Source organism: Drosophila nasuta, chromosome 2L (genome assembly GCF_023558535.2).
Source record: "Drosophila nasuta strain 15112-1781.00 chromosome 2L, ASM2355853v1, whole genome shotgun sequence".
Classification (NCBI taxonomy): domain Eukaryota; kingdom Metazoa; phylum Arthropoda; class Insecta; order Diptera; family Drosophilidae; genus Drosophila; species Drosophila nasuta.
In genome coordinates, this window is record NC_083455.1 from 5710863 (window position 1) to 5954655 (window position 243793).

At 37.2% G+C, this 243793-nt stretch overlaps 16 protein-coding genes and 1 long non-coding RNA gene across 27 annotated transcripts; 8 read left to right on the forward strand and 9 right to left on the reverse strand.

Moving 5' to 3' along the window:
• Window positions 1-11727: 11727 nt before the first annotated feature.
• Window positions 11728-37142, forward strand: LOC132784466 (voltage-dependent calcium channel type D subunit alpha-1). Its single transcript, XM_060790103.1, is given in 37 exon segments — window positions 11728-11829; window positions 12825-13241; window positions 13688-14480; window positions 15474-15642; window positions 15644-16853; window positions 16974-17187; window positions 17971-18076; window positions 18294-18433; window positions 18582-18680; window positions 19068-19075; window positions 19170-19322; window positions 19899-20080; window positions 20130-20649; window positions 20919-21144; window positions 21273-21480; window positions 21545-21754; window positions 21820-21935; window positions 21999-22057; window positions 23295-23412; window positions 23905-24034; window positions 24216-24236; window positions 24238-24383; window positions 24452-24539; window positions 25167-25274; window positions 27071-27178; window positions 28254-28306; window positions 28371-28517; window positions 28590-29061; window positions 29137-29220; window positions 29282-29356; window positions 29413-29601; window positions 29659-29907; window positions 29966-30625; window positions 31388-31812; window positions 32358-32398; window positions 35750-35880; window positions 35948-37142. Coding segments are annotated over 36 exon segments (8229 nt in total). The 5' UTR covers window positions 11728-11829; window positions 12825-13231; the 3' UTR covers window positions 36509-37142.
• Window positions 37143-89901: 52759 nt separating this feature from the next.
• Window positions 89902-102612, forward strand: LOC132798998 (voltage-dependent calcium channel subunit alpha-2/delta-3). The gene is made up of 10 exons (XM_060811094.1): window positions 89902-91164; window positions 95899-97405; window positions 97465-97542; window positions 97613-97989; window positions 98045-98196; window positions 98650-99155; window positions 99229-99471; window positions 100006-100099; window positions 100160-100584; window positions 100989-102612. Exons 1-10 carry the CDS (start codon window positions 90995-90997, stop codon window positions 101100-101102), a joined length of 3666 nt encoding a protein of 1221 aa, XP_060667077.1. The 5' UTR covers window positions 89902-90994; the 3' UTR covers window positions 101103-102612.
• Window positions 102613-103102: 490 nt separating this feature from the next.
• On the reverse strand, window positions 103103-107562 carry LOC132798999 (DNA mismatch repair protein spellchecker 1). Its single transcript, XM_060811096.1, has 6 exons — window positions 107338-107562; window positions 107222-107271; window positions 106367-107160; window positions 104273-105357; window positions 103976-104208; window positions 103103-103914 (listed from the first exon to the last, which is right to left on the reverse strand). The coding sequence occupies exons 1-6, from the start codon at window positions 107384-107386 to the stop codon at window positions 103366-103368; spliced, it is 2760 nt and encodes a 919-aa protein (XP_060667079.1). The 5' UTR covers window positions 107387-107562; the 3' UTR covers window positions 103103-103365.
• Window positions 107563-107817: 255 nt separating this feature from the next.
• LOC132799001 (polypeptide N-acetylgalactosaminyltransferase 35A) lies at window positions 107818-110149 on the reverse strand. The gene has a single exon (XM_060811098.1). The coding sequence runs from the start codon at window positions 109983-109985 to the stop codon at window positions 108099-108101; it is 1887 nt and encodes a 628-aa protein (XP_060667081.1). The 5' UTR covers window positions 109986-110149; the 3' UTR covers window positions 107818-108098.
• A 515-nt stretch (window positions 110150-110664) lies between these two features.
• LOC132799002 (ras-related protein Rab-14) lies at window positions 110665-114864 on the reverse strand. Of its 2 annotated transcripts, XM_060811099.1 has the most exons (6): window positions 112229-112246; window positions 112049-112162; window positions 111804-111984; window positions 111560-111742; window positions 111322-111502; window positions 110665-111260 (listed from the first exon to the last, which is right to left on the reverse strand). In XM_060811099.1, the coding sequence occupies exons 2-6, from the start codon at window positions 112152-112154 to the stop codon at window positions 111249-111251; spliced, it is 663 nt and encodes a 220-aa protein (XP_060667082.1). In that variant the 5' UTR covers window positions 112155-112162; window positions 112229-112246; the 3' UTR covers window positions 110665-111248. The 2 variants fall into 2 exon arrangements, with proteins under 2 accessions (XP_060667082.1, XP_060667083.1); XM_060811100.1 differs by lacking the exon at window positions 112229-112246 and adding an exon at window positions 114510-114864 and having other exon boundaries at window positions 110665-111502.
• Window positions 114865-114941: 77 nt separating this feature from the next.
• On the forward strand, window positions 114942-117482 carry LOC132799000 (nucleolar protein 10). Its single transcript, XM_060811097.1, has 4 exons — window positions 114942-115105; window positions 115162-115563; window positions 115623-116344; window positions 116400-117482. The coding sequence occupies exons 1-4, from the start codon at window positions 115040-115042 to the stop codon at window positions 117382-117384; spliced, it is 2175 nt and encodes a 724-aa protein (XP_060667080.1). The 5' UTR covers window positions 114942-115039; the 3' UTR covers window positions 117385-117482.
• LOC132799003 (uncharacterized) lies at window positions 117366-117992 on the reverse strand. The gene is made up of 2 exons (XM_060811101.1): window positions 117809-117992; window positions 117366-117757 (listed from the first exon to the last, which is right to left on the reverse strand). The coding sequence occupies exons 1-2, from the start codon at window positions 117990-117992 to the stop codon at window positions 117444-117446; spliced, it is 498 nt and encodes a 165-aa protein (XP_060667084.1). The 3' UTR covers window positions 117366-117443.
• Window positions 117993-118660: 668 nt separating this feature from the next.
• LOC132798534 (defense protein l(2)34Fc) lies at window positions 118661-121387 on the forward strand. 2 transcript variants are annotated; one of them, XM_060810423.1, is made up of 3 exons: window positions 118661-118725; window positions 120653-120966; window positions 121031-121387. In XM_060810423.1, exons 2-3 carry the CDS (start codon window positions 120658-120660, stop codon window positions 121202-121204), a joined length of 483 nt encoding a protein of 160 aa, XP_060666406.1. In that variant the 5' UTR covers window positions 118661-118725; window positions 120653-120657; the 3' UTR covers window positions 121205-121387. The 2 variants fall into 2 exon arrangements, with proteins under 2 accessions (XP_060666406.1, XP_060666405.1); XM_060810422.1 differs by having other exon boundaries at window positions 118668-118729.
• Window positions 121388-121399: 12 nt separating this feature from the next.
• On the reverse strand, window positions 121400-123055 carry LOC132798533 (uncharacterized). The gene is made up of 2 exons (XM_060810421.1): window positions 122034-123055; window positions 121400-121968 (listed from the first exon to the last, which is right to left on the reverse strand). The coding sequence occupies exons 1-2, from the start codon at window positions 122988-122990 to the stop codon at window positions 121528-121530; spliced, it is 1398 nt and encodes a 465-aa protein (XP_060666404.1). The 5' UTR covers window positions 122991-123055; the 3' UTR covers window positions 121400-121527.
• Window positions 123056-125429: 2374 nt separating this feature from the next.
• Window positions 125430-127122, forward strand: LOC132786187 (transcription termination factor, mitochondrial). The gene is made up of 4 exons (XM_060792649.1): window positions 125430-125977; window positions 126164-126593; window positions 126652-126802; window positions 126862-127122. Exons 1-4 carry the CDS (start codon window positions 125524-125526, stop codon window positions 127093-127095), a joined length of 1269 nt encoding a protein of 422 aa, XP_060648632.1. The 5' UTR covers window positions 125430-125523; the 3' UTR covers window positions 127096-127122.
• An 89-nt stretch (window positions 127123-127211) lies between these two features.
• On the reverse strand, window positions 127212-143305 carry LOC132786174 (non-lysosomal glucosylceramidase). 2 transcript variants are annotated; one of them, XM_060792640.1, is made up of 7 exons: window positions 142842-143305; window positions 131438-131707; window positions 129715-130232; window positions 129401-129656; window positions 128968-129341; window positions 128669-128902; window positions 127212-128611 (listed from the first exon to the last, which is right to left on the reverse strand). In XM_060792640.1, exons 1-7 carry the CDS (start codon window positions 143111-143113, stop codon window positions 127752-127754), a joined length of 2784 nt encoding a protein of 927 aa, XP_060648623.1. In that variant the 5' UTR covers window positions 143114-143305; the 3' UTR covers window positions 127212-127751. The 2 variants fall into 2 exon arrangements, with proteins under 2 accessions (XP_060648623.1, XP_060648615.1); XM_060792632.1 differs by having other exon boundaries at window positions 129715-130325.
• On the reverse strand, window positions 134302-137252 carry LOC132798390 (uncharacterized). Its single transcript, XM_060810236.1, has one exon. The coding sequence runs from the start codon at window positions 137022-137024 to the stop codon at window positions 135474-135476; it is 1551 nt and encodes a 516-aa protein (XP_060666219.1). The 5' UTR covers window positions 137025-137252; the 3' UTR covers window positions 134302-135473.
• A 326-nt stretch (window positions 143306-143631) lies between the features above and the next one.
• LOC132798666 (uncharacterized) lies at window positions 143632-150088 on the reverse strand. Of its 2 annotated transcripts, XM_060810611.1 has the most exons (8): window positions 149706-150085; window positions 149328-149650; window positions 149189-149274; window positions 145647-148784; window positions 145130-145284; window positions 144283-144493; window positions 144123-144230; window positions 143632-144057 (listed from the first exon to the last, which is right to left on the reverse strand). In XM_060810611.1, exons 1-8 carry the CDS (start codon window positions 149965-149967, stop codon window positions 143673-143675), a joined length of 4668 nt encoding a protein of 1555 aa, XP_060666594.1. In that variant the 5' UTR covers window positions 149968-150085; the 3' UTR covers window positions 143632-143672. The 2 variants fall into 2 exon arrangements, with proteins under 2 accessions (XP_060666594.1, XP_060666595.1); XM_060810612.1 differs by lacking the exons at window positions 143632-144057; window positions 144123-144230; window positions 145130-145284 and having other exon boundaries at window positions 144337-144493; window positions 149706-150088.
• A 28-nt stretch (window positions 150089-150116) lies between these two features.
• On the forward strand, window positions 150117-151032 carry LOC132798669 (uncharacterized). Of its 2 annotated transcripts, none has more exons than XR_009633960.1 (3): window positions 150117-150221; window positions 150542-150878; window positions 150939-151032. It is a non-coding gene; the product is annotated as an uncharacterized LOC132798669 (long non-coding RNA). The 2 variants fall into 2 exon arrangements; XR_009633961.1 differs by lacking the exon at window positions 150117-150221 and adding an exon at window positions 150399-150490.
• LOC132798665 (laminin subunit alpha-1) lies at window positions 150704-234470 on the reverse strand. 6 transcript variants are annotated; one of them, XM_060810606.1, is made up of 18 exons: window positions 233196-234470; window positions 213542-213891; window positions 205400-206248; window positions 200751-201790; window positions 199810-200606; window positions 159585-160944; window positions 158867-159122; window positions 158120-158516; window positions 157037-158066; window positions 156321-156978; window positions 155178-155918; window positions 154815-155097; window positions 154211-154361; window positions 153493-154150; window positions 151408-152026; window positions 151211-151344; window positions 150919-151147; window positions 150704-150858 (listed from the first exon to the last, which is right to left on the reverse strand). In XM_060810606.1, exons 1-18 carry the CDS (start codon window positions 233647-233649, stop codon window positions 150704-150706), a joined length of 10161 nt encoding a protein of 3386 aa, XP_060666589.1. In that variant the 5' UTR covers window positions 233650-234470. The 6 variants fall into 6 exon arrangements, with proteins under 6 accessions (XP_060666589.1, XP_060666587.1, XP_060666593.1 ...); XM_060810604.1 differs by having other exon boundaries at window positions 150919-151344; XM_060810610.1 differs by lacking the exons at window positions 199810-200606; window positions 200751-201790; window positions 205400-206248; window positions 213542-213891; window positions 233196-234470 and adding exons at window positions 174249-175540; window positions 182585-183506.
• Window positions 202096-203057, forward strand: LOC132797030 (synaptosomal-associated protein 25-like). Its single transcript, XM_060808451.1, has one exon. The coding sequence runs from the start codon at window positions 202479-202481 to the stop codon at window positions 202872-202874; it is 396 nt and encodes a 131-aa protein (XP_060664434.1). The 5' UTR covers window positions 202096-202478; the 3' UTR covers window positions 202875-203057.
• LOC132796951 (synaptosomal-associated protein 25-like) lies at window positions 203992-205139 on the forward strand. The gene has a single exon (XM_060808323.1). It carries the CDS (start codon window positions 204171-204173, stop codon window positions 204774-204776), a length of 606 nt encoding a protein of 201 aa, XP_060664306.1. The 5' UTR covers window positions 203992-204170; the 3' UTR covers window positions 204777-205139.
• Window positions 234471-243793: the final 9323 nt, after the last annotated feature.

Here is a 243793-nt window from a genome sequence, read left to right on the forward strand (position 1 = left end):
AAAATTAATTCAATCTACTTCCATGCAATATATTTCTACACACATTTAGCATTATTTTTTATTTTAAATATTGCCTAAAATTCTAAACATTTCAAGTTAAAACTCGCATAATTAGTTCGTAAGTACACATACTAAAGGTTCATACATGAAAATTCATTCTACACATATTAGTAACCTTGTTTACTCAAAATATTTGCTAAAGTTATATATATAAGAACATGATTACTTATTCTAAGTTAGATATAACCCAGAATAGCAAGTAAAATAAAATTACATACTCAAAAGTAAACAGTTTCCTTATCTACAGGTTTGATATTCATGCATCTCCATCATTAGTCTGAATGGACTACAAACATTTTAGACGCCGTTTAACCTGCCAAAACTCCCACCGACAGAATGCACACAATACGAGTACATGTGAGATTTGCATGCCAAAAATTCATTAGCACTTTAACAATGACAATTTATGTAATACATATATAAAGGCACGTCGGACAATGTGGTGGCCATTGGGGAGGAATGAGAGAGCTACGCCTGGATTAATGTATGTGTATGTGTATGTGTGTGTTTGGGGTCTGAACCCATTAGATGGATATTAGATTACATGCAAGTCGTAATTATTACTTCCTGAGGTAACAATGCGCATTGCATTATGTATTTTACATGGAGTTCAAGTATTTGAGTATCGAAAGCTATTGATTTCAATTCAAATTCATCCATTCATAGCATTTCAATGACTGGAATGGTTATCGAAATTCATTTGGAGTTGTGTGCCTTTAATTTCGATTTAAATGACTGTCGCAGTGTCGAAATGTCACATAAATCACACGCGAGCACTGAAGTTAAGTGTGTATACGCCACGTGGTACGTTCTACGTTTTACGTTGCACGCTCCACTTTTGGGGCCAGTTTTGTTGACACTTTTTCTATTTCAATGTCCCCCAAGACGCCACTAAACAAATTAGCGTTAATTTAATGACAAACGCGTTCGCCCATTCTGCAAACAACATGAAATTTATTGGATTCAACGCTCAGATTCTACAGCAGCTGGCAGAATTGTTCAGTGCAAAGAGGCCCAAAAAATGTGAACTGCGTTGAGGGCTCGAGATGCGGTGCGGTGCGAGATGTCCATAAATTTTATTGGGCTTCCAGATGCGCGACAAGCAGCAATGTCAGCAACAACTGTTGCATGGGCGTGGCTAGCCGAATGAATGAGTGTTCTGCAAAAACCGATGTTAATAGAGTTGTAAAGCGAATCTACAGTTGGCTTAAATGAACAACTTTAAAAAAGTGCTTGATTGAATATGCATCTAAACATGCTCAAAATAAGTAATGAGCATTTATAAAATACAAAAAAAATATATGTCTGCAGTTAAAAAAAGTAACATTGAAATGTTATATGATTTTTATACCCGCTATCCAAAGTGTACAATTTGAGCTGAATGTACTCTATCAATATACCTAAAATAAAATGTGGTATATTTTTAGTACTTTTGAGTTGTATTAGTTTTCCATACTTTAAAATTAATACCGCACTATATTGCTTTTATTCCCATTTTGTTTTTGTTGCTAATGTATTTTTCTTGATTTTTCATTACTTACTAAATGATGTGACATAAACAGAATTTATTTTCCAAACAAAGTACAATTCTAGAGTATTAAGTTAAGGAATGCAAACAATCCACAAAATCGATCGGAAGTCACAGTCAATTGGGCAAAATAATTCAACTGCTCCCAGTCAAATTGCTTCCCATAAGTAGCATCATGTGGCAATTGAAGTGACCAAGTGTCAGTTGCCTTTTGTGACTGAATAATAAATCTCCTTTGTTTTCTTTGTTTTTCCTATCTGTCTGCATTTTTTTGTTGATAGGCAGACAGGCTGCATCCAAAATGCAGCTCTCCTTAAGAATCGTGACTGAGCTACAATACCTTTTACAATTTACATGAATATTTAAAACTTTTCTTAGCTGCCACAAATTTAATATAAAAAAATTTGAACCGACAAATATGAAAATTGAAATGCATGCAACCGGCAGCAAGCAAAACTGGCAACCGGTAACCGGTAAGCAGCAAGCGGCAACCGAAGACGCCACTTTGCCAAACTACCAAAAAAAAAACCCCCAACAACTTTCAATGTTCAAAATTATTAACAACAAGAGCAACAACAACGAGAAGATCTAGAGGAAGGGCAAAAAAAAAATTGTAAGAAAATGCATCGAAGTTTTTGAAAGCATTTTTCGCACAGGTGTGCACAAATTTTTCGCACCTCTTTGCGGGCTCTCGCTGCCCTCACTGCGCACTGTTCACTGCTCTCGCTGTACTGTTATGGGGCCAGCTGACAGCCAAGCGTACTCCACAAATTTCTATTTGTTGGGCTGCTGTACATAAGTTCAGATCCACACATACACACACACACACAACACACCTTTCCTCTTTTTTGCTGTTTTATCCCTTATAGTGTTGGTTCGTTTTGCTGCCAGTTTTTCATTCCTTTGGCAAAGTGCAAACTTTTGCATACAACTAATGTGCACTTCCGCTTTTGCACGCCATTTTGTTTTCTTCCGAAAGTTGCGCTTAAAATGCGATGTGTACGATATTATTTTGTGCTTCGAACTTTCGAATGGGTCACAGAGTGCCACTGGAAAAATGTGGCTGAGCTATGCGAATTGTGTATTGTAAAACTTTTGCTCGCAAACATAAATTCCCAACAGGATGTGACCCTTAAAGCTCCGGCAGTGTGTCTACTCCTCCCGCACTGCCCAAATAGATAAATATTTATTTATTTTTTCAAATGCCTGAAATTAATGCGTAACGCAGCGTAGACTCAATGTACAAGCAATTAATAAGCAGAAAACTTGCAGTTGAACAATAAAACTATACAAATTTTCTATCACTAATCACCAGTTTTGTTTTTCATGAACGAACGGAAAAAAAAAACTATTCATTAAAGTGTCGAACTAAATAAGATCATCGTTCTTTTTTCAGTTGTTCAGTTCAGTTCAGTTTTCCACCTTTGATATTCAGTTAATACTTGATCTAATGTTTCATTTTTGTTTATTTGTTCTTTTTGGCTTCGTTAGTCTGTTATTAAATTGAATTAAAAAGAATTATGTAAATTCATTTTTGAATCTTTCAAATTTTAAGTAAAAATACAAACACATTTATGAAACAATATTTGAACAATATTATCTAGAAAAATAATAATAGAACGAAGAATATCATAAACTAACGCTAATCGAAATGAATGATGTTGGGAACAAAATCCTACGAATGAACCAAATGACCTAGTTCACTGATCAGAAATGAATTAACAGAGCGTTGATTGAGCGATGTTTACTCATTACACTTAACATCATCTGCTGAAAGTGTCAAAATGTTCGATCCAAACATTTATAACTCTCTCTCCCTGCATTAAATTTATCCCATCACATTTATACTCGTAATATTAGAGAATTGATATGGCAATTAAAGTTAAGGCAGTCTTGTTAAAGTGTAAAGAGCGTGCACAGTTATGAAAGCATATCTGCATACTATCATTGTAATTTAAGTGTAAGTTATCTGTTCATTATGGCTGCCGTCGAGTGTTATTCAATGCATGAATTTTCAATTCAAAAGTCTTCAATATGTATGGAGATTGACAACAGACAAATTAGATACTGACACAATTAAGTTGCTCTCGTAATCAAGCCAATGCATCTTAAGATGTTCGATGGCCTTCTCTCTGCCAGTGCGTGTCCGTCCATTGCTGCCAACGATATATGTTATGTATGATACAAGCACATAAATCATAGGCATAATTGCAACACTTGAAATACCGAAGTTGCTGCCCCGACAACCGAACGGTTGAAATCCTGTGGCAGCAACTGAAGCGTTGGCCATTGCTTAATTAAGCGTTGCCATGCGGCGCAAATGGCAGCGACTATGATTGCACACACTCACACAAACAAGCACATACACACCAATACATTCATTCTCACAAACCTACATACATGCACACTTAACAACGCCACATTACCGTTACGCCGCCTTTTGTCTTTGCAATTATTAGCTAGACTACAATAAAGGTTTTTATTTCATTGCCACAAAAACAGGAAGCGTGAAATTAACACAAGGCTTCAAGGACTCCATATAAGGGGCGTGCCTAATGTTATATGTTCCCCGTGACTGCGACTACGACAATTACCGTGACTTTCTTGAACGCCTATTTGAGGGTCGCATTATTTTGACAGGCACTTTGTAAAAGCATGAAAATCTTTTTCAAATTATTTTTCATATCTTTGAAAATAAATTAAACAAAACTTGAAATCAAAATAAAATATTTGTTTGTATATATTATTTTATATTTTTAGTGAATGTAACAACAACTACACTATTTGTGATTTCTGAAAGTTTGGTTCCGATAAGATACAAATTGTTGAAGTCATTTAAGAAATGCTTTTTTATCAAAAAAACGCTAACAATATGGTATATTCTATACTCTATTATATGTATTTTTTAATGTAATACTATATTAATAGACCAAATATAGCCCTTGGTATATTTTAAAATTTTTGGAAAATTTTAAGAATAATAACGCACTGTTTTGTTAAACTTATATTGAGTTTTAGATTTGAACATAATTTAAACATTTAAACATGCAATTATATTTTAAGTATATACCTTTTCTCCACATACACATTTATTTTTTAATTTTTATTCAAAAGATTTAATTCTTGTTTTTAGTCTAAGTAACTTTTTATATTCAACTTTCGTAAAAGAGTATTTAGTATTTAGTTTATTGTATACTACATTTTTGGCATTTTTCTCCCTTGCTTAGCTAAGCTGCCTTCATTCTCTTGCTTTTGTTATTCGCATGTGGCTTTATTCCCCTGCCTATTCCACTTGGGGTTCATTCATAAATGTTTTTCTTAAATATTTTTTTCTCGCTTAACGCTTAATTAGGCACATGCCTTTTAGAGCAGCCGTCACGGCCTTCCCTCACATCTCACTTAAAGGTATAGTTAGACAGGACATTCATGTGGCCAGCCGATGTCAGTGAATTGCCATTTTGCCAGCATTCTTCTTGTCTGTGTTTTGTATGTGTTTTTTTCTCCTGCTTTTCGAATCTGTCTCGGGTCGATTTTTTTGTTGCTGAGAGTTGAAAGTCCCCTTGGACTTTTATTGACACTGATAAGTGTACCCAGAGCGCAGCAAAAGGTAAGCAAAGCTGGCAATTTAAATTGAAATTGTTTGCCGCATCGCAACAGTAGCATACTGCAAAAAAAAAAAAACTTGGAAAATCGAGGAAAAAATGAAACGTTGAGCAAAAAAATTCGAGTTTTCCAGAGAAAATTAAGTGAGACAAAGTGTTTTGTGACAATGCAGCAGCATTGGCAACAGCAGCAGCAACAAACGCAATCCTGGACGTCGTATCGTTCACCCTTTCTATCAGATGCGTGTGAGACGGGCACGAAGAGAGAATCGTGGCGGGGGCAGCAAGAGTGCGTGTTAATTCCCTTTGGGCAACAGTTTTATTGACTGACCACATACATATAGTATAGTACATGCAACGAGATCCATTCAGATGCGAATCGATGCCTTCGATATGCGTTTCCTGATTGTTTTGTTTAACATGCAGCTGCAACAACAGAAACAGAGACAGAAACAGAAACAGACACAGCAACGGCAGAGTTAAGATATGTATGAAGCGAATACGAGGATATTCTCTTAAAATGGGTTTACCCACTTTGGGCTATTTGCCAGCACTCGTTGTACAATCTTATGTTCGAACAGTTGGTCAAAAATAAACAAAACTATTTTCAATTCTCCTTACACTGTCACTAAACGATTTATGAAAAAAATGCATTATTAATTTATATATGCGCAGTCACTATCACAAATTGTGTCCTTTGGTTGTGGTTTCATTATTAATTCCTTAGACATGTGATCAGTCTTTCGGTAAGTAATCATACGTAAAGTAAAAATACTTTTTTGTGAAATAACGCGAAATCAAAAGAACAAAATATTTAACTTTAATTTGACAAATTCATAAAATATAAAATATTTTAAATTTGCTCTCTGTTGATTTAACATAAACTTACCTAAAAAAGAATGAATTTGTGTTGTGGAACAGTCAAAAAAATGTAATTTTTAAAAATAAAATTAAAGATACTTGTTAATGAAAGCTAAAGTGTTGAGGTGAACTCTACTAAATACATACTAAATAAGCCAGATTGTTAGCCAAGCTAAGACCCAATTGCGTTAGGCGTCGAACTTGCCATTGAAATCTTTTCAAATTTAAAATTAATCCAAGAAGTCGATAATTTTCTTTCATTCTGATCATTGTCGTTATGCGCTTCAAGAGTATAACACCATCGAAAAAGCAGCTTAGTTTTTATGAAATCATATAAAAAAATAAATCACCAAACAAAATTTCATTGGCAATCGAACAAAGATTCACAGACTAGTTTATTGCCACATATATATGTATGTATATATAGTATTTAATTAAAAGTCATAACAATAAGTGGAATAACATCTTTATTTATATTTGACCAATCAGGCAAAATGCGGGTCATAAAAAAGCGGATTGTATAATCCCCACGCAGACGGCAGACCGACATTTTGCAATTGTCTGGCTGGATACATAGAAGCTTGTTGATTGCATATGTCCCATTGCCAAGCTTTTGTTTGTGCGTTTTAATAAAAACAAAATTGAAAAGACGAAGCTATGGGTGGTAATAGATACTCTAGCAATATTCAAATGAAATGCGAAATGTCAACTAAAGTGACACATCATTTGGGAGATGTGGTGAGGCAATATCAGCTTAAGAAGCAAAAGTAAAATAAACCGGGCTAAATATCAACTAAGTATGTGTGCAATATGTAAAGAGAGCATATGAAAGAGAACAGTTACTCAAAGTAAAGCCCGCAATATACACAGTAAAAATCTCATTTTCAGCACAATTTTCACATTGCAACACAAATTAATTTCCTTTGAGAATTGCCTTTTGCGCAACTTTATCGAGTGTCCTAGCCAAACAGTTTGCTGCTTCTGCTGCTGGTTCTACTTCTGCTGCTGCAGTAACGTTTATGTATATTGTTGCAGCTGCTGGGCCAGGCCACGCCTCAGTCCAACTGTTAGTCGCAACCCGAAGGTCCAGCTATAAAATGTCAGTTTACTGTTTAAATATCCAGAAAATTATCAAGTTTAATATTGTGTTGCAGTTACAGTTGCCGTTGCAGTTGCAGTTGCTTCTCTCTGCCAACTTATAATGATGTCCCTAGTGTGAGTGTGTAAATGTATCTCTGTCTGTGTGTGTGTGCTTATTGTCAGTTATTTTAATGCAATTAGCTTTACAATTGCTTGAAAATAAACATGATCATCATTAGTATGAAACAGCAATTGAATAAGCTTTACGAAACGCTGTTGCTGCTGCCATGGAAAACTTTTAATTAACCAACTGTTAACAACACGCATACGCAATGTTGAACCAATGAGTTAATGTGCGCTGATGGTTTCCACTCAATGTTATATTCATTTCATGTATTTTTATTTGCCATACATTTTTAATACTCTCCGTGAAAAGTCGCACCGACTTTCGATTTATTATTGTAAAGTTATTTGTATTGTTTGTATGCTTTATTCCTATGCAAGTCGAACTTTATATAAAAAACAAATTACATTAGACTTTTATATAATTTATTTACTTTTTCAGTCTCAAAACCAAAAAGTTTATTTAATATATATTATAGAGTGTGTAAGCTTCATAATTGTTAACTGATAGCAGCTCACGCTGTTGTTTCTGTTATATCATTAACATGTTCGTAATTATATGCAAGCAGATGCCAAGTGGCTTGTCGGCAGTACAAAGACAATCTGCGAGGCACTCTTCCTGTTGCCCTCATTTGTTGTTATTCTTGTCTTTATGGTTGTTGCTGTTGCTGTTGCTCTGGTGCTGCTTACAAGTTCAACTCCTGTAAATATGCTATGTATATGAGCACAAACACTCTTATGAGGGGGGCTTCGGGCCGGGAAAACGAGGCAATGCCAGCCAAAAGTTGGTCTGGCACAGAGTCGGCATTCTACCGGTAAAATCATACATAAATATTGTTTTTATATGTAATTCTCTCTCTCTCTCTGTGTGTGTGTGTCTTGGCTTTGTGTTTGTGTGTGTATTGCCATTTGAATTTTGCTGCGCTGTTTTGTTTTAGTTGGTAATTATGAAAGTTTTTTGTGCTTGTTACACAGATTTAAACAGGTTGTCCCTAGGCAATCTTTTTTGGCTCATGTAAGGTGTGAGCTCTATAATTATGACCTAAATTACACAAATCAAATAAAGAATATAAATGTATTATATAACAATGGAAAAATTATAAAATTCAAATTTATGCTAAGATCTAATTTTTTTTGTAATTCAGTTTATTTAATAATATTAAATTAAGAAATTTAGATAGTAATTTCGAAAGCTTTTTTCAAATGTTAACAGAGTATAAACTCTGTTAATTTGTATTCAAAGCTATGTTATGGTTAAGTGCTTTGAAAAGCTTTCTTGTAAAGCTCTATACTCTTCTTTTCAAAACATATAGCCTATGTCAATTAAACAGCTGCAAAATTCATAGTAATTATTTATATCATAGAATTGTATATTAAATTAAATCGTTTTTATTGTAATATCCATTAATCAAAGAATATTAAGACTAGGTCTTAGTTTTTATAATGAGGTTATTTTAGTCTCTTTTACATTCCAAACTGTTATCTAAATCTAAAAAAATGTTCAAAAAGTTTTCTGTTTTAAATATATTTAGATTATAAAAGTCTTATAATATCAAAAATGCAATCTATTTAAAAATATTACTTTTTTGTCTTATATTAAATAAGTCTTCTTTAAAACTATAACTTTGAAAATCCACTAAATAATACATAAGAAAAATACTGAAGAGAAAAAGTTTTCAAAGATCTCAAGACGAATCTGACAGTTCTCGGCTGATCGTTGGCGTTATTTGGTCCGTTGGTTCGGCGTATTCGCGTTCTCACAACCGCCGCGCAACGCGTCCGTGTGTGTTCAGATTTATTTTTAAGCTACACACAAATTATATTCTCTGTGCGGGTGAAGTGAAAAAACTAATTTCAAGATCCATCACTTGGGGTTTTCAATGGAATTTCTATTATTTTGAGAATATCTTTGAATGTTATAGTGATTGAAAATTGATTTAATCAACCATAACTACAAATTTGCAATTGTTAAAAAAAAAAAAAGAAGTGAAAAGTGTTTCATAAAAATTATGCATATAGATTTGCTTATATGTGTTTGCAAGAAATATATACTAAGTATTTTGTGTGCTGTCATAATCGCATAAAATAAAATACATATTAAACATCATAATCAATATAAATTTTGCAAAATTTAAAGCAAATAGTGAAATTAAACATATTTTGTTAACTAAACCAAAAAAGTGAAGAATTTGCAAAGTTAAAAATATCAACGACACATATGCTGACTCTGCCGCAGCCTTTGGCTCGGATTTTTGTATGAACAACGAAGACATAAAAATTCGCTGCCTGTTTTTATTGTGGCCACGAGGGAGAGCATTGTGATATCATGTAAGTAAAATGTAGAACAAGCGAAATACCATATATTATAGATTTTTCAATACTCGTGCATGCTTGTGCGTATGTGTGTAAGTGCATGCAATACATGTGTAAATGTATGTGTATGTGTATGGGGCGTAGCTAACATAATATTTAGTTCCAAGCATTTGCATTGCATTCATGAATTTCTATAACGCTTCTTAATAGTTTTCGTATTTAGGCTAAAGGCAATTCAATTAAGCTAAATTTAATTTCATTGTCTGCTTGCTTGCTTGCTACTAAAAATTGGGGCTAACAACAACACTATGAACGACTATACGATCGCATCGACAGATCCAACTACGTGTGCTTGTTCTAAATATAGAAGTGCGGGCAAGGAAAGAAGCATCATGCCCAAGCAACCAAATGACCGACGAACTGCCTTCTGCCTTCTACCCCATTCCCCATTCCGCACCCCCAACCCCACTTTCACCTCGCACTTCATTGTATTTCCCCACCGGCAGCAAAAACAACAGCGCCGGTAACAGCTTGTCGTTGCTGTGCCTCCGATTTGGCAGCACTGTCGTCGTCTTTTTGTTTAATTTTCTTGTTTTCAATAATATTTAGCAACACATTTTTCATTGACACAACCGTCGCACACAATAGAACAATTTCTGCCATGCTTTCTTTCCCAAGATGACGCTTACCCATTCAACGAAAATTTTATTGTATAGTAGTTTGGCTTAACTCTTGCTCTTCTGGCCTTCACAGTGATCAAAGTATTTGCCGATATAACCAAAAGCAACATTTATTAGAAAACATAATTTCACATAGAAATGTTTTTATTGAAACATTTAATGCTATTTTAATGAGTTGTTAGTGAAACATAGCAGAAGAACAAACAAATCATCGATCAAATTATATTTGATGGAACAAAGCAGCGATGCTAATTATTATTATAATGTATACAACTTTAAGGATATTCGGATCCCCAGAGATTTGAAATCAAACAAATTGCGCGAATCTAAATTATCGACTGTTTTTTGATTATTATTGTTGCTATTTTTTGTATAGATGAGGAAATGTTTCTTTTTGCCGATTTTTATACTTTGTAAAATAAATAAAAAGTGAGGCAAATATTTTAAACAATTATTGGTTAAGTAAAATACTTATTACAACAAACAACAAACAAAATTAAAACGTTTATGAGAATTTGCGAACATTTGTTTTCATTCTACACAACAATGAAAAAGATGGTCCAAAAACTAATTTCTAGCCGGACGTAGCTCATTAGCAAATTGTACAACTCATAAAATGAAAACACACACACAATTTGCTATAGTTTTCTTTCTCATACATATGTAGATACTCAGCAAAATGAAAAGTTTTGATTTATTGGGCAGCGCAGAAAAATGCTGCGATGAGTCAGCTGTAAAATTCAAGCAAAAAGAAAGAAAAGAAGAAATAGCAGAAAATAAAAATGTTTTCTAATCCGTAAAAGTGTCAAACAGAATTTGACAATCAATTCTTGCTTTCACTGCCTCTCTCTCTCTGTGAGAGAATGAGAGAAAAAGAATTTCACACTCTGCAACTGTCAAAATGTTGTAGAAAAGAGCAAACGGAGCATGCGCGTTCAGCTAATCAGCTGCTTTTGAGCATTTGACAACAAACGTGAGTCGGAAAGAGAGGCAAAGAATCTCGATACATGGATCTGTCTATCTGTCTTGATATATGTATATTTTTAGATATAAATTGTATAGAACTTGTTGAAAACGTAACGGAACAATCGCAGAGCTGTGTGAGTAGTTTATGTTGTTAATTCATTGGCACATGTTTTCTTTGAGTTTGTTTGTAAACAAAGTACATGTCTATTGTGCTTGGGATTTTTGATAATTTATGTGCGATATCATTTATTTATTTGACTTCTGAGGAATTCATTTACGAGCTGCCAATGAGTATAGGACACGTTGCATCGTAGTCAATATTCAAACCCATTTTGCAAGCTCTCCAGCGACGCCATAATAATCGATAAGACGAGCTTTCTCCTGCCAAGCTTATCCGACAAAAAAAGCTGCCTTTGCAGCTTTGGTGTATGTCAACATTTTCACGGTTGCCACGCGAAAAGCTAAAAATTCCTGCACAGTGTGCTTTTGTGTCTGATTCCTTAAACTCGTTCGCGTTGCTGTTGGTCGTTGCCTTGCGTGAAACCACAAAAGAAAAATAATAATAATACAATAATCCTTAAACGACTAAAAGCAAATGTAACTCCGCGCAAAACTGGTGCATAAAAGATTTGAAGAAGCCTGTGATTAGGGCAATTGGCTAGAGATTGATTGCGTTAGGAAGAACGCTTTCGCTTTTCTACGTACTGCGACTGAAATTTTTCACACGTGTATATGTGTGTGTTGTGCATATGCATGTGCTTGTGTGTGCGTGTGTGTAAGTGAATGTGTGCGCTTATTACATATGCCTGGGTAGGTCAATCGGTCAGCATTTACAGTTGTTTCAGCAGCCATTACGCTGAAAAATATGCTATGCATTTTTCCCAAGCGACTCATAAAATAAACGCGCATATTAGTTTTTTACAACACAGCCCAACGCGCACTTGACCCCAATGCGAATAAATGCTAGTCAGCGTCCCCTTCCCTCGTTGAACCGACTTGTGGTTAGCATTCTACCAACTTTAATCAGTGACGAATGCTACTCGGACCACAAAGGGGACCAAGGGGGCTTCCTCTATAAGGTTGGAGTGCGGGGAGGCAGGGGACAGGATGACAGCGGGAACTGCCATTCAGTGAAAGCAAAAAATGCTTTTTTGACACTTGGTTCAAACTTTTTCGGTCGCTGCAAAGTTAACTGTGCTTTCCTGCACAGAGAGAGAGCGAGAGAGAGCGCGCGTAATAGGTCGAAGAGAGAAGCTTGGTTACCAAGAGAGAGAGCGCCAAAGTTGATTGCCCATTTGACAGTTGGTCAACGCAAAATAATGTTGCGACAACAAAAGAAAATGTAAACATTGCGTATGTTTTTGTTTTGGTGCGCACGCACACGCACACACACACGTACACGTACATATACACGTGCACACTCATCGCGCAAGTATGTGTGTGCTAGGAGCTTAGATTTATATATAGAGCGCCAATCAGTGATAAGTTATCAGGCTCAACTAATGGATATTCTGTGTCAAGCAACCAGATGGAAATAAACGAAATTCAATAAATATAATAAACGTTGATAATAACGAAGTCCAAAAATTCGTTCATTCTCATTTAATACAGAACACATTCAGCTGAATAACCGCAGACTTCAACAAATGCCAAATTTTAAATAATTTACAAATAATAAAATAAATAAGAAAGAAAAATCAATTTACAACAACGTCCAAATAGCAACAACTGCACCACCGTCAAACATAACAAATTCTAATTTATTTGTGGCCAACAACAAAAAGCTTTTAGCAGGCTTCGTTAGTTGCAAAAGTGTGCATGCGAGCGTGAGTGTATGTGCGTGTGTGTGTGTATGTGTGGGAGTGTGTGTGAATGTAAAAGTGCCAGTGGTACTGGGACTCAACACACCTGTTGATGGCTCGTGTTGTCCGCACTTAATGGGACAGCGTTAGCACAAAGGCGCACTTAATGAACTTAACAGGAACAATCAATTTGCTCGCTGGAAGGAAACTTTAAATATGAATAAAGGTATTACGTGTTCCACAAAATATTAGAAACTAAAACCAGCTTTATCTTTATTGCCATAGAGCACGAAGCAGAAAAGGGAAAACAAACATTATAGAGCTCATTTTAAATGAGATAAACCAAATTGATTAGCTTTTGAGCATATAAATCAATAATCTTTATTTCTTATTAAGACAATCAATAATGATTTATAAACCATTTTTAACTTGATTTTATTAGGAAAATGTAAAAAACGTATTTTCCAAATTCTAATCAAATAATTTCTTAGACTTTTTCATTAATTGTATGCTTTAAATGAGTCAGAATTGAACACAGAAATCAATGAATCAATTTAGCTTATTATAATACTGCAATAAATAAATAATTTAATGGTTCACTTATCGTAAAAGCACATTAGATGTATCAATTAACTTCAAGCACTAACACAAATCATTAACCATTAAAACCAGGAGAACATAAGGAGCATGCATCATCAACGCAGCAAAAACAGCAATCGCCGACAGCCAATGACCAACACCAACACCAACAACAACAGCAACAGCAGCAACAACAACAGCAACAAAATAAGAAATACGATGCCTTGGATAGTTCTAGTACCAATAATAAATTAAATCATAAAAACAATATCAATAATAAGGACAAAGATAAGGAACGAGCTAGGGATAGGGATAGGGATAAAGAGACGAGCAAGGATTTGTCACCAAGTCCGACGAGCATTGTCATTGATGAATCATCATCATCCACATCATGCCTGCCCCAAAACAACACACAGCAAGAGCCAAGCAGCTCCCACAGCGGCAACGGAGCGAGAACAACAACTTCCTCAAGTCAGAGGCGTCGTCAGTTGCAATTTCAACGGCAGAAGGAGGCAAAACTTTATGACCACAGCGATGAGCCGACGTCATCGACAACCAGCGTAATGGGCGGCGGCGAGCTAGTCAATTGCATAGCCTACGACGATAATACGCTGATTATTGAACGCAAGCCATCGCCGACATCGCCATCGACATCGCGACGCTACTTAAAAGCGGAGACGCCAACGCGGGGCAGTCGCAAATATAATCGCAAGTCGGCCCCACCCAAAAGTGACCTAGAGGTGGTTATATTGAAGCCGGAACATCATCATCAGCATCGATCGCCGACGATAACGCTGCCGGTGCCGGCGACATCAATGATATCAGGAAGTGGCAGCTCGTCGGTATCACCAACGGTTGCCACAGGGCCAACGGTGCTACAACAAAGGTATATGCAGCTCCAACAGGAGCACGATAAGAAATTCATTTACAATGCAATGCAAGAGTTTGATTATTTGGAACATACGAATTCTAGAAATTCTAGAAACTCTAGGGCATAGTAAGTTAGCCAATGACCCCATTTAACCATTATAAATATCGTAAATCGTATATCGTAAATCGTAAATCGTATATCGTAATATGTGTTGTGCTAAATGTTTGTCTGTGATTGTCCCTCGCTCTTTGTCTCTCTTGTGCGAGTGCGAGTGTGTGTGTGTGTATGTGTGTGTGTGGGAGAGTAAGCATACGCATGGATGTTCGAGTAATACCTTAATTGTAAGAATGCCTGCTGCAGTTCCAAAGCATGTTAACACTAACCTCATGTCGATTTTCGAAAAGAAATTAATCTATACTTTGAAAGCTCAAGATCAATATATTTAAAATTAATATGGTGGCAAATTATGTTACTTAAAACGGAACATATTAAAAAAAAAAAACATTTAAACTATAAGTAATGGAAAAAAATGTAGGCAATTAAAGAACCCAAGTATTTGAAATATATTTGCTTAAATAAATATCAAACAATAAAATTTAAAAGTTAAATATTTTAGTAGTACAAATAAAACTGTTGTAGAGTATTAATGGGAGAGAAAATTAGGTTTTCTTGATTGATTTTTATTTAACCGATTACCTCAGCAATAATAGTCAATTATAGTACATAGTTCGACATAGTTATCTTTACATTACGAATTATTTGCAGTCCTAATTAAATGTAGGTATCCTGACAAAAAAAAAGAATAGACACTAACAACCTACCTAAAGATTATAAAGGAAATATCGAGTAATCAGAAATTCCAAGTAGCTTCATAGGTAAATGTATTAGAAATGAAAGGAACTCACAGAACCGTTGTAAAATGCATCCAAAAGCGTATAATAGTATAAGTAAAAGTTGAGTATTGAAAATTGAAAACTAAGGTTATGTTTGTCCTTTTAACACACACAGTTGCAGTCCGCTTGAAGGGATTGCCGCAAGCAGCGAGGATACCACAGCAGGCGCCTCCAGCTGCAGCAGGAAGAGAGCGAACAACACAGAACTTGCGTTGAGCACCGTCACCAGTCAAATTGTTAACAATACGACATACAAGCTCGACTTTAAGCAGCGCAGGCACAAAAAACAACAACAACAACAACAATAACAACGGCAGCCACACAGGCAACGGTGGCAGCAACAGCAACGGTGGCAACAACAGAGGCAGCAAACGTCAACGACGCAAATCCAGTTGCCACTCTTGTGGAGGATCTATTGGTGGCGGCAACGTCAGTCAGCGTCTGACACCAGAGGAGGCAGCATCACAATCAACAGCAGCAGCAGCAGCGACAGCAAATGCCACAGCAGCAGCAGCAGCGGCTGTGACGTGGCAGCAACAACCACAGAATAGTGTGACTAGTGCTGGCAGCACCAACAGCAGCTATAGCAGCGGGGCCAGAGACGAGGACAGCAGCTACAGTGCCATTGGCGGCGACAGCAGCAGCAGCAACAGTTGCAACTGCGACATCACCGGTGACAACAGTACGTTGCATGGTTTTGGCGTTGGCGACATCAGCAGCTTCATAGGGGACGACGATTGCGAGCCAGGCGACGACGACGACGACGATCCCGATAATCCGGCCGATCTCAGTTCGCAGACATTGCGCACAGCGGCAATTGTTGCAGCCGTTGCAGCAGCAGCCAAGGAACAGGCCGCATCATCGGCCGCTGGCAACACCGATTGCGAGAGCTTCAGTGAGCGACGCCAGGATGCGGATGATGAGATTAGAATTATTGCTGGGACAGCACTTAGTGGCAACGATTCGCTCGAAGATGTCGGTGATGTGGATGACAATGCGGATGTCATTGTAAGAAGAAATACGCGCAACAATCGTCCCTCCATTCGAAGGACATGTAGAATAACCGAAGAGGACGACGACGACGAAGACGAGGAATACGACGAAGAAGACGAGCCTGAGGGTACAACTATTGATATTGATGAGCAAGAGCAGCTGGCACAACAGCACGAGCACTATAGCGAACAGGACGATCACCATCACGACGAAGACGACGAGGAAGAGCACGAGGAAGACGACGACGAGGAAGCTGACGAGTATTACGAAGAGGAGGAGGACGACACTCAAGCATTTTCACCCTTCTACTCTAGCTCCGCGGAGCTAATTGATAATTTTGGCGGCGGCGCCGGCAAGTTCTTCAACATTATGGACTTTGAAAGAGGCGCCGCTGGAGGCGGCACCTACACTCCCAATGGCAACGGAGGTGCTGCCCTTGGCGGCGATATGTCCCACTCTCATAATCCGCAAACAGACCTCGGCGGAGGCACCAACATTATGGGTATGTTTTCAGTTTCCCAACTCAAACTCACTAACATTTGCCAGATAAACTAACTGACTCCCTCTACTCGCATGTCTCCCCTTGATCTGACTACTTGGCCATTGGCATTTACATCGACAGGCATTGATACCATGGGCATAGCAAACATTCCGGAAACCATGAACGGCACCACAATTGGACCCAGCGGCGCCGGTGGACAAAAACCAGGAGCTGCCGGTTCGAAGCGACCTCAACGACGAGGCAAACCGCAGCCAGATCGACCACAGCGAGCGTTGTTCTGTTTGGGGCTTAAGAACCCTCTACGAGCTCTTTGCATTCGCATTGTGGAATGGAAGTATCCTTTTTAAAATAACTCATGCTTCTTTCGGTGGTGAAAAAAATAATTTCAATTTGAATATTATTTTTTCTTTCACATTCCTACTATTAAGCAAACAAAATAGAAACACTTGGATATACATAGTTTACTACATAGTTTACTAAATAATTGAGAGTAGAAAGTAAAAGTAAAAGTAGCAGATCATATAGCGTACATATGTATATAATAATTGGTTTCGCTAGTTATACCGGGTAGAAGGAAATGTATGTAACAGGCAGAAATAGGCATAATTTGTTCGACAGCACTTGTTACACACAGATCAAGGCACACCCACCTTCGCCACGTACAGTATTAATGATTTATGAAAATTTCGATTGAAGTTATTAAAGAAATATTTTTGTATGTCAAAAATGTCTATTGCAACAGGTTCTTAGCTGCTTTGGCTGACAATCTGTTATCTGTTGTACTCTGTGGTGTATTTTGAAATTAGAACTATATCAATATACCAAATATATCATTCGGTAATTAATTTGATATATTTTTTAGAAAAGTACCTCACTATTTTCCTCATATCTAAAATGGGTAGTGGGTTTCTAACAGTAGAGCACTCTTACTTGTTTCCTTAAGTTTCTAATCCTATACATTGCAAACAAATATTAGTAAATTTTACGACACTTATTATATTAATGTTTCACAGTCCTTTAGCCAATTCCGTTCCATAAACTTTCTACAGAAATTCAGACATATATTATCTCAAAGTCATTTTGGTTATCCTTAATCGAATACAAAATCTTTCTCTAGACCATTTGAGTTCCTTATATTGTTAACAATCTTCGCCAATTGTATTGCCTTGGCCGTGTACACGCCTTATCCAGGCGCCGATTCGAATGCCACGAATCAAACCTTGGTAAGTTTAATGCGGTCTGTTTGAAGAGGCGTTGTCTTTATACTACAATCTAATTATATATTTATCTACAGCCTGATATTGAGATTTATTAATTGATATGCATTTTTTATTCCATCTGTCTTTTATGCATTCCACCCACCTCATCACATCACCTTTCACTCATCTGCACCCATCGAACGATTCATACATGCATTCAAAAACCAAATATCCCAATTAGGAATCAATTGAAATTATATTCCTAGTTATATTCACAGCGGAATGTGTTATGAAAATAATAGCATATGGTTTTGTGTTACATAATGGTGCATATCTAAGAAATGGATGGAATTTATTAGATTTTACAATTGTAGTTATAGGGTAAGCATATAAAATATGCCAGTTAAAAGCGCAAAGCGCCGAGGCCCCTCCAGGCCTAATTTTAACCATTTTCTATGTTACCTTATATCCAATTCAATCGATAACTGAGACACGTATGAAATTGTCTGCCAAACAAATCATTTTACAGAGCGATAAGTACCGGACTATCCCAATTCGTGAGTGAGGGCTTCGATGTGAAGGCACTCCGTGCCTTTCGAGTACTGCGTCCACTGCGACTTGTATCGGGGTGTACCAAGTAAGTGCTTTCTGCACCTAAATCCAAAACGAAAAACTCCCACTAAACACAAAATTCACTTTGTCCTGTAGAGCAAGAAATCGAATAACTACGGAGTAAATTCGTAGATAAAATGCTGCACAGAAAACTGCACTTAGAACCAATAATGTTGTCCGTTTTTTTTTTTTTTAAATATTCCTAAAACGCTTTAAATTTCATTTAATTTTACAGATATATTTCCGAGACTTAAACAATTAAAGAGTGATTACATTTTCGCCAAAGTAATTAACATTTGAATTAATACGTGTGTTGTCCATAAGATATATAAGTCATTTATTAATGAAAATTTAATATGAAATACTTGCAATATTCGTGAAAATGTTCTAGAGGTCTGTGCAGCGTGACCAGCTTTCGTTGTGTGTTTTGTAGTGTAAACCGCACTTGATGTATTTGTACATGTAAACCCCCACTATATATTGGCTATTCATACGCTTTCCGCAGGTCTACAGGTTGTGCTTAATTCAATTTTAAAGGCCATGGTGCCACTGTTTCACATTGCACTTCTGGTCATATTCGTAATCATAATCTATGCCATAATTGGCCTAGAGTTATTCTCTGGTAAATTGCACAAGGCGTGTCGAGATGAGGTAACAGGTAAGCGTTTAATAACAATACAGTACAATATTTATACGTTGTACGAATGTCATTCAAAGTCTTGAATGCTACCAGATATGTCGCATTAAAATTCAACGTCCTGAAGCTCTATTAATAGTAGATTGGTGCACGTCATTATGGGCAGAACACACTCCAATCAGACAAACAGTCAATTAGTGTTTAATCAAAACTCCAAAAGAAAACGCTCTACACAGATTCTACACATCCATTCACCACAAAGATATGCCAAATGCACCCAAAAACTGAAAATGAAAATTAAACTAAACTTCACACAAATACAAAAAAAATACTGTCCAATCTCGACGGAGCATTATAACTTATCTGCTAGTTAATAGAGCTGTTGAAATTTAAACTCCTGGGACAAACGGGCGGCATATTCCGCAAATAAATTCAACAAAACCAAATCGCCTCACAAACCACACCATAAACATCACCAGATCATCCACATTATCATCTCATCCCATTACTAATGCATGAAAAAAAGATATCAACAAAAACAAAAAACAAAGACAAAACAAAAAAGAAACAATCCCAAACGAATAACTCGGAATCTAGGTGAATACGAAGATACTAAAAGGCCCTGTGGAGTGGGCTATGAGTGCCCAGCTGGTATGAAGTGCTACGGCAATTGGATTGGACCCAACTTTGGCATTACCAACTTTGACAATTTTGGACTTGCCATGTTGACGGTGTTTCAGTGCATCACACTAGAGGGTTGGACAGATGTCTTGTATTATGTAAGTGATTTGAGTTCTTTTTTGATACATACTTAAACGATACTCGCAGATACAAGATGCCATGGGCAGTACATGGCAATGGATGTACTTCATTTCAATGGTCATCTTGGGCGCATTTTTCGTCATGAACCTGATTCTTGGTGTGTTGTCTGGAGAGTTCTCCAAAGAGCGTAACAAGGCCAAAAACCGTGGCGATTTTCAAAAGCTGCGCGAGAAGCAACAGATAGAGGAGGATTTACGTGGCTACCTCGATTGGATAACACAGGCCGAAGACATTGAGCCCGATGCTCCCGGTGGACTTATGCCCGACGGCAAGGGCAAACAGCCAAATGAAATGGATTCTACCGAAAATATGGGCGAAGAGATGCCCGATATGCAAGTTACCGAATCGCGTTGGCGCAAAATGAAGAAGGACTTTGATCGTGTCAATCGTCGAATGCGTCGAGCCTGTCGCAGAGCTGTCAAGTCACAGGCATTCTATTGGCTCATCATTGTGCTGGTGTTTCTCAACACTGGCGTTCTGGCAACAGAACACTATGGGCAAGTCGATTGGCTAGATGATTTTCAGGGTAAGTGATCACATTGTAATGTCGATGAGTGCACCTATGCAAATCAAAATGTCAAACATTTCATATTATTGGACAATTGCAGTTCGACCAAAGCCTTTCAAATGATTATAAGATTTTTGAGGTATCTGATGATTAAATTTATTGCCTCAATAAATCGAATATTTATAGTTTTGTGTGCTAAAGATGCGTTCCCATCTACCGATATTGTTGAAATTCAATTACTTACCAACTTTTAAAAGCATACTAATTTGATTTTTCCGTACTTACAGAATATACAAATATGGTGTTCATTGGACTCTTCACATGCGAAATGTTGCTGAAAATGTACAGTTTAGGTTTCCAGGGATACTTTGTGTCACTATTCAATCGCTTCGATTGCTTTGTTGTCATCGGCAGCATTTCCGAGACTCTATTGACCAGAACCGGAGTAATGCCCCCATTGGGTGTCTCCGTGTTACGTTGTGTGCGTCTTCTGCGAGTCTTCAAGGTGACCAAGTAAGTTGAGTGTTATCGAAAAACTTTCGATAAGCAGCAGTTAGCGATAGTTATATCGATTAACGGCATTTAGCTATATTTAGCTATTCTCGGATAGTGTATCGATTAACAGCGCTTTTTTCTTTCAGGTATTGGCGCTCGCTGTCGAATCTAGTTGCTTCCTTATTGAATTCAATACAATCAATTGCTTCACTTCTTTTACTGCTCTTCCTGTTTATTGTGATATTTGCATTGCTGGGTATGCAAGTTTTTGGTGGTAAATTTAATTATAATGATGAGGAGAAAGTTCGCATGAACTTCGATTGCTTCTGGCAGAGCATGCTCACAGTATTCCAGGTAAGTAGAATAACTCAAAGCTGGACACCTTATTGTTAATACTACTTTGTCCGCTTGCTCTTAGATAATGACGGGCGAGGATTGGAATGCAGTCATGTATGTTGGCATTAATGCCTATGGCGGTGTCTCCTCCTACGGTGCCTTGGCCTGCGTATATTTTATCATATTGTTCATATGCGGTAATTATATTCTGCTGAATGTGTTCTTGGCCATTGCTGTCGACAATTTGGCCGATGCTGACTCACTCTCGGAGGTCGAGAAGGATGAGGAACCGGCAAGTTACAATGTTACGTTTTTGTATCTCAATTGATCATTAATTACTGGGCTTGATTTCAATAGCATGACGAGGGCGCCTTAAGAAAATCACACAGTCCCACGCCAACCATAGACGGTATGGACGATGAGCATTTGAGCATTGATATGGATATGGAACATCATGACATGGACGATGATAAGTTGTGTGATTGTTGTATGAGACTTGAGTAGAATTTACAGCTGAGATCTTTTAATTTTTGTAGGGATCATGAAACCTTATCCGATGAAGAGGGTCGAGAAATGTGCGAGGAGGAAGAAGAAGGTTTGTTACATATGTATACTAACACTTATCTATAACTAAGCTATATATAAATCTTAGTTAAAATATTTCAAAAACTATATAGAATTTAAGAATAATATCTAAGTTAAGCACACAAAAAACAGCTTCAAATCTTACTAAATCATAGTTGACAAAAAATGATGAATGATTTTCATGCTACTGACGCTTTCATTTGCTGCCTTGGAAAACAAAAAACAAAAATCGCGCACAACTCTCAATTTTGTATTAATCGAAAGACTCCCATTCTGAAGTATCAGCACGTGTTACTGCACGACCCCGACGTTTATCCGAAGTCAGCATGAAGAAGACTAAAAAACCCATACCACGCGGCAGTGCATTTTTCATTTTCAGTTACACAAACAGGTAAATCAAGAAACCACATTCAGACCAATATACTTCAACAAAATACAAAAATATACAACACAATACACATTTGTAATTTATTTTCAAATTTGTTTAAACAGATTTTGTTGAACGTTTCTTTGCACTCTCGTTTTACGGTTATTTTGCATGCTTGCATTTTACAAATAAACTATTAAAAGCCTTAAAGTAAAACCATACGATTTACTTGATTTTTTTCTCACAGTGAGCTGTATTTATTGCACTTTTTAATGTACATAAATAATATACATTTTTTAAAGAACTGATTTGGATTCTCAGTTAATGAACAACAATTTTACTTAATCCAACTGATAATCATTTGTAATTTAAATTAATGATCACCATATTTTTAGTATGCATTTAGCATTCAGTTATGATACTTCGGTTAATGTAGACAACACTAGAACTTTATTTTACATAGTCCCTGGTTCAATAGATTTAGTTCGCACACAAACATCAATTGGTTTTTCATTTTAATTTCAAGAAGAAATTTATTAGTTAGTAGCTAAGAATGGATCTTCTTTTTAAGTCGTTTTAGTTTTATAATAGTGTAAGAAAGATTTTTAAACATGTTCTTATTTAAGTACTATCGGAGAAATTATTACATACTTAAATTTCCCTAAAAAATGAAAAGCTCCTTGAAATTTCTTCGATAGTACGGTAGAATTACAACCTTAGTATAAGCTCTTTATTTTGTAATATATTAGCCTTACATATATTTACATTTCTTTGTGTATAAGTTAAGAAGCTGCCTTATATATCTTGGAATATATATGTATGTGTTTATTATTTTTTCCTCATTGGCCAATTATAAATATGAAAAATTTATTGCATATAGTGGATGAAGAAGGCATGATAACAGCACGCCCACGTCGTATGTCTGAGGTTAATACGGCTACGAAAATTCTACCAATACCACCGGGCACATCATTCTTTCTTTTCTCCCAAACGAACAGGTTTTTATGTTTTAGTTTTAATTCTAGAAAATAAATCAAAGAGTTTTCATTTGATAACCAGTTATCCTTTTCCTTGTCTATGTGTGCGTGTTTTTGTGTGCGTACTATGACTACATATGTGATGTGTCCTAATTATTTGTATTTGTATTCGTATTATTATGATAAAAATGTATTTGTCTTTTGCATATAACCCTTTACTCGTACCTGTGTCTAGATGATTAGACTTACACTTGATTTTCTTGCCTAGCCATACCTGAAATCTCTTGTATCACCAGATCCATAGAGTTTGTTTCTGTCCCTAGTTGTAGAAGAAATCTCGTATACAAATGATAAGCCAACTCTAGCACTTAGTATTTGCTTTCGTTTAACACACTCTTATCAGATTAACAATTGTGTTTTGCATGTTTTGTTTTGATTCTGTTTCTCCAAAAATTTCTTTGATATTTCCAATTCAATTATATTTAATTAACAACATCCAATATTCATTCACAGATTTCGCGTGTTTTGCCATTGGCTCTGTAATCACAGTAACTTTGGCAACATAATCCTGTGCTGTATTATGTTTTCATCCGCCATGTTGGCTGCGGAAAATCCACTAAAGGCTAACGACGATTTGAATAAAGTAAGTAGCTCCTGTACCATTTAAAGCCAAAAAACCATCTGATAATCTTGTAAGTTGCTAAACAGGCCTGGCTATAATACGAGTATTAGATGTGTGTTTTTATTTTGGTTTCTATCGATTGTTTCTAATTAATTTCTTTTCATATACTTTTCATGTTATCGTCATTGGATTCAATTTGCAGGTTCTCAATAAATTTGATTACTTTTTTCACGGCAGTTTTCACAATAGAACTGATTCTGAAATTGATTTCATATGGTTTCGTATTACACGACGGAGCCTTTTGCAGATCCGCATTTAATCTATTAGATTTACTTGTGGTTTGCGTCTCATTGATATCTCTAGTATCCAGGTAAACACTAACAAAGCTACTCTAACCCAGTAGTTGAACAATAATTTTAACGTCGATTTCAACTGCAGTTCGAATGCGATTTCAGTCGTGAAAATTCTTCGTGTTCTTCGAGTTTTAAGGCCTCTAAGAGCCATTAATAGAGCCAAGGGTTTAAAGGTAAGCTACACGCACAAATTTCATAACTTTTGTTCAATTATTTTTGTTTCTTGGTTCTTTTAAATTGATTTTATTCACCTGCTTTTATTAAACGAAAATTGTTTTGAATTTCTTTGACATTTGTTTTTTAAGTTTAGACTATGCTCATATTAATTAAACAAAATACACCAAATAATATGATTTTTGTTATCTGCGAGCTAATAATGAAATATTGACTTTTTGCAATAACCCGAAATGAAGTGATGGTTTGGGTTCATAACCAAGAGAACCCATAATGAATTCTTAAAATAAAACCTTGAAATGCTGGGTGTAGGGTGCTTCAAGAACTTTAAACTGCAATGAAATAAAACTATACGAATATTTCTTTCAACAATATAAATACATTTATATATACTTTATATATACTGTTTGATTTTGAGTTACACATTTAACACCTAACGAAAATGGGCGTGGAATAAATGCAATGGGCGTGGCTTAGGCATAGTCAAACTATGTGCCGTTCATGTTGATACTAAACCAAAACGCAAATAATTCCTAGAGCTATTTACATATATACATATAGAGTATATCTTATATATCTACCGTACTATAACTAAATATAAATATATCGTCATATCACACATACAGCATGTTGTTCAATGTGTCATAGTCGCTGTAAAGACTATCGGAAATATTGTGCTCGTCACATGCCTCCTGCAATTCATGTTTGCAGTTATAGGAGTCCAATTGTTTAAGGTATGATTTTCTTCTTAAGTGCTTAATCTACTCTTTCCATAAGTAACACTCCAACTACCGAATATAAGATTGTATAAAATTCGAGCCTACTCTTACCATATGTATTTTATCTAAGACTTAGACTACATAATTGTTGAACATTTATCATGATCAAGCGAAAAATATATATATAATTATTTAGGGTACAAGTTAGTACATATTGAAAACTAACCAATTTACCGAAAATACTTCTAAGTATCAGTTTATTGTTTAAAAGTAACAAATGTATATTTAAAGCTTCTTTAAGATATTTAGTTGTAAATTATTTAAGTCGTTTCTATTTTATTTTAATTGCAACCATTAATTATATTAACCTTCTGTTGTCGTTCCAAATTGTTAAATGTTTGAATTGCTATCCTTGAAATTTAATCTAATCTTCTATTGTAATTATTTTTGAAATTTAATCGAAACACTCGTTTATTTTACTAATAACTGAAAATATGATGAAATGTACAAACGAATTTATTGTAAATAATACTACCTTATGTAATGCCTAGTATTGCTTATTAATGCTCAGCATAACTAAGACTGCATTCTCTATACCATTCCTTAAAGCGGGAATCCATTCTACAAGGGCAGTTTAGTTTTTAAAACATCTTCTACATTTAAGCAGTGATCAATTGATGGGCATTATATGGGACTCGAATCAATTCTACCAAAATCAGTAGAGCATACTTTTTGATTCAACTTTTTAATAAAATATTTTAAGAGTGTGCTCTGCACATTTCAGTGGAACTGATTCGAAAAGGGAAGAGCATAATTAATTTTTTTTTTTTGTCTGTGCACTTTACCAGGGAATTGATATGCTGCTAATCAAATAGAGACCTAACCATACTCACAAAAATCTTGTTCCATGTAAACTTGTCGAATCAATTCTTATATTCCACACCCATTTTCTGCGTTGTATACGTCAATCCCAAAGCATCAAAAAGTGAAATAATGAATGATTCAAGTGAATCTCAGCACACTTCACAAGCACACACACACACACACTCCCACACACACACACACACACACTCCCACACACACACACACACGCCCATAGAGCAACAACTTGTTATTTTAATAGTTTCAGCGTCCTACCTTGCACCCTAGCATCAAGGCAATCCAATCAACAAACCGAAGAGTAACGAATATATAATCCACGAATTGTTTACAATTCTAGCAAAATGATCGTCGGTAGAAAAACTTCTTGTATGTAGTAGTAACAAAACCTTGTCATAGAACATTCATACTAATTCATTTATTATTAACAAGTTTTCTCCTTTTTTTTTAGTAACTCATTATTTATTTTTGATTTTTTATTACTTTCAAATCAAAATACCGATTTTTTAGCCCACTGTCCGTCAATTTCAATGTCATTAACCTTTTACTTAATGTATATTGAAATGAAGAACACATTCATCCATACATATTTATTTTTAGCATATGAAGAACAAATGAAATTCGTAATGAATCCCTTACAAATGAATTTTCCTCTTTTTTCTCTCTTTTATCGTTTCGGTTTTCCAATTATGCCAAACACAACAAAACTTGCAATATATACCATTTGCTTTGGCAATATGTATAAACTTTTGATTTCTATAAAACAATTCCAAAAATGTGGCCAAAATAACAAAAATTCCTCTGATTGATGCTGCATAAACACAAACATACACACATCCATTAATATTTAAAAAAAAAAAAACGAAAATGAAAACCAAAAAAATTTCACACGCCTGTCAATTATTTTCGTACACTGAACAAAATAACTACAGTACGTGGTGAAGTGCGTTGTAGTCGCAATTAAAACCATTGGTAATATCATGTTGGTTACATATTTATTGCAATTCATGTTTGCCGTTATTGGAGTGCAACTCTTTAAGGTAATTTCATTTCAATTATTTACAACAAATAAAATTTCAAAAAAAAAAATTAAAATAATTAATTGAAACAAATACTTGGTGGAGGGTAACCAGAATCGGCTTTATGTGTGCGCTTTCTACTTTTAAAAGAATTCAATAACTTGCTGCTTAATATTATATGTGCTTTGGAATATTGATGTACACTTGGCCCAAAAGTTTATGTGATTGAAAACAAATATTGATTGGTTATTGGTGGGGAGGGGAGTGTTTAAAATTTGTATGTGTACTCTTGGGACTTGGGCAGACTCGAACACTTAAGATTAGGGCATTCACTTGAATGGACAATCAATGTACTGATTTATACTCGATTCTTTTGATTTTTCTCAGCTTAACAGAAAGACTATGATATTGGTAAACTTGATATAAATACAACAACTTCATCAACTACTTATATAATAAATCATTATATCGTTGCAACACACACTTTCCAATCAGCCAGCTATTAGCTTCTACGCCTTGCTAGCTATTATTAGCTTTCCAACAAACCTAACCCGATATTGTTCAAGTTTTTCCAACTTACATATACTTACTCTGTATACTAATCTGCCATTTAAAGTATATGGATATAATTCCAAATAAAAAGCTGCTCTCTAACCTCTTGTAATATACTCGTATATTTGTAAGTAATCGTATCTAACCAATCCTGAAATGTTTGTTTCGTATTGTTTTGGTACCGTCTGTAAATATATTGTGATGTCCCACACATATCCAATAAAAACCTGTGTCCGTTTCAGAGCAAGAAATGTGTGTAAATTTGATTGCATTTGAGACACCCTGTATATGTATGTATATATACTTATATATGGACTAGCTTAGTCTATTGTAACGCTGCATAATACATCTAGTTAGGCTTTAGTTGATAGTACAACAGTTGTATTAGCAAAGTGCCCTCAACTCAGCTGGTTTGAGTTTGCCAAGTTAAGCGCACTTTTCGTAAGCAAACTTTATCAATTTGCATTACAAGAGTTAATAACATTTTTCTAAATCCCTTCTGTTGCTGTTACAACGCAATGGTCATACATTGCACATTATGTAGGGTAAATTTTTCTCCTGCACCGATGGTTCTAAAATGTCTAAAAGCGAATGCTAGTAAGTATTTACTTTCAATCCTTTTTATAAGCGCATCTTAATCTAATTGATGTCACCTTTTCAGTGGTACCTATCTTGTCTATGAGGATGGTGATATAAACAAGCCGCGCCTGAAGGAACGTGAATGGGATAATAACGGTTTCCATTTCGATGATGTGGCCAAAGGCATGTTAACCCTCTTCACCGTTTCCACCTTTGAGGGCTGGCCGAAGTGAGTATAAGGAATTCTTTCAATGCATTTTTTCAGAGTGAATAATAACACGATTGTTTTTTTAATTGGCAGCCTGCTATACGTCTCTATTGATTCGAATAAGGAAAATGGGGGTCCAATACACAATTTCCGTCCTATAGTTGCTGCCTACTATATAATCTATATTATTATTATTGCCTTCTTTATGGTCAACATCTTTGTCGGTTTCGTTATTGTCACTTTCCAAAACGAGGGTGAACAGGAGTACAAGAATTGTGATCTCGATAAGAATCAGCGCAATTGCATTGAATTCGCATTAAAGGCGAAGCCAGTGCGACGTTATATACCCAAACATGGTATACAGTATAAAGTCTGGTGGTTTGTCACATCCTCATCGTTTGAATATACCATATTCATATTGATCATGATAAATACGGTCACACTGGCGATGAAATTCTACCAACAACCGTTATGGTATACAGAGCTTCTAGATGCACTCAATATGCTATTCACAGCTGTATTTGCACTCGAGTTTGTCTTCAAACTGGCAGCCTTTCGATTCAAGGTGAGCCGAAGAGGACTTAATGTTCTTTATAAAAATGTACTAATATTTTTTTTTTTTTTTTTGCTTATGTTCAAGAACTATTTCGGCGATGCGTGGAACGTTTTTGATTTCATTATCGTGCTGGGCAGCTTTATTGATATCGTTTATTCGGAAATTAAGGTTTGTGCCAATCTTTTTTTTTGCAATGTCTATTAAATAAATGACTCCAATTGCCCCACAGAGCAAGGACACATCTGGTCAGTCCGCTTGTGATATAGTCGAAGGCTGTAAGCAAAAAAGTCAAAGCGGTAAGTGTGTTAACTTAATCTTAAATTGAAGCATTTGTTACTGGGAATTATTGTATTGTTGCAGGCCGGTTCAAACTTGATTTCCATCAACTTCTTTCGACTGTTTCGTGTCATGCGTCTCGTCAAGCTGCTCAGCAAGGGCGAAGGTATACGAACCCTTCTTTGGACTTTCATTAAATCGTTTCAGGCTTTGCCTTATGTCGCATTGCTCATCGTCTTGCTCTTCTTCATTTATGCCGTGGTCGGCATGCAAGTGCGTATCTCAAAGATATACCATTTGTTTCTTTAATATAACAATATACTTCTCTAGGTTTTTGGCAAGATAGCGCTGGACAGCGAGACTGCTATAACGCGGAACAACAACTTCCAGACGTTCCAGCAGGCCGTCCTGGTGCTCTTCCGTTCAGCCACAGGCGAGGCCTGGCAGGAAATTATGATGTCGTGCTCAGCACAGCCTGATGTGCGCTGTGACATGGAATCCGATACGCCCGGCGAGCAATGCGGCTCATCGATTGCCTATCCCTACTTCATATCGTTTTATGTGCTGTGCTCCTTCCTGGTATATTGCCTCTATACACTTTTTTATCGCTTTCATTAATTATTAATATTGCTATCAGATTATCAATCTGTTTGTGGCCGTCATTATGGATAACTTTGATTACCTCACACGTGATTGGTCCATTCTGGGCCCACATCATTTGGATGAGTTTATCCGCCTTTGGAGCGAGTACGATCCGGATGCCAAGGGACGCATCAAACACTTGGACGTCGTCACTCTGTTACGTAAGATATCACCGCCTCTTGGCTTTGGCAAACTATGTCCACATCGCATGGCCTGCAAGCGTCTGGTCAGCATGAATATGCCCCTCAACTCCGATGGAACTGTGCTCTTTAATGCCACGCTCTTTGCCGTGGTTCGGACATCGTTGAGCATCAAGACCGAGGGCAACATCGATGATGCCAATGCCGAACTACGTGCCACAATTAAGCAAATCTGGAAACGAACCAATCCTAAGCTATTGGATCAAGTGGTTCCGCCACCTGGCAACGATGATGAGGTTACAGTGGGCAAGTTCTATGCCACGTATCTAATTCAGGACTATTTCCGACGTTTCAAGAAGCGCAAGGAGCAGGAGGGCAAAGAGGGTCACCCCGATAGCAATACGGTCACCCTGCAAGCCGGTCTGCGCACCCTACACGAGGTGTCGCCAGCTTTAAAGCGTGCCATCTCCGGCAATCTGGATGAATTGGCTGAGGAGCCCGAACCCATGCATCGCGTAAGTTAAAAAATCTCATTTTTATTTATTTTGTGTAATATGATATTATCAATTTCGGTAGTATTAACTTGGGATTTGGGATATTATTACCATTAATTTTGCAAATGTGCAGAAGAACAACCCGATATCATGTTTCATTTATTTATGGCAACTTAATTTTGCAACAAGGCAGAAGAACAACACGAGATCGTGGTGCACTTATTTATGTAGATCTAAATTTTAAACACCTGTTATCCATCGGGTAGAAGTGTATTACAACTTTGTGAAAACAGGAATTGTATGTAATAGGTAAAAGTTCACATTTCCGACTGCATAAAATGTATATATTTTTAACCAGCCGAGACGATAATGCCTATTCGGTCTAGTCCGTCTGTCCATAGGAACATTTATTGAGACCTAATAGGCTTTAAGTGAAATAGCAATACCAATACCAAAATAAATATACCGCAAAAATAATTAAAATATACCAAAGACTATATTTGGCATATCTCTATCAATATACCAAATTAGTCTTCAGTATATTTTGTGTATTTTGCGGTATATTTTAATAATAATAATAATACTAACTACACTTAAAAAATACCATGATGTACTAAACATACTATTTAGTCAGCCTAAGCAGCTAAGAATATTGCAGTGGAATCTTAATTTATTTGGATTTTATTTTTATTTTATAATTTTGGAACTACTTCAATAGTATGTTATCTTCTACAAGTATATTTGCTCTTATTGAAAATATATTTATTAACTTCCATTTCACAGCGCCATCACACACTCTTCGGCAGCGTGTGGTCCTCCATTCGCCGACATGGCAATGGCACCTTCCGACGCAGTGCCAAGGCTTCCCATAGCAATGGAGCACTGACCATTGGCGGCTCCTCGCTGGCAGCTGCTGGAGTTGGAGGTAGCAGCTTGGTGCTGGGCAGCGTAGATCCCGCGGGCACTGATTATCTGTATGACAGCCTCAATCGCAGTGTGGCCGATGGTGTCAATCACATAGCACGCAACCTAATGCAAGCACGGATGGCGGCCAGCGGCAAGCTGCAGGATGAGCTGCATGCTAGCAGCGGGGGCGAGCTGCGAACCTTTGGCGAGAGCATCTCGATGCGGCCCCTGGCGAAGAATGGCAGCGGTGCATCAACAGTTGCGGGCACGTTACCACCGGAAGCCAATGCGATATCTTATGAGTGAGTATTGGGAGACAAGTTAGTGGTGAGTGGGAACTCGGCTGCGTGGGGGGAGATGGAAGACCAAAGAATGAAAGAAGAAGTTGTGGTCATACTCTTAGCCGCATACACGATGCTATCAATTCTTAAGTTTTATTTTACATTCATATGTACTTCCTGTTACTATGGCTTGCTGTTTAGTGAGTTTTCTTTATACTTTATTCACATTTATGGCCACGTTTGAATGGCATTTTTTGATTTTCACTTAGTGCGCCTTTAACGTTTGTAATGGACAAAAGGAGCCCCGGGCCACAATAAACAATTTAGTTGTCTAGCAATTTAGTTGAATATATATCAAATATCCGAATAAGAACATACATACAAATACTATATAAAATATATATTAAATCAACCAATCAAATTAATTATATGCCCATAACATAAATATCTATATTGACTAGATATATAGATTATTTGTGATAAATTAGCGCGTTTTAAATACCAACATTCACCGAGAACTGAAAACCGAAAAACGATTTTACTCAATCCCCGAACATTAATTTCAGCAACCGCAATCGTGGTATTTTATTGCATCCATATAACAATGGTAAGCGCAAAATGCTGCAATTGCAACAACTACAGCAACAACAGCAATAAGCAATTGCACTAAACAAGTTCTTTAAACGTTAATCATTTTCAAATTTATTATTTACCCAATTTAACACCAAAGAGATACGGAAACAAATTCAAACAAAAACAAAACCAAAACATTTGTTTGTTCGTTCGTTGTGGCATTTTTTTTAATACGTTTGAATTAATTTTCTCACACAAAACTATTGATTTCATACCAAACCTCTAATTGCTATTATTTTGTGCATAACATTTATAATTAACATTATTATCCATGTACATTTTTAGTAAACGCCACTTAACAGATTCTGAGTTGTGAGTTCTGAATTTTGCCTGCGGCATGCCCAAAAAACGTTAAAGAATATAATATGAACAAGTATAAAAACCACAAAATAAAAAAAATAATACTAAAAAAGTTCTAATAAGTGCAATTGTGCAGCAATAAATATAACAACTAATAAGATTGCTACATTTGTATTGTATTTAATTTTTTGGCTGTTTGTTTTATGCGGCGCCACAGAAAGACAACACTCAAGACACTCATCCGAACGGCGTTCCATTCGGACTTATAGCACACATACACACATGTACATTAGTTAAATGCGCAGTTCATAATATTAATTTAAATTATCGTATTTTACTAGTTTTAGCATACAAGTAACCGTAGTGTTTAGTAGTTTAGTTGGGCTATTATTGAAACGCTTTTGCTGCCTATAGAGCATAGATATATTTAGTCTTATAAATTTCCATTTCTACACACAAATATATTTGGTCAACAACCGTTACACAAAACAACATTTGAATACAACATTGACAAAGTATTATGCTGTGACTTTGAATTCTCTTAAATAATATAATATATGTATGTATATTTGATGTTTTAACAATTCTGTGATGGGTCTAAAAAAGAAGAAAGTTAAGAGTTATATGATAATATCATACAATAATAAGTTTATTATTTGTATTAAGTTTTCATGATTTATGAAATATTTTTCTAAGCTTAGAATATAAATACTAATAACGATAAATAGGCTAAGAGTGAAATCGATTTTTTGTCGAAGATAGTAAGTATTTAAGAAGAATATATGTAAGTTGTGATGTAAGCGACAATAAGATGCGATAAGACATTAATTATTTTCCTAGTATTAAGTATTACCCATCAGCGATTAACTCTGTGTAGATAAACGTTCCTCTAATAATGGCAGCGCATCAATTAAGTATTACATTGGGTTATTTGAGCAGCTTATTATAACTAATTAGCAACCTGCTTATGGCTCCTTTTGTTGATTACAAACTAACAAACTGAGATTGATGCAATGTTGACAAGTTGTTATATCATAACTGCTAATTAATTGACTGTAAAGATAATTATTATTTAGGGTAAAAATCTATTTAAAACAAAATTCCATGCAAAAATTATGTTGTTAAAGTAATTTGTTTTTGTATAACTCTTTTTTATAAAAATCTTTATTATAGCTTAAGTGATTCGAGTTTAAAAACAACCGAGTGCTGAGTTTCGAACCCTGAAATACTTGCTGGATGAGTCTCAGAGAGTTCGAACCATTTTTATAAACACTTAGCTCTTTTTCTGACCTCGTGTGCAGAAAGTATTTTTTTACATTTTTTGTTTTGAAATTCCTGAGTTGATTAATTCCTTTGACTGCATTTTCCCTACCATCACCCTGAGTACGTTATTTAATAATTAGCAATGCGAAAGAGTTCAATGTAACCTCGTGGAGTAAAAACATAACACCTACAAGAACAACAACAACAACAACCAACAACAACAACTGAACAACAACAAGAACTACCGTTGTAACACGCATCAATGAACGAATCAAATCAAATCGAATCGAATTGAAACGAAACGAATGAAAAAAGGTTACCATAATCAAAGTATTATTTACAAAATATTTATTGAAAACGATATCGGTGTCTATATAAATACCTACATTCATATACTTATAACAGTACAGTGTTGTTGTGCCCACATACATACATACTATATACTCATAAAGCTGGCCTCGCCGATTGAGCCCGTCCCCCATCAAAGTGTGCCTTGCGTCCATCTTATACCTAATATACTAATCTAATATATAATAATTGTGATACCCATGTCCAAGATAATCGTATAAATGTACATACATTTTATATAATATTTTGATATGCCGAATTCTGAAAAGAAAATGTTCGTTAACTGTTGTTTCAATGTTGTCTTGTCGTCGCTTCCTATTTTATGTGTCGGGATGGACTCGAAATGTGATCCAAAGTATCAAATATAAAAGATGAATACACAGACACAAACTTACTACTTATGCAAACTGTGAATACCCAACACGCACATCCACACACACCCATACACACAACCAAACATATTGCTTGGCTATTGATTAGAACTAAGAAACGCTTTAGATGCGCCGCCTGTTTCGTTCATGTAACGCCTTCGCCTTTGCCCTAGAAATTGCCTAAATAATACCATAGTAGTAGAGATCCTTGTTAAGAATACATATAAATATATATATATAGCGTATGTTGCTTGGTTCAGTTTTTACGTAACTATCAATTTTCGTTTTGTACAGAACATGCTTACTATATCATTTAATTTAGATAAAGCTGTACAATTTAACATATTAATAGCCTGAATTATTGAATGCCAAACTAACAGTCAAATGTAATTCATATTACAGAACATTTATTTTAATGCTTGATGATCATTTGAAGCAGCAAAATATAGTAAAATAAATTCCATCAGCTAAAATATTTGATAGTTTTTGAATTTCATATAAATTTTGACTATAAATATTGTAGAAAATAGTAACCCGATTGTGCACAATTAGCGAATGGAATTACCATATTCAATTCAGTATTTAAGAAAGATTAAACAATCAGTCGAATGTGCTTAACATTTTGGTACCTGTTACCCATTTTCAATAAAACCATATAAACCACATATACCAAATTAATAGATCAAAAAATACTAAAATATATTATATATATTACTCTGGTACCACAAAATTTCTTTTTTAAATAAATGAGGTCAATAAATAAGGTGTTCATAATATTAAAAAATACTGTTAAGAGTAACTTTTCAGTTATACTTATTAAAATTTGTCCGCTTGTTTAAAAATATTTCCAAAATAGATTTTTAAGTAACAAATACTAACATTAGTAAGAAATGCTGCATAGATATTATCTGGATAGTTTGCATATGATCATCAAGCTGTGTACAAAATGTATTCATATTTAATCTCACTCAGACTTTCTAGTTACCAGTGATAATTAACATGTTCAATGTATATTTAATTCTACATTTTATGCAATTATCTAGTCTACGCACCCAATGGTGCTATTCCTAGCCACGAGCGCATGATCCAATCGACACCAGCTAGTCCTTACGATCAGCGTCGTTTACCAACTTCATTTGAAATGAATGGCCTAGCCGAATCATTGATTGGAGGGGTATGTTCAATATTATTAAATCTATCATACATATTATATTCATAAATAAGATGTTGTCTTCATTTAGGTACTCGCCGCTGAGGGCTTGGGAAAATATTGTGATTCCGAATTCGTGGGCACGGCTGCTCGAGAGATGCAGGAGGCGTTAGACATGACGCCTGAGGAGATGAATTTGGCTGCACATCAGATACTCTCGAACGAGCATTCGATGAGTCTGATTGGCAGCAGCAATGGCAGCATCTTCGGTGGTCCTGGTGGTGCGATTGGTGGTGGCATGAGCGGTGGCAGCAGCAGCATTGCTGGTGCATTCGGTGGCAGCGCCAGTGGACCATCATCGTTCTCTCCGTTGCATCAAGGTTCGGGCACTCTACAATCACCACCGATACCAGATAATCGTCTTAGACGAGTTGCCACTATAACGACCACTAATAATAATAAGTCTCAATTTAGCCAAATCAATACTAATAATAATTTAAATAGTAGAACTAATGCAGCATCGCCTACAACTAGCCAAACAACAAATTCACCCACTCTGCTGCAACAGCAACAACAACTACAACTACAACAACAACAACAATCGCCTCAGCGTAACTTAGGCAGTGGTCAGGGTTATCCGGCCGCCTCATAGCATACATACTGTAGTCCATACATGCGAAATGTCTTCTTGATGGAATTTTAAATGTACGTTTATGACAATTTTTGTATAATTTTTAGCAAAGAAAAAAGAACATTAGGAATATTTACTCAAGGTCAAATATTGCGTAACTTGAAAAAAAAACAAAACAAAAACAAACAAATTGTAAAACTTGTAAAAAGCATTGTATGTACTTATAAAATTAATGGTTTGCCTTTTTGATAACGTCTATGATGGTTTATCGTCCTTTATGAACCAAGAAAAAAAAAAAAACAAAAATACACACAAGAAAACAAAAGCACACGCAAATTATTATATATGAAGAAATATATATTTTTTAAATGAATGACATAATTGAAAAAGGAAATTAACCTAATTGATTAGTTATAATATTATTAATAACAATGACAAATTTCATCTGATGTGTACGTACCGTACTACTATTTCAATTTAGACGCATTTTATTTTTTAAGTATTTAACAACTGCGTAAATAAAGCATACAAATATGGAATTGGTTAATATGTAATAAAAAATAAACTTATTAACTTCATAGTGAATGAATGAAATTGAACCCTGAAATTGCGAAATGAATTGTTATGATTGATTTTATAAAATAAATGAGCAAATTTAAAATATCAGATACTTGGTTTCATTATTTGTTGGTTGATAATGGGGGAGTTTCAACTCTGAAATTCAGGTATGTAAGGCTTACAACTGTTGCTATACACAGTTTAATCCTTCAAATAAATGAGTGGCATGGATTACTTTTTCAATGTAGCTTTTTTGTATGAATAAACATTTGAATAACCTTTTCCAGTGAATATATCGACGGGCAACTGACATTTTAAAGGTACCAGTAAAAGAGCATTGCCATTATTTATCAAAATATTTAACTATAATATAAACGCCATAAAACATGAAAAAGTTCTCTTGCACTTTAAACATCTGTCGCTATTTAAACAAGTAAGAAAGCTTCAGTCCATTGTGCTCCACTGTGAAATACCTGCTACCCATTGTGAATAAAAAAACAATGCTATATTAATTTTAAAATATTCCAAAACAATATACCGCAAAAATACTAAAAATAGGCTATGTATTCTATATTGATATAATACTACATTAAAAATATACCATAGAGTACAAAATATATCAGATTGTTAGCCAACACAACTAAGACCCGTAATAAGTATGCGTTTTTCCCATTGAATAGAATTTCTTAAATAACTTCTACAATTTGTATCTGGTTGCAACCAAATTTCTGTCTGTCCGTATGAAAGAAATAGAGGTATAATTTATTTCGACAGCTCTTGTTGTTGTTTGTACACAGATCAAGTTTTATTTCAATTTTTGCCATTCCCCTTTCGGACCCGCTACCCATAGGGTAGAAGGGTATTATAACTTTGTGCCGGCAGGAAATGTATGTAACAGGTAGAAGGAGGCATCTCCGACCCTATAAAGTATATATATTCTTGATCAGCGTCAACAGCCGAGACGATATAGCCATGTCCGTCTGTCCGTCTGTCCGTCTGCGTGTCTGTCCGTCTGTCCGTATGAAACACTGGATCTCAGAGACTATAAGAGATAGAGCTATAATTTTTTTTCGACAGCATTTGTTATGTTTGCACGCAGATCAAGTTTGTTTCAAATTTTTGCCACGCCCACTTCCGCCCCCGCAAATCAAAAAAATCGAATGACAAGCGTAATTTTAAAGCTAGAGTTCCGAATTTTGGTATATACAATAATAACTATAGTAGTTATGATTCCTGAAAATTTGGTTGCAATCAGATAAAAATTGTCGAAGTTATTAAAGAAATACTTTTGTATGGGCAAAAGCGCCTACTTACTAGGGGTCTTAGTTGCTTTGGCTGACAATCTGGTATATTGAGCCGTCTAAGGTTTATTTTGAATGCGGTACTATGTCCATATACCAAATATACCATTTGGTATATTTTTAGTATTTTTGCAGTATATTCGGTATATTTTGAGAAAATACCGCAAAATATATATCTTTTATTCAAAATGAGTAGCGGGTATCTCACAGTCGAGTACACTCGACTGTAGCTTTCTTACTTGTTTGTACATACAATCGAAGCTATAGTTTTTATGATTCCTGCAAATTCGGAAGAGATTAGATAAATAAATTGGGGAAATTATTTAAGGATAAATTTAAATGACATATTTTGTAATCTATGGTATATTTTAAATGTTATAGTTTATTGATATACCTAACATAGCCTCAGTTTTTTGTTCGTTTATTGGCTTGATATATTTTACGAATAATACCGCACTGTTTAGGTTTTATTCAAAAAGGAGAAGGGGTATCTCACAGTCGAGCACACTCGGCTATAATTTTCTAACTTGTTTAAAATATAATTTTATATGGCAACGGTAATTTGACATTTTGTTTACTCTGGAGTTGTATATTTTGAGTATAATAGTATATTAATATACTAAATATTTCCTTCGGTATATTTCAGTAGAATATGGTATATTTTATTCAAAATTCACAGTCCAGCAGACTTATTTGTATCTCCATTTAATAAGGGGGAATCAAATTTGTTGTTTTATATAAATTTTAATTTGCATAACATGCAAACACAACTACATACATACGTTCTTTAAAAATCGCATCGTTGTTGCATACACAAAGGCACCAAAGCAAACCAGCAGTAGCTGAAACTATAAAACATTAAAGGGCCGTGTAGTAGAGTTAGGGGTCAAAGTGAAGCAAACAAGTTTAATTAAAAAAGTGCAAATTGATTTCACTTGAATTTTTAATCGATTCTGACATCGAAAGCTCTTTGACTGCAATATTTTGTGTGAGCGGAACATGAATATAAAACTATTGAAAATCAAAATAGTTTTATTAAGACTAAGAATATAGTACAAATAAATAGAAACATTTTCAATGAGTTCATGATAATTCCATTTCAAAAAGATATACATATCTACAGAATATCTGTTAGTCGATCATAGCACCAAATTACATCTTAGTATTACATCTAGCTCTTTTATTTGTTTGCAACTGGAATTTGACCTTCTGTTGTTGGCAGCACTTCGTTTATAGCTTGACCAGCACGTGTTAATCTGCCACACTGAGGATTTAGTGGCATCTACGCCCCCATCCTACATCCGAAAAAAAAACTTTATACAGCAAACCGCAAATGCAAACACAAAACACATCGATTTTCTGTCTTCTGCATTTTCTTAACAACACTTTTCCTTTTACGTTTGCGTTTGCGTTTTCTTTTTCGTTTCCCTCTTCTTTTCCATTCTACACGTTGCAATTTGGCGTTGTTTCTTGGGTCTTGCCATTGCCATTGTTTGACTTTAGCTAATACGAGCTGAGCTGAGAGCTGACACTGCTCCTGATGCTGCTGCAGTTGGAATACAACTGAGATTTCCAAGACGTTCAGCACGTCCGATGGCCAGGGCAGCGCAGGTCAGTGCAAAAATGTTTTAAGATTAAATATTTGCTCGGTTGAAAATCATCGACAGCTGTGGGAGCTGCCTTCTGCTTGCTCCCGGCTGCCTGTACACAGGATATGCAACTAATCATCTGACGTCTACAATCCTCCTCCATAAATATTTCACATGCTCTCATGTAGAGACTAATGCATTCTCTGCAAATATTCAGCTGTCTCACTCTGTGTGAGTGTCTACGTGCCTCTTCTGTATATCTCGAGTATCTGTGCAGGCGTGTGTGGTAGCCTTGAGTTTTAAGTATGTGCACACATTTTCAAATTTAATTTTACAAGACATCAGGAAAAAAACATTCAATTAACATCAAAACAAACAAATGAAATATGCTTATAAAAATTAAAGTCAATTCAATTTATTTTTTCATTGCATCTCGCGCATTGTCTATATATCTTAGCTGATGCAATTGACTCAATTCCACTTTACAATCCATTACCAAGACACTAATTTAAGTTTTTCCCAATTTAATAGAATCACTCTGAAGCTATCCAATCGAATTATGCCATAAAAAAAAGAACATCTTCCGCAGTTAACCACAACTAGTGCAATGCTCCATTTTTATGTTCAGCAAAGGCGTCGCAAAGACCACTGCAAGTCGCTTAACTGCTTCTGTCGTATGAATGATTTAAAGCTTATTCGCAATCAGCGAACGCGAATAAAATCCAGCTAGCGCAGAGAAATAGCCTCAAGTTGTCCTCAAGTTGTCAAATGAATAAACAGCAATTGCGGTTGCTTATCAAGCCAAGAGTGATGAACGAAACTAGCTCGAACCGAGGAATATTCATAGTTAAGCGACCCATTACATTTAGTTGTTGCCGCTGGCCTAATTGGCCTCATTATGTCTAAAGGAATTGCCTTTTTCATTTGCGATTATCCGCACGTATTGTACTACATTTGCAAAGAGGCAAAAGTAAACCGAAAACAATGCGATTAATGTGTCGAATACTTAATACTTTTACCTTAGATAAAGGTTTCTTGCGCTAAGAGTTTCCAAATAATAAATATAGAGGTTTTAATTCTTATAAATTTTATAATAAAAATTACAAAGTTATAATTTTTTTTTACCATTTATTAATTCAGCCATTCAATGATTATTATTAGTTTAACGACTCAGCTAACAATTTTTATCTTGACAACAAAAATATTTTTGGTTATTTTTAAACATTTATTAGTAAATAAATTACATTTAAAATGAGAGTTACATACGAATTCGAGATTTTATTTTATGTATTTCTCTTTATTGATACATTATCCTATTTAGTTCATTAGCTTTCAATTTTAGTTTATATTTTCTGATAACAAATCTATTCTGGTCAGTATTTAAATCTGCATCAAATCCTATATACAATTATTCTAATTTATTTGAAAAATAAAGACTTCTGCTCAACTCGAAATCGAAAGAAACTTAAGGATGTTCCAAAATACATTACAAATGTAAAATGCTCTCTATGAGGGCATTAAAAGGGGAAATTATGCTCAAAATCAAGGCAAAGTTATGCATGGTATCTATGTACATGAAGCGCGCACACAGTCTACTCCAAAAAATTTCACACACTTGCCGGCGGCATTATCGTTTGCGCTTTTATCAGCCAGACATTTAGATGGATTCAACACACGAGCTAACATCGCATTTGTATTCCGTTAGGAAACGGACTAATTCATCGCGCACACGGTACGAAATATAGCCTCAGGTTCGACAATACAACCCAAAAGCACACACACCAAAAAAAAAAAGGAAATTGTAATAGGTAAATAAAAAAGAGCAAGTGCTAGCACAGTAGTATTAATTACATTCGCCAAAGGGCAGAGAAAAAATGTTGATAAATGAACGGAATGAATGCAGTTGGCAAGCGTAAAATTTGCCAAATTTCTTGATAAATTCAAGTTACATTTAAATTTATACGATTTTCATATTGCAAACTTATGATGAACTAAAATGTGTTTACTCTTTGTCCGAATTTCTTTCATCTTGACATAATAAATATCCAATAAATTTTAATGACATTCCCTTTCAACCAAGGAAATTTCGTTATGACTGGACTCAAAAAGAGGCCAAAGAGATTATTAAAAATGTATCATTTAATATCATTAAGCAAACTCATTTTGCATAACTCGACGGCCAAGAAGGCATTTTTCTTTTTACTTCTTTCAATGCTTTTACAACATTCTTTGCGTTTGGCGAGCTGAATAGGTGAGCTTATTCCAGCATTATATGCTCTACAATCTAATACAAAGAGCGTTCCTCATCGCTTTTGTAATAACAAGTAAGAGTGTGCTCGACTGTGAGATACCCGGTCTGGGTACCGGGTAAAAATTCTTAAAATTTACTAAATTAATCTACCGCAAAAAAAAATAAATGAAAGGCTATATATATAAAGTAGTAAACAATTAAACATATTTTATTGTTATCCAAAGCAGCTAAGAACCTGTTGCAGAAAGCGTTATTAGCCATGCAAAAATCATTTCTTAAATCTTCTTCTTCTTTTATTTTTATCGCATCCAATAATAAATACTTTTGTTATAATTGTAAGCACTAAAAATCACCACTCTAGCTTCAAGACAGACGAACACGACTATATAGTCTCGGCTATTGACACTTATTAAGAATATTTATACTTTATAGGGTCGGAGATGCCTTTTATTCATTAATTTCCTGCGGGCACAAAGTTATAATACCCTTCTACACTATAAGTAGCGGACTTTAAACAGTAAAAAGCATGTACTTAGTATTAAATCAGTAATGTGTTGAACTACTATTTTCTTGTAAATTGCGGATATCTAATCAAATTCAAATTTAAGATTCCAATGTTTCACGTAAAGGATTTTTAGTTACTTTATGCAAATTATCTTGATTTTTTCGCATAAACAGTTGACAGCTTAACTGTCCACATTTATTAAAAAATTCTCAACTAGCATAAATAATGCTTTCAATTTATGTATTAAGAGAGAAAGAGAGAAAAATTAAAGGCAAATGTGATTTAACATATTAAAGCAATAAAGGGCTTTGGGCTGTGTGTGTATGTGTGTGTGTGCAACATTTAGAGGCAGCTACAGCAGAGCGTAGCAGAACAGAGCCAAGCAGAGCTCATGCTGACATTGTTTATAAGATTAAAAACAGCGAAACCTCCGCAAAAATGTCTGGTTGACTGGCTGACTGCCTCGCAGCAGACTTTTCACTCAAGTTTTAACAAGAACTTGGATAGCTGCGGAGTGAATGAGGGGGGAGGCTGCTATAGAAATATGTCACAGCATGTGAAAGTGAGAGACAGTGACAAAAAACGAGGTGTAATATCCTGCCCGACAAACCAAAAAAAAAACAAAAAATACAACCAACAACAGCAATGCTGATGTGAAGGACGCATTCTGTGCGCAGGATAATACACAAACAAAAAGATGGAGCAGCAAACAAAAATAATAATAATAATAATAATAATACGAAGAAGAATGGAAAATGCAAACGCACTGCTGGTGGTCGCTGCGCAGTCAACTAAAGCTTTTTTCGAGTGTCCTTTATTAAAAACAGGACATCACTTGTCCTCTTTCTTCCGTTCCCTTAAGTGCTGTGCCTTCTGCAAACAAATGACTAATGAGCACTTGGCCCACAGATGAAGTGACAATTAGAAAACTTTTAAATTTCATAAGAAACTTTTGCCTATCTCACTGTATCTCTTCATCGATTTAATATAGATCAACAATCAAATCGCTTTGCCGAAGGCCTTTTAATATATTGTGTTTGCGAAACATGTGTCCGTGCGTTAGAACAAACGAAAGTTGTTTTAAGCAAACTGCTCACGGCATAGATGTTAAACTGTTGACTTGTCAGCTTAAGGTATTTGATTATTTATCATATAAATTAATATCAGTCTCTTACACGTATGCATGTTACATTTTAAACTGTTTCATGTATCTATACAAATATAATTGGTATTAATGTATTTTTTGTATCTTTTGCAAATGAAACAGAAGAACAGAGCTAAAGGCTACTATATAGACACTATCGGTATCGGTTCTCATTAGCAAGTCGATAGGAACTAAGCTATCGGTACATACTATATAGCGTAACAGAGAGGGATGTAATGATATCCGTATTAATCAATAAACGCTCTGAAATTACTCAATAGATTAATAGCTTAAGGTCTCATTTACTCTATTTATGAAAATTGCAAATATTTCAATTTTTATGTAACTTTCTCGATGAATAAAATTTGTAATTTTTTTCATTTCATTTTTACACCATAAATATTTGCGTATGCTTAGTAAACAAACAAAAGCTGAAACTACGGTAACCGCAAATGAAAACTAAATATAGTAAATAATCTCAATCGATGACGACAAAATGGCGACCAACTGCATCAAGAGCCCCACGCAAATCCGCTTTAACTGACGAGCCGTCGACAAAGAGAGGCTCCACACAGACGGCCAGACAGTCAGATGGATGGAGGAGATTCCCGGAGAGAAGCAAGCCGTGTGGTAGGGTGGTAGTCGGATGGAAAGCCGCGAAGTCAGGAAGCCAGCTAGTCAACGAACAATTCAAGCATCCATCCATCCATTCAGACATTCATTCAGTCACTCGTTCGCTCATCCTTGTGCTCAGACAAAATGAAAACGAATGATGCAAGTTGCAAGTGACGGTGGGTAAAATTGGAAAAATATGAACGACGGCAAATGCATTTAACAGTGCAACCAACATTCATCGTTCAGTGTCCTTGCGGAGCTGAGTTTCTGAGTTGCCTCAGCATCAGCTCTTGACTCTTTAGGTCCTCTGGCACCAGCATCAAACTGTTTGCCTGTCATATTAATGCCACGTTGGAGCAAGCAATGTTCCGACTGTTTGTCACTTTTGAAGTGCGCTTTGATTGAATTCATTTTTGAGTCGCTGATAAGTAAATTTGCCGCTTAGCAAGAAATTGATTTTGCAAAACAAGTAAGTAAGAAGTAAATAGTTCTCGACCAGCAGATACCGTGGCAACAATTTTTTGTATCTAGATACAGAATTTGTTTTGAACAATATGCGTTTCGATTAATCACTCGAAACTTACTAGAAACTTACAATTTAGTTATTATATATGTTCTCATTTTTGTATAATTCATGAAATTAAATTGAATAGATTTAAATGTAATATTTACAGTTTTAATAAAGCACATCATACTTTTCATACTACTACTACTTTTTATTCCTACTTTTTGTTGCTGAGCATACCAATAGATAATCAACTTTATTGCTGACAGTTGACGGAAATTTCTAATAGATTTAATGTACTTATAGTTCGAACACTCAAATTGCATTCGCATTGAATTAATAATGCAGTCAAACCTCCACTCATTTCCGTTTGGCACTTGTTGACTGCGCACTACAAATTTGGTGTAGGGATGCAAAGGAATTTCCCTTTTACAATTTCTTTTTTGCTCAATAGTTTGCACTTTTAATTTACTTTACTTTGACTTCCGTTGCTTCGATTCACTTCTACATTCGAGTTGACATTTGAGGCACAAGGAACGCCAAGTAAAATGGCGAAGCACAGCGACTAAATTCTTAGTTAATATTGCAGAAAATCAAAGGTAATGGCAAAATGAAATTCCTCATTTCTTTTTTTTGCGCAACTTTCAACATTCATTCCAATGCAATGTGGGCTGACTTATGTACTACATGGGAAGGGTAATCCGATTTAAAAAAAGGATCTCTCAAAGGAATGAAATGAAACAAATTGACATAAAAATGTCGCATGATATCAGACTACACATTTTTGCACTAAATTCATATTCAGACGAAATGAAGAGTGAAGCGGCTACATCGGCATCGAGTCTACACTGCGTATACTTACTGTTGCAATTTGCATTTCAATCATAAAATTTGACTTTTGGCCTTGCGCTGTTTAGTTTCTGTACGGTTTTTTTTGTTCTTTGGTTTATCCCTCAAAATTATAAACTAATTTGCGTGTTGATTTCGTCACGCGTTCCCATCCATCAGCTGAGAGCTGTCACAATTTCGACACGAATACCGAACAGCTTGTGGTGCGAAGTGTTGGAAAAAAAAAGCAAGCGAAAATTGTACTGAGATGAGAAAAATATTTAGCTTCAGCATTAGAGTCAAATGCCAAAGCCAAAGCCAAAGCCAATGTCGCATTGGCCACAACGCTGATCTGCTAATTACAAACATGTCAGTGGCCAGGACATGGGAGTAATAACCATCAACGCCAGGACCAAAGCTATGCTCTGCTCTTCTCTTCTCTTCGCATTCCTCTCCACACCGTTCGTTGCACAATCAGCGTGTGCTTCTGCGGAACTTGGGGAACTTGGCTTTATTTTGGTATGTCAACTGAACATTACCTGGTTTCGCTGCTCAGTTGAAATTTGGCCACACGGAATTTGATTTTCTCACTGACAACCTTCCACTGCACACATACTCACACACATGGACACACACACTAGGACACATTTAGTTGTATAATTATGACAAACGTGTAGTTGTCACAAGTTCATTGACTGGGGCCAGACAATGGCTTTGTTGCAATGCTGGCAAAAGGACACAAACAATTGCAGTTTAGAATTTATTAAGTGCTTCCTGCTGAGACAGTCAAGATGCGCATTGCCAGGATGCACTTACATCTGCTGCCAGGCTTTTAGCTCAAGCATGCCAAGTCAGTCCATCTCATGACACTCTCCAACTGCTGCTCATATTTTAAGTAAAGTTCGTCCTTCCTGTCACTTTGCCACTCACGAGCTTATACGACTCTGCAATGTGCACTTTATACACATGCCTGATCTTTTAATTAGCTCACTATGATGCGTTTTGAAATGCGCAATTGAAAATGTTTTGCTGCTAACTCTTTATAGTTGTATTTATTATATTATATTTGATTCCCATAACTAGTTTAGAAAACTTAATAATAATTCAAATTCAAACATTAGTTTCTTTAATTATTTATTAAATTTATTATTTATTTGTAATAGAGACAGTCCTTAAAAGTATTTCTGGCTAACTCTTTATAGTTGTATTTATTATATTATATTTGATTCCCATAACTAGTTTAGAAAATTTAATAATAATTCAAATTCAAACATTAGTTTCTTTAATTATTTATTAAATTTATTATTTATTTGTAATAGAGACAGTCCTTAAAAGTATTTCTGGCTAATATAAAATATGTATTATTTATGAAAGTTTGTCAACGATGAGATACAAAGTTATTTAAGAAATTCTTTTCTTAGTTCATTTGGCTAATATATGGAATATTTTGTACTCTATGGTATATTTTGAATGTTGTACAATATCTATATACCAAATATAGCCGTTAGTACTTTGCAGTATATTTGTAGAATATGGTTTTATTGAAATGGGTATAGGATATCTCATAGTCTAGCACACTCGACTGTAGCTTTCTTACTTGACTTATAATAATTTCAAAAATATTGATTTAGTTCATTTATAAACTAAGACCATTCCTCTTAATAACATAAATCGCTGTACTGAATGCAATGCGACAGACAAATAAAAGCATCGCTCAACTTCTTATGATTAAAGTAAAACACAATTAAGAAGAAAACTTTGAGAATCAGCAAAATCATCGCATAAATGAACATTAATTAAATATTGTGATGCACAGTTCACAATTGAACTTGCAAGCGACTCTTATGGTCAAAAGTCGCAACTAATTAGCTGTCATATTTGCTAGCAAATGTGCAAAATGTGTGAAGTTAGAGTTCAAGGAACATATCGGGCAAAAAGGGAGAGAAATTCCGTATATAGAAATTTGCATGACGTTTGTGCTTATATATTTATGGCCAACAATTCATGACAAAAGTTGCAGCCCTTGTGTTTCCGTCTGGTTTGTTTTCGTTTTCGGGTTTTGTTTGCCTATTTTACATATATTTGTGTGGCGGACGGTGTGGGGGGGTAGCATGTTAAATTAGTTTAGAAATTGTTGTCGCAATAAATATATTTGCATATTCGTCGGTCCGGCAATCTGTGTGAATCTATAGAATATGCATACAGTATGCTATCTGTCCTCAACTTAACTGGACCCACTAAATACTGACCAATTGAGAATAAATAAAAATGAAATAGTTGTTGAATGTGATTAAAAGAAAACAGCAATTAACATATGGTGTGTGCTGACTTTTGAACAATTTGGCTTGCACAAAACACCTCACGAAAAATAGCTGAAATTGTGTGTTACGAGTTTTTTGGCTACGCAACAAGTTCATTTTTCATTGCGCTTTGTGCTCCTTATGCAATTATATGCAGCAGCTTTCGCCCTTAAGTTTACACGCAACTTTGACTTGTGCCTTCGTGGCAGGTGGAAAGAGTTTCTTCTTCTTCTGCTTCGTCTTTCACTTATTCCTGGCTTCTTCTTGTGTGAGTTTCCATTTCACGTGGTTTACCCAAGGATTTGTCACGTGCCATTCGCAAGATTATTTCCACGTTGCCACCCAATCCACTCGCAGTGGTAACAAAAAGAGTTAAGCTTATGGCATAATAAAGCATTTGCGGTAAGTGGCAGAAACTCAGATGCATTTATATCAGAACATTCTCTATTTGCAGATGTTTTTCAGTATCGAATCGGGGTATTAGAGTTCCTTACATTCATTATAGTAATTTATTTATTTTAAATAGTTAACTAATTAATTTTATAAATATTGTTTATAACTTGCTCTTAAAACAGCCCCTTAACTGTTTGTTAGACAACTGAATACAAAATTTTCACCTCTCTGAGTTAAATTCAACACCTCAGCAACTGGAGAATCTTGCGTCGGTAAAGCAGTGCTCCGAATTTCACCAGCGCAACTTACGTTTCCCCTTCGTCAGCTTAGTTCACGTAACTCACCTCGATGGAACCCCTGCGAATGCATTACCGGCAAACACTTGTTGCTTTGCCATGGTGAAATTGAGTGAGGGGTGAGTTTGCGACCCCTTCTGGCAGCCACTGAAGAAACATGCGCAAAGAGTGTATGTGCTTAAAACCCGATTCGAATCATATTTTTGGCCAAGAAATTTACGTGCTCAACGCGTTTGCTGCTTCGTTTACCATTGCATAGCCCAAAATGTTTGGCCCAAATGCAAAACGGGCCTCAAATCAGAGCAATACAAATAATTGCCAAAATCCAAATTTATAATAGTTTTTCAATTAACATAACACTTTATGTATGTTGTTTATGATTTTATTCAATTTAAAATTCTATTTTTATATTAAATTCTATTTCACATGCTTTACTTTCACCCAGTTTAAAGACAGCAATTTATTTCCTTTATTTTTCCAGTTTTTACTTCCTTCTTGACTTTTGCCTTTCCTTATTGTTTTCACATGCATGGCTTTTGTTTTTGTTTTGTCTGCACCAAAAATTTCGTGTCGTGTTTACTGCATTGAAATTCATGTGTTTATTTTTGTTTTACGAGCTTTTGTTTATGTGTAAAACAATTATTATTCCAGTGTTATTGTTGCGTTGTGAAATTTTAAGCACACATTAAATCAAAATGTGCAATAAAATTATTTGGCAAATTGTGTTAAATGTTGAAATAGGCATTTCGTTCGCTACGAGTATTTAGTTGCAATTTACAGTCCATTATAAATTGTATATTATAAATTATAATGATTTGCATAATTACATAGTTTCACAGAGCAAGCAGGTCAAATGACCATAGTATCATATTTCTGGATAAAAAGACAGGATTTACTAATCTTCTTAGTATTATTTGCAATACTTACCTCCTTTGGTTGGCAATATAGTATATTTTGAATGTAGTACTGCATGATAATGCCAAATATAGCCAATGGTGTATTTTAGTGTGGTATATTAATTTGGTGTATTTTAAAAATAATACCGCACTCTTATTCAAAATAGGTAGAGCATACTCGACTGTAGCTTTCTTACGGTTTTTCAATTTGAGGATTACATAAATATTTTACTTTAATTTTTTATATTTTACAAAATTTTAAAATATTGCAAGAAATAAAATCAAGCGTCCCAGGATATTTTTAAACCTACCTATTTTTAACGCTACCCATAGGTAGAAGGGTATTATAACTTTGCGCCGGCAGGAAATGTATGTAACAGGTAGAAGGAGGCATCTCCGACCCTATAAAGTATATATATTCTATATCAGCGTCAACAGCCGAGACGAACTAGCCATGTCCGTCTGTCCGTCTGACCGTATGAACACCTAGATATCAGAGACTATAAGAGATAGAGCTTTAATTTTTTTTTCGACAGCATTTGTTATGTTTGCACGCAGATCAAGTTTGTTTCAGATTTTTGCCACGCCCCCTTCCGCCCCCGAAAATCAAAAAATTGAATAGCAAGCGTTATTTTAAAGCTAACGCTGAGAATTTTGGTATATACAATAACAACTATAGTAGTTGTGATTCCTGAAAATTTGATTGCGATCAGATAAAAATTGTGAAAGGTATTAAATAAATACTTTACTTACTGGGGTCTGAGTTGCTTTATCCGCCAATCTGGTATATTGTGCCGTCAATGGTATATTTTGAATGTGGTACCATATCGATATACCAAATATACCGCTCGGTATAGTTTTAGTATTTTTTGTAGTATTTTCGGTATATTTCGAAAATAGCTTTTCGTTTAAGCGCTCTCCAACTGAAGCATGCGACAAATTCAAGATAATAACTTCGTATGTCTAATCAGCTTATTCAAAATTCTTTGCATGCTAAGGCAGTCGAATCTATTTCGAACTTAAAGCGTTTCAACACTCACACATACGCATTCACATTCAAGCTGAAATCGAATGATAATGCAATTGCTATAGCAGAGCGTCATTCTGTGAAAAGTTTTCTCTTGCCAACGATTTCCTTTCATTTTCCTCCTGCTTTACTCTTTTTGTTTTTGTTTTTGTTGGTTTTGTTTTTTGTTTGCGACAAACTAATGCAATAACATTCAATGGGCAAATACAGTTATTATTGCACAAGTTTCGTATTTAGTTTTTTTATTATTATTTGTTATAGTTGTTATTGAGCTGGTTTTTTGTGCGTTTCTGTATGTAATTTCATTGTTTACTTTTGTGGCTTGTTTTGCAAATTTTTATAGAGTACATAAAAGCTTTTGGCTGGGGCTTTGGTCAATGGCTATACGACTATTGGCATTTTTTTGTTTTTTTGTATTCGTCCTTGTATAATTCGCATTTAAATGCGGAGGCAATGTGGCTGGAATGTGCCGAGCATTGTTTTCATTTGGCAATTAATGGACATATTGTTTGGATTCTACCTTTAAACAAAACTATTGAGCATTATCAAATTTAATTTTTGTCAATTACAGTTTTTTTTACCGCTTTCATAGTGTACACAATATTCTCGGTTAGTGGCATTTTCAATTAATGTCCGTGAATGTTTTCAATTTGTTTAAATGCAATTTGAGATGTTAAATAAATGTGCATATATTTTTATTTAGTAATTTCAGCTTAATTGTCAGTTGTAGCACTCAAATTGGATGGCTTTGGATTGCAATAATATTAATAAAAATTCAAACAGCTTTTACGACAAATTCAATTCATACGCAAAGTACAAATAGTTGAAAAATATGTTATGAAAATAAACAATTAAAAAGAAATTCCAATAATTTAATAACTTTAAATAAAACAATTGTTACACTACTAATATAAAGATATCAAATTTTTATAGAACCTTGGGATAGTCTTGGCTTTAGCTAGAATATTTATTCATTTGGTGACATTGCTCAGCTCTTTCCCTAATCATTTTAATTAATTAACGTAGACAACCCTTTTAGTATTTTGCCAACTTATACGTTAATTAAAAACGCAATAAATCAACGAAGGTAAAGCAAATTGTGCCATAAATAAATACTCGACTCGACTCGATTCGGCATAACAAAAAGAAAACTATTGAACACAGCCCAAAGAGCACAATAAATGATATCAAGTTCCTCGCAGTTGTTGTTGTTGTTGTTGTTGTTGTTGGGAAGGCGCGCCGTTGTAATCGTGAACATAATAATCCTAATAATAATAATGGCCATTAGGCAAACGTTGAACCGGCAAACCATTTTGCCCATTGAATTTCATTCGTGCGGAAATTATTCATTATAAATGTGGAGTACCAAAGGGGCCAAAGGGGTGACTACTGTATAGGGAGTGGGGAGGGGTAAGGAGAGAGGAGCCTAAACCGAAAATGCTAGCAAATCAATTCACAAAAACGTGCACCACGTTTTTCTTCTTGGCTCAGTTGCATAAGCAACAAAAAATATATATGTATGTATTTCTATGCGAAAGCGAAAGGCAGGACCAGAATTCAAGCAGAACCGTGGCAAGGACTTTGCTATTGGCATGCAAAAGTATTTGCGGAATTTTAACGGCTGACATTTTGCGCCCCAATAGGAATATCGAATGCGTGTCTGTATCGCATTACATACAAATATATTTACAATACTCCTACTCGACTATTCAATGAATTGTTCTGTTGCTGACAACACAGCGAAAGAGGCGAATATACGAATTAAGCGAGGCCAAAGTTTTTGCTCCAAATAAAAAGAAGCTAAAGAAAACATGGGAAACTTTAAGTTTAAGGTTGAAGAGCAAAGTGGAGGCGGAGGCGGAGGCGGCAACAGTTTAGCGAATTCTTCGCAGCAAAAGTCAGGATTATCACTTAAAGGCCGTTGAAATGTTTGGAAGTTGAAGCATGTAGTCAAGCGTAAATCTCGCGTTAAGCGAATAAGAATTGAAAGAATGGAAAGAAAAAATTATCAACTAAATCGCTGTAAGCGTGTTAAGACCAAAATGACCAGGTCCAAAACGAACGCGAACCGCCCGCTGTTGAGAAACATGACAACTTATAGTCAAGGACATGCCCAGTCTGTTCTCAACATCCCAAGCAATGTTATCATCCTCATCGTCGTCGTCGTCGTAGTCGTCATCAAAAAGCGCTGCCTCGGACTAACTTCACTTCATTTAAAGGCCACTTGTCAATTGGGGGTGGCCCAAAGGGCTGTCTCCTTTCAAGCCATTATGTTGAGCTGTTGCCGGCACTTCTTCTTCTCTCGGTTCCTTTTCAATTTTTATGCGCTTTTGGGATTCAATTTCTCTCTTTTACTATTTGCCTGTCTGCCTCTGTCTGCTTGCCTGCTATTATGTGTTTAACGTATAAAATGCTTATTTAACTTGAGGTATTTGTTATACGCCAACAAGGAGTAATTTAAAGTAGTTGTTAAGACTTTTGTATATAAATTACTTTGCTGCTAAAAGACCATATTTTAATGTATTTTTTACTCACCATATATGAATAAACTCTTTAAGATACATGGCATGCCAAGATTATTTTGAATGTTTAAAAATCAATCAAAATATTATATTAGTACCTTTAAATATTGGAAGTCAACGATAATAAACGAAGTAATTAATCTAAATCTTATGGTATCGATATACCAAATATAGCCTTCGGTATATTTTATTATAGTAATTTTTGTATATATATTTTTAGAATAATAGCGCAATATTTTGATCTTATTCAAAATCTATAGTAGGTATCACACAGTCGAACACACTCGACTGTAGGTTTCTTACTTTTTTAAATTTAGGGATTAGATAAATATTGTAATGATTTAAATTGTAATTATTTAAAACAATTTGCATGAAATAAAATCTAGCGCTGAACAAACTTCAAATTTGATTAAATCAAGAAAATTGTATTTTGATATAGTTTTACGCTTAATTTTATGCTCATTTGACCAATTTATAATTATAAATAAATAATAAATAATAATACCAATAAAGCTGAAATTTAGTTTGCAGGTGTTTCTAAGATTAAAACTATATTTTTAGTAATTCCGGTAATTCTCAAAGTCAATAATTATATTCTAGTTATTAGAAAGCAATTAAAAATTCAGTATTAGATTCACATTCTTTACTTCGTTTAACATTCTTAATTTCTAATATTGATATCTTCATCGTTTTAGAAAGCTTACTAAAAATGCGTAACACCAATTAGCAATTAGCGATCGAAATTAGACTCGCTTTAAAATTTGTGAATCGTTCTCTAATGGTAACTTAAGGTGGGCTCAATATCTCTCAGCTTACCAATATGTATTTGAAAAAACCATCAATGAGTTTAGTTGTAGTTGTAAAGAAAATAATTTAAAAACAATTCAATCACAGAGTAGTTTGTTGCAAATATTTTTGCCTGGACCTTTCTTTCGTGCTTCACAACGCACTTATTTAAATCACACATTTCGGATTCATTGTTTGATCGTGAAAAAAAAGCAACTGGACCCCACTCGGACCGATAAATGAGGCAAAGTGTTGCAACTGTAACGTTAACTGGTTGAAACTTTGTAGCTGGTTTTATGCCCACAATAACCGCAACAAAAACTTTTTAGTCCACTTGACTCAAAATGCGCTTTGCCACACGACTTTCACAGTGGCTCACCTAGCTGTCGAGATTGCTGGAGTAGATGGGAGGGTGGAATGGTAAGATGAGGGGAAGGGATTGGCACATGCACACAATTCAATTGAATTGAAGTGTTTTTGCACTTAAAAGTTTAAACTTTAATCCTTCAATAATATTATTGCCAGAGTGCAAAGTTTGAGTTTGAGCCAGCTTGCAGCACCCACCTGACTCCTCGCCATCGCCCCCCTCTTCATGTTCTCTATTTCTTTCACTCCCCCACTCTGATCCCCCCTTTGAGCCACAATGCATGCTTTCAATTATACGTTGCGCGATTCGCAATCTGCCTGTGGCTAGCCAAAAGGCGCGCACAAATTGCCGCTTGGCCAATGAGCCAGGCCAAGTTAAGAGAAGCTTTTAGGAAAATTTGCATTATTCAATTGTTGCGGGGCACTGCTGGGCGTTCTCGGTCTCGGTCTCGGCCACGCATTTGCCTTCTATTAACGTTTTCAAATATGTGCTGTTCTGCATTGCCGGCCCTTGTTGTTATGAACCGCAGCTAATCAATTAACCGAACCGTACTTCAATTGGCTTTAAACATGCATTCGTTCATTAAAGATTTATCCTCCATTTTTGGCCATGCTCGTTTTATAATTTAAACATTTGGCATTTCCTGCACCCGTTTTGCGGCCGCAATCTGTGCCATAATTAGCTAATTGATTTCAATTGCAGCCTCGTGGCTTTTTTGGCAGCCTTGGTGGTTTCTCTACATATCAAAATGTGGTTTATTGGTTGGCTTTAAGCTTTTCGACTCAATGCCCCCTCTTGTGGCTTTAACACTTGAGGTCATTTAATGCTGCTAACTCCAAATGTTGCGCTTTAATGTAATTGCTTTATGGTGCAATTTTCAAATGATTTATTTATGAGTTGCACGCTTTAAAACTATGTTTGCATGTTTTCTATGAGATTTCAAGACAGAACTTTGGTCAAATGAATTTTACGACCGGCATTTAGAATCATGATCTTAGCATTTATTCTCGTTATATATTTAAATATATTTATATATGTATTTAAAATATTTCTTTATTTATTTGTACTCATATTTCGCAATGAAGTCTTTGACGACGATCACACGCTTTGTTATCGATTCTCTAATTTCTTTCTTTGTTATCGATCGTTTCTTTTTAGCGTTGTGTATTGTGTAACAATACATTTTTGCAGTGTTGGACAACTCGTAATGACTATTTAATTCAAGTGCTGTTTATTGTTTAAAAATACTTTCTTTTAAGTTCTGATTAATGTAGTAGAAAATGATAACTAAGCTCAAGTGTTGTATAGTGCATAACGCTTAACTGATAATACACGAAGCAACTCTACACTCCACTTAAATCATTGACAGGACTGGCTAATCACCCAGTCTCTAGAGTAACCACAATAATCTCCCAATGCTGTTAACACTCTAAACAACAACATGAACTGAAGACTCGGCCAAATTGTTAGCAAATTGACAGCTTTGTTTCAGACAGCATCTCATGTCTTGGGAGTCCATGTTGGGGCTAATCAAACGCCTTGCTTTGTGCCACTGTTTACGGTTACGGTTACCTCAACTAAACCAGTGTAAGCTGATATTTCACTCGCTACAGCCTAAAAGCAGGCAACAACAACCTTTTGGTTAGCTTAGGCTACTGCTCCGGTTTCTTCAGCTTCTGATTCTGCTTTTTGCCTCTGCTGCAGCTGTTTCTGCTGCTGCTGCTTTTCCTACTGCTGCTACTGTCTGGGCTAATCAAAAAGCAAAAATGCTAAAATCGTCTTTGTCATCATATGTCTAACACCCCACACACACACATACACACAAACGTGCCCAGAGTTTTGCACACAACCAAGCAGACGCCTACCTAAACCAAAAACCCTGTGAATTTACATAGGCGTTGATTTTGGCTGCTGGTCGATGCGATGGTAAGGCAAAAGGACGCAGGACATAGTTCGCAGAGCGAGGTTTACAATCACACCCTCCTCCCAACACACACACATAGGTGTTGTGTGCATGCGTGTGTGTGTATGCTTTGACGCTAGGCGCATCAATCAAAGGATTACATATCGAAAGTTGAAAGGCGCTTTTAAAAAAATAGAGTGTGACGTCGAGAAGCGTATGGATAAGAAGAGAAAGCGGGCGAGAGACACAGAGAGAGAGAGAGAGAGAGAGAGAGAGAGAAAGAGAAAGGGAGAGAATGGCACGCCATTTGAATGTAAAAAGATTCTCATGTACATGGAACTTAAAGCTGCCTCTTTGCATATGACCTCCATGTGCCACAAACACACATTGCTCCCCCCACCTTTATTCGCTGCATTTAAATTACAGAAGACGTCACATCAATCACCCAAAAAAGCCAGCTAATGAGTATTGGCGGGATGAATCGGGTGTTGTTAGCATACCACAACAACAATGCCGCAACTCCCACCCCATCAAAATGAGCATTGGAGCATTAATTAAATTGTTGACATAATACAAATAAATATAAAAAGGAAATAAGAGAAGGCTGAACACGAAAATAAAACAGATTGTATAGCAATATCGACATGCATTTATGGTAGAAAATAAATAATATGCGTCAACGCATATGAATAAATTACATTTAATATATTTCGATTTAAAATGGAATTTATTAAAACACAAAAATAATGCAGTTTTTAGAATGCCTATTAAAATCTTAAAATTTAACAAATAAAAAGATAATACTTTTTTGATAAATTATGGGCGTCATAATAATTCGAAATAATAATAGTGCATTGTAATATTTTGTATACCCACTACCTAAAGGGTAAGAGGGAAAAGCATTAGGAGGGTAAAGCATTAGGAGGCATTTGCGACCCTATATATTAATAAATTCTTGTTTAGCGTCAACAACCGTCACTATATAACCTGTCTGTCTGTCTGTCTGTCCGTCGAGAGTTATACTATATACATTTGCTGACAGTCTAGAATATTTTATACTCTATATAATAGAGTCTATAGTATATTTTACATAGAATATTTTATCAACATACCAAATAACATAAACCCTTTTGTATTTTAGAATATCTTATACAAATATATATACATATATAATATATTAAGCGCTGATTTGCTTTTATTCAAAATGGGTAGCGGGTATCTCACAATCGAACACACTCGTGTGGAGCTTTTTTTCTGTTTAACAAAAATTAATAAACAAAATACAAATATGTGTCAATACTTGCACTTATTTCAATCATAAGGTAATCAATTTACAAATAACTATTTTTGGTAATTGTATTTTGGAGCATTTAAGCACTAAAGCAGTGACAAATTTGTGGGGTGTCGGTCTAATTACTTTCATGTAGCACTGTAGACTGTGGCACACACCCTCAGCACAAACGTGCAACGTGGGAGGCAGCTATTACCAGGCCAGACGCACATACAACAGTCGCATTAATCTTGTAATTAATTAAACCAAAGTCCAGCCATAAGCACAAAAAGTGACTACTTAAGCCATTTTGCCTGGAAAGCTAACACATGGCCTAAACGCACACATACACACACACACACACATATTTATATGTTACAGCAGTCTCTCATGAAGTTGGCTAGTCAACTAACTAACTGACATATGGACAAGCATATAGGACATTAACTTTGGCCACACACACGGAGCATTTGCTGAGTGACATGGTTCCCCCCCTCCGAAAAGAAGAACAAAATGAAACATTTACCGAGCGGAAACGGAAATAGCAGCTAGAGTGCGTACATGTTCGCTGTGTATGTGTGTGTTTGAGTGTGCGAGTGTGTTCTTGTTTGTGTCAAGATCATAAAACGTAATGGCGGAGGCCGTCGTCCGGTAAGAGCACATGGAACTTATGAAGTGGGAGAAGGACTTAACAATTTATTTTCTGTTCCACTGACGAAATTTGAGGCACTGCCACCTGTTGTTGTTATTGTTCTTCTTCTTCTTCTTATTGTAGTTCTGTTATTGTTATACATAATTAGAGGACATAAGTGAGCCACTAAACGTGAACAAAGAACTAATTAGCAAAGTAAACAAAAAAATTCAAGTTTAGAAATGAAAATAATTCCTTGCACAAACTTTAAATGTGTAATATTTAAACTTATCTTTAAAATTACGTAAAGTCAGCACTAAATGAATATTCATCCGTCTTTATATCCTGCGGTCCTATCGATAGCCGATTTATAGTAGCCAGCAGCAACCAGCAACCAGCTATCGACAACAGCATCGCTTTCGTCTTGTAATGACAACGACAAAGGCCGCAACAGAAGTTACAACAACACCTCACATATCCGTGTCCACCTCTGCACTTCATTTGCATATTTCTCTTGATTTTTGCTCTTTTTCTCTGACCATTTCCATATTCAGGTTTTTACTTACACGCCCTTATGGCCAGCAGGATCCACCCCTGATGCTGTACGCCCATTGCATTTCCTTTTTGATTTCTTTTACTCAACATGCAACATGTAAAGTGCATTCAGAACGAAACAGGGAAACGCCTACTTGCAAACTGTATTTAAAAATAAACTGAAATTGGTGCACACTTTGGTAAAATAAAGTATTAATGTGTTGATTCTTGGCAGTCATGAGAGAATTTAAATACGGAAAACAATGAGAGCTGTACAATTAAAAATGAATGAAATAACCAAATTATTAATACACTGCTTTCATCATTATTTGAGAAATATATTACAGATTATTTATTAAGAATTATTGAAACTGATACGTTAAAACACATTTAAGTATTACACCAGACAAGCAAAATAAATAATTACACACGTAAGCGTAGACGATAGATCATTAATCGATATTTATATATTGAATTGTGGCGTTTGCTATGCAATTTTCATCACTTAATACCGACTTCAATTCCCAACAAGAATTGTAGTTAATCAAATTTAATATTAATATTATTTTATAATATTAATTTACTACTTGAAGTGCGTAATCATTTATTTATTAAAAAATGAACATTAGGAACTTTAAATTTTGAAGCAGAAATTATTAGTATCAGAAACGAAACTTTAATATTAATTCTGTAATATTTCCCTAAGAAAATTCATCTGTTTGGGATTAAAAATGTTTCAATTAATTATTATACAGCATTTTCGCACTTTTAATATATATTTCATTTATTTGCGAGCTTTTTGAATATTGCTGAAATCAGTTAAACTCTTTTTCGATGAAGCAGCAGCTCATGTGGCGCCTTTCATTGATTTTGGTCATCCATTGAAATCAATTGCAGTTCACGTCCATCAACGGCGCAAACATTTTGCTGTCGGAAATTAACACACTTTCCGTTTCCGCAGTAGCACACACATCCCCACACTCACACACACACACATACATGCACCCACACTCTCGCACACTCACTGTGATATAATTTATTCATATTGCTTGGCTGTCCTTGCGCCATTTTTCTTACCTCTGAGCGGTTTTTCCCATTCTCTTTGAATTGTTTTCTTTTTCCTTCTTTTTTTTTGTTTGTTTTTGTTCCCGTTGTGGTTGTTGTTGTTCCTGCGAAAATGTGCTAAATAAAAATTAATGACTGCCGGAAGCGAATTGTAATCAACGGTCGAAGCGGCCATTCGTCCATGGACGCGACAGGCAATAAAAATACAAAAACAATGGCAATGCCATCAGCAACAATATAACAAAAATAATAACAACAACAAAGACAAAGACAACAGCAACAATATAAATGCCACATGCATGGCCAAAATGTCTGTGAAAGTTTTGTTGTTTTCCTTTTTTGAGCTCATTTCCGGCAGCAATTTTCAGTGCGTATGTCCATGAATATTTGTGTTTATGTATAGTATGTGTGTGAGTGTGTGTGCACTTCCGTTTAAGCAGCATGCCAATCAATTTGCGTCTTTATATTTGCCGCGACTTATAAACTTTTCACTCTCTATTTGAATTCTATATTTAACATTTGCTTGCAATAATCAATCAAAATTATTTGCATTAATTGCCTGCGATCGATTCGCAAACAACGACAGCAGTAGCAACACCTGCCAGTGACAGCTATTTTATAGCCTGGCAACCCTGGCTAAGTGACCTCGCTTCCATTTCCATTTCTCCATTCAAGCTCCAAGCTGATGTCGTCCTGTAAGGCTCGGCACTTGCTGCAATTGACGCAGCACTCTTCATTGTTCACGAGGATATTACAAATTCTTAATCGACCTGTTGTTGTGGCATGCGATGGACAAATTGGATGTGTCCAGGGTGCGCTTATCTCGGAATATGCGCAAATCCATAAAGATTGTGCTTTAAACAAGATGTCACCTAGATCAAGTGATAGTAAAAGTATTTAAGAGAGAGAAAAGTCTGTTGGGATAAGCTTTTAAATTAACTGTTTAACATTACATTCATGTTACTATTTATCGATTATCGCATTACAAATTTAATAAAGAGTACATTTTAAGAGACTACAATTTTATAATAAAATTCAATATAATAAGTGTTGAAACCAATCATTCATACTATTTAAAGATCTTTTTTTAAGAATCCCTCCGTTTCAATATTAATAATTACTAAAAATAAATTAACCGCATTAGTTTTTTAGGGGCTTATATTCAATTAGTCTGAAACAATTTCACTACTAATTCCACTTCTGATAATTACCCTCATACGACGACACCTAGATCGAGGGTTATTAAAAGTATTTAAACGAGAGAAAACCGTTGCTCTAAGTTTTTAGCTGAACTGCTTAATATTACATGTGTACTACTATTTATAATTGTTATCTGTCTCAATTATAGCAATTCACTTTTAATAAAAAGTATATTTTTCAAGAGTCTACACTGTGTTAGTTGATACAAAATTCACTAATTATGTAATTGTTGTAAGTACAAAATTAAGATTATTTATCTAAATTTATTTTATTTACTATTCACAATATTTATCGATCTCTTTTTTATTAATAACTAGCGATTCGTGACCGCTTCGCTGTTCAAAAAATAAATATAAACCATATATTCATTTGATATTATTTTTATTTAATGCAAAGTATTATAATACACTAGAGGTAGAAAGCAATCGATGGCACTACCGAAGTTGAGCGCTATCAAGCCTCAATCAATAGCAGCAGACACTCAGAGATGGTGCCATCGACAAAAAAAAAAAAGAAATACAATATATATGGATCGCTTTTTAAAAATAGGTATGTTAAATGTACTTATACATAAGTATTTTGATTGATGATGTGTCGAATTTAATATAAACTTCGCATAACCGCCACTCCCAGTGCGTCAAGTACGAAGAAGCTGGACTGCATTGCACCAGCACAGACTTTGAAAAGGATTCTGTAGCAGATAGACGAAATACTACAAAAAAAAAGAAACTTTCACATGTCTGGAATTATTTTAAAAGGTCAGACGACAAAACTATCTTGACTACTGCAAAGAATACAAGACAACCGGCATTACGTCAAAATTTGTATGTCGGGCATTGTTATTGGCGACAATCGATGACACTATAATACCATGGGCTCAAAACTGACTATCGTCAAGTATCGATGGCGCCCACTATCGATAGTTCTCTTTTTGTTTTACCATCAGAATAATGAATAAATAAATACTTCAAAAATAAATTATACTAATATGTAAACTTTCTCTGCATTGTCTATTAAGTAACAAAATGATAACTAAATCTAAATGACATGCTTAGGGCACACAAGTTATTTTAATATTGATTAATAATTAATGACAATAAATTGTAACATTAATTTCTACAATGTCACTTCATTACTCTTTTATGGTCCTATATTATATAATATTATTTTGAAATATTTCGAACACTATTTCCACTTCTGCCAATTACTCACAAACTATGTATCCATAGAAATTTCCTCGTAATGTGCTCAATTTATGCTTAATGCATTAGAAATATTTGCAAGGATCGAACAAGCATTTCAACAACCGCTTAAGACCCGCCCTTTGTATCCATTAGAGAAACTTGTCTGCTCAAATCCCACAACGGTGAGCGAACAACAAGTGGCTGCATCTTTGTTAAGCCCAAACACGCAGCACATTTATATTATGCATATCCTGGAAAAAAGCATTGGGGGGATTTTCGCTAAAATGCTCGCATCAATTGAAATCGCTCAAGGTAGACGTAGCTGGTTTGTCTATTTCAGTTTATAGTGAATAAATTGTGGGCAAACAAACGTGTTCTTTCCACAAAATAAACATGGCAGCAAAATAAAGTATACGCAGCGTGGGCCAAGTGTTTTGATTGTATAAAAGTTTTGCTAATGTGGATTGTCAAAGGATTTGCCAATAATGGGAGAACAGCATTGCTCATAGTTTTTTACCATTTGAAAAGTTTACGTAATGATGAAATAAATATAAAGACGGATGTTTTAATATGTAAATAACATAACAATAACTAGCAGAAATTTGTACTTTAATATTTTTTGATTATTTTGAAAACGTGAGAGGTGTTAATAACGTGTATGATTTATCAAATATTTTTTCATTTGAATTATAAATCACTCTGACAACTCTGTTGGGACGACACTTGTAACGAAAACAATAAATGGCGAAAGTAATGCAAACGGAATTTAAATACACTTTGAGCAATGACTTCATCCATGGCTGCCACGCCCCAATGCGCCCACAATCAGTGCCGAAAAGCAATCAACAAATATCAACAACTTTACTCATTCGTGTCGTAAACAAAAAGCGCAAGCCAGCCGAGAAAAATGAAACCATCCTACGGCTACTCAGACTCACCCGCAGCTTCAGCTTCAACTTCAACGACCCCCCTTCGACCCCTCTCTCTCTCTCTGCGCCACTATCAAACAACAGTCTGGCGACCCAACTGTGACACTCGACGCACCAAACCATGAATATTTTAGTAAATGCCGCGCTTTGAGTTTGACTTTGCCCCACTTGAACACCTAACCGCCAACTCTATTTGTATATAGCGAAAAGGGAAGCGGGCGCTCTAAAGGGTTTGAAAGCGTCCTCGGCAATTTACGCCATTTTTTAAATAAAAAAAAAAGTTTGTTCACTGCCCAAACCGGTTTTCAGTTTTCAGTTTCGAGTTTTTCGAAAAATGTGCAAAGTTTGCTGGTGTCGACAACGTCTACGGCATGGCGTTTGAATTACGTTATTGCCTAAAAGTATGCTTTAGTATTTTGCGGTTGAAAAAGTTTCAATTACGTGGGTCGCTGTCGCCGACGTCGACGAGTGCTTGGTCCTTCGTCCTTCGTCCTTCGTCCTACGTCCTTAGCTGCGTTTTGCCATTTTATTAAATAGATTGCAGCGGGACATCCTCGTTGTCCTCACTTTGTTATGCAAAAAGGTCCCAAAAGCGACTCCCTTTTTGCAATCCCAAGTGCTAAAGTGTTAAGAAACAACAACGAGAAGAACAACAAAAGCGGTTGGAAATGAGTAAACAAGTCAATGGGATATTTTTCATGCATGCCCGATGTTGACTTGTTGATAATTTGAATATGAATGCAGCAAATATTATTAACAAACAAGACGAAAACTAGAATCAAACTATTTTGGATTTCTAGTCAATTATTTTGATCGTCATTAATTACTATTTACTTAATTTGTAATTTTCCTAATGCATTCTCCGTCGAAATCTAAGCATAATCTCTGTAGTAATGCCAATTAGAGCAGCAAATAAATTGTAACAAATACCCAATGCCAAGTAGTTAGTGCTGTCAGTCTTCATTTTATTATCGAGTGCAAAGTCCAGTTCAAATATAACTGAATCTATCCATTTGATGTTATTGTTGTGTAAGGCACAATAGAAGAACAAATAGGCCACAGTAAACTAGACGTCGACGACGACGACGACCTTATGCCAGGAAATCTGCTAAACAATTCAATTACTGCAATAACAACAGCAACAACAACAGCAACAGCAACAACAGCAGCAACAACTACAACAAACAGTACAAGTATAAATTGGCAAACAAAATGAGAATGAAAATGAAAACAAAACACGCAGACTGAGAGAACTGAAAATTATCTGAGCATTTCGTGCAAATGAAAGCAGAAAATTCATTTTTGCCGCAGTCAGCTGTTGTTATCTAGGCCTCCCATCCTCCCTCCCTCCCTTACTCACCATCGCAGTTACAGTCTGGCCGCATATAATGCTTCTGTTGTTGCTGTTGCCTGCATTTAACTAATTACAATAATTAATTAAGACTAACAACCAAAGTCGGCAGAACGGGAAGTGAAGTGCAACCATAGCAACACTGCCGCAAAACGAAGCGAGCGAAAGAAGAACTTCTAAAGGTTGTGAATGGAAAAGGGGGCAAAAAGTGTGGAGAGAGAACGAGACGCCACATATGTCTGTATGTTTGTTTGGCGATAATCCAAAGGATATGCATAAGTTTGCATTTGGGATTATGCAAAGGAGTGTTAATGGTTATTCGGCTTTTATAGTCTTAGTTAATGTCGTGTTTCTTGTCTTAAAACTTGCTTAAGAAATTTGTGTGCCCCAGTTGGTTGCATGCAACAAACACTGTGTGCACGAAAAATCACAAAATTAAAAAGAAAACTTGCATAATTTTAACAATTTCATATCGCATACAATTTTGGTATTTACCTGGGCATTCTATTTATCCTGCAGCTGTAATATTCATTAATATATGTTACAGCAAAAAGGAACAAAATCAAAGCAATTGCATACAAAATGGAGAGCGCAGTGAAACAGTTGAAAATAACATAAAATATACGTAAACAATCTGCATTTCGAGACAGAGACATAGACAATGAATAAAGCATTGCCAAAGGATATGCTGTGATACGCTTCTGTGAAATCTTATACTAAACACATGACTGAAGTAGAAGCAGAAGCAGAAGCAGAGATAGACACAAAGTCAGGGTCGTAGTTGGAATCGCAGTTGGAGTCGAAGATGTAGCGAAATCTGCACTGATAAATAATAAATCTTGAGCATCAGAGTGAGCAGACTCTGGATTGCAATGGAGCGTGCAGAGAAGCAAACTTTGATATATTTGCATGTCTGCATAAGACTGACACTGCTAAGGATTTTGGCACCCGCCAGCACTGGGATATGTTTGGTAATGAACTTTAATGTTGCAGATTTCCAGCCAACATCAGTCATCTGCATCTGTATGGCCAAAAAGTCTGAAGGCATTAATAGCATTTTTGTGTTTGCTTTGCGGCCCGAGCTCTGCTGACTCAATGTCGATAAGATGGCGACGAAGTTGCTGCCCCCCACTGCCTTGTTCCTTGCCTCGAGGGAAACTTTGCATGAGGTCATGTCGAAGACATGACCAAAAGTCTAGCAAACTCCTGTTATCCTTATTTTTGTTGCAATGCAAGTTGTTATTGTTGCATTGTTATGTCCAACATTTTGACACAAAGCAGCAGAGCTTGCAAAAACTTTTCGCTGCGCTCAACTTTTAGTCCAATGCATTGCAGACTTTGTCTTTGTGTGTCTCTGTATGTGTTTGTGTGTTTCTGTGTTGGTCCTTTGCAGGACATGTGTATAATATGCGCTGGGAGAGTTCAGGGACCACTGCCCTGTGTTTGTTGGATCGCAGGATTGAGCATCCTTTGTGCGTTTTGCTTATAATTAAGCCTCGTCCTGGCTGAAACAGCAGCCTCCTCGTGGTTGGCATTAAGTGTTGGCATGCGGCTTTGGCTGTTGTTGCTGTTGCTGTTTGCTGTGGCTCTGCTTCTATTTTGCCTCCTTGCGACATTGTTGTTGCTGCTGTGCATTTTGTGTTTCGGCTTTTTTCCAGCTTAATTTGCACAATTAACGTTGCAATAAACTTTATGCGCAAACATTTAAGGGATTCTGCCATAGCAAAGAGACTACAGGGCAAGGCAAAGTTATGCATACTGCGAGGAAGCCTATATGTATGTATGTTGAGTAATTAGACAGTAAGGTCAGGAAACCTTTGAACGAGGCTCGAGCCTAATTAAAAATTTAATAAACAAATTTGATGTGTGTTGTGTTTGACAATTTTTTTAACAATGTTTTTTTTTTGGGTAAGTCAACATTACAAAAAGTAGTTATGAAATACGTAAAAAACGAAGCGGCAAGCAGTATTAAACTATCGATAAGCATACTAGCTATCGATTAACCAATAATGCATAGAATGCAACCCTGCATATCGAAAGCAAAAGAAAGCGTTGAGTTGAAGCTTTCGACAAGCTGAGTTGTCATAATTACACAGTGCTGTACTGCAAACTAAATTATCAAATATGATTTTATATTAATTGAATTAAACAATAATCTTAACCAAAACGAGCATCATACATTTATATGTATACATTTTATTTGCTTAAGAAAGTAATAAGAATAGTTCTTAGCAGCAAGAATAGCACAAAACCAACTCATAAATTTAATCATTAATGTGCTTATAATACCACAGCTTAATAAACCATAAAAAGGCTATTATACGATAACCATATGAAGTTTGCCATGCTATAATTTAACGAAAGAGCAAGAGGACATAGAAGAGCCAAAAGCTTATTTCGCTTCATTTGACGGGATCTGTTGCAGAAAAGCCAACAAGTAATCAGAGAAGCCAAAGCAACGAGGCATGCAACTTACACCCACACAAACACACATACACTCACTAATACACACACACGCACATACTTATACAATAAATCCCGACATCCTTTTGTTTTTGTGTTTTTGGCTTGCGGTGAAGTCGAAGAAGTCGTTTGCTGCGACACCGAAAAGTATGCTATATAAATTGTGTAGCAATGACATGAATTGATTTTTGATTAATTAAATTATTTATTTGGCTGGCAATTAATTGGTCAGCGAAATTTATGAAGCCTTAGCCACAGGAGATGCGTTAAATGTGCATTCAAGTTGTGCGGAAATTGCTATTTGTGTGTGTGTGTGAGTCTGTGTGTGAGAGAGTGAGTGTGGGTTGCTCGCATTAATAAATTTCCAAGTGTTTGAATTCCGGTATATGGTTTATTTTATGGCTGCCTCAGCTTACCACGCACATGTGTGCTTCGTGTGCAAGGATAACTGGCGGTAAGATATTGTCCTGCCGTGCGTGAGGCCATAAAACACTCGAGAGTTATGTCCTGGTCTCAGGCAGTCGCCGCTGCTCAATGCTAAATGCATTGGTATGCGTTGCGTAACGAAAAACAATTAGCTGCGGCCAAATAAAAATGGACCAAGCTCTCTCTCTCTCTCTCTCTCTCTCTCTCTCTCTCTCTCTCTCTCTCTCTCTCTCTCTCTCTCTCTCTCTCTCACTTTCCCGCCATTTCCCCATTGGCCGGAACAGACCCGCTGCTTTGTTGACTCATTTGTCGTATATATACGATACGACATACATCCACACATGTAATCAAAAATGTGCGTGTGTATGTGTGAGGGGGCGTAAGTAAAAGTTTTATATGGCTTGTTTTCGTGTTCCTGTCTCTCTGGGTCTTATCACTTTGTACTTTGTTGTCCAACTGGCCCATTGAGTGATTGAGGCTTGAGAAGTGACTCCATATCCTGAATGATGACGACAACGATCCAGATTCGAGGACACACACGTTTCTCGTATGAATTGTGTACGCTTTACTTTGCCATATTCAATTAATTGAAGTTTTATTGGCTGATCGAATTCAGCTTCTCGGCTAACGTTCAGCACAAATGGTCGAGAATAAAACTGGATTTCTTTCGCATCAAATTGATTGATTGTTAATGTGCTTGAGAACACGCAAAAGTTCTCAAAATGTTTTTTGAGTAAGTGAACGAGAAAATATAATGAAATTTTCAGAAAAAACTAAAACGAATATTTACGTGAATCTAAACTGCATTAACTTTTGATTAAAAACACGTCATAACACTGCAGTCAGATGCGCTCGACAACCCATTTTCATAAAAGCAAAACATTCAAAATATACCAATTAAATATACTGAACTATATTAAAACAAGAAAGCTACAGTCGAGTGTGGTCGACTGTGAGATACCCGCTACTCATTTTGAATAAAAGCAATATTGCGGTATTATTCTCAAAACATACCACTTATACTACAAAAATACTAAAAATATATTTTGGGGTATTATTATTAAAATATACCAAATATCCTAAAACACTAAAAAATATACCAAATGGTATATTTGGTATATTGATATAGTACCGCATTCAAAATATACCATAGACGGCACAATATACCAGATTGTCGGCCAAAACAAATTAGACCCCCAATAAGTAGGCGTTTTGGCCCCTACAAAAGTATTTCTTTAATAACTTCGACAATTTGTATCTGATCGCAAAATTTTCTGGAATAATAAATACTAAAATTCGCAATTCTAGCTTTACAATTACGCTTGTTATTCGATTTTTTTGATTTACGGGGGCGGAAGTGGGCGTGGCAAAAAATTGAAACAAACTTGATCTGCGTGCAAACATAACAAATGCTGCAAACAAAAATTTTAGCTCTATCTCTTATAGTCTCTGAGATCTAGGTGTTCATATGGACGGACGGACAGACACACAGACGGACAGACGGACAGACAGACAGACGGACATGGCTAGATCGTCTCGGCTGTTGACGCTGATCAAGAATATATATACTTTATAGGGTCGGAGATGCCTCCTTCTACCTGTTACATACATTTCCTGCCGGCACAAAGTTATAATATCCTTCTACCCTATGGGTAGTGGGTATAAATAGAGATAACAATATACCAGATTGTCAAACAATACGATAGTATTCTAAAAATATACCGAATAAATATTTAAACAAATCCTGAGCAATATTCAAAAGATACCCTGAAGTTAAAAAGTTTTGAATTGTCAAGCAATGCGCATTTTCTAAATATTTTCTGAAATTCGAATCTGATAACAACCAAATTAAGAATGATATAACAAGTTTCATACGGACATATGCTCAGATAGAAAGGTGGACCCGGCTATATCTTCTCAGATGTTAACGCTGATCGAGTATTAATAAGCTTTATTTTATAATATCCTATGCTATGGCTAAATTTATTAAGAATTGATGTACTTAAATTAATATTTATAAAATGTTAATTAATAAACACATAAATTAATACAAAATTATCATTATTTGCTCTGACATTTATCAGTATTTTACGATAAACAAATTTAAATAAATTTTAATATATATCTTTGAAATAAGATGCATGTATAATAAATAAATATTGCAATCTTAAAAATATATTATATATTAAATTTCAGTCTAAGTACTTCACATCCTTTAATACATATTTGTCTTTTATAAATAGTAATATTTTAATTATATATTTTGTATTTATTGTTGTTGTTATTATTGATATATTGAAATTTTTATTGAATATTGTTGCACTGTGTTCAACGTACTATATTTAAAAATATCTTATGCTTGTTATCCACTTACACATTTTACTCCAATTATATTTAATAATGCTTTCAGTTCTGGTAACATAATAAGAGATAATCTGCCAAACTGTTGCATGACAGAGATACTCGAGTTAGCATCATATTTTTCGAACTGAGTTTTGTTCTGTCATCGTCTGCTATTTAATTTCCTTTGCAGTTATCTTATAAATTCCACACAACAGCATGACAAAAAAGAAAAAAAGTAGCCAGTGATAGCCCATAATATAGTAAATTCCAAACTAAGTAATCCTTTAATGCCTTTTAGCTGTTGGTGCACTTATGTACGTTGCACAGCACTAGACTGTGCTCTGTGCACAGCATCTCGAATTCCTTATTTACTTTATAGGAAACTGTTAGGGGCAGAGTAAACCAATACCAAAGCTATTTTAGACGCTTACCTTGCCTCGCCTTGCCCGCAATTCTTTTGGCTGACTTTAATCAGTGGCATTCTTCGATGCGAGTCCTGTAACGTCCTGCACTCAATTCGTTTTCTTTATTTTCCGTCAAGCGGAAGTCATGTGTGCCGGTTGCACATCCTTTTCTATCCCCTCTTCTCTCCTCTCTACTCTCTGCTCTCAAAAGAAGCAACAGCGATGGGAGCAAAGCCTGAAACAGCTACGATGCTTACACATATTTAAACCATACTTACACATACACATGCAGAGATATTCCTTATACGTATTGGGATAATCGCTTTACAATCAGACAGGAAGCTATTGCAAGCATGATTGTTTCCGCGAAACGTGTTTGCTTCTCAAAAAATATATATATATTCTGGGTAAAAGCTTATGAAATAAGGATGCAAGTCAAAGAATTTCAAGATTTGCAGCCAAGACAAACTTTAAACGACTTTGTGTAATATTGTAGCTGTGTTTCTGCTTATTTAAGGGGCGGGAACAGAAACGTTATACTATATTTGTTGTTGTTATTTAATGGAAATAAGTATGTCAAGGCACCAAAATGTTATTTTCTGTAGTTTAATTATTGTTCATGCACTTAAGAACTACAATGACCATCCTGATAGTTAGTTTTTAATACAATTATGCTCAATTACAACTAAAAACGTTGTACTCACACTTCAAGGTGGCTCTGACCTAACACACACAATTTTAGATTAATGACTAAGACCACCTCCAGATCCGAATGGTAAGTCAATTTCATCTACCAAGTAAATGGCCAGTCAACGAAACAAAACACAAGCAGAGGGCAAACCGCAAATAAATTACCATGGCACGTTGAAGATTTGTTAATAAAGATAAATTTACTTATCGTTTATCTTGATTATGCAAAATGCCTAAGTGAAAATTCAAAGAACAGCCTCCGGCTCTATGTATACGGCAAAGGCAAAGGCCGTCCGGCGGCATTGAAGCAGCTGCGCCGAAAACTTTTCCATTTCCTCGCCCATGCCACGAGCCGTTTGTTTCATTTGTGTGCTTGTTTCTCTGTGTCCTTAGAGAGGGGGGGCACAGGATGGCGATGCGGGGTATGAATAAACATAATACATATATATATATATAATACATATTTCAATGTTTTATAATAAATTAAATAACTTGTCGGTCGATCTTGAGCAGCGGCCAACAAAAAATGAACACATTCCACTTGGCTGCTGTGTGTGAATGCCCCCAATGTTTGACAAGTGTAGCACTTGGAGAGGTCAAAAGAATCCTCCAATCAGACTCTAGCTGGCGCCTGACTCTTGGCTACAATACAAGAGTGCTGGGAAAAGCTTCTACTTTAATTCTTAGCCATGACTACACGTGGTTGAATGGCAAGGCTGTTGCTCAAGCTCTATTTACAATGGGCTGGCAATACATTTTAAAGAGTAGCCTAAATAACATTATTGAAATAATAATACTGACACCTGAATAACTATTCCAAATTACAAATACAGTATTTTACTTATTTATTAATTTTGAAATTAACTATTATTTTATTTGAATGTTTTGTTAACTATGAAGTATGAACGATAATCTGAATAACATAACATATTTATTATTAGTTCCGAAATTAATTATTAATTTTCGCGCGGACGAATCGTTTTATAACTATTTAAAGCGCCATTTGAAAACTCACACATTTACAAAATTTATTAATTTATCTATTATTATCTATTATATTCCTTTAAAATCTATTACATTTTGATAAATACTATAGAATAAGCATTTGACATAAAGGTGACCAATATTTTTCTTGGAATAACAGAAATTATATTATATGATTAAAAGCATAAGGTTAAAAAAAACATTAAGATTCATCTATGCATTAATATAATTATCTAGGTTTTTTTGTGTTTTTTATTAATTTACTTACAATTTATAAAAATAACTAAAATTCAAAAATTATATAAAAATAATTCAATATTTATCAAAGTTAGGTGTCCACTTAAAAGAGGAAAACATTTCTTTGAAAACTCTACCAAATATACTCAGAAATGGTAAAGTATTGTTTAAGTTCATAGATATAATTTTCCTCCAATATACTGCAAAACTTTAATAAGCTCTGGGCAACAAACAACTTTGACTCCACTGTGCGAAAATTTCGCACTGAAATTTCCCTATCGAAACGGCAACAATTTCAAAATAATTTACACTTCTCTGACCACTGAAAAGTCAAAATGAACAAAAAAAAATGTTTATACATTTATTATGCAATTTTATAGCCAAAACCAAGTGCAAATAGTTTGCGGACTTGGGTCTAAGGAGAACTAGCAAAAGGGAAGTCGACCAGGCAGACCCTAAAAACCAACATCTCAATCAACAGAACTGGATGAAACAAAGTTCAGCTAACGATTAGAGAGTGTGTGTGCGTGAATGTGTGTGTGTGTGTGTTGGTCATTTAGGAACTGAAGATTTACAGGGGCAGCTTGTAAGGAGTTGGGTATGGGCATGTGTTTCTGGGGTTTGTGTTTCAGATACTGTTGGTTACAGTGAGCGAGCACACTTTAAAATGTTGTTGTCGACTACTGTTGGTAAAGGTTTTTATTTATTGGCATATAAACCACAAATAGCAAAGATGCCGGGATGGCAACGCACCCACAAAAAGTCCCACACAGAAAACACACATAAATATTTCATGTCTTGACTTTCAATTTCTACTTGGCCAGCTATGGTTTGTATATCCTCTCGCCCTCTCTCTCTCTCTCTCTGTCTTCCTGTTATTGCAGAGTTCCTTTCGATTTGTTTGTTTGTTTCGAATGAGAAACCACTTGATTTAAAATGTTTTATTTATGCGCACGATTATTATTTTGGATTGTCCGTATACAGTGGCTCCCAGCTCTCACTCAGTTTGCATGTTTAGTTGTGGTCACCTTAAGGCATTTTATCATAATCGAATAGCATAGCAGCATAGGGATGTCCAACTCCAAATGCTGTCTGTGGTCGTGCCTGGCTCATTGGCTCATTGGTTTCCTTTTGATGCGGGTTCATTGTATATATGTCTATCTCTGTTATGTATATATAGTATGAATGTCTGTTCCTTATCCTTGGGGACCATTTTGTGCACGAATTGTATTTTTCAAAACCATTTTATTATCGTATTTATTGGCCACCATACTATTTACTTATATTTTATGGCATGTCAAATCGCTTTAACTTCTACTCGATTTGCTTTTGCTGTTCGCTTATTGATTTGACCCACATGTGCATTCATTTTGCCCGACATAGAAATCAACAAACAAATCCCTAATACAAATGACTTATTTCAATTAAATTCTGCATTGCAATCGTATTGGTTAATTAAAAGCTTTAAACTAAGATGTCGATGCTTAGATCTCTCTAATTCTATTTTAAATTGCAATGGACACAATTTCAGACTTTTCCGTTTGAATTTTAATAAGCTGCAATTACCTGTCAATTGCTAGGAATTAGACAGATTATAAGTAAAGGGCGTTTTAACTCGCTGGTTAATAATAAATAAGAAAGCTTCAAATGAGTGTGCTCGACTGTGAGATATCCGATGCTGATTTTGAATAAGTGAAAAACAGTGCGGTATTATATTTAAATCATATATCATATCATATTGATATACCGCAAAATTATTAAAAGTATACCGAAGGCTATATTTGGTATTTTTATAGTACTGCATTTAACATATACCATAACGTCCAAAATATACCAGATTTCTCAGTCAAAGCAGCTAGGACCCGATTGTAGAAGGCATACAAAAGTATTCTTCTTCTATCTGTTATATACATACATAAATATTTCCTGCAGGCTATTTCTATTTTCTATTTTTTTATATATGTAAATAAGGTAAAATTAACAAGCAAAGCATCTTAATATATGTAAATTTAAAAGAAAATAAGTGCATTTCTGTTTGCACTAAAATTAGATCACACTTTTCAAGACATAGTCACATTAAAATTAAATTGAATTTCGGTTTATTATAAACAATAATGTTGGCACTCATAAGCTAAGATTAAAACAGAAAATGTAATTCATTTAGATTGTATCACAAAACAAACTAAGTTTCTTTTTTAAAAATACATCAAATAGAAATTTCATTTGAAATTATACCTTTACACCTGTTTTTTCGCAATAAAAATGTAGCATGAAAAACATGCAATAATCATGAAAATAGCTCAAAAGGTCATGACAGTTGATAGACAAGAATTTAAGGATGAAATGCCTGCTGGAATTGAACAGCTGCTGCATAAAATATTCCACATACGAACTGTTATCCGCATCATATAATTTCAATGCAATCATCTAACACAATTTCGTGCTCTAGGCCATTTTGTTAGTTATCAGAAATCAAATTTAATTTTATTAGATTTTGGTTACAAGCAACTGCATAATTTTTGCATAACGAGCAAACTGACTTGTTTGTTTATGTATTCATTTTGTTTTCATTTTTTTTTCTTTTAATACTCTATGCATATATACGAGTACGTCTGTGTGTGTGTGTGAGTGTGTCTGAGTGCATATTTATATATTTACTGAGCAACAAATGCATTTCACTTTAATTATGCAAATTGAATTCCATTCAGGCATAAATATACCGACTCACTATCTGACTGAAGTCACTTCTCGTGCCATTCCTCCACTTGCTGCCTTTCACTTGATTTCCATTTACTCTTGAATTTTTATTAGTAAATTAGCACTTATGCAAATTTTTTAGAAAATATTTCACTGAACATTTTATTTGATGTTTGCAGAAAACTTTTATTGCAGCAGTAAGCAAGTTTTTTGTTTCTTTTTCTTTTTTGCTCATCACTTATTTTGCGTAATCAAATGCGTTAAAGCATTTGAATATGCACACAAATTACGAGTACGAAGCGCTTTACGCCAACTGCAATGAAATGTTGTAGCTTTAAGATTTAAAGTTTACACTTTTTAGTAAATACTTATAGTCTGAACATTGACTATTTTTTTTCGTTTTTTATCGACTAATTTGATACTTGTCAATGTCAAGCATGAACACAAAGATTTTTGTACATTTTACAATACTCGTATGCAGCCATCTGCAGAAAAGCATCCAACTAATCAGTGTATGTGTATGTGTGTGTATTGTGTGCTATACATGTGAACACTATCTCCATTGACATTTTTGTCTGCTGTGCTAAAAACTCCAGTTGTCTAGGCCTTGTCCTTAGTCGTCCAGCAGAGCATTAGATAGCAGTATATCAAATGGCAGGCATTCTCAAACCTTGACGAGACTGCAATTTGTCTTTTGTTCTAGAGAGCAAAGCACAAAAAAATACTTGATTTTGTGTGTTTGGCTCTAAATAAGCAAAGATACAAGTACATTTGCCTACTCAACCATGAGACAAGTTAGCTCTTTAATCCCCTTAAAGCTGTTGACAATTGAAGCACTGTCATACTCGAGTTCATCTTCGCCTCACTTGCTGGAGCTTCTAAATGGACAAAAGTTACAATTAAATGCTTTTCGCATCAGCTTTGGCAGTTGTCATATCACAATTTTAAAGCACAGCTTATAATTATTAGAGCAAACGAACGAATTGAAGGAAACTATAGAGAAATCTATCAGACTAAATTTATTAACCATTGACGGCGGCAAAGCAAAGCATTTTGAATTACTTTTACAAACTTTAGATTTCAATATGAAAATAAATTAAATTTGAGTGTGAGAATTTAATTTAATTATATTATTATTATTATGTATTATGTAGACAATCATAATAAATTAAAATATCGTGAACTAAACTTTTACAAAGTTACATTTTTTGAACTGACAATTATCCACTGTGGGAGCTTATCACATTTCATTTCAGCAAAGAAGCGTAAAAGTAAAGTTTAGAATTTTATTAAAAATTGAAAAAATCAAATATTTAAAAAAATTATCGAACGTAGAACAGTTTTTAATTTAATTTTACAAACGAATGAATTCAATATACACATATTATTATATATAATATAAGTATTAGCCTTTCTAAATAAAATAATATAATAATATTATAATTTGTAGGCATTTAATTCTTCTTGAACAATAACTTTCAAATTGCGGTAAACGTAGTTTATAAATAATTGTTAATGTATATTATTGATTTATAATCTGTTTGTGTAAAAACCTAGAAATAAGAAACTAAAAAAACTGTAAGAGATAAAGATATCAATTTTATTTTTTAAGAATAATACCGCACTGTTTTTTATTTATTGAAAATGGGTGGCGGGTATTTCACACTTCACTTATTTAAATAACATTTTTAAGCTATGCCGACTTTTGTGTAAGACTTACATTGCATCATCATAGGCAGTTAAATTAAGATTTCTACTTTACAAAATTATTAAATTCCAATTAATATTATACAGATATTAACATTTACTTTTATTAGAGCAACCTGAACTAAATTCTTTGTAATTAACTTCTTTTAACAATGCCGAATTTCGTGTAAGACTTTTGTGTCAGTACTTGCTATGACTGTGCAATGTTTTTGTATTTATGATTTCGTATAATTATCATAATTGTTTTTAATTTGCAAAAAGTTCATTCACAGGCAATGGCGTGCACAAAATTTGTTAATTAGAGTTGAGTAATTTTAGTGCTGCAACTGGCAGCAGCAGCAGCAGCTTTTGTTTATTTAGTCGCATTACAGGTATTTAATTTATTTAGGCCGCTTACGCACACACGAGAAGGTTTATCGATTTTATCTATGTCCATAGACGAAATTAACTTTTGCCTGGGTACGGTTTGGAATTTGAATTCATTTAATGCTATTATATTGCATAATTAAAATACTTGCCCTTTGATTAATGATGCAGATTAAATACAACGCTTATCCAACGAAATATTTATGTTTGAATTTCAGTCATTTAGTATTTTATTTACGATTAGTCAACCAATTCTAATGCTGACTAAGAATTGGTTGACTAAATTGGATTGGCATAAATTACTAATAAGCGCACAGCATGAAGTTATGAATGAAGTATGTTAAATACATTCAATGAATTTACAAATAATATTAAAGCAACGTTAACGTTTAAATTGTTTTGCATGTTATTAACACATAATTCCATATGTCTCACATTTATTTTTGGCTGTCGACATCTTTAAGGTAGAAAAAAATAACCATAATCAAGCAGTCATAAAAGAAAAGTATTTCCCAGTCCCATTTAGGTCGATGTTATTGCTCTGTAAATGGCTCGCACTTGCCTCTGACTGTCTGGAGAATATTTGGCAGTCATCCAAAAATATTTAAAAATTACAGCTGGGGACCAAGCTGAGGACTTTAATTCAATTCACTTGAAAACAGAATCGGGCAATGGGTGGGGGGACAATCTGGAATTTGTCATTAGTTAATTTAGATAAATGCCTCTTTAATAATTATACAAAATTCAACAGTTATCTATTGGAGTCAGAGGATTTCTCAAGTCAGATAGAAGCAAATGCAATTAGCTCTGTCTCTCAGTCTGGCAGCATGCATAAATCATGAAACCAAAAGCTCAAATATACAAACACACTAAAGCGAAATACACAACACGCATACACACATGCATACACACACTTACACACATGTGTTTGGAGCATTCATAATGGCATAGAAATTGCTTGACATAACGGACAAAATGTTATTGTGTGCGTGTGGCTCGGACTACACGCATAAATCTCGGCAAATTTGAAATCTCATTGACAATTGGAAATGTGACCAAAATCATGCATTTCCGCAAAGGCATCGCTCCATCTCTCTCTCGCTCTCTCTCTGTCTCCCCGTCCGTATCTCTGTTTCTCTCTGTCTGTCTTTGTGCTTTCTGGGCGATGCGCTGCAATGGGCCAAATTGAAAATACATTTTACACAATTACAAATTGCAATGAAATTGATTTATCACGCACAAACGCACGAAGGTCACGCGAGCCACATAAATTTTGACACAGCCTGGAGGAAGCCATGGTCCTTAAATGTCCTGTGTCGTTGGTTGGTCCTCTGCGCCTGCAACTGCAATTTGCAACAGTTTTCGGGGTGCCACACACACACATAAACACCATTTACATACTGCTATCGGACTTATTAGGGCGTTCCTCCAGGACGACCCCCGCACGAAATTCTGTTAAACACTTTTAAGCCTATGAATAATGTCCATTGCAGCGAACGTAAAAAAAATAACCTAACATAGATATATATATATATATATTATATCTGGCAAACTGTGCACATTTTATTATCAGCAGCATTAAATTGCATAAAATATATGGGGAAGAACTTTTGGAAATGAGCCTCAGTCGCATTGCATGCATCTTTCTCGTCTTCGTCTTCGTCTGCCAGCAATAAACTAGTCGAAAGGACTACGTGACTTTGGTATTCCCGTATACTGTATATCGTATACTGCTGACCAGCCTGGAGGGTTTTCTAGAATCTTGTTGCATTTAATTAACATTCTAAATAATTCCAAAGTTGCCCAACATTTATTTCACAGCCATTTAGGGAACTGATATTCTATTTTATATCGAATGTGCAAAAAATTGAATGCCACAAAATATGAACTAAATTAATATTTTTTTATTTGGATTACAAAAACAAAATTTAAATTTATTTAATCGATTAAAATATATAATAAAGTAAGAACCATTTTTTATAATTAATACAAACGCTGTTAAAATTGTTTAAATTTTAAAATGCCAGTTGATTTTTTAGTTCAACTCTAAAGCGAGGGTAGCTAAGAAAGTATTCGGTTTAAGAAAACAACTTGGACTCCGCAACTTGAAAGATTTTGTAGAATGCGAAATATTCTGTGTTGGATACTAAACATAATAATTTAGTATCTTTATTGTCAAGTGTACAAATGTTTTTATATTTACTTTTCTTGCAATATATGTATGTATAAAGGTTGATCAGTCTCTTAAGCCGAAAGTTAATTAGTGTTAATTTTAATTATATCTTACCTTTAAATATATAAAAAAGATCAGTCAGTTAACTTTTATTATTTCCTTTCTGGGAACACCCTAATAAAAGTGGAAACAGAACTAAGCAAGCTCTGTAATTGGAGTTTGCTAAGTTCTGCATCCACTTTTATTATTTTATTGTGAATGAAATATGAATTCATTTCTAGGTTTCTAATTTCCTTTGTGGCTCCATCAAATGTATGTAACATGTAGAAATCACCCCCGACACTATAAAATATTTTGTATTTGTTCTTGATCAGTGTCCAAGGCAGAGCCAATGTAGCCATGTCCGTCTGTCTGTCCGCCTGTCTGTCTGTCTGTCTGAATGAAACACTGCATCTCAGAGACTAGAAGAGATAGAGTTATAATTCTTTTTCAATATCGCTTGTAATTTGTAAACGAATGCGAATAAAGCTTCATTTAGATTTTGCCCACGTCCGTAATAATAAAAAGTTGTAGAAGTTATGTACGTCTTATTTGCTTTGGTTAACAATCTGATATATTCTGTACTCTATCAGAGGTGCCACATCACTAGTGATTTGTGAAATCACAACTGAAGTGTTTTGGCGACTCAATTGATTTTACTAGTGATTTACAAAAATGTTAATTTTAATAATTTTTTCCGCAGAATATATTATTATTTAAACACAGTTTAATCACAAATTAAATTGAAGTGAAGTTTCATTACTCTTTTTAGCACTGTTTCATTACTCAAAGGCACTGTTAAAGGGGGTCTGTGACATCTACAAATGAAATTGAAGTAAAGGTCTGTATGATATATTTTAAATATAAATAGTATATCGATGTACCAAATATAGCTTTTGGTGTACCTTAAGATTTATTCAGTATATTAATTTGGTGTATTTTAAGAATAATACTGTTTAGCTTTAATTGAAAATGGGTTGCAGGAATCCCACATTTATCTTGTTTTCAATTAGTTTTCATTCAGTTCTGTAACAAGAGGTCAGAAATCTATGGAGATGATAGCTTTAGTAACTGCCCTCGTATGTGGCAATGCTGTCTGTAAATAAATGATAATCGCTCGGGTCGGTCGCTGCATGACTCAACTGCATTCTGTGACGAGCTTCGGTCCGTCCGTCCATCCAGTGACTACTTTGTCTGATTGTTGAACGCCGGGCAAGGAAGTCGTCGAGTACATTGCCATGACATTTTATTTAGTACGTGTTGCATGCCCTGAATTCCTTTTGTAAAAAAAAAGTATGCTGTATTTTATTGTAAAATATTTTGCTTCGCTTTTCCTTACAATAGTTGTTGGAATTTATGATAAATAGCTTTCGCCGGGTTTTACTGCAAATTAAGTTAATGCCAAATGGGAAACAAGCATGTGCATAACATACTTTAATGTGGATCAACCAAAAATTAAAGCGACTCAAAGGACTTAAAAAAAAAGCCTTACAAAATGTATATCCTTTAGAGATGCACGATAATATCGGCAAACAGTCGTTAATTCGAATATCTTATTATAATGGTTTTAACTGACTATAAATTACATTTTACAGCAGAAGCTTGTAAAAAGCAATTTAATTACGCATAACCAAATTGCATTTATATCAATAATGATGCTTTAATGATGAATAATCGAATATTTGCATTGAATATCATCTACGCCTACACACATCCACCCACATCATCGTATACGCATTGTTGCACTCACCGAAAACAATTAAATTGAGGTCATTTTTGTGAATTACATGTTGTTCTTGTTGCTGCTGTATCTGCAGTTCCTTTGAAATTTGCTCATGTGCTTTTATTATGCCCTCTAGTTACGATTATGGTGGGTATATATTTTCGATGACAAGCACTTTGTTATTCCTAAAGCATACCAGATGTTCAAGGCAAATTGATCGAAATTATCTTAACTTTAAATAAGAAATCACATTTTTCTAATCTTATGACACAATATGTATGGATATTTAAATAATACTTAAATACTTAAACAACAAAAAAATTAAATGACTACCTCATTGTGTAAAGATAAACGAAAGGGTATTTTTAGGACTTCATAATTTGTTAATATTAACCTTTTAAGGGGAAAAATTTCCATTTATTACACATCACGAATTTATTTCGTTTATTAATTAAATAAATAGCCGAGCTTCTTGCATGCATTATTTGAATTGTCCTATATTTTTGTATCTGATAGCGCCAGCTGTTGTAAATAATGTGTACCATATGTCCAGCTTAAGCTTTAAGCTCATGTGAGCTTTACACGTAAGCTCGGAAAAGCATATGTATTTGAAGCTTTCACGTGTGCTTAGATTCCTTTTTATAAACCAATTTACACTGAAGGCAAGAATATTGTGCTAATATTCGATTTCTTCGGTTATAAAATAAAAATTCAAGTTTCGCAACGCAAATAATTTATACAAGTTAGCTATAATGGTAATCTTTGATAAACTTAATGCTAATATTTCTAAAAAGAACTAAGAAATATATTTATTATTTTTATAATTTGAGAAAACATTTAATTTTGTATTTTATTTCATATGAAATAAATCAGAAATAACGTCAGATTACAATGAAATCAATAGTTTTTCTTATTGGCATTAAACAGCTGAAATTTATTCTTGCCAGCTTTCTGTGATGCTTGATATTGGCATTGTTGTTGTCGTTTTAGCTGCTCCACCTATTGCATAATGCATGAGCATCAGCCACTAATACGAGCTCAAAGCTCATCTGCCGTCAGCTAGAGATGTGAGATTGTCAGGGATTTGATGACTCGAAATATTGAGTGGTAGAAACAGTTAGATAGCGCCAATTAAGATTCAAAAGTCCTCAAAACTCTCAAAAGATGTTCATTCTAATTTCTATTCACTATTCAACAATATCAAATGTCTCACGCACACATCTTTGGTCGCATGAATATTCAGTCAGCAAAGCACAAACGCATACAAACATACAATCACACGAATTGGAAATCAGCACACCTAGAAACTAAAAGGCAAGTGTTGACAATACTGCCTGCCAATTGTCACAATGCACGATGGTGTAAATGCAAATTTTCCCAGAATTCATTATTAACATTTACGGTAAACTGAATTTTCGTATTTTAACCAGGGAAATAGATTATAAAGTTTAGAATACAATTTCATGAGGCAAAAATGGCATGATTATGTCATGATATCACTACATCTGGTACACAAAACTAGTTCAACAAGTATTGTAGATTAAACTCTTTCAGTATCTATCTCTCTCTAGACATGGATGTATAATTTTAATAGAACTTTTTTTAAATACATACATATGCTTAAGGTTCAAATTTATAATACCCTCTTACAATATGGGTAGCTAATATAAAAATAAAGTGAACTATTTTGTTGTTCAGAGTTCATGTTCTGCATAGAAAAAAGTATCGTAAAGTATTACAGAAAGTTTGTTTTCAAACCAATTTAGAAAAATTAGTAAGTGGAATATGACACTATTAAAAACTATTCCTCTATCTCAAGCATCTTTCGAAACTTCTGTTGGTCGGGTAATCTCTTATTTCAAGATGTTGAGAAACGTCATCGATAAACCTTATAAGCTAACAAAAGAGTAGAACAGCGGAGAACTCTGTGAACCTCACACAACCTTTCTCATTTTTACTATTTTAAAAAGCAAGAGTATTAATATAATGAGGAAGTTTATGGAAAATAATAATTTAGTGCATTGATGTCTTTACCATAGTGTCCCTTATGAGGGAGAAAGGTTGTGTTAAAAGGTTGAAGACAGCGTCCAACATTGAAGTGCATTCAAGTCCGTTTAGTATATTATAGATTTGTCCTTATACTTTGCAGCAGTTGACATAACACTATATACATGTGTTGAGTACATAAGTATGTACATATATATGTATGTATATCGAGGCATGCACTTAAGTGTGTAGTTGAGTGTGGGCTGCTATTTGCTTTGGCTTGTCTTGCCTTTTCCATTGTTGACATTTTAATTAGTTGCATAATGACAGATACTTAGTATCTCAACACGTTCAGCTTTTCCTTTGCCCATTGTCATTTCAGTTGCTTTGTTGTCAGGTGAATTTACCCTTCGGGCCTTACTTTGTTAAAGTGGATAAGAGACAACTGCGCTAATGCGGGCAGTAAGCATGTCTGTCCTTAAAGATACAGCTAAGACTTAAATGTTATGTAAGCTGTGTGTTTAATAAGAGCATGAATGTAAAACTACTTTCGACCAGAATAGTTTACATAGCTTAATCTTCATGTCATGTATTATCTATTTCCGCATTCATTGTGAATCTATCATTCTATTTAATAGAATAATATTGCAGCAAATTTACGTAATGCCATTCCATTCATTTTGCACAGTTTTTCCTATGCCTGCCAAATCAGTTTGGGCCTGTGCCAAACGACTATCATTTAACACTCCGTTGTATCGTCTAAATGGTGAATTTTTTCCATGAATATCTTTAGCCTTTGCACAACAGTTTTTTGTCAACTTGCTTAGCCGAGTCAACCAAAAATTCCCTCGTGACTTTGCTGCTTCTGCAGATGCCAGCACAACAACAGCAGCAAAAAATACAAGAAAGGAAAAAAAATTGGTTGTATGTCTGGTCCATGTTCATAAATCATACAACGCCCATCATCAGTCAAGGACACAATAGGAGCTATGAACCACCCAGCCTGACCAAAGCCATTAGATGCGAACTGACGCCTACAGTCCTCTGTAAATGTCAACGTGCCTCACTGTCAATGGAAATTAATTGAAGGTGTGCTGAAAGTACTTTCACATGAAGAGTCAACCTAATGTCAGGGGTCAGCCTACTGAATTATCAATATATTCATTAAAATGCACATACACTTAAACCGATTTTCCGCCGATAAATTTTTTAATATTTGTTGTCACAACTCATTGCAAAATTTTTAAATATGTGTAGCACACATCATTTAACATTAATATGATTTAAACAAGTAAGAAAGCTACATTCGAGTGTGCTCGACTGTGAGATACCTGCCACCCATTTTTAACAAAAACAAACCAGTACGATATTATTCTTATAATATACTAAATTAAAATACTGTAAAAATACTAAAATATACCAAAGCCCATATTTGGTATATCTATGAAGTCATACATTTAAAATACCGCATACATTAAACATACCAGATTGTCAAGCAAACCAAAATATACCGAATCATATACTTTAATAAATATATGTATTGTAATACCATACTTCCGTATAAGTAACGGATATAAAAAGTGTATAACAAATGAGTTACTGAATAAATTATTCTATCACCATTTCCATTGTTTATTCGTATAAATTTCACATAATTCCTGAAATGAACATAATTATAATAATCCTTCTCCTAAATGAAGTTCAAACGCGCTCAGCAAGTGAATTTCTTCAAGCAACATTTTTTGTGGTTCATTAAATTCTATTTAATCTGTACAGATTTTCTGGCCAACAAAGCAATTATCGATTGCAGATGAATTTCTATTTATAGCGAAGTGTGCCCGAACCTGAGTATTTCATAAAGTTGGCTTTTGTAACCGAAAACCGAAAGCAATTTATTAAAGTTGAAGCACCCAAAGTGGCAGCCAGCCAACTGGGGACCAGTGTCTTGTATCAAGTGGGCATCTTTTCAGTTGGAAACCGTTTTGTTTAGTTGCCTCTCAAAGGGACGCGCAAATTAATTGAACATGCCATAGCCTTGCAGAGTTTCCATTGAATAGATAAATTAAGCAGAGTGCCACTGTGAATTAAGGAAAGGCCATGAAAGAAAATCTTTAGCAAAAGCGAAAGCTCTCATGGCTAATTAAAAAGCGTAAAAATCCGTTGGAATGTAACCAGCGGCATTAAGAAGCAAATTCGCATTGGCTTTGGCATTGAGCAAAGTGGTCACGGGGTCACACGATGATATCACAAGTCTGTTCTAAATGCCAAAGTTGATGCTAGAAACAATTATGGATTAGTGTTTGCAGCAATTTGAGTGGATTAAACGTGGACAATTTCAGCTTGAACTGGCTTAAAGTTTCCACAATTTGCACGAATTAAGTCTACAATTCTCACAGTTTTGGATGAGATAAGAACTGAGTTTTCAACGTCAATTTAATCTCTCTTAATGATATGAAGCGCCCATCATACCTTAAAAATATATAAAAAAAAAACACTTAATATAGACAATAATCTCTTTAATCTGAGAACTATGAATAACACAGTTCGTGGTCAAAAATTTAAGCGTTGTTCAGAACCAAAAGAAAACAAGTAAGAAAACTACAGACGAATACGCTCGACTATGAGGTAACCACTAGCCACTATTTGCAGTAAAAGCATGCTACCCCTTGGGTAGCAAGTATACAAATTAAAAATCAAATTATCGATCAGTAATTTCCCGAATTCTTAAACTTTTATGTTGCTTAACGCTCACCCCTGCTATTAAATCGTTGCAAACATTTAAACGCTACTCACATTTGAGTATTGTCACAAACACTACTCAATTAATGGCAGACTAATTAGCGGTTTTTGATATGAAAAGCCACAAACAGCACAAAATTGCAAAGGTCAAAGCACAGCACGTGCGAATGATTTAACTGTTTTTTCAATAATGCTAATTACAAATTAGCTAAAGTATAAATTAATTAAACTGCGGGCTACGTAATGAGGACATTTCGGCCTCGAATTATTTAATCACATTTCATTCGGGTTGGCCCACAATGCGTATACGTGATTTTTTTGGTGTGGGTGAGGATGTGTAAAGAGAAATGGAGATAACAATAAAGTCACACAACAACACTGTTGTGTATGTGTGGGTGGGGTGGGGGAGAGAAAAAGGATACAAGGACGCGTGCTGAAGTGGCCATAATTTACGGCACATCCACTGCAAATGGGCACAAGTCCATAAATTATCCTGCGCACCGGCAAGAGGATACGTTTTGGTGCTAAAGTTCAGCTCGATGGACTCATTTCATGCGTCATGCAACTCATATGCAATTAAATGCGATGCGAACTAAATTATGTTTAATTAATGTGCCTGCCGAGTTTTAACTACGCGCTAGTTGTCAAAGTTAACGTTCAGAGTCGCTAAAGGACATCCAAATAACCAGCAAACTGAATTGAACTCTCTCGCTCTCTCATCGCCATCGTTTGGCAACTGATTGTTTCCAGTGACTGCACAAAAATGCTTCTACTGTATGGCATGGCAACAACATTTTGGTTAAGGACATGTGGTCAAAACGAAATGTTGGCCATTGGCACATAAAACAGCGTCAACCAACTGTGAGTAACAAGCAACAAAGCCAACGAGGGTGTGTTCACCAAAACTGACTTTTTACAATTTAAGCCAAGCGCAAAAAAAAAAAATAAAACCAAAACAAAAATTGCAACTATCGAAAGTTTACTTCAGCCAACAATGCTGATGGCATGCTCTTCAAAGGACTCGCCCACATTTGTCGAGCGAATGTCGATTCCCATTACATTTCAATGCCAACAGCACACTCGAAATATCAGGAAAAAAAGCGTATAAAATTGCATTTCAATAAATACATAAAATATTCATGTCGACAAAGAGAGAAAGGATATTCTGGCAGTACAAAAAATTGTCGTGCAATTGGCACCGGTCCAATGGAAAAATGGCAATGGCAAATGACAACACAAACTGGTGTCAACCTCTTAACAATTTTTTTAGATGACTCTGCTGTTATAGTTGATGTTGTTCTCGTTCTTGGTGTTGTTATTGTTGTTGTTGTTGTTGTTGTTGCAATGGTGACCGTAGCTAGAAGCAGCAAAGCGGAATAAAAAATAGATGACTGCTCAAGCAATTGATGGGCGTTCGCCTATGGCGAAACAGGGTGATGCAAATGTTGTCAAGTATCAAAATGTTCTCATCTAATACGAGGACTATAAAACATCAAAATGCACTTCCCATAATAAAAATGGTTAATTGCATACAAAATATTATTTGTATTATATTATTATTATTATTATATTATTATCCTTTGTGATTGAAAATGAAATACGAATTAATAAACCATTAATTTATTTTACACACATAGATACAATCTATAATTAAAAGAGGATTGCGAATTTTGGTTTAAGATTTTTCGATCTCAAAAAAAGAAGAAAATCTTGCAAAAAGATTCTTAGGTGGAAAAAATCTTAAGACAAGAGATATTTCTTCAGCCTCGCTTTGAGATTAAAAAGTCTTTTTTACGTTCTAAAAGATTTCAAATTCAAATTTTGCTCTTGTTTTTTAAAATGTTGGAATTCCTTTCTCTTAAAATTAGATTCGGGTGCTCTTGCTGTTAGCTTAGTAGTGAATATGCTCAAAATCATTGTGTGGTGTAGTCGCTGATCTATATAAAAAAGGAGTAAGTGTTATAATTGTTACAAATATAACAAAAATTTGACAACATACCGAAATGTGTAAAAAATATAGATAAAAAAAATAACATGTAAATCCATTTTTATTTTTGTTTTATTTTAAGCAATCTAAATTTTAGAACGCTTGATCTTGATTTAAAATTTCGGTTGAATTTTGAGATTTTTCAATTCAATTTAGAATTTCTATCAAATTTTATGTTGAATTTAAGAACTTCTTGGTTCCATATTGGCATATTGTAATCTTCAATATTTAATTCTTGATCTTAACACCTTATTTATTTTTTACTGGGGACACCCTTTACCATTTGAGGTTGCTTACTTCTGTTTCCACTTTTATTTTTTTGTATCATTTTCTTGATTATCAATTCCTTCTTTTTTATTCATGGCAGATATAAAAAAGTACAAGTTCATGTTGCGAAATATTGTCGAAGCGATTGCCCTCGAGGGAGCGTCGAAAAAAGCAGGCAAACTTTCCAATTGCTAAAAGTTTATGATGTGCTTCAAGGCATACTATTCGATTGGTTTTCCTTTTTCTTCTGGCACTGTCAATTATCGAAGTTGTTTTGCTTTCCTTTGCATCTTTGCCCTTTCGTATGATTTATTGAAAGATGTTTAGGATATTCCAAACTGCTGTTCTGAGGTGTTTATAGCTTTGCGGTTGCTACAAACTAATTAAGAGTTCACACACATCAGTTGTGTGTGTTTGTGTGTGTGTGTGTGTGGCCTAAAGCGTAATCAGCATCAAAAGGATGTCAGTTCCAGTCGCCTATAAGTAGGCTACACTTATGCAGAGTCTTATGGCTCATAAATTTCATGCAAATGAAATGCGCACAAGCCACTTTATATGCTACCAAAACCAAGCAGTGTGCTTCACCTTCCTGCGATAAGCCCCGAAAAGGTTTGTTTCCCCATACAAACTCATATGTTTGCCCATCTCTCGCTCTCACTTTGAGTGTCTCTGTGTATGTGAGTACTTGCCAACTGCCACAAATTATCTTCATAATGCTGCAGAGAGGGCGCCCTAAAAAGTATGCTATGCTAAAAAATGCCAGCTCGTAATTAAGCCTACCTCTCTGCAGATGTAAAAAAACATACAACAACAAATTTGCAGTGACAAGCTTATGACAGTCTGGCCTCTTTGCACTCAGGAGTCAACTGCAGCCAACTGCACTGTCCTTCGTCCGGCGATCCTTCTGCTGTTACCTCTGCCTTTGCTTTTGCTTTTGATGCTTGCGGTTGCTGTTTGCTGTTCTTGTGGTTTTTTTTAAAAGTAAAACGTTGTTGAGTTCATTAAAAATTTGACTAAGTGCGTCGACATCATCGTCATCGTCATTATCATGTCTATGGTTGGTTCTCCTCAACCACATTGTTTGGTTGCCCGCAGTTGCCCGCCTCCTGTTGAAGTGGATGCTTGCTCCTCCGCATGTCCTTATTGTGATGTGCGAGCTGTGACTGCGGCAGGCACACTTGAACTTTCTCGTCTACATATGTATGCATGTATTTGTATCTGTTTACGGATGAGAGAGTATGTGTGCGAGTGTGTGTAAATTGTTTTGCGCCGAGCCGCCAAAATTGGTTTTTCATGCTGAGCTTAGCTCCCCGAAATAAAAACCGATTTGGCGCGAAAATGCGTCGAAATTCCCCACAGTCTAATTTGGATTTATGAAACATTAACGGCAGCGAACGCAGAATAAATCAATTATTCATAGAATTAAAAGAGCTTAACGCTAATTCGTTTCAATCAAATCTGCTTCAGCATTAAAATTTCATTGGTTAAATATGTATGTTCATGAGGTTCGCAGCATTGCCGCAGTCTTTTAAGTATTTCAAACCCGCATAATTATGTGTGTGTTACATAATAAGATGATATGATATTTGTATTTATTTTGTTTATCATCTTTGGAATTTCATTTAAAGGGAAGCTAATTATGTAATTTAACAAATTTACATACTCGTAAAATGAGGATACGTGATATTTGGGCTTATTGTACTTGGTATATGCGTAATTAGATTTGATAACTGAAAACTATTGATATAATTCAAAAAGTTCATTTTACAGAATTTAGTATTTAAAACTAGCATAATTATGATGATATGATATTTGTGTTTATTTAGTCTTCTGATGTAAGATATTTACTTTTGTTATGAATACTATGTCCATAACGATGATTAATTTTGTAATTCTTTAAACTCTACTTTACTTCACTGACCAGTAACATAAGCACAACTAGATATCACAAGATCTTTAGAAAAGTCTGATATGTAAATACCTGAAATATAACATTGTCGGAACTAAATTTAAATATATACTCCTATGCGCAGTTTCGAATATGTAGGGAACATTTTTGCTTCTCGCTAAATATATAAAAAAAATTGAATAAAATGGCCCATGGCAAATAAATAAAACTTGAATATAAATACACTAACGAAAACAACTCAGACTAGAAAGATAAGTAGGAATAGTAGTCATTCAAATGGAGAGTGTCAGAAAAATGCCGAATATTATAATAATAATAATATAGTAATATATGTAGGCTCTAGAAGAACTCATTCTCTGAGAAAGAAAATGCTCTCAAATTTCCACTCTTGCGGCACAGAGCAATATGATGGCTCTCTGTTGTGAATATGCGGCACAAAGGAGAACAGCCAATAAGAAAAGCAAACACATGGAGTGCCAATGGATGGGAGACTCCGAATGGATTCCCTCATCACAAAATCAATAGATAAACGCGATAAGAAAAATCCCCAAACAGCTGTTTGGCTATTCCAACTAAACGTAAACAACTGAGCGAAAGGAAAACCGAAGAGACAGCGCGAGCGTAGGAGAGGAAAATTAAAAATAGGACAACCACAGAGAAAGTCTAAATAAACGCTCTCTCGTCGTGTCGTTCTCTCGCTCTCTCGCTCTTAGCCAAAGGTTGGGCCAGGCCGCATTCGAATTTTCCGATTTAGTCAGACGCAGCTCTTCGTCGTTGTCGGTAGCCGAAATTCAGCGGAAAAGCGGAAAGTGAACAGCGCACACAGGCACTATCGTACACTCATACACTCATGAAGAGACCCACACACACACACGCGTACAGTGACAGTGTGCCATATGTGTAATCAAAACGACGGGCCGCGCTAAGAGCAAAAGTTTATATATAGAAAATTGTACGCACAGCTGAGGAAAACTAAATTCGGTGTGCAGCTGAAAATAAATTAAAGAAAATTAACGAAAATTACGTCGAATACGAAGACTATTGAATTTTGCGTGTGTGTTCCAACTTTCTTTCTGCTCCTCTCGTATGCAATAACTTAAATATTACGCATACGCCGCGTCGCCGCGATTGTGTGTGTGTGGTGAAAAATTATTGGCAAAAATTTTGCGCCTGGCGCCAGCGTCAACGCCATCGCCATCGCCAAACGCTAGCGTCAGCATCGCTGCTTGCTGCTCGCTGCTGACGTCGCGACTCCACCCAAAATTGTATACCAAATTTGGTAGCAAAAACATTTGGCAAATGCTTCAATAGTCGCAAGTGCATTGCTAAAACGTTTAGTGTGTGGTGTGCTAAAAGATTGTGTGTGTGTGTCTGTGCACAAGCAGCAAACAACAAAAGACCGGAAAATGCTAGAAAAATGTTTGGTACATGTGAAAAGTTGATGACACATTTCGCTGTCATTTTGACCGCATTTCTTGTCTCCCAGCCGCTCTTGTTGTTGCTGATCTGCGGTCCGCCAACGACACCTCATGGCGGCACCACCCATTTATCCCCTATGCTGGTGCACGCCTCCGCCGCGGACGAAGCGTAAGTTTCCCCAAATATCGCTTATATTCATTTATGATTTAAAAAACTTAAACTTTGTTGTTGTATTCGAGGCATTTTGGCGCTTTGAAAACAACTAAATTAAAGGGCGTGTTCTCACCACAATCTACATTATCATCATCATCATCATCATCATCATCATCGTCATCATAATCATGTTTTTCGACTACTTCGTCCTTGTTGGGTTGTCGTTGTCGCTTGTTAATTTTTCGTACACTTTATGCTAATTTTTTTGGCAGCAGCCACCTCCACACGTTTCTTATCGCTTGCCCTACGTTTCGTGACTTGGGCATGTGCGCCGTAGGAATTTGTAGGGTATCGAATTAATCATTACCGAATACCTTCATTTGATTATTAAATTTAATTTGTATATTTGAAAAGAAAAATTACCCACATTATTACTAGATCATCAGAAAAGAGTTAGCTAACTACTTCGTCAAATATACTTTTTGGAAAACAATGAAACGAATGCGATAATTAAATCATGGCAAAATAAAATTAGTATTTAAAGAAATATAAAAAAATATTTTACCAATAATGTAATCAGTTTTAGAGTGCGTCTTCTTTGTAATAACCTAAATAGTATTGCAAAATCTGTATTAATCAAAATATAATGTTTAAAATAATTTGGAATTTTTCATTTCTTTGATTATAATAATCTTTACAATATTTCAAATATTCGTAACATTCATAATAATAAGTCACAGCGATAAATGTTGCCACACTGAAAACAAAGTTTTGGTACTGCGAATTTTTTTTCTAAAAAGTGCGCCAAGAACACTTAGACTAGACTGCAAGCAATGTTTTATCCGAGGACTCTCAAAGTAAGAATTTAAATGGATTATAGAATTTCGTAATTCTAGAATTTTTTGACTTATTTTGAGAATTTGGCGTTTTGGAGACTATTGTTCTTAGTTTTAAGAATTTCTGCTTAAATTGGTATTATTTTAAGAACCCAATTTTTAAGGTCTTGATTTTAACATTTTTTTCAGTATACAATAATTTTCAAAATAAAACACATTTCCAGCCTTAAGTTTAGTCTTAAGTTCAACTCTTGTATCAACCGCAAAAATCATAATATGTGTTTTCTGCTTTTGGTGGATCGCTTATAATACTTCGAAGTAACTTGGAACATTGTTTAGTATACGTGTAGAGTGTAAACCATTCGTATAGTGCCAATTGTAACGGTCCGTCTGTGTTTTTCTGCCTTTGCTTTTTGCGTGTTTACGCATTTTGTCTTTTGTCTTGAATTTTTATTTGTCGCGTATATACAAGTGTGTGTGCATTATATATATGTATATATATATATATATATATATGTGTGTGTGAGTGTGTATGAGAGAGTAAATGCCTGTGTGCGCGTCAGCGTATTTTCCCACAATTCAGCTACTCTCGCTGACGATTTTACAGTTGTTGTCGGCTTCGTTGTTGTTGTTGTTGTTGTTGTTGTTATTGTTGCTAATGTTGTTGTTCCTTGTGTACAGCTGACTGCTTTTGGGCCCAGTTTTCATAAGTCACATAAAAGAATTATTTGTCAGACATGTTGACTTGGGGCCACAGCAGGTACAACAGCCGCCTATTTGCGCGTAATGCATATTTTATTGGGCATTTTGTGGGGCTGCTGAAAGTCGTGCGATTAATTTGACGCCTGAATATATAGGGCGCTTTGGGGGGCGTGTCAATTTAATCAAGCCAAACCTTAGCAACTTGTCACAAGCAAAGTATGCAAATACAATTAGGAAATGTAATTAAATCATATATGTATGTAGAAAATCTAATTAATAGCTGGCGTGTAGTTCAATTTGACTTTGACATGCACCGTTCACAAACCAAAGGCAAAAAGGAATATTGTTGTCTAAAGAAGCCATTTGGCGAATCCTTTATACCAAGGCCCATCGTCGAAGATTATAAAAACAATCCTCTTATTACTTAGCCATATATCCATTTAGTCAGATTAATTATGAAATTTGTTTGGGGCGTGCCACAGAGCTCTCAACTGTTCCATGATATCACCATTTATAATACACTGTGGAATAGTGCTAAGAATAAGAAAGGCGACCTACATACTAACATATATGAATAACTGCACACACTGAAAGCTTCACGAACAGGCAGGCAGCGCTAATGGATAGCTTTACGTGTTCAGAGCATTTAGTTTGGGATTTCAAAATAAGCTCCAATTATTAGACTAAACACAATGCTTCGAAGAGTCACCCACCCTCAATGGAAGCAAAACTCCCGGGGCAGCGTTTTTAGTGCTCACTTTAAAGAGCTTTCACTGCATGAACAATAGCTAACCACAGATTGTTCTATTTGAAAAATATACAAATAAAAAATATATAGTTTCATCAGCTAAAGTCTCTGCCTATAATTTATGACCTGACAGCACATTTGATATTTGAGAATTTCAATAAAATTTGTTTAAAAATACGCAAAGACGTATGACCGATTATTTTTAAATGTTTATCTTGCAGCCGGTTTTTCTTATCATAGAACTACTTAAAATTTAATTGGATTCAAATATATATCCTCAGAGAGCCATAAAATTTAACTCTGCGTGAAATTTTTTTATTTCTGGAATAGTTTTCAATATATGCCATAGACAAGATAAAAGTAGTTTGAATGGTTGCATATTAAAATCGGCTCATCCATATATACATATATCATAGTAAATCTATAATAGTATATACTAAATATACTAACAAGTGAAGAATAATGACATACATTTTTGTAAGGTATCTGTGTTCTAGAATGAATTTTGTATGAATAAGAATTATATACAACTTCAACTTTATTTAGTGATTAACTCTTTTTGTTAACTATTCGATTCTTTCAAAATATGGTATTTATATTTAGTCATTAAAGAAAAATTCTTATAGAGCATCCGATTGCTATAAAATGTTCAGTATTATTTCGAGCAATAATTTTTATACTTATGTAAATACTGAAAGTGATAGATTAATACCACTAGTATAAATAAATGCTGAAATTTACAGACTCAAATAAATATATTGAAATTGCTAAAAATTGCTTATTGTAGTTTTATTAATATACAACTAATTATACAAATTTAATTTTTTTTTTTATTTTTATAAATAACAAAAAGAGGAATGAAAATTAACCAACATCAAAGAAATTATGAATATATAGAAATATGGTATATAAATATACCCAGCTGGCTAATCTTTGATAGGTAGATAGTGCAATAGTAAAAAGTAAATAAAACCGGAATGTACAAAGCAAAAACTTGGCAGCCTGTTCATGCTAGCAATGCTCTGTTGGCCACGTCTACGCCCTCGCACAGCTAGCCAGACGGATTTGAGCAGATAACAACAACGGAGCCCATTGAGAACAATATGAGGCAGGCAGACAAGAGCTGCCCATTGGTCCGTGCCACAAAGGAATGTTGCAAATTTAATTGAACAACTCCAAAATGAAATAAAAAGCTCGTTACAACTACAACAACATGATATTTCACTTGACTAAAGGCAGCGTCGTCAGCGACAACAGCGAAAACAGGCAGCACTTGAACACACGCTAAATAAGTGTGTCAAAGGCAAAGCGACAACGGACCAAAGCATTGAATTGAAAATGGCCACAGCAGCGCCGCCGGCAGCGGCACCACCAACAAAGAAAGAGAGCAAACAGAAAGAGAACGAAAAGTGAACACAAAATGAAATAGAGCATGAGCGAGAAAGCTGTGCGCAGGTATGCTCTGCAGCCAAACTACAGAGTGGAAAAGCTAGACAGCAGACACTTTGAATATCCTACAAATGCAAAATATTATTTAATTACCAGTTTCTATTTAAATGAAAAATATTATTTAATTCGTAGTTGTAAGGATTAATCTAAAGGGGCAAATATTACAAAAATATGGATATTTATTAACAATTTAAACTTGATATTACAAACAACAATCAAACACGTCAAAGAACTAATATAAACACAGTTGTAGGGCATTCTGCAATTTAAGAGTATATTATATTAAGAGCATTTGAACTTGCAGTTTCTTGTCAGGCATGCGCGCGCATTAACTGGGCACTTGTTGATTTCGCACTCACACATACATACATACACGCTCACACTCACACCCAAGTTATGGGACATCACAGCTGTTTCTGCTCGCTGCCAGCGTCGCTGCTGCGAAGGCCTTTGGCTTAGATGCTTTCTTTGACACACACACAAACACACAATAACATTTCGTATGGCCCCCCTACCATCATCTTGTCAAGCGTCGCACTTGTTACCAACACTCTCGTGACAGACATGTGCGCTAATTTAATTAGCGGCCTTGTTGTAGTTGCACGTCGACAGGTGGTTGACATTTCATTTGTGGTTGCCAGATTGTTTTTGCATCCGCCTTTTTTAGATTTGTTCTCTTACAAAGCGCCTGGCAAATTACTGCTGTAATAAAAAAACAAGCATCATGTGGTTACAAACAATACATTTTTAGGATCTCTCGAGATTTTGTCAATTTTTTCATATGTAGGCAATAAGCAGGGGCATCTACTGAGTTAGTGTTCTATCAACATTATCTATTATTGTCAATAAATAATATTGATAATTAACTACTAAAAAATATACTATTATTTGTTTTCTTTTAAATTCGTATTAAAGAAAAAATTTGTTTAATACATATAATTATTTCTTGGATTTTTTATTTTAATACACAATTCCATAATTACATTAGCTCTTTGTTTCCTCTTACATTTGCAGTGTTGGAAAATGGGCGACACAATTTGGAGATGAACTGTATTTACTGGCCCAAAAGATAACCAAGTCCCAGCAGGTAAAGGAGAAATACAAGGAATATAATGCCCGCGTCGAACTCAAGAATGGCACCGAACTGATCCAATCTATAACCGCAAATGTGGGGAAAATGTTGGCACGCAAAATGGAAGCAGTGCGATGCATTCAGGAGAAGGCCGAGATAGTCAATGAGAACTTTGAATTTAATCAGACATATGCGGAATCGAATTTCACCTACTATTCCAGCAAATATTCCACTTTCAATGGCAACAGTTCCGAACAACTGGAACCAAATGAGGCGGAATATTCGTATATGTATCGCGATATGCAACTGAATCCGGATACACATTTCTACAATATATCCGTGGACACAGAGCATTCTTCGGTGCATGTACCGTCGAATGTCTGGGATCGTAAGAGCACTGTACTTAGGACCATTCAATGGTCAGAGCAACTGGACGAGGTATTCCGTCAGAATTATCAATCAGATCCTGCTCTCTCCTGGCAATACTTTGGCTCCGACACGGGAATTCTACGGCATTATCCGGCCGCACAATGGACGGATTCGCGGACCAATAAACTGGATGCGGATACGTACGATTGCCGCAAGAGATCGTGGTACATTGAGACGGCCACGTGCTCGAAGGACATAGTCATATTGCTGGATTATTCGGGTTCGATGACGGGTCATCGCCTTCATGTGGCCAAGTTCACCATACGCAGCATATTGGACTCTTTCTCGAACAATGATTTCTTTACGATCTTCAGGTATTCGAACAATGTTACGGGCATTGTGCCCTGCTTCAAAGATGCCCTCGTCCAGGCCACGCCCGAGAATATTGAGACCTTCAATTCAGCCATTGCTAAACTTAAAGATCCCAAAGATTATGCGAATCTTACAGAAGCTTATGATTATGCCTTTCAAATCCTACGCAACTATTATATAAATCGTAGATGCAATGAAACCACCAACTGCAATCAGGCCATAATGCTGGTTACTGACGGCGTTGCTGGTAATACGACGGAAGTATTCGAGCAATACAACTGGGGCAATGGGGACAATGGAACCTCGAAAATGAATGTCCGCATCTTTACGTATCTGCTGGGCAAGGAGGTGACCAAGGTGCGAGAGATTCAGCTAATGGCATGCATGAATCGTGGCTACTATTCACATGTTCAAACTCTCGACGAAGTGCACGAGGAAGTGCTGAAGTATGTCGACGTGATTGCGACGCCGTTGGTGCTGCAGGACGTTCAACATCCGCCCACTTGGACGCATGCCTTCACCGACAAAACATACGATCCGTTGAACTCAACAGAACGAAGGCCGCGTCTTATGATTGCCGTCGGAGTGCCAGCCTTTGATCGTTCCTATTGCCATGAGAACAGTACCAATCGTCGAGCTCGTCTCCTAGGCGTGGCCGGAACAGATGTGCCTGTCGAGGACATTGACAAGCTGACGCTGCCCTACAAGGTGCGTGTTCTTTATCCTGTTAGAATGTTTGCTTTTCTAATTCTAATCATCTTCAACAGCTTGGCGTCAATGGCTACTCATTTGTGGTGTCCAACAATGGCTATGTGCTGCTCCATCCAGATCTGCGTCCCATAGGCGTAAGCATTGAACGAATTAGTTCTCAAATTTTGTAATCATCATTTAATATATAATATCATATTGTTGCAGTCGAACGGAAAAATGAATCCCAATTATAATAGCATCGATTTTACCGAAGTCGAACATCTTTTCGAAGATCAAAGCCCCCGTGAACCGGGTGAATCTATTCTAAATATACGCCGTGCTATGGTGAATCACGAGGCCAAGGAGTTTAAGGACATCTCCGTCAAATTCCACTACGATAAAATGCGACGCGTCTCTGAGGAGAAGCAGGACTACTTCTTCGCCCCCCTACCAAATACCCCTTTCACATTGGGGATTGTTATGCCGAGCGATTATGGCAAGACATGGATCAAAGTGGGCGATGAGGTGGACAAGAACAAGCACATGAAGGTGAACATCTCAGAGTTCTTCATTGGTGAAAACTGGAAAGTGCATCCGGATTGGTAAGATGAAGTTTGAAAAACTTAGTTAAAAACCTACTGAACATGCTTTGCTTAGGGTCTATTGCAAGTACCACTATCTGGAGGGTCATGAGTTTAAGACGCCTGAGGCAGAGTTACGGGAATTTCTAGAGAAGATGATGAGGCTCGACTGGAAATTTCCAGAACAATATGCGGAAGAAGAGTCCGATTTTGATGACAAAGACGATCGTAAGTCGAAACCGAAAGAAATTTAAAAGTATTCGTTAGTTTTAATTACATATCCCTCATGCAGACCTATTAGAATTATTACTTTTCTCTAAAAATAGCAAAATATATTTTATTAACTATACCTGTGATTTTACCCCTCTTACATTTTTCTTTCCACCAATTTTTACTATGTTTGATTTTTCTTTGCAAAGCAAGAATTCTGATTTTTTCGCCTCCGAATTATCAAAATTTGATAAAATTCGAATAGCAAATGTAATAATGATCCTAGAGTATTTATGATTCCTAAAAATATCGATAATATATAAATGTTAGAAATTATTGAAGATTTAATGATTGTATGATTTATTTTAAATATGGTACAATATCAATTCAGAACTCCAATTTTATATCAAACGTTTAACTATTATTAAATTCGTGAATTTGTTCTAATGAATCCTTATTATTGCTCCTTAGTAAACTGTGGACGAAAGACACTCGGAGATGATGCCTACTACTGCAACAAGGAGCTGGTGCACTTGCTCATCTTTGACGCCAAGGTGACCAACTTTAGCTACGGCGAATGGAAGTTTGAAAATGAAAAGGAACGACAACTGATCGAAAAATTTGGGGCTACTTTACGTTTTGTGGCCACAATGAGTGGATTGACACGCTGGCAATTCATCTTCGGCGAAGTGGAGGTGGATACGGATCAGGAGTTTGGCGATTATCATACGACGGCAATTGATGAGACATGGTACAAGAGCGCCATATTGCAACACCATCAGGACAACACCGAGAGTTTTGTCTATTCGGTGAAGCATTACAACGATCCGCTCGAGGACAGTGATCTGAAGGTGACAGCCTCGCATGCAATCTTCCCCAGAGATGGCGGCAAGGAGGCGCCCGCCTGTGTCGTTGGATTCCAGTTCTCCCAAACTCGGATGTATGAACGATTCTTCAACATTACAGCCGTTGACAATGTACGTAGTTTCATTTTTTAATTTTGTAAAACTTTAAAGCTTACAACCCATTTCCGATTCCCGATATGCACAGTGCAATAATTGCCTTCCTATCTGCACTGATGATGATGTCGATTGTGTGGTTATCGATAACAATGCCTACATCGTGGTCGGCCAGAATTTGAATACTACAGGCAAGTTCTTTGGAGAATTCCATGGCGATGTCATGGCTGCCATGGTAGAAAAGGGCATCTTCCAAAGCATCGAAGTCTACGACTTTCAGGCTCTCTGCAAAGAAGAACCAACATCTCCCAGCGATGGTCACAGTCTGTTGCATGTAAGTGGATTAGTTTGGTTAAGGGCCAAAATAATTTAAATTAGAATTAATATTCAGTATTAATATGGGCATATCGAAAGAATTAACTACCGCGGCCAAAACAATTAACTCCATTTATATAAAAACACAAATATAAAAATGAAATTTGCCATTTTTTTAACCGTTTTAATACATATACAATGTAGATTCTACATACATATATTGTCTTACATTCTTTTTGTTATGGGATAAATAGCTCTATACCCTCTTTTAATTAAAAATTTAATTTAATTAAAAATAACAAGCGTAATTTTGAAGCGATTTTATGTACATACAATAATAACTATAATCTTTTCGGTTGCGATCAAATAAAATTTGTAAGTTATTAAAGATTAAAGATATAATATATACTTTGGCTGACAATCTCGTATATTTTATACTCTGAATTTTGAATGGGGTACTGTCTCAAATTGAAAATTATACGACGAATTTTGTATTTTCCAATTATATTTAGTTTTGTATATTTAATTGTTTTACTGTTCATTTCATCTACAGCCATTAAAATTGTTGAGTCTCACTTGGAAATGGCTAATAGCGCAGCTATTCTGGCACTACCAAAGGGTACAATGGTGGGCGGATGGAGCGCCCTGTAAGTACTTTAGTAATTGATTAGAATATACGATTTTCTTACACATTTTTTTGTTGGCAGTCATGGAATACTTGGACAATATCGAGGACGAATATGTGGCAGTCGGCGACAGCAACTCACAATCGGCAGCGAAGCCCAAAGAGGATGGCGATGATGGTGATGCAATATTTCAAGCGCCTGAGCCGGAGCCCAAATATACGCCTTGCGATATGCAATCCACACTTTATTCGCTTCAACCCGAGTCACTCGTGGGCATCAATGACTATGTGACGGTGCCATCGACACGTCCATTTCTGGTTAAAAAGATACCCTACTCGAATCTGTTGCTGGTGGTGGTCAATGTGCTGATGCCATCGCGCAACGTTCGCCTTACCACCGAGCCAACACGCATCACGAGTTACGAATCCGCATATCCATGCTACAAGCTCAACATGAGCTTCTACGAACGTCGGCGCATTGAAGAATGCTTCACGGTGCATGATAATGTGAGTTACATTAAAGCCAAAAATAATTTATTCTTAAATGTCATTATATCAATATGGTCCCATATCACATTTCACTTAAGAGCCACTCTATATACTCCCATATCACATTTGCACTTAAGAGCCACTCTATATACTCCCATATCACATTTGCACTTAAGAGCCACTCTATATACTCCCATATCACATTTGCATTTAATTTTACTATATTTAGTACCAAAATTCACGTAGCAGCATTATTTTCTCACTTTAAATAAATAAAAATAATAAAATTATTAGTTCGATAAGTGAAGTGCCAATATGTACTTAACACCAATCTTCTCATTTAAATAATAACGAAGAATATCTATACTAAATTTCTACCTATATGACAATACATTAATAATGAATATATACACTTTTTTTAGGAGCAAAATTTCACGTATTGCGGAAATGCCTCGCGGCTTCGACTGACGGCACAGCTGCTGCCGTTGACCATAATTTTGATGTTTTACTTGACGCGTTGCTTTATGCGCATCTAGTTGATAGAACCTATACAAGCATATATATGTATACTATATACCTATGTACTATTGCGATCTGTTTGTTTTTTAGATTGTAAACTATTGTGTAGTACAATTTTAGTCGAATGTTTAACAACAACTAAACCAGTTACCAGATACCAACTAAAATGGCACAATCTCTAACTAACTAATACATGTTTAGCAGCAATAACAAAACAACAATTTCAACTTTTAGACTTACAAAATACGCCAAATGTTAAGAAAAGGAATCGTTTTACTTTATTAAGTCCTAATCGAAATATGTGGAACAGTCGAATCCAATGGTTTTTATCGACTTTACCTCAAAAGTATATAATATACCTTTTGCAATATTTGATACACAGAAGAGTCCGCTTTTAAATTTTCTATTTTCGTTTTATATTTTCACACATTCGACAGACACTTTGCGAATCTCGCACAAAAAAAAAAGAAGTTAAGTTTTATTTTTATATACTATGTATTTGTTAAATACATGATACTAGCAAAAGAGCCCACGTTTCATTAACTATTTTTATAGTTTCACATGGTACAACCTATGCCAAATATTAACGAGAAGCGAACGCAAACAAAAATAATAAAAAAAAAAAACAATTATTTTTGTAATTTTATAAAATAAGTTGAATTTTATAAACGGAACGTAAATTTAAATAAATTGTTAAACACATACACACACACTGACACCACAAAGAGATACAGAAGAATACTATAAATATTTCGTCCCTAAGCCCAACCGAACAATATAAAAAGTCTTTCAAAATTCATTAGCTTTTTCATATACAATCAAAAAAAACTTTTAATTATACAACTTAATACGATTATATAATGTAAAAAATAAAACCAACACTAAATTTAATATATTCAATGTTTACATAAATATTCGTAAACTGCTATCCGAAGTTTTTATATGGTTTTGTATACACATTTATTGTATATGTACCGAGTATTTATAAAGATTGTTTTTTCTACTTGCGGTAACTTTATTTTACACTCGCACAAAACCACAAATGCACTCGGATATATATTATGAAAACTACGAAAAACAGTTCTCAAAAACCCTTGCAGAAGGGTCACTACATTTTAAAGTGATGATAAACTTCTATGTCAAAATTGTTTGAGTTTAACTTACAGAATCTTCTTGTTGTGCCTCCCGTTAAATACATCGTTTGAAATAGTAAACTATACTACTATACAGCTATTAACAAAACGTGTCACTATTCTAGTATCCTCTGCAAGGGATAGCAAATTGGACCACCTTAAATGATGCAATACTATTTTCAACAACCGCAATTTCGTTGCAAACTTTGTCTATAATCTTTTATCTAAACAAAATTAGTCATCATATACACGAACGTTATAAAAAAAAAAAAACAAGACATTGAAAAACACAAAAAACCAAAAACAACCTAATTGCCTTTGTATCGTATTTCGAAACATTTTATGAATTTACGCATAGAAAAATAAATGTAATTTATAAATATTAAATTTTTAATTCAGTTTATTTTCGAATTAAAACATAATGGAAATCAAAATGAAGATGGAAATTTTAAACGCAAACAGTTAACTATTAAATGTAATTTACGAAAAAAAAACAAAAACAAAAAAACTGAAAATAAACAAATGAACTAAAACTAATTAAATGTTTATATTACGAGTACTAATACAATATTTATTTTTTGGAGTGTTTAAACGTTGTAAGATGTATTAAATGAAAATAAATCGCTAATTATAATTCGTAATAAATCAAATGATATACATGGATTACAAAATAAACAACAAATCAATTCTATTTCGAATTCCATTCAAGATTTAATCCCATACCCATAAACATTTTTTAAAGAAGACAACTCCTTAGTTGTTCGATTTTAATTTTAATTTTGAGAAATATGGAATTCGAAAAGGATTTGTGTAAAACAAGCCATGTGTGCACCTTAAATAAACAAATGTCCACTAAACTAAACACATTAATATTACAAATAATATAATAGAACAATATTTTATAATTTCATTAGCAAATTTAAAACACTTCGTATGCAAATTCGATGTTTAACACAGAAACGGTTTAAAACTGATACAATATGTACACAAAAATATTAATAATAAAAAAGAAACTTTTACAGCTAATAAGAAAAAAGACCAATAAATGTTAAAATAATAAACTGAGCGACTTTCAATGGATGGAATATGCATTTCTATACATTTAAGATTAACCCTCAAATTGATTCAATTTTATTTAGCTTTCAAACTAAGCCTCGGTGGTGCTGAGCACAGATTTGAAGTAATCGCTATCCAGCTGTTTAATATCCTTTGCAAATTGTGCGACCAACGTTGTAAGATCCTCCACATTGATCTCGGTATTATTGCCAGCAGTCGATAGCTGCTCTATGGCCACTTGTATCTTATCGAGCAGATCCTTATCCGTTTGATTTTGCTTGTCTGCATGCTCATCCTCAAATTCATTGTAAACCTCTTGGGCATTCTGCACCACATGCTCTGGAAAATTAGCCAAACGCGCCACCTGTATGCCAAAACTTTTCTCCATGACACCAGGTCGCACTTGATAAAGTAGCGTAAAGTTGTCCGCATCGGCTACAGCAGCCATGTGGCAATTTTTCACTGTGGACAATGTTTCAGCCAATTTGGTAATTTCATGGAAATGCGTGGCAAAAAGTGTGAAGCACTTAGTTTGCTTTGCTAGGTGCTCAGCTATAGACCAGGCAATACCACAGCCCTCATAAGTGGACGTTCCACGTCCGAGTTCATCAATAATTACCAGAGATTTATCCGTAGCAGTCTGTGTTGGTATATAGAAGAATATAAATATGGTTTTTAGAATACTAAAAGTTCAAGCTCACCCTTATAATGCCAGAGGTTTCAATCATTTCCACCATAAATGTGCTCAGGCCTTTGATAATGTTATCGCTGGCTCCAACGCGGCCTAATATCGAGTCCACCATGCTAATGGTGGCCAAGCTGCAGGGCACAAAGGCACCGACATGTGCCATTAACACAGCTGTGCCCACGGAACGTATGTAAGTGCTTTTGCCGCCCATATTGGGACCCGTTATGATGAACATGTTACATTTATCTGCAAAAGAAAGCAATTATAATAATATGGACTGCAATTGGAGCAGGGTTAATAAAAAGCTCACCCTTTTCAAACTCGACACTGTTGGCTATAAAGCTGACATGCTCCTGTAGCTCCAGGCATGGATGTCGCACATCATCAAGCTGCAGCTGACCGGCGCCTTCGGGCAGCATCTTGGGACGCACATATGGCGTCGGAGCACTTCGAGCAGCGTTGGCAAAACTAACCAGGCAATCCAGCTGGGCGAGTTCATTGTTTAGTGAAGTTAATGGCGCCGCATAACCCACTGCCACCTGGATAATCTCCTCAACAATGGACTGCTGCTGCTCCTCGTAGCGAGTACGGCAGCTAGCAAACTCATCGGCATAGCCTTCTAGCTTGTCGGAGGTGAAACGCACGCCGCCCTTGATCACATCCACAATGCGATAGTTTTTATTCTTACGCAGCACCGAATCATCTTTGAGTGTGATGCGAAAATGATAGCCCAATTTTGCCACATTTTCCAGCTTGAGCAGCTTGCCGTCCAGCTCGAGTTCTTCATTGCATTTGCTCTGCAGACGTTCCATTTTCTTGTATAACTCAGCCATGGTTTGCTGCAGCTCCATAAGACGACTGTCAAAAGAACCCTTGACCAAATACTCGCCCTTCTCGATGGCCTCAAAATCTACCACCTGCTCAACCATTTGCTTGAGCCCTGTTAAATCCTCGAGGAAACTTTTAAAGGGTGCACACAACACGCTTTGCACTGTGCTGTTATCCAGCTCAATCAGCAGCTGCAATATTTTTGGAGTGCGCAATATGACCTGATAAATGCGAAATAGATCCTGTAATGTGGCCTTGCGACGCATTAGCTTCTTGGTGAGCATCAGAATATCTGGTATGCGCTTCAAATAATCCAGACTAAGCATGTCCAGCGTATGTGGAGACTCCAGCAAGCATTGCACAATGTTGTGGCGATCATTGAGAATCTCACAACTGCGCAGAGGCTGCTTCACCCACTGTGCCATGAGACGATGTCCTTGCGGCGTGCGACAATGATCAAGGACACCCAGAATGCTTTGCCAACGATACGAGGGCATCGATGGATGCGTGCCTGGTTTGGGCATAATGTTCAGAGCAGCCACTGCAGTTGCGTCCAGGTGTACAAAGCTGCATAAATCAAATCAATTAATTTACAGTTTGGCCAAGAGATTATTACTATTATATAAAAGAAAAAATAGTATTGCAAACGAAAATATCTATTATTCTCAATTTGGATCGAGTTTTAGACTACTACCCAGCTGAAGTAAACGTCTCCTATCTCGTCTGTCATAATAATGCTAAATACCAGACCTATTTACGTTAAAATGAAGTTAATTTAACCGAAGGATAAGGCAGGATATGAGTATTAAATATTTTTATGTTAAAACAAGTAAGAAAGTTACAGTCGAGTGTGCTCTACTGTGAGATACCCGCTACCCATTTTGAATAAAAGCAAAATATTGCGGTATTATTTTCAAAATATACCGAAAGTATTAAAAATACTAAAAATATACCAACTTGTATGTTTGGTATATCGATATAGTACCACACTCAAAATATACCATAGACGGCACAATGCACCAGATTGTCGGCCAAAGCAACGAAGACCACTAGTAATATATCCCATATACAATAATAACTATAGTAGTTATGATTCCTGAAAATTTGGTTGCGATCAGATAAAAATTGTCGAAGTTATTAAAGAAATATTTTTGTATGGTCAAAATCGCCTACTTACTAGGGGTCTTAGTTGCTTTGGCTGACAATCTGGTATATTTTGCCGCCTATGGTATATTTTGAATGCGGTACTATATCGATATACTAAATATATCACTTATTATATTTTTAGTATTTTTGTAGTATTTTGGTATATTTTGAAAATAATAACGCAATATTTTGCTTTCATTCAAAATGGGTAGCACACATACTTGAAAGATGTATAAAACAAAGAAATTTTACCACCCACTCTGATAAATGCAGCATGGGCAATTTATAAGATCATGAGGATACGCGTAAAGACAGAGTAAACTTTCCTAATCATTCCCGTATAAGATAACTATAAATATTGAAGCGTTCGCCTCAATATAAAGATTGTTATTTGAAAGCTTTTTTAAATTATAAAAAACATATTTCCTACCGCTTAAGATCCAACTGCTTTAGTTCATAGTGTCCCAAGTTGCCCGCATCATTGACCAAGTCCAAGTATTTAATTGCCACTCGTAAGGCCTCTGAAGCTAGCTGCAACTGTAGCTCCTTAAGTCCGTTGGCATCCTCCTGCTGTCCCTTGGCAAAACGCAACAAACGATTCAAGTCTTGTAACAGATCATTGCGATTTGCAACGCTTTCCTTTTTGGGCACAGTGATCATGACGCCATTGCGTTCCAAGAGTGCTTTGACAGCCGCATATTCGCCCTCAGCCGAGGGCAACAGACATTCCTTGGGTCCCAATAGCACCACAGTGGCCTCCAGTTCCGTAAAGAAATCATCATCCACGAATTCGAGCAGCTGAAAGGTGCAATCATTTTGCTCCACGGCAGCCACGCCCACACGCCTCTGTGTGCCAGCTTCCACTTTAAGCTGCAGCGCAATGATGCTATTTCCCACCAGCACCTCTTTGTTGGAAAACAAAATATCCTCGAACTGAAGCAGATTGCCGGGTGAACCACTATACTCCAGATGCCAATCGGAAGAACGTTTCACATACACTTCAACACGTAGATTGCGCACCAAAAGCAGCTCACGCACGGCGAGGTCAAAGTTGGACTTGGACATGGCCACATACTGCAGCGTTTCCTTCTTGTCATCGGGCAGCAACAAGTGCACATAGGCGGTAGATTTATAAACAATTTTAGCCACTTGTTCGCAGTCACCGTTGCCATGAACAGTGTAGCAATCGGTTTGATCAAAAAAACGCACCGTCGAGTTAGGTTTCTGGGTGGTGGTGAGAATTTAAATTTAGTCGCAGAAGTTAAAGCTGCATAGCAGAACTCACCTCGCCCAGCTTGTTGTGGAATTTTATGAAATTGCGACGTGCATTTGTATCTGGTGCAGAGTAAATGCGCATTTAAGTGTAATTATATTGTAATTGGGCTGCTTTATTACGCTTACCTAGATGCAGCACCGGCTCTTGTCTGCTCACAATTGATTTTCCTTCCATTCTTACTTTTTTATGTGTTTAATAAAGCCTCTTTAAACAAATTGCCAATTTACGCGCCACTCAATGAAAACGACGCGAATAATTCAGTGTTAGTGAACGCCAAGAATCGCACAAAACAGCTGTCTTTGGACATGATAGAATGATACTTTCAAATAATGTACGTTAACAGCAAATAGTTATCGATTGCCGGCTAAAATAATCGAGTTCAATATGTGAGGTGTAATTAGTGTATTATCATTTAAATATCAAAATTAGTTATTTCTATTGAATTTGAATTTTATGATTGGAAATTTAGAATCAAAGTGTAAGATAATAATTTTGTATTCTCATACAAATTAATGTCAACTTTTCCATCTTTCTTAAACACACATTAGAGTCAAATCAATAATTTGTGGATGGTAATCCCCATCGGTCAAGCTAGTTGCCTAAACTTGTTTTACGGAATCAGTTTATTTATAAAGGGATTATTTATTTACAGCCAAGACTTAATATTATAAAACTGAAATGCTTTGATTTTAACTAAAGAATACTTGTAAAATTCGGTTTTAAATCAATAAAAACTTGTTTACACTTGGCTTTATCAACTACGCGGTGTGGAAAAATACAGACTAATTTAAACTTAATACAGCAATCAATCAATCAATCAACATCAATCAACTATTTACTTAGAGACTAACATCAGTCTAATATCTTGAGTACGAGAGACCGCCGCTCACAGCAGCTGCCTGTCCGGCTTTGGTTGTTGATCTCCTCCGCCTCCTACAGCTTTTTGATCCTGTTTCATTAATACTATATCCCAGGCACCGCCCACATTGCCCGCCTTGGAGCACAAGTCCAGACTGATCTTGGCACCCACTTCGGCTGCTGCAGCTCTTAGACATGTGCCCTTGGCCATGTTGTAGACGGGACTGTCCTTGTTCCTGGTGTGTCGCCACTGCTGATCGCCAAGCATCTCATGGCACTTGTTAATGATGACCAGCGCATCGTCTGCAGCCTCCAAGCACAACAGCTTATCCAAGATGATTTCCGATTTCTCTGTCTCGTACCACAGTTGATTGGGTGCTCGGCCGCGACAGGGTTGCAATGTCAAACTACTGCCTTTCTTCCAGAATCCCTTCACCTTGGGCGCCACAACCGACGCACAAAGCTGTGTGCCCGCAAGACGCAGCTGGAAGGAGTCCAGATAGTTGCGCTTACGTGAATGCCAAGGCTGGAAAATGGGCGCTGCTGCTGCCGCTGACTTCTTTGGCTCCTCTCCAGGCACTCGCAACTCGGGATAAACATTCTGCAGATACCAGGCAAAGTCATGGCACTTCAGGCGCTCACGCAGCGCCAACCGCGCGCTTATGTCTCCAAAGTCATAGTCCTTCGGTACTTTCTCATGCTTCAGATAGTAATCCTTGTAGTTGTCCATCCAAACGTGCGCCAAACGTAAAGAGTTCTTCAACATCGTGTTGGCGCCATCTGGTGCCGTGTAGGGACGTCGCTTCCGAAAAATGTGTCCGACACGGGAGCAGGGCACAATCTTGATGGCACCGCCACATTGCCAAACACGGAAGGAGATCTCTATGTTCTCGCCACCCCAAATATCCATGGCCATATCGTATTCGCCAATGTGCTGGAAGTACAAACGATTCACCGCAAATAAACCGCCTGCCATCGTTGGCGAACGGAACGGTCCCTTGAAATCCTCCGGAACCTTGAGGGTGCCATCCGGTAAATGCTCCCAGCGAAAATGAAGTCCCCAATTGAAGCCACCGCGCACCAACGGACTCGACGTATACTCAAAGGTATCTGCATTTATAAGATCAATTACGGGCACCGCCAACGTGGCATTCTCCTGCTGCACCAGATGCATCAACGGCTCCAACCACTGACGATTCACTTCGATGTGCGAGTCGAGAAAAACCAATACATCACCACTCGCATCACGTGCTCCAATGACCCGCGAACGTATTAAACCCTCCCGCTGCTCGTTGCGTATGTAGCGCAGATTATCGTACTTAAGCCGGGCATGAAGATCGGCCAGCAGATGAAACTCAAGCTCCGGCAAATCGCTGTTGTCGTCCACCAGTATGATCTCCTTGAGCAGTTGGTCGGGGGTGCGTTCCAGTACTGTTTTTATAGAGCGCATCAACGTCATCTTGTGCTCATTATAGAAGCACATGATGATCGAGGCCTGAGGCAGCTCCATATCAGGCAGCTCCGCCTGACACACCTTGTGTCTGGTGTCGGGTATGTCGCGATAGAGTCCGATGTTGTTAGACACAAGCGCATTGAATGCATGATGCTTGTAACCAATGTCTCGAATATATTTATCCTGCTTATTCCGCACCACGCCTAGTAACTCGAGCTGCTTGGGCTGTTCCTCCGTGACCAGATCTTCTTTGCCAGAGTAGTTGAAGAACTCCGGTCGACAGCCAACGGTTACTTGAGCTTTGTAATTCATTTCAGCTCGTGGTGCAGTATTCCAGCCAGCCGCTGGAATAGAGCTACGCAGCATATGCATGTAGAGCAAAAGTCCCACTGTCCAAACAGCCGCAATTAGGAGCGAGCCGAGAGTGCAGGATTTGCATAGCAGGCGCTTGATTTGCATCATACGTGGTTAAGTGCGTCGTGTTAGTAAATCGTTCAACACCGTTTAAGCGAAACTTCATCACTGCATATCTTGCAAAGTGTAGTAAAACCGGATTTTATGCGGTGTCAATATTTTTTGTTGGCTAAGCTTAATTAAATTCAATTAATTTGCATACCAGCAGCTGTTATCGATATCGTGCCCCTATCGATTAGGTGAAGGCGTTGCCATTTCTTATTAGACGCTTTTGCAAAACTAGTTGCAAGCATTGGCGCATTCTTTGAAATTTTTAAGCTACCAGTTTTGTAGATGAGATATATTTATATAAATTCTGTATTTCCTATGTAGCTATCAGCTTCCTCAACAGCTGAGGGGCATGATTAGCATAAAAGATTTTGTTTTGCATCATACGCAAAAAGCCAAGTCTAGTCAAAAAATTGCTTAATGCCGCTGATTGACACTTCATCTATGCATGCCCAGAAATCTGTAGTAAAACCGGATTATATACGGAGTCAACATTTTTTGTTGCCTAGAGCTTCATTCAATTCAAATTATTTGCATGCCCACAGCTGTTATCGATAGTCAGTCCATCGCTTTAGTTCCAGAGTTGCCATTTTACAAGCTAGATGCGAATTGTGAAAAGCGCGCTTTCGATACCTTTTAAACATTATTGGGTTGCTTATTTGTGTGTAATTGTGGGGGATTTATAAATAAATCGTTCTTTATTTCCTATATAGCATTATGCGTTAAATACGTCTTTAATATTCATATAACAGTGGTTGCCTTCAAATATTTGTTACATTACACACAACGTTCAACAAAATGAGCTTTAAAGAAGGATACATATTATAATATATACAGATTATTTCTAACAAATTTGTGTGATGTAAAAAAACAACAAAAGAAAATAGAAATATAAAATGTTTTGTGTATTGCAGTATTGAAATGAGAAACATATTCGCTAACATCCAACATATTTCTATATGCATTTGGTTTTGCGTTTTTACGTTTAGGTTTTCTAAATATCCAAACAGTTTCAATACAATGCCAACGATCAATGAGAGATAGAAATAATGCAACAATACAATGTAGATATTCAAATTCTATGTTTAACTTACTAGTTACCTAAATGTTTGTTTGTCATATGGGGACGTTTATATATTTTGGTTTTTGTTCACACTTTTGTTTTTCGACTTAATCCAATCATTTAACTACATACATGGTTTTGTTTTTGTTTCATTGCATATTAGTTGCATGTTGGTTTTGATAGATAAGAAATCAATATGATTACGAGTTGCGCTAAAAATAAAAGTTAGATTTTTGTTATTATAATCTATGCGTATGTATATAAAGTTAATACATTTAGCACGAGCACTGATCCTTCACATGTGCTGCCTCGCTGCTGAGATTTGGCCGCGATGGTTGCGACGGTCGATGTTGCACCCCCCGATTCAGATGCATTTAGATCAAGACGACCCTCCTGTATGTTTTGATAGATTTTGCGTGCCGTTTCCAAAAATGCTTCCTCCACATTTTGGCCACTATTTAAATAAGATATTTTTAATTGTATCCCTCAGCATTTGAAGTCTCACACTTACGTCATGGCGCTGGCCTCCAAGAACATGAGTCCGTTCTCGTCGGCAAACTCTTTGGCCTCCTCATAGGTCACCTCTCGTGTGCTCTCCAAATCGGATTTATTACCAATGAGAAAAATCACAGTGCTGGGATTTGTGAGATTGCGAGTATCGGTGAGCCAGCTGCTCAAATGATTATACGTTGAACTGCCGAGAAAATTATTATTAGGTTAAATTTGAAATATTGTTTTTTGTTTTGTGGACTAACCGTCTAGTTATATCGTAAACCATTAGAGCACCTGCAGCACCGCGATAATACGATCGAGTAACGGCCCTAAAACGTTCCTGGCCAGCAGTATCCCAAATTTGTAGTTTAATCTTCTTGTCATCAACCTCGATAATGCGTGTGCCAAACTCAACGCCAATTGTGTGCGGACAGTTGGCCATGACTAGCAGAAAGAATTTAATATATTTGAAATATCGATCTAATATTGTACTTCATATTGTGCTTACATTTCTTCTCGGTAAACTGATGCAGTAGGCAGGATTTGCCCACGCCCATGTCACCAATAATGATGTATTTAAAGATATAGTTGTAGTTATATGGTGCTGCAGTCATCGTGGGACCTGTCAACGAAAAAAAAAAAACAAAACTGTAATGTTTTGATACATCTTTAGTTGCATCACTCGCACATTTTTCTAAAAAGTAGTCAAAGCGATCATATAGCTTGTTAACAACACGACATATTTTAGGCCGTTTGGCATCCATTTTTCTGCCCATTTGGCAACCTACTCAACACAATAACTGTTAGGTGCATTTATATATATACACAATTTGAGTTTTTTTTTTTCGTTTATCAAGAATTGTAATGGTGCATTAATTCGCTTCAGCGTCGCTTGGTTCTTGGTTCTGGTTGTCTGTCTTTTGTGGCATGTCGCCAGCGGAGTTTGCTGTTCTGCCCCCATTTCGGAGGGCTTGAAGCATGTGTTTGAACAGCAGGCCAGTTTATTTGTTTACTGTATTCCAACAAACCACTTGTTTAAAGTATGTGTCAGTTTTTTATTTTATTTTAAGGGGTTTAACCCTACTTGCAGCTCGACAGATAGTTGTGTTTTCAAGCTCATAGTGTTCATATCAATTTACCCCAATTGATCTTTACTGATCATTACAAACTTAAATAAATTTTTGATTAAGTGATAAGTAAAATAAATTGCGAGTCTTAAGAAAAGGAGCAAAAATATGACTTATTTGACCATTTATAAATATACAAATAAATATTCAAAATATGAGTGCATCACATTAAAGAATATGACGCAGTTAATGCAAGTTTGCGCACATCAGTCTTTTAGGTGAATCAATCCTGTTTATTATGGAATTTGTTCAGTTTAAATAACAACAACATAACAATATATTAAAATATTTATACATCTCATGTGTCATTTCAGTTAATTATTTTACAGAAACATAACAAAACTTATTTGTAATTTGTTAAACACATGTTGCAACCATAGATAACAATTAAGTAATGTTAACGATTATTTAATACTACACAATACATGCATACATTTTATCTTGTTTTCCAACCTCGAAATTATTACTAATGTACCCATATACCCCTACTATGTTTTTTTCGACGAATTCTTTTTTTTAAATCGCGATAAAAGCAATTCTATACTTATTAAAACACATTTGATATTATTCACACAGAAATAAATTGTAAATTGTAGAATATATTTAATTTTGATTGCAAAAATAAAGGCACAATTATTTTAGCGTCTAATGTTGAATTTCCCGTACCAATATATTTTCTCCTTAGTTGAATATAAAGGCTATTATAAATGATTAAATTTATGATACGTTAGGAACAATCGGAGCAACAATTTTTTTTTTTTATTCTAATTAAACAAATAATTTATATATTTATCACCAGACGTTTACATCTTTAATAATATAACTGGACAATCATTGTTTAAAATCTTTATTGCTTTATTGTAACACATTTTTAATGTCAAAAATATCATTATTCGGGTTCTCTTGGTTTTGTATGCTAGTTAAACAACAATCAGTACATCCATATAGAACATTGTTATATGAAGTGCGACGCATTCAATATATGTAGATTGAGTTCTTCGTCTTATCAGTCAGATCAGAGAACAATGAATGAAAGCTGGTGCTACTCTAAGGAAATCGCTACTCTGAAGGTTGACTCAGAGTATTGCCTTAGTAATAACGAGTAAGCAACAGTTGAGAGTGATCGAATTTGAGACACCTTTTATCCACTTCAAGATGATATATAACATTTGAGTGTTTGAACATATTCAAGATTTCGAAAACTTTTTTTTATAAAGCGACCGTAACAAAATATTTAATATTGTAAAGTTGTTATTAATGTTTTTACTGAAATGGGGTTTTATTTTGAATTGATTAAGATAATATTTTCCGCTGTCACTAAACTAGAATGCCCTTCTAAAATATTAATACCTAGTATAAAAAACTTAAGCTGTGCCTGTGTCAGCTATGCATGGAACTTGGTGATAACTTTAAAATGTAGAAGGAAAAATAATTAAAAATATTTGCATACATTGAACGATGTGTATGTGTGTATGTGTGCGTTTATGTGAGTATTCCCTAAAGCCCCGCCATTTGATAAACTAAACACAAGGCGCGCCCAGCCAGAAGACTAGACAAAAACAACAACAACAATTGGGGGGTGTTGACTAAGACCCTAATATCAATTACAGACACGAGAGAGGAAAAGTGGGTTGCCCTACAACCATAACAACAACAACAACAACATATGACGAGTAATTTTTATGGTACAAGGGAAAGTTGTCATTATATTAGAAATCAGCGACCGCCCCCTCCACTCTGATGGCAACACATGAGAAGAACTTGTATTTTATATTAATTGCAATCAAAATCTACAAAGTCTTATAATTGGCTTAAAAGCAACCCAACAAGCATATTACTCACCGTTTTTGGTTTTTTGTGTGTATTTTAAGTTGAGCTAGGGAGCAGACGGAATGTAGGGTGGCAGCAACGAGCACGGGGTTGTGTGGGGTGTACAAAGCGTATGTGTGTTTGTGTGTATATGTAAATCGCGTCTGTATTTGTTTGTATATTTCAATTCACCCACTGTCGTCGTAAAAACACAAGCACAGTTATGTGCTTATTCCGTTTCGACCACTTGCATAAATATACGGGCAAATATGCAAATCACTTAGATTGTATATTAATAATCTGCAAAGATTGAACCAGCAGCAAATTTCTTTTGCGTTTTTCTTGTTAGCAATTGTAGCGACGAATTTTCTAGCGTTGCCAGATTGCTGCACAAAGTGTTATAAACTGCTGCATTGTTGAACAGCTGTGTAGCACTCAAAGCTAGGGTTGGAAGGTGGCGTTTGTATACATTTTATTTTATTCTTTTGCAACACTGTGTTGATACCGCACGTGTTGTATTTTGTAGTTTAATACACATAGATTTGTGTGCTTAAAATGCAGTAATGTTTGTCAACGAAGTGAATGATGTGAAAATCTACAACTTGAGCGCCGGCAAATCGGTGCCAGATGTAAGTCATTGCATCTTCAATACAATGTAAACAATAATTAATACGTTTCTTTAAAGTGGCTTACCGACCGTCGCAAGCGCTCACAGCTTATGAAAAAGGGGGATTCTCGTCGACAAATAGAGCTCATACAGGACTTCGATATGCCCGGCGTTTGCACCAGCATACGCATGAGTCCGGATCAGCAATATATTCTAGCCACCGGAACCTATAAGCCACGTGTTAAATGCTTTGAGGTTTCCAATCTTTCCATCAAATTCGAACGGTGTTTCGACTCGGAGGTGACCACATTTGAGGTGATTAGCGATGATTATAGTAAAATGGTGTTCCTCCAATGTGATCGATATGTTGAAATCCATGCCGCACATGGGCGTCACTACAGATTACGCATTCCGCGTTTCGGTCGCGATATGAAGTATCATAAACCCAGCTGTGATATGTTTATAGTGGGTGTGGGCAGGGTAAGTAATTAATAATAATAATAATCCAGCAGGCTATTAAAGTATACAATTTTTAACAGGATATTTATCGTCTGAACCTGGAGCGTGGTCAATTCCTACAGCCTTACGAGACAGATGCCAGCTGCCTGAATGCCTGCGAAGTGAATCCCGAGCATCATCTGCTTGTGGTGGGTACAAAAGAGGGCACAGTCGAGGCCTGGGATCCGCGCAGCAAGCAGCGTTGCGCCACCTTGGATGTGGCTATGAAACTGCCGGGCGTCAAAGAGTTTCCTTCTGTCACAGCACTTAAATTCCGCAATGGACTTCATATGGGCGTTGGCACTGCTTCTGGACATGTGCTGCTCTATGATATACGCTCTCGACAACCATTACTCACCAAAAATCATCTCAACAATTTGCCCATCAAGCGCTTGGCCTTTAATCCAGCTCAAAATGCTGTTTACAGCTTAGATGAGGCAACATTAAAGTTGTGGGATGAGCAAACGGGCAAACAAATAGCATACGTGGAGTCGACGACATCGTTCAATGATTTTTGCACTATTCCCGATTCGGGAATGTTCTTCCTGGCACAAGAGGATGTCAAAATGCTAACATACTATGTACCAGCCATGGGACCAGCGCCACGCTGGTGCGCATTCCTAGACAATCTCACTGAGGAGATTGAATCTGAGGTGGTGGAAAATGTCTACGATGACTATCAGTTTGTGACACAAAAGGAGCTCGCCGAACTGGGCATGGAACATTTGATTGGAAGTAATCTACTCAAGGGTTACATGCATGGGTAAGTCATAAAAACATTTTTCTTTAACCCTCATTCAACTTAATTATGTTTTCAGATACTTTATGAATGTTCGTCTTTACAACAAGGCCAAGTCTGTGGTAGAGCCGTTTGCCTTCGATCGCTTCCGCAAGGAGAAAGTGCGACAAGAGATTGAAAGTGAGCGCAAGTCACGCTTGCAAATCGAATCGAAGTTGCCAAAGGTCAACAAAGAGCTGGCCCTTAAGATTATGGATGAACAGGCGAATCCTTCAAACAGCGCCAAGCAACGCAATGTGCCCAATCTTTTGCAAGATTCTCGTTTCAAGGCCATGTTCGAAAACACCGATTTCGCTGTCAACAAAGAAGCTGAGGAATATCGCTTACTGGCTCCTGTGCTGAATCGCCTGGACAAATCAAAGGCCAAGGAGCTGAAGCAGCGCATTGAAGTTGCTCATGTCGCTGAACTACACGCGGATGAGGTGCAAACACGCGAAGAAAGTGATAACGATGAAGATTTGTTTGGCTTCGAGAAGAGCAATTCCGAGGAGAGCAGTGGTGATGAGGCATCCTCGGATGATGATGACCGACGAGAATATGTGAAGGAAATGAAACAGGCCTATAAACAAGTGAAACAACAGTGCGATGAAGAGGAACAGGCAGAGAACGGGGAAGAAGAACCTGATGGACCAGATGATTATGTGTCTCCACTGGCCAATGTCAATGGTGACAGCAATAGCAACACTAGCGCACCACCATTGAATAAGCTGAACTTTAAACTAACAGCTATCGACAAAGAGCAGGGCAACACTGAGCTACAGCGTCGCATCAAGCAGGTCAGTCTGCAGGATCGTGTACGTGTCATGACTAGCTTGGAAGGCCAAGTGACAAATGTGGGCCGCTCAATTGGCAATCGACAAATGACATTTGAAATAAACAGGGAAAAGAAATCCCAGCACATTGCAAAGAAACGTGAGGCGGAACTGAAAAAGCATCGCGAAGAACGGCGCGGCATCGTGAGACCAATTAAATCGTTAAAACTGAAAAAAGTTAATTTTAAGTAGGACTTTGTAATCAAACATTTGCTACATAAAATATTTTAATTTATGTAAATTTTTCGTTCTCAACTATCTTCATTGGCTAAGTCACCAACTCGTATAACAAATTCATTTTGAAACTGCATTTTAGGATCGTCAATATCGAGTAAATCAATTGGATTTAAATCCAAGGGAATTAGCTTAAAATTACAATTGCCATGACTGGAAATGGGCTCTATACTAACATCACTGTCGGAAGAATCATCAAGTGAATTGGATTCGTCAGACATAACATTTGTTTCTTGCTCCGATTTGCCATCACTTGCTTCCTCTAAATTATCATTTTGGTACCCAAAACCCAGCTCTAAAGGTTTGGCATACATATTTTCGTTCTCTTCAGCTGAGTAATTAAAATTTGATAAGTTGATTTATTATTATTCCGTTAACTTACATAAAGACTGTTGTGGCACGTTCGCTATTAAATGTAGCAGGGCTTCTGTGACAGGTCCTGTTCTAGGTTCAGCCATTTTATCAAAATACATTTGGAAATATTGCTCAGCATTGGGAAGTTTGAGAGGATTTTCCGGTTTTCCAGTTTGTGTGCAGACTAACAATGCTGATTGCTCTGCACCCATAATAGAAATGAAAGAAACAAAAACAAATTTATGAATAGTAATTTTCAAACATGGATTGCTTAGGTTATTATTTGATTGCCATTCGCTTCTAGAACAAAGGTTCGATTCGAGAACTAATTATGAGAATAAAAAATGGTCGGAAAATGGTTCAAATCTTTTATCCAAAACTGTATATATAAAAGGTAATGAAAATAATCTACTAATTTTTTACATGCAACAGACAAATTTTTTAACTTTCACTAGATCGTTTTCTTTGTTCTCATTCAAGCTCCTTAAACTATACACATTAGCAATATCGTATCTAACACTTGTCGTACTCTTAAATGTTGCACAAAAGTTTCAATTTAAAAGTCGTGATTTATTAGCGGAAATTTAGTTGATATCTGTGCTAATTGTCTGGTATTAACTATTTATTATTCAGAGTAAACACTTAGTCAGCGTTTAGCGATGGTCGCAGATATCATTGCACTTTCTATAGAACGGATTCCTGAATCTATTTCTGTTTATTTCCCAATTTAAAGTCGAAGTATCGATGAGCTTTAATGCTCTTTGTTATTCGTTAGCTTTTTGACTAAAGCTCGGCTCTGACCGGTCTTAAAAGCTTTTTTATTATAGTTTCAGTAGACCGGCTTATGGATGGGCTTTATATTTTTAGTATAAATAGAGAGTCGTAGTAGAATTTTCAGCTTATTTCAAGTTTTTCCTTTGTGCCGCGTGGTTGTATCGTTCAGTGGTAGGTACTATTAAAAGTCAATTCAAGAAACGTGTGGTGCCCTTAAATTTTAAAGATAATTTATAAAAGGAATACGTACTGGATTATCACTAAGGGGGATTATTGACATAATTAGTATGTCCAAGGAGTGAAACTAACATTAAAACTAATTATTCGAATAGTGCTGGGAATACTTAAAAATCAAAACAATGGTTTTCTTAATTGACCATGAATGTTACTAAATTTATGATAATTATACATTTGTATATTGTTTTCAAAGTTCTCATTTAAATGTTGCGTGTCATTAAACAATAGCTACTGTATACTATATAGATATAGTTATTTGAATATACTGAATGCGTGTTTTAAGCTTCACTGAACCGAACTCGAAAGAAATAACAACAGCACAGTTTTTCCAACCATTACAAAACTCGATAATTGAGGTTTTGTGGCGAAAGAAATACGCCAAGCCGATGATGTTTTATTTAAACAAATAAAGTAACCGGTTTTATTTTATAAAAAAAAAGAAAATAAAAAATTGACACTATAACAAGAAATAGACAAGTGAGAACGCATTAGTCGAGTGTGTTTGACTTCACAATATCCTGTAGATATTATATAATTAATGGACAGACTTAAGAGCAGACGGATAGTAATAACTACTTTTGCTGTTAAATAATTTATATTATTTATAGTTCCACTTACACGAAGTGCTATACCCTCAGAGAATATAAATATTAATGTTGCTTCGCCAACTTGTCCAGTGCTGAACTTTAACATATAACAAAGATACTTTGACGTGAACATATACCATTTGTATTTGAGGCTTGGCTTGACTTGTCTTGACTTGAGTTGTAGTCGCCTAACAAACTGGCTTGACATTTTCGTTATCTGCTTCTCTTTGGGTCTTTGGACATCATCGACAAGGTCTTAACCAATTGTATGGTCGACTGCGTCGGCGTGTGAATTGATTGCTTTGTGAGATCTAATGGAGGTTATACAACTTGTTGCCTTGAACTTGAAGTGAATAAACTTGAGTTAGCTCCGCTCACGATTTCTATAATTCAGGAAATAATGTGCGTAATTCTAACATTGGCCGCTCTTACTTTATCTTTACTTCTCTTTTTTATAGTGTACTGGAATTGTACTCTAAACGTGATTTTCATTACATTTCTAATAGCCCAAAAACCAGTTTTCTGATTGTTTTTTTATCTAAAACTTTTTTAATCAGCATACAAATGCAACTTGGTTAGGTTTATAATTATTACGCTATACATCTCATACGTTTGATTTGTATATAGCAAATATAATATGTCATTGTACTCTTCGAAACGATTTATGACCAAAGCGTGCTTGAATTCGCAAATTTGACGAGAAGATTTTACATAGTATATTATTTATTTATTACCAGTTTTGTCGCTGCAACAAGAAATCTTGGAACAAGCAGTTGTTGACAATCTTAAGCTGGCCAAGGGCAAAACTAAGTGTAAAATTTATTATTAGACCCACTTCAGCGCCAATGCTAATTGATTAATTAGTCGAAACAAGCATATGCAATTATAGTAAATGCAAATAAATACTGATCTTTAATGAATACGGCTTTCTGATTATTTTAATTCGCCAACTGCTGAAAGCCATACTTTGTTGCACTACTACAACTGCAACAAAATTTACAGAGATAGGTTTTGACTTTAAAAACAAGTTTACAAAAACTGAAAATATAATAAAAAAGATTTTTCAGATATTCAATTTTGTTTAAAATTTTTACCCTTATTATTAAACAACGCAGGTTTAAACGAATACAAACAATTATATTTTATATTTATTTTACATTTTTTTATTTATAAAAATTAGTAAAGTGTGTAAATTAATAAGGGTTTTTAAGCCACATCATCTTCTAAAAGTTCATTACACATTTAAATATTTTTCATGAATTCCCTAATTTTAGCCACAATGTTCCGCTTGCTCTTGATTGCCGTCTGCCTGGCTGCCAGTGCTCATGCCTACTCCGAAGGTGCTCCAAAAGTTGCCTGTGGTGACCTTACACCCCAACATGGTGCACAACTGCAGACTAAGAAGCCACCATATAGCATCTCTGGTTCATCTCATGTCCGCAACAGTCAAAAGCTGACCCTTACTTTGGGTGGCGATGAGTTCATGGGCTTTATTATTCAGGCACGCGACGGACAGAATCGTGTGGTGGGACAATTCAAGGTTGTGGACACAGAGCACTCTCAGACTTTGGACTGCTCGGGACCTCAGGTAAGTTGCCAATTACAATCGAGTTTTTAGCATCTAACTTAAGGCAATATTGAAACCATTCTAGGACACTTTGACCCATTTGAATGCTAAGAAGGGCAGTCCACTGAGCGGTCTGACCTTTGAGTGGATTCCACCAGCGGGTTACACAGGCAACGTCAAATTCATGGCATCTGTGGTTCAATCTTCATTCGTTTATTGGGTGGGACGTGTCACCAAGGACGTTACTGTGGAAGCATAATTTGGTTGCAATAATTTTTCAAAATTACTTATTACATTTCTTTGATTTCCCATTTGTTTTTGTTTACTGGACTATTTGAAGGCTAATGGAATCCTTGTGATAAATATTCATGATTTTTGTGCATGTTTCAACACATTCGTGTAGGAAAACAGTATTTTCGCAATAAAGTCATTTACAAAACATAAAAACTAAGAGGATTTTTTATTTCGAAATTTCAGTACATTTTGATTTATAAGTGGATCACGTACAAATGTTCTTTTATATATGAAATAAATGATAAAAACATGTTGCATTTAATTTAAATGATAAAAATATAATTAAATTTATACGCTGGTATAAATAACTTTCAAATAGTTGTTCGCGTATATGATTGTTTCACTATCATCAGGATTAAGATTGGGATAAGGTAAGATCTCACGGTACGGATTCTCCTCGCAATCATAGGCGTTATTTATTTCGATCTCAAACGCAGAGGCGATCTCATTAAGAAACGCAATATTCGAGTGGAACTGCATCTTTGTTAGAGAAGTAATACATATGGGAACGTTATAGATATAAAGTGTCTCTAGAACGCATGAATTCCAAGAATATGAATCTTTAAGATTGGGAAGATGTGGACAGTTTGGTACAAGTTTTTCAAGTTTTTTTAGTGCAGAAAAGTCTGGATTATAAATCATAATCAGCACAGGGTCCACCTTATGGCACTTGGCAAACTGGACAAAAGTCATCGAAAATGTGCGTTTGAAAACTTTACGCTTGCTACCCTGTTAAGCAATTGGAGTCGGTTAGTTTAAAGTTCAAATTTATCTTTAAATTCCTTTTGAATTACCTTCAAGTTAAATATGACCAGTTCTTCCTCCTGGGGTTTCAGTTCATGGCCAATGAAGGAAACAACCAGCTGGCAAATAGATTGATATTGAAGAAAGAAGAACTTCAGATGCATCTCCTGAAAGTAGTGTCGGTGTTCTTCAGTTGCACCCACCACATAAATGTGGAGCGTCTCATGCGGTGCAGCCACAAATGTAATAGTAGTGAGAGCCAAGCAAATGCTGCTGATGCCGCTGAAGGATGAGCATGCCGCGTATTTCTCATAGTCCTCTAAGCAGCTCCATGGCTGGCTGTTTATCTCCATTCTGGTGGCACGATAAAATGCTTCGACCAAACAACTCTGCTCTAAATCGCATGGCAGCTTAAAGTTGGCAATTATTAACTGGCTTTCGAGAAAGCGATATGGGGAATAATAAAGCGCCAAAGTGTCGCATGCTTCACGTGTGTGATAATCACGATCCTGGCGCCGATGCTCTGAGCAGCAGTATGCCACAGCCTCACAGCGACTGCAGGCAGTTAATGTGTCCAGACTATAGCATACCATGCAATAGCTGGGATAACCAATAAGTTGTCGCTCACGTGGTGTCAACTTGCGACCGAGTTTGAGACGCGTCGCCAGCATCAATTGTGCAACAGTCCGCTGCAGTTCCATGCGTCTATGGGGATGATCATTCAACAGCAATGGATGCGCAATGTTCAGTGATTTTTGCAATTTTGTTAAAACTCCACAAACTTCGTGATGCTCGCGATCCTCAATAAGATGCTTTAAGCTACAATAACGTTGCAATTTGCATCCCCTGCATTCCACGTTAGCTGGTATCGTTTCATCTTTGGCAAGTTGCTTTGTTTTCAATTTACATGCCTGATTGTATATGCAAACGTAGCATTGCATTGATGATGCATATGAAATATTGCGAGTGGAGATGACTGACATATTTAATGCGCAATTTATTTGCATTAAAATTCGGTTACTTCCTAGTGATGGGAGAGCATTTATGATACTATAAAAGTATCACTTCTTTTGTAGTGCGGAGCATGGAATTATACCGCATACTGTATATCGATATATTTTGCAAAGATTTATTTACTTTTGAATAATTTATAGTTCCTTCTAAATTCAAACATTTATTTAAAGAAAGTTAATTTAAAGTTTCTTAAGTTAATTTGTTGCTTTATTTTTGATTACACCAATAGCATTTCATTGATAGATTCTGTTCTAGGATGCAAGTGCCTACACCAATGTCGAATCATTCAATTAGCTGTGTAGGCGTGCCAAAATTAACAATTTCACTGAAGAATAGGAACAGAAAAAAATTAGTTTTCCGATATATGAATTTAATTTATTAATTAACTCCACATATTTACAATTCACAGTGTTCGATAAACATTGAGAAATTTAATCGTCTTGTCGTGTTTCTTTCAATAAAGCTATTTCGAAACAGATATTTTCAAAGTTTTTGAGCTCAATTCAGTGTTGGTTTCGGCAAGCTGGAGCACTTACAGGAAATTAATTTTAATATACATATGTAACTCGAAAATACTTCACAAATATTAAAAGCATACCTCAGTTAAACTTCGAAGCTTAAGCTTACCACTAATCTATTTACAATATGGATAGCGGTTACTGGCAAAATATAGCAGAGTTCGGAATTTCGATTTTAACCTTAGCGCACTTATGCGATGTGTATAAATATTAATTAGTGTAAATACAAAAAAAATGTATAGTAACTGCAGTTTTATCACTTTTAAATATACATTTGAACGTCAAAAGAATTTTCATTAATTTTATGACTAAGTAAAAATTATTTTAAAGAAAGTTGTTTTATTTTATAACAAATACATGACACTATCGATAATTTGCATACTGCCGTGTTATCGATCGAAACGACATTGCGTCGAAAGCGGCACAACGGTGCTTCATTTACCAATAAGTGGTGCTTGAGGCAACAATAAGCATGGAAGATAAGGTTGTGAAACTGGGATTTGTAGCTCCGGAAGGAAACCCTCCACTGACTGAGGAACAGTCAGAGTTGATAAAGGAATCGATTCGGAAGACTATTATTATCTCCAACAACGGACCGCATGCACACTTCAAAGGAATAAACTGGTTGGATTTTTGGTTGATGGTTCAATGCGCCAATCACAATGCAGCCGAATGGATTCGACTTCACTTTAAATCTATCAAGATGAATTGTGATTTTGATATCAAGCTAGTAGAAGAAGATCATTTTCCACCGACACAAAAAATGCGTATTAACATCGATCGTTTCCAACATTTGACTAATGAGTCGATTCAGCGTTTGATAAAAGCCCAGAACAATTTGTGCACCGAGAAATGGAATTTTGGAAATAGATCAAAAATCCATTGTAGTCAATATAGTTTTATACATTATCTTAATGCTTTAGTCGATGAAAAGTCTTATGAGACTTTAAAGGAACGCGATTTTAAAGTAATTCTCGAGTTTTCAAGTACCAAAATGGAATATATGGGAAATCAAATATAAAATTCAAACATTTGGCAAATGTGGGGAATCTCCTGAAATGATTCTTATTGTTATTGTTGTAATGTTAATATAAGGCAAAAAAAAAAACCAAGAAACATGAAAATTTAATATTGTCAAAATAAAATGAAAAACTAAAAATACTAATAAAAAGTTTCGTATTTCACAATTTTCGGCTTCTTTCAAATTGATAATCAATTTATTTTGTTTTAATATTTGGTTCTGAAGTGGTTTCCTGATGTGGTCAAATCCAAACTTGTCCTGAGCAGCAGAAGAGCAATAGAGTCGCTGAATGCATCTGCGGTCGTGCGTATCTATTGGATCCCAAACCACCAGGCCATCGATGGCAACGAGATCGTAGACACTCTCGCCGAAGAGGGGGTAGGGCTCGACGTCAGTAACATAGGCAACGTTCCTATATCCCTGCGAACTCTAGGCCGAGAAATTGAAGTGCGCTCTAGACTTCAGTGGGATGCGAGTTGGCGCAATACCAATTCGTGCAAAACTGCAAGGCTGATGTGCGCTTCAATTAACCAATTTCGTCATGCAGCTTTCAACGAAAGACTGCAGGTTAATGCTAGGCATTTGAACTGGTCACTGTCTGTCGGCTGTCCATGCTGCAAAGTTGGGTATCACGAACAGTGACCAGTGCAGGAAATGCAACGAGCCGGGAGTTAAGGAAACACTTGAGCATCTGCTCCGGCTTTAATACCTCAATTCGCCGTGCCACAACGATCTTCGTGACGTTTCACGGCTACCACCTAGGATGCTGCTGGCTTTTGCCAAAAATGCATCCATACTGTGCGACTTCTGAGACAAAGATACGCTTCATCGATATTTTTCCAGGCGGCCAGGTTGCTCCGAAAAATATATCGATAGCAACGCAACTGTGAAACAGCTGTTATATTAATATTTTGCAAGCGCCCACAATGTTTATACAATTTCAGTGAATTATATTAAATGCTTAAATATACAGAAGCTACATAAAATATGTTGCGAAATTTGATACGCAGTTTTGAGAGCGCTCTCAAACTGCATCTCTACTCAAAAGCGCCTACAACATCATCCGTACTAGCAACGAGACCACGTCGCGCGCTGTTTACACAATTCGAAGAACATGCGAATAATTCGGTTTCGAATAAGCTGTCACTGTCATCTGCACGGATTAGCAGTCACGCCACATCCCTGGGACACGAGACGGACAACGACTATGTGCCATATCGAGCGAACCTGGAAACCGGCAGTCGTATAAGCGTTTTAATTGATGCGTTACGCGAACGCTTCCGTCTCACAGAAGACGAAGTACAGCGTATTGTGAGTGATGAACAAGTGCAACGCTTCTATCGCAATCGATGCCTTGTTCAAACACTGGATACCCTGATACTGGAGGGCATTACCAAACATAGCTTTGTGGAGTATCCCTGGCTCTTAGCATTAGACCAGAGTAAGTTGAAACGAGGAATTTGAGAGCGAGATGCTCTATTATAGATAGCCATTTTTAGAGAATACAGCATTCAAGAAATTTGCTATTTGTCGTCGCTATCTTCAGACCTCTTCAGAATGTTATATAAATATATATATGTATGCGTTGACATTTAACTAAAGTACCTATAAATTTAATTTGTTATAGAACGCTTGGGGTTCAAACTGGATGTAATTAAAACAATGAAAATGGACGACATTAATCACTTTGTGCCATTTCTGCGGCTAACGGTCCCACGCCTTCGTAAACTGGTAACCGCCTTAAATGCCGAAACTGGCGACTATTCCCAGAAGAATCGCGTCTACTACATAAGCGATAAGTTAGGCGTACGTCCAGAGATTGTCACCAAGTATTTGTGCAAACGTTTGTTCATATTGGAAATGCCATATGACATGTTTGAGAAGAACCTGCAGCATATGATTCACTACAATGTGTCGCCCATTAATATACTGAAGGATCTGTGGGCCTTTCGCTATACACCCAAATCTGTTGAGCTGCGTCTGGAACGCGCCAAGCGTGCAAAAAAGGACAAAATTATGCCCTGGATGGTTCGTTGCCCAGAGCCCATTTTGCAACGGTATGATCCAATTTTATATCCAGTAGCAATTATACTATATTGTAGGTACTTTGTACAGGTCTTTGAAACTTTCGCTGGATGAGCTGCAGGTGTTGGGTAAATTCTCCTCAGTTGTAGAATATCTGGCGCATCGACTGGAGTTCAATGTAAACGAAGCCAAAGCCATTATGGACAGACATCCGCAAGTGCACACAGTTCGTGTTACAAAGGTAAAATGGGCTAATCAATTTCTCCATATTATAATTAAGCCTTATTGTATATTAATTAGATCAAGGAGGTGCTGGATTATTTGCTAAATGAGGCGAAATTCACCCGCTTTGAAATTGCTCAAGTGCCGCGTATTTTATGTCACAGTCTAAAGACAACAAAGGAGCGCCTCAACGAATTGGCATCGTTCGGCTGTCGACCTTCCTCCTTGGTTATAGTGTGTCGTAGTAGGCGTGAATATAATAAATTCCTAGAACAATGGACCAGCCACTCAAAGCATACAAATGCAGAGTAAACTAATATTTATCAATGACTGATTCCTTTCCTTGTGTAAAGCGTTGTTAAGATCATGTTGAGCAAGTTTTTGCTAGTAGGAATAATAAATGAAAGTTTGTTAATAAAAAATCTAAATTTCCACGAATAAATTTAATATTGACTGCAACATTTAAATACTTTGCTTATTTTGTAGGCATAAATACATTCATATATATAGAGTATAATCAGTAAACAAAAATCGTGATTTCAATGTAAATATCTTTGCTTAGCTAACATTTAAATACGTTTTGTGCTTCTTGAATACCATTCAATAATTGTACTTGGAACAGAGCTGAGCGTTTTAGCAAAGTGCTCTTCAATTTGTGACTGCCAAACGATTACATAGACAGGCTTATAAGCTAAAGAAGACATTGAGAACAAGCAACCAGCTGAACTTAGATTACAAAATACATAAATATAAAGCTTTTTCTTGAAACATTTCAATACAGTTTGATTGATTTGAGGCGACTCTTTGAACCGCCATTTAAGCTCGTAACGTTACGATCGATTTCTCAAAAACGAAAAAGCTAAGAACCTCAATGATAGCTTACAAATATCTTTGGTATCGCGGTACATACTCGTAAGTGTAGATATAAAGGTAAATCAACTAGGTATACATAGGATTGTACTGTGAATTTAGTCACGTAACGCCTTGCGACGCTCCCAAGCTACCTGCATGGACCAAATGCTTAGGGGTCGCATATAACCAATCGAGCGATAGCGTTTTTCACCATACAACGCTTCGGGGGTTTCAAAGTTCATGCCAATACGCTCCGATATGGTCTTGTACATGCCGCCAGCGGTCTGAAAGGCTTCCTCGAACATACCCTCCTGTAGCATGGTTGCAGCTAAAGCATACACAACACCTGGCCAGACTTCCTCTGCTTGAATGTTGCTATTGTCTACGTGACCCGGCTTTGAAGGCTCGCTAGCATTCGCAATGAAACCATTCGCAGCACCTATATTGCCCTCATGGAAGCCCATCACATTGTTATCGTAAATGCGCTTCAAAGCAGTTCGTACATTCTCCTTGGGGTAGATCTCATAATCAAAGCCACAAGACTTTAAATACCAGTGGCCGCACAACTGATCAGCCATAATTGTATCTCGATGATTGTGGGACAAATCAAATCGATAGTAACTGCCATTCCAAAGTTTCTCCTCCAACGCATGCTTGCCCTTCTCCAAAATATCCTGGTAGCGCAGACAATCGTTGGGCTGATCCAAAAGTGTGGCCATAACCGACATTGTTTGCAAGGCAGCTAGCCAAAGTCCAGAGCAATACGCGCTTGGGCCATCCATAACCCAAGAGTCGTAGGTTTGATCAGGCATTTTAGTATTTTCAATAAGTCCATCATTATCCTTGTCATACTCAATTGTGCGTTCCATAATGGCTTTACAGGCGCCGTACATGGCCTTTAAGTAGCCCATTGCATCCATAAGATATACCTTGCCATTGGTCTCATTGATGTACATGGAAGCAGATTTGCGATTTTCTGAAATTTAACATCTTATTGTATTTTACGTTAGTTTAACATTCGTTAGCAACTTACGTTGCTTTTCATCTGCCGAGTTCTTGCGCTTGTTATCCTGGGAATAGAGTTCGTAGAGACTTTCCTTATCGATAAATTCAATGGAGCTGAACTTGCTGGCATTGTCCGCCTGCGCCTGGGCCAATTCATTTAGAACATAGTAGTCCCTGTAGACCTGAAGCACGAACTTGGTATTGAGATCCTTCCAGTCGTTGACATCATGTATATTATAGCAGTTGATAAGCGTAAAGGGTTCTGCAATCCCAATCAGAATGCCATTAAATTGGTGTTTTGTGAATAACTTCTTTGGATTAAATTACCTTCATCAGGATCACCTAGATCGTGTGGAACACAGTTCCTAACTTTGCGCGGCATCACTTTGCCATCGTAGAGCATTTTTCGTGTGTCGTTGAGCTCCGCGGCAATGGCATCTTTGAAATCATACTGCAAACTCACTTGCAAATTGGGCCAGAGATGAGCCAATGCAGGCGAGGCATAGAAATGCACATCGTACGTATTATACATGCGATACTCATGGCCCTCTAGATAACCAAAGCGACCATACGCCAAGCGCGGATCATCGTAAGCCAGCTGAGTGCCCAGTGAAGAGTCACATTTGAGCCACAAGGTGCCGCCATCCGAGATGAAATACAATTGATTGAATATGGCACATTTATACCAATCAGGAAGGCCGCTGAAAGTGGATCGACATTATAAACAATCAGTTGAAAGAGGTAAAAAGGAAGAACATACTCATCGTTAAGTATGGGTCGCTGCCAGGCATCGATGAGTCGCTCCCAGCTGGGATAATGCTTCAATGCGTACTCGCATATCCTCGGACCAGACTCGCCGCTGTCATCAAAGTATTTCGTGTAGTAGCGAGTGTGCGTCTGCAGCTTGCGTGGAAATTGTATCTTGGGCATATCCCAGGCTAGTACAAATTCCAATTCATGCGAATGTTTTGGCTTCAGCGCCAGCTGAGCACAGACAGCCACACCAATGTCCTTGGCTATACAAAGATAAATGTAAATCAGGACCATGCAACGAAATGCTTGAATTCTACTCACTCTTGAGTACCTCCGTGGTGGGCTGCTCATTGAGTTGGCCATGTTCCTTCAGCTGTGCCCACAACTGCTCACCGTTGCCAGCCGGATCGAATTGCGGACAACGCGTTATGCTAATCTCGGGCAAGACGCGACAGGCCAGATTGTAGCTACATGGCATCTCGTTGATTTTCTGCCTGATGGCCACACCTTTGGCATTGCCTTCGCTGATTAGTTGCGACTCGGCATTGCCCTCAGCATCCTGTTTCTTGTTGCCAGTGCCATTCTTAAATGTAAACGTTATCGATACCTTCCGCTCCTGATCGCTTACATTCTCGGCCGACCATACAAACACGGCACAGGGCAGGCTCGACTCCTTGTAGTCGTGTGGAATCACTGGCGAGATCTGGCGGCACACCAAACGCACTCCATAGTGCGATAGATCGTATTCGGTCCAGGCGCGGGGATAGAGACCCGTATAGCTGCATCGGGAGTCCTCAATGTTTGAGTGCCAGGCACTCAATGGCTGTCGGGGGCGGCTGCTGCAATTGGGCAGTTGACATTTAGTTTTGCGAGCTTCGGCCTCATCGGCGTCGGCATCGTTGTTGTTGGTCTTTGCCTTGTTTGACTTGGTGCTACAGATTCACATAATATTTGTTGTTGTTGTATGGAATGGAATGGTTGATCAGCGCACAAAAGCAAAGCAAACCAAAGTGTAGCGAGAATTGAATCAAATTGCATATTCCCAAAAGCAATAAAACACAAATTGCAATAGAACCGAATCCGTTTACCAGTTCAAAACGTGAGTATATATATATATTTGTTTAATCATAGTTGTTGTTATCGGTGTTTGTTGTTGTTGTTGTTGACATGGTGTATTTTATAAAATTGTAGGTGCAGCAAAAATGAGAGAAAAATATCACATTTGGAAATTATAAAAGTATGTTTTCATTGTCAATGGGGCAGACCGTTAATTATTGGGTTATCAGATCCATTAATAGGTAGATGGAAGAGTGAAGAGAGGATTAGGTACGAGTTATATATACAAATATATAATGAATTGATTCCAAATATATTACAGAGAATTAGAGAGTTAGTCAGTGTTGTCAGCATTTCTTAAACTTGAATTTTAAGCTTAACTAAGTTGACTTAATGATAAACATCTGTGTTACTAATAGGTATTTAACTCAACAGACTGTTTTAAAAATTAAGGAAAATCCAAAAAAGTAATTCCAAACTATATTAAGTAGTATTTTTTTAGAACAAACATTAGAAAGCTGTGCTTAATTCCTAAATTGCTGAACGTAAATACTAAGGCAATGTAGTTTTCATTTACTAGAATGCGTGTTTAGGTTCAACAATGAACAAATGCCATTAGAGGTAATTATTGTAATTATATCTATAATTAGCTCAGGCTTACTCAAAACAAACAAAGTGAAAAATTGTGCAGAAAATTATTCTCGACTTCAAGTCACTTGTTCTGCACTAGTTAAAAAAGTCTTTAGAACAGCTTTTACCGATTAAAATTATAAGTTAAGTTGTGCGATACGTAAAACAAAGAATTATTATTAGCTTATTCCTTCAATTATTGAAGGGTTGAAGAAAGCATCAAAAATAGAATACATAAGTGAAGCACAGAAGGTAAAGCTGATGAAGGATGAAAATTTAATGGAAATCTGAAAGTCTACTTTACAGCTACTGAAAGTTAGTGCGTAGTATATATTTTTCTTGTGTTTGTCAAACTCACCTGCACTTGGAAAGCAAACTCTGAAAGATGGTACAACCTTTGTGATCCTTGATGGTGACTATAAACTGATTGGCATGCACCACATTGTACTCATAGATGCCGGGACGCATCTGAAAGCGACAGAATTCGCCAGCATAGCCACGTCCAATGCTGCCTCCACCAATGCCCCCAATGGGCACTCCATAGATCTGCTTACCATGTTCCATATAATAATAATCCATGTACACGCGACGACCTTCACGAGAGACCTTCCAATAGTAGGCCGCATATCTGGGAAACGGGAGAAACAGAATGAAGAGAATGTATCAGATTTGTTTTGCTAATGTGCGGCACTTCATAATGACGATGACGATGATGTCACAATTCTGCAAATGTTAGCCTAGCCCCCAAATTGGGGTGGTCTTTGGGGGGTTACTTTGCTCTACTCTATCTCTCTTTCTCTATCGCTCTCTCTCTCTCTTTCTCTGTTCAACTTGGGCTTGTTTTGTGGTTCTCTACACGCATATTGAATTTAGGGCTGGTCACAGCTTAACACTGTGTGCCACTGTCTTATTTTGAAGGCCAATGTCTCAGTCGAGTCCCATGCCAAAGTCAAGTGCATGTGCGGCATGAAGCCAATGACGCTGGTTACCAAGCGGAATCCAGCGAAATGTTAAGTGCTGTCATCAACAATGACCCAGACACAGAACACTGAAATTTCCCTTAAATGTGGCGCATGATTTAATTGATAGTAAAATCAATGAATTGGCTTGCAGAAACATTCAAAACATAAAGAAAACTACCTAAACTCTTTTAAATGTGTTGCAAGTATTTATATAAACGATGAAACTTATGTTGGTATAATAATAAATTGCTTCTATTAATTTTGAACACCTTTCGTTAGCCCTTTGAAAACAGTATTTAAATTCTAAGTTAATATTTATACAATTTTCCATAATAAGAATTGCAAATTCTATAACTTTAACTTTAACTTTCCGTAGCAGAAATATATTTATTTTGATTGTATATTGATTTGTTTTCTTAAGGTTTTGATCAATGTACATCGAATTATTTTCTTCCACAATAAATGCTGTATGTAGTACAACCCTTTACATGCTATTTGCGGTAAAGGATATACTATATACAATTGACTCTGTCAATCAGTATTTTGACACAAATATTTTAGGCTGAGTGTGAACATCACCAGCGAAAAAATGCATTTGAAAATGATAGTGGAAAATTGGACTGTCAATCCCTATTACTCTATTGGGCCAATCACTCAGCACGAAATGTACTACATAAGTATCTGCTTCTGATTGAATCTTTTAGGGCTCTCCATAAAAACCAGCTTGGGCGAGACACCTATCCAGCTGAGTAATGGGGAACTGTCTTGAATGCTAATAGGATGAGTGACTCGGAATCGCGAATGCAAATAAGTAAATAACTATGAAATTGCGGACTGAATGTTAAACTTGTTGTCCAACACATAATAACAATATACTTATAGTACGGTTAATAGTGCTGCAGTAAGCAAATTGAACGCATTCAATTCAAGCACTATATTTATTGAAAATCTGCCTATAAAAATGCTTGTAATAAACATATTGTGCACATTTTCAATTTAAGCACAATAATTACGAGCCTTAATGGCAAAGAGAACACATTAGGTTCCTCCATTTGGAGAATAAATCGAATCAAGTGAATAGCACAGTGTTAAGCGGGTAATTGACTCAAAGGGATTTCTATTTCATGTGGCACGAACGTCGAGATAAGCTCGCGCAGCACAGTTGGGCCACAATTTCATTTATCCAATTATATTCAATTATATGTTGTGATAAAAATGATGAAATTGAAGATGGCAGATTAAATATTTTTATAACCAACTCCCACACAACCAAGGGCTGCAATTTAAATAATTAAGCCACAAATTCAGCTGAGCTTTTGCGACGATTCTAGGGGGTACTTTTGGGTGTATCCGACCTCATCACCTCCGCACCGACTCACACAAGGGTCAACCGCAAATGATGACACAGATTCCGTGTCGAGCGACGTCAGTTTGTTGTTGACTTTTTAATTAGCTCTTAGAGTCAGCTATTTATGGGCTATGCTCAAGGCAGTAGAATCTAACGAGGACTTCGAGTGGATGTCTAGGCAGTGGGAATAGTAAAGTAAAAAGTAGCATAGTAGGAATAAAGCTGGTAACACGAATCTCATTTCAAAGGATAATAATGTTTTCGCTTTCCTAATTTATCATAGTCGTTGAATTTAATGAAGTTAAAGAAGCTCTAATTGCACTACAATCAAATAGCGATAGCGCACTTCAATTATAAAACGATTAATCATTTATTTATAGAAAATACTGTGTACTCGCAGTTGCTAGTTAATTAACATGCTAATATACTGCAATAACCGCGAAGTCGATTCTTTGTTAAGAATTTGAATGGCATATATGTTGCTAACGAATAAAAAATGCTAATGCTTTAAATACATTTGTACGTATATATTTTATAGATCAAAGGAACTTAACTTACTTTTTATAAAATTTTCGGCACTTTTTGTAAAAGAAAATCAAAAACTGCTATTTCAATGAAGAGTCAAAAAGGTTGTGCCTGTGCACTGCGGTTTTTTGTTTGTTTTCCTATCTATTTTATAAAAACAATGTTGCAAAAAGGAATACCATATGCCCTTATACAGTTATTCTTTTCTGACACTGCTTTTTAATGAACATATTGGGTTGCCCAAGAAGTAATTGCGGATTTTTTCCAAAAAAGTAAATGAATTTTTAATCAAACTTAGAATGAACTTTAATCAAATATATAATTTTAATTTTGTTCGATAACCTTTTGCCATCTTCCCGGCAAATTTTGTGTTCCACGCTCATAGAACTTCTGGCTTAAATCTGCAAAAAACTGAACCAAGTGCGATTTTATAGCCTCATCATTGCCCAAAGTTTTACCATTTAAGGAGTTCTGCAAAGATCGAAATAAATGGTAGTCTGATAGTGCAAGGTCAGGGCTACATGGTGGATGCATCAAAGCTTCCCAGCCAAGCTGTCCCAGTTTTTGCCGGGTCATCAAAGATGTGTGTGGTCTGGCGTTGTCATGATGGAAAATTAAATCTTTACGATTGATCAATTCTGGCCGCTTCTCGTTGATGGCTGCATTCAATTTGTACAGTTGTTGACAGTAAACATCCGAATTAATCGTTTGGTTCCTTGGAAGCAGCTCAAAATATACCACACCCTTCCAATCCCATGGCTCATCTTTAAGTGAAAAATCTCCAGAACGGAATTTGCGAAACTAATTTTGACACTGTCTTTCTTTTAAGGCTTTATCACCATACACATCACGTAACTTTTTAGCAACTCTCTCTGCGCTTTTTCCTTTACAGAAATAATAAAGTAAAATATGACGAAAATGCTCTTTTGTGGACTCCATATTAAAAAGGGCGCCACTCAAACAAATGTAAACAAAATTACGCGCACTTTTTTTTCTAAAGCAAGCTAATAGTGACAGCTAATAACTGACAAAAGAAAGAATGCAATTACAGAGTCACAAGCAGTTAAAAAAATTATAAACGCCGACTATATGAAAAATCCGCAATTACTTCTTGGGCAACCCAATATTTGTGAATTGTATAAATGCATATAAACATTGTATAGAACAAAAAACCTATTGAAATTTCGAGCAAACTTCTTTCATAAAGAAAGCTTAGTCTTAAATTATGCATCTTCCACAAACAACTGACTTCAAACTACAGCTGGTTACAGCTTCGTCTTTATTTGATATGATTTGAATAATGCATTGGTGTTACTTGGCTCAGTATAATCCATATCAAACACGCAACTACCTAGGACAATTGCAATTTATTTGGCTGGCCCCTAAAAGGCTTTAACCATTGGATCCGAAAACATTCAACAGGGCCGAAGACTCCAAAATTTGTGCCTAGTAATAAATGGAACGAAAGGAGATTGGTTGTTGCTGTGCTGCATAATCACGTATCAAATTGTCGAGAACTGTGGCGAGTACAAATAGTTGTATTTACTCTTTACTGTGTGTTAGCATGACGTAGTGTGCTTTAGGTCCAGTTCAGAGTCGCCAGCCCCAACAAATTCACTGGCCAAACGATTGCGTAACTTGTGTGTCGTGATCGTAGTTGTTTCTGTCATCGCCTTGATGGGTGTGGCAATGCCTGTGGATAGTTCCTCCTCGCAGAGAACCGATGCCAGCAGCTGGGCAACAAACTCGGCGCGCTTAGCCAGAAATGTGACGCGTTCTTCGGGTGGGCACAGAGTCATGGATGTGTCCGACAGAAAGGGAAAGCAAAGGAAACGTTCGCGTTCCTGATCCACTTTTTTGACCTCAACTATTGGCTGCTGTACCTGTTGTTGTTCCTCCTCCTCGATGGTGCGCAATAACATAGGACCCGAGGCCATCATCAGTTCAGCGGTGTTGTGAGCCAGTTCACTGAACTCGACCAGGCGTTGATTTGCAGTTGGCGCTCCGGGTCCGCCTCTTAGACGCTGCACATGAACCTGACGCAGACCGCTGCCGCTGGTGGCGAATCCATCCATCTGCATGCGCTGATTGCGATGGCGCTGGCTGCGTGGACGCGTCAAATCGACTGGCGAAAAGATGCTGCGTCTCATGGTTTCGCCCGCTGTGTGGGCACCAAAGAGATTGATACTGCGTCCGCTGGGCGTTTGATTGGGCGACTGCATTGGCACATTGCGATTCGGTCGACTGGTGGGCAAAGGCTCATTGAATCGCATCATTTCCGAGAGCGTTGGATGCGCGGATCTCAACTGGTGTTGTTGCTGGTGCAGTTCATGCTGCTGCTGCTGCATTTGTTGCAGCTGCTGTTGGTCCTGCTCTTGATGCTGTTGCTGCAACTGCTGCAGCGTCAACGGCGACCGATCCAAGTTCAAGCGACTGCGCGTTCGCTCCAGCAACGATTGCCGACGCACCGGATCCGGGATTAGAAAATTATTGTCCACATTGTGATTGGCATTCGATGACGATAAGGCGACGCCACCGTCGGCGACCCAAGGCGCCACTTCAACAGCGCCAGGTTTTACGACTCTAAAGGCATAGGTTCCGTTCACGTGATCCCGCTGATAGCTGCCATTCGGATTCAATGGTTCCAGATACAATTCCAGTGAGCCCTCGTTGCGATTCATTAGCTCGTTGCGCGATGTGGCCGCCGATGCAAACACCGCCAGCTGCTCATCCTCCAGAAAGAGACGCACCGCCTGCTGTTGCTCGAAGAGCGTAACCATGGTGGACACTAGCAGTGTGCTGGCATTCATATGCTCGGCGGAGACATGCTCCAAAAATGTGGACTCATTGTAGCCCCATTGCTTGCAGTATGGACAGCGATAGCTCTGCGGCGGATCGTTTAGATATTCGCCACCAAAATAGAGTTCCACATCGGCTGGCGTCAACACACACTTGACCGGATGATCGAATAGATGCTGAGTGGTGGTAAAATCATGGTCATAGCACTCGGCGCACATATTAAAGTCCTGGCAGCTGAGGCAGCGATAACAACGTCCTGTGAAGTCCATTTTGCCGCAGCCCTTGCACACGATATTCTCATGACGATTCATATTGTAATCTGAAGATCAAATGTTGCTATGAAACGATCTGGAAGACAACTAGATATCACCCAAGAGATATGATGGTCCTATAAACTGGTGCACACAACATACGAAATAACAAAATATACGTAGTACGTAAAATTAGCTTAGGGCTTTTAACTGACTCGATTGATTCGAAAGTGATTTATTGCTTTATACGTAAAAATAGATTTACATATATTCCTGGTGATAATAAAGTCTGTGGAAAGTATGTTTCTCAAAAATTGTCAAGAAAAGAAACTGCAAAGCCATGTAATCTACATCGAAACATTCAACAAGTAACTGTTTTATGACTTTTTTAAACTCCTACCCAGCCTTTCAATTTAATCTCCGAGCAATAAAGTTGTAAATTAATTTCAGTCTATTCAACTGGTTAACTGCAACAATATTGCCAACTTCATTTATAACTTGCCACAAGCAATTTGTGTCACTGTGTCCTAGTCCCTTGCCCCTCTCCATCGGACAGTGCCACCCACATGACCTCATCCAGCCCTGTTTGCTGGCAAACTTTGTCGCCACAGTTCGTTGCAACATTGCAATGTTTTCTGCGTTAGCAACAGACATTGAGACTGCTACGTCTGCTGTGCTTGTAATTCAATTAAAAAACTATTTTCATTTCGGATTAGCAGCTCCAGATGAATGGAGACAGAGATCAGACCCAGGTATGGAATTGAAAAGTACCCGTTGAAAGAAAAACATAGCGGAATTAATGATAAATTTGTATACCAAAGGCTATATTTGGTATATTTATATTGTAGTACTACAGTCAAATTATACCATAGAGGGCAAAATATACCAGATACCAGATTGTCGGCCAAAGCAACCAACACCAAATAAGTGGACGTATACAAACGTATTCCTTATATCTGAAACTTCTACAATTATTATCCGATCGTAATCAATTATATCTCTATCTCGTATATATATCATCTCGGCTGTTTACGCTGATCCAGAATACATTTTATAGGGTCGGAGATGCCTCCTTCTGTTCATTTGACGGAGGCACAAAAAATATAAAACCATCTTACCCTATGGGAAGCGGGTATAAAAACTTTAAATATAGCAATACCAAAAACAATTTAGAAGTTCTTACGTTTAATTTATTCTTTAAAAAACAAAGTTGAGGAATTATAAAATAGAGATTGTAAACCACTTAAACTATAGATACATTTATTGTGCTGTAAATTTAAGATAATATTTACGTAATTCATGTATGTATTTATTACAAGACAACTTTAAAGAAAAGAATAAATTCTCTAACATTATTAACATTATTATTATCAATGTTAAAATTGATATATGTATAAAGCTATTAAAATGATTCACATCAACTTGATTTTCTTTGGGCAACCGCAAAAACTACTTTGACTTTAACGACCCGCATAATCCAAGATGTAAAGAAAAGTTATGCCTTGGACATGAGATAAGTAATCCAACAAAGTGTCTGTCTCAACAGTTCCTATAATGGCAGCACGTAAATCACATTACATTAAGTGATATAAAGCATTCAAGCGGTTGCAATTTCGAATTCTCGATGTTGAATTCCATAAATATCAAATCTCACTGAACGAAGCTACTGAATATTTTTAGAAAAAAAAAACACACATTTTCCAGCATTTGGAGTCAGAGCTAAAACTATCCCTAAAGCAAAAGCCAAAAATAAACAAAATGTGACAAGTTGAGGAATGAAAACTAAAAGAAAAACCGAATGAAAACGGCAGTCAACCCAAAAGAAAAACTCCCTAAAGTAACGAAATTGTTAATTTTTATGCAGACGGAAAGATGTTTGGATGTTAGACGGTGACAAATGAAATGCCAGCAATGGAAAAACAATAAGGAAAAGTGCTTTTGGGATTGCAGGCAACGCCTGGATAAACATACCAAATGTATGATTTGAGTGAAGCAAATAAAAAACAACTGAAGGCACCAATCTATAGTTGTGAGAATATTCAATACTCTTACTCAAAGTTCTTTGAGCTTTTAAAAAGAGAAAAAAATGTTTAAATTACGAAAAAAATTAATTCACTTGTTATGCAAAAACAATTTTAAAACTAAAAATAAACTGTTTTGTACCTCCATTTAATAGCAAAAAAATAAAACATCTCACAGATACATTTTCTCGTGATGCGGTTTTTTTTTCAGATTCTACATGTGCATATATTCATTTAAAATGCTCGCTTGGGCGCTTGCCAAAGGCATTAAATGACAGACAGAGTGAACTGACAGGACTTTGTTATCCCGGCCGTGGCGCCAGGAGCAAAATGAGAATACGCGGTTACGACAATGCGCTGATTGTGTGCGAATGTGGAATGGCAATAAGGAAAGGGAAATTGTTGCAACTCTGACGAGTCTGTTACACTTTACCCGCATCTTTGAATAGCTGCCGTCTTTCAAGTGGGTCAATCTCGCAGTCTTTATCACAATACGGTTGAAACATGTATTGAGAACTATACTTGTAGAATTCTCACTAGATTAAGAACATGAAAAGAAACGATTTGATTCTCTTTTGCTCCATAATTTTCTTGTTCTCTTTACTTAAGTTGTAAAAAATGTCGTTATCATAATTCACAGCTGGCTTTTAAAATTCTACTGATTAAATTGGTGGGAAAATTCAATGCTATTTTATAACTCTCTTAATATTTTTTAATCATACCAATATCAACATTTTATGACGTAACATTTTCCTAGTCATACTGCCAAATTTGTATCACGATTACCTTGTAGATATTCTAATTCTATGTGTAATACAAATTGTGTATAAACTAAACACTCTGCAAACAAATGACATCAGAAGTATAAAAAATCATATCATGCTGAAACACAGAAACCTTTTTTAACTACTCGTTTTAGAAAAACAGTAGATATGATAAGCTGACACAAAAAATATAATAAAAAAATGCATAACCTTTTTGTATACATATATTCAGATAAGGCGTCAAACGATACAAGATTGTGATATCATCCATAACTAAATCATTAACGTTTGGTAACTTTTTTTCTTCTAGGAAAAGCCAAAGATTAATATAGCAAAAAAGTAGCTGAATCTGATAAAAACTATATTTATGCTTGAGGTATGAACTCATTTGGATAAATGCAATACCACAAAGTTATCACCCCCTTTTTTATTATGTTACCGGGTGATAATAAAATGTATACAAGACCATTTTTTATACCCGCTACCCATAGGGTAGAAGGGTATTATAACTTTGTGCCGGCAGGAAATGTATGTAACAGGTAGAAGGAGGCATCTCCGACCCTATAAAGTATATAAATTCTTGATCAGCGTCAACAGCCGAGACGATATAGCCATGTCCGTCTGTCCGTCTGTGTGTCTGTCCGTCCGTCCGTATGAACACCTAGATCTCAGAGACTATAAGAGATAGAGCTATAATTTTTTTTTTCGACAACATTTGTTATGTTTGCACGCAGGTCAAGTTTGTTTCAAATTTTTGCCACGCCCACTTCCGCCCCCGCAAATCAAAAAAATCGAATAACAAGCGTAATTTTAAAGCTAGAGTTCCGAATTTTGGTATATATAATAACTACTATAGTAGTTATGATTTCTGAAAATTTGGTTGCGATCAGATAAAAATTGTCGAAGTTATAAAAGAAATATTTTTGTATGGGCAAAAACGCCTACTTACTAGGGGTCTTAGTTGCTTTGGCTGACAATCTGGTATATTGTGCCGTCTATGGTATATTTTGAATGCGGTACTATGTCGATATACCAAATATACCATTTGGTATATTTTTAGTATTTTTGCAGTATATTCGGTATATTTTGAGAAAATACCGCAAATTATATTTATTTTATTCAAAATGGGTAGCGGGTATCTCACAGTCGAGTACACTCGACTGTAGCTTTCTTACTTGTTTCTTCCTGCATATGAGTATTTTTTTTTATTTTTATTTTGCGCTCGTTCATAGTTCACAAAAAGCGTGACGAAACTAAACAATTTCTCGCGTAAATATTTGAAGGGTAGCTGATAAAGTAAAGCGAACAGTGGTGTCATTTCTAGATATGCATAAACATATTCTAGGTAAATATTTACTAAATACGAGATACGTATCTTTTGTATGTATGTTTAACAAATTAACCCAAACAGTTCCGTAATGCTAAAGAGTATTATTATATATGACCATGTAAAATAAATCGAAATCAATAAATTACCAAAAATAGAAGTATTTGAACACTTTTCAGATATTCTATTCACTCCACCTTAGGGAGAGGCAAACATTAGCTTAATATCTCTCCTACAAAATCTATGAAACTATTTTTTGTAATTTGCTTGACAACCTTAGATTTCATAATTGTTCACGTTACAAGATAGCTTCTTAAATGACCCACTTTGGATGCCTTTCACAGAGTGTGAAAATGTTGAAATTTTTATGAGAGTTCATTGCACTTGAGTAGGTTCGGCATTTCAGATAGGTCAGTTCAGTTTGGCGCTGATTGCCTGTTTGGCAGCCTATAAATGGAGCAACTTGAGGTACACAAAAGGAAAAAATAACAAAAAAATCCTACAGTTGACTGTTTGTATAAGCGAGGGCAAACAAGGTATAGTACATGCTGCTTTTGTGGCTCCAAATGTGGCCAGGACACGCAAACAGAGCCACCAGCTTGGCGCCAATGCGGGCAGACGAAAGGGGCGGCAATTTTGGGATGTGGCGCCAACAGAACCCCAGGCGTAGCGTGAAGCCAACTGTAAAGGCAGAGCAGTAATAAGGCTCTTATCAAAGGATTCGCTTTGAATTGAAGTCAAGCAATGCCTCGCATAAGTCATAGAGACTCTCGTGGTCAGTGAGACATGTGAGATGGGCTAGACAAGGGTCTGTTTACATAGATTAGAGTTGTGCCTAGCGATGAAAGTAAGCATTAGTTTTTAACGAATTTTGATTTTAGAGGCAGTGGGGTATTTCCAAAATTCAACTAAGGTCATTTTAATAGTCGGTTTCTAGTAAACCGTGTTATGTAAACAAAGCAATTCCGTTTTTAACCATCAAAAAATTGTCGCTTCGATTAGCAGATAAAAAACTGCTGAAAGAACTGTCAAGCTTTTGCTACAACATTATAGAGATTGAAATAGTCGCATTGCCTTTATCTCAAAGATCATTTTAATTGAACGATAATTAGGAAATGGTTTAACTTGCATTCGGTAAAATTGGAATCATGTCAAAATACAATTTGAAGTTTTCAAAGTAATAGTAGTGAATATTTTAAGTTTAGTGTTTACCTATTTTTATTAAATAAAATAAAGCTTTCTAAAAATAAATTTGACAATTTTTTTTTTTATTCCAAACACAAAAAAATTTGAAATTTTTTTTTAGAAATGTGAGAATTACTATACCGATAATAGTTTGAAATTTTCGAAAGTTTTCTGCATTATATTTCTCTGCGTGCTTCGCACTCGTGTCACGCAAACACGACATTTTCTCATCGCTACTTCCTAGCCTTTTCCGTTGGCAAATTAATGTCATTTAGTTGGCGCCAAGCGAACAAAAATATTCAATTTATGAACGAGCGCATGTATGAGTGTGTGTGTATGGGTATTTGATTGTGTGTTGGCAGGACCTGGCGCTATATTTGGCACGCACGGGCACGGGGACAACAACACGGACAATGTACATATGTATTTGTATGTTCTCAAGTTATATTAGGCCTGCTATTGATTTCGCATTATGTGCTTCAATTAATTATTTATATAGCCCACCGACCGTCCATCCACTCAGCATCTACAGCTGCTGGTTGCGTTAACACCGACGCTGACTGCGGCGTTGACGACTCACCTGCACACTAATGGGACCATGGGCAGCGATTGTTTTATCGATGGCCGCAAATTTTGATTGCGTTTCTCAGGCCAAACGTGATCAAATTTTAGCTTTAATCCATAACGCGGCACAGCCGTTATCTCATTTGATTCACCGGTTTGCTGCCGTTCCTCCTCCTCCGCCTGTTGCAGTTGCTCGGCGTACACAGCGCTGGCGGAGTCTGCGGTTGCAGCTGCAGTTCCGTTGGCCGTCAATGGTGTTGTTGTTGTTATTTCCACAGCCGACGCCATTGTGCGTGTTAGATTTCAATTGTTCGATTTGACTTTATATTTGTGTGGATGTGCGAGTGTTGGGTGATTAATACAATTGCGTGCACTTCATATTTTGGTTGTGTTTAAGAACTACACACGCGCGCGACCAAATTGACGGCAACGACGAAAGCGACAACCGTCCACAACGAGAAACCAACTGAGAATAAGAGAACGCGAGAGAGAAAGAGAGCGAATAAGCACAAACATTGTCGTCAGGGTGACCCTAAACGATATTTAAGAATATGCTGTTTAATAACGGCAAATATACCAAAATATACCGCTTCTATACAGGTTTGATTACACTTTGCCGGTCATAAGAAAATGCTTTATGTTTCGCTTTGTTCTTTTTTACTAAAATAGTCTGATAATAATCTTAACGACAAGAAAAATATATTTAAGTTATTATATTTTTTTAAAAACATGTAGAAATAAAATGTCAAGTGTGACCAGCAAGTATATTTGAAGCCCTTTTCAAATTTGAAAATGCACATAAAATGTATACGTTCATATGTATATATTTAAATAAACAAAATGGCAACTATTTAATAGATTTTATATATTTAGGGCACAGACACTTCTTACGATTTTTCTTTTGTTCGGCAGATAATGGCATTTTGTCTTTAGCGGCATCTTCATTCTTATTTTTATCGGTATTATACTGTTCCGGGTGTTCTTTCTCATTGCACTTGGAGGACATGAACTCGAAGAAATCAATATTACGCACATGGCTATAGAAATTATCTTTAAACTGGAAGTAATTAGGGTACACCTTATGCTTCAACATCGCAGTATATAAACTTAGACGCTGCTGTTCCATAAACTGGCGGCGCTTATTGGCGGCAAGATGATTTCGCCAGCTTTGTTTGCTAATTTCTTGTTTTACCATTACGCGAAGATTCGGATACAAATGGAAAAGAAGAGCCCTACAAAAAAATTATATATGTATATATTAGCTGGTTTAATTATTCATAATACTGATTAGACTTACTCATTGAAACGATGCTTAAGCTTTCGGAACTTAATGCGATCGAAGGGATCCAAAAACAAATGAATGCGATCCGTATAGGCCAGTTGTGCGGGAATCTCCACAAAGATCCTATACAACATGATATAATTAATGTTGGTATAAGAAACGGCTATTAACTCACTTTGTTGTCAATACAGGCGGAAAATCAACTATTGTTGGTGGCTTCTTTTGTTGGGGAAATCGCGGAAACTTTGCCATATCCTGCTCATACCAATCAAAATGTTGCATCATTCGGGTATGCATGGATTTTAATTCCTCTGGATCAAGAAAATAGTTGCCAGCACAAAAGTTATAAGCACCCAAGTCGGGCATTGTTTTAAATAGTTCTAGGCCTGCAAAAGCAAATAGATTGACATTTGTATACCCGTTACCCATCGAATAGAAGGGTATTATAACTTTGTGTCGGCAGAATAAAAGACAAACGGTGACATTTCCGACCCCCGTCTGTGCCACTGTCGATCTTTCCGTCCGTCTTTATGAACACCTAGATCTCAGATACTATAAGAGATAGAGATATAATTTTCTCGACATCACTTGTAATATTTGCCCGCAGATCATATTTTTTTTAATTTTTTCCCACGCCCACTTCCGCCCCGCAATTTGATAAAATTTGAATAACAAGCGTATGCGTTGAAGCTAGAATTGCGAATTTTGGTAGAGATAATAATAACTAGTATTTATGATTCCTGCGAATTTTGTCGTGATAGGATACAAAATTGAGAAATTAATAACATTTGTAAGACAAATTACGCATACTGCAATGGGGTCTTAGGTGCTTTGGCTGACAATCTGGTATATTTCGAAGTGAAATTTTATAAACACACCCAATATGAACTTCGGTAAATTTTTAGTGTATTTGTGGTATATTATTCGGTATATTTAAAGAACTGTTTTGTTTTTATTCAAAATGCGTCGACCCAACTTGACTGTAGTTTTCTTAATTGTTAGATAATGCCTGGTTCACTTACCCTTCTTCCGACAGTCACCGGATATACTTTCTATAAAGTAATTAGTTTTCCATTTGGCACAGGAACAATTGATAAACTGATGAAAAGTTTCAACCCAATTTCGGAAAACCGTGCTCAGATTTTCATTTAAGTTCAATTTTAGTTCGATATTGTCTCTGTTAAGAGGTAATTGTTAAATTTATTACATGGATAGTAAATAATAACTATTGCGTTTCTACATTAATGTATAATATTATTTTAATACCCACTTTTTGATTATTATTCATGTCGCTATCCTAACATTACTAACATTAAAATAAATAAAATAAAGTTTAAAAATAATTATAATCTGCTGCAGGCATAATTTTTAATAATATTGATCTAATTTAATTACAATTTTGATTTACGTAATAAATTCAAACACCTACATAGCAAATTTACTATCCCTATTAGTATCAGAGATACAAGATAACTACTTTTGATAACTACTTAAAATATTTGGTATAAAGCAGGCTGGCGTATGGAATTAACTACTTACCGATACTCATCTTGATTCTCGTTGCAACCAAATCTTTGCAATCGAGTGTGTAACAACAAGCAATCTCTTTCGACCAACAAATGGAAGTTGGAAGCCTCGACTTCCACTCCTGCACACATACACTTGGGATCCCTAGGTGGTGATTTTGGTTCCGAGGGTCGCGTCCATTCATCGGGATCAGCTTCGGAAGATACTGGCTCTTGGAAGACCTTGTTAAAGTATTTCTCACTAAATCTGTTGCTTCCGGGATGCTTAATGTCATAGATGTCGTTGGTTGTGTTAGCCATGGGATAAATTCGAAATTGCAAACTATCCGCCGCCATGACCTTTGTTTCCATCTGCAGTTCCGTTAAATTAAAATTGAGGCACGAGAATTGTGTGCCAGCGTAATACTTGTGCAGCATCGCAAAACTCTCTGGATTAAAGGTGACGAAAGAATAATCATAAAGATACTGATCTTCGACCTCGCCTTCTTCGAGAAACTCATCGATGCCAAGGGTCTTCTGCTTTGGATCATCATCATCGATCATATTGATCAATATCTCTTCGGTTTGCACAGAGCCCGAACCAATGCGACCCAATTCAATCTTATGGGAACTACTCGAACTAATCTGCTTATCAATATCATCCTCATTAATGCCCAAATCCACTCCCATCGATGTCGTTGTATTGATTACAGTGCCATCGCTGTGATAGCACTTGAGTGTATCATGCGTCCAGACCATGCGAACTCCATCGTCCCGCATCGCGTAGCTTTCGTTGGCATAGTAATCATGCCACTCGGTGACCCGAATGGGTTTCGCACAATAGATCTTATGCTGTCCTTGCACATGCACCACACTGCCCAGTGAAGTGGTTAGTTTTAGATGCACATAGCTAAAGCCGAACAGGGTCATCATCGTCTCCAGGAACTTCAGCTCATTATCGATGCTGGCAAATAGAGCTGCTGTTTTATTCAATCTCATCTCTTTTATATGTGCCTTCATTGATCTGGCAGCCAACGTCTGGGAGGAGGTTGAACTATTGCTTAGCGTTGATATTTTAGCCCTGGGTTCAGTTCCGCCACTTGCGCGATTTGTTGATCCTTTGTTGGGTTTTTTCCTGCGCTTGCGCGGCGCAGACGACGAATTTGTGACTCTTTCTTTAGGCAATGACTTATAGTTGCTGTAAGTGGATTGTGTTGAGCAGGCATTAACAAATTCCGATGTTTCTTCTATTTCACCTTCCTCCTCGCCGCCCATGGCATCGGGGAAACTATACAGTCTGTATACCTCCCCATTATAACGCATAATAATCACAGTATCATTGTCATTATAGAAGACGATCACGCAGCCATAAGGGGTGCATATGCGACGACTTTCGTTGAGCTCACTCTGGTGGCCAGACCAGAGATGCTCGGCATGGGTATCGTGACAGTAAAGGGACAAACCATTCGGATAATTGAGGACCGCCTTGGCGCATTCCTCGCTATTGGGTCTGATCCTTAGATGAACCCCGTTTGTGGTCTGTATGCGTATATTATTTGAGATCTTATTCATGTTGCCACGTTCGTTGGTCAAATGTATGAGCTCTTTGCTAATCTCAATGTTCAAATACTTGTTCATTTGCCGGAAATTCCACTTCTCCTGGTACAGTGTCATGTGACCCTCTTCGAAGTGATACTTTGAGGTCTTAGCTTTGATGGTCTGCATTGTATCGTCGAGATTGTAACCCTTGAGCATCGGATGATCTGGTCCCAGGCCAATGTAGGAGTATTGGCCCGTTTCCTTTGATTCTCTGGACAACGTTGCAGGTTGACTTTGTGTAACATTCGCACGAATATTGCTGGTGGAGGCCATGGAATTATCTTTTTGGGCTTTTGATGCTCGAGTGGATAGCCTATCGACTTTCTCCTTCTCCCTCAACTGCTCGGCCAGTTTATTGGCTTTCAGAGACTTGGGGCGTATGAAAACGCTCGGCGTAATTATATACTGTACATTAGTTGGACAGTGACTATATGGATTAAGCGACTCTCTGATATCACCCATGGTGTAGATACTTGTGTACGTGGACAATGGATCCGGTTGTGGCTCAATGGCATCCTCAAACATTACCGGTGTGACCAAGTCCTTCAGAAACTCATGCGCATTGTAAAGCGTAAAGTCTCGAAAGCAAAGACGTGATGGCAAGATAATGTCTTTCTGGTGTTCAAAGACCTCGTTCAGTCGACGTCGAAATGTGTAGAGTTTAATGGTGGGATGAATCTCTTCAATCTTATAGTTCTCATTCTCATCAATCAGGTGTATTATGCGTTGAGTGACCGCATCATCCGTCAAATATAGCTTAGCATATTTGGGCAGGTGTCGCGGCTCCACTTCACTGGTGTAGGGCGTGTACTGCAGACTGTCTATGGTATAGCCGACGTTAAAATATCTTCGCAGTATATTGTATTCGAGACAGGCATGGTAAATGTTACGCATTAGTTTCTGATCCATGTACGAAACAACGCTGGTGAGTAAGGGATTAGTCTGTTCCACAAAAAGACGATCTGTTTTATTGAGTTTGACGATGCTCTTGAAGGCGCTGGCATACACCTTGATCTTGTCAAGCACTCGGGTCTGCACCAAGGACGATGGATTAGCCAGCAGCAGCACTTCCATCTCAGTCATCACTTCTTTTGGACTGCCGAAAGTGTTTAGCAGCGACTCCAAATATAAATAGACTGTGGCATCATCGTCGTGGACTGCGGGCACACTGTGATTAAGATAATGTCCCTCAATGCTAAGCGATTTCGCCAGATTGTAGCTCTCCTGCATGTTCTCTGCGGGATTCATTTTGACGTTGATCTCATTGTAAGGTTTCACATAGTATTCTTCGTAGTGATCGCGCAGCGTCTGCACATCATAGATAAACCAGCTTAACTGATTAAAAATATCATCAGAGTATTTAGTGGCCTGGCAAATGGACATCTGTGGCAACTGCTGCTGGAAGATGCCCACTGGCTTTGTGGCGGATCGCTTTCGTAGCGAATGAATTCCCTTTTGGATATTCTCGATGGTGTCACGAAGTTCCTTGAGGCGTCGTGGGCGTGGCACCAAAATATCATAGGCACACTCCTCAGGTAGAAAGTGAATAATACCACGTAGTGGGAGATCAAGACTTTAAAAAGAAAGAAATAGAATCATTTGTGTATTTTAGTTCAGATACCCTAGCAATAGTTTTGCCAATACTAGGAAAATTGTAAATTAATTTAGTAGGGAAGTAATGATATAAAATTCTTATTCCTTATTCTCTATCTTTAGATCTTTAGCAATAGTGATTACAATATTTACGTAATTTTATATTATTATATATATATTAATTTTAAAAAATAAATATTTTAAAATTATGACCATCCATTTTCAATAAGAACCTATGTGTATACCAGTAGTAGTTCAGAACAGTGTTTTTGAAGAGGGACAGACGTTCTGGCAAAGAGTGAGTTCAACGACATTATTAAATAAAATAAATAAAAATTATTCGACTATGATACAGTTACCCAATACTTTTCGTCAGGCACTTACGATATCAAACTTTGGTAGAAGTCATTGTCCAGACTTCCAATTATGAGTATAAGAATAGAAGTAGCTTGAGGTTGATCCTTTATGTACTAAATTAGAATGTAGATGTTAAGAACTAAAAGCTAAACATTGAGCAACTTACTGAACGCTTGGACAGCGGGCGTCCCTTGCCAACTTTGTGGTGCTCCTTGGACGTAACACCAAAGCAAGTAATTTGGCTCCTTACTTGCGTATCGGTTGTTTCCTTGCTTTTCGCGGGTGGCTTTGCCCTCTTGGACTCCATGCCTGCCTTGTCCTTCTGATTAACAAACTTGAACTTGAGTTCGGCGGGCGTATTTCGTTGAAAGTACTTGAGCAAGTTGAAGCTATTCTCAGCATCAATACGCTTGGTCACATGCTCATACTCTTCCAAGCAATCTCGTATCCGCAGCATTACTAATGGCATTCTCTCCGTGGGTATGGGATCTGATGGAACAGATAAGACCCGGCCGAATCATACAAGTTAAATTTGCCAACCTACCTTGTTTTTTATGTTTCGAAATTCGCTTGTTAATTTCATTGGTATATTGCGCTTGTCGAATCTCATGCTCCACATCGATGACAAAAAGAAATCGTCGTAAGCCAATTTTGATCTGATTGATATACTCATTGCGCACAGCAGCCAGTCCATTATCATAGAAGTTCATGCAGTATATATCATAGGATACCGATGTTAATGAGGCGTGTGATTTTCGTGTGCCACGACGACTGCCAAGGCTGGTTCTTCTGGTGCTCACACTCATGGTGGGCTAGTGTTCCTGTTGTTTATATAATTTTTGTTAGATATTTTTATCTATTGCTTGTAGGAAATATAAACAGAAAATGTCCCATTCTCGGTTTTGACAATAAAGTCTTGACCCTGAAAAATCAGTTTTGTTATTGAATTGTCCAATTACAGTTGGATATCATTGAAATTCTATTTATAATGAAAATGAAAGAAAAATAAAAAGTATTTTTTTTAGGATATATTTATTAAATACAACTTTTGATTTAAATGGTAACTATAAACTAATGTTAAGTATACTCGTTACAAATCTACATACTAAATGGCTCGTTTTTATGTACAAATGAAATTATGAAATTACTAGTATTATAAAATATATATTTTATTTTATGTATAAATAAATTCTGTACAAACGGGAGGAGATTCGAAATAATGCATCCATGTTGATATTTTCAAATGAAATCAAAATAAATTCAAATTGCAAACATAAAGCCTCTTGAAAACAAAATAAATAATGAAAATAATAAAATAAATTAGGATTGGTAGGTCATAAGAAATGCAGTCACTGGCAATAATAATTTGTTCTTTTCCAGTTGAAACGTATAGCTAGATAGATTAATATTATGGTACTTATATGGCAGTGATATGCTAACTGGACGTTCTCTAAGTCTATGGCTATATAAAACTCAATAATTGATCACAATACATTTGGAAAAAGTTTCGGTGTGGCATCAACACAGGAACCAGGATCTTCATCAGTTATCATCGCTGGATACGAGACACTCGCTAAGCAAAACATTGTGCAGATCATCCATTTCGATCCAGTCACGTCTCTCATTGCGTATGGAGACATTGCGAATGCAGCCCTTGAAGTTGTCTCGCGTCAACAAACAACCGCTGGGTGCAGTATCTGTACAAAAAATAAATTTGGTAAGCATCTCAAAGAATGGCGCATAACTTGTATATTTACCTGGCAATCCTCCGATGTAGAGGGGCGAACGTGTTTGCACTTTGCCAGCATTGCGTTGATTTGACATGCTGATTGTCGCAGGCAACTGATCGATTCGCAAAGCAAGTTGCTCGCCATCGTAGAGAGCTGATATATTATGCCATTTGTTGTCGCACAGAGCATACTTTCCAGGCAGCGTTGACTCCACACGGAAGTGCACACCATCTCCCAGATCGCAAGAGAAGATAATCTGAAAAATTGCGAAAATTGAAATCAAATAGTTCAGTTGAAAGTTTTGGCCCGTATCACTCACATTGCCCATGCTAATCTCCATGGAAAGTGCCGGTGAACCACTTGGCTCGGATACGCTTAGTAAGATGCCGGATAATTCGGAAGTGCGAAACTCCATTTCCAGTTCTAAATATTTTGCCACATGAAAGTTTTTCGCTGCAAATAAATAGCAAAATGGTAAATATAGTTAAACTCGTAAATTTTGTAGAGTCTACTCACTATATATGGCATAGGCATCGCCTGGGAAATAGCTACCCCTCTCCACGGTGGGAAAACATTGTCCCACATTCGAATGTTTGCCCGGACGAGCTAGGTCCTGTGTTGCATTATTAATGCTGAAGCGCCGTAGGCAGCCCCTGAAGGGCTCCAGGCGCATGTAGAGCTCCGAAAGCACCTTTCCTGGCGCCTGAGGAACACCACCGACCAACAGAAGCTGCGCTGCGCCAATTTTCTTGGGCACCTTCATTTGAGCTGAAGTCTTTTGATCCGTTCGTCCAATCTCCACGCTCATGGTGACTTTGCGATCATGACAGCTAATCGTCACATGATGCCATTCGCCATCATTCAGTTTAGCCGTCAGCTGTAGCTCCTCACGTCGTCGCCCACGCACGATTAACACCAGCTGACCGTCCTTAAGCAACAGCGCAACATAATGCTTGTGCTTCTCCTTGCTGCCCGGCGACAAGTAGAGCATGCCATTCGGGTAAAAGGAGCGGAAGTCGAAGGTCATGTGAAAGTTGCGTTGCCAGAAGTGACGTTCCGGTAGCTTCAGCTGGGAATAACTGTATTTCTCATCGCCGAATTTGAAAGCATTTGGTTCGTATGAGTAGCTGCCGATCTGTAAGAGAGTTGTAGTCGCATTAATCTTTAATTCTAGCCTAAGTAACCCAGGAACTTAACTCACCACGACGACTTTGTGTTAGTTCTGAGCTTTTGTGAGCGAGCTTTCTGAGTGCAAACTCAGTGTGCGCTTTATTTTTTTTGTTTTAGTACGGTTAAGAAATAAAAACGTTGGCATAATTTTTGTTGATTTTTATTATTATTTTTTTCTTTTGTTAAAAAAATGTTTTTTTTTATTGAAAACGCAAAATGTAATAACAATTCATGTAATTGAAGTTGAAGAGAGCAAAAGTTATTCGTATGTTACATCAATGAAAGCAAAAACGTACACAAAGCGTTGATGAGTGAACTACATATGTACATATGTATGTATGTAAAGTATTTTTGTATGTATGCAAAGATGATGTTGATGCTTAAATACTTAATTATGGCTTTTGAGCTTATAAGATACATAAAAAGTTAAAGTTGTATGAAATATTTACAAATATGTTTGTATGTTTCCATGTTTTCAAATGTCATTAATAATCAATTGCGCTTTTGTTAGCCGACGACCATGATAAAAAAGTTGCGCTCAGATCTTAAAAGCTTACAACTAATTGTAGATCTTAAATGCTAATAAAGCTGGCGTACATCGAGAAGCTTTAGCCATGAACTTCGCATTGCTTTCGACTGTAAGTCAACTTTGGTGATTCTTTAGACGAGTGTTAAGGCTCAAGACCAAGTGAATATGCCTTGGGATTATGCTTAATTGAAACTTTTGGTTAAAACTGAGGTTATATTTATGTATATTTGATGATGGTATGATTAATCCACATGTAGACCACATTGAGTAGTGTAGCTGTGTTTAGTAAGCTTTTTACTTTTTTTTAGGCGAAATTAGTATACAAAAGAGCTTTCTTGCAGCGTAGCGCTTAAAGCTTTTAGCGTAGCAGCTTTTGACATAATTGCTTAGCAACTAAAATCCTATAAGAACAAAGAGAAACATTTAAGTCGATCAAGTTGAGTGTTTGGCAACCACAGATCACTTACAAATATGAAAGCTATATAGTCGAAGTAAATTCGATTATGAAATACCCTCTAGCCAAGACTGCACTTTGTGTTGTGAAGATAATAAAATAAGTGTTGTCTAAAGTATTTGCATCGAATACAATTATTTTCGCTTTGGGCAGATTGAAGGCGATGTGGACTAATTATCATATAAACATTTGACAATGTGTCACAATCTTATAGCTCTAGCATTTACAGTCTTTGAACTGTGCGTTCCCATAGATGCGGACAAATGATCAGATAAATAGACATAAATTTCTCATTATGATATCGGATTTATCTTCGGCTGGCTTTTATAAACAACACACCTCTCAACAGTGTGGCTATCGGGTAAATTAGGTATTATTAACATGCATCTTTTAGTGATCTCCCATAAACCGACAGAGTGTACAGCCAACCAATGAATCAACAACTCACCCGCTTGCAGCCCTCCGGCGAAGCTGTGAAACTCTTGCCAATCATCGGCTCCGTCTTGAGCAGCACATCGTAGATGCCACCCTTAAGACTGCCCATCACTGGACCATTGCGTCCGATTTGCACATTGGCAAAGGTCAAGGCATCATTAAAGTTAATAGTGCGATTATTGAAAACCACATCCCGAACAGCACCCTCAAGCTTGATAAATGTGGGCGCCAACGGCGTGTAGCTCTCATGTGGCGGTGCTCCTCCAATGTAGAGACCACCTGCATCTTGGGGTAAGCTGACCAGCGACGGTGAGCCAGTTAAGGTACGCACATCTTGCTGCTCATCATCCACCATCAGCTCTAGTCTGCGTCCAGTCTTAATGAGATTAATCACATGCAATTCGCCGTCATTCAATTGACTTGAGTTTGAGGACAATTTGACGAAACTGCGACCAGAGTTGACCCACACATGCAGCTGACCATCGATCAAGCTCATGGAGTAGTTGCCCTTGATATCCTTGGCATCGTAGTCTGCCAGCACTTCCGGCGGATATGCGGCTAACAGCAGCAGACAATCTGGCTGTAATGTGCGGAAAACAAGGCCCGTATTGGCACGTTTTCTTAGCGATTGCGATGGCAGCTCTAAATACCCATTGCCAGAGAAGCCAGCTCTATAAAATAAGTATTTGATAAATTTTGAGTTTACTTGGAAAGTGTATAAGGTTACATACTTGGTAATCATGTCTTTGCAGGAGGCCTCAACACCAAAATAAGTGGAACTCTCCAGCGGATCGTAAGTCTCCCCGTTCACCTGCACATCCATCATGCAGCCTAGGAAGGGATTATCTGCGCCGGGAGCTTTAGTGGTGCCGGAAGTAAAGCCTATGAAATGAGACATTAATTTAGAAATAAAATAAAATGGAACTTAGTAATACTTAGTAAAAATTTATATTAAATAAACAGGAATTAAAACTAAAACTCGGACTTTCAATCAAGACACATCAATAAATAGTAAAATGAAATCTTGATAAGCACAAAAACTAAAAGTTAGATGAATTGTAAATCAAAAACATTTACATAAATAATAAATAAGTAGTAATGACTTTCATTATACATATTTTTCGTTTAATTTATGGAGTTGAGCAAATCTTTTTTTATGAAAAATAAATTTGAGTAAAGGTACCAGCAATAGTTCTTCAAGAAATTATCATTAAGATATATTATGAATGAATTGCCTTTAGATACGACAATAAAAGGTAATCTACAAAATTATTGATTCATCAAATCAATTATATAATTCCCATTCGAGGATCAGACATTGCTTCGCTAACTCACCTGGTGGCACGCCGCCCAAGTAATACACAGCCTTAGACAGATCAGGTAACATATAACTCTTCACTGGCAATGTGGGTGCTCCAGAGATGGCGCGATCGTTGTTTACACGCAGCATGCCATTCTCAGTACTTCGTCTCGCGGAGAATTCTCGAGCTGCCTCCATTTTGATCCATTGACCAGTGTTATACTTCTTGGTGGTATTGATTTCTAGCTTGGACTCGTCGCCATAGTCGATGCGGAACATAATGCGTCCTCGGCTTAATGTTACAGAAACCGAGCGGTTCTGCAAACATAGAAAAGTAAAAAAATTAAGACAGAAGAAATTAAGAAATTAAGAGTAATCCAAAGGAAAGGGCAACTTACGTTCTTGTCATCAACCGCCAGGAAGAGCAACGCATTCTCGTCCAGCGTGCGGAAGGTCATCTGCAGCGCAAAGAGGTTCTTGCGATAGGGACGCGGTCGCGTCTTCATCACCTGGGCATAGCCCAAACCATTGAAGTGACGTGCCACCGACGATGCCGAAGATTCTTTCGCACCAATCATGGCGCCTCCGCAACGTCCTTCGCTGCGCAAAAAGTTCCACAGTCCCAAAGGCTTGTTGTCCACCTCCACCTGATGCACTACCACATTGAGCCCCGGCGTCAGTTCTTTGGTGGCATAGCCGCCCAGCAAAATGCGCTCATTGTGACTTTGCGAGAATCTTGTGTGCTCCGCATCCGTCGAACCCGTCACAGGCGACGCTGGCGTCAAGGCGCCATAGTTATTCATGCGCCGCACCAACAAACTGCCTAGATTCAGTGTACGATTCGCTTCCACTTGATACCAGGCATCATCGAATTTGGGATCGCGCGTCTGCACTTCAAGTGGATGCGTAATGGTTGCCGTGCTTCCGCCCAGATTCCAAACGAGACGCACTCGTCGCTTGTACAATTCCAATGTGATGTGCCGTCCTTCGCTGCCCTCCACATGCAATAGCGGTGAGTTGCCCATATGGTTTGACAGTGCAAAGCTCAAGCGCAGGGAATTCGAAGTGCTCAGGCCATAGGAGGTTGGCAGATAGGTGCGGCTACACTTTGGTCCCAAGGACTCCAAGGAAACGTCGATCTGAAATGATATTATTTATTGTATTGCAATATTATTTTAAAGCAGGAATTCAAACATGTTAAGAATCAAATTGAAGTTCGCTAATTAAATTGAATCCGCCGAAAAAGTTAACTTTTTAAGCTATATAACACGATGTGCGAAATGTATTTTCTACTTTTTAATTATATCAGCCAAGGGTCAAAGCAGTTTAGTAGTTTTTCTTTTAGCTTTTGTAATATGAACCAAATTTAGAATTAAGCTCTTATTCATTGACATCAACAACCAAATCATTGAGAATTTATACTTGACTTGAGAGAATCTAAGGATTTGGTATAAAGTTGAGGTAAGACGCCACTATTGAATTCAACAGAAAGAAAGAAGCAATTGACATATTCGTGGCTCCATCGAGTATCTATTACTTACCGCCTCAGCTGCATGACGCGCCTTGGCAATCTTATCCCTTAGCTGCTGCAGCTGTTGAGACATGCTGTTGTTCCAGGTATCAAAAACCTGATTCTCCTTCTCTGCCTGCTGCTCAATGTAGCTGAGCGTCACATTCGCCAGTCGCAGATTCGTCTTGGTCAGTGAAATGTTCTCCTCGGCCATGCCCAGCTTGATCTCCCAGTCGGGCTCCAGCATTGCAAATGATTTGCGCATATGTTGTAAGGAACGTTGCATTTCCCGAGCCGAGTGAAGTTCAGCATTCATTTGATCGCTGGTGCGCTGGGCAAGCTCCATGCTCTCCTCGGCCAGGCGACGAGCCGAATTGTTGGTCAATAACTGCAGATGGCTGGTAATGTTATTGCTGCGCTGTCCCGTCTCGTAGATGATGCGTTTAACGCCCTCCACCTGTTGCTCTTGCTGCTGCAGCTTGTCCTTGAGCATTGTGGACTGTTGCATCTGCTGCAGTGCCTCGCGTTGCAGCTGCTTGGAGCTGTGCAACGAGTGCTTGGCACGTTCAATCATGGAGCTCCCATCGCTGGGATAGAGCGTGTGTTGTGCCTCATAAACACGCTCCTTGGCGAGCTGTGAAGCCTGACGAGCATCCTCAATGGCTTGCGAAATGTTGCTATGCGCGGAGCTGTAAGAAAAAATCATGTTAAAGCTAGCAGGAGAATTGAGATGCCTTTAATACTCACCTGGCCAGCATGGCGATGCGTGCTCCATTCCTCGTGGGCTGAAATTTTCTCGCATACTCATTGGAGCGCTCGAGCAGGCGAGTTGCGTGTCTCTCCGCCTTTGGTAGCCAATGCTTGCGCACCTCACGTTGTGGCTCTAGCTGGTCGTCGAGTGTTTGGTTTAGTTGCACAGTTGTGGTAACCAGATGATGACGCTGTTCCTGCAGCTGATATTGCTGCAACATGGCTCTGTTCAGCATGTCCTCGCCACGGTGCACAACACTCTGATTTAAGTGCTTGCCAATGCGCTCGGTGAGATCATCGATTTGCTGATACTGTTCCCCAACATGGCCACTCAAGTTGCGCACATGCTCGAGCACATCCTCGGCCTCCGACTCTGCCTCTTGGGTGCGATCGATGTGCAGTCGCATGTCGGCCACACGATAGTTGGTCTGATTGAGATCCCGCCAGAGCATTTCGAGGCGCGCCTGTTGATCAAATGCCGCATCCGAAGCATTGCCCGTGGCATAGAACTGTTGCCATGCACATTCATTGCTACCGCGAATATCCTGGACTAGCTGATGATGCTGTTGAATGGCCTGCAGATAGAAACGTGCCTGCTTCAGTGCCGTGGGCAAACTCAGATGTTGAGCTCCTTGGCCATAGTTGTGTAGATTGTGCAGAGTGTGCTTAATCTCGGTACGCAACGTAGCCACATCGTGTTGCACCAACAGTGCGGCTTCCTGCATGGAGTTGAGCGCATGCTGCCGCTTCCCAATGGTGGCCAGAGCTTTGCGCGACTGGAACTTGCCATTCTCGGCATGGGCATCCAGTTTGATGAGTGCTCCGTTGTCGTAGCCAAGGAGCAGCTGACGAGCCTGAATGTAGTTCTGTTGCCGGGCATGCCACTTGTCATAGGCACGCTCATATTCGGAGAGCATTTGATAAGGTGCGGGAATGCCCGTTAAATCCATGTTGTGCAGTCCACGACGCAACTTGTGCCCCACTAGCTCCACGTAGTCCAGTAGCAGTAAGGTGCAGTTGTCGCAGACTAATTGAAAGTCTAAATTAATGGCTGTCTTAAGTGATAAATGTATAACATACCTTTGCAACCGTTCTCGACGAGATGATGACGCTCTGCCAGACACTTGTTGCATTTGAGACCTGTGACGCCATCGCGGCAATAACATTGACCCGTCTCCGCATCGCAGCCCTCGGCTCTGGTACCATCTGGATGGCAGCCGCACTCCTGACAGCTGCTGTTGGGATATAGCATCGGATTGCCAAAGAAGCCCTCCTGACAGCGTTCGCACAGTCGTCCTGTGTAGCCGGGCTTGCAGATGCAGCTCACCTCGCCCTCCCACACGTTGCAACCACGTGCAAAGTTGCGGTTGGTTTCGGGGCAGGGACATGCTTGGCAGCCGTGGCGAGAGTTCGGATCACCATAGAAGCCATCTGCGCACTGTTGACAATGGGCGCCACCAGTGTTCCCGCGGCAGTTCTGCAAAGTAACGTTAAATTGGAAAGGGATACAGTGTTGTAAAACGTTTCATTCTCAGTAGATGCTCAAGTAAAGTTGGTCCATTTTTGTATTTGTACCGTTCAGTGGTTAACTTTACTATACTTCTTTTGGTACATAATTGTAATTGTAATTTTTGCTTTATTTTTCGGTACATCAAATTTAAAAATTGTATCTTTCTTCGGACTAGTTTACAGGGATCGGATAATGGCAACGGGTTCGGGAAGGACAATTAAATTTCAGTACAGACTTTGCCCTTCTTCCAGCACATTCTACTTACATTAGAACTAACTAGTTCTTGATTGATTCGGTTAAAAAGTTTAAATTCTTACCTTGCACACGCCGGTTTCGCGGTCGCACTCGTTGCTACGTCCATTGCAATGGCACGGCGCAGCACGTCCAATTAGATCCTCGATGAAAACACTTTCTACATCGCTTGTATTGCGCCAGCGATAATATGAATTTCCGGGATCTTGGCAGGAGAGGCCGTCGAAACGCTTGGGACACTTACAGCGCTCCACACCCTTAGCTATGAGATTAGTGGAGCCCTGCACGAATATGGCAGCATCCATGTGTACATTGTGTAACCTAGCAAAGTTAATAAGAAATGTAATTAATACAAGCAAACGCAACGCGAAAAAAGTATGTACGTTTTCAAGCAAATAGTTACGCCGCGAAATAAAGTAGTTTACTGCGAAAAGTAATGTGAGTACATACGCATTACAAATAGCGTAATGTGAAGTGAGTACATATGAAACGAGTAGTTTTCTACGTAAGTAAAGTAAGTAGATGTTAAATGTGAAATTCGAATTGGTTGGTTTGTGTCTAGCCTAAACCATTTAATATGAGTAGTAACGGTGTCAGCATGTAAAACGAACAAATATTAGATACGAGTAGCTGTTGTAATGTGGGTACAATATGACTGCAAGAAATGTACCGTGAGAAGTGAAAACGTATAAGTACTAGCTGCGGAAAACCCTAAATGAGTTTATTTTAAATAGAAATCGGTAACTATGCGTAGTTTGGTTATCAAGCTGAAACTATACTTACACAACTTGCTGGAACTCTGCAAAGGCAAAGGCACGCAGGAAAATGTGTCGCACATTCTGCAGTGCTGCCATCAAAGTGCCGCGATCCACTGCCCGACTATTATGATGATACTTCCAATACGATTCGTGCAACGGCACACGATGTGTCACATTCAGCGAGTACTCGAACTCCTCGTTCTCATAAAAGTCCAGCACGAGCTTGGCATGTGCATGCAGCTGCACCAGCGGATATTGCGCCAACACCTTGCGCTCCAGTGGCATATGGGCTCCATCGGTGAGCAGCGAGAAATACAAATTGCCGCCGTAGCTGGCGGTGCGATCGCCGTAGAACTGCGGTGGCAGCTGGAAATACAGTGGCTGATAGAACTGGGTGTAGGCGCCGATGGAAACATTGCCGGTGGATCGTGGCACGAGGCTGAGGTCATTCATGCGCTGTATTTCCGCATCTTCGCGATAGGAGACGCTGCCTGCCATCTGGATAACCACAATGTACTCGAACTCGCTGCTGGGCACGTGCTGCGGTCGCAATTGTTGCACGCTGAGATTGCGTGCCTCCGACATGCGAATGTGACCCCAGGATAGATCACTCTGCTCACACTCAGAGGCACGGCCAAAGCAGAAACAGTGGGTGCAGCCCTCCGGATTGAGAGCCGAGAGGCCAAAGGTGCTCTGCATGCAAGTGTCGCACTTGAGTCCCACCACCAGCGATTTGCAGGGACATTGCCCGTTGGAGTCACAGGCAATGAGGCCATCGGAGCGCATAAATGAACCAGCTGTATCGCAGCCACAGCGTCGACATTCCGGATAGCCAAAGTAACCGACGGCGCAGCTGTTGCAGGTGCGTCCGGCGTATCCCTCGCGACACTGACACTGTCCACCGACGGCAGCACAATGCTGGCCAATGGAGCCAATGTGATCGCACTCACACTCCCGGCAACCGAGTCGCGCCTGCCAGCCCCAGGTGCCAGGCACACACTGGGCACAGCCCAGGCCGCGGGTGAATTTGGGACAAATGCAGCGTCCGTTGAGGGGATCACACACCTGACCCTCGGCCGCACAAGCTGCACAACGTTGACAGCCATCTGTGCTGAAGCCGAAGAAGCCCTCGGTGCACTCATTGCAATGCCTGCCTCCGACTCCGATTTTGCAATCGCATTGACCAGTCCACGGATTGCACTCACGACTGCGTGATCCGTATGGATCACACTGACAATCGTAGCAACCGACACCCTGTGTAAGATTCCAGTGTCCCGCCCTGCACTTTTCACAGCGACGACCGGCCACATTCAGTAGACACGAACACTGTCCGGAGCGCTTATCGCAAGCGGTCGATAGCGATCCAACCGGACTGCATTGACAGTCTGCAAAGAATAAAGAGAGATTTGAGAATTAAAAATAATGAAAAGAAACATTGACACTCTAATTGCAAGTACTTATTTATAATATTCCATATAATAAAATGCATAACATAAATACGAACTATTTCTAAAGTAGTTGCCAATTGTGTTGGAAATTATAAAAATTATAAGAATCATAAATACCTAAAATTTTAAATATTTTAAATATTTATAAACGAACCATTTCTGAAATGGTATCCTATAAATGAGTTAATAGATAAATACAAAATAGTTCCAAAAACACAATTATTGAAAAGGTAAACAATTTAAGGGCATCGAAAATTATTAGGAAAAAAATGATATATTTAAAAAATATACATATTTAAAATCAATCGAACCCAGGTGAAATTAAATGGAATAAATTTCAGGCAAATAAAGAAAAATATATATGTAATTGCTCAATTGAGATAATTCCATGAATGGAAAAAAAATCTAATAAAATAAAATTCGTTAGGAATGGAAATGGAAATCGTTAAGAATGGAAAAAGTGAATAAGCAGAAAATACTTCAAATTACAGTTCCAACAAATGTAACTAATTTAAATAACTGCTGGTTATTTTACTGTTATTTTGTTAAAAGTAAATCTTTAAATAACTTTGAGTAATCATTCACAAACTTTAATTTGTTTATATATATAACAAGGTTGTTAAGGTTATTCGATGTCACAGGTCAGTGATATTCCATTCATATTGGACTGGTTTGCTTTGCAATTCGCAGTTTGTTCAGGGAGCCACATGAGCTACCATTGCCATCATCGCCATCATCATCATGGAGTCGAACGGCAGCAAAAGCTAACTGCACCCAAAAGACTGGTAACAACTGTTGGCCAAGCAAAAAGATCAGTCAGCTAGTTGGTCGTTTTGTGGGTTGCGCGTAGGCAGCATCGCAAACCCGCCCACATTTGCATAGAGTTTCCTATCCAGGCGACAAACGACAAATGCAACCACGACACACAGAGGATACGATAGACGCTTACGGGGCCTAACACATACATAGACAAGGAGAGTCGCTGTACATGGATGTGGCAGACAAGTCTGCTTGTCTACCAGTCAAGTCAGCCAACCTAGCGTACGTCGACTTGCCTGGCATATGCGAGTATACGAGTACGAAAATAAATTCATTCATAAATCCGGTAAAACCAACGCAAAAATATTCAAATTGATTGCGAGATCTAATGCAAAAAAAGTAACTAAAAATGTTTAACACAAAAAATATCTATAAAGACTGGGTACAAAATGAATGCTTAGATCTGGCGAACTTGAAGTACTCTACTTGAAGTAGATCAATGGATCAGAGTATTCAATTTGAACTAGTGACAGCAGAGTAATAAAAATGCATACTGCATTTAACATACTTATTTTTTAAGCATTGTTGGATGGAAAATTGATGTAGTGTATTCAGGATTGTTTGGTCAAAGCTAAATGTTGTTCTTAGTTGCTGATGATATAGATGAAAAAAACTAATATTATTGGGTTTATTAAAATTCAAATATAATAAACTTTTTTCTTATTAGTTGGAATTGTTTTCGGAATCAAATAATGAGTTTCTCTTGTTTTCTTTTCGGTACTGTAACAAAATTTTTGAACAGTTTCCGATACCCATTTCAGTGAAAAGCGTATGCCAAATAAATGTTTAGAAATATGAACATGCCATAGCACGCGACACGAGGAGATAGTAGTTCGACTGCGTCCACGAGAGGAGTTTTTTGTGGAGGAGTTGCTGGAAGAGCAGGCAGAAAGGCAGGTCGACTGGCAGGCCTCAAGGCACTTGGCTGAGGCTTTGACTGTTGCAGCTGTCAAGTGCCTGCTTGGGATTTGCATTTTCATGAATGAACGAGAGGCGCAGTTGCAGCATTGAAGCTTAAAAGCATCCAAGAGAAAGGTTTCCTTTGCTTAATCTTCTTGTTATTGTTGTCATTTGTTGCCACCTCTCAGACAGTCAACCAATAAAAGGTTCAATCAACTGATGCAATTCAAATCCAACACTCGTTCATTTTTCCCTCTCTATCATTCTCGCTCTCACTCTCAATCTCGCTGAGCAAATGATGTCATTAAAATATACAATGAGGCATCACGACTCGACGCTTCAGAAATGCGTTTGTCATGCTACAGTTTGAGAGTCACTGTGCGGCAATCGCAACTCCCACAGAGGTTTGCTCTGTCTGCTTGCTGACTGAAAATATTAGATTTGTTCAATTTTGCGTGGGTTTTCAGCACTGTGTCGTTGTTGTTGTTGTTTCTCTCAATTTTTTATTGACAATTTTCATTGTTTGCCTTTTATTAATGAGCGCGTTTTGTTGTCTGTTTCTGTGGTTGCTTCCAAGTTTGGCTAAAAACTCTGGCTAGAGGTCTGCAACTATGGTCAGACGTTCGTTGATCGTGTGTGGGGCATCTGTGGGTAGTTAAAGTGCACTTCCGTTCGTTTAACGGGGTTTTAGGTGAGCGTGCGTAACATTTATCATATGCATTTTCAAACTGGCTTTGATGGATTGCCATGAAAACTTCAAGTAATTGTGGTGCATTTAAAGGTAAACTTGATTAGGCAAGTGCACTATGGTGTAGAGATTTGTAAGGAAATAATATAATTATTTTTGAAAATAATAAATAAATAGTAAATAGTTTTTAATTAAACTAAGCCGCAAGATTCATAATTTACTTTATATGTTATTATACCATGATATTGGCCTTCGACCTACCCCACAATGAAAATTGCAAACAAGTTCCAAAATGTTGTCAACACATTCGGAACTCACAAAAAATGCAATAAATTTACAATTAAACAATAATAATTCTGAAATGCCATAAACGAACATGACGAAAATTGACAGTATAATTGCAAATTCACATTGAGGAAAATAAATAACAAAAAAACAAAAATGCAACAAAAAAATGTTCAGAAAATATATCAGGTAAAATGTAGAGCACGTGTTTGGCTGCCATGCGGTTTTTCACTCGGGACATGACAAAATATTGATTAAATGATTTATTCTGCGACCAGTTGCCAGACACCGCTGCGTATGCGCAATGTGCAGATTGCTAAAGAAACTTGCGCCAACGCGGTCAATCAATTATCATAAATCTCCAATCAACAACAACAAAATTGTTAAGATACAAAAAAACGTTTAACCGCAATTTTTATCTGTGAAGTCTAAATACACTTTAAATGCTTTTGTATAAGAAAAATAGGAGATTAAATTCAAATGACAGGGGAAACATAAATTCCAAATCTGCAAATGAATTTAATGCTGTTGTTTTTCAACTAGTTAATGTAAATAATAGAGTGGAGATCACCAAATCTATAGCGTCTATATAACCCAAGAGTGGGAAGGGCATTCAATGCATATTAGCTACGGTTAGATTGTGCGAGAAATCAAACGGCAATTAAGCATCTGTATGCAACTGCGATAACAATCTTGTGGCAATGCGTTGACCACTGTATGAATGAATGATTGAACGACTGACAGACTTACTGACTGAGTGACCAACTGTCTTGACAAGATTTATGTGTAAGTTGACATTTGAAATGTCAAAAAAATAACAAAAATACTTGGCCAACGGCAGCGACAGCGGCAATTGCTGTAAGTTGCAGCAGACTTAATGCGTTTACTGCAGTTGCAGTTGCTGGCTGTTATTGTAGTTATTGTTGTGTTGTTATTGCCTCGTTAGCCGCCCACAGTTGACCCACATTAACTGTGAAAGAAAGAAAGACTGGCCTGACTGAAAGAGTGCAAGCTGGAGGAGCGAGTAGCAGCGGCAGCGGCAGCGGTAGAGGTGGCAGGAGGAATCGACCACCCGGCTGTGCTGAGCTGCCTTTTAATAGGCTCACGTAGCTAACGCTAACGCTCGAAATTTCGTAGTTAATTAACCCGTTTGCATACATTTTGTTTTGGCCAGGCCTTGCGACTGGTCCTGCTGGCTTCAACCAGTTGCTCTAGACAACACAACAGCAACAACAACAACCACTACTATTATTGGACCAGTCCCATTCCCACTCCCGTGGCGTGGCATTATTTATGCTTTCTTTGATCGAACTCGGCGCTTAAGCGTCATAATAGTCACAGTTCCCGAGTAAAGAGTCCCGACTATGACTACAAGTAGAGTCTCTCGATTGTTTTCGTGCGCCCCATAAATTAATCGAATGTTAACTTTGCTCAGGAAATTGCCTTTGACTTGCTGGCTGATCGCTCCACCTCGAAAAAATAATAGAAAAATGTAAGAATGCACAAGTCTCTAGGGTTTGACTAGCAAATACCACGTAATTTGACTTAAATACTCTCTTTACTTTTAATAAGTCTTAAACGATTGGCGACTATTTACTAAGCTCAACTTTATTGTCTTAGATAATAATACTTTGGAACAATGTTTCTGGGTAACCGTTTAAGTGGCTATTTCTGGGTACAGGGTATAAATTAATTATAGCTTTTTTGTTGATTATAATAATCGGTTGACGGTGTTGAATTTGCGGCTTTTGATAAGTGGCAGTCGCCGTGGAAGTGGCTACATTAAAATATCGCCTGTGTGCAATTTATTAAATTCTTTTTTTTTCCTCTGTTGGCTAAGCTGTCGACTCTATTAAATTGAGTAGCAGATGAAGGCTTTTCGTAGAGAGAGAAGGTGGAAGATTAGATTGATTAGTGAGTACCGCAAACAGGTCTTAATACTTTTAATGGGAATTGAAATTTATACACAAATTTTGTTTTTCACCATTCGGTGTTCAGAAGTGTTTTGCATTACTCATACTTTGCTCTGAAAATTTACTTCTTCTATTTACGACTTGTCAAGTGGAAGCACATTTGTAGCACCACTTAATCCGAATGTCTCCATTATTAAGCAAGCCAAATCATAAATGATGTAGTTTTCGGTAACCATATCCATTGAGGCAAACTGCCAGACACCGTTAAGACGTCTCGACATCTAAATTATGGATAGCATGATTTTATTTTTCGCTTTATTTTTTCTCTATTTCTACTTCTAGTTTACAATTTCGCGCATTTATTTTTAGATTTTTCACGTCGTTTGGCATTTTGGAAGATTGAAGTCACGAGTTTGGCGTTGGAGTTGAGTCGAGTAAAGTCGAGTAGTTGGGGAATTTTAAGACAAGTGGCAGTTTTGGGGCTTATGCTGGCACCCGTGCCATAAAAAATCATATGCAAATTTGTTTATGCCGCGTAATGCGAGCGTATTAAGCAGCATAAACTTTGGCATTAGACCACAACGTGTTTTTTTTGCGTATACCCTTTAGTCATAAAACGCCGAAGCGAAGGGTATTATAAGATTATATTATATAAATATGTGAAGGCTATAAATAAGTATGTCTATAAGAGCTCTTAAATATGTATAGAAATTCTTATTTTATTGTCCTTCTCTCCATTACTACCTATACAGGGTATTTGCAAGTCATTGGATTTTTAAAACTATTCAATAGGACTATAAAGTATTTCGAAAGCTAGTCGCTATACTTACGTATTTGTAATACTTGGCAATCAATTTGAAGCGCCTTGACCTTTCGCAGTGCTTGTCAAACTGCGCAAAATGATGAATTGCCACAGCGCTAATGAATGGCATATTAATTTGCATTTAAATGCCGCAAACATATTTTCGGGTTTTGCTTTTCAGCTTTTCAACTTGTCATTGAATAATGAGACAAACAGCTAGTTTTTTCGTGAAAATAACACACAATTTTTGCGGTGCTCAGGAAACATAAATTACATCGGGCAAATACTTGTAGATTGGACTGCAGCTCTCGAAATATGAAAAACACATTTTGTAAATGTCATATTCACATGCTGAAAATTCGCAGTTGTGCCAAATTTCAGGCGCGCCCACAAAAAGAAAAAAATATTAAAATTTATAATAGGTTTTTTCCTTCTTTTTTTTCATTTGGCGTTGGCAGCATTTTCAAATTTAATTCTGTTGACAGTTTTGTGCGTGCAAATTTATGCAAAGTATTTATCACAGTCTCGAAAATTGAAATCATCTGAAGAGTTTCGGAGCGTCAAGTGTTTCGGTAGTTTTAAATGGTTTCTTTAATGGCTCTAAGTGCCTACATGAAGTGAGTAGATCAGATCAATGCTGATAGGTTTTTTTTTTATTGAGTTTTGTTTTTTTTTCTTGGTGTGAACTTAAAGATGTATCGCTGTTTTTATCTTTTGGAGGAAATCTTTGCTATTTATAAAACTTTGGCTTTACATTGAAATTTACTTAATTTATTTGAAAATATTTGTATGCGTGTTTTAGGCATTACAAGTTTTCAGCTTCTGTAGAAGTCTGAAACTAAGATGGCTCTGAATGGTGTATCTAATTAAATACAATAATTTTTTGTATATTCGAAAATAGTGAATGAAAGAGTTTAAATAAATATATTTGTCATCCACATAATCTTTTTATACCCTCTTCCTATAGGGTACAAAGAAATATTTTTGGAAAGCAAAAAACTTCTACTACTATCGGGTCTTAGTTGCTTTCACTGACAAGCTGATATATTTTGTATATTTAAAATGAAGTACTATATTGATATACCAAATATAGCCTTCGGTATATTTTAGTTCTTAGCGGTATATATTTATATATATATTTAAAAAATATGTTTTTATTAAAAATGGGTGGCGAATACCTCACAGTCAAACACACTCGCCTGAAGCTTTCTTACTTGTTTTCTTTTTTAAACCTATCAAATGAATTTTCCTATCGTTTCAAAATATTTCCAATTAACTGAAACTGAATTTTCTACAAATTTGAAACTTTCGCGCAATTAATGCCTTTAAATGCGCTTAATTAAGCAATTTTCCATTAGGCTGTAAGATCTGTTTTGGGTCCGCCCACCAGGTAACGCCCACCGGGAATACAATATGTGTAGCGTATGCTGGCCTACAGCCAGACCTGGGCACACTGCACTTTCGCCCATCAAAATGAACGCAGTCAAATGCTTGGCGGGCTCAAATTGCATTTCCTGTCACTTGGCCGATTGCTCGACCAGCCCAGCCATGAATCTTGCACCCAGCTTCTCAACTCACAGCTCTCTAGCTAAATTCATGGGTGTGTGCTGTATATCTCTCTGGGTCTGGGGATCAAATACAGGCTGCCTGACTGTCTGCCTAACTCTATGCCTGTCTCAATGTCTGTTAGTCCTCTCACCCAGTACAACACAACACACGACATGCAAAGCTACATGTGTGTCAGTCTCAACGAATGCTGTGGGTGTGTCTCACAGCCCGGTGAACAACATCAACATCAACACCAACACCAACACCAACTAGATGGCATATGTTTTTGCTTTTCTTTTTGTAAAATGCAGTAAGGATGCCGAAAATTTGAATTGCAAAATTCTGAATACCCTTGAAAGCTAGTGTTCCCATGAAATTTGATTGACATTTGGAATACACCTTCTAAGTGCATGATAAATTGACTTTGTTATATGACAAAGTGTTAAACTGCATCTCAAATTACATCATGACAAGTTAATGAGTTCCATTTGCGTTTATGATGTGATAAAGTGTCAGTCCTTTTCAAACGTAGCTTATTGTTAGCGATGATAGTTCTGTGACTCTCCTTAAAGAGTGAGCAACAAGTTTCTACGAATGTTATAATGCAATTTTGATTGGCTAATCGCTGAATTGTTTTAATTTTAAAGATTTATCTGCATACTTGAGATATCCTTACTGAAATGCCATAAAAACATCGAAATTGTAATTACCAAAACAATAAAAACATGTTTTATTACTGCATCAACAGCAAAAAAAAAGTAAACTTTCAAAGGCCATGACGTGTTTTTGCCTAATTGCAGTTGTATTTTAATTACGCCAGTTGCACTTTTAGTATTTTTAATTAACTTTTTTGGTTGTTGTTGTTGTGGAGGCGGAGTTGAGCATTCCGGGGGAGCTCGATCGGCCGCAACATTATGTCTGGCAATTTCTTATCTTTATTTGCGACATGTATTTTTAATTTAAACGCGACTATCAAATATTTAAACTGCATCGCTAGCAACTCCCTGGACAATGCCCCAAAGTGTTTTGTTAAATGGATTTCGGTTCGGTTCGTGGTTTTATTTTTTATTTTATTTTTTTTTGGCTGCTGGGTAAGTATTTGCTCTTCAAGACTTGAAAAGCTGCCGGCTACAGTCTTTGACGTTGTTACAATACCCTGTAGTTAGAAGAACATGAAAATGGGTTTATGCTATGCGAAAGTGGACAACACAAAACGTGATTTTATTAAAAATAGCGCTTGGAGGTGATGAAGAATTTACTCGAAAGATGTTCAAAGCATTTAAGAATATGTTAAGAAAAAGATTTCAAATCATATAACTGGTTTCCCCTTTTTCTATACTTTGTAAAGCTTACAAATTAACAATTTTAGGCAGCTTTGTGTTGCTTACTGGGCATCTTTTGGTCGACTTCTTTCGACTTTCAGATAGCGTGCATAATTTTTTAGAGTGTATCTGGTTTTTTTTATACAGTTTTGGATTTTTCTTTTTGGGCAAATAGTTTCGTTAATTGAAATAAAATTCAATTTGACGTTTTTATGGCATGTGGAGATAGTTTGGCTAAATACGTGAGAAGTTGCAGTTGCAGTTGCTTGCTTAGGGGCGGTCTAGACAGCCAGAGCTCTCTTTCGTTGGTGTGTGTAAGCTTAAGTATGTGTGTATGTGTGTAAAGTGTGAAAGTTGTTTTCTGGCTAGAAAGATGCAACCCGTTTTTATGGGCAATTTGAACGGTCTCCCAATAGATTTCGATAATATTTGCATGCGAATGCAAATGAATTTTCAATGGTATACCCATAATTCATACAGTTGATTCGCATGGCCATTAAAACGTGTGAAAAGTTGGCAAATTTTCAATTAATTCAGTTTTACTGCACATTTCATAGATAATAATTAATTTTTGTATGTGATTGCTTGATGACTGATATTTATAAAGTTGTTTTATAATGAGGTATAATAATCAATTGGAAAAGTAAAAGAATAAATGTATAATATTAATGTTAATAGAAGATTTAAATACACTTCGAGGAAATCAATCAAGGAATTTACTTTAATCACTCCTACCCAATTATACACCTCCTAAATTTTTGTTTAGTCGCTCGCAGCAGAATGGAAAACAAAAATGGTTAAAATAAAGCATGAAGAATAAAGGCACAAGGAGTAGTGCACAAAATGAGAAATGTTTGACTCTGATTGCATCTCTTGTTTTCAAGTAACACATTTCAATATTTTTGTGTACAGTCAAGACTTTATTTAACTTACGTTCAACACAAATTTTATTGTAATAATTTTTTTTAATTGAAATTTAGATCTATCTAAAATATAAAATCAAAGAATTTATTTATGATAAAGATGTTTGATGTACTCACAAAATGCCTCTTAAATTTAAAGACAAAAGTATTTTCAATTGCATAAATATGTTTTATGAATATTTTGCATTTTATAGATTCGAGTTAATAATGACGTAAGCGTATGCTGCCTTCGATCTGAAGAATTCGATAACTATTCTGGCAGCTCATTTGGTAATCAGCTTCTGTGTATGAAAACATTAACCCACTGTTGCCGACACAGTTGGCAGTTGTAATTTTGAACAATTTTGCGCCCGATAATATTTATTATTCAATTTTCATTAAATCTGATTATGGATAACCCGTTCGCCGTTGAACGATTGTGGCTAAATTGCAAGAGAAAAATGCCAGCAAATTATTTCAGTGACGCTTAAATTAAGCATTAATTTTCGCAATGGGCTGGTGGCGGCTTCATAAATATCTTTTCGAGCGCCGTCGAAAATTGTGAGAGATCATGTCGAGAAATAAGCAAAACATTTTTTAAGGTGTTGCTGTGCTTGTTGTGACAAGCGAATGGAGCGATAAGTGTGTCTATGTGTATCGAATAATCAAATGCTATGTTAGATAAGCAACGGCAAAGAGAGTAATCGACTAGTTGGTACTTCGTAACTAGATTTCAAATATTCCTTACTCACATTAATCATGTTCTTGTAAAGGAGATTTCTTTAACCACACTTAAAAGTATAATAGAATAAGTGTGTCTATGTGTATCGAATAGTCAAATGATAAGCAACATTCGAGAGAGTAGTCGAATAGTTGGTACTTCGTAACAAGATTTCAAATATTCCCTACTCACATTAACTGTGTTCTTGTGGCTTTTAAATGGGTCTTCTTCAAGCAGAGCTAAATGTATAATATTACAAATAAATGTCAAATTAGTGATAGAGCTAGAGTGGGATAAATGAAAAGATAAAGCTTGATATGCTTTATAAATCAATTTCCAATTAAAACACACCGGAAACACGAGACCCTGTGTGAAAGACCACGTGTGGAGAGTGACGAGTTTCATTGTGGTTTTTATACTGGAAATGGAGAAAAATGAGGTTAAACAGCGCCAGAGAAATTCAAATAACATAACAAAGTCGAAGAATTTCACTTTTGTTTTAATGACAGCTTAGCTTTGCTTTTGTTTATTGGTCGGTGTCTGAGTTCAGATAATGTTAACTAGTCCAGATACACAGTTACAAGCTCCTACATGTATAAGTTGTATACTCGCTTGTATGAATATGCCTGTAAGTGTCTATGATCCCAGGAGAGCTTTGCAAATACTTGTACTATTTCTGGCTAGTCACGTTTTCATATTTATTTGGTAATTTTGTTGAGTTGTGTCTGGATGTTTGGCTGTCTCTCCGAATGTCTGCGTGTCTCTCTGGGCCCCACAACGTGTGCCGGGTTGTCTAAGGTCAGAGACAAGATGACGCTGAAGCCGAAGCCATAGCTGAAGCTGACGCCTGCCTCGTGGGCCAAAATCAACAGAAACTCAGGCAGACATAAGCCTCAAATATGCTTGCAACAACAACATCAAAATAATAACAACAACAAACTAAACTGGCGCCTCGGTCACTTTGATCTATGCACTTCAAATGATTTTTTTTTGTTAGCGTTGCCTCTTTGTCCCCTTTACTGTAGCCGTCGTTGTTGTGCTCTCTGGTTGGTGTTGTTTTTGTTTGTGGCGATGCGTAAACAACGTAGCGGCAATTTAAATGAAACGGCAACTTTTGCGCTTGGCAGTTGAAGCGTCAAAGAAGTTGGCATAACATGTGCTTGAAGAGACCTCAGATGGAGGAAGTTGCAACCGTAAAAGTGTTGAATAAGTGGCTGCACTCCTTATGTTGATCTTTCGAAATGGAGGGAACAAACAAAATAGTATATCTGGGAAAAGTTGAGAAAGTTGACTTTGATTTTTATAGATTCAATATGCATTGAATATTTATAGTGAAAATTTATGATGATATACTTTTATTACATTCTTGTTATTCTTAAACTTGAGTAGTTTTACAAAAGATCGTATAGAAGAAAGCAACTCTCCCTCTAAACGGTAAGAGGTAGGAGTCTGTAATTTTACAAAAGTTAGACAATAAGAAAGCTTTCTTATAACCTTTGAATTTAATATAATAATTGCTTACTAAGCACTCCATTGAAATTTACAAATTTAAGTCGTGGTCGAAGCTGCAGCTTAAGTTGCTAGTAATGAGTAAAATTCAAAACAACGACATATTTCTCAATGATTGCTAATCCATAAATTCAAACAATCACAGTTTGGGAGCCACTGCAGCTTAATGTCAGCTCAACAACTGTCGTGCCTACAAGTTTGACACTTGCATTTGTCATATGGCTCATTTGTTTGCTTTACTTTTGTTTGGATTTTGCTTTGCCCTGTTTGCCTGTCCATTTGCTCCGCTTACATTTTCCAGTTTGTTAATGTTACAGAATTTCCCCCTGGCCCTTTGCCCACATCTAATCCGTTACTCCTCTTTCCCCATCGTTGTCTTTTTCCTGTTTATTTTTTGTAACATTTTTTTTGTTGGCCTTTGCTAGAGTTTTATGCGCAATTAGCGAGCACATTGTTTTTGTGGCACGTTTCATTGTAATTAAAAAATCAACTGCAGCCCCCAACATGTTGTCCAATTCAGTGCATGCAACTATAGATTGCTGTCCCATGTAGTAGGTGTTGCAATTGTCGAATATCTGTGCCAACGGATGGCGTCTCGTTTGAAGATCGAAGACACGGGTAATATCAATATTTGTGTTGCGTTTAGTTAGTTGGCGCGGTTTGTTCACCAATGTCTGCTCTAGAATAGCAGTTGTGGCAGTTAATAGTCATCTAGCAAGGCAGTTCCCAAACACATCTATGCATATAGAGCGTGAATGTCATCAGCACCCCACGTTGGGCGCCTGCAGCAAAACGAAAAAAATCCATTGAAACAACCAGCTCTCTAATGTCAGCTTCGTGCTCGTTTTGCGGCCATTTCGTTGGTACAAATACGAACATGAGTCGAGTACGACGACGAGTAATCGTATGTTGTCGTTGTCGTTGGTTGTTTCCCCAAAATGCTAATTGAGCAGGCGCCAAATGTCCAACGCCGAAACAATCTATCAATGGACCCACAACTCTCAGGCCCAATCAAATTGGCAGCAGCATTTTTTGCATTTTAATGTGTATGTAATTTGAGTTGGTTGCAAATTTGTTGAGTGATTCGATTACATAAGCATTCGAAAAAAAATAAACGAAATAAATACCTTAGAAATCAATAAATAAAGTCGACGCGGGTCATTTAAATTCCTGCTAATTGATTTCAAACATGAAATATCAAGATTGGGTTTAATATTTATAGCCAAGAATAATTTCGTAATGATTTAAGGCAAATCACAGTTTTGATTGAAAGAACTTTACTTTTTCTTAATATTTATTATAGCTTAGATATTTAAGTAGTTTTTCGATATTTAATCTCTTTGATTTGAATAAGAAATAGAAAATTGTAAGTTTATATTTTAGTAAACTTGGCTGATTCCCTCGAAAGATGATTTTTAAATTGAGAACCTCAGCTTTCTTTCGTAACAGAGACAATCACATGCAGCTTGTTTGGGCAATTCAGTGTCTCTTAAAGCCGTTGGCTGCCAAAATGCCAATTACCTTGGCCAATTAGGCAGGCTTTCTAACACTGTGATAGCCAGAGGCGACTGCAGCGGAGTGTGGTGGTAATTATGGGTAGAGAGAGGGGCCATTTAGGCGCCAAGCATGACGAGCTTATTGCAGCCCGGTGCCATTTAAGTGGGTAAACACATTTAATGCCATAAACGGAGCGAATGCAATTTTTATTAGCGTAATTAACACCTATACTTTTATTTATAATTTGTTTATTTAGTCTTTTTTTTTTAAACGCAATGCGCATTCGATGTATTCATCGTGACAATTAAATGACTCGTGAGTTAAGCTTTGCTTACCGCGTTGCCTGGAGCGTTGGGTTGTTGTGGGGCGCAGTGGTATGAAGTGTTGTGGCATCAAACGCACGCCAGTTGTTGGCAAGATGCCTGGGGGGCAGGGAGGTATTGAGTCGAGATTGTTGTACAACACAATGTTGTTGTTGCCCGGGTGTATTAGAATGTGCTGCTGCTGTTGTTGTTGCTGCTGGCTCAGATTGCCAAAGAGTTGTTGCTGATGCTGTTGCTGCTGTTGGTGTTGCTGATAGTAGGTGGCAGGCAGCAATGCAAAGCCATGTTGCTTTTGTTGTGGCTGTTGACTCTGCGGTCTAGGCGTTATGGCAACAAAGTACTTCTGCTGTTGCTGTTGTTGTTGCTGGTGCTGATTCTGTTGTTGCTGAGTGCCTGCAATATGTTGCTGCTGTTGCTGAAAGCTGGTCTGAAAGCGCGTGCGATAAGTAAATTGTTGTTGCTGCTGCTGCTGCTGATGTTGCTTTTGTTGCTGTATCTTTGGTATCAATGTTGCAGCAGTTGTCGCCGTCGCGCTGGCAGCAATTGTTGCCATTGCTGTTGTGGTGCGAGTTGCATGCGTCACATTGCGTTGATAATGACGAGGACGCTGCAGCTTACGTCGTTTGTGGCTGCTATTGTTACCATTGCTATGACTCTGGCTGCTGCTCGCATTGCGATTTGCGGCAAAGGGAAATTTGTGACGCCATTTGCGGCGCATTGGAGTCGTTGTTGTTGACGTGGTTACAATTGCTGCTGCTGTGGTTAATGTGCCAGCTGCAGCTGTGTGAAGTGTCGCCGTTGCCATCGCCGTCGCAGAGGCCGTGGCAGTGACAATTTCATTGAAATTACTGCTTAAATTGATATTTACACTGCTATTTACACTAGTTGTTTGATGCTGTGGATGTTGCTGCTGCAACATGTTGCCCTCGGGCGTTGCATGTTGCTGTCGCTGTTGCTGTTGCAGCGTGTGTGTTATGCAGACTAGAAAAATGCATAAGTGCAGCAATTTTGTTGTTGTTGCTGCTGCTGTGGTTACTGCTGCACTGTATCGTTGTCGTCGTAGTTGCCGTTGTCGTTTTAGTTGTCGTTGACTTGCTGCTGTCATTTGTTGTTCATGTTTTTGTTTTATTGACGCGTCTGTCATTTTGACAGTTCGCATGTCAGACGCTGACACATTTCCCATTTTCGAAAATTTGTTTCCAATTAGTATTCGATGCTTTTCAATGAGTTTTCACACATTTTGCGGCTCGCTTTGTTTGTGCTTTTCATTGCTTTGCCTTGAGTTGCAATTCATTTTCTTTACACTGTATTTTTAAGGTAATTAATTTGGGGAAAACTTTGAATTTATGTTTTTTGTTTGAAGTTTGAATTCTTGACAGTTGCAGCGTTTAATTTTTTACACTTTTATTAACTTCTTTGGCATAGGTTGAATACGAAATTATGTTCCATGTCTCAATTAGTGAGGTAAATAAGTAAATGATTGTACATTTCTTGCTTCACTACATTATAGCAATCGACAACACATTTAGGCACATTTTTAAACAAAACTTTTGACAGTTTGTAAATAAACAAATAGTATTTTACAGTTTCAATTCAGAACGAAGCCAAACACATGTGTGTGGGCTTTGGTAAACTAATTAGTAAAGTTCTACAAAAATAGCAATAAAAGGGGAGTAATGCTAGACTTCATGACACTCTGTAGTCGAGACAATATTTCAAAGTTTGGCTGCCATCTCCATATACCTTTTTAATCGTAAAGTACAGGGTATTTGCCAAGCAAATAAAACTAAGCAAATGTGTTACAATTTGTAAAAGACTTTTGTTTGTGTTTAAGGCGTCGGAAATAAGCCGAATACAGTTTTGACACAACTGTGGCAATGCGTAAATTTCGTATTGCCAAAATATATAGTAGAATCGCAATCTTTTGGAGAAATCTATGGCACCCTTTGGTAAAAAACACACAAGAACGTATTGCTTGGCAAATGCCATAAACATGTAGCGCAAAACCCATAAACTCGTGTCGAAAACTTTATTATTAAATCGTTTATAAGAGAGTTCAACCACAAATATCTATTCGTAAAGCGGTTCTATCGTCATCAAATGCTAGCTGAAATTATTTTCCAGGAAACGCAGCTGCAAACAAAATTCGCTGTCGACCAGACAAAAGCGAAAAGAGATGATCATAAACTACAAAGTAGATCTGGAGAATCCGAAAGCAAACAAAAATGATCGTGATGTAATAAATTTCGAGTGGAACTGCAAAACAAAAATGCCGAAAAGATTTTCGTATTCTCTAGTTATACGAGTACGGACCATAAAAATATTATATCGAGCCTATGATGAACATCAAATATTTCAGCAATCGAGAGGAAAAAAATACAATACAACGCTGAACAAACGATCGTAAATAATCAAACATGAACTGACAAATCAGCGAAATGAGGAGTTTTGTTTGGTTTTCTCTCTCTCTCTCTGTCTATATATATTTATATTTCATTCGCTCTCTGTATTCACAAGTGGAAAATTAGTTGCCTTAAGAGTCGAGCAACAAATTTCAAATAAGTGAGCTTTTGTTTTCCATTGAAATTTGGCGGCTTTATGTTATTTGATCTTTTTTTAACAAACCTAACAGCAACAAAAACAAATGAAACATTTTTTTGTTCATAATTCTGGCGTTGTTGGTAGTTGTTATTGTTGTTGTTTTTTGTTACTCTTGCTGCTGTTGTTTTCTTTAGGCATCTTCCGCTTGAGGTTTCTGAGCCGCATTTGCGGCTACCTAATTTAAATTTCTCACATTACAATTAAATGTTGAACCTGGAAACATTGGACATTCGCCAGTTGCTCAACTTTGGAACGCTTTACCTGGGCCATTTACCTTTTGCACTTACTTTTTAAGCATAACCACATATCACACATAAACCTGACTGACTGGCCATTTGGGACTGACAGTTTAGTGCCAAATTAATGTAAAATCTGAAATATGCCAGAGCTGAGCGCGTAAATAATTAATTCTGAAATTGGGCTTCATTCAATGTGATGGACCCTTTTTGTAAGTGACGCGAATTATTTATGATACGGGTATTAACGCGAATCTTAACAGTTGAAAGTATAACATATGGTACATACGAATTTACAGATTTCTGTTTGTATTTAAAATTGGGTTAACAAAATATTCAATATTTCAATAACTAAGATTTTCTTATTATATTTTCATTTGTTCATTATTTAAATTCTCATTTACTTTAAGATTAAAAATGTCTCAATATTTAAAGAAGCAAAAGAAAAATAATTCAAATTCTTTACCCAGAACCTTAGAGAACTTCCATCTGTAAAATCTTATTTTAATAATTAATAATGTAGTACTAAATAAAGCATATACATTTTGAAATCTTGACGCATAATTTGTTTGTTCAACAAATTAAGTTTGCTGAAGTGAAACGCTATTGGAACTTGAAACAAATGAGTTCTTAAATGAATTATAATTACTAGACAAATTGTCTGTTTTTCTATTAGCCTAATTTATGTAGTAATTTGTTGTATTCCTCTTTGATTCTAATTACTTATTCAGATGTCTGCCAAGCTTAATATCTTTCACCTGCTGACAGCATTTTTGGTTTCACCTTTGAGGCACACCCCATTACACATTCAGACTACATTCGGTATTCCTTATACTTTGTTTTTGTAGTAGTAGTGTAACCCAATTACAAAACTGTTGAACATTTCGCACATTTCCACCGCTCACTTTACACCACAGAGAAAAAGTAATCTATTAACGCCTTCATCAGGCTACCAAATAAAGAAAAGAAATACAGGAAAATAGAAATAGAAGAAGTGGAGGGAGAATAGTGCAAAGTGCCGGTCATAAAGTATTTTAATATCTTGCAGTGCAGTTTGACGGCACCACAAAAAAAAAAACCACCGACCGATCGGGCCAACCACCCGCTGATCCGTTTGATCAGTCTCAACTGGACATGGCCACATGTTGCGCTTTATAGGAATGGTTTCATTTCGATTTCGATTTTGATTTCGGTTTTCCAATCTTTTATTGCATAATTGTAATTGAATTGTTTGCACGTTTCGATTTCGTTTTGTTGTTCGAGTCTTTAAATTGGAAAATATGTTAATGATTTGTACTAGACTCCTGCTATTGGCTACCAGCTTCCCAATACACAAACACATTCAGTGGTCATAAATTTTCTTTATGAAGACAACACATTTTATCTGTGTTTTCGCGGCAATTGGAGCGTTGAGTTGAGCTGAAAATTTGTGTATTTGTCGATGGGCTCCACTTGAATTGAGCAATTTCCTCAAACTGTCTGTCGAAGTGAGGAATAAATATAATAAACTAGGACATATATGTATGTGGCATGACACAGCGGGAGCGTAGTGAAAGGTTTTTTTTTTGTTAATAAAATTAAAGACTTGAAAATTTATGTTACATTAAATTTTTACAAGCATTGGTATCTATAGAAATCGTTTGAGTTCTAAGTAAACTTCAGTAAATTTATTTTCAATCTTTGCTGGAAAAGATCAGAAAATATACCACGCATGTTTGCACAAGAAACAGAAGCAAAACTGTCAACACTTATTAGCGAAATAAACAAATCAATAACTTGCAGAAATTTGATATGATAAAAAAGTTGGTAAGTTTGTCCTTTGATGCTGCTTTGGAGCTGCTTTGGGGCTTCCAACCAAAGTCAGTCGAGTGTTAAAAATATCCGCCAGCTAATTACGTAGAATTGTCACTTTTAATTAGAACAAATGCGGAAAGAGTCAAGATATACAAGGAACAACACATTGTCAAGATAAAAGCAAAAATATTTTACTAACAAAGTTGCGGGCACTTAGTGTGGCACAAGTTGCATGTTTGTTGCTGCTGCTGCTGCTGCCACAAGTCGATGGAACGAGTTTGCCACCAAACGCAGCAGACATTAAATTTCGGGCTTAGACTGTGAAAAATTGCAATGCCATCGAAGAGGGTTGAGCGGACTAAGCCTAAGCCCAGTAGCAATAGCTACGCATGCCATAGAAGAGAAATATTCGAAAAAAATAGAAAAAAATAATGAGATCATATAAGAAATGACTTAATCGCTGGCGGCTTGTTAACCCCACTGCACCCCACTGCAAACTTTGTTGCCAGCAAGTCTTTAAGTAGCTGCACAAATAAAGATTTACAGCAATTTACTTGAAGGCCTAAACTCATGACTGCCAGTCAATAATTTCCGATGCCCCGAAACGCGCGCCATTTGCAGATTATATAGCAGACAGACGACCAGACAAAGACATGCAAAAAGAGTTGAGGGGGACGACCACCGTCAGCGCCTTTGAGGAATTGCATAATTATAGCATTTTCCGGCCCAAGACAAGAGCAGAGCAGAGCAAAGCAAAGCAGCCGAGCCCAACTGGCAGCCATTGGCCTAGGTTCAGGCTAATTTGTTTAACATACCCCACATAGCAGCAATCGTTTGTTTGTCCATATAATCTAGGTAATACGAGTACACGTAGTACTTGGGAGTGGATACTACAACTGTGTTATGATGCTTGTAAAACCCACTCAGAAGATAACACTAACTACAAGTTATTTGCTAATGAGACACAGCTTGGAACGAACTTTGTTCTAGGTTTAGTAAACACATCTCTTCGCATTGTATGCAACATGGGAATATGAAGTGCTGGCAATGGAAAGATATATTCTGTTATTTTGTTTCTCTTCACTCGAACTTTGTTGACAAAGAGTATTCAAATTTCGTTACCAAAAACATAACTTGATTATGTAGCGTTTTGTAGTTTCCTTTATAGCCCGTAGGCATCTTGGCTTTTAATGTGGATGTGGTTGGAAAGTCAGTCTGTGGCTTGGAGACTGACTTGATGGTAAAGGCAAAAGAGCTTGTACAAATATTGTAATGGCATGATATTGATCTTGATTGTCAAGATCGCACACAGCATGATCTTGGAAGAGAAAAAGAGAGGCAGAGGGAGGAAGAGTTTGGTTCGTCGTCTAGTCTAGAGTTCAAGCAAAGTTGCATTGTTTATTTTGTTTAACTTTGACTTTGTGTCAGTTTATGCCTGGCTTTTCGATAACGATCACAGATCGTGGCTGCCGACTGTGTCATGTGATTAATCGTGTGTGTCGTCGACGATGGAGCTTGGTGTTTGGTGCTTGGGAAAGGGTTACCCCAATAACATTCACAACGTAGAAAGTAGCACTCATATGCATATGAATCTCTTGCACTCACATTCAATCATTTGGCTAAAATGCACTTGTCTCGATTCAAATCGATTCGAATCGAATTGCATTCGAGCTGCAGCTGGCAGACTTTCAATCTCTGATCCGTCCAGCGATTTGAGTGACAGGAAAGTACTTTGACTAGGCGCCGTTAATTGAGGAAGCAATTAAATTGGGATTATAATGGTTCTCTATCGATCGCCTGCGATCTCAATAACGAATACCATGTGTGGCACAATTTAGATTTATGTGCATGTAATTTTGCAAAATGTCTTCAATAACGATTGGGGCTTATGTACTCAGAAGCGATCGTTAAATTAGAACAAAAACACATATGAATTGGTTATTCCATACATTTACAGTTAAGTAAGAAATATGGGTTTTTCTGTTTTGATCTGGTTTCATTTAATTTATGATCAAGCCAATCGGTTTTTTGATAACATCGAGTTGAAGTCACAAGCTTGTGTGTTATAAGGAAAAAGTACAAAGAATCATGCTCAATTCGCAGTGATCAAGGAGAAGCGAAATCATAGGGTAACCAAGTTTCGTTGTGCCTGCAGGGTGAAGTTTGGCTTTGGGGCTTGTGGCTTTGGTATGCCAATTTAAGAATTTTTTTTTAGCTTGATCTTTGATCTACAATTTGAAACGCAGAGCAATGCGAAGGAGCTGAGCGAAGTGGATCGAGATCGAGAAGAGGGAGAGATCACAGACAGAGAGCAGGGCGGCCGTTAGATCAAGTCGATGCGATCGTTTCGTTTTTGTTTTTTATTTAGGGAGTTAACTGCGCATAGTTAGAACTTGTTTTTGTTGCTGTAGCACGCTCCTCAAAGAGCGGGATGCTGTGCCGGTTTAGGGATCTGCCAAAGAACAATGGAGAGGCGCCGCTTTCAAGTTCAAGATGCTGTTTTGTTGCCGTTGCTGTTTCCATTGCTGTTTGCTACTCGTACAATCAATGACGATCGACAAGGAGCGCAGCTAATTGGGTCAACCGGTCTGTCGGCTGAGACATTTAATTGGATTACCGCCTTTTGATTTTTTGACTCATATTTTTGGCAACACGCGTCAAACTATAAAAAATTGAGGTGAGCTGAGTTGAGTTATAAACTTCAAATTTGTTAGAACGCCAGAAATGTTGGCACCTTTATTTACAAAAGTCACAAAACAATAGGCACACACTCGTAGCAGAATTCCAAGCTTATCAGTTAACAAATATGAACATTTTCTAGATATGCATTTGTCATCTCTCGCATAATGGGAAAATCATCTAGTCGTAGTAGTAAGTTTTATCTGTCGCTTGGACAAATAGGGAGCAGCGAATTGTCAGAGCCAGAGACAAAGGCAGACTACTGTGTACCATATAGTTCCCTTTTATATTCCATGAAGTCAACTTGATTGCAGGCCAAGTTAAGTGCCAGTTGCAGCTCTATTAGCATTCCTAGAACAAGAAACTAGTTACCCACTGAGTCTGAGCAGATGCAGAAGAGCCTGCTCATCCATAAATCTGTGCAGTCTCGCCCATTAATCACCATGGATGTCCGAGGCAATCATCACTTGCAGCGCATTTCAACAACTCTGTAGACAATCAGCCACTAAGTAGAGCTCTAGGGCGTTCCACTAATGAGTTATGGGCTTTTCACATTGTGTAATCTCTGTGGCTATTAGTAGCCGATGATTTCGGCACTGATTTGGTACTTTTAATTAAGCAGCTTTTCATTATACAAGTAGGAGGTTTTCTTAGAGCGCCCTCCGCCTACCCCCCATCTGCGATGATCAATGATCAGATTATGACTTATGTAAATCTGATATGCCCAGGGTTATTTGAATACGAGAAAGCGAAATTGAAATTGATTTATAACTAGAATTGGCAAGCACATTTCGTTTTTTTGTTGTTGTGTGTTTCCAACGAAAAAGCTTCAATCAAATTTTTTGATGAAATTTAATAAATTGTGAAGAGAATAAGCAGAAAGAAAGACGTGGGAACTTGTGTAATCCAGTCGCAAGACAAATGTTTCATTAGCGTTTTAATTGGCTTATTCATTAGTCAAAGAATTAATTATGTATATTTTGTTTCATATTGATTATTATTCACGCTGCAACTATCAATCGAACGAATTCTTCGCACCTTTGGCAAAATATTTGGATATTTTCACAGATATTACCGAAAAAAAAACACAACAAAAATAAATCAAAATTGGCCAAGTAATAATTTCGTGTAAAATGCAAGCAATGCACGCCCAGCTAATGAACACCTTGACCATGCATTCTATAATCAAATTGTGGGCGTGGCACGTTGAGCGATCAATGGAGAAGAGCAGCGGGAGACGCGATCATCAAATCAATTTTCTTTCTTTGCATTGCAAATTTTTCGTTATCAACGTTGACGATCGGTTCGGTTTGGTTTCGGTTCCGTCAAACGATCGATCGATGAAGTCGCACGGTACACAAATCAACATAATTGCCCCCGACGCGGCACGAGACGAGGAAGCAGGAGCAGCTTCTTCCAACTCACAGCGGTACTCCAACTGGAATGGAGTTGCACCTGGGAATCGAGATGGAGACAGAGACGGAGACGAAGACGGAGTTGCTGATGCTGATGGTGATGGAGCGCCAGTCACGTTGCGAACGCGGCGCGTGCGTCGCAAATCAAGTGCAAAAATGGATCAATCAAGCAATCAATCGAATCGCTTCAATCTCCATGGCAAATGAAAAGCTTTTTTTTGTCTGTAGTTTTTATTTGTTTTCGTACGTGTCGCCGCGCGTCGGGAGGAAATCAATGGGAACTGAGATTGGCCAGAATTAACAGAATAAACATATTAACTGCTGATACAAATTTTGTTTCTGCCATTTCCGCGGAATTGCCGACACGGGAAAAGATGATTTGCTGTTATTTCTTTTGTTTTGGATATTTTTTTTTTGCTTTCAGCATAAACAAAATTTTCACATAAACGCTAACAACACACTCACACACACACACACGTAGACACAGAGAGGTAAACGCAACACGAGAAAGACTCCAACGACAGCCGAACGATTTTCATTTGATCCAAACGCGCGCGACGTCTCGTTGCAACTGATCGCGATTGTCCCAATCAGAAACCGATGACCGAAAAGCCAATGTTTGCTTCGAACATGTTGCGAGCATGTTGCCAGCGGCTGGTTGATGTTGCCAAGCCTATCACACAAATGTTGCTAGCGACAAGTGCGTTGGCAACACAGCTTGAAAGCCAAGTTCGAAATTGAATCTTAGCGCAATTTATGGGTATTTAAAAGATTTCACAAAATTATATCATCATAAAATAAGAGTTGTGAGGAATGCCATATGGAATAATTATTGTTAATTTGTTTATTGATGAGACCTCTTATAATTCAAAGTGACAATCTGATGTCTCTACTGTAATCTTGAGTTGAAAATATTGTTCATAAATAAGTAAACTTATCAACACAAAGCTGCAGATTCAACGCTCATCACTTGAGAGCATATGCCCCAGATGGAACACGTTGTATTATCCAGCATACCACTTATATATATTTTTTTATCACATTTAAAAACTACGCATCTGTTGTGATGCAATGTAAAAAAAGAGCTGAGAGAAAGAAACGAATGAGGAAAACATCTTACGATTTTCCATAATCAGCAAAACAGAGAGGCAACAATGAGAGCTACAAATAGCTTTGACTGCTGCATATGGGCACCGCACCTTGCTACCAGCAGCAACAGAAGCAGCAGAAGAAGTGGCAGAGACAGAGACAGAGGCAGACCCGAGTTAAAGACAATCCGAGCCAGACATGGCCAGTAGCCCAGACAGGCGGGCAGTGAGAGCCGTCTAGGCCATATGCCTTTGACTAGGCCTCAACCTGGCCAACCTGGCTTTAGCCTGGTCTGGTGTGGCACCAACACTGCCACTGGCCACTAGCCACTGTCCACTGGCGACAACAGGCATTCCATGTCACAAACGCAGTTATTTATGCGCTTCAGCGTCGACGGACGGAGACCGATCCGACTGCCGGCAGTTCTATGACATTGTCACATGAACATGTCGCCTTAACCTTTCGCGCCAAAAACAAACAAACAAACAAACGAAGAAACACAACCAACAACGGCAGCAACATCAACATGATCGAGAACAACAACAGCAGGAGTCCACTTTAAGTGTGTTTGTGTGTGAAAATCTTTTAAATAAAGAAAAACTTATTATTCATCGCTATGGAAAAACTGTCAATATTTTAATTGCCAAGCCTGAAATGCAGCCGGTTTGGCTGCTCCTCATCTTCCTCCTGAAGCTCCTCTTACTCAGTTTCTTGTCCACTGTCCACTGCGTGTGTCCGCATTCTGCGGGAAAATCATTTTTTTTGTGCTGCTACTTTTTCCAATAAAGCAAATGGTCTTCGATGCGTGTGTCGCATTTTGATGACAATTTTGCTGCTTGCAACGAGTTTTTCGTAACCTTTTTCTTTTTTGTAATTTGTTTCGTTGTTTTTGGGAGCTAAGTGAGCGATAAAAATGTCAAAAACAACAAAACGCTCTCGAAATTATGGCGTATAATCGACGAACGACGCATAATAATAATCCCAAGAGTAGATTTTGCTTTTCTTTTCCATTGAATTCATTGAAAAAAAAAAAAACTTAATTAGGGCTCTATAGAAATTACGTATGCTAAATGAGACGCCAACAGGGGCACAAGACATGGGACAAGAGACCCCACGCACAAAGGCGTAACGGCATTAGCTGGGCGTACTGAAAAGTCGACTCAATCCAAATCTGGTCTTGTCTGGGATCTATACTGGCCTCCACATTGCTTCACGCCCCGAAAGTGCAGTCAGAAACAGCTAGAAATAGGCAGCAACTCGCAATGAGATCAACAACTTTTGAAAATCTCGAATCTTATCAATTTAAACAATTAAAAACATGAGTAAAGTCTATAAATATGACAGTGGGGATAAAAGCTTGCCGTCTTATGAAATTACGAGGGTGCATTGTATAGAAAACAAGGTCAAGTGCTGACTATTGCAGCACAGTAGATAGTCAAATACAACTCAATGCATAAAGAGTTGGGCTTCAGCGTATTCCAATTTGATTTAGTTGCTATAAATTTTGAATACATTATAAATTTTAATATAAATTATATTTCTAGACGCAAGTTCTCAAACAACTTTTAATATTCGTTGGTGAAATGATTAAGTTTTCATATTCATTAAATGGGGATCGTCTCTTTCTTAAATGCGAGTAAAGTTTATATTGGATTACTGTAGGTTTTCAGTTCATATCACATTATATTGATCTTATGTATTGTAAATGTAAATGGCTTTTAATAAAGATAAAGTTCAATTATTTCTTAAGTTTATAGATATCAGACTTACATTTAATGTTGTACCGCTTTGATATGTAAGATATTAAATTAAATTCTATTGTTTTTTCTATTTATAAGCAACTATCTATACACATTTTTAAAACTATAAATTAATATACAAAAATATATTATATATTATTCTTGATTTTTATTAATTGCTTTAAATATCTTATGAACAAGTAAAGCTAAAATAAGAAATGGTATTTTGAATATATTTTGCTTCTATTATTACATATATTGTATAGAAAGTTTTATAAGTTTGGCTAGTTTGACGGCAAAGCTGACTTATCCTTCTAGAATATAATACTATCCATATATTAATCCGAATATAATGTTTTCCATCAGTTGTCTGCATTTAAGTGATTTTACGTCGCTTTATCTTTACTACTCTCTTGGCTGCAGAATACTCCCCACCTGCCATCGTCTTCAACGTTAGTTGTCAAAGTCAAGCCCACGAAATACCAAAAATAAAAATAAAAGACTGTCACACACACATACACACAACAATCTTATAAGCCTCTAACTGGAAACTAACAATAAGTAAATGCAAAGATTTAAATCAGCTACAGATTTGTTGCGGCCGCAAAAAAAAGTGCAGGGAAAAAACATATGAAGAAGCTTTGGAAAAACTTTGTCTAGAAACAGGAAATCCTACACAGAGATTTTCAGAGCTGTGTTGTTCTGCTGCAAATTATCAAAACGCCAACATCTTTTTGACAAACTGCGAACAGGCCACAGTAACCAACTGACTGCCTGCCCTCCTCCCTCTATTCCTTGGTATGGTCCAGGAGAACTCGCAGCTGTCTCTGGTGGTCTGCGCATTTCTCAGAGAAGAGCGCACGAGTCGCATTTAAGCAAGTTTTTCGTATATTCTTTTTTCATTTCTGATTTGTAGCGATCGCAATCGTTAGTTTGGCTTCGGCCTCATGCGAGTATGCGAAACGCTTTTAAGTCTGGGTCGAAGCATTATTTACGGAGCGTTGGCCCATTACATGGCTCGTTGCGAAGATCAGTTCAGCGATTGACGTGTCTTACTGTAATTTTTCATGCAATGATCTCTTCTTATGGCATCTCTCGAGGCTTCGTCGTCTGCCTCGTTGTCGTCGTCGTCGTCGTCATTCAACGCATCGTTGACCTATTGAACCATAATGCATGGCCCCTCAAGAGAGTTGGCTGAACATGTGCCGAAAGGATCTTTGAAAGCCAAAATACCGGCTTCGGCTCTTTCTCTCTCTCTCTCTCTCTCTCTTTTTGTTGAAACCTTACAAACCTACTACGACTAATATTACAACTACTATGACTACTAACAGTCACGTTTTAAGTAGAACCTGTTCTTGCCGCTACTTTTCTCGCATGAATCATTATTTGTTGTGCCTAAGCGATCCACACAGAGAGAAGTCTGGGATCTGCAAGTGGAGGATCTTTTGGGACAGCTGCAAGTTTGGCCAGTCTCTTTTTCTGTTCGAGACCCTCTGGGTGCAGTCGACTGCCTCGTTTGCGATCATTTGTGATTGATACTATTTATTGGTTGTTTGGTCTGAGCAATGCCGCGATGTTCGCTTTACGCATGTGTCGCAGGGTTGTCGACTCACCCAAAGCTGATGAATGGCGAAAATTAAATTAATGAAGAGTTTCGAAATTCAGAATAGCATAAAATTTTATTTTTATTTAATTTCAAATATAAATATTTCAAAACTAATTTTGTTGTGCCTTAAATAAATTGGTTTGTTTTATTAAGAGACATTTTTTTAGCAAAAGAATTTTCCAAAGTAGCGCTATTTTTCATTTTAGATAGCATATGTTTATGAATTAAATACTGTTTGTTCCTCCGAAATTCTTATTACAAATACTAAGAGAATATGGGGAACGAAAATCTTTATTAATTAACTCTGGGTTCCTGCAGGTAACTCTATTCTAGTTCCCCTCTAGTTTGGCAGGAACTTTCCCCTTGGTTTGATCTTAGCATCTATTGATGAAAGAATTTCACCAAAGGCGCTGTCGTTGCCACTTTTTTCAATTTTTAACTTTGAGCTGGGCAGCAGCTGCATGGCATGGGATGGCAAGACCTCTCCTTCCACCATGGGCATTATTATAGATTATGCTCCTCACTAGCTTTAGTGCTTATCTATGTACATGTATCCGCGAAAACTGCGCGTATCCGGCGCGGGGCAGCGCAACAAGAAAAGCGTGCGAAAAAGTGGGCGTCCTCGGGTTAGCACAATCTTCGACCTTTTGATCTGTTTTCTACCCGTGCAACAACACAGCAACAATACCAACAACAAAAACACAACGCCAACGGCAGCGACCGAAAGTGTTGGCAACATTTTTGCGAGTGTGTAGCTTGCAACATTAGCAGCAGTTGCAAGTTGCAACTTCCTTTGCGTGCCAAGTGTAAATGCATTACACTTGAGCGTTACCTTAAATGTTTTTTGCTGCCCCAATCCCCCTCTATCCGCATCCCTCCCCCTCTCTTGCAGCTGCCTCTTTTGCTGGGGCAGCTGTCGTCTTGATTTTAATTGATTTTTTCGGCTTGCTGTTGTTTATGTTGAACTCGTCGGCAAAAGCTTTGTGTGCTTGCCTTACTTTGAGAACATGTTGCTATGGGCGAAAGTTGCCTCGGCAACAACAACAGTTGCAGCTACAGAAAGTACAACATAGAAATGCTTAGACAAGAGGTTTGGGATAGGTTAACTATTAACGGGAGAGATCTAAGGATGCTTTGATTTGATATTTAATTTATTAAATACGGATTTCCTGTCGAAATAACTTCAACTTCGTTCACACACGAATTAATTTTTTTACTTAAAATGTTTCTCTTGATCTTATATGATTCTATTATTTCGATTTGCTGTAGATTATCATATTTAGGAAAACAACTTTCAGTGATAGAATCGTTTTTGATAATCATGATCAATTTAAATTTTATTTTTAAATCAAATGTAGTCTTAATTCTAAATATTTTAAATACCTCAGCTTTGCATTAATAAATAATGAAATCAATGTACTATATTTCCCTTATAATTTATTAAGTACTTTGTAGTATATGCGTTGTGACATCGAAATAAAAAGGTTATAATTTCCTTTAATTTTACAATAATCTGCTTTAAATTATTTAATTATTTCGTATTTCAATTGCCTTTAAACTAGCTTTAACCCTCCTTGATAACAAATACAAAATTAAATTATATTTTTGATGTAAGTTTGGAGTCTAGATTTCTAAATATTTCAAAATGGGCATTAATAAATAAATTTAATAATTGGATGCGATTAGATATATTTACATGCTTGAATGTTTCTTTGCTAAATTTTCCCATATAAGACTTTCCAAATAGGCCATTGAAGGTTAGAATATACAAGAACATCACTCTAAAATTCTTTATCGTATAGTGCATATGTATCTAATCCATAAAGCATGACAAATCAACTGAAATTAAGGCAATACACGAAATATAAAAAAAGCAACATCTTCAGTTAGAGTTTCCCACCTCCAGTTAAACGTTAAGCAAGGAAAAGTTGCGTTTGTTATGAACTTGCCGGTTTTTCGCAACAAATTTATGGCGACTGTCATCATTGAAATTAGCAATTTTATTTAATTGCAATTTACTTTTATTGGGCAAACAACAATTTCCGCTGGCACGACTCGACTATTGGTAGATGTTACTCTGGCTGTTGGAGTATTGGCCAAATGGATTGCCTGATGAGGTTTCGAGTTGGAGGAGTTGTTAATTGCACTTGTGATTTACGTTGTCGAGTGTCAATACACGCAATGTGAATGGATTCACTCGTAGGATGGTCGCTCTCCACACACTGCACTTTTGATTAAATGCATTGCGTGTGCAAGCCGCAGAGAGAAAGAGAGAAATGCATGAGATTGATGAAGCGAGGGGCGTTCCATGACCATTAGAAAGTGCATCAGGTAACGCCCACATTCATATGCAGTATTTGTACACACAGTGTGTCAGATGCAGATATTCCATATGCTTGTGCCCTGGAGCAGCTGAACGCATTACTATCTAAATGCATTTGACATGTTTTGCGGTCACATTCTGAGCCATAAAACTAATGGCACCGCCAAACCATCATTCGTGTGTGCTAAACCAACTACTTCAAATTTTTGTTTTCTCTACTCTTGTTTTTACGATTTTTTAATGTTGAAAGCTTCTAATAACCGTAAAATCGAAGCTCTGAACTAGCCTAGAAAACGGAAAACGAGTTGGGGGTGCAACTCTCTCGACTCTTTCGAATGGTGAGTCAAAAGTTTTATGATCCATGCACATTCTAATAAAGCAGCTAATTATAACGGTTAGCAGAATTTTGCATGCCCCTAACAGCAACTACATACGTATGTATGTGGTGGAGAAGTATGTGTGAGCTTTCATTAGCTGCGACAGTGGAAAACATAAATGTCGTCGCATGATTCGTGTTCGTGTGAAAGCACAACAAAAGTGTCACCTCAGTTGACATAAATTACTTTATGTGAATTATTTTCAGAGACCACACAGCTCTTGGAGAATATGACAGCTGGCCAAGAGAGATCTGAGTGAGTGTGTTTGTTGCATTGTGCAACGTTGCAACAATGTGACCAACTGTTGGTCTCTCCTCCCATCTCTCTCCCTCCCCTCTCCCTATCCATCTCTCTTTTCTTGTAGTGCCATAAAAAATGTTGGCAACTTTATCAAGAGTACAATTTAAATGTCAAGTTGATGACGTTTCGTGTCTGTTGTTGTTGGCTGGAAGAGACAGAGACAGAGTTCGGGTTGGGGTTCTCTCTCATGCTGTTTTGTCGTGGACCTCAGCAAAGACAGATGACTTTAGCAGCTGGCAAAATGCAAGGCCCCCCAAACGGAAGTGCAGCAGTCTAAACAAATTTATATAGAGTATGAAGTGCATGGGAAGTGCTAATCGGGCACAACACGAAACACGGCCGCAACACGTTGCAGATGTGGATGATGTACTACAGCAGCGGGAGATGCAAATGCCTAGACACATTATGTGATTGCAAAGAAAAACTGTGATATACAGAGGAGTATATGAACTAATTAGAGATTAGCACTCTCAGAATATCATGTGCAGCAAAAGGCGATTTACGATTTATGAATTTAGAGCACTCATATAGTGTAGTCATTTAATAGAGCAATGTAAATATGAATAAACTTTGGAATTTTTGTTTATATACAGAATGTATATTAATTAATATATTGTTAATAAACTTAATTTATAAAATTAATTTTTGAAAAAAAAATTCTTACTAATTTGATTTATTTTTCTTACTATAAATTAAAAAAACTGTAAAATATAATGTTCCTCAGTTTAAGCTAAATTTTATTTCTGACTGATACCAATTAAAAAAAAATAAGTATTTATGATTCCTGAAAATTTGGTTGCGGTTTTATAAAAGTTGACAAAGTTATTTAAGAATTACTTTTGTGTGCCAAAATCTGATATAGGCCTATTGAATTAAGAATTGTTCTTAAAGTGGTTTTACTTTAAGAACACAATTTTTAAGATTAATGTTCTTGATTGTAAAACTTGATCTTTTTTTCAGTATACTGCAATGGAGCCATGGAGTCTTAGTTTCTTTGGCTGATAATATGCTATACCAAATATAATCTTAAGTCTGAAAATTTGAAATATATTTTCTATTATAATAGAAGTTAAGTTTTTATTGCTATTACATATTTTGATTTCATATTATCTTTTGAATATAGAGAATATTTAACAGAATACTTCTAAATTAAATTAAAAATGTATTCACAAGTATTTAGGATATAATCAAATTTAAAATTTGGATGTCATTATTCATACATGTTACTTTATATTGCTGCATCTGATCTACTTTTGAAAGTACTCCATGTTTCGATTTCATAACCCATTCTAACTGTGAATGATTGGGTGATTCATCATCACACCACATCATCACACATCGCACAATGAAATCACGTGTAAATTAACGCGAAAAGGGGCTTTGCTCGTTAGTCTAACTTTATGCTTGGGTTTCGTCGTCCATTTGTCCATGTTGTCGGTTTGCCACATGCAAAAGGGCCCGCGACCGATGCTTCGAGAGTAACAAGATCATTAACGTGCCGCAAGTTGGTTGGTTGCATGGTCGTCGGTTGGTCCCTTGGACGCTTGTTCGCCAATGGCCCCACAGTAGCTGTGGCATCAAAACTGGGATGCCCACTAGACGCTGCTCCCATAAATAAGGAGTGAATCTCTGTGTCGTCTGGCAGCAAAAATTATGACTGAAGCGCAGGCTTGAGGAAAAACATTAGCAGGTTGGGCCCCGGCCAAGACAAGCGAGAGAGAGAGAGAGAGAGGAGGATGAACGACGAGTATGAATATTAGAGAAGCAGGCAGCAGCCAAATTCGAGCGACCGTCGGAGGCAACAACGACGAACGTTTCGTTATCTTTTTGTTGTGCACCGCCTCGGGAGGTTAGTCACACATGCGCGGTGATAATTCAACACGGCAGCAACGGCAACATTAAATGGTAGCAGACAGCAGCAACTGGCAAACGCTGGCAACATGTTGCCTGTGTCTTGTTAGTTGGCTCCGCTTGTGGTTTGGTTTGTTTGCTGCTACAGCGCTGCGCAAAATCGTGACAAAGTGTTGCCATTGTTAGGCGCAAATGAAGAAAATGCCATTGTGGAAATGGAAAAATCTATGCGCGAAAAACAATTGCAACTTTGTTGTGGAAGCTGTTTGCTGTTGCTTGCTACGCTTGTTGCATGTTGCTGCCGTGAAAATGTTTGGCGCACGTTTTGTAATCAATCAGCGAGTTGCTGCTGGAAAAGCGACTCGAAAATTGTTTTGCCCAGTATGTTTTTGGGGTGAACAAAAGCCTAACGAGTTTTCATTTCAGCAAGCATCACATGTGACTGTGTCGAGGAGAAAGACAGACAGTTGAGTGAAAGAGGTAGAGACAAGAATTGAGGAGCACAGAATCAAAATGAGTTGGAGAATGTTATGAATACATTAAACAAATGACAGAGCTTTAGAAATCAAATGCACAGTTTCCCCAATCAATTTAAAAAAAAAAGTTAAGAATTATTGTACTTTGGAAATGCTTCCAAAATGTATCTAGAAAATAACAATTACACTAATAATTATCAAGTAAGAAAGTTGAGTGTGCTTCGCTATGAGATTCCCTCTACCCTTTTTGAATAAGAATATACCTAATTAACATATCGCAAAAATACTCAAATATACCGAAAGCTATATTTGGCATATTAATATAGTACGTTTAAAATACCCCATATAGTTACAATACCCTTTTACACTATGGGTAGCGGATATAAAACTAAAGACAATTTCAGCTTTTTATATAAAATATACTTTTTTAAAAAACAATTTTAACAAAACTAAAATATTATTCATTCAATATTTACAAATATCTAGTTTTACAATGGGTCAATTTCAAGGCGTATTTCCTCCAACTTCAAGATTCTCACAACTTACAATATTTCGTGCGTATAAAAAGAACATTCCCACAACTGACTGCCAACAGTTTTACGATGAGCTAAAATTCAGTATATAGAACCTATTTATTTTTTAGACAATGTAAAACTCACACCTGCCACTCGACTCATTCAATATTCCCAAACCAAGAGCACAAGTCTATTAGATTTCGTATAAAAATTTCACTGTCAGTTCATGAATGCTGCTCGGATAGCTCGTAAAATGGTCTGAGGAAAAACTGCCGAAGAAGCTTTGCCATAAATAATAATATATGTCGACAAGAAAAAAGAGAACAAATATTGAATGAAAAGAATTTGAAAATGCGCTCATGAATGAACTGCAATTCAATTTATGCTTTTTCACGAGATTCTCGACTAGCTTATTTTATGTCTAGCTAATTTTTACGAACCGCTAAATGCATGGAAAATGTGAACAAAATCAAAGCTCAGAGCTCTTTCAACCCACAGTCCACAGACGCGGCGGCAGTCGCTACAGTTGCCACAGTTGCCACAGTCGCCGACAGCCATTTGACCCTAATGAACTGACATGGAACAGCAGCAGCGGCATGGCGATTGTCCGTAGATGCGGTGTGCTGTGGTGCGGTGCGGTGGTGCGGCGCTAGCGCATCCGCGGGGCGCCTACGTTAGACCCACACAAGAGAACATGTTGCAACTGGGACCCCTACACACAGTTTATTGACTGGAAATAATTTATTAATTACTTTGTGCCTTGTCTTTTTATTGCTTTGGTGTTGTTTTCGCTTTTGGGCTTCGGGCAAGTTTTGATTTTTGATATTTTCTAATTAATTTCCATTTCCTCAAAAATATTTTCATTGATTAGTTTTGTTATTTTGGGTGGCATTTCAAGATTATTTATATTGCTCTTCAAGTGTTTTGTAAGCAACGCATCGTTTGAGTGCTGATTAAATATTGAAATGCGCTATTGAAGCGGGATTATCAAGTGTCAGAGGCACTTAAATTAGGCATTACAATAATGATTTCTTACGAGCGAATTAGATAAAAATGAAAAGTTAAGTATTATGATGTTGCTAAAATATAATTCTAAAACAATGACATTGTTTTGGTAACTTCAAATCCCTCTGCTTTGTCTCCGAACTGTAGTCAACCTATTTTTTTGCTATTCGATTGCCATAAAACCGAAAAGAGCTCAGTGAATATACATCGATTGGCACTCGAAATGGCGATGCATGTGCGCCTGAAGAATATTTGTTGGACCAATTAAAATCACACCACGATCGAGTGGAAATTGGAGACGTGTTTTCATGGCCGTGTTGTGTGTTGTGTTTGTGTGGCTGTGTGGACAGTCGTGTGGCATTTTGGCGATAGGAGAAACATGGCAACCAGGTGGCAGATAGAGATGCATACAGGCAGCGAGCGAGGAGGAGAAGCTACTGTGGTTAAAGACTGGCCATAAATTAGATAGTCAAAATGCCAAAAGGCCTGTGCCTCCACTCCAGCGCCTAGCTGGAGTGTGAGATCATTTGACCAACGGGGGTACAGTTTGAAAGCAATTGATTGCCTCTGCCAGCCGCAGCGCAGCATCCGCTTTAATAACAGGCAATAAATTTGACTCAAATTGTGAGCAAATTGTCATCTTTTGACAATTACATTTTGTTAGCCACATTCATTAGTGTCAAGTGCTTTGCATTTACACTCGACAGACGGCCAGACGGACTCAAATTTACCTTTCTTTGGCCATCGCATTAACTGATTCTCAACTGGCATTGCATTTACCGTTAGTGTGTGATCGGCAGTGATCGCACATTTGTTAGTTAGTGTGCAGCTCGCTTGAAAATGATTTGAAATTTATTGCCACGTGAGGTGAGGATCCTCTTGCTCCATTTCCAGTCATCATTTCACAGCCAGATGCGTTGACAGGCCAAACAACAAACACAACCACTTTTCAGAGTCGCTTGTTGTGGTTGTTGTTGCTCCATTTTGTCCATTTAGACGCTTCTTGATTACCTTGCTGCGACATTGCGACTCTGACTCCAAGTATCAAGTCAATGTATTAAGTTGCTTTCAATATACCCTGTACTTTGAGTCGAATGGGGTAGAAATACGTAAACATTAAATGCCTTTAACTACTTTTAATTAATTTTATCTCCTTAATTCTATAATATTTCAAATGACTTTAGTTCATCATTCATCCTCTAGAGTATCAGTCAGTCGAGCACATGCTATCCCAAACTCTGACTCTTTGTATAAACTATTTTCAGTCTTGTCTTTGGCAATTGTGAAAAAGATACTTGTTGCACACATTTTACTATTTGCTTTTTTTGTGCTTGTTACCTGTAATTTTGTAATTGTTTTGGCCTAGTTAGCAACTGAAGCATCTCAAAGTGTGTTTCACATGTGTGCATCAATTTTGAGGCAAACTTTTCCCACTCAGGAATAGTTTAAAGCCAATTAGATGAACTTTAAAAACAAATTTTAGCTAGTTAATAATTCTTACAAATTTGAAAATCTGATATCATGGCGTTCTGTGCTCATTAAATTATTATTTTTATTGGTTTTTTTTTGGGTCTAGTGTTACAAGTATATTAACATTTTGTTCCCATGTCGAGATTAGGCAAACTTGAAAACAATTTAGAGTTGTTTTTCCAAGAAACTGTAATGTAGTTGGAAACTGGGCCAGGCACTTAAGGAGCTCATTTGCATTACCAATTTGGCAGTTGGTTAGTCATTAGTGTGGACAACGACAACGACAAAAACATCGACGGCGACAACCACAGCAAGAGCAACAGCAGCAGCAACACCAACAGAAACAGTAGCACGTGCGTTTTGTGGTGTACACAGAGAGGCCAAAATTTATAACCCACGCATAAAAATTACGAACAAAAATATAGAGTTGTAGAGGTCTAAAGGCTTTGCTATCTGAGAAATTAAGCAGCAAACGGCGAATACATTTAGCCGCTGGTCATATTTTGTAATCAGTTCCATTTGCCGCTCACCCAAGACATGCCACAGCAGCAGCAGCAACAGCCACAACAGAGCAACAACACCAACAACAACGAGAGGCACAACCACAGCAAAGTCTCAGACAGCATGGAGCCAAGCGAGATGGTGTCCAGTTTTAGGCCCCGGCGAACCAACAGCCACTGGGACAAAACCACTTTGGCAATCCAAGTCAAGCGGTACATATTTTCTTGCCGTTGCTGGTCTTGGTGTTGTTATTGTTGCTGTTGTTGCTGCGGTTGACATTTTTTATGGACATTGGTATGCCCAGTCTCTCGGAATCGAGGGAGAGAGAGAGACAGACCGACCCCGTAGAAACCGAAATCAAACCACCAGCAAGGAGAAATATAAAAACCAACAAACAAACGAAAAAAACCACATATCGATATGCGAAAATTGTCACTGCCTTCCATTTGACTTTGCTCCGATGCCGATTTACGTTTTCGGCCAAACTGATTAGTGCAACAATTTCAAATATTTGTGTTAAATACCTTGAAATTAATTGCAACTGTGGTTTTCACCAAACTGCGGCATAAAATGAACTTATTTCAAACAACTGCGTTGGCGGCTATTTCTTACAAAAACAAAGTCGCAAATTGATTTGCGATAAAAGTTAAAAAATACAACTGCGGTTAAAAGAGAAAGGAATTGAATTAAAGTAACAAAATAATTAAATGAAAAGCCTTAACGTGTCTAAGTAGAAGTTTCTTTAAATACGTATACGTAATATGTTCCCATAGCACATATTATTGAATTGAAATTAAACTATAACTGCAAATTAATTTAAGTATTTAAACGTAAAATTCTCTTCAACTTTCATTATAAGTTTATAGCCAAAATTTTATAAAATGAAATTCAATAAAATGTATTGATTCTTCTATTTTTCTTTGTCACAGTTTGATTTACCATTTATTTCCCTTCTAAAACCTTTGCATTTGTAGACTAATGATACATCTGCTTAAGTTGTGGATTAGTACTAGTAAAGAGTATAGTTCTTACCGAGTTGCTCAACTTATTTCTCAATCACTTTTCAGCCCATATCTTACATCTTGAGCTACTGACTCTGCACACAATTTTGTGGCATGTGCGTGGGTGTTGCTTATGAAAGTTGTTGCTATTGCAACTGCAACTGCAGCTACCGTGTGCCGTCCGTCAGTGGATGGAGCTACCGTTGTGTGTGGCAAAGCAAATCCAAGTCCAGGCCGCAATTGTCATTGCAGTCTTTCATTGTCATGGCTGTTCAGCGAGTTTGGAGATAGTGAGATGTATTGATAGGAGAAATAGAGACCCGAATCCAAACAGGCTTTTGGCTATTGACTTCTTTTGGAGCACAGAAGTCAAACTGCGATTCGGGTGTTAGATATATTGCCAAAGATTAGCTTGCATTGCAAACTGGTTGGCCCACAGTGCTTCTAAAACTGTGCGCCACAGCAGACACCACAAATTGTTAATTAAGTATGTAAGTAATTAAGTATGATGGTTCAAGTTATGTCTAAGCGACTTGATATTTTTGACCCAGAAGACAGCAATTGTTGAGCAAAGGCAGCTTGCAACTTGTTGCAACTAAAAACACCTTCGAGCTTGCAACTAAAATCTCTTCAATCAAGCTTAAATTTCGACTCTTGACCCTAATGTCTTTAACAAAAACGCTGCGTTTTTATGCATTTATTTTTAAAATGACTTTAACTCTTTACTCTTTGGTTAGCCAAGTTACAAACCAAAAGTTTTGCATAACAAAATCTGAACTTTTGTGCTGTCATAACTTAAATTCCTGTTGTGGTTATAAATCACTGTTGGGATTGTTGTTGCGATTGTTGATAGCAATTCTCTGCACAAATATTTTGCAGTGGGTGTTTTATGATACAAGGGCGATAAATTTATATTAAATTGTATAGAATTATTATCATTGCAAGTGAATTAGATTGGGTATTTAAATAAATGTAAATTGTAAAATATTTCGAATATTAATTTAAAATATGACTTTTCATGAATTGTAAATTACTTCACTCAGTACGATAATTATTTTATGGGCGTATCATTATTGCATCATCATCATCATCACACTCAAATATATGCATCTGAATTCAACATACATTGCTCATTATAGAGGCCCATTGTAAGATGATATATCGGAGACCTGAAGGCAGTTCTCCTTGAAGTCCGTCAACTCTTTTTCTACAATTTTTAACACCATTTTCTTCTATAGACAATAGGCAAAAAACGGCAGTTGTTGCAGAGTAGTTATAATACAAAGTGTACTCAAATAACAATTTATTGTTTTGTAACACGGATGGGCAACAAACGGCAACATCGAGTTGAGTTTGAAAGAAACCTCAGCAGATGTATAATAGGTCTTCATCAGTTTCGTCTTTTATCTATCTGTCTTCTCTCGTGTCGTCTTCTCTTCTCGTTGTCAGAGGTGTTGTACTTGAACAAGAACTCGAATTGCATAATCCAAAACGTTGCCTTTTCTATTCTTCAATTTTCTTGCTTATGTTTTTTCACTCACTTTTTTAGCCTTCTGCTCCGCACACAAAGCTAAAAACTTTGGCTGCGGCTGTCGACTTTTTAAGGTAGTAATTTCTGGGATTTTATTATCTCTTTTTAATTTTACTGGCAGTTAATTAGCTAATAAGCTACGGTCAGCCAAGTAATTGATTTTCAAAAAGAATTACCTAGACTTTTGCTTGAGAGAAGCAAAGCTATGATAGGGTATATAGAAAAGAGTCCACTGCGTTTCAAACTTGAAAATGGAGCAAAAAATCAATTACGCGCAGCTTGTAGATCGACCGCATTTTTCTTCTACTACACATACTTGTGCGCACTTATTGATGGGCCACAGCACTTTACACCGCACATCTTACATCTGGTTTTCATAGGTGCAACCACAACAGAGCACATATCCATCTATCAAAGGCCAACACACAAATTAGGGGCATGCTGCACATGCAACATGGAATATTTCAAGAATTTCTTTGTTCTTAGCCGCACTTAAGTGAAATCACTGTGTGTGCATCATCATCTGGGTGCGTCGTCTGCCTTTTTGCAGACCTTCAAAATGTATGAAACTGGAGTAACCTTAAATTAATTTCTTGAAATCAATGTAATACCTTTTTAATTTGCTCAAGATACTTTTAGTCGCAATCTTTATCTATTATTAAAGGTAATTTAACTGATAAGTTTTTTAAAACTTTTTAAGATATTCATTAGTAAAGCAATATTAATATTACACATTTCATTAGCTGCATTCTAACTAACTATTTGTGTTGGAAGTATGACATTACTGTCCATTCCGCATCTGGTTTTATTTGACATATGTTTCAGCTAATACGAGCAGAGGGCTACGTTATTAATTATTCCTATGAGTTATTGTCTAATATCACTTTTAAAGCTTTCATAGATTTGCTTGTACACAGCAAATCAATTGGTACTAAGAATAAAACTTAATTATTATTTTAATTTCATTTAAAGTTTTGGAAGGCAGTTGTTAACTTAAAAGGGTATTCCCTAGTCGACTAATGGAATAGTAGAAGTAGTACGAAGTAGTACGAATGTTCACTCACCCTCACAGGCCACGGTATCCATCTGGTCATCATCCTCTGGGACCAACTCCCAATCAGCATCGTTTTCTGCCTCACGCAGCGCAGCCAAATCCTCTTGTCGCTCGACATTCACATTCATGCCAAAGTAACCATCTTCGCATTCCTGGCACTTGACACCCATTACACCCAGCTTACACTCGCACTGTCCAGTACTGGCATTGCAACTGTCCAAGACAGCTGCGCCAAGTGCATCGCAATTACAGGGCACACATTGCAACTCGACATGGGCAAAACCGGTTTCGCATTGATCACATTTCTGACCAGCGAATCTTGGCCGGCACAGACACTGACCATCTGTGCTGTCGCAGAGCTCGCTCTCGGAGCCCTCGCCATAGCAATGGCAGGGCTCACAGCCGACAGCGGGATCACCCCAGTGGCCCAGTTTGCAGCGCTCGCAGTGCCAACCTTCGGTGTTGCCCTGGCATGTGATGCAGGCACCGGTGGTGACGTTGCAGGGTCCGCCCTCGCAATTGCAGCGCTGACAGCTGCTGCCCAGTTGCATGGGATTGCCGTAGTAGCCATCATCGCACACTTGGCAATGGTCACCCGTATAGCCCTCGGGGCACTGGGTGCAAATGTATTCGGCATGCTCAATCAGCTCAAACTGTGGATTCAGATCCATGTAGTTGTAGCTCTTCAGCTGGCAGCTGGGTGAGAAGTTATTGGACTCCTCTGAGAGGGGGCAGGCGCATCGCTTGCAATCATGTGGCGTGCCCTGCAATGGGTTGCCATAGAAACCGAGCTGGCAACGCTCGCAGCTGCAATGAAAAAGAATGCCGCATAAATGGTGTGTGTCTTGGCTAAGCAGTGGCACTCGCAGTGTGGTGAGTTTAGCGAGCGTTCAATCCTCAGTGTGTGCACTGGCTAAAGTGGATTGTGGCATGTGGAATGCATTTACTTACCGCTCTCCGAAAGTGTTGTGCATGCAATCGCCACAGTTGCCGCTCTGCAGATCACACGAATTGGAGTGTCCATTGCAGGGACAGGGAATGCATTTGCCCAGTAGTTGATGATCCGTGGAGTTCTCGTAGATGCGTTTGTAGCCAAAGGCGCAGCCCTCACAAGAGAGTCCCGTGTAGCCGGCCGGGCAAATGCATTGTTCCACCTGTGTGGTGGCCTTAGCTCCGAGTTCTAAGCCTCCCGAATAGATGACAGCACGCTCCAGCGAAGTTTCCACCTGATCTGTGTGATAGGCAGCGCGTATAAGCATTGCATCCAGTGAGACCATCACGGATAGAAACTGTGATCTCGTCACGGGCTCCCCATGATAAGCACCTCCCTCTGTGCGTCGAAGTCGTGTCTTGATATCCTTCACAGCGGGCGGCACATGATACCAGCCCTGTTCCGTGAGAGTTACATTGAGAGCCACCTCCAAACTCTCAAAGGATTCATCTGCATAAGCGATCTTGAGTCCATTCTTGCCACACAGTATGACATTAGGTCCTGTTGTTGGTTTGCCCGAGGTGTCGCCTCGCATCACAACCCAGGAGAGTTGTAACTGCAGCCTGGCACCGTAGCTGGTCAGTCGATTCCCAAGGTAACCCACTGGTGCCTGCCAGTAGATCGCCTCAACTTCATCCAATTCATTGCCAAAGATCAGACGCATTTGCTCCGCATCCACGGTCACAGCAATCGACTGCTGCCGCTGGATGTCGGTCAACCTCCAATCGTTTAGTGTCTCAAAGGCCAGAGTTTGCAGCTTGGCACTGTGGCAAGTCTCAGAGACCTGTGAGCACCAGCAGCGACTGCAGCCATCTGGATTGTGTTCATCCAAATCATAGTAGCCTGTGGCACACTCGGCGCATGTTTCGCCCTGCACATTTGCTTTGCACTGACAACTGCCCGCACAGGCGCTTCCCTCCATTGTGCCACGTTCATCGCATTCGCAGCGTCGACAATCGTCGCCGTAGTGATTGGGCGCACACTCCTCGCAGTGGGGACCCTGAAAGATTTTTAATTTATTTGTTATTTAAAAATAGGGTATTATTAGGTTCATTGAATATGCATATGAACACAGATAGTTCAAAAATATCTGTCGATTTTAAAATTCTCTAAAATCCAAACCTTAAGGAAATATTCACCACACAACAGAATGGCGATCGATTTTTTTTTAGCCTATTTATGAACCTCTTCTTGTTTGTGTAATAAGATAATAATTTTTGTAATAATTTTAAAAAATGTATATATATTTATTTATTTCAAAGTCAATCCAATGAAAAATTAAAAAATTTAATATATGATATATATTTGTTGTCTTCAGCAATATATTCCTACTTTCCAATAAATAATAAAACAATTCTAGCGCGCCAATCAAACAGTGGTTACTTAAGTGAGTGTAATTGTTGATAATTTTGAGCAAAGCGAAAAATTAAATTGACTTAAAATGCCAATGCGAGAATAATTTTCCCAAAGTTTGTAGATAAGCCTCGACGCATATTTCAAACTTTGCGGAAAAGAGTAGAAGCTTTTAATGTTTCAAAAGTGTTGCCCAATTGGCGTCAGCTGTGAATTGTGAGTCATTTCCTAGCTATTATTTCCAGCCTCAATCATTGAGAAATTCGGAATCACTTGCTATACACAGAGAGGCAGCCATCAGTAAGTAATTTACACCCGCATCAAATAGTCACGCTATGGCTGCAGCTATGAAGAATAAACTACACACCGAGCAGCAGCTCAAATCAGTTGATTCCTTGGAAAGTACTCGTCGCATACTCAGCATGACGGAAGAACTCAACGAGATGGAAATTCGCTCTCTTAATCCTTTGTATGATCAGGGCGAGCTATTGGATCGCATTGAGGAGGGAATGGATCGCAATAATGCGGATATGCGTGAGGAGGAAAAGAATCTCAGCGGCATGGAGAAATATTATGGCATCAGCGTGCTGCCGTGTAATAAAATTATTCTGAAGGATGACTGGAAAGCGAATGATATGGAATCCGAATTGGAGAACCCAAACAAACAAATCGAACCCATCAATGCCAAGGACGGTGTTAATCAGGTGTCAAAATTTAATGATCAATTATAACTGCTTGATACCGATCACCAGTAGATGTAGCAACAACAAAAAAAGTCTATTTATGAACCGTTTCTTGTTTGTGTAATAAGATAATAATTTTTGTGCAAATTTTAAAAAATTTACATTTTTTTCTTCAAAGTCAATGGCAATGAAAATGAAATAATTTAATATATATGTTTTTTGTCCTCAGCAATATATTCATACTTTCAAATAAACAAAAAAAAAAACACAATTCTAGCGCGCCCAGCCAACAGTGGTTACTTGACAATTGGAAGTTATTAATAATTTTTAGCAAACCGAATGTAACATATTTGATATGAAAAACATTGTGTGTTATATTCGTAACAGAGAACGGCTTCGGGTGAATGAAAAAAATCCGTACGCGCTCTTCAGCCGAATAATCACACTGCTCGGATCAGCCGATAAAACTTGCATGCTCAAGTTGTAGATTTTAAATCCACTCGGGTGCGAGCGATTTTTTGCTTCACTCTAAATTGTTCGGCTCGTGATCAGCTTAATGATTTCGGGCGTTACTCATTCGGTTCAACAATCATTTTTTTGAACAAGAATAGCACTCAACTCACAAAAATCAACTCTAATGATTTTATTTATGCGCGCAGCAACGGTACTTTTTCTGCACAGATGAAATGTGCGAAGAAATTTATTTTATTTTATTTTTATTTTAATCCATGAAATGACACTCAAATGAAAAATCTGTAAGTAATATGCTGTTTTAAATAACAAGTTGTTTGAAAACTGTATGCAATCTTCATGTTGACAATTCTCTGGGTCTCTCTACTTTAGTAAATAAAAATTATTGCTTATGGTTACAACTCGGCAAGTAATAGAGTAAAATTGCAGCCTGAAAGATAATTTCATGAATATTAAAAAAAAATAATTTCTAATATTAGGTGGATGCAAAAGCATCGTTTTCTTATCAAATATTAAAACATCGAAAAGAGTCTATAGTGCAATCGATGGCTCGCCGCCACTTTTGAATATACACAATTGGTTTTATACATAGTCTGTAGACATTTGCCAAAATATTGCACAAAAATAACTGAAACAAAACGTATTAAATCAAAAACCTTTATCAAATTCAAGTTCCTTTTTTTTTCAAAAATAAACGAACTTACTAAAAGTACTATACATCATCATCATCAGCAAGTGGCGTCAGCTGTGAATTGTGAGTCATTTCCTAGCTATTTTTTCCAACCTCAACCACTGAGAAATTCGGAATCACTTGCTATACACAGTGAGGCAGTAATCAGTAAGTAATTTACACCCACATCAAATAGTCACGCTATGGCTGCCGCTGTGAAGAATAAACCACGCAACGCTCAAGTTGTCAATGATTCCTTGGAAAGTACTCGTCGCATACTCAGCATGGTGGAGGAATCCGAGGAGGCGGGCAATCGCACTCTTGTAGCGTTGGGTGATCAGGGCGAGCAATTGGATCGCATTGAAGAGGGAATGGATCGCATTCATGCGGATATGCGTAAGGCGGAAAAGAATATCAGCGGCATGGAGAAATACTGTGGCATCTGTGTGCTTCCATGGAAGAAAGTTAATCTGAAGGACGATAGCGTCTGGAAGGCGAATGATGATGGCAAAGTTGTTGCAAGTCAGCCGCAGCGGGTGATCGATGAACGCAAACGAAATGAAATGGGACAACCAGCGCAATCGGGATATGTGGCACGAATAACGAACGATGCACGTGAGGATGAAATAGATGCGAATTTGGGGCAGGTAAATTCGATATTGGGCAATTTGCGTAACATGGCGATTGATATGGGATCCGAGTTGGACAACCAAAACAAACAAATCGAACGCATCAATGCCAAGGCTGATTCCAACAATTCGCGCGTGGACGGTGCTAATAAACGCGTAAATAATTTGCTCAAGAGTTAATCAGGTGTCAAAATTGAATGATCAATTACAACTACTTGATACCGATAAACACCCCATCCATCGCTACCAATTAAATTCCTGCAATCTTACTCTCACTTGAAACTTTCACCAGTAGATGCAGCAACAACAAAAGCACAACAATAGCATCAAAAAAGAAATGCAGCAATTATGAACTATGTACTGGGAACAAAAACCTACTACAGTTATTTAGCAGTTCTTTTAGTTGCTTTAATTATGGCGATATCAACAATTAATGAACTTTTATATTCAACGTATACACAAACTACTTAGTAAACGACTAAAGCAACGAAACCTCAACTTGAACCCGAAGCGAAGCAAAGCATTTATAAGTAGGAGGAAAAGGTGAATATATTTTTCTAAATAATTTTGAGTATAAATGAAATCCTCGAATTTAAAGAAAAATAAAAACGTTCGTTACAATAATGAAATTGCTGATTGTGGAACTAAGTAATTAGCTTTGAGAATTTAATACATTTATTAAATACATTAATCACTAATTATATTTTGAGTGCCAATGAACACCACTTAAACATTTCTTTATTTTTTTTTTATCGAGTTTTTAATAACAACAAATATATTTTTATGCACTTATCATTGCTTACCTGAAAGCCTTCCAGGCAATGACAGGCGCCTCCGACCGGAGCACAGATGCCTGTCGAACGTTGAGGATTGCAAGAGCAGGGCAAACACGGTTCAGTTGGTGCTGCATCTGCCGCTCTGTAGAAGCCTCCGGCACAGAATTCGCACTCGTTTCCCGCCGTATTATTGGCGCAGTTCTCACAAATGCCACGCTCCAAAAACGAATCGTAGCTGCAGCTGAGAGCATGGCCATGACATTCGCAAATCTCGCATTCGGCACCAGGACGATAAACGCGGTCCTGATAAAGTGGACAACACTGTTCGCACTGCATGCCACAGGCGTTGTTCTGACAACTGCACTGTAGCAACTGGCTGCCCATTACTTCCTGGGTGCGATCCGCATTTCCATTGCAATCTAGTCGAGCGCTAACTCGCAACTGCTTCAGACTGTAGAAGCTGCGCTTCTCCATCGATTGGGAGTCGAGCACCCAGTCGACGCTGTTGTCCAGATTCGCTGTTGAGTGCATGCCCTGCAGTCGGATGCGCATAAAGCGCGCCGTGATGAACTGCATCAACTCAGGTGTTTGGGCCATGGCTCCAGGTCTATTCTTCATTAGGGAGACGTGTAGTTCGCCATTCTCCAAGGGCAATGCCTTCGAGAACTGTGTTGTGCAGATGACTTCGGTGTCGTTTTGGAACATATACTTTCCATTCTGGCCAGGCAGATTGTAGCGACGCTTGCAGTCTGCATCGCTCAAGCCAAAGTACTGCCATGGCTCATAGTTGATGCCATCGAGGGATTTCTCGAGTATCCAGGAAGCGGGACGTGGCGAGTTGGCCGACTTCAGCATAATGAAGAATATTTGGTATGTCTGAAATGGAGATTAATAAAGAAAGTTAGGAAAATGCAATGATAGAAATTTGAGCATTATTAATTAAGTTTTCACTTTCTAAATTCTATTTAAAATTTTGCCCAGAATTGACAGAATAATTCAACCGGACAAAACATATGATACATAAGTGACATAAACCTGTGAACATTTTTCTTTGTGTTTGAGAAATCTAAACTGTTTTTACCCTAACATAAAAACCACATAATTATTATTATTTATCTGCGACTCCAGGATTTTCACAAATGAAAGAAGTCTAACTTACTATTATGTTAGCCATTTTATGTGTACAAACTCAAAACTCGAAAGTTTTCTTTAAAAGATTTAGATGCTTAGTTAATTCCAACTATGATTTTTTACTCGTTATTTGCATGCGAACAAACCGCAGTGACTTACAGTTTTACAGCCACTGTGCGGGCTATAAATTAGGAAAGGAAGCCAAGCAGCAGTGTTTCTGTCACTTTGGGGCAATTCGCTGATGTTTCTATTTAGTTTTATATCTTTCTATCAGCAACTGCAGCAGACAAACTCAATGTTGTCTGTTAATGTTGTTGAAGTTAGCTGCTGTTGCCGTTGGCTGCCGAAAAAACAATAAAAGAAAAACAAGCGAAGAAAACGGCATGAAAAACTATAACCCAACGCCATCGTCGTGTCATAAATTTTCCAAACTGTCAACAAAAATGCCGCGAAAAACCACCTACCAATCGCCTGGAACACGCCCGGCAGCAGCAGCTGACAAGCGATATTTATATTTATATTTATTTATTTATTTTTCTTGGTGTTTGTGGTTGTGTGTAGTATGTGGCTTTTTCGAAAAATTGTTAAAAATACTGAAAATAAAATGGCAAATGCCAAAAACGTCGCGTGTTATGCCTATCGTTGTCAAGAGATCGAAAAATGGAAAACTAAAGCCAATAAAAGGCAACTTGCGGCAAGGTGTGGCTTTCCGACCAGGCTATAATTGATTATAAGACGTGGCTAAGCCAACTGGCGCCATCTAAAGACATTTTTTTAAGCACAACCAAAACTCATAAGCCCGCAAACTCATGGCCAAAATGTCAGGACCATATCAGGCAGAGATAATACAGCGACAAGCAACAAGCCGCAACGAGTCTATCAAATTTCAAAGGCACTTGCTTCCCACTTGCCTCATCCATGTTGCCAGTTGCTGCCACATACAACGACTGCAACATTTTCGCTACAAGTTTTTCCGATTCGCAGTCACTGATAAAACGCACGCAGCCACTGGAAAAGCCACTGCACATGCGTGCCGCATCGCACTCTTCCAATTTTCTTCTGCCAGTATTCGATTTCATTGCAACAACAGCAACTGCCACACGACGCTGATAAGATACGACAGAGATAGGCAGAAATGCAGAAGCATAGAAATGAACCGAGATCTCGCAGGAGGCAAATTAGCGAGTGTCAGCGAGAAATTTATTGCATGCTACAAAATGATTTGTGGACTGTAACGAATCGAACTAGGAAAATGACCAGCTATAATTAAAGTGTCTATAAATAAAATGAAATATAATTAAACTAATGTAATAAGAATAATAATAATAACCAAACCAATAAAAATGTCACTCTATAATCTAAATCTCAAAATATAAATTGCGTTTGTTTTTATCCATCATTGAACGAACTATCGATAAGTCATCTGCTGAAATTATGTTGTCTCCGTCAATTGCACTAACCTTGATCACAGATTAAAGCCAGATCACAGACAAAAGCAAGTGCACGCGTCTGCTGACTGAAGCTTCCTGCCTGGTCACCAAACAAGTTGCCGATAAGCGGGAACCACAGACACAGACACACAGAGAGTCAGGTATGTATGATGCTCTCTATAGGGCAGTGGAGGAACTGTGTAGATTGCAATCATCGGCACGGCAACTGGAAGCTGTCAGTGCTTGGGGCAGGCAATGTAGCTCTTGACATTTTTATCAGCAACGAACTGACGGGCCAATTGACATGACTTTCAATAGCGACGAGCTTGTTCAACAAATGCGAAAACAACAGCTGGGAGAGGAAGCAAAGAAACGAGTTGATAAAGCGATGATCATCTCTAGGGCGTGTCGGAGAAATACAAATGTATTAATATATTTGGTCAGCCAATGCCTAATTTATTGTTATATGCATTCCAGATAATAACTGGCCACACAATGAAACCCGTTTCTCAGATGCTGCAAATTGATAAACCCCAATCGCTGTCAAATTAGACAACAAAATGGTAAAAATATGCAACACAGACAACTTAATTGGGATGACAAAGGAGCGAAGCACTCTTATCAGCCTTATAGCGGTAGATGAGACATGTTGAGAGTTATAAGCTATAGAATCGGAATTCACAATTGCAGGCCATAAATTAATATTATTTAGCATTTAGACGATCATTAAATATTTATCGCTCAATGGCCGACATTAATCGAGCACAACGGCAACACGTTGCCCGAGCTAATTGTATAAAAGACGCAGAAATTGAAGAAAACTATAACCATAAAAACAAATGCCGTAATCCCAGAAAAGTCACTGAGTCGCATCATAAACTTTAAAAATAAACAAGCGCGAAATTTTGTGGGTAGACAGACAGCAAACTAGCTGACAGTTCACAATAAAATAAAAAAATTTTAGAAAGCATTTTTTTTGTTTTTTATTTTGGTTTTGTAGTCGCCATCTGCATATCACTCATACATATGTCTGCAAGGCAACTTATTCTCATTTTTGCAATACCCTGTAGCAATTGAACGATTTGTTTTTAAAGGAACAATCAAACTCCGAGATTTGAATGATCTATTGATCTATTAGATTGTCAATATCCGTTTCCAAATAAAATACAAAACATCGATAACGAACTCATATTCTCTCATACAAAGAGAAAGTTAGGATCAAGTGTGACCATACAACAAAGTGAACGATATTTACAACTAAATACGTTCACGTTTATTTTACTAATTATGACATATATAATATGGACGCATTTACAACACTATCTTAAACATTATATAGTGTTGTTTCAAAAGTATTATTATTCTCGTTGAATTAATAGAGTAACTTTAAGTTGAGCACTCGTAATTGAAGTATCTTCGCTTTTGGTTTTTTGTGCAACAATTTTTAAAGTTTGGCCCATTTGAAGCGGCCAAGAAATAGAATTTTTGGCTGGCACGTTTTTAGATAAGGCGGCCAACAAGCGAAGCGCATAATTTTTGGCTTTTGTAGTGAATGAACCTACATGACAGACAAAGGCATGAATGTCTACCCTAAGATCATGAAGTGGCAAAGATTATATGAAAATAACCTATACAAAATAAAATAGTATTTCATGGGTAAGCAGCATTAGATATATTTTTCAAAGTAACTAAGATTGTAGGTTAATTAATGGCCAATTTGGTTGTTCATTTATGTTTACAGCGTATCATATAGTCGATGACCTTAAACTTTAAAATTCTTGCTTGTTCTGTTGCTTTAGTTTTCTTTATACTTCGTGTGGGGGTAATAAAAAGTTCAATGCTTCGCATGGAAAACTTTTTGCTGGCAACTTTTCTTATCTTTAAATTGGCGCATTAACTGCAACTGCAGTAAGTTCACAGTTCAATTCCAGAGACTGACAAATATTGCGATTCGCCTTCAAAAGCCTTAAATCCATGTGAAGAATTACATGCATGAGGATTTCAAGCAAAGCTTCAATCACGTTAACAATTTACAAAACCAAAAAAAAACAAGAAACCTTTAAGCAATTTATGTAAATGCCACAACAACTGTGAAAACGAAACGCACAACAGAAAAAGGGGAGAAGCATTCTGAAAAAGGAGAAACGTGAAAAACATCACAGTCAAAACAAATAAATAAATTGACCATTAAAATAATTGCAACGCCTAAATGCGTCGCGAACGTGGCTTGTAACACGCTTTGCCTGTTGTTGTTGTTGCTGTTGCTTTAGTTGGTCCGCTGTTTGCTGGCGAATGTTGCAACAACTTGTCAAACATTTGAATTACAGTTACGTAAAGCTGCTCCAAACCGCGGGCGCCGCCGCCAGCAACTACAACAAAAACGACGACAACAACAAGCAAAACTTTTTGGCCAAATTTGGCTAAATTTAATGAAGCAATTAAATGCCTATAAAAATCAAAAAAAAACATTTTTAATCCAGCTTGTTGATGTTGCCGCTTGAAAAAACAATCACAAACATTTCGCAGTTTGGGCAGAAAAATCAATGATATAAATCGATTTTTAACCGGTTTAGAATTAATCCAATAACGAAAATCCATGTGTCTGCACATGAAACTGTCAGTATTTTTATCTTTTTTACCCAAATTTAAATTGCATACTTCGGAAGTGAATATTACAAATATTTTTTAAATGGTTAAATTTTTTGACATTTCTTTTAAACCCCCATTCGCACCAATAATGTAACAGTTAAAGCATCAAATTTGCGATTAGCCAAGTGTTCTACAGTTTGAGAAGCACTGAAGTTTAGCTACTCCATACATACCCGCCATTCCCAGAATGCTCGCTAGACTTTCAATTAGTCACGCGCGCCCCAAAGTCATTGAAGCATAAATCTAGACATTGTTGTGGCCAGTTCAAGTTGACAGAATGACAGACTCACTGACTGACGGACGGACGGACTGACTGAATGCCTCACTGTTTGGCTGACAGTTGCAGTTGCCTTTTGGCCGCTTTTGGCGGCAGTCTGCTGCCTTTTTCTGCGAGCGACAAAAATATTTTAAGCTGTCAAATCGTTGACACATGCTTGTCTTATGTTTGTTGTTGTTGTTGTTGCTGTTCACGCTGTTTCTTGTTGTTGTAAATAACTCGATAGTCTAATTGTTAAAATCAACTCGAAGGCTTCAATGCTTTGTCGCCCATGAACAAAATACAAACTTCGAATGTCAAGTTTCCGTCAGAGGTCATAAATTTGGTGGGCTGATTGTCTGTCTGTTGTCTATTTGTTTCGAACGTGGGGAGATTTCTTCCAAATGTGTTTTTAAACAGTTGTGACAAATGCTTTAAATATTTCCCGTCGAAACAGATGAATACATAAATTAAGCGATAACTATTTGGGGGATGTTGACGAATTGAAGAAATGGGAATAGGAAATGGAAATGAGGGCTAATTGCCTGTGACGTCCCTGAGAGACAGGAGACGTTTTAAAAATAAATATAATAATTGGTTCTTATTTTACTAACAGGCTCTAAGTGAGTGCATTATGATCGACTCACAATATGATTATAGGTGAAGAAATTTTATCATAACTTATCTCACATTTCTTTAAAGAAAATTGTTTATATATTATAAGCTGCAGTCTTCTGCAACTCTTTTATGAATCTCTGAAACAAGGAAAGTATCTCGTTCCAGAGTTTGACCTATCCTACAATCAGTGCAACATTTCAGCTTCGAATACTTATTGAGTGCAAATCGTGTGTTAATTGAAATTCCATTGTGGATCGAGGTAAACAGAAAAAACAACAAAGTATTATATTTGGTGGCCACACACCAAGCATTTCCTCCTTAGTGCAGCTGCTTAGTCAGCTAATGAGCATTACGAATCTCAATCAAATCATCATTATGACTGCCTTGATCATTGTGAACTTTCACAATCTTCTACTATATGGCCAATTATGTGCTGAAAAATTGTCTGCTTAACTTCAGCCGACACAAAGTTGACATTTCAAGTGCAGTTTGCACTCGAGACTCTCGCTCTCTCTCTCTGTCTCGATTCGAAAGATATTTCAATGTTTTGATATAATTCTTTCATTGCCATATGCCGGCGAAAGGCGCAGAAAGACGCCACAAACAAGACAAGAGAAGACAAAGATATTTACATGGAAGTGCACACTTAATTAAAACAGACGAGCACAGAACCAACTTCGAGCACTGATTTAAAATTAACAAGTATGAATAAATTATCTACCACGATACGATCAGTAGATACTCTTTAGACATAACTTAAAATATATTTTCAATTTGAAAAACTAGTTTGAAAATGTAAAAACGCTTCGATTAATAAAATGAATATTTAAATGCTGAATACTATTCTAGTTCTCCAATTTATTTCCATCAATAGATGAGGAAAAGTGAAATTGATTTACATTTTTCCTCCATTGTGTCAGCATACCCTATGGTAGCTTTAAGATTACAGGGTACAAGAACAATGTTTTCGCATATGCCTCAAGTATGAGAGATTTATGACAGCCATGCGTTCCAAGAGTTATTAATAAATAACGAAGACTACAAACGGGAGCCCAACTTCCCGAGAGCATCGCATTAATATTTAAATTGGCTCGTCCTTTAATTAACTTTGTCAGTTTTATAGAGCTTAAAAGTACAAAAAATATGTTAGTTGCCAAAAAAAAAAATGCGAATTACCTTTTATGGATGCGTCGTTAGAGTTTAGAGTCTGAACAATTTTTTTCATTTATTGGTTTCGCTTATTTCGTGGCTACATTTGACACATGTTGAACTGAATTTTTGGTCAGGCGGTGACAGACAAACAAAATTGCTTTAAAATGTCACAAACGTAAAAAAAGAACTTAAAATCTGCGTTTTTTGTAAGGTTCCCATGACTTTTGTTTATGATGCTGGCAGAGGGCAGCGTCGCTCAATGGTATTTTTCATTATGAAGAGAACGAAGGGAGGAGAGCAGACAGACAGCTCAACATATCAACGGCATGTGTCAAAATTTACACGCTCCCATTAAGTTGATTTTGCATGAACGCAAAATGTATTCACAGACTGTCATGGAATTTTGATTTATATATTATTTTTTTCAGACTTTGATTTTGATGGAAGTATCTGAAGTTAAGATGGTACGTGATGAGAAATTGTGGGTGTCATTTGTTGTTGTTCGTGGACTCTACTTAAATAAGTCTCGATTACTTGAATACTTCTCATGACATAAGTTAGTTGATGGAAACCCGGAAACGATTTCCAATCACAAAGAAAAGACTGTAAGACGATACGACTTAATCAAAACTCAATCAGAGCCAATTTATGTTTGCCATTTTGAGCATTAGAATGTAATACCTAGTGACCGGTCTCGGGAAAAAGATGGAAAAACCCGATCCAACCCAGTGTGATCATATTTCATACATAGTCTAATGATCAGCGACAAGCCCAAGGCACAGATGGATCATGGAACTGGCGTTAAATCGCTTGTAAATGACTGACAAGTCATCGGCTTAATTACAAACTGGATCACAGCTACGCTGTCACATGAGCTCAACTCAGACTCAGACTTAGGGGGGAGAGGGGGTTTATCTATGGCAAAAGTCTCACCTGTTTCAGATCCAATGTGATGGTCACATACTCATACTGCCGGCCACCCTGCAGTGTTGGTGATTGCCACCAGATCTCCTCGAAGCTGGAGCTGGGTGAAATAAGCGACTCGATGGGTCGCTGCTTGGCCCGGTCAGAGCTGTGGGCATTGCAGGTGCCACATTGCGTGGCCCACTTGCGATGCGGATATGCATCGACTAATTTACAGTATTCCTCGGCGCCGTTTTGGCCGCAAGTCGCATTCACAGTTATCGCGGCACGTGGAGCGACATTGAAAACGGGCGGATAAAGACCGCTTGGGCTTCCAGCACTAACATCATCCGCCTGTTGGCTGTTCAGATCACGCACAGCTGAAAAAAATATAAAAATTAAGTTAGTGATATATTACGTAACGAACTAAATAAGCTAACTCCTTGATGGTTTCTTGTTTAGCTGTTCACTTTTTGATTTTTAGTTCGTTCTAGTTCATATGTCCCATTTTGATTAAACTTGTTTTTGCAGTTGGTTGTCACTATCGTCTAGCTATTTGAACTGATGTAGCAGCACTTATAATACAAATTGTAACATTTGTGAAACAATATTTTTTATAAAAATAATAATATACTAAAACAAATGGGGTTTCAAATAATCGAAAATCATACTGTTATCGAAAACGAACGTTGAACGAAATCAAACGATGAACGACTAATCAAATAACGTAGTTCCGTGATCGAGGATTAACGAACGAACTATTTCAATAAATTGAACAAAACTTAAGAGAACTAATATACAGAATATATTTAAGTATTATACCAGACAAGCATAATAAATACGATCGTAGCTTGAGGGATGACCGTGGAACCGACTCACTTAGATTTCAAGTCGATACCAGTTCCGATATATCACTAATCGATATTTATACAGTGAATACATTTTATCGCGGCTTGCGCTATGCAATTTCTAACATACTCTATAAACTGCCCACCGAGAGCGTCGCTTTATGCGTTTGACAGATTTTCCCATGTAAATCATATTAATTGCTGGAACAAGTCAAGAACAAGCTCAGCAATGACCATAAATCACAGCTACAGCTGCTCTGGGCTCAGTGTTCGTATTGATTGGTCAGCTTAAAGGCAAAAATGTATCTCACGTATGTATCTGCAGATAGATAGCCAAACAAGGCAACTTTCGAGATAATGTTTATCGCTGTTCAGCGCAGTTGGTAGCAGCTGTAGCCAAAGTTTGAAATGTTGACCTGGTATGCGATTTGCATGTTTCTTACGACTACTGGCTTCAAATTGCAATTGTTGCTATTTCTACTACAAGTAGTCAGATGTGTGTAAGTGTATTTCTAGTTGTTGTTGTGCCAGCATGTGCAATTTTGGCAATTGTCAACAAAAAGTTTTTCGCATTTTGTTTGTCCGACGCAAAAACGTTGACGTAATTGCTGTGAAATTGCATATAAGTTTCTGAGCCAAGGCTTCAAAGTTTCTTAGAAGCTCCAAATATTTGATGTCTTAAAGTGTGGCGAGGGAAAACTTTCAAAAATAGTTAACTGACTCGTAACTGATGAGTTTAAAAAGTTTAACTATTTTGTGCAAATTTAGTGCAGTGATCATAGGAAAACTTTTCAGAAGTATTTTACAATTTCTAATTCAAGTAATCAATAAAAAAAAAATCAATTCGTAATCTAGCACTTTGCAATTAAAATCAATGTGTGAATTACCGACAATTACCACTTCCCGAACAACACGGCCAATTTAAATAGAAACATCTATTCCCCAAGTGCTTATTAAAGCTATCAATAATTGGACCAGCTAACACGCAAGGCAATAAAACCACTCGAAACTCAGATCACTTTCACTTAACACCAATTTCATTTCAACAAGAAGACAGCCGTGAAAAATAAAACCACAAAAAGAAAAAAAGAAACAGTCTGTAATTATTGAAATGAGTTTATGAAATGTGTAGAAAGTCAAAGAAGAAAATGTTAAACAAATTCGCTTTGAGCAGAGCATTTCCAGGGCAAGAGGTGTGAGAAAACGCGGAAAACCAAGAAAATTTATCGACAGCTGTCAAAATGCAACGCTACACGCAAATGGCATTTAAATGTCTTGACAAATAACAAATTTGCGGTAGCCAAAAAGTTGACTTCACTCCACTCTACACTCGAGACTCAAGACTCCAGTCGACTACACCCCAAACCCAAACCCAACACAGCACAGCAGTTAAATTCACGAAGTCGAGTGTGTATCTTTCCTCTGGCCCCTTGGCTACATGGGGCATGTTTTTCGGGCAAGTTTTTCATGCGCTGACAGCTTAAGTGAGAAAAGTTTTGCTGATTAAATGTTTTGACAAATTGAATGGCAATATTTATAAAACATTAACACAAAAGCGGCGTCGAGTATGAATTAAACTACGAGGCTATGAAAGAGAAAAGGCTAAAGAAAACTCGTATTAATAATGTCATGGATGAACCGTTTGAGTGATTTGTAAAAGACAACTTTATTAAAGCAATTTTCACTCAGCACCAATGCCAGCCAATAAGGTAAACAATCCATAACATTGGTTTCACACTAAGGAAGCCACAAGCCAGAAATAACCAAGAAATGGTCAATAGAATAAGCGCGAAACTTCTCTAATCTTCTCAGAGTAATATGAGTGTGTTATTAAGTATGTCTCAATAATATAATACTTCCATTTCTCTTATATTTGCCAAGTATTTTACTTTTCGATTAAATGAATATATTGATATTGATATACATATTAAGAAATAATATTTTACACGTTTATGTGATAGGAGTAAAATCCATTAAATTATTGGCAATTTATTAAGTTAAGTTAATAAATGCATGACTATGTTATTTAGAATTTATTCATAAAATATATATGGATTTAAATAGACTTTAGTCTAGGTTTTTGATTATTTTAATAACACACCCTGGCGTTGAGTCTAATCAAATAAAGAAATTAACAAGTATTCAATATGTATTGTAAGAAAACTTAAAATATTATTGAAATATTTCTCATTTGGAGTTCGAAAAGCGTATTCCAAATTGAGTTAATTGAATTCATAATACGAAACAATATCAAAGATATATATTATTATAGTTCGGTTGGGTAAACTCCCCAATTTTTATTTCTATAGCACACGATTTATTTTGAAGTTTGAGAAGAGTATTTGGAGTGCTGTAGATTGGAGTTAGTGATTGCTTCTCGTTTTGATTAATTACAAACCATTATGGGCACACGCATGTGTCTGGAGTCTGTGGACTGCAGTTCATGCAGCATTCATTGGATGCAACAGCAGCCTCATCATCAGCAGCTGTTGTTTGTTGTTGCACGTTGTCGTGGCTGTATTATTGTTGTTGTTGTTGCATAGTTGAAAGCATTTTACTGTTTTCTGCATTTTATTCATATCGACCGGCGCATAAAATACAAAAATATTTTCACTATTTTTGGTCCTCATCCGCAGCTGTGCATTCGATTGGGCTTTCCAGTTGCCTGCCTGCTTGCTGATGCTTTTGCTTTTGAGGTTGGCTTCCTCTCGTTTGTTTGTTAGGGGCCAATTATGCATATAAACAGACAGTGCGCACAGTCGACCAATCTAGTTGGTATAAATTACTTGGATCTACCAGTTGCAACCTGCTTATTAAGTCATTTCAAGTTGTTGAACTTCAAAGAATACCAAACTGCCAAATTGCCTACAATTCGTATTCGTTCTCTTTGGTAACCAATTGGTTGAGATACTCGATGATTTGTTTGTTTTGCCAATTTTTTCACGACTAATTTACCAGGCGCTGCAGCATCGTTGACCTGGCCAAAAGTGTTGCGAATAAAAAATCAAATTCGGTAGCCAAAGTAGCTGCCAAAATGTCTGATGACGACATTCGAACCCCACGAGGTAGCGAGCAAAAATTTAATAATAATAAAAAATCGCTGCTGGCCAAAAAAATGAGTAAAGGAAAGGCAAACAAAAAACACCACATGGGTCCATAGCTGATGACGATGGCGATGACGATGACGTTGCTGATGAGTCTCATGCGAGGCGGCAGCGTGACGAAAACAAACTTTATGCAACTTGACAGGCTGCTCGGCTACCGTTGCTGCCTTGTCTGGTGCTGAAGTTGGAGCTGGACCTGGACCCGGACTCGACTGGAGGATGGATTGGTTGCTTGGCCGCTTTGCTCGAATGCATGGATGATGGAACAAACGAAGGAGCAATCAAAATATGGCCATAAATAGGCGACCAAAACTGCGCGAGGCGTCTCGCAACTCTCGACTTAACTTTTCAGTCTGTCTACAAGCAAAAGCAAAAAGGCGAAAAAAAAATGCAAAAACGGCTCAATTACAAATGGCGACAATGGCTGGCATTGGACCTCTTGGTGATGCAGCAGTTTTAAAAACTTACTGGAACTTTGACGCGACGAACAAATTTCGCGGAATTTACTTTTCGGTGCTGCACTTAATGAAAAGTAATCAAAATTTATACGTTGGGCGGCAACACTAAAGAAATTAAGTTAAAGTCACTAGCCGCCGCCTTTATATGAAAATTTAAAAGGGGGAGTACTATGTTAACTATACAATTTTAAATTACATAACTTTTAAAAACCGCGCCCACTTCTACCCCCACAAAATACCAAAAAAATCGTATAACTACCGTAATTTTAAAGCTAGAATATATAATAATAACAATAGTATTTATGATTTTTGAGATTTTGGATTCGATCAGAAAAACTGTAGAATTTATTTAGGAAATACTTTAGTATGGGGTTTGTCTACTTACTATGGGTCTTCGTTGCTGTATATAAATATACCAAAAGTACATCTTGGTATATTTTTATAGTAATTTTGTGTTCTGGTATATTTTGGTATTTTTTAAGGATAATACCGAACTGTTTTACTTTTGTTCAAAATGGTTAGCGTGTGTTTCACAGTCGAGCACACTCTACAGTAACTTTCTTACTTGTTTTTTATTAAATATTTCTGTGCAATTCGACATTTCACTGCAAAAATATATTTAGCAGTAGTTCTCTTTAATTTTTCAATTCTTGAACTAGAATGTTACTGGCAACAGGAAGTGCTGAAAATGTGTTACAAATAGAAGTCGTTGACACCGTCAAGTTGTGGCTATTACCCAACACATCTTTTGTAATATATTACATATGCACAATTGCATAACTTTTAGAATTTACTTTACCACTTATGCAAAGTTTGTGAAATATTTAAAGACACTTGCTTAGCATTTCGAACCGATTGCAAGTGAAGTAAAGCGATAAATTCAACACTCAGCTGGGAATGTCACACAGTTTCCATGAACAAATTTTTCGCAACCAAATGTGTAGTGGAACAAAAAGTTCAAATCAAACATCCGCATTGAGGATGGGTGCCACAAAGGAGAGGCTTTAAAAATGCATCAAGTTGACTAAGCAGATTGCAGCAGCGAGCTTACAAAACTCTGCTGGGACTTGTGGCAGGTGGCAGAGACGAGATGCTAGAATGGGCGGGTTTGGTAGGTTGCGATACTACTTGAAAAATTAATGTACCTGCGCCGTGTTGGCCGCCAAACGGTCGAATGGCTGAGGGGGGGGGCTCGGGAAAATGCCTAGACAAATGTCAAATATTTATTGAAAATAAACAAAACGGGTAAACAAATAAACAAAACTGACAAACAAGACGGCAAACCGACGATGGACAAACGGACGGACAAGGCGACAAACGCATTTCCAAGAAAAGAAATAAAATGAAGGAACGTAGAACGTAGAGACTGGAGAGCCAAGAACCAAGAACCAAGAACGAACAACATAAGCATCAAACTGACCAGAACTGAGGATGTTTGGACATGCATCAGCGCACCACTGCAAACCACGACAGCGACAGCGACAACAACAACAGCAACAAGTGACTTGAAAGCCGTACCGGGAACGTCTCCAAAAGTGGATGCTGCACATTGCCCGTTAACCGTCGGTGGGTGCTTCAGAAAAGCTGCCTGCAAACCGTCGACGAAGAAGACGACGGGTTTCGACAATGAGAACTAGTGAGAAGCACACACATGTCCAGCACGTCGACTATTCACAAACACACACACACACATGGCAGCTACCGGCGTTCTGACAGCGCTGTGGCTCAAGTGGTCCCCAAGATGCAGCGCTTCCCTCTTTTCCCCAACCTCAACCTGAAGCTCAAGTTGTGCTTTAAAAAAATATTTATGCATGCCAGCGCAGTGATGATGATCAGCAACGTAATAACGATGATGATGACGATGGTCGATGACTTTGGCTTGGGTTATGCAAGTAATGCTTGATTTGGTATTGAAGACTGGTAGCTGCCACTTGGTGTTGTTTTGATGACTCACAACACAATCAAGCTGCCACATTCTGGCTTTCGAGTCGAGGGAGTTGACCAAAGACAGCGAGACTAATTCAAGTGCTGTGCATTGCACATTGGGTGGCTACTCCAATAATGGAGGTGTGAGAACATACGTTCAATAGATTTATGTTCACACAATGTTTTAACTTTATATAAAGTAAATTAATTGAGCTGTGCGATTTCGTTTGTTCTTGGGCTTAAGTATTTTAGGGGAAATTCAAAGCAATATGTGGGTCATGAGAAGATAGTTTCGGCATTTGAATATTGGGTGTGCTAAGAGTTAAGATACTACAGGAAAAAAATCCATGATATTTCTTAGAGATATAAGATAAGTTTCAGCTATAATTGTCTAGTTAACTGAATGTCAATTTGAATGAGAAAGAACAGGTCTTAGGTGTAAAGGCAAAATAATAAATTAACAGAAATCTGTATTTATGCTGCATTGTCTACTAAATAAGAACTAACTTTGATTGACTACTGTAGTAGTTACTCAATACATTAAAATATGACAGCAATTAATACGTTTCAAACAAAAAAAGTTTATAAACTAATCTACAGTTAATTATTAACTTATAAAGTTCGACTCTATGTTTTGTGTTTCTTTTAATCTCTGAAAATAAAATACCCTTTGTTTATTAATTGAACTTAGAAGGAATTAATATTGTATCTCAAATATTCAAACTTGTATGCTTTTAACACCTTCAGAATGCAATTTTGTGACATCCCAACAAAACAAGTCTCACCTTGATCACTTTTTTTTACGGCGAACATAAATTAACTCATTTTGTAGAAGCGCCTACGTTGACATAAAGTCTTGAGGAACCAAGCCAAACTGACTGTCAACTCTTTGCACTGCTTTGGTGCATTCGGTCTCTGGTATTCCGGTCTCCAGAGTCTTCCGAGTCTGTCAGTCGTCACCTCTGTTAATTAAGCGACTTGTTTCGCTTGAGCGCCAAAAGCACTTGAGTTTTTATCTAATCTGCGATCGAAATTGTGTAAGCTACTGGCAAGCGAAATAAGTTGAAGCTGAAAGCGAGGCATTGGCGAGGAAATCTTCAAAGATCTCTGTTCGGTTAGCGGTTCATTTAATAATTTAATAAGTGGCACAACATCACGAATATACATTTCGCTGGTGATTCGATACTTTTCGGCCATACTCATAGAGCGCAACTGCACTTGCCGCGATAATTATCACGATTTATGAGGCCCCCAAAAAACCTTTTATCGAACAATTGCGATCGCTTTTGTCGGCCCCGTTCATTCATTAAGTGCACGAAAAGGCGTCGAAATGTCCATTATCCAAATGCTTTTCTATATGCACTCTTAAGATTTAGCTTTTTTTCGTGTTTGCCAATCACTTGAAATGCATTTGCAGCAAAGTCGTTTCGGACCACTGACAAATATTTACTTGCGTTGACCAACACTGGCCCAGCCCCATGCACATGCGCGCAGTTTTTGGGCCTCCTTCAGCGTAGCGTATATCAACACTCATTACTTACGTCTCAGTGAGTTTTGGGCAAGCTTAAGACTTTGATATTGGATATCTGATATATCTCTCAGCTTAGCCACGAGTCGCAAGTCACAAAAATCGCCCACAGTCCATTGCGTTGGTTATGTTATGTTATGTTATTTTGGGCTCACTCTTTTTAGCTGTTAATTTGTCATGAGCTGTCACTTTTTATTAATAAATGCGCTTGCCTTGTGCACTTTTTGTGTTTTTCATTTCTTTTTTTTTTGTGGTCGTGTGCGAGCCTCGCATAATAATGTCATAATTAAATTTATAAACTCTGAGTCAGCCCATCAGCAAACGGGAAGACAACTTAGCTGGGATCTAACAGGGAGTTGGGGAAGTCGACGACATCGTCTAGACTGCAGACTGCAAAGTTAATCTTATATGAGCAGACTTGAACAGACTACTCTGTACTGCAGGAATTTCCATACAAGAAATTTTGCAGTTCGCAGCAAATGGAATTCATTTTGAAATACATACATTTATTTTGTTACATTACTATTTGTATATTACTTTAAATATTTTAAGAAATACTTTTATCACAAATCATCAGAGAAATAGTCGAAAAATACGGATTTCATACATTAAATTAGCTAATAACATCTTTATTTTAATTTTCATTTGTTACTGCACTGATGTTTCTTATTTTATTTTAATTTGTTATTGAACTGATTTTCTACAACCTCACAAGCATATTTTTGTTTTTTTTTTGTTTCTCTAAAAACTTAAATTTTAATTTGCATTGGTGAATATTGAAAATTTTGAAGAAGGTTTTATTGCCTTGATGCCTGACTTTTATTGGTGAAAATTGATCGAGAGAATAGCTTTAACTCTTCCATTTTTTTTTACCACTCAACTTTGCGAACAAATCAATTGCAGATGCCAATAAAAACATTACATTTACGAGCATGATCAAACTTTAGTGGATTTTAACGAGTTGGCAGCTCTGGCTAAGAGGAGGTAAGTCAACATTTAAGTGGGTCGCTCGGTCAGCTTGAAAATCTGCGGGTAATCCAAATGACAGCCATTAATGGCACATGCTGTACACGATCAGCAATAAACAAATCATTTGCAATAGACATAAAACTTAAAGAGTTTTTTTTTTGCTGCCTGGAACAAGTTTATAAAAGCGTTTCGATCCGCCCCAAAGTTAAACCTGTAAATTTGGTCTCAGTGGGAGTTATTGACTGAAAGGCACGCTCTAATAGTGTTTATTTGTAGTTTAATTAACAAATATTTAAATCTTTTAAATCATAAATCGACTGCACATCTAAAAACAACTCATGCCATTACTTTTTAAATTCTTTTTAAAATTGCAAGTCGGACTAAATAGTCATTAAAATGAAATTTTACATCTTGGTCACACCCCTTTTGGCAATACTTCGAGGATATATGTTGAATGTTGAAGCTGGCTTATATAAAATCTTCAGGCCTAGACAAACTTTGGTCAAAATAGTTGGCTGGCAGCTATGTAACTCTTGGAGGCACCACCTCCGGTGCAATCAAGTTGACTTGTAAACTATTTAATTAGTACGTACGCGCCAGCGTGTTAGTTTTGGCTGTAAAAAGGCGCCGCCGGAGGAGACAAAAATCACCAGAGTCAACCCACGAATGCTTCAGGCGCCGCAGTCGAGTTGCATTGGCCATTTGATGGCGCCGCCAGATGTGGCCAACAGTCGGTGTGTCTTGGCTGTTTTGGCCTTTTTGTTTCATAGTCTTCGACAATGTTTTGTATTGCATTGTGTTTTTATGGCATATGCAATCCGTAATAGTTGTCAGCTGTCGCTGGTTAATTGTCGATGCATCGAAAGAAAATTGCGTTAATTTGCTTGTTTACGTTGATGTCGCCAAACAACAACAACAACAACGACGACGATCACGATGCTTATGGTTGTAACGATCGTGATGACGACGATGATGATGCGTATCTCTTGCCTGGTTTGTTTTCCATTTACAAATTTTTATCGCCTCATCGAACTAAGCAAGTAAGCTAACCAGTTATCAGCCAACTGCATACTTACTATACTATATAATCAATGCAATTTGATAAGCGCTTATCCTGTCGCGTCACAAAAATGCTGCTTTTGATTAGCAATTAACGCTTTATTGAATAAGTTGACAGCAAGCTGAGATCAACTTGGTCTTTGCCACATTAAAGATTTCCATCTCTAAATGACTTTTGTAACTGTTTAGCTATGGGTGGCTTTGCCGTGGATAAACACTTTGTTCACAATTACTAATGACTATCGCAATTCGTTTTATAAATTAATGAAATCATGCATCTAAGAGTACAAGATTAATGTTATTTATTATTGTATTTTTTTTTGTACCCATCTCCTAACAATTTTCTATGAAATCATCTTATTTGGTAACTTATTTTACTCTTTTGACTTGAATTACTCCCAAAGTTCATTTAGCCGTTAATAACATTTTACTTGTGGTAGCCACTTTGTGGTTTACATCTTAATTATTTCCTTATTATTAACACACATTAATAATGTTTGAAATGTTAATCTACTCCCAAGGATTCCACAGCAAATTCGTAAACAAAATTTGCGCATAAATTGACGTAATTTTTTGCATCATAATAAATTGAAATATTTTCAATTCATGTGCATAAAGTACTTAAGTATTCAACTCAGATTTTTTAATTAAAGAAACTGGTCGGTTTTTTGGCTTTTGATGTCACAATGGCAACAGGTTTCCAATAGCAACAATTACAAATCGCCTTCAAGGCGTATTAATTAAGCAATTTGTCAAGCGTCGAAACGGATCAGATCGGATTGGATCAGATGGTCGGCCAAAGTCTGTGATCCCGAATCAATTCCAGTTAACCAACTGAATCACTTTGCATGTCGCGTGTCAATTCCTCATTGATTGGTGTTGGCCTCTGACAAGGCGACAGTTGCGTTATTTAGAACACTAATCATGGCAGTCCCAAATGTTTCAATCCTTTTAAAGACAAATCTCGAGAAGCTGTCAAAAGCCGCCGACCCTCTCTCCCTGCCGCAGCCATAAAATGGAAAGGAAAGCAAAAGCCGCCAACGGCAGTCGACAGCTGCAGCATCTCTACACTCTCGGTTCCAGCTGTGAGTATCTGTATCTGTATCTTCAAACTAAAGCTGTTGCTGTTGCTGTTACGGCTGAAGCTGAACCTGATCTCTGGTCTGTTGGCAGCCGCCTCATTGCCAGCTTCTTGAGCTTTTAACGTGTCTGCGCCGCGTGTCTGTAGACAATTTGTTTTGTCGTGCATTTCTCTGGTGATTTGACAGCAAGTTTAGCTTGCCATACCCTGTACTAATTGCTTATGAGAGTCTAATTGCATTTAGTTTGTATTAATCTGTTGATATTTAAATGTACAATATTTTACAAGTATTTTGGACAGTTTGATTAAACTTGTTTTGAATAAATAAACATCTGCTGTTTGATGTTAATGTTGCTTGCAAATATTTGCATATGCTCTTAGGCTATTACTAATAAATTTAATGTTAAATCTGCTTACACAGTGGCTGCTAGTCGAGTTGATCCTACTTAATCTTCAGCTTAGCATTTTAATAGAAATACTTTGTGAGCGTTTTCCTGGTGATGTTTTCCTGTGAACATTGTACAAGTGTGCGTCAACGCCCACATGAGGGGCGTGTTAACTCGATAACACTCCAGCTCAACAGCTGAGTTCAGTTTTGTGCAAATTTCTCATTTCATTTTCTCCCAACTCAATTTTCCTGCACCCGATGCGTGAGTCATGCGTAAAGGCACGCTTCATCATCTGTCCGTCAGTCAGTCAGTCAGTCAGTCACTCAGTCAGTGAGTACATTCATCCATCCAATCCATCTACCCGTACTACCGTCTGCCTAGCTTCCTATCTGCCTGATTGTCTGTATGCCTCTCTTGTGCTTTTGCATTTGCTTCCAGCTTGTAAATAGTCTGTACATCGTCTGCATGTTGATGGAAATTCCATCATTGCCAGTCCCTCCCCTTACACTCTCTGCCCCTTGGGGAACCACATTGGCAGCGTATTCAAAATAGACTGGCGAAAAAGTTGTCGCCGATTGTCGGCGCATTTGTACAAATGTCAGACAGACAGGCGGGCTGACAGACACACAGGCAGACACACAGAAAGGCAAGTGAAGTTGCAGACTAGAGTTACAAAATGTTGTCAGCGAGGTCATATGTCTCTGATTGATGATTCACTACGAGTTTACAACAACAGCAGCGAAAGTGATAAATGCACTTCAGATCTAAGAAAATAATACATCTTTTATTCAAATCATGCGCATCATTAAACTCTTTGCAGTATAAAGAATTATATACAACAAATTCGATCTATAAAAATGATTTAATTTAGATTCCTCTGAGCATTCTTAAAGAAAGCAAAAAATTATGTATAATGTATAATTTGTTAAAGACTGCAGAAAAAATTAAGTACAGAATAGTTAAAAGAATTTTATCATGAATTTATACTACTAAACAAGATATACATAGTATAAATTTATATAATAAAATAAATTCATTGACCTTTATACAAATTGTGGACAACTAAAAACAAGTAAGAAAGCTACAGTAGAGTGTGATCTACTGTGAGATACCAGCAACAGTATTATTATTCCTAAAATATACCTAATTAATTTATTGAAAAAATAATATCTTTCTACACTATGGCTAGCGGGTATAAGAAATTATACAACGAAATTCTCATTTCAATAAAAAAGCATAATCTTTATTGTGGACAAAGTGTGAAGTCAAAAAGATTCAAACATGTTCTATGAACTCCGACATTCAAATGCAACTCCAGATGTTGCACAGCAATCTGATCAAAGAGTAAAATGCCCTACTAAAATCACATCCTCTGCATTTACGCGAATTAATATCAACACTTTGCCCCGCTCCACCAACAACTAGACTGATAAATTGAAAGAAAGAAGATCTCCAACTGCAAGTCATTTTTATGCAGCTTTCATCGCATGCTCAAAGGGAAGCAACCACACAGATTGAAGGTAAATAAACAATTTGTCGACTCGAAGATCTTCTTTCAGCACCCAAACATAAAGCATAATTAGTGCTAGTCTCTGACAGCAACAGCAGCGATTTGCCCTCTACAAAATATTTATACAGAACTTTCAAGTGTTTTCGCCCCACCAAATTTCTCACAACTGCATTTTCCGGGCAATTGTAAGCACGCGTTTCCCTTCCCAGAATTCGAGAATATTTTCATCAGCAAATGAGAAGTGCGAGGCGAGAACATGGAAAGGTCTGTTAATAAAATATTTGCTACGATTTGAGCTCGTTACAAAAAACAGGTTAAAGAGTGTAATCTGATATAGGGAATGATATAGAAGTTCTTTGCCTGCTGCACAGCAAGAGAATGGATTGTGTGTTAAGCTTATCAATTGCATCGCACCTCGATACTTTTCGGCACTTCGACTCGACTCTCGGTGGAATGCAGTCGAGAAAAACCTGTCGCCAAGACGACATTTATCAATGAAGTTCAATGACAGTCGTTGTAGCTTTCGATCACTGATCGTTTATCAGCTTAAATATTGACAAATGACTCGATAAAGACGCCGCAGAAGAAGAGATACGAAAGGAAATACTATAGCATGATAGTGTTAAACATGTAGGCGCTACACGACGACGCTGACATTGATGAGTGTTGCGAGTTGATAACTGAACTGAGGTGCAAGATAAGAAAAAAGTTGAGCCAAACACAAGCATTGATAGCTGAAATAAAAAGGATGGCATGAGACACAAGTAAACTGTTGAAGAACTGCGATTACTTGGGGTTCTAGAAAGGGCAGAAAGAAGATTTAGAAGTGCAACAATTGAATATATTTTGGAGTATAAACAATCCTCGAATTTTAGCTCCATATGCATTATCAATCAAGGAAGAAATTTACAAGAAGTGCACAAATTTAGCTCTTATGAAATATTGTTATTTTATCATGTGAAAGATAAAAGATAATACCTCATAGTGATGGAAAAATTGAAGAGAGTGCCCAAGTGCTCTTATCCTCCAACATCCCTTACACATTTATACTCACGAGATATTTGAATAGTTGATAATCGACTTCTGAGAATGTTATGGCTCCTTCTTCAAAACATATTCCATGGAGATTGCCTTATTGATTACTCAATCTAGTCTCAATTCACGTGCATTATGATCATTATCAGCACATTTGGTAGTTTACAAAACCATGTGGCACTGATGCTCTCTTTCATTGACCCAATTTCAAGAATTTGTGGGGCCTGGGAGAATTTATTGGAACTGCTGCTGCGGCTGCTGCGGCTGATGCTACGGCAAGCATCAACCTCAATCACAGCGAGCGCATTGCATTTCCATCTCTTATCTCAAGTGTCTGCACTAACGAGCTACGAATTTGTTGTTTCCACGGGCTGCACATCAACAGCCGCTGACCCGTTAAATGTTCCGGTGGCCCAAGCCAGCGCGAGAGGGTCAATGAGAGCGGAGGGAGCTAAGGGGAGGGATGACTCCGCCGTCTGACTGGCGGCGTCAATGTCTTATCAAAACGCTGGTCTATAACATTAATTTATTGCCTGGAGATGCATGAATACGCATACCAGTTGGGGGCACTTCAAAGCTGCCTGGAACCATCAGATATCTGCCAGCAATTAAGCATAAGTTTATTGCTAACCAGCCGACTAACCAACCAAAATGATGTTCTTATTTATGTAAACAGCGCCACGTAGAGTTCCACTTTGGGAGTTTTCCTTTTTTTTTCTCATTTCTATAGATCATTTTGTGGCGTCTTCTTGGTCAGCGCGAAGCTGTAACTCGATTATTTCGTTTCTTGGTGTTTTTGACTTTTGTTTGTTTATAAATGTTACAACTACAACTACAAATTGCGCTGTGTTTGTATTTATGAATGCCCAACAAAATGTTTACATGTCGTTTTCTGATGTTGTTCGTTTTTTTATACCCTGTTATGCATACTAAAAGAACATAAAGGTAAAACAGATAATTTAAAATGTCTTCAACATATTTACAACATGTTTTCTTGGAGAGAAATATGAAAGTTACGGCTTGTGTTTTTATGAAAATTTTATTAGCATAGATTTGAGAGCGCTAAAAATAGGGTATCTGCTAGTCAATTTTACTTTTATTATATATGGCTAGAGAGTGTGATCTATAAAACTTTAAATGCCTGCTTGCCCTTTAGTTTTATATTCTTAAGTGGTTTATTTATTGGAACTTCACTTCAAAAGCGCGCTCGCAATTTGTATGGGATGTGTATTGGGTTTCCGTATCAAATAACCCTGTGTCTAACAATAACCGAACAGAACTCAACTGAACTCTGTACTTCATTGTGTTCTCGCAGCTTTTGTTTATTTTTAATGAGTTTCCCAATTGCCGCTGCTTCATCTCCTTCTTCCTCGTCGTCATCATCATCATCATCATCTTGCTGCTGATGTTTATTGTTTTTGTGGAGTTTTGACATGTGTTTCCCCAATTGAGACCGCCCCCATATCATATAACTTGTGGGATATTCCAGAAATTTTATAAAATTCCAAATTACAGTTGTAAATCCTTTATTTTTTTTTGGTTCATCTACTGATTAAATCTTTTCCTCTCTGATCTACTTTTGGCAACTGTGTATGCAACATTGCCGTGGCTGGCAGCTGTCTTCCAGAATTATGCACTTCCGTTCAGCAAGCGCAACCAAAAGACAGATGGACAGGTGTGCTGGCCAGGTGTTCGCTTGAATCGCAGATGAATCCGAATGATCTATAAATTGCATTTAAATAAATTATCACAACAAAGGTCTGCACCACAAATTGCATGTGAAATGCAACAGAAAATGGGGATAAGCAATATTTATAGCCCATGTAAAATAATTGGAATTGAATCCGACGATAATGTTTATTTTGCAAGGGTTTTGCGAAATCTGAAAATACAGTTTTAAATGTTCAAGAGAATTGCGAACACTTTGCTTTGTGCACTTTGAACAAATTGCCTTAAATTGATAAATCTTAAAAACAATAATTTATCCATTAAAACAAGGAGGAAAGTCTAGCTTGTGAGATATCCGCTACCCATTTGCAAGACAACCACAAAAATACTAAAATATATCGAAAATTATATTTGGTATATCAATATACCATATACTACATAAAAAACAAACCTATAGAGTACAAAATACATCAGATTCTCAGCCAAAGCAACTAAGTAGTACCCGTCGCTTTTTACCATACAAAAGTTTTTCTAAATAACTTCTAAAATTTGTTTCTGATCGCACCTAAATATGTAATCCATTTCAAGAATTAATTTATATTATGTATCTAAACACGGAGATTGGTTTTCAACTCATATTAACCAATATTTCAGTTCCCATTGAGCATTACCATCTTTGTTACTCATTCATAAATAAACTGCTTAAGAGTTTCAACTTTAGCTTCCACGAATCGCTTTGGACCGGTGCATTTGTAGAAAACAATTTCTCAATAAAATGATAACACTAAAAATCAAAAGCAACAGCAACTTTTGCTTTTCACGCTTTGCAGACGAAGATTAAGCATAAAAGGCAATAGAAAACCAACAGTAAAGTTCACTAAACTTCTACAACTTCACATGTCAATAAAAAATTAAAAACAAATAAAAGTCAATGACAGCTAGCAAGAGGCAAGTGGCGAGTTGCGAGTGGTGAGTGGCGAGTTGTGAGTGGCGAGTGGCAAAGGGAAACAGTTGGAGATCTGCGGCATTTTTTCCCACAAATCTAAATTTCCAGCACTACGGAGTGCTGACTGTCTATAACTCGTATGTTGAATGTTATGCTGGATGCATTGTGTAATGCAGTTAACAAGAAGCAAACAAAAAAAAAAGCCGCGTTAAAAATCAATGAAGAATGCATTCTCCAAACAGTTTGCCGATGCACAAACAGCAAAAGCAGCAGCAGCAGCAACAACAGCTTTCCAGCATGGATTGTGTAAATATCTTTTAGATAGGAGAGAGAGAGAGGTTGGCCATGACTTATGGAATCGCGGGATGTATATAAGAATCTATAACCACGCCGAAGCAACTAATGAGCTCTTAAAGTGTGCATGCGTGTGTGTTGATTAGGCATGGCTTAACACACAACAACAACAGAAACAACGGAAATGCAGCGACGTCGGCGTGGCTCAATCATTCAGTAGCCATTGTAGCTTTCAGTAAATGTATCTGTATCTGTATCGGTATCGGTATAGGAATCTATCTCTTCGCTTGTAGCTCGTTTGGTGACCCATTTCGAGCGCTCACGAACTTTCGTTTTCTCCATCTAATCTAAACAAGTCATCAATCAATTAATGCCATTAGCTGTTGAATTCGCTGTTTGGCTTTATAAACAGTCAACACGCCGTTTAATCGCAAATAATTTGCTCTATCAATTCGCATTTATGTCTCGCTGTCTCACACATCGCCCAAAGCAGCCCACTTGACTTTGCCAAGACTTGAATTGCACTCAACAATTTCGCTGAATCTATTTACAATTGACTGATTAACTTAACTGCTTGATGCATTTGATTTGCAATGATTACAGCAACCGTTTAAAAGACTCATTTTCAATGACTTGCTCGAAAGTTGTTTCCTGCAGCAATTCAATTTGACTTAAAAAACGCTTTATTTGAGAGTCTAGTTTACACTGTAAATTGGGTGTATATTTATTAATGAATAATAATGGAACTGGACTGGTATCAATTAAATCATTCTACTGCTTTGTTTCTCAATTATGTGAAGGAGGTTGGACATACAGTTGAAATAACTTCGTTAGGTTAACAAAAGTGAAGAGAAAATAATGTTTTTAATATTTTTGAATTTAATTGTATATATTTGTTTCCTCATTAAATACGTTTGCATTTTACAGAGATCGCAGCATAGGGACAGTTTTAAAGTTTCAAAAATATATTTTAGAAACACATTTAAATTTTGTTTTATATATCAAAAAGTGACTTTAGACTAGTATGTTAAGTCTTGAAATTCATAGATCATTGATCATAATAATCATTGCCACAGATACAGATCGTTTAAAAATGAGTACTAAAATTTAATTCTTTGAAGAGAACAGCTCTTGGTCTAAACCCTATCAGACTAGGTCAATCATGTTTTGGTAGCAAAGCTATCGACATTCGTCAGAATTAACCAGCGATTATCATAAAAGCTCTCTGTCCTCAAATTATCATCTCCTAAACATATCGACACGCAACTTTGTAAGAAGCTTCATCGTTTTAAGGCCCATCTATTAGCAAGTCATAAGCATGTGTCTTGAGAGCCCGAAGAATGCATATTCAAGCGAGAAATTGGTTTAGGGCATAACGAATTTAAACGATTCGGCGTTGCCAGTAGACAACACGATAAGCCACTTAATTTTTATGAACAGCATCGGAGGCGGGGGCTGAAAAGTGCAACACGTCCAGATTGAAATTCTATAACCCTACCACAGACTTTGCCATATGTGCACCGGAATTCTTCTGGTCAACACCTAACCGAACTAAACTGAACTATGAGTTGAACACATGTTCCTATTAGCGCGTGTTGCGGTTCCTGTCTGACATATTCCGAGATACGAACTACGAGTAACGACAACTCACGCAGTCTCAGTCCCAGTTGGCCCATCTATTATATGCTCAAGAGGGTTTTCTAAATGCTCAACAATTGGCCATTGTGTGCATTGTTCTTGCTGTTGTAGTTGTCGTTGTTGTTGTCGTTGTTGTTGCTGTTGCTGTTAGTTTGTTGTTACGGCATCTTCTTTAGGCTCGACCACAATTACTAGAACTAGACCTAGAGTAGGTAGTTGAGGCTTGAGACGAGAGCCTGGCGCTATTGTTGTTCTCAGTTGTTTTGGTGTGCTCTTAGTTTGGGGTCATATGTGCGTCTCAAAGACTGTCAAACATCCACACACACATACAAACATACACAGATGTTATATCGGTTAAGTGCTGCACATTCTAAATTGTTTTCGATTTGCTTTTCTTTTGGGTTTTCGGTTTGTGCATTTGTTGGGTTATCGTGTTAGGCCTTTACTTTCAATGGGTTCAATTGTTGAGCAATTATTGAAAACAATACAATAATTTGTGTTGACAGAAAATATTGGGATATTGTTTGGGTACACTGAAAAACTGTCATCAATTTCAATAACTATTTTTATTAAGAAGAAATTAAATACAATTTTAAAATAGTTTATAAATCGCTCATCATTGTCTTATGAAATTATCTATTTTGTTGATGTCAAAGTTTAATGATAAAACTTTTTCTTCATTTGGAATGAAATTTATCTGTAAAGTTGTTGGTGCGTTAAGCAGCTAAACAACTATGCAGATCGCACGCTTAATAGGCAAAGTTCACAACACAGCTGCAGCAGAAGACAAAGACGCAGAGCAAATGCTGAGCAAGCAAAGAACCACAACTGGAGCCAAGACAGCGACAACGACAAAGGCAACGACAACATAGCTGGCCCATAACTGGACCTCTCACGTAATAATGTATAGAATTACAAAAAAAAAGCTAAGAAAAAATAAATAAGTAGAAAAAAATCTCTTCCTCCTGTCACAACTTTCACATGAAAGTTCTTTCAACTTGAGCGCCCAAATATGGACGCAAGACACGTTGGACACGACAACGAGAAGAGCAACATCAACAACAAGAATAAGAATAAGAACAAGAACAACACCAACAAGGAAGCCGAACAACGATCGACTTCTTTGAGGCGCAACAATCGATCAAAGCCATATTTAGTATGCAATTCCAAGCTGGGCATTAGACCCCTGATAGCTAAGAGGAAAGAAGTTAAAGAGGAGGCTTTGACTTACCATTCGCATTCGATTTGCTGTTGGGTCTTTGGAGGCGTCCATTGCGACGTCGCTGCTGTGCGGATTTCTTGCCAGATCTGGAGCCAAACTCTGCGGAAGTTGTTGTCATTTGCTCCTCGGCAATGTTACTTTCGATGAGGAGGCCACTTTTAGTTTTGCGACGGCGAGGATTTTGTAATTTCACCGTCGTCGTCGTCGGTTTCTGTTCCTTTATCCTAACTCCTGTCCAGGACATAATGTTCTCATCGAGCACATCCATTGTGGAGGAGGCTGCATAGCTATCGCTGGAATTGTATTCCTTGAGCAGTTGTGCAGGTGAGAAGATCTGAAGACGCTTCGTCTGTGCCTTGGTCTTGCCCTGACGTCCCTGCCGTCTGCAATGGCCATCGATGGCCATCAACAGGATCAGCAGAAGGCAGAAGAGAAGGCAATTGTAGAACTTTCTGGTTTTCATTGTGACTCAAAACAACAAATGCTGTAACTCAACTCAAATGCGCATTTTAACGACTTGACTTTGAACTTGGGAACTTTAATTATTTCTTTTATATCAAAATGATCGCGCACTCACACAGCCCACTTCCAAGAATTTTCATTCATAATTTTAATGCTTTTTATTTCTGTAATTCTCTTTTTTTTTGTATTTTCTTCACAATTTCCGCTTGTCAGACGATGACGCGACGTTTGTCTGATTTTGTATTTTATTTTATTTCTTTACACATTTCCTTTGGCACTCTATTTGACTTGGTATGCAAATTCTATTGCAAACTCAACTTTCTATATGTATTTAAAAACATTTCAATCTTTTATTTTCGCCTCTTTTTTTATTTGCTGCAATTTTTGCGCTATTTAATTTTATTTTCGTTTCACGCACATTTCGCACTTCCCTGCACGGCGACAGCGACAAATTTTTTTCTCTGGCTATTTTCGTATATCCTCGACGCAAAAGAAGCAAAAAATAATGATATCAATACATATAGACAGACAGATGTACATATATATAAAGACGATCTGTGGCGTTGCATAAAGCAATTTCGCATTTATTTATTGGCACTGCATTATCACTGCAAGAGCTAATTTTTATGACACGCTTATTTATCACAGAATAGAATAAAAAACCATAAGAAGAATATAAACACGCACCACAGTATCAACAACAAGAACGAGATGTTTTCTTTAACCGAGACGAACCGATCACAAAACGAACGAACGAACGAACACTCAACGATCTCTTCGCTTCGGTCTTTGAGCGAGATCTACGTCCTACACAAACGACCGTCAAATCGAAACTGATGCGAACGCTCGTGCCGGCTTGACGATCGTGCTGCCTGTTCGTTGCACTCAGTGATGCCAACTTGTGAGTTAGTGTACAAAAAACGGCTAAATTATAACAAGAAACAAATATGTGATTGCGTGTTGAATAAAAATGCAGTAAAATACATTATGATCCTTCAAATTATCTCATTTTGTCTTTATGCTAGTTACAAAATGCATCTCTTATTTATATTTCATTCAATTTATTTCAGACATGCCTTTGTTAATTGTGTTCTTATTAAATTGTTAATTTAATGAACCATTAAAATATGTAAGTATACTCATTTTAGTTTAATGATTAATATGTACTAATTATATTCTTATTTGTTAAATATGTAAGTATACTCATTTTTGTTTAATGATTAATATGTACTAATTATATTCTTATTTGTTAAATTTGATCTTCCGACTTCAAAATATATTTATCATTATTATTTTATTTTGTTTATTTTAAACATTATTTTGCAGATCTGAATTATTTTTATTTATTATTTATATTTTCTTTGAGCAGCATGGTAAATCTTTAAAGATGTTTGCACCATTAACATAATATTATAACTTTAGCCGAAAAAAAGCCAAATGTTCTGTGCTGAGTGCAAGCTGGAATGTAATTGTGTTGTTTGAGTTTGTGGAACGTATTGCTGTTTCGATTCCTTCGTGTTGTTTGTGATGCAATTACAGACATTCCTTAGAATTTATCCTTATTAAAGATCTCTCGATGCAGAGAGAATTTATTTTCGAGAATTTAATGCAAACAAAACGAAGGTTTCATTTAACGAACTCTTATTACTTTCTTCAAAATTGAAGTAAAAAAAATTGAAAAGGAATCTTCTTAAGATCACCTTCAGTTTTCCGAAAGAATCTATATTATAAAATTTTATAGTTAAACTTGTGTTCCACAAATGATTTAATACTCTTTTGGCTCGCTCTAGGTTATCGCTCAGCTGAGTTCTCTCATGCCGACGTTTTAGTTAGAATGCCTGTTTACCTGTTGCCGAGTGACTTTACAGGTACTTCAAAGATACACATGCGTATTGGGTTCAATGGGATTTTCCGGTGCGCGAAAGAAAAACATTTTGTTATGACCTCCCGCACCTTGAGCCTCCTGTCATTGTTGTCTCACATTTTACACTTTATTGTTTGTCTTGAAATTCATTTTGACAGTTGCAAGTTAGGGCCAAGAGAAAAACATAACAAACAGACCGACAAAACACTCTGAGCACCGGCCAAGGGTCATTCCTGATTATCCTTGCGGTGCTTTTGTTGTGCTCGTGTTTTTTTTTTACGCGGCAACGCAGCAGGTGATGGATCCGCAACGAATGGCGGATACTTAACGCCGCCTTCGGGATGCTGTGCTGAAATCCATGTAGAAGTATCTGAAAGAGACTTAAGCCACTCAGTTGCAATGGCGCACGTTTTAAGTTGCCCCGCTGGCTATTTGCAACTCAATTCGTGGCAGTTACATAAATATACTCGTACCTCGTTGTCGAAATGCTGCGCCTAATAAGTTCAACATGTTGAGAGGCAAGACGAGAAGTATCTGCCGCAATTTGTTGCAACTCCTCACAGAGCACAAAGGGCATTTGTCGAAGCGTGAAACAGCAGTTTCACGAGCTGCTGCAATTGCCAGGCGTCTCTGTCTCTCCTTCTCCCTCTAGGGTATCGGTCATGACAAGGATTAAGTCTGTCGGCCCTTTGTCTCCGTATTCTTCGCGTTCGTCGTCTTCTTGATCATCTGCAGGCTGCCGATGCCGATGCGCCGTTTAAATTGGTTCGTTTACCAAATGAAATGAACTCGAACGAGTTGAGAAAAGGTTCTCTCCGCGGTTACCTTGAGGTTGCGTAGGTTGTGCGCATGCCCAGTGCCTGTTTAAGTGCTCTCTGTACTTGAGGATAACGAGGACGATGATGACCATAATGATGATGATGATGCTGCTGATTTCTCTGTGATTTATGCGACTTAATTGAAATGATGGCTTACAAATTGTTGGCGCAAGTGCCAAAGACAGCGAGAGAGAGACACGTTTGGCCTTGGCATCGCAGCAGCAAAGGAGTTTCTGTTTCTCGGAATGCCCGGCTGCAACGTGAATAGAGTTAGAATCTCGTCTTGATGGAGTGTGACAACTTCCTGTAGGCAATGGTATTTCAGGCTATTAGAGAGCCTCCTCAAGGCATAGGCATTGTCATTTAGTTTTAGGTAAGTAATTGTTAGTGAGTTTTCTAAATAATCAAATTAAAATATTATCGTAACATATATTAAATATTTCGTATATTATTTTAATACAATAAATAAGTAAATCTAATAAATAAGTTAAATCTTACGGCAAACACCAATTGCTCCTCGTAGTAAAATCCAGATGCTATATGGTCTGGCTTTTGATTTCGATTAAATCCGTGATAATCAAAAAGCAAAGGCTTGGAACGATCCCTTAAAGCCCGAACTAAAGTCCTAGCAATTTAAATATCAAAGGGGGTCCTTTGCTTTGTTGTGTCTGCGGCATCGGCCACTTCCTAGGTCGCCCCTTTTATTTGGAAAACAGTATATGACAAATAAATTACGCACAAAATAAATAAAAAATTTATGTATTTTTACGTGTGACGAGTGTGTATTTAAGATTAAATGCTATTTACAACATTATTTTAAAGACTACAATGTTAATAGAATATAGTGATGTTAATTTATAAAAATCTATACGAAATAGTCAAATCATTTATCTTATTTTATTTACCCTTTGGACTTAAAAATTGTATAGCAAATACTAATTTAATTAGTAATAATTGCAAAACAGTTCAAAAATAATGTTGAGGTTAATTATTTGGCAAACCAAGAGACCTTCAATTGCTTGAAACCTTTCGTGACCCACTGAATAGTGCACGTTTTGCTTCGCAAACAGTGATGTAATTTTTCATGACCATTTTACCAGATGACAATCTATGTTTAGACTGCGACTTTCGAATGGAATCTAAGTAGTCTCAAACTCGTGTATTCAATTTTCTAATAGCCGCCTTCTAATCAAAACTAAGGCATCTAACTTCTCGACGATTCTGTAGGCGCAAAACCAATTAAGCCGAGCCGAGAATTGGGAGGAAACCAAAAAGAGAAAACAAAAATAAAAGAAGTTTTTTGCTTGGCCAAACAAATAAGGAAGTTTCTCTGGTCGCAATCGCCTTGCGGTAGCCGAAACTAAAAAAAGCTAAGTTAGAAAAAAAGCGAAATAAAATCAAATGAAATTTACCGCCAATGCCATCGAGTCTTACAGTCTCTGGATGGATATCGACTCCAACTTTGGAAGCGCCAAAACGTTAAATACAATTCATGGCGCTCACGAGCGGAATTTAAATTATGCCCAATTAGAGTTAGGTGCAAGCTGAGGCGCAATCTCCAAGACTGCCAATTCCTGTGGGTCTGGTGCACAGTTGCACAGTTGCTGTACAAAAAGAGGCGGTGGGCGTGTCATCTATGGGGGCACGTTCGTGTGTTAAAGCGCCAAATTGATTTCGATCGCCCATGGGGTCTTCCAGTCGCAAGTCGCAAGTTGCCAGTTGCCAGTTCTCAACTGTTTGTTTCTAGCATTATGTATGTACATACATATGTTGCATGCTTCGGACAGTTGTTGCAACTGCCAGCCAGTTGTTGCCTCACATGTTGAACGCTGTTGTTTGATGGATTACATGTTGACAGGCTCTGGTTTTCTTTTTCAGTTTTTTTTAGCGCCACTGATTGTCTCTCGCCTTGGGAACTGGTCTTGTTATGTAAATTGTAGCAAGTTTCTTGTGGGTGAAACGAGTGCACAGCTCAGACTTCCAAGTGCTAACAAGGTTGCATTTTTTTGTTACTTCTCTCTTCGCAATGTTCATTTGTTTTTTGGGTTTCCAGGAAATATTTTTATGGCATTGCCCAAGGAGTTTGAAAGATTAATGATGCATTCGTATTTTTGGTCACAGAGCTAGCGGTAAAAACAGTTCTCTCGGGGGGTTTTCATGGTGATCACTTCATTAGTCACAGCTACTTGATATATTTGTATCAGAAATCGAAGTTTGGAGCACTTTATTAGAATACTTTTTACCTCTGTAGCTTTTCTTAGAAAAGAATTTTTAAAATTCAATAAAGATTTCATGAGACTCTTTTAAATATTATACAATACATTTTGTACACTCGCAAACTGTTAAAAATCAATTTAAATTATTCTCAGAATTGTTGAGATTATATAACACGTTCAATCTTCGCTCTGAATTCCAGTTGATGTCCAATTAACTTTATTTCATGCTCCATAAATACGTGATACATGAGTCTCTCAATTCCAATTGTTTGCCTAGACACTTGTATTCATGCAACATGTCCACGCATACTGAATAGTTGAGATTTCAGATCGTTTCAAGATCTTCGACTCCTTTAATTCACTTCTCTTCTTATGCGCAGCCGCAACCTGCCCCAAAAATTTGTTCTTCTGAAATGACAAAATTATGCATATAGAATTCATAATTAAGTGTTGTTTTTCTTTGGTGAGGGGGCAAAGTGAAAAGGTTCTTGAGTCGACCACAATCACGACCACCCTATGGGAATGAAATGTGTTTACTAATTTTTCAGTTCAACAAACAGAACTCAAGAGCCCTGTTGACGGTCATTCTGAAAGGGGTTCGGACAAGTTTATGACCTTTTAAGTGTCATGCATCGCATTTTGATTTTTGACACTGGAAAATTTGTAGTAACGCCTTTTTGTTCTGGGACTCGGTTTTTTTTTATAGCCACCAGCTGTGCATCAGGCGGCGCTTTGAATGCTCCACTAATTAGAGAGTTTTACGATAAATTAATATGATTACGCCTCAAAGCGTTTAAAATGTTGTAAAATTAAGTTATAATTGTGGCTACGCTTAGTTCCACATAGAAATAACTGGGCTTTAAATACATTAATGGCCCATAGCAAACCGGTCAAGAAGATTGTAATCAGAGTGGCATCAATAGTTTGGAGGCGTTACTTTCTGTAATTTAATTAAACATTGCGCATCTGTTACCAAAAGGGTTCATATGTGAGCAGCATTTTATATTTGACTTACCAAATAAAATTGAGTTACAGATTATTTGAGTTATATGATACTTTATTATCTTTATACTTTAGAGAGGGTTTTGTATATTGAACCGATTGCTTAAGTGCAAAACAGTGCACTATGATCCTTAAAATATACTAACCAATATACCATAACAATACTGAAATATACCTATATCGCTGAAGTACTACATTCGAAAAAAATTGTCGAAGTTATTAACTACCCACTAAGAGTCGTAGTTACTTTGGCTGACAATTTGGTATATTTTACACTCTATGGTAAATTTTTAATGCATTACTATAGTAATATACCAAATATACCATTTGACATGTTTTTAGTATATTAGTGGCATATCGTTTTGGTTTATTTTAAGAATAATGTATTGCTTGTATTCCAAATGAGTAGGGGGTATCTCACAGTCGAGACCACTCGACTGTAGTTTTCTTAATTGTTTCAGATATGACTAACGAACACTTTTATTTGTGGGCTTTCTTTATTCATTGCAAAAATGCCCAAGGTACATCTCGATTAGAATCTGTTGATAGCGAAATTGTACATAACATACATATGAGCATTCAGGTCTTTAAATTTTCTGCATCTTCAATTAATTCTTTTGATTCAAGTTGTTTGTGTGGTCGATCACCCACGATCCATAATTTGGCCAGATCGTATTATTATCTAATCACTGAAATTAGCGCACCCTGAGTATAACTTTTGTGCTGTCTATCGTGAGTTCTGCATGGTGACTGCGAAGTCAAATGAAAGGGAAATGCTGAAGCACGCCCAGAACGGAGCAACATTGCGTGACGGGAGAGACAGAGTCACAATCAGAGTCTGGCATTGAAGTGAAGACGGGCAAAGGGGTCAAGTAAAGGCGTTTAGTAGGTCACCCACAGACCGAACAAGATACTCAAGCTGTGAGACGGACATTTGCAATCAATGCAGTGCGCGTAGAAGGCATGATATATGTTTTAATACGAGTACACGATACATTTTGCTTATGAAGAGGCCGCCGACTCTGCCGTTGAAGCATGTCGCGCATGCGCAATTACAATGCTCCCCCCCAGTGTCACTTTTCCCTGGCAATGATTAAGCGTATTGTTTAACTCGCCGCCACATCGCAACATTATGAAATATGAAATGGGCGTAGAGGATGCTGAGAGATGAGGTTCAATAATTTATGAAGCGAGCACACGCCAGTCGATTGCTACACTAGGAGGTTTCCTTGCCCAGCTATTTATATCCCCACCATGAGGAGCACAGCCTGCGGCAAACTATTTTAAATATTTTGATTAGCCATCGCCAGCACAGACGCCACTTGAGGGTTCTGTCTACAGGTTGCCTGGCTCTGGACTCCTACGCCATTGCCAGGCTCTACTCTTTGTCGGATGTCCCCCTGCCACCCTTTGTTTCTCTCTCCCTCTCCTTCTATCTGTCTGTTCTGTGGGCTACCGAAAGCCCATTAATTTAAACTCCATGTAGGTCCTGCGCCCTGATTATACATACACTGAGAGAAATAATGCATTCGATTAAATTTCATACTTCAATAGGCACACTTAACATAATACAAATTGCATTCAATTATTTATAATTATTATTATTATTATATAAATATATATATATGTATCTTACATGTCTTTACGTAAATTTGATGCATTTTTACCAAGGCCTGTAGCTCAAGTGATTTTTATGCATTATAAATGAATTTGATTACTTCGCTCTCTAAAAATTCTGGTATTCTGGTACATTTTGTTTGTAATAAAATTACTAAAAGTAATATATTGAAAATCGTAAAAATTTATAAAGATTTAGGATCACAAGATTTTTTAATTGAAATGTGAAATCTTTACGGTCCTTGACTTGAAATACACAATTTTCAGCTTGAAGACCTACTGAAAGTATAAAAGAAATAATAATAATAATATAATATGACACATAATACTATGAGACCAAACTATGGTACTAAGAGAAAATCATAAGATTCTTTATATTTAATGTTATTTATTTAGTTGTTAAATAGTTATTGTATTATTTTAATATTAAATATGAATTGATTTCAATTACAATTTGAAAGAGTATTTAATATAAATATCTCTACTCATTTCTATATATTTGTAAATTATACAAAAAAGCTGTATTTTATTATAAAATCTTTTTTTGTATGTTCAAAATCCCTAACCAAAATATGTTGCAAGTTATTTTTTCAGTGTATTGTGTATTGTATTGCCTTTGGCTCTGCTTGTGGCTTGCGTGTTTGGCTTCATTTGTGGCTTGGCTTATCGCATTCCCGGCATAAAATGTTCAATTTAATTAATTTTAGACAAATCACTTAACAAGCTGAAATTCTTTTGTGGCACATTAGGCAAAATGGGATGCCATCTACGAGTATATGATTAAACGAAATCACAGCTGTGCAAATGTCTTCTTAATTTTTTTCATTTACAATTTATATTGAGTGCAATTGCAACATGTTGCACAATGAGCACACGACAAGTGAAAGTTGTTGTTATTGTTTATTTTTAATTTTTTCGGGTCTCGTTTTACACTTGAGGACGATTTACGATTGCCTTGATGGACAGACAATAATCGAAATCTGGTAACGAGAAATGTAAATTGAGCAAAGCGAAAATCGCTTAATTTCGGGTTGGACAGTGACATTTAAGGGCAAACTCTTTACAGTTATGCCGAAGAAAGCGAAAAGAGGCAGATAGAAAGAGTGCGCAAAGAGAGAAGATTCTCTTCTTCTGATGGGATGTGATCGATGCGGCATGCTGGCATTTCCATTATCGATCTTGAGCACGATCATGATGATCTTGCGTCTGTTGTAATCTTCAGAAATGGGCAACGACTGATGAGATTTTGCTGCCATTTTTGGACGTCCCTTTTCGATCGTCGCGACGATCGACGATCGATGTGGCCGCAACTAATGAACACCTTAAATGGTGTTTTCCAGAGTTTTGCCATTGGTATGTGGACTTATCCGCAGTTTCCGCCAATACCTTTCTCCCATATTGGCAAGCGAGTGCAGAGTACGAGTCTACACGCATTTTGTCACATTTTGACATATTTTTGCTGCATGCCACAGCAGCAGCAGCAGCCTTGGCCATGGGTAGCAGCTAAATTGCCATATTTGGTGCCAATTAGAGGTGGAGGATGTACAGCACTGCAATCTCTACCCTTTTACTTTCCACCGTTGCCTCATTACCAATCCTCGTAGTTGCCTCGACTAGCCTGCTAGCCAGCTAGCCAGTTGGCCAGTTATGGAGGCGCAAATGAAAAGTCAAAGCCAGGTCTTTCTGGGAAGTCACGTCGTCGACATCTTCGACGCTTCAAGATAAATTGCTGACAGTTTCGTTTAATTGTGAACCATGTGGTGGCTGCTGTTAATTGCCACAAAAGTGTCCATTACTAAAAAAGGCCACACATTTTATTGGTAAAAATCTTTCAAAAACGTTGCCAAGTTTTATGACTCTATTAGATAAGCGCAGCCATAAGCGAGCCATCTGATTCATGTTGAACATTGAATATTAATATCGAACATGCCCACATTACGTAATTGATATTGACAACAAGCTCAACAAGTTTATCCATAGAACCGGAGATGTCTCTACTCACGTAAACGAGTTTTTAGTTGTTTACCCATCCGACTTGTTACAATTTCTTTCTGCTAGGATGTTGTCTTACTCATAAATTTTAATATTGCTTTCTGAGATATTTTTCCCTCATTGTTTTGACCTAACCGCCTCACCTTTTGCGTCTAGTAATTGGCGAAATGTTTCAATCTCAGAGTCATGGCTAACGATTGAACTGAGCTCTCGGCAAATCAAACACAAGTCATCATCAGCGACGTCATTGGCGACTTCGTTTTGATGTCGAGGGGCAACCGAATAACTATTCAGGTCAATAGTTCACCGACGAGCTAAGAGTCATGAAACTTCAATTTCTCATTGCCCTACGTTCCTGGTAATGGGGTCTTTTGAGCATCAGATCCATTAGGAAGCTTTTTCTCACGTAAACAATGCTTAGAGTGGAATTTGTGAATGGCTCATAAAATTAAGGAACTTGCGTATAATAAATGCAACTTGCAATGGAATTACATTTTTAAATTAAGTTTTGAATACTATTTTTACTTTAATGCCAATATAAAAAGTTTCGTTTTTTTGGTTCGCATTTTATTATTAAAATAAATTATATTTTGAATTTATTATTATACAAATTCATAAAAAATATATAAAAAATGT

Coding starts and splice junctions, on each gene's coding strand:
- LOC132798998 (XM_060811094.1), top strand. CDS start 90,995: ATGTTTGGTACATGTGAAAAGTTGATGACACATTTCGCTGTCATTTTG. Junction 99,472..100,005: donor ATGGTCACAGTCTGTTGCAT/GTAAGTGGATTA, acceptor TTTCATCTACAG/CCATTAAAATTGTTGAGTCT. Junction 100,585..100,988: donor GCTTCACGGTGCATGATAAT/GTGAGTTACATT, acceptor CACTTTTTTTAG/GAGCAAAATTTCACGTATTG.
- LOC132798999 (XM_060811096.1), bottom strand. CDS start 107,386: ATGGAAGGAAAATCAATTGTGAGCAGACAAGAGCCGGTGCTGCATCTA. Junction 107,272..107,337: donor AGAGCCGGTGCTGCATCTAG/GTAAGCGTAATA, acceptor ACTCTGCACCAG/ATACAAATGCACGTCGCAAT. Junction 105,358..106,366: donor AAGCAGTTGGATCTTAAGCG/GTAGGAAATATG, acceptor TGATTTATGCAG/CTTTGTACACCTGGACGCAA.
- LOC132799001 (XM_060811098.1), bottom strand. CDS start 109,985: ATGATGCAAATCAAGCGCCTGCTATGCAAATCCTGCACTCTCGGCTCG.
- LOC132799002 (XM_060811100.1), bottom strand. CDS start 112,154: ATGACTGCAGCACCATATAACTACAACTATATCTTTAAATACATCATT. Junction 111,743..111,803: donor GTTTACGATATAACTAGACG/GTTAGTCCACAA, acceptor TTTTCTCGGCAG/TTCAACGTATAATCATTTGA. Junction 111,503..111,559: donor TTGGAGGCCAGCGCCATGAC/GTAAGTGTGAGA, acceptor TTATTTAAATAG/TGGCCAAAATGTGGAGGAAG.
- LOC132799000 (XM_060811097.1), top strand. CDS start 115,040: ATGTTTGTCAACGAAGTGAATGATGTGAAAATCTACAACTTGAGCGCC. Junction 115,106..115,161: donor CCGGCAAATCGGTGCCAGAT/GTAAGTCATTGC, acceptor GTTTCTTTAAAG/TGGCTTACCGACCGTCGCAA. Junction 115,564..115,622: donor TTATAGTGGGTGTGGGCAGG/GTAAGTAATTAA, acceptor AATTTTTAACAG/GATATTTATCGTCTGAACCT.
- LOC132799003 (XM_060811101.1), bottom strand. CDS start 117,992: ATGGGTGCAGAGCAATCAGCATTGTTAGTCTGCACACAAACTGGAAAA. Junction 117,758..117,808: donor CGTGCCACAACAGTCTTTAT/GTAAGTTAACGG, acceptor TTAATTACTCAG/CTGAAGAGAACGAAAATATG.
- LOC132798534 (XM_060810423.1), top strand. CDS start 120,658: ATGTTCCGCTTGCTCTTGATTGCCGTCTGCCTGGCTGCCAGTGCTCAT. Junction 120,967..121,030: donor TGGACTGCTCGGGACCTCAG/GTAAGTTGCCAA, acceptor AAACCATTCTAG/GACACTTTGACCCATTTGAA.
- LOC132798533 (XM_060810421.1), bottom strand. CDS start 122,990: ATGCAAATAAATTGCGCATTAAATATGTCAGTCATCTCCACTCGCAAT. Junction 121,969..122,033: donor TGGTCATATTTAACTTGAAG/GTAATTCAAAAG, acceptor ATTGCTTAACAG/GGTAGCAAGCGTAAAGTTTT.
- LOC132786187 (XM_060792649.1), top strand. CDS start 125,524: ATGTTGCGAAATTTGATACGCAGTTTTGAGAGCGCTCTCAAACTGCAT. Junction 125,978..126,163: donor GCTCTTAGCATTAGACCAGA/GTAAGTTGAAAC, acceptor AATTTGTTATAG/AACGCTTGGGGTTCAAACTG. Junction 126,803..126,861: donor ACACAGTTCGTGTTACAAAG/GTAAAATGGGCT, acceptor TATATTAATTAG/ATCAAGGAGGTGCTGGATTA.
- LOC132798390 (XM_060810236.1), bottom strand. CDS start 137,024: ATGAATCGTCATGAGAATATCGTGTGCAAGGGCTGCGGCAAAATGGAC.
- LOC132786174 (XM_060792632.1), bottom strand. CDS start 143,113: ATGGCGTCGGCTGTGGAAATAACAACAACAACACCATTGACGGCCAAC. Junction 130,326..131,437: donor AGTTTGCTTTCCAAGTGCAG/GTGAGTTTGACA, acceptor GTGAATCTGTAG/CACCAAGTCAAACAAGGCAA. Junction 129,342..129,400: donor CGACCCATACTTAACGATGA/GTATGTTCTTCC, acceptor ATCCACTTTCAG/CGGCCTTCCTGATTGGTATA.
- LOC132798666 (XM_060810611.1), bottom strand. CDS start 149,967: ATGAGTGTGAGCACCAGAAGAACCAGCCTTGGCAGTCGTCGTGGCACA. Junction 148,785..149,188: donor TTCTACCAAAGTTTGATATC/GTAAGTGCCTGA, acceptor TTCTTTTTAAAG/TCTTGATCTCCCACTACGTG. Junction 145,285..145,646: donor GAGAATCAAGATGAGTATCG/GTAAGTAGTTAA, acceptor ACCTCTTAACAG/AGACAATATCGAACTAAAAT.
- LOC132797030 (XM_060808451.1), top strand. CDS start 202,479: ATGGCTGCAGCTATGAAGAATAAACTACACACCGAGCAGCAGCTCAAA.
- LOC132796951 (XM_060808323.1), top strand. CDS start 204,171: ATGGCTGCCGCTGTGAAGAATAAACCACGCAACGCTCAAGTTGTCAAT.
- LOC132798665 (XM_060810604.1), bottom strand. CDS start 233,649: ATGAAAACCAGAAAGTTCTACAATTGCCTTCTCTTCTGCCTTCTGCTG. Junction 158,517..158,866: donor GCGAAACCGGCGTGTGCAAG/GTAAGAATTTAA, acceptor GTTACTTTGCAG/AACTGCCGCGGGAACACTGG. Junction 156,979..157,036: donor CGCATCGCCATGCTGGCCAG/GTGAGTATTAAA, acceptor TTTTTCTTACAG/CTCCGCGCATAGCAACATTT.